This window comes from Oncorhynchus tshawytscha, linkage group LG19 (assembly GCF_018296145.1).
Source record: "Oncorhynchus tshawytscha isolate Ot180627B linkage group LG19, Otsh_v2.0, whole genome shotgun sequence".
Taxonomy (NCBI): Eukaryota; Metazoa; Chordata; class Actinopteri; order Salmoniformes; family Salmonidae; genus Oncorhynchus; species Oncorhynchus tshawytscha.
The window spans coordinates 24,546,242-24,778,584 of record NC_056447.1 but is presented as its reverse complement, the minus strand read 5'-3'; the positions used below and the strand labels follow the sequence as shown (position 1 = coordinate 24,778,584).

The following is a 232,343-nucleotide window of genomic DNA, read 5'->3' as shown; positions in this document are numbered from 1 at the left end:
CAACCAATTTGACAGAGCTTGAAGAATAAAAAATAAAAAAGTGGAAATCCAGGTGTGCAAACTCTTTGAGATTTACTCAGAAAGACGTACAGCTGTAATCGCCGCCAATGGTGATTCTAACATGTATTGACTCAGGGAATACTTATGTAAATGAGATATTTCTCTATTTTATTTCCAATAAATTCACATTGTTCTTATGCGGTATTGTGTGTAGATGGGTGAGACAAAAAAATATATATTTAAAACTATTTTGAATTAAGGTTGTAACACAACAAATTATGAAATAAATCAAGGGGTATGAATAATTTCTAAAGGCACTGTTAGCCTACTGTCTGGATTAAGATATTGTCTATATCGGCTCTCAAAAGCTTTTTTTTCGTGCCTGTCAGAAACTCAAGTGTCCAAACCCTAGCCTATATAATGCAAGTGGGGCCTAGCCTACATCAATTTGCTTTTAGTTGCAAAATACAAATATTCACAATAACATTGCCTAAAATGTTTCCCTGTTTTATCACCGCTTAATCATCATAGGCTACAGTTATTTATTTTGTTCTTTCTTTTAGAACACCATTCATTGATCAATTCAATAATTGAGTTTAATTGAAAAAATAACGAATAGTTAGTTACTGGCTACCGATTAAATTACCTTGCCAAAAATTATTGTCAGAAGTGGGATTCGAACCCACGCCTCCAGGGGAGACTGCGACCTGAACGCAGCGCCTTAGACCGCTCGGCCATCCTGACGTTACTCTACTTGACTATGATAGCACTTATGAACATATGCACCCGAGTTAAAGTTATAGAGAATATAGCCAGCGAACTACTTTTGTAACAATAGTATGGCGAATAATGAAACAAGGATAACAGCGAGAGATGAAGCAAATTAACGTTAGCAGCTAGCTAGCATATAATTATTAGCTAGCTAGCTGACGTTAGCACGTGGTTTCAAACTCTTGAATAACATTAAGTGACTAGCAAGCTTGATCTTCTTAATTTGTCCTCCGTCAGGCGAGACACCTTGGAAGCTTATGTGCAATTCTCATAGCATTTATTTGTTTGTTGAACTGGGAAATAACAATGTAGCACGGCTACTTGTTAAGCGATATTTCGTCTTAAATATATTTTTCCCCGCAGCATTGGTCAGTAGTCTGTCGCACTTCTTAATTTGAGCCGGTTCTGCCGGAACAGGATCAGGCACCTCTCAGTTTCGGACTGTTTCGTTCCTTAACCCATTTTCCAGGATTTGGTACCTCTCGTGGCATGAAACATTATTTTCACTGTTTGCCACGTAAAAATGGAGTTAATTCAAATTGCCTCTGTAATTATCCTACCCCCTAAAAAGGTTATTTGAAAACGTGCCTAATATTCTAAGAATTGATTCGTGTTGGGCCCGTCCAGGTTTATGATGAACTTTCTATGATATTTCTCCCTCTCTCTGCTAGACATGAATGAATCAATCCAATTTCTAAAGCCTTTTTCACATAAGCACATGTCACAAAGTACTTGTACAGAAACCCAGCCTAAAACCCCAAACAGCAAGCAATGCAGCTCTCATCTCTAAATGACTTATATGCTCGCTTAGAGGCAAGTAGCACTGAAACATGCATGAGAGCACCAGCTGTTCCGGACGACTGTATGATCACGCTGTCCACAGTGGATGTGAGTAAGACCTTTAAACAGGTCAACATTCACACTGCCGCAGGGCCAGAGGGATTACTAGGATGTGTACCCCGAGTATGCGCTGTTCAAATGGCAAGTGTCTTCACATTTTCAAACTCTCCCTGTCTGAGTCTGTAATACCAAAATGTTTCAAGCAGACCACCATAGTCCCTGTGCCCAAGTACACCAAGGTAACCTGCCTAAATGACTACCGACCCATAGCACTCACATCTGTAGCCATGAAGTGCTTTGAAAGGCTGGTCATGGCTCACATCAACACCATTATCCCAGAAACCCTAGACTCCCTCCAATTTGCATACCGCCTCAACAGATCCAAAAATGATGCAATCTCTATTGCACTCCACACTGCCCTTTCACACCTGGACAAAATAAACACCTATTTGAGAATGTTATTCATTGACTACAGCTCTGCATTCAACACCATAGTGCCCTCAAATCTCATCACTAAACTAAGGACCCTGAGACTAAACACCTCCCTCTGCAACTGGATCCTGGACTTCCTGACGTGCCACCCCCAGGTGGTAAAGGTAGGTAACAACACATCCACCATGCTGATCCTTAACACGGGGGCCCCTCAGGGGTGTGTGCTCAGTCCCCTCCTGTACTCCCTGTTCACTCATGACTGCATGGCCAGGCATGACTCCAAAACCATTGTTAATTTTGCCAATGATCACCAACAACGACGAGACAGCATATAAGGAGGAGGTCATTGACCTAGCTGTGTGGGCCAGGACAACAACCTCTCCCTCAACGTGATCAAGACTAAGGAGATCATTGTGAACTGCAGGAAAAGGAGGACCGAGCATGCCACCATTCTAATTGACGGGGCTTTAGTGGAGCAGGCTGAGAGCTTCAAGTTCCTTGGCGTCCACATCGCCAACAAACTAACATGGTCCAAGCATACCAAGGCAGTTGTGAAGAGGGCACACCAAACCTATTCCCCCTCAGGAGACTGAAAATATTTGGCATGGGTCCTCAGATCCTCAAAAGGATTTATACAGCTGCACCATCGAGAGCATCACTGCTTGCTATTGCAACTGCTTGGCCTCCGACCGCAAGGCACTACAGAGGGTAGTGCGTACTGCCCAGTACATCGCTGGGGCCAAACTTCCTGCCATTCAGAATCTCTATACCAGGCGGTGTCAGAGGAAGGCCCTAACAATTGTCGAAGACTCCAGCCACCCTAGTCATAGACTGTTCTCTCTGCTACTGCACAGCAAGCGGTACCGGAGGGCCAAGTCTAGGTCCAAGAGCCTTCTAAACAGCTTCTACCCTCAAGCCATAAGACTACTGAACATCTATACAAATGGCTACCCATTCTACTTGCTTTGCCCCCCTTTTTTATGCTCCTGTTACTCTCTGTTATTATCTATGCATAGTCACTTTAATAACTCTACCCACATGTATATATTACCTCGACTAACCGGTGCCCCCGAACATTGACTCTGTACCGGTACCCCCTGTATATAGTCTCGCTATTGTTATTTTACTGCTGCTGTCACGCCCTGACCTTAGAGATCCTTATTATTCTCTATGTTTGGTTAGGTCAGGGTGTGACTCGGGTGGGAAAGTCTGTTTTCTATTTCTTTGTTTTGGCCGAGTGTGGTTCCCAATCAGAGGCAGCTGTCTATCGTTGTCTCTGATTGGGGATCATATATAAGTTGTCATTTTCCGTTTGGGTTTTGTGGGATCTTGTTTTCTGTTTAGTGTCTTAGCCAGACAGAACTGTGCGCTTTCGTTTTTTGTCTTTGTTATTTTGTTTGGTGTCATCAATAAAATTACGATGTACGCCTACCCCGCTGCGCCTTGGTCTCCTTCTCCCAACGAGAGCTGTAACAGCTGCTTTTTAATTATTTGTTACTTTATTTGTTATTTTTTAATGTATTTTTCTTAACTGCATTGTTGGCTTGTAAGTAAGCATTTTACTGTAAGGTCTACTGCTGTTGTATTCGGCACATGTGACAAATACAATTTGATCTACAGCATTTCTTAATATTGTGCATTTCCTTGGGCTTTGATGCCTCATGATTGACTATTGTTCTGTTCAGGTAGACTGTGATTTTGCTGTGATCTGATAGGAGTGTTAGTGGACTGACCGTGAACCATCTGAGAGACTCTGGGTTGAGGTCAGTGATAAAGTAATCTACAGTACTACTGCCAACGGATGAGCTGTAGTTGAAACCTACCATAGGAGTTTCCTCTAAGACTACCATTGACTATGTACAGACCCAGCTTGTGACTGAGCTGCAGGAGTTGTGAACAATTTTTGTTGGTTGTTTTGTCATAGTTGTGTCTAGGGGGGGCATATTTGGGAGGGAATATTGTCACCTCCATGTAAGTGTTTGTCTCCCGTGTGCTGAGTGTGTCAGGTTCTTGTCCAGTTCTGGCATTTAGGTCATCATAGACTGGGACATTCCCTGGGCCTGGAAATGGTTGATCTCCCCCTCTAGGATGGAGAAGCTGTCATTGTTAAAGTATGGAGATTCTATTGGGGGGATATAGGTAGCACACATGAGGACATTTCCCTCTGTTGGGATAATTTCCTTATTCATTTCTAGCCAGATGTAAAATGTTCCTGGTTTGCCTAATTTAATAGAGTGGGTTAGGTCTTCTACCAAATTAACATACCCCTGTTTGATGGATGGTCATCAGTGGTTCCGTCTCCTCTATACCATGCTTTTTATAGAATGACAATGTCTGTATTTCCAATTTCTTTGATGAAGTCTGGGTTCCTGCTCTTTAGGCCAAAGGCAGATGACCTCAGTCCTTGTATATTCCAGGATGACATAGTAAAAGCTTTGTGTTCCATTGTGTCTAGTGTTGTTTTCGTGTGGTTTAGGCCCGGCCCATTACAGAAGGTGTGAGCAGAGCTTGTTGAGCATCTGATACATAAGTCGCAAGATGGGGCTTTGTGGGGTGCATTAGTGGGGTTTGGGCCTCTTGCTCTTCTCACGGCCTGGCATATGTGCGGCTGTCATGTTGAGGTCCTTGCTGCAGAGGCCATGGGGGTGGAAGAAGGGGCATAGGTCTGATCAAGGGGGGGGCTATATAGGGTGTGGCCGGGGTTTGTATGGGGTGGTCTCAGCTGGTTGGGGTATGGGTGTAGGTCCTTTTGGCATGGGTTCTCTCGGTGCAGGTCCGTCGGGAGGGTGTCTCGCTCCACACACACACTGCTGTTCTGAATGCTGGAAGGAAGCCCAGGACAGTGTTTTTACTGTGGAGGGGTTGAGCACTGGGCAGAAGTTTCTGTCTCAATTCTGTGACTTCCTCCTGGCATCACTGCAGCACACACTCAGCCTGTGTTGATGGAGATGTCTGCACACCAAGTGTTACAGCTGCCTCCGCAGGAGAAGGAAGGATCAAGAACAAGACCTCCTGAAGACCACAGACAGCTCTAAATCTCTTGTTCAGAGTCTGTGTACATGTTGACTGAGGTGTCTGATTCACTGTCCTTCTACGTTGTCTTGTGTAGTGAAAGAGGGGATTCATGACTTACATGGGGTGTAATTTCAGGGAGTCACTCAATCTGGGCCAGGCCTCTACAACCCTTTTCCTGGAGAGCTACTATCATGTAGGTTTTCACTCCAACCCTGATCTAGCACGCCTGATTCTAATATTTAGCTGGTTGATAAACTGTACCAGGTTAATTACAACTGGGTTTGGAGCGAAAACCTACAGGACTGTAACTCTCCAGGAGCAGGATTGGAGACCCCTGATCTGGGCTGTCCCTGCCCTGCTGTGTCTATACACCCGCAATAACCTCTGCTAAATATGTATATGTGACCAATAAAATTGTACTTGATTTACAGTACATAGCCAGCCCACATGCAGCAATGCTGCCTCAGTCCCCAGGTAGGACTGGCTATGTTCCAAAAATGCACCCGCTCTGTCAGGAGGAGAGTATTTATGTCTCAGCATTGAAGCGTGAAGAAGAGGATGAAAGATGCTTATTATTTCAGTGGCAGTCTGTGGAGAGTAACTCTCCCTGTGTGGACATTCGGATCAGTGGTTATTTTATTCAAACTTGGCTGATACCTCAGCCTTCTGGCTGACTGTATATCATCAGGACACACACTTTCACCCCCCTTTCGATACGCTGTGATTTTCGTAGCAGGTGAGGATAGCAATTTCGCTAACTCTAACCCTTTTCCTAACCTTAACCTCAGTCTCCGAACCTGCTACGTTAATTCTGCTAACCTGCTGCGTAAGTTCGCCTAACCTGTTACGAAAAAGTGTATCAAAAATATTTTCTTGTAAATCATCACTCTACCCCAGACTTGACCTTTACAGCCTGTCATCTTGTTCTCATATCCTCCCTGAGCTCCCAAGAAGAGAGAGACATAGTGTGACTTGTCATACTGGTCAACTGTCAAGAAGCTTGTCACATAGGTGCTATGAGGAAGAAGTCCTGTGGGCCATTTTCCCGAAACCTGACTGTCACAGCATTCCTCAGTTTAGTGTTTGACACACTTGTTTGCCCCCTGTGTAAGCTGGACAGAGGGGCTTCTGTGTGTCAGAAAAAGCAAGCACCACCCAAGCAATGTAACAGCATGGTGATAATCTGCTGCCATCAAAATTATTTGAGAGGTTATTGTTTCTTCCTCTTTCCACTCAGGAAATACCAGAGGCCTCTTATTTACAGTCACTGAGAGTTAACTAAATATGTCACACACTGTAGCAAGAGGGTATGATGCTGTCATGGTGATGAAGAAAGATCCCTCATATTGTATCCCTTTTGGTGTGTCTCCTTACTCCCCTATGGGATTATGACTTTGTTATACACGGTCCGGCTGGCAAACACACATACCTCTTACACATTCATCATTCCAATTCTCACAAATTGTAACTTCACATAGCCTAATATCTGCTGATAGTTGAGCATGTACACACTCAGAAAGTACTTGTATTTATGATCTATTACTGTATTGTAGCTATATTAGTAATAGAATTGTGGACTTGAATCCCATGACTTGGATTTGAATCAAGTCTCACAAATATTATAACATGATACTCGACTTGAACTTTGGGAGTTGACCCTCATGACGTGTCATTGAAGTAGTCAGTCTCGACAGATGATATGATACACTACATTACCAAAAGTATGTGAACACCTGCTCGTCAAACATCTCTTTCCAAAATCATGGGCCTTAATACGGAGTTGGTCCCCTCTGCTGCTATAACAGCCTCCACTCTTCTGGAAAGGCTTTTCACTATCCCCCCCCCGCTTCTCCTTCACCCAAATCCAGATAGCGGATGTCCTGAAAGAGAATCTGGATCCCTACAAATCAGCTGGGCTTCACAATCTGGACCCTCTCTTCCTAAAATTATCCACCGCCATTGTCGCAACCAGACTCAACAGCCTTGGTTTCTCTAATGACTGCCTCGCCTGGTTCACTAACTACTTCTCAGACAGAGTTCAGTGTCTCAAATCAGAGGGCCTGTTGTCCGGACCTCTGGCAGTCTCTATAGGGGTGCCACAGGGTTCAATTCTCAGGTCGACTCTTTTCTTTGTATATATCAACGATGTCGCGCTTGCTGCGGGTGATTCCCCGATCCACCTCTACGCAGACGACACCATTCTGTATACATCTGGCCCTTCTTTGGACACGGTGTTAACAAACCTCCAAACGAGCTTCAATGCCATACAACACTCCTTCCATGGCCTCCAACTGCTCTTAAACGCTAGTAAAACTAAATGCATGCGCTTCAACCGATCGCTGCCCGCACCCACTAGCATCACTACTCTGGACACTTCTGACTTAGAATATGTGGACAACTAAAAATACCTAGGTGTCTGGCTACTGTAAACTATCCTTCCAGACTCATATTAAACATCTCCAATCCAAAATTAAATCTAGAACAGACTTCCTATTTCTCAACAAAGCCTCCTTCACTCATGCTGCTAAACATACCCTCGTAAAACTGACTATCCTGCCGATCCTCGACTTTGGCGATGTCATTTACAAAATAGCCTCCAACACTCTACTAAGCAAATTGGATGCAGTCTATCACAGTGCCATCTGTTTTGTCACCAAAGCCCCATATACCACCCACCACTGCGAACTGTATGCTCTTGTTGGCTGGTCCTCGCTACATATTCGCTGCCAAACCCACTGGCTCCAGGTCATCTATAAGTTTTTGCTAGGTAAAGCTCCGCCTTATCTCAGCTCACTGGTCACCATAGCAACACCCACCCGTAGCACACGCTCCGCAGGTAGATTTTACTGGTCATCCCCAAAGCCAACACCTACTTTGGCCGCCTTCCTTCCAGTTATCTACTGCCAATGACTGGAACAAATTGCAAAAATCGCTGAAGTTGGAGACTTATATCTCCCTCACTAACTTCAAGCATCGGCTGTCAGAGCAGCTTACCGATCGCTGCAGCTGTACACAGCCCATCTGTAAATAGCCCATCCAATCTACTACCTATCTTTTCCCCATATTTGTTTTTTCTGCTCTTTTGCACATCAGTATTTCTACTTGCACATCCTCATCTGCACATCTATCACTCCACTCCACACATCTATCACTCCACTCAATTGTAATTACTTTTCCACTATGGCCAATATATTGCCTTACCTCCTTACTTAATTTGCACACACTGTATACAGATTTTCTATTGTGTTATTGACTGTACGTTTGTTTATCCCATGTTGTAACTCTGTGTTGTTTTTTTCGCTTTGCTTTATCTTGGCCAGGTTGCAGTTGTTAATGAGAACTTGTTCTCAACTGGCCTACCAGGTTAAATAAAGTGTATTTCAATACCATACATTTCAGTAGAAATACCCCTTCTGCTTTCACTAGTATTCTTCAACATTGGGACACGTCTCCAGTCTAGATGACTCAACAAATGATGAAGCATATATTATGTTGATTAAATTGCTATACCATGTGCAAGGAAAAATGGACCGAGCTCCAGTAAATGTCCTGGACACCAATACATATGAAGTAAAACCCTGGAACAAAATCATATTTTCCCTCTTAAGTAGTATATCATGCTGTAAACATATTCAACTTGTTTGTTCTCTAAGTTGTGACTGGCCCATCCAGAAAGAAAAAAGTGCCCATGTACGTGCCATAGAGACTGTGAAACAGGAAATTGTATATGATGCAGAACATTTACTGCAATACTGCTGGATTAGTCAAAGTGTGCCCTATTCCCTGAACCCATCTGCTGAACAAAAAACCCAGTGTCTGAACTTGTATCAGAGGGGCAGACGGCTGACACAAACTATAGTAAATACCTGGGCTCTCTTTCAGTATTGAAGTAAAATATTGAAGTAGGCAGAGACACACATGGGCGCGCATGACGAACACACACACAGAGAGACTGACTGTGAGCACACCTTTGTTCTGGATCTCCACAGAGTGTGATGTCAGAGGTCAGAAAGGATAGTGAATGGGAGGTGTGTGTGAGCGTGTGTTGGAGCACAGGAATGGGGCCATTCCTCTCCAGTATAAATATGGGGTCCTGGTGGGGACAGTGGTAGAAAAGTGAGGCATACACCTTCAGAGCTGTTTGAAAAGGCACAAGAGGAGTCAAACTTATCATAAAAGGAGGTAACACGGCAGAGAAGAAAAGGAGGAGATATTCACAACAAAGACTGGAAAATGGCTGACCAAAACGGTGAGTGATTTATCATTATCACACTGCTTTTTCAACCCATTGATAGTGCTCTCTGAAGTAGAGGAGACAAATATTACTTGCAGTTTCCATATCTGTGAAAAATGTGCTACCATATAAATAAAATGTGCTACCATATAAATAAAATGTGCTGCCGTATGAATTCACAGCAGTGTGTCGAGATGCCTCATTCTAATTTAAGCAATGCATACCAGGAGAGTACGAGACCAATACAGGCGTGTATGCACTATTCATAAAAATATGAGGATGGGCAGATGTGCTATCTGAAAGTTTATCCTGAAATGTATATATTTCTAAATTTATACCGAATATACAGTAGATCAGTGTTTCTCCTAGTGGAAAAAGTTGGTCTGTCTCTGTGTGTGTTATAAGTCCATGGCACACAAGATTTCCTGCCAAAATAGATTAGCAAAAAGTAATCACCTTAAGGGCATTTCATTTTTTTTCACACAACTTTTAACCTAAATCCAATAACATGATGAAATGTTTTGTGGATTTCACGTTGAATTCATGTTAGTTGACAACTCAACCAAATGTAAATCAAAACTACATGTTGAACTGACGCCTATGCCCAGTGGGTATCATCAGTGCAATGACTGGAAGTCTACAGATACCTTAGGGTATGCTACATAAAAATGGTATCCACGAGTACATCTGACACTAAAAAAAACACACAAAAAAACATATTGATTGCCAAAATCTCAATCTCTAATGTTTTCACACAGTACATCATGCTTAAATGGAGTTGCCTACATACAGTTGCTTCTATAAATATGAAGTGGGGTCCTTGACTTGCTGACTCATAACGATAGTCAGGCTCCAATTGATGACTTGGCTGACCTTTCTGTTGTTTGACCTGTACAACATGGGACCATTGTGATTGATATGAATAAAATAGAGATCTGTCTAGAAATATGAATATCTACCAATTACTGTATGGCCTGGTTACCACCAAGATTCCCTCATGAACTCATTATTCCTAACTACACAGTAGAAGTGACTGTGCCCTATGTTCTTTCTTTTATTGTGTTCCAGGTGTATTCATGAGAATGGACCTGCGTTGCCAGGTGAACAACCATGCCCATCGTACAGGGGAAATGGACCTGGAAAGGCTGCTGGTTCGTAGGGGGCAGCCCTTCTCCCTCGCTCTGCAGTGCTTCACACCCCTGCCCCCTAACCACAAACTAGCCATGATCCTGCATCTGGGTGAGCAACTCAATGCCAAGGACCATAAGCTTGAGTCAGCTATAGATTGGACACTATTGCACAGTGGGAGGAGGAGTCAGTTATGATTGACAGATATAAAACGAAAATGGTCTGGTAAAATAGCTTTGACTGACTGTATATGAGTTTTTGTTTGTTTGCGTGTTTAGGTAAGGAGAGTGAGGTGGTGGTGAAGGTTTTGGATGCCCGTGCTGGCCGTGACAAGTGGTGGTTCCGCCAGCAGAGGGCTCAGAATGAGGTGCTGCTGACGGTCCACAGCCCAGCTGACACCCCTGTGGGAATCTACAGCGTGACATTGCTGCTCCTCTCCCCTGATGGACACATCCTGGAGCAGACCACACCAGAGACCTTCTACCTGCTCTTCAATCCCTGGTGCAAAGGTGAGCTCTGACACATAAACACACAAATTAGTAGAATCAGTTGAAACGGCCCTGTTTTATTTGCTCTTTTGGTGAGGGGAACCAATAAGGGCTCAGGAAGGTGTCATCGGTATTCATTACTTTTGCACTCTTTGGAGGTCAGAGTCAGGGGACTCAACTTCTACTTCTGTGTGTTTGTCTCAGTCTGTCTCCCCCTGTGTTTACTTTTAAATACGTTTGAGCTCAACATTTTGTCAGTTATGTGATACAATATCAAATCAATATGATTGCTGTTGCCCCATATGTTTTCTCACTCAGTCTTTCCTCTGCTGGGTCCCCCCAGCTGACTCTGTGTACCTCCCTGATGAGGAGCTGCTAGAGGAATACATCCTGAATGAAAATGGCCTCCTTTACCAGGGCTCCTGGGACCAGATCTCCTCACTGCCCTGGAACTTTGGACAGGTAGCAAACAGCACACCTCTGAAGGATGGACAGCTAACCCACCTGAGACAAAATTGATATATAGAGTGCAAATCTTTTGATCACAACCCATCGATCCACTGAGAACAAGAACTCAGTGTTGTGTTGCCTAAATCACTGTTCTAGCTGAGGCATTTTTTCAAACAGAAAGATAAACAACAGGGCATGTGGGAGGGTGTTGGCAGCCAGTAGTTTCTGGTGAGTCTGATGGCTTGATGATGGCCTGTGTGAATTGTCACAGTGCCTCAGCTGGCTGAAGAAATGTCTTTGGTGGATGTAAGGCATTTCTACCCTGGCTATGTGAAAATCCAGGGTTGGTCTCATTTCAGAGAGAGAGACATAGTCACATAGACATTGAGAGACGGACAGACAGCCTGCATGGCTGATTGTCTCCATCTAGTGAGGAGGAAAGTACATATTCACAGTCACTGGTTTGAGATGTGCATACCTCATAATGAGCTCAATGTGTTCTCATAATATTTTAACATATCATTTTTCATAGTTTGAACAAGATGTGGTGGATATCTGTTTTGAAATCCTGAACAATTCACCTGCTGCACTGAAAAACCCAGAGATTGACACAGCAAACCGAGCAGATCCAGTGTATGTGAGCAGGACAATTACTGCAATGGTAAGGTTCACCATATAAAGTAATTATTTCTACATCTAGGGGAATAGATGGCGCCGGAGAAGAAGGCTGACATTTTACGTGTTCCTATCCAATTGTGTTTTTTGTTTGTTTTTTTGCGTTAGTTTTTTTTGCATTTTTGAAACTTATTTTGTACATTATATTTCTGCTACCATCTCTTATCAGAACTGTGATTTCTCACCATGAACTGGCAGAATAATTTTTTCCTTTAACGAGTCCGACGTGAATGGTATACTGCTTTCCCGGGAACAGGCACAGATCCCCATCATTTGCGTTAAGGCGGAGAAAAAGGGGCGGGAGGGCGGGCTGCCTTCTGAGAATTCGTAGGAGGTCGAATAAACCCCCTCTGGCTTCCATTCGGCTAGCAAACGTGCAATCTTTGGAAAATAAAATTGATGACCTACGCAGAAGATTAAACTACCAACGGGACATTCAAAACTGCAATATCCTATGCTTCACGGAGTCGTGGCTGAACGACGACATTATCAACATACAGCTGGCTGGTTATACGTTGTATCGGCAGGTTAGAACAGCGGCGTCTGGTAAGACAAGGGGTTTGGCGGACTATGTATTTTGTAAATAACAGCTGTTGCACAATATCTAAGGAAGTCTTGAGGTTTTGCTCACCTGAGATACATAAGCTGTAGACCACAATATTTACCAAGAGAGTTTTCTGTATTTTTCGTAGCTATCTACATACCACCACAGACTGAGGCTGGCAGTAAGAGCGCACTCAATGAGCTGTATTCCGCCATAAGCAAACAGGAAAACACTCACCCAGTGGCGGCGCTCCTAGTGGCCGGGGACTTTAATGCATGGAAACTTAAATAGGACTCACCAAATTTCTATCAGCATGTTAAATGTGCAACCAGAAGGAAAATAATTCTGGACCACCTTTAGTCCACACACAGAAATGCACACAAAGCTCTCCCCCGCCCTCCATTTGGCAAATCTTACCATAATTCTATCCTCCTGATTCCTGCTTACAAGCAAAAATTAAAGCAGGAAGCACCAGTGACTCGATCAGTAAAAAAATGGTCAGATGAAGCAGACGCTAAGCTACAGGACTGTTTTGCTTGCACAGACTGGAATATGTTCCGGGATTCTTCCAATGGCATTGAGGAGCACACCACATCAGTCATTGGCTTCATCAATAAGTGCATCGATGACGTCATCCCCACAGTGACCATACGTAACTACCCCAACCAGAAGCCATGGATTACAGTCAACATCCGCACTGAGCTAAAGGCTAGAGCTGCCATAGCCATGAAGTGCTTTGAAAGGCTGGTCGTGGCTCACATCAACACCATTATCCCAGAAACCCTAAACCCTCTCCAATTTGCATACAGCCCTAACAAATCCACAGATGATGCAATCTCTAATGCACTCCACACTGCCCTTTCCCACCTGGAAAAAGAGTACACCTATGTGAGAATGCTGTTCATTGACTACAGCTCAGCATTCAACACCATAGTGCCCTCAAAGTTCATCACTAAGCTATGGACCCTGGGACTAAACACCTTCCTTTGCAACTGGACCCTGGACTTCCTGACGGGCTTCCCCCAGGTGGTCCTCAACACAGGGGCTCATCGGGGGTGTGTGCTCAGTCCCCTCCTGTACTCCCTGTTCACTCTAGACTGCACGGCCAGGCATGACTACAACACCATCATTGAGTTTGCCGATAACACAACAGTGGTAGGCCTGATCACCGACAACGACGAGACCGCATATAGGGAGGTGGTCAGAGACCTGGCCGTGTGGTGCCAGGACAACAAACTCTCCCTCAACGTGATCAAGACTAAGGAGATGATTGTGGACTGTAGGAGAAAGAGGATCAAGCACACCCCCATTCTCATCGACGGGCCTGTAGTGGAGCAGCTTCAAGTTCCTTGGTGTCCACATCACCAACAAACTAACATGGTCCAAGCACACCAGGTTCTACAGCTGCACCATCAAGAGCATCCTGAATGGTTGCATCACTGCCTGGTATGGCAACTGTTTACAGAGGGTAGTGCGTACTGCCCAGTACATCACGGGGGCAAAGCTTTCTGCCATCCAAGACCTCTATACCAGGCGGTGTCAGAGGAAGGCTCTAAAAAATGCCAAAGACTCCAGCCACCCTAGTCATAGACTGTTCTCTCTGCTACCGCACGGCAAGCGGTTCCGGAGGGCCAAGTCTAGGTCCAAGAGGCTTCTAAACAGCTTTTACCTCCAACCCATAAGACTACTGAATATCTAATCAAATGGCTACCCAGTCTACTTGCATTGCCCCCCCCTCTTTTACACCGCTGCTGCTCTCTGTTGTTATCATCTATGCATAGTCACTGTAATAACTCTACCTACATGTACATATTACATCAATCAATCTAACCGGTGACCCGCATATTGACTCTGTATCGGTAATCCCCTGTATATAGTCTCGCTTTTGTTATTTTACTGCTGCTCTTTAATTACTTGTTACTTTTATTTCTTATTCTTATTTGTACTGCATTGTTGGTTAGGGGCTCGTAAGTAAGCATTTCACTGTGAGGTCTACACCTGTTGTATTCAGTGCATGTGACTAATAACATTTGATTTAGTTAATAATCTCACAGTAATGAACTTACTTCCTCTACATCTGTGGAGGTGAATGCTAATGATGACCGTGGCGTGGTGTTGGGTCGCTGGGACGGGAAGTATGACGATGGGGTGTCGCCCACACGCTGGACTGGCAGTGTGGCCATCCTCAGGCGATGGCGCGAGGCCGGGGCACAGAGGGTGCGATACGGACAGTGCTGGGTGTTCTCAGGTGTAGCCTGCACAGGTGAGGCACACATACAGCGCCCTGAGACAGGATGGCTCTCTTCTTTTCAACTACAAATTTCCAACACTCCCTGGCTCTATATTTTCTTTGACGTTTCATTAGGGCTCCAGTAATATTCAGCTCTGTAATTCTTGACAGACTATTTGCTATTTGCTCCTTCCGTTCACCCATCATCCCACAGTTCTTCGCTGTCTGGGCATACCTACTCGCCCTGTTACAAACTACTCCTCTGCCCATGACACTGACGGCAACCTGAATGTGGACTATCTGTACGATGAGCAGCTGGAGAGTGTGTCTGAAGGCAGGAAGGACATGATCTGGTAAAGCTCAAAAGCTACATTTCTGTCTCGACAAAGTCAGCACATTCATCCGTTTTTTTTTTTATAGTGGCCTCCCTCACATCAATACTGTAAATGCTTTGTGTGTGTAGGAACTACCATTGCTGGGTGGAGTCCTGGATGGACAGGGAGGATCTTCCTAAAGGCTATGATGGGTGGCAGGCTCTGGATCCCACCCCACAGGAGAGGAGTGATGGTACGGCCCCACTTGATATTCATGATCAGTCTGTCTTACTAAGGAAAAGCTCCTTTAAAACTCTGTTATTGGGTTCTTCATAGCCTCACTCTCTTCAAATCCCCCCACTATCATTCCCTTGTCTCTTAGGGGTGTACTGTTGTGGGCCCTGTCCAGTCAAGGCGGTGAGGGACGGTGATGTGGGGATGAAGTATGATGCAGCCTTCGTGTTTTCTGAGGTGAACGCAGACCTGGTCACCTGGATCGTCTACCCAGATGGCCAACGCTCACAGGTTTCCCTCAACCAGAAAACTGTGGGCCGAAACATCAGCACCAAGAGTGTGTATGGAGACTACAGAGAGGACATCACTAAACATTACAAATACCCTGAAGGTATTCACTTCCTTTCGTTAAGCACAAATATTCACACCTGCTTAAATATTAGCACAGATGGGAACTGAACAGAAAGTTCAGAGTACAGTACCGTTATACACAACAAATACCTCAAGGGAACGGTGTTACTATATACACACGCATAACATAAAAACACATTTTATATAACAGTATGACATCCTCCTTTCTTTCTACCAGGTTCAGGGAAGGAGCGTGAGGTGTATGAGAAGGCAGGACGTCGGATAACGCAGCTGAATGGGGCACCTTGGCAGCTGGAGCTGAAGATCAAACATGCCCAGGCCATCCTGGGGACAGACTTTGATGTGATAGTGGAGGTGCACAACGTGGGTGGTGAGGACACCCCGGCCCAGCTCACTGTGACCTCCAACGCAGTCACCTACAACAGCCTTCACAGGGGGGAGTGCCAGAGGAGGACTGCCAGCATGACCGTGCCAGCCCAGAAAGGTGGGTCTCCGCTTGTCACATACACCATATAGGTGCCGTAGGCGAGAGGAATCAAGACTCAGAACTGGTATCAGTCCCTGTGTTAGATTTGTTTTTTTACTTGCACTGGTTGAGTCTGACCTACAACATCCCTGGGTTTCTTGTATTTTTAGGAACCGAGTAAACAGAGCAAAAAATACCACACCGAAGTGAAAAGAATACAATAACATACTTTTTCCTCTCATCCCTATTATGCTCATAGCTCATAAGGAAGTGATGCGTCTACGGTACGATCACTATGGGGCCTGTGTGTCTGAGCATAACCTGATCAGGGTCACAGCACTGCTCCAGGCCAGCAGCCAGCCCGATGTCATTCTGCAAGAGGTCAACATCCCACTAAGCATGCCACAGCTCCATGTCAAGGTACTAGGCTATACTGTATATAACTGTAAATAGCTGGTGAATAATTGCTTGATGAATTGCGTGCTACTGTTTGCACTTTGCACAATTGTCAAGTTTGGCCATTTCTGCAGGGAAAGCAGTTGAAATATGCTGTAGGGGCTTGTTTTAGATATACTGAAATAATCCTCTGATGATGCCTGCACTGTCCATTTTCTTGCTTCAGGTAGTGGGAGATGCAGTTGTATCTCGGAAATTAATTGCACACATCAGCTTCACCAATCCCCTGCCTATCACCCTGAGAGGGGGAGTGTTCACAGTGGAGGGGGCAGGTCTGACTGCACCACGGGAGCTCCAAGCACCGTAAGTATCTCTGTGTGTTGTATGTGAGGGGACACATTCTTCATTGACTGTCAGCATGTTTGCCAATAAGTGTGTTCAGAGAGAATGTTACATCAGTATTACAGCCATGTTATTACTGTAAGTATAGAGGTGTAAAGTGCTATCTCCCGGACCACAAGCCAAATGTTACCACACATAACCTCCAACAGGAGACACCAATGTAAACATAAACCCTCAGACTAAACACAGGATTATTTCTCTGCCCGTCATTGACGTGAGGCTGGGGTACACTGAACATTCTTTGAATGTTCAGACTGTAATTTATTATTAAATCATGATCCAGACTGTTTTGCTAAGAAAGAACCTAACAAAAAACATTATTCTTGCTGGATGAACCTAGCCTACCTCATCTTTTGGTCAGTCATCTCATATTGTTCAAGTGTGATTTAAAAGAAACATGCTATGGCACACTGTCATAGCAGCACGTAGTAGCACATAGTGTAGTAGCACATATCAGCACATAGTGTAGTAACACAGTGTAGTAGCACATAGTGTAGTAGCACATAGTGTAACAGCACATAGTAGCACATAATACAGTAGCACATACTGTAGCAGCACAGTGTAGCAGCACATAGTGGAGCAGCACATAGTAACACAGTGTAGCAGCACATAGTGTAGTAACACATAGTGTAGTAACACAGTGTAGTAACACATAGTGTAGCAGCACAGTGTAGCAGCACATAGTGTAGCAACGCATAGTAACACATAGTGTAGTAACACAGTGTAGCAGCACATAGTAACACATAGTGTAGCAGCACATAGTGTAGGAGCACATAGTGTAGTAACACATAGTATAGCAGCACATAGTGTAGCAGCGCATAGTGTAGCAGCGCATAGTGTAGAAGCACATAGTGTAGCAGCACATAGTGTAGCAACGCATACCAGCACATAGTGTAGCAGCACATAGTGTAGCAGCGCATAGCAGCACATAGTGTAGCAGCGCATATCAGCACATAGTGTAGCAGCACATAGTGTAGCAGCGCATAGCAGCACATAGTGTAGCAGCACATAGTGTAGCAGCGCATAGTGTAGCAGCACATAGTGTAGCAGCACATAGTGTAGCAGTGCATAGCAGCACATAGTGTAGCAGCACATAGTGTAGCAGCACATAGTGTAGCAGCAGCAGCGCATAGTGTAGCAGCGCATAGTGTGTAGCAGCATAGTGTAGCAAGAACACAGTGCACCTGGTAGTGTAGCAGCAGCATAGTGTAGCAGCATAGCGCATAGTGTAGCAGCGCATAGCAGCACGCATAGTGTAGCAGCGCATAGTGTAGCAGCATAGCACATAGCAGCACATAGTGTAGCAGCACATAGCAGCACATAGTGTAGCAGCGCATAGTGTAGCAGCGCATAGTGTAGCAGCACATAGTGTAGCAGCACATAGCAGTAGCAGCACATAGTGTAGCAGCACATAGTGTAGCAGCACAGTGTAGCAGCGCATAGCAGCACATAGTAGTAGCAGCACAGTGTAGTAACACAGCACATAGTGTAGCAGCACATGTAGCAGCGCATAGCAGCACATAGTGTGTAGCACAGCAGCACATAGTAGCAGCACATAGTGTAGCAGCACAGCACATAGTGTAGCAGCACATAGTGTAGCAGCACATAGTGTGTAGCAGCAGCATTACTGCTGGATGCAGCCACATCTTTTGGTAGCAGCACAGTCATCTCATAGTTGTTCAAGTGTGATTTAAAAGCATGCTATGGCAGCACTGTCATAGCAGCACGTAGTAGCACATAGTGTAGTAGCACATATCAGCACATAGTGTAGTAACACAGTGTAGTAGCACATAGTGTAGTAGCACATAGTGTAACAGCACATAGTGTAGCAGCATAATAGCAGCACAGTAGCAGCAGCATAGTGTAGCAGCACAGCACATAGTGTAGCAGCACATAGTGTAGCAGCAGCACATAGTGTAACACATGTAGCAGCACATAGTGTAGTAGCACATAGTGTAGTAACACAGTGCACATAGCATAGTGCGCATAGCACATAGTGTAGCACACACATAGTGTAGCAGCATAGCATAGCAGCACATAGTGTAGCAGCACACATAGTGTAGCAGCACATGTGTAGCAACTAACAATTAGCAGCACATAGTGTAGCAGCACATAGTGTGGCACAGCATAGTACAGTATATACATATGAGTAAGTATGTAAGCACATAGTGTAGCAGATACGCATAGCAGCAGATATAGAGCATGCAGTGTAGCAGCACATAGTGTAGCAGCACATAGCACATGTAGCAGCACGCATAGCAGCACATAGTGTAGCAGCACATAGTGTAGCAGCACATAGTGCGCATAGCAGCACATAGTGTAGCAGCACATAGTAGCAGCATAGCAGCACATAGTAGCAGCAGGAGCAGCATAGCAGCAGCACACATAGTGTAGCAGATTAAAGTGTAGTGTGTTAGCAGCAGTGTGTGGCTGTTTAACAGTCTGAGCAGAAGCTGTTTTCAGCACGGTCCCAGCATGAGCAGCACATAGTGTGACCTCGCCTTCTGGATGGCAGCGGGGTGAACAGGCAGTGGCTCATAGGTGGTTGATGTCCTTGATGATCTTTATGGCCTTCCTGTAGCATCAGGTGTCCTGGAGGGCAGGTAGTTTGCCCCGGTGATGCGTTGTGCAGCACTACACGGTTGAGGGGCGGTGCAGTTGCCATACCAGGCGGTGATACAGCCCGCCAGGTGCTCTCGATTGTGCATCTGTAGAAGTTTGTGAGTGCTTTTGGTGACAAGCCGAATTTCTTCAGCAGGCGCTGCTGCGCCTTCCTCACATGCTGTCTGTGTGAGTACCAATTCAGTTTGTAAAACTTGCTACCCTCTCCACTACTGTTCCATCGATGTGGATGGGGGGTGTTCCCTCTGCTGTTTCCTGAAGTCCACAATCATCTCCTTAGTTTTGTTGACGTTGAGTGTGAGGTTATTTTCCTGACACCACATAGGGCCCTCACCTCCTAGCGTTGTTGGTAAGCACCACTGTTGTGTGTCCGCAAACTTGATGATTGAGCGTGCATGGCCACGCAGTCGTGGGTGAACAGGGAGTACACATGGGAACCCAGTGTTGAGGATCAGCGGGGAGGAGATGTTGTTGCCTACCCTCACCACCTGGGGGCGGCCCGTCAGGAAGCAGTACCCAGTTGCACAGGGCGGGGTCGAGACCCAGGGTCTCGAGCTTGATGACGAGCTTGGAGGGTACTATGGTGTTGAATGCTGAGCTGTAGTCGATGAACAGCATTCTGTATTCCTCTTGTCCAGATGGGTTAGGGCAGTGTGCAGTGTGGTTGAGATTGCATCGTCTGTGGACCTATTTGGGCGGTAAGCAAATTGGAGTGGGTCAAGGGTGTCAGGGTGGAGGTGATATGGTCCTTGACTAGCTCAAAGCACTTCATGATGACGGATGTGAGTGCACAAATTGGAGTGGGTCAAGGGGCGGTAGTCGTTTCAGCTCAGTTACCTTAGCTTTCTTGGGAACAGGAACAATGGTGGCCCTCTTGAAGCATGTGGGAACAGCAGACTGGTATAGGGATTGATTGAATATGTCCGTAAACACACCGGCCAGCTGGTCTGCGCATGCTCTGAGGGCGCGGCTGGGGATGCCGTCTGGGCCTGCAGCCTTGCGAGGGTTAACACGTTTAAATGTCTTACTCACTTCGGCTGCAGTGAAGGAGAGACCGCATGTTTCCGTTGCAGGCCGTGTCAGTGGCACTGTATTGTCCTCAAAGCGGGCAAAAAAGTTATTTAGTCTGCCTGGGAGCAAGACATCCTGGTCCGTGACTGGGCTGGGTTTCTTCCTGTAGTCCGTGATTGACTGTAGACCCTGCCACATACCTCTTGTGTCTGAGCCGTTGAATTGAGATTCTACTTTGTCTCTGTACTGGCGCTTAGCTTGTTTGATAGCGGAGGGAATAGCTGCACTGTTTGTATTCAGCCATGTTACCAGACACCTTGCCCTGATTAGTGTAGCAGCACATAGTGTAGCAGCACATAGTGCAGCAGCACATAGTGTAGCAGCACATAGTGTAGCAGCACATAGTGTAGCAGCGCATAGTGTAGCAGCGCATAGTGTAGCAGTGCATAGCAGCACATAGTGTAGCAGCACATAGTGTAGAAGCGCGTAGCAGCACATAGTGTAGCAGCACATAGTGTAGCAGCGCATAGCAGCACATAGTGTAGCAGCACATAGTGTAGCAGCGCATAGCAGCACTTGGCAGCACATAGTGTAGCAGCACATAGTGTAGCAGCGCATAGTGTAGCAGCGCATAGTGTAGCAGTGCATAGCAGCACATAGTGTAGCAGCACATAGTGTAGAAGCGCATAGCAGCACATAGTGTAGCAGCACATAGTGTAGCAGCACATAGTGTAGCAGCACATAGCAGCACTTGGCAGCACATAGTGTAGCAGCACATAGTGTAGCAGCACATAGCAGCACATAGTGTAGCAGCACATAGTGTAGCAACGCATAGCAGCACATAGTGTAGCAGCACATAGTGTAGCAGCGCATAGCAGCACATAGTGTAGCAGCGCATAGCAGCACATAGTGTAGCAGCGCATAGCAGCACATAGTGTAGCAACACATAGTGTAGCAGCGCATAGCAGCACATAGTGTAGCAGCGCATAGCAGCACATAGTGTAGCAGCGCATAGCAGCACATAGTGTAGCAACACATAGTGTAGCAGCGCATAGCAGCACATAGTGAAGCAGCACATAGTGTAGCAGCACATAGTGTAGCAGCGCATAGTGTAGCAGTGCATAGCAGCACATAGTGTAGCAGCACATAGTGTAGCAGCACATAGTGTAGCAGTGCATAGCAGCACATAGTGTAGCAGCGCATAGTGTAGCAGCACATAGCAGCACATAGTGTAGCAGCACATAGTGTAGCAGCGCATAGCAGCACATAGTGTAGCAGCACATAGTGTAGCAGCACATAGTGTAGCAGCACATAGTGTAGCAGCACATAGTGTAGCAGCGCATAGCAGCACATAGTGTAGCAGCACATAGTGTAGCAGCACATAGTGTAGCAGCACATAGTGTAGCAGCGCGTAGCAGCACATAGTGTAGCAGCACATAGTGTAGCAGCACATAGTGTAGCAGCGCATAGCAGCACATAGTGTAGCAGCACATAGTGTAGCAGCACATAGTGTAGCAGCGCACAGCAGCACTTGGCAGCACATAGTGTAGCAGCACATAGTGTAGCAGCACATAGTGTAGCAGCGCATAGCAGCACATAGTGTAGCAGCACATAGTGTAGCAGCGCATAACAGCACATAGTGTAGCAGCACATAGTGTTGCAGCACATAGTGTTGCAGCACATAGTGTTGTAGCACATAGTGTTACAGCACATAGTGTAGCAGCACATAGTGTAGCAGCGCATAGCAGCACATAGTGTAGCAGCACATAGTGTTACAGCACATAGTGTAGCAGCACATAGTGTAGCAGCACATAGTGTAGCAGCGCATAGCAGCACATAGTGTAGCAGCACATAGTGTAGCAGCACATAGTGTTGCAGCACATAGTGTTACAGCACATAGTGTAGCAGCACATAGTGTAGCAGCGCATAGTGTAGCAGCACATAGTGTAGCAGCGCATAGTGTAGCAGCGCATAGTGTAGCAGCGCAGTGTAGCAGCGCATAGTGTAGCAGCACATAGTGTAGCAGCGTGTAGCAGCGTATAGCAGCACATAGTGTAGCAGCACATGGTGTTACAGCACATAGTGTAACAGCACATAGTGTAGCAGCACATAGGAGCACAGTGTAGCAGCACATAGAAACACATACTGTAGTAGCAAATAGCAGCACAGTGTAGTAGCACATAGTAACACATAGTGTAGGAGCACATAGCAGTACATACTGTAGTAGCACATAGTAACACATACTGTAGTAGCACATAGTAACACATAGTGTAGTAGCAGACTCCAGTTATAGTTTGTTTTCTCTGATACCGCATGGCAAGTGGTATTCATAAAAATCGCCACCGGATGATTTACATGCAGTCAGTCAGGAAAGCAAAGGCTAGCTTTTTCAAACAGAAATGTGCATCCTGTAGCTCTAACTCCAAAAAGTTTTGGAACACTGTAAAGTCCATGGAGAACAATAGCACCTCCTCCCAGATGCCCACAGCACTGAGGCTAGGAAACACTGTCACCACCGAGAAATCCACAATAATCGAGAATTTCAATAAGCATTTCTCTACGGCTGGCCATGCTTTCCTGCTGGCTACCCCAACCCCGGCCAACAGCTCCGCACCCCCGCAGCTACTTGACCAAGCCTCTCCAGCTTCTCCTTCACCCAAATCCAGATAGCAGATGTCCTAAAAGAGCTGCAAAATCTGGACAAATCAGCTGGGCTTCACAATCTGGACCCTCTCTTTCTAAAATTATCTGCCGCCATTGTTGCAACCCCCCATTAACAGTCTGTTCAACCTCTCTTTCATATCGCCCGAGATCCCTAAAGATTGGAAAGCTGCCGCGGTCATACCTCTTCAAATTGGGTGACACTCTAGACCCAAACTGTTACAGACCTATATCCATCCTGCCCTGCCTTTCTAAAGTCTTTGAAAGCCAAGTTAATAAACAGATCATTGACCCTTTCGATTCCTTTGGCCACCGTTCCTTCCAGTTCTCTGCTGCCAATGACTGGAACTATTTGCAAAAATCACTGCAGTTGTAGACTTATATCTCCTTCACTAACATTAAACATCAGCTATCTGAGCAGCTAACCGATCGCTGCAGCTGTACACAGCCCATCTGTAAATAGCCCATCCAATCTACCTACCTCATCCCTCATTGTTTTTATTTACTTTTTTGCTCATTTGCACACCAGTATTTCTACTTGCACATCTATCACTCCAGTGTTCATTTGCAAAATTGTAATTACTTTGCCACTATGGCCTATTTATTGCCTTACCTCCTCTCGCCATTTGCACACACTGTATATAGACTTTTTTCTATTGTTATTGACTGTATGTTTGTTTATTCCATGTGTAACTGTGTTGTTTGTGTCGCACTGCTTTGCTTTATCTTGGCCAGGTCGCAGTTGTAAATGGCCTACCTGGTTAAATAAAATAAAAAATACTCGCTGTTTGTTTGTTACCTATGCATAGTCACTTCGCCCCCACCTACATGTACAGATTACCTCAACTAGCCTGTACCCTGACTCAGTACTGGTGCCCCCTGTATATAGTCTCGTTATTGTTACTTATTATTACTTTTTATTTTAGTCTACTTGGTAAATACTTTCTTATTCTTGAACTGCACTTTTGGTTAAGGGCTTGTAAGTAAGCATTTCACTGTAAAATCTGTACTTGTTGTATTCGGTGCATGTGGAAAATAGTTTGATTTGAACCACAATTTACATTCGAGGATCATACCAAGGCTGAGTTAAGAGAACCATGCTTTATTTTCTCCTACAGAGGCAACATTGGCCCAGGTGAAGATGTGAAGGTCAAGTTGTCCTTCAAGCCCACCCGTGCTGGCCTGAGAAAACTGATGGTTGACTTTGATGCAGACAGACTGAGGGATGTTAAGGGGATTGCCACTTTGATTGTGCGAGACAGATTAGCTGTGAATTAAGAACGTATATATTTCATAGGTATATTTTTTATGTAAACATATCCCTGTGAATGCAATATAAAAGTGAGGTGCAAAATAACAGGATGGTTTTTCATATTATTCTATTTTTTTTTTTACCTTGTCCAAAGTAGTTAAGATTAGCAAAGAAAGGTGGGCCTCTAATTCCAAAACTATTGTTAGAGTCCGAAGACTATTTGTGAGAAAAAAGTAACTGTACTCTTACAGTATTTACAGGATATAGCACACTATTTAGAAGCACATATTGCCTAGGACCAAGAAGCATGGAGGCATCCTTTAGTTATTATGCCCCCAGCCTCTGGAATAGCCTGCCAGAGAACCTGAGGGGGCCAAAACTGTGGACATATATTTTAAAGCGATCATAAAACATATTTTTTGCTTTGCCTTAGGGTGCGTTTTAGTTTGTGTCATTCCTTTTAAAAAAAATTTTTAAACTTGTTTGATGTGTAGTAAATATTTCAGTGTTTATTTTCATAGTTACATTTTTTATTTTTTTATCCTGTAAAGCACATTGCGTTGCATTCAATGTCTGGAATGTGCCATATAGATAAGGCTTGATTTGATGATATTGTACACCGCTGTGGCTTAGATATGCATTCTGTTCTTAATAATTTCATACTTGTGAAACATGTCTTACCTTAATAAATGATTTATTTTTTAAATCTATGCATGGAGTCTGACATGTCAAAACATTAAAAATGGACAAATGTTATGACTGACTTTTTTCTTATTTCTACAAAACATATTTTTTCATCTAACCTAGGCAGTCGATAGTGCAGTTCTAGCACACTATCATGGCTTGATGTGCATTCCCAGTAATACACTCGTGTCCCCCATGGACCTGCTCATTCATAAAAGCATCCTCCAGGCTGCAAAGGCTTCATTTTCCTCCTTAACTAGCTTTAATGGTGAGAAGTGGATCAAAAAAAGGGGGAATTATATGCGTTCTTTCTTTATGAAACATCATAATTTGTCCAATAATCTGAAAATGGTTGTGGTAAAAGGCCTTGTCGCCATTAAAGCTAGTTGAGAAAAATTATGCCTTCACAGCCTGAATGGAGGATGCTTTATGTACGAGCCAGTCCACAGGGGACACAGGTGTATTACCAGGAATGCACATCAAGCCTAGATGATCAGCTGCCTGAACTAGAGATCATCATGCAACACATTTCAGTCTCTCAGCTCTCTGATGGTGGTGCTTTTCTTCGTACTGCCTTGGACAGTGCTTGCTGAATGACAGGGTAGAGTTTGAAACACCCCTCAATGCATGTGCGCACATCCCCAGTCAGGGTGTCCTCGCCCATCTCGCCATCCGATTGTAGTCCAGAAATCTGGTTCAGGCTGGGCAGAAATGCAACTGTCAGGCTTCCCAAATTCTCCCTGGATCCTGAGGCCAAGTTGTATCCATTTTCCTCCAGAAGGGTAGGGTCGATAAGGTATGTGGCACCTTCCTGACGGATTGAGCATCCAAGAACCAGATCGTACATCTCTATACCTGCGTCCGCCAGCGCCATTGACGCACAGGTGACTGCATGTGCCAGGACGGCGCCGTCGTTTTCAAGGACCATTACATTTACTTCAATCTGAGAGCGAGGATACTTCTGCAAGCACACTCCTGGCCTCAGGCTCTCCAACAGCATCAGTGACAGATCCTTTTCATCGCTACCTTGAATCCACGAGCCTCTCTCTCGACAAGAGAATGGGGCAAATCTCATGTCAGTAATCAGTCTTCCGGATTTCATATCGGTCTCATCCTTGCGCTCAGTCTCTCTGGGTCCATACACACAGCAGATGAGCTTCGTGTTCCCAGCTTCAATGTAAGCTGAACCTTTGGCTTGACTTATCAGCCCACATCGGACAAAAACTGAACGGACATCCACTTGACCACGCTGCCTGCCATCTACCCTGGCGTCGTTGGCAGCGGTGGACTTCTTTACCGCGTTTTTACACAGAAAGAGAGATGGACTTTGAGACACTTCTGGGCCACGTACCCTTTTTGTATCAGTCGGCATGGTCGGGGAATAGTTCTTCCAAAAATGTTACTTACTTGGGCCGCGTGCTGTATTTGTCCAAATACTAGTTATTGCTAACTGCTTTTTCTGTTCCGGTTACTCGATGACTGTATGCTCGATTAGATCACATGGTACCGTGTGTGCGTCACCAAATATCTTCCCCGGCCATCACATTGTGCTTGTAGTTCCTCCTCACACATCTACTCACCTGTCACTTGCTGGACTGGAGTACAGAAATTAAACAAAAATAAATTCCACAGTGTATAGAATACAGTACATGCATTCTAATAATACATCAGGAAATATACAAAATTTATTTGCAATCTACATATTGCTCTATAAGAGAAAATAAATAGACATTTCTATTGCATCAGCCATCGATAGCAGTTCGCGCAAGTGCGGTCGCGGGTTTGGCAATGATTGACAGTAAATTATAGCCAATAGAAACTGAGTACCAATGCAGTGACTATTCTGTCAAACCAATAGTGGCAGTGTAAATGCGGGAACACTACATTTCACTTTGATTGTGCCAGCGTGGGGTGTCCGTGCGAGCGGTGACAGAAATAAAATAAAGATAAACGTTGTGAGTATGGGAAATGTTTAATTGATAGGAGTACAGTTAATGGTGCCTGTCATTGTTAAAATGGTTAAAACAGCGGATTTATGTCTAATATAGCTACTTAATTCGTTCGAATGTCGCGTATAGCTGACGTTTTCATTAATGACTTGAGAAATGAGAATGGCAATTATTCATACACCGTTGGATTATGCCTTACTATGGTATTAACTAGCTGGGTTTAAAGTTATCCCCATTAGCTAACTCTATTTAGCTAGTTACCTATATGGGCTGGCTAGCTAGCTAACCATTAAGAACGAATGTATTGCTAGTCAACGAATTTGCAAAGGGAGACGTGGAATGACTCAATGTAACCGCTTCATTTTAGCATCGGTCAGGTTTAGTTACAATTGCAGGATGAGCTTGCTGTAAAAAAAAATAAACAAGACCGTGCGGGCGGTCGTTAACTCGGTTGTCAGGACCGGGACTAGCTCAAACTCTAGGCGGCGTTTTGCCTTCTCCCTACAGTTTTCAGCATTCGCTTTGCCCACGACTAGCTGGTATGAACTACAACCCGACGCTACGTTAAGGTTTAGTATTGTCGAAACTAAACTTCCGCTATACACTTCCCGACTTAAAGCCGGTGTACACTACACGATTTTGGCCAAGATTTAGCTGTCCCAGACACTTGAGATCTAAGACAAAATACCGATGTTGTTGGCGGCCGTCATTGACAGTCTTTTAATTTAATCGAGTCAAATACGCAATCTGAGGGCTATGGTTCTCGTCTTTGAGCAGTCAGACGTCCCTATATTTTAAACAGGTTTAATGTTATTTATTTATGTTTAAATACATTTGTTTAAGGTTGCTTTGAGCGACAGTTTGTAGCTGCGTTCAATCGAATCACGTCATTATTTCGCGGGAGGGCGTGGCTTCGACCTTGTGAAAAATCTTGTAGTATGTGACCACCTGCGGTGCCACAGCGTTTAGTGTGCGCACCGCTATGTTGGCCACACACACACAAAAACTACTGGAAAGACGGTCGTTTAATGTAAGAGGCTTAGCGATGTTAGGATTTTGAAAGTCGTGTAGTGTCCACCAGTCTTTACACACAGGTGTTAGGAGCATGTAAGATAGCTAATTAGCACAGGTGGTCACCTCTTGGCTTCCATCTGTTTTCTCTAAACAAGCACTGTAACATGGAGATATGGCATTGTGGGAATCAATTTTTTTTAAATGTTATTATTTTATTTCGGTCCTTATGCTTTGGGGCTCTGAACAGAACTCCCCCATACAGAAGACTATTTAATCCAATTACTCTTATATGTAATGGAACTGAGAGTCATGATCAAGGGCTAGACCAGTACATGCCATTGGCAGTTAATAACCCCCAGAGGAGACACATGGAAGGTAATTTACACCAGCAGTGGAGTTTCCTGGATTATCAAGGATTCCACCTCAGGAATTAGGACCTCTGTTACCTTTTAATTAAGCTGTGACATATTTTTATTTTTAAAATTTTACCTTTATTTTGCTAGGCAAGTCAGTTAAGAACAAATTCTTATTTTCAATGACGGCCTAGGAACAGTGGATTAACTGCCTGTTCAGGGGCAGAATGACAGATTTGTACCTTGTCAGCTCTGGGATTCGAACTTGCAACCTTTCGGTTACTAGTCCAAAGCTCAAACCACTAGGCTACCCTGTCACCCCCTATATGCTATATGTCCACACATGACTTGGTTTTACTTTAAAGTAAGGGCTAGCTAAGTAATCAAGTAATCTTTGAAAGTTTAAGATTGACTGGCAAATGTAAATTAGGATTACTGTATAAAGCAAAATTAAAATCCTACCTCAGTGTTCATGTGGGGTCTTCTCCTGCCTTCCAGCCAGGCCTGCTATGAAGTTTCAACATTGGTGAAGATAATGGGTCTAAGGCCTAGACAGACCCTGGGGCCAAACTTGTCATAAACATGCTGCATATGCCTATCCAAGGATGTGGAAGGCAGCTGCAATTAGTGTTTTATAGGTCCAGTCAGGGATGTGTTCTAAAGTAAACATGGTTTTCACATGAATTTGGTTGAAGCTGATATTCAGGTTTGCCCCCCAAAAAAGAAGCAAAACCCATGTTTCCATTTGCTTGCTATTCCAGTGGAAGCAAGGACACAGAATAATTTAATTGCAACTTTAGTTTGTTACCTACAGTATTCGGGCCTGCCTACCCATACCTTCTCCCTCACTGGCATTTCATGTGTTTGTTCCTAACTGTTTTTCCACTGTCTGTGTGATCGTCAGTCCTTTCAGAATGGACTCTTTGCTGCCTGCTGCTCAGATCCGTGAGAAGTTCATCGACTTCTTCCGTTGCCATGAACACCAGTATGTCCATTCATCCGCCACCATACCTTTGGATGACCCCACACTGCTCTTCGCTAATGCTGGCATGAACCAGGTACGCAGCAATACTGTCCCCTCCCCCATACTTCTCCCCTGGCATGAACCAGGTACGCAGCAATACTATCCCTTCCCCCATACTTCTCCCCTGCAGTTCTGTAGAGAGTGTGGCTCTATTGGCTAATTAAAGCCTCAACTCAGTGGATGTGTCTTAGCACAGTGGAATAATACCCTCTGGAAGTGTATTGTTCTTAAAAAGATGCCTCCTAAACTCATACATTCTGTCCATATTTGAAGCTTTTAGAATAGAATAGACTTTGAAGTATACTCATCCCAATTTAACGCTATCTTTCTTACCCACCCTCTCTCTTTGTCCACCTATCCAACCTCCCCTTCCAGTTCAAACCTATCTTCCTGAACACCATTGATCCGTCCCACCCCATGGCCAGACTCAAGCGTGCAGCTAACACACAGAAGTGCATCCGCGCTGGGGGCAAGCACAATGACCTGGATGATGTGGGAAAGGACGTGTACCACCACACCTTCTTTGAGATGCTGGGCTCCTGGTCCTTCGGAGACTACTTTAAAGTAAGTCATGGAGACCGGATGTTAGATACGGTAGTATTCATCTCATCTGTAATGACGTTGCAACATTTTAACAAGTCTCTCAAGATAGTGTTTGCGTGTTGGGAAGATTAATTGGTTATATATCTCTTATTTCCTTTCCTGCTGACTCCTCTCCCTGCAGCACCTTGCTTGTACGATGGCCCTGGAGCTGCTGACTAAGGAATTTGGGATTCCCATCGAGCGTCTGTACGTAACCTACTTCGGGGGTCATGAAGAAGCCGGGCTGGATCCAGATCTGGAGTGTAAACAGATATGGCTGGACCTCGGGTAAGTGAGTTTCAGGAGTAGGAAATTCTTGTCAGGTCGAATAAGGCTATTATATATCCAAATCTACCTGAATGATAGAAATAGGCTGCACTCTTTCTATTCTTGTTATTGTTGTCAGTGACACTGTGTTGGGTGATAATTCTCTCAGGGTACTGTTCCCTTTTCGAACCTCTAGACACCACTTTGCTGGTTACAAAAACAGTCTTGTGAGAACAGTCATGTTCTCGCTCTGTGCTCGTGTTCCCTCCCAACCTGCTCCTACTGTAACCTCTCTCTTCTGAGTCTCACTTGGGAAGGATTTATTAGTTGGATTCCATTGCAAAACGTTTCGTAATGTGCAATGGAAACCATTTAGCGTTTACTTTAGGAACCAAATTGAAGCAAACGGTACCAAACAGGGAGGGACCTTACATGAATTTATCCAATAGAACCTTTAGTTTTTGTTGAAAAATATTTTCTACGGGAATATGACTAATGAATACACCCCTGTTTTACCTGTGTCTCCTCCCTGGGTGACAGAATGGACGAGGCTCGTATTATACCCGGCAGCATGAAGGATAACTTCTGGGAGATGGGGGACACAGGTCCTTGTGGGCCCTGCAGTGAGATCCACTTTGACCGCATCGGGGGGAGAGATGCAGCCCACCTGGTCAATATGGACGACCCCAATGTGCTGGAGATTTGGAACCTGGTGTTCATCCAGTACAACAGGTAATTAATTTATAAATAGCTGTAAAATATGTGACCGACTGACTTGATTGGGTCTCATGTAGCATGTGTTTTTTACATTGGATAAAAGTAGACTCAGAGCTAGAAAATGGTATATCATACACTATAGTTGAGGAACAATGGGAAAGTAATTCTGCTTTGAAAGTTGATAAACTTGTTACTTTACTTTTGAGAAAATTGCCCTTGAATGTTTTGGTTCATCTACTGGAGAGCTCTTTGTCTACACCTATTTAGCAATGTTCCAGCTTCTTAAGCCTCACCCATCTCTTTAAGGATTCACTTGTGAGTCCATGTGCTAAACAGTGAGTACTGTAGTGTACAACCAAAGATTTCAAGACTAAACGCTGGTTTATACTACATCTATCGTGTCTGCATACAGTTGTCGCAGTGACATCATGAACATTCTATTGTCATCCAACATCAAACTTGTCGTTATGAAAAAGTATAAACACAAAAAAGTATAAACACAAAAACGACAGTCCGCATGACATCAGCAGCCTGGTGGTCCAAAATAGCTTAACTGTTGTATTTTAAAGCCAATAAAACCCATCTGTTTAAAAACGAATTTAGTATACAGTGAATTTGGGAAAGTATTCAGACCACTTGACTTTTTCCACATTTTGTTATATTACAGCTTTATTCTAAAATGGATTAAATAAATCAAAACATCTCAAATCTACACACACCATAATAAAAAAGTGAACCGGTTTTTAGATTTCTTTTGCAAATTTGTTAAAATAACATACCTTCTTTACTAACATGTTCAGGCCCTCTGCTATGGGACTCAAAATTGAGCTCTGGTGCATCTTGTTTCCATTGATCATCCTTGATGTTTCTGCAACTTGATTGGAGTCAACCTGTGGTAAATTCAATTGATTGGACTTCATTTGGAAAGGCACACACCTGTCTATATAAAGGTCGCTTTGTTGACAGTGCATGTCAGAGCAAAAACCAAGCCATGAGGTCGGATGGATTGTCCGTAGAGCTTCGAGACAGGATTGTGTAGAGGCACAGATCTGGGGAAGGGTACTAAAAAATATCTGCAGCATTGAAGGTCCCCAAGAACATGGTGGCCTCCATTATTTTTAAATGGAAGAAGTTTGGAACCACCAAGACCCTTCCTAGAGCTGGCTGCCTGTCCAAACTGAGCAATCAGGGGAGAAGGGCCTTGGTCTGGGAGGTGACCTAGAGCCTGATGGTCACTCTGACAGAGCTCCAGAGTTTCTCTATGGAGATGGGAGAACCTTCCAGAAGGATATCCATCTCCATAGCACTCCACCAATCAGACCTTTATGGTAGAGTGGACAGACGGAAGCCACTCCTCAGTAAAAGGCACATGACAGCCCGCTTGGAGTTTGAAAAAAGGCACCTAAAGGACTCTGACCATGAGAAACAAGATTCTCTGGTCTGATGAAACCAAGATTGAATTTTTTTTTTTGCCTGAATGCCAAGCGTCACATCTGGAGGAAACCTGGCACCATCCCTACGGTGAAGCATGGTTGCGGCAGCATCATGCTGTGGGATTGTTTTTCAGCGGCAGGGAGTGGTAGACTAGTCAGGATCGAGGGAAAGATGAACGGAGCAAAGAACAGAGAGATCCTGGATGAAAACCAGCTCCAGAGCACTCAGGACCTCAGACTGGGATGAAGGTTCACCTTCCAACAGGACAACGACCCTAAGCACACAGCCAAGGCAACGCAGGAGTGGCTTCGGGACAAGTCTCTGATTGTCCTTGAGTGGCCCAGCCAGATCCCGGACTTGAACCCGATCAAACATCTCTGGAGAGACCTGAAAATAGCTGTGCAGCGACACTCCCCATCCAACCTGACAGAGGTTGAGAAGAATGGGAGTAACTCCCTAAATACAGGTGTGCCAAGATTGTGCCAAAGAACACTCAAGGTTATAATCGCAGCCAAAGGTGCTTCAACAAAGTACTGAGTGAAGGGTCTGAATACTTATGTAAATGTTTTATTTTTTTATACACTTGAAAAATTATAACAACCTGTTTTCGATTCGTCATTATGGGGAATTGTGTGGAGATTGAGGGAATTATTTTTAATTAAAAAAATATCAATTTTAGAATAAGGCTGTAACGTAACAAAATGTGGAAGTCACTGGGTCTGAATACTTTCCGAATGCACTGTATGTCAATCTAGCAAACCAGGCAACTTTTGAACAATATTTTTGTTAGTTTCTAGCTTGTAAGCTAGCTAGTAATGTTAAGTTAGTTGACTAGCCAGTTCTAATAATGACCATATCCTATTGCTGACAACGTCTTAACTTTACAGGAAAATGAACTCCCAACTAGAGGTCGACCGACTATGATTTTTCAAAGCCGATAACGATTAGTGGAGGACAAAAAACAGCCGATACCGATTAATTGGCCTATATATACACACACACACACACACACACATTTTGTAATAATGACAATTGCAACAATACTGAATGAACACTTATTTTAACTTAATATCATGCATATTATGGGTGTTTTTAAGGTGATTCCACAGGTTGGTGGTATTTTTTGATTTAGCTGTTGCCGACCCCATGCTTACATCTTTATCACAAATAAGTCACCTTGCTTTCCCTGGTGCCAATTCCATGTAATAGTCCCACACTGGTGCTCTGCTTTTCTCTGCCATCTGTAAAACACACACATACTCTGAAGTGACAATGATACTGAAGAGGAGGAGACATACTCTCAACTGTTTGAATAAAAATAGAGTAAGTTACCTGTAATTTCTATATGCAGGAAATCCTATTTTAACAATGGGCATGGTAAGAATTGACTACCTTCTAGCAAAATCTGAAAAGCGGTTCCTTCACTCATTTATTCCATAGGATATTTTTAGATTCACTTAAAATAAGGTCTGTTACGTGTAGGCTTACACCACCTTGCCAATTTTATAACTGTGTAGATATCCATAGGACAAGGTAACTCTGATCAATATTGACTAAATATAAGCGAAGATCATTTTTTTTGTAGAGTGGATTTATGAAAATATGTTGACACGTTACCTTATCCTAGTGAGATTTACACGGGTATCAAAACACAGAGTCGGTTTAAGCCTGCACTAAACACAGACCTTATTTGATTGAAGTAGATCAAGACATTCTCTATGGAAGCCGCAAATTATTACAGTAATTATAACGCGTTGACTATTTATCTCTAAACCATATACCTTTGACTGTTACGAGCCTGCTGCTGCCTACCACCCCTCAGCCAGACAGCTCTATCAAATCATAGACTTAACTATAATAAACACACAGAAATACTAGCCTTAGGTCAAATCTGGAAACTATCACCTCGAAAACAACACGTTTATTCCGTTCCGTATTTTATCCAACGGGTGGCATCCATGAGTTTAAATATTCCTGTTACATTGCACAACCTTCAATGTTGTGTCATAATTACGTAAAATTCTGCCAAATTAGTTCGCAATGAGCCAGGCTGCCCAAACTGTTGCATATACCCTGACTCTGCGTGCAATGACCACAAGAGGCGACACAATTTCCCCTGGTTAATATTGCCTGCTAACCTGGATTTATTTTAGCTAAATATGCAGATTTAAAATATATACTTGTGTATTGATTTTAAGAAAGGCATTGATGTTTATGGTTAAGTACACATTGGAATAACGACAGTCGTTAATTGTTTGTTTTTTATAAGGTAAGTTTAATACTAGCTAGCAACTTACCTTGGCTTACTGCATTCGCGTAAAATCTGTCGTTCTGCCCCTGAACAAGGCAGTTAACCCACCGTTCCTAGGCCGTCATTGAAAATAGGAATGTGTTCTTAACTGACTTGCCTAGTTAAATAAAGGTGTAAAAAAAATTTTTTTTTTAAATCAGCGTCCCCAAAAAATGCTTTCCGATTGTTATGCAAACTCGGTCGACCTCTACTCCCCCAACAATCATTATTTACAAGTTAATTGGTGAGCTAATTACAGAAAATAGCTTACGGTTGAGAGTGTGACAAAATAAAAGCAGGTCATTCTCCCTGAGAAGTAAAAAAAAATTGGACACTCGTTGGCCTAACGTTATATCCTAATTTGACTTTGGTGCAGGTCGTTCTTTTTTTTCCCATGCACAGGATACAGAAGCTGTAAACCGTACAGTGAAATGGTTACTTGCATAGTGGAGTCTTTTTGGTTTAGACATGTAGCTAGCTAAACAATGAACCATAATCCAAACTTTATGAATCTACAGGTAGCTAAAATTAGGCTATAACTAGCAATACGAATAATATTACTACATAGATCATAGACGTAAGGTTAGCTAGCGAGCAGCCAGCTAACATTAGCTATCTAGCTAACAGTACGCTTTAACTTGAAATGAAAACCACTTTTGACAAAATGAGAAACATAATATATCAAAATGTAGCTACCTAGACTCTGTCACGGATTCCATGGTGTCCTTAGTTTGAAGATGTAATCCGGAGACAGGTGGGGGGTTTTTCCAAGGCAAAACCAACTAGGCATCTAATTTTACAATTGTATTCGTATTTAAGATGGCATACAAGTTTGTTAAGGCACATGAAAGTTCCCATGTTCCAGAAGGCATTTCTGCCATACATTTTGATAAATCTTTTTACGTTCAAATGTATATCCTGTAAAGTAGTGACACGCGACACGCCTAGTTTTCTGAAACTAATAAGAATATTGTCCTGTGTAAGTCCTGTGTAATGCACATGCAGATGTGCGTAGATGCAGGATCTGGCTGAACCTGTTCCTCCCCCACCAGGGAGTCTGAGACAGAGCTGAAGCCCCTGCCTAAGAAGAGCATTGATACAGGCATGGGTCTGGAGCGTCTGGTCTCTGTCCTGCAGAATAAGATGTCCAACTACGACACAGACCTTTTCATTCCCTACTTCCAGGCCATCCAGAAGGCAAGCACCACTACCAAACACTATTTACCATTACTCTCTGGGTGCTCTGAATGACCTGTCTGACAGTACCATTGTGGTTGTTCTGAACAGGGTACAGGAGCCAGGGACTACACAGGAAAGGTTGGTGTTGAGGACGTAGATGGCATTGACATGGCCTACCGTGTCCTGGCTGACCACGCCCGCACCATCACCATCGCCCTCTCTGACGGTGGCAGGCCAGACAACACAGGAAGAGGGTGAGCCCTTTTAACTGTCTGGCTGACTGTCCTTGGCCAATGTTTGTGTGAACATCAATCTCTTAATGTGCACATTTTAACCTTCTCCCTCTGTGTGTTCAGATATGTGTTGAGGAGGATCCTGCGTCGTGCTGTGAGGTACTCTCACGAGAAGCTGGGTGCTCAAAAAGGCTTCTTTGCTACCCTAGTTGACGTGGTGGTAGAGTCCCTGGTAAGAAAGTCATCCCACTTTTCATGTTATTCACCATCTCTCCTTCTGTCTTCGTCCTTTCCTGTTTTCCTCTGCTGTCTCCTCGAAGGTGGAAAAATCTGTCATTCTGGCCTTGAGCAAGGCAGTTAACTCCCAACAACAACTGCTCCCAGGGTGGTTGACTGTGATTTTAGAGCAGCAACCCGCACCAACCTAATTGGGTTGGGTTAAATGTGGAAGATACATTTCAGTTGTGCATCTGACTAGGTATCCCCTTTCCCTCTCCAGGGCGATGCCTTCCCTGAGTTGAAGAAAGACCCAGACATGGTAAAGGACATCATCAACGAGGAAGAGGAGCAGTTCCTCAAGACACTCAGCAGGGGGCGAAAGATCCTGGACAGAAAGATCCAGAGTCTGGGAGACAGCAAGACCATCCCTGGTACTGAAGGGCTACATTAGCATATTGGATTAATTAGAAACATTTACCTTGTCAAAACAAAATGCTTTTTTAAAACACTTTCTCTTCTCTCCCTGTGAAGGTGACACCGCCTGGTTGCTGTATGACACATACGGTTTCCCCCTGGATCTCACTGCCCTAATTGCTGAGGAGAGGGGGATGATGGTGGATGTTGCTGCTTTTGAGGAGGAGAAGAAGGCGGCCCAGGTGAGAGTAGAGAAATGGTGACCAGTAGAAAAGATGGAGCCTTGGATTGGCATGGAGTTGATGTGGATTTTTAAATTTGCCTGTGGAGGTGGGAAATGTACTGCTTTGTGAATGTCTATAGACATGAATGCTTTCCTCTGTCAGCATTTCTCAGTCAGTATTGCACTGTAAGTGACAAGTGCCTTGTTCTGCTTATTAGATAAATCGGTATTTTCAATACATTACAGCTCCATTACTTGCAGTGTTAATTCGTACTGAAAAGCTCCATTCCTTGTTGAGTGAAGGGCCAAATCACTTCAATAAGGTCATATGATATCAGGGCTAAACATGCCATTTGGCTTTCTATCTAAATAATGAGTATGATGTTTCCACATAATGAATGACTGATTCATGATTGGTGTAAAGTTAGTTGAAAGTTTATTCAATGTAAATAGAATGGGGATTGGGCTGTCTCATCCATGTCCCTCCCACTCAGGTTAAGTCCCAGGGGAAGGGCTCTGGGGATGAGGACCACATCATGCTGGACATCTATGCCATCGAGGACCTTCGCAACAAAGGCATCGCTGCTACTGACGACGTACTTAAGTACAGCTACAGTGCTGACGACAGCGGCAAATATGGTGAGAGACGCAAATAAAATCAGCTCAGTTTTATTAACCAACTCAAAGATGGTTCGCTTGGTATTTATTCAAATCGCTTTCTTGCTTGTGTCTGTTTTAATCCCTGTATATTTCTCTGTGGTTGTCCCAGTGTTTGAGCAGGCTGTGAGCACGGTGCTGGCTCTGAGGAGGGAGCGTGCCTTTGTGGATGAGGTGACGACAGGGCAGGAGTGTGGGGTTCTGCTGGACAAGACTTCGTTCTATGCGGAGCAGGGAGGACAGAGCTTCGACGAGGGCTACATGCTGAGAGAGGACGACTCTGTAGATGATGTAAGGACCTACAGAGAGGACAGACCGGCCAGTTGTAAAGCCATATTAGACATGAATGTTGGCAGCAGGTAGCCTAGCGGTTAAGAGCGTTAGGCCAGTAGGTGGAAGGTCGCTGGTTCGAATCCCCACTCGGTGGAATGTCTGACGATGTGCACTTGAGTAAGGCACTTAATCCTAATTGCTCTTCTAAGTCCCTCTGCTAAATGACTGTAATGTAATTATCTGTCTCCCTCTCACACCACATTTACTCCCTTCCTCAGAGGATGGAGTTCACAGTGAAGAACACTCAGGTTCGGGGTGGATACGTGCTGCATGTAGGGACGGTTTACGGCACTCTGAAGGTTGGAGATAACGTCATTCTGCATGTGGATGAGGTAATGCATCACTCAAAAGTAAATTTTAATGACTCAATTTCGTGATCTTTTCTTAACTGCCTTGATATTGAAAAGTTATTACATCTCTACTGTCCAAACCCCCCCCCCAGGCTCGTCGTAGGCCCATCATGAGTAACCACACTGCCACCCACATCCTGAACTTTGCCCTGAGGGAGGTCCTGGGAGAGGCTGACCAGCGTGGCTCCCTGGTGGCTCCTGACCGCCTGCGCTTTGACTTCACCGCCAAAGGTGCTCTGAGCACAGAAGAGGTGCAACGCACAGAGGAGATTGCCTGCACAATGATCCGCGATGCAAAGGTGAGAGGTCATAGGTCACTGAAAGTATGAGTAGGGGGTATGTTAATTTCTATTTGATCAAGTGTTGTTTTTACAGAGCTCTTTGGTTGCTGGTGTTATTGATCTAGGGCCTGTTGTCCATTGTTCTATTTGAGTATTCCTTGACTGTTTCCTTGCCTTATTGCACCTTAACATTCTGTATCGTCTCCTGTTTTCTTTTATACACTGTCACCCCAAGGCTCCTGTCATCCTTTTCTCCTCCTCACAGAATGCACTGTTTTCAAGTGTGTATTACCAAGTCATAACATCAGCTCTTTCTGTCTCTCTACAGCCTGTCTATGCCATGGATACCCCCCTGGCAGCAGCAAAAGCCATCCAGGGTCTGCGTGCTGTGTTTGATGAGACCTACCCTGACCCGGTGCGCGTGGTGTCCATTGGCATCCCCGTGGCTGACCTCCTGGCTGACCCCAGCAGCGCTGCCGGCTCCCTCACCTCCATCGAGTTCTGCGGAGGAACGTGAGTACACAGCTCCCCTTGCCGTTGCTTTACATAATTATATCTCATGATTCAGAAATACAGAGAAGTTGTTTGAGAATTTACTGTGAGAATGTTGCTCGGTTGTATTCTGTACATTCTATCTGTAACTTCAGGCATTTGCGGAACTCTGGCCATGCTGCACCTTTTGTCATCGTGTCAGAGGAGGCCATCGCCAAGGGAATCCGCCGTATCGTCGCAGTGACAGGAGCAGAAGCACAGAAGGTGAGAGGACAGAAAGGTTCCCAACCATTACTGGATGCTTGACATTCGTGTTCTACATTATACTACAGGTTCTTAGTCAAATCACTGGGTGGTGATGGGTTTAGGTATCACTCTTTCATAACTGCTATTTACTCAACGGTAACTGACTAACTTGAATCCCGTCCCCACCCTGCTCTGTTAAGGCCCACAGGAAAGCAGATGCTCTGAGACAGTCTCTGTCTGCTCTGGGGGCCAATGTGAAGGTTCAGACCGCCCCCAATAAAGACGTGCAGAAGGAAATCGCTGACATGACAGAGGTGAGAGCTGTCGCAGAACATCCAGCCCTTAATGAGCCGTGTCCGTCTGTGTGTTTACTTACTATGTCTCTGTTCTGTGTTGCAGTTTCTGGGCATGGCAGTGATCTCCCAGTGGCAGAAGGATAAGATGAGGGAAGCCCTAAAGGGCTTGAAGAAGACCATGGATGACCTGGACCGCGCCAGCAAGGCTGATGTCCAGAAAAGGGTACGAGAGAGGGTCCGGGGTTTAGGGGGGGATTTCTTCTTTTTTTTTAAATTTTTTTTTTTAGGTATACTACATTTCATAGAAACTGATATACTATGTAGGCTGTGTAGTTGGAGTATGCAGGTCATTCTATATGAATGGTGTTTTCCTCATGTTCTCTGGTTCAGCTGGTCTTTAATTGCTATATTCTCTCTGCCTCCCCCCCCAGGTTCTTGAAAAGACCAAGGAGATGATTGACAGCAGCCCTAACCAGACGCTGGTAGTTATGGAGATGGAAAGCGGAGCCTCTGCCAAGGTAACAGCATCATTTTCTCTCATCTACAGCCAACCCTACCACTGTGGGGAATTACAACACACCACGGCACAGATTATCCCTAAATTCGAATCAGACATTTGTCTAATTCCACTTCTATTTTCTAACCCTTTCACTGTGTATTTTTGTGTTCCAGGCTCTGAATGAGTCTCTGAAGCTGCTGAAGACCCAGTCCCCCCAGACTGCTGCTATGCTCTTCACCGTAGACAACGATGCTGGAAAGATCATCTGTTTATGCCAGGTGCCCCAGGTAAGCCAACCTGTGTGTTTACATCCATTCACAGATTAGCTCCTTATGTGTGCTTAATGCAATAACCTTACATTTTATTTGGGACAGTATCTTATCTGTTGACTTTCTCCTCTACCAGGATGTGGCCAACCGGGGTCTGAAGGCCAGTGAGTGGGTGCAGGAGCTCTGCCCTCTGATGGATGGCAAAGGTGGTGGCAAGGATATGTCTGCCCAGGCAACTGGCAGGAACACACACTGCATAGAGGAGGCTTTGCAGATGGCCAACCAGTTTGCCCAACTTAAACTGAGTGAAAACAAATAGAGAGGAGGCTGGGGTGTGGTGAATGATTATGGGGAAAGATCCCACGATCCAACCCCACTATAATGTTCCAGCTCTGTTCTCTGTGACTCTGAACTGGACGTTCCAGAAAATTGTATAGAAACATTCACCCATCCAAAGGTTAGAAAGGGAAGCAGATACAAGAGCCCCCTTTCTCTGAAAGATGCATCTGAAATTTTAAAGAGGATAACATGGTTTTGATCCATGCACAATTTGATGGCTCCCTGTAAGATCTGTGGTCGAAGGATTAGGTGATCAAATGATTGATAGGTGTACGAAGATGCTACCCCCAACATCCTACCTGATCTGTCCTGAGGTAGATAGTATTAGTCCTCCTTCCATCCTCTCCTCCCACTTTAACTAACGATGAAAATACTCAACGGTAAACTGCTTCAGTTCATTGCTTGTTTCTCTCTATTTCATTGGCCTCTTCCATGTCATTGTGTTTCACTTCCCCTCCCGGACTGTGGGGAGATGTTCTCTTCAGACTGTCTTTCCTGCCAGTTGTAATGTACATTCACAACAGCAACCGTGGCACCTGTCAGCGCCACCAGCTGTGTAACAGTTTTATTGTCTGTCATCTCTCAATATTAATGTAGTCAATTAATAATGAATTTAAATAAATGGGTGACATGACATTGTCAATTCTGTGAAATGCATTTTATTGCCACTTATGAACGTCACAATGCATTCATACCTTGATAAATTCCATGTTGTGGAAGAAAAATACTGATAACACTAGATTTCTTAATTTCTCCTCCTAGTATTTAAATCTGTCTTCTCCTGTAGTTCATAGGTGATGATCAGATGACCTATTTATCTGGTCAGTCTGATGCTAGGTAACGATGTCCAGCGTTAGTACAGGGGCTGACGTGTTGTAAGTGCTCTTACTGCCCCACTGTAGAAAAGACCCAGAAAACCATTTTTTTCATGTTGCTTTTATTTTCACAACAGCATGTGATTAAAAACAGTCCATCACACACACTGAGGTTTTAAGTAGTAAGGAGAGAGTGCTTACAACCAATGACAGTCATAATACTAATGAGGATACTATTGGTAATAATGATAGTAACACTGATGCTACCATCAGTCTATTGTCGGTATATATTGTTGTTGTGCACAAGAGACCTCTAATGAAGAGCTGGAGATGAAACCATCAAAACACTGCAACAGCATAGATGCTTCATAAGAGACTGTTCAGTTATCACTAGAAGCCACTCAAGCCAGACCCGATGAACTCAAATACATTCAAAACTATCCATTACGGAATAATACTATCAGGGACAGCAGAGTTGAAAAGGATTTCTCACCTTTTACACAGTCAGTTCCCCACAGTGTACACAGCAATCAAACAACATATTGGGGAACATACTGTATCCTTCAGCACGTTGGGCTAAAATGTGGCGTTCAGCTTCAATGTGCTAGCTTTATTGTTACAGTAGATATGGGTATTGTCCTGTTGTATAAACAGTTATTACAAAAGTAATTGGGAGTAACGGAATTAAAGTTATGTCCAATTATTAGAACAATGTCCATTGTGTTTGATTCTCTTTGAGTATGTATTGCACATTTTATTTCTGGCGTAGTCAGTAGGATCACCCAGGAAAGTGTTGGGTATACTTACTAAGAAACATTCCATGTAAAACACAGACATAAGGTGGAGACCTGTTTTAACCACTAGACACAATGCCATCGGCTGTCATCTTGAACACGATACCTCAGCAGATACGAATCACAGACACAATGGCCAAACACTGATTGAGAAGAGCAAATGAATACAACCATAGTCATCAACTTTACACATTTCTAGTCACAGATAAGAGTTGATTTTCTTTCATCTCTAGATAATGAGTTTAAAAAGCAACAGCATAAAGGAAGCCTCTACGTGGCTCCAAGAGAAAGGCAGAGTGAATCATATGGGTCCAGAAGGCACAGCTCTCAGCCAGGCGAGACCAGAGGGGGTGGGTATAATATAAGGTGTATGGTCTAAGTCAGAGAAGACATTTGAAGCCCTCAGAATATGTGTATGTGTGTAAGAGACATGGCTGACACGCTGTTATGATCACAATAGCAGTACCCATAGTAGGGTAGGGTTTGTGTGAATGTCCTGTGCAGACTAAATCAAGCTTAAGGTAGCACACGTGTACTGAGGTTTATGGTGCACTGCAGGAAAGGTATGTCCAACACTGGGACAAGGCACGCAAGCATGGATGTGTGTGTGTGTTGTCACATTGCTGTAAATTTCTGATATGTGTCTATTTTTTTATGAGAGGGGTCTAACTGAAAATCTCACTTTGACAACACTAAGTAAATCACACAATTTTGTTTACAGCACTCTCTCTCTCACACATACTTAGTAAGGAGTGAGGGCTTATAAAAACTCACTGGCACTCCATAGATGTCCTTAAAGTATGTGTGTCAGGTAGAGACACATACCTGAAACAAAACAAAAATTCCACACAGAACTGAGTATGTATAGGAATCAGTTACAGTGATCTGCCCAACTCAATGTCAGAGTGTCAGATAAGAACTCAATGATGTGCAAAGAATAGATATAATACAAGTATATCATATAGCACATAATGGTATATACCATATTTATGATATCATCATAGGATTACACAACAGCGAAATCCTTAACTGAATGTCACATTGCCAAACTGGCTAATAACTACTGCAGCCAGGACTAAAGACAGTTTTTACATTTAACTAAACTAGCACACGCCCTTATCCAGAGCTAGTTACAAAAGCAATAGGGTTAAGTGTGTTGCTCAAGAGCACAGACAGATTTCTAACCGAGTCAGCTCAGGGATTTGAACCAGCAACCTTTCAGTTACTGGCCGACACTCTTAATTGCTAGACTACCTGCCTAGACTACCCGCTAAGCTACCTACCTTTTTAGAGTTTCTAAACTCTGATCTGAAAATATAGTGGCATTTTTTACTAGCAGTCGGGTTAGTTATGTTGTGCCATATTACTTTCCATTATCAAGTGGCCATCATTAGACACAGAGGAGGCAGCCTTCAGTTTGTCCTCTGTACATATAATGTATGGGCCTCAGAGTGATGCAGTATCCCTTAACAGGCAGCAGGAGGCAGCAGGTCATTTTAGTGTGAGCTCTTTGTACTCAGTCCTATACTTAGTGGTATTAGCTCTAAATGACCAAGAACATTGTGTGAACGGTGTATGTGTGGAAGAGTGTGTGTGTGTATGTTAATGAGTGAGTACTGTTAGTCTTATCGCGATATGTCTGCTTGTGTTGTTGTTGACCATGTGTAAGCCTCTCCCCAATCCACCTAATTAGCAGGATGATTAGTCACTTAAAATGGTTAAAACAAATCAAACGGTTAATACTGTATATGTGGTCAAATCCCTGTGGGCCGTACATACCTTCAACATGATAGTCATATAATTACAACAGTAAGCCTCTGGACTTCCAACCACGGAAACTTCAACTACCTAGTACTCCCAGCTCCGAGGGGCAAGGGGGCTTTAACAGCAGCTATACAGGTGGGTGTGAACACGGCAGGGGTAGATCAGTGTCCGTCACTTGTTGCCATGACATTTAGGGTGGTGGCTACAGAGTGGGTGGGGGGCTGAGTCTCTGGGTGTGAGACCCCTAAGGCGTGTGATGACTCAACCCCCTGCGGATGAGCAGGAGGTGGGATTGTGGATGGGACTGGTTCACAGGTCCATTCAGTGGCTAGGCCAGACTTCTCCGCCCCCACTACATTATTCCCCCACTACATTATACTCCTATAGTTCTGTCCGTTCATTTCTCCTCAGGGCTGAGGGCTATGGAGGTAGGCCTGTTGGGGGCAGAGTGTGTAGTCACATGTAGTTCCACTCACAACCATCAGCAACTTACCCTCCTGCACAATGGGAACAGGGTCATCAGGCAACGTATGATCTAGTGTTATGGAACCCTCTCTATGCAAATCACAAAGAAACAGATAACTAAGCACATAAAGATGGTGGTGATGGTTACTCTAGTGTTCCTGTAAGCCAGCCCACCACACCTCCAGCCCTCACTTTCCTGGAAAAACTTGGATCTTTCCGGCCTTCGCTAGCGAGTCGATGATCTGGGCCTCGTAGTCTGCGTCATGTACCCCTGTTTTCCGAAACTCTCCAGAGTAGCGGTTCTGCTCCCAATAGTGGTGCCAGTTGCCTCGACTGTCAGCGCCAAAGCCAAAAACATTCACCTGGAAAACAAGACCAAGGTTTTCAAACATTACAGATAGACCAACAAATCCTGTTCATGTCAATCCTAACAGACCGAGAGACACGTGTGTGTGTGTGTGTGTGTGTGTGTGTGTGTGTGTGTGTGTGTGTGTGTGTGTGTGTGTGTGTGTGTGTGTGTGTGTGTGTGTGTGTGTGTGTGTGTGTGTGTGTGTGTGTGTGAGTGCCTCACTTCGTCACACACGTGCAGAGCGAAGAACAGAACCAGCATGCCTGTGGAGGGGTAGCGTCCGTGGTGCCTGGTCCAGCGGTCATGGATGTACTTGAAGAAGGCTGGGTTAAAAATCTGAACCTGTGGAGATAAACAGTTTGTAAAGAGTTGACTTACCATTTATTAATAATTCTTCCAACATTTGTAAATGTCAATAAGAAATCACTAAATAGCCATTTACACATTTAAACATTTGTAATTATTTATTCATGATTTATATGATAATGAATAAGGTGTTTGATCATAGTATGTCCACAATTTTTTAATTATTAATAATGTTCTAATAATGTACCAGTTATAAAGGAGTTATTGTCAATTCATAAGATTATTTCTAAGGTATTTATATATATCATGAATGGGATATTTATAAATTGTGAAATGAATGCATTTGTAAATGTCATTACATACACTTACTTCTTCAGTTGTTGATTAATGTAGAGCCTTAAGAAACATTTAGTAACTATATATACTTTATAAACATTTATATATTTCTTGTTACTCCCCAAAAGCTGGCTACATTAGTAGACAATACCTAAAGCTCCACCAACAGCTAGAAATAACCTAAAACATGATATGGTCAAATAAAAAGTATGCAATACAAGGTAGAACATCTATTTAAATTAAAAACAGAGCATCTACAGAATCGCATTCATTTCTTCCTTGAACAATTTCAGTTATATATTTCCGAAGGTTCACAATTGCAGCAATTAACAAAGACCTGATAAATCACAGGTGATCATCAACCATCGGCAACTTGCACTTGACCCAAAAGCATATGTGCAGTGCCATATGGCCGTTTAACACTGAAATAGCCGGGCCTCGATTAATAAAAATAGCTGGCAATGACGCAGCCTTGGGGCAGCTACATTTTAACAGTGACATTTTTTTTCCTTCGTTTAGGCAGGTCTAAAGAAACATTAGGATATTAAGACTTTTGCACATTTTTGGTTGACTGAGTGAGGGAAATGCTGCAAATTATGAGGACTCGATGTATTGTGAAAGATGAGGATTGTAAATACTGCTTTGATGTCATACAAGCAAGCCAAACACCCGTCCAAACTTGATGATCATTATGTTTGTACACTTATAAGATGACATAGCGTCATCCCTTAGGTTATTCTGAACAGAATGAGCCTGCTTGTCTACTGTGAAGAAAATTGGCGCGACACACGCACCTGTATGCAAATTATGATCCGTTTCCATGAATTGCATTGTGAAAGCCTATCTATCGTATTGTATAACTTAGCTAGTCGTTCTGGCTAATAGAATAAGCTTTTAAATTATGCCCACCGGACCCTTATTTCGATTTATAATGGACCGCTTTTGGATTGCATGTGTGATATCAGGGATGCAGGGCTGTGTTCCAAACGAAACAACTACAAGTGTGCTTGCTCTAGTTCCTCAACAGCACAGCTACACTCTTAGAATAAAAGGTGCTATCTAGCACCTAAAAGGGTTCTTCAGCTACAATTATATTCCGTTGAAAAGTACCATTGACTGATACATATAAGAGATCAGAGAGATTCTGATGATGGACATAGTACCTTGTCTTTGTCCACCCGTAGAAACTGCTTCACAGGGGCGTAGGTACTGAGAGAGAGAGGGAGAGATGAAACACTCTTTTATCCTTTACTTTCTAAATTGCTTTTAAGTGATTGAATGATTCACAGATGGCACGTTCCCATGTTTCCACAGAGAGAGTGCTCTGTTGATGATGTGCTCTGACCTGGACTGGGAGGAGAGAGCGAAGAGAGAGCGAGAGAGAGAGTGGCACTGTGCTTGTGAAGGTGTGAAGCAGCAGGTCACTTTGAGCATGTGAACAAAATCTGCTAGTGTGAAAACACGTGTGTGTTAAAGCAATATAAATGGAGCTGGATTGAGTTTGAATGTGTAGGACTGTGTGTGTGTGTGTGTGTGTGTGTGTGTGTGTGTGTGTGTGTGTGTGTGTGTGTGTGTGTGTGTGTGTGTGTGTGTGTGTGTGTGTGTGTGTGTGTGTGTGTGTGTGTGTGTGTGTGTGTGTGTGTGTGTGTGTGTGTGTGTGTGTGTGTGTGTCCATGCGTAAATGCACGTGTGTGTGTGAGCATTGCTCTTACAAGCGGATCTGTCCAGTGGAGAGTGCGCTGGTGATCCACAGCAGGTCCAGGGTCTTGAAGGGCACCAGGACGAAGCTGACATTGGCTGCCAGGTTCTTGGCACTCTCTGGGTACATGAAGTGGTGAGTGGTGTGGCTGCCTGCATCCTCCTCATAGCCCACCGTGGGAGCCAGGTTGATCCTGAAGGACACAGACAGGACAGACACAGGGAATTAGACCATGCTGGAAGTAACTCCAAAGACAGACAGACAGACAGACAGACAGACAGACAGACAGACAGACAGACAGACAGACAGACAGACAGACAGACAGACAGACAGACAGACAGACAGACAGACAGACAGACAGACAGACAGACAGACAGACAGACAGACAGACAGACAGACAGACAGACAGACAGACAGACAGACAGACAGACAGACAGACAGACAGACAGACAGACAGACAGACAGACAGACAGAGACAGACAGACAGACAGACACAGACAGACAGACAGACAGACAGACAGACAGACAGACAGACAGACAGACAGACAGACAGACAGACAGACAGACAGACAGACAGACAGACAGACAGACAGACAGACAGACAGACAGACAGACAGACAGACAGACAGACAGACAGACAGACAGACAGACAGACAGACAGACAGACAGACAGACAGACAGACAGACAGACAGACAGACTAGTAGCTGGTTGGGCCCACGCAGGCAGGCTTCAGAAGGCAGCAAATGGCTGCTGATCCCTGGATGCTGTGCTGAGTTTCATTACTGTTATTTATCCACCCACACACATTCTACTGTCATTAAAAACACTCTCTCTTTCCCCTCTTTCATATGCAAACCCACTGCCATGCTTAGATATTGTCACTGATTGTCTCCATCCCTGTCCATGGATTGAATATGTGTTATGTGTGTGTGCAATTGTATAGTGGACTGTATGCATGCTGTGCATGTGTAATGTTTGTGTGAGTATATGCTATGTATGTGTCTGTCGGTCTGTGTGTGTTTGCAGACAGACAGGGAGAGGGATTAGCTCAGTAGGATTTAGTGCATTACCGTTATAATCTATATGTTTTGCTGCCTTTATCTTCTTAAGACACAAAGCTGCAGCCGAGGGAGAGCTGCTTGTCACATGACCAATTATCCAGCCAATGAGGAGGGAAGATTTCATCAAACATAATCAGACTCAAGACATCAGCAGAACCAATTGTTGAGGACACCCTACGCCCCCTCCCCACCCACCATAAGGGTACACAATGTTCTGCAGAGATACGCTTACAATCGTAGTATTATACACGGTATAATACAACTTAATTAACAGCTAATAAACAGATTTAGAAAACAAGCATCCTCTTTCTCTCCCACCCCCTCTCCTTCCCTTCCTCACCTCATGATGTAGTTGTGGCCGTCTATGGTGGGCCCATACCCAGCCCCACGCATGTTGCCTGAGTTCCCCACCACTGCACAGCGCAGGCAGCGGGCGGGGTCCCAAGAGCCGTAGGGGGAGCGGCCTGGGATCACCTGGAACAGCCGCAGCAGCACCTGCTGGATAGTGTGGGGCTTGAACTGAGGCTGCAGCATCTACATGCAGGGGGCGACAGAGAAGGCAGCACGGTCAGGAGAGCAGGCAGGGGCAGTACCATAGACTCATATGGGAGGACAGACCACTGAGACTGGCTGAGGAGAGGGGGATGGGATGGGAGAAGAAGAGGTGGTTCTGAGGGCAGAAAAGGACACTCTTTCCTCCACCAGGATGTCGAAATAGAGCAGAGGGGGAGGGTGTAGTAGTGATTAATGAAAATAAGAATAGGAAACTGAATATTTAAATGAATGTGAAAAGAGGTGAGATGTTTTGGGGGGAAATGGATGAGAGAGGACATCTATGTATAAACACTGAAGGTGAAAATGAGAGGCTGTTGTTCAACACCTGGCTATCTGAGCGCCTCCCAACAAAGAAACAGAATAGTTCCATCAGACTATTGGCACCTCCTTCAAATACCTCTCCCACCAGCAACCCTGTTTCTCTCTCTCGCACAGCTGCTCCCCCCTGCCACCTCCTCCCCAATTCTCAGTTTCCCCTACATGACCCTCTCACTCTCTCTCTTTTCCTCTCTCCCCATTGCTCCCCCTCTATCCTTTCCTCTATCTCTCTTGCTCCCTCTCTCATCTCTCTCCCTCTCCTCGATGCCAATGCCTGGCACTGCACAGCGGATTTCTGCAGGGTCACTAATTCTTGGCAGATGTTTAGTGGGCACTGCTGCTGCCAGACAGTGTCTTTCCTGCTCTGCTCCTGCTCTGCTCCTCTCAGGCTTCATTGTAGAGAAACTATGACTATACTCTTCATTGCACCTCTCCCTTATACCAGGTATATACACTGAGTGGCGCAGCGGTCTAAGGCCAGTCCCTGGTTTGAATCCAGGCTGTATCACAGGCTGTATCACTGCCTAGAAGGCCAGCATCCGGGAATCGCCTCTTCACGGTTGACATTGAGACTGGTGTTTTGCGGGTACTATTTAATGAATCTGCCAGTTGAGGACTTGTGAGGTGTCTGTTTCTCAAACTAGACAATCTAATGTACTTGTCCTCTTGCTCAGTTGTGCACCGGGGCCTCCCACTCCTCTTTCTATTCTGGTTAGTGCCAGTTTGCGCTGTTCTGTGAAGGGAGTAGTAAACAGCGTTGTACGAGATATTCAGTTTCTTGGCAATTTCTCGCACGAAATAGCCTTAATTTCTCAGAACAAGAATAGACTGACGAGTTTCAGAAGAAAGTTATTGGTTTCTGGTCATTTTGAGCCTGTAATCGAACCCACAAATGCTGATGCTCCAGATACTAAAATAGTCTAAAGAAGGCCAGTTTTATTGCTTCTTTATCAACAGTTTTCAGCTGTGCTAACATAATTGCAAAAGGGATTTCTAATGATCAATTAGCCTTTTAAATTATAAACTTGGATTAGCTAAGCGATGGTTGTTGATAGTGGCCCTCGGTACGCCTATGTAGATATTCCATTAAAAAAATCTGCCGTTTCCAGCTACAATAGTCATTTACAACATTGACAACGTCTACACTGTATTTCTGATCAATTTGATGTTATATTAATGGACAAAAAATGTGCTTTTCTTTCAAAAAGAAGGACATTTCTAAGTGACCCCAAACTTTTGAACTGTAGTGTATGTTATTTACCTTTGTGTAGCATAAGATCAATCAATCAATGTGCATGCAAAGAACACATTGAAACAAACAATTTTTTTTAAATACCCACAATAAAGCATGTTGGGAAATATGACAAATGGTCAAGGTTTTTGTGAGTTTGTGCTGATTGTACTGTACCTTTATATCCAAAATATTGGGTAGAAAAGTGGGCCATTATACTAGATTATCAACACATGTACCCTAAAAGGCACCGAATAGAGATTATATGTGTATGTCTGAAGGTACATTGTGTATTTTGATATTTTTGTACCCCCGAGAACAATACTGTACTCTAATTGTACCCTTTTTTTGAGAGTGTAAGGGGCCAGCACTCTGCTCAAAGACTAGCCAATTCCATAAGAGATATGTTCCTAAAACAATATCTTCTAACCAACTCAAAATTGCAGACTTTTGACTTTACAGGAGATGCATTAATCCTAATCTATGCACTCCTTCACCTTTCCCTACCTCATTAGTTCCTCCTCTCTCTAATCTCGTTTACTTTACACTGTTTCGGCACTGGCCGGTCTACTTCTGTTTACAATCTCACCTAATTATCTAGTGGGATATATATATAAAGCCAGCAGCTCAAGGACGTGATGCTAAATAGGCTAAACCTCTGAACTCCCACCTCCTCTACGTTAGTGTTAGAAATAACAACCTCTTTTATCCAAGTGATCACATAGGCTTGATTTCCTGACAGTAATTCAAACAGAACTTCCAAGGACATTTACAGCTCTGTCTTCTTTTAATATGATTGGCAGAGCTGCTCTCATTCTTTCCACGGAGACCAGGAAAGAATGAGAGAGGATGGGTAAAATGGAGTAAAAATAGGTGGTGTTCAACTGGATCACTTACCACCCACCAATAGTAGACATCTGAAGGCAGCTGGATGTTGTCCCGTGTCCACACGGGGGAAATGTCCGGGTCGTAGTTCTCATCAAACCAGTCCGACACCCCAGGGTCTCCCACACAGCGGGGGCAGGCACATGTCTTCTCCTGCTGGGTGCCCTCTAGAGGGCTTAGCTGGTGGGCACCAGCGTAGTTGGGCACTAGTTTAACTCGGCGAGACTCCTCCCATCCGGGTGGGTCCAGGTAGGGCAGGCCGACGCCCCCCCTCAGGGAGATGGAGAAGAAGAGGGAGGTGAGAAAGACCAGGCCCAGGGAGCCCAGCAGCACCCACACCCTCAGTGAGCACCGCATGCCCCCTCCTCCACCGTCGCTAGACCCCGGCCGACACCCCCGCTCCACGCTGGCCCCGCCTGTCAACCAGGGCCTCAGCTTCCCTGACCTCTGGCCCCTCGCCCCCTAGGGCCGCCCCACACCCAGCCCCAACCCCAGCGCCCCTCTCGGTGCTGGGTGACGGACGGCACCCGGCCCCCCCACTGCCATGCACCGCTCCCTGCCACTGTCCCCACCCTACTGGCCTCAGCTCCACTCAGCGTGCAGGCTGGCTCACGCTGGCTCAGAGAGAACACTCTTCCAGTCCGTCAAACAGAGAGAGGGAGAGCCGCTGCCCCACAGTGTGTCTCTCAGTGTCTCACACTAAACAGTTTCTCCCAGAGTTGTGTGTTGCTCCCTTCACTCTCTGTCTCTCCACACGTGGCTGCCGCTCTTCACACCTTCCACCCAGCCCCGACTTTCCACACACAGCACTGCTCAAGTCCTGGATGGGAGCTCCAGCAGAGTGTCTGCACATAAAAAACTGACGAACTCAACACAAATTGTACACTGTTAGTCTGAGAACCTGTCAGAGCCTATCACGCTCCGTTAACCTTGGTTAGCAGTCGTATCCACCTACAGTGATATCCATGGTAAAAGTCAGATACTGAGTCATTAGTGTCATCTCAGAGTAGCAGAGCTACTCAGGACCTTGGGTTCAGCTCTGAAACATAGGGTCTGGAGCCCTGTAGTCTAGTTCTCATTGAGGCTGTGAGTGGTGTGTGTCCCTGTGTTGGCAGACTGAGCATCTACCAGCCCTTCTAATGCCCTGGGTCCAGGTTCTCTGTCTAAATTCCAGTGGTTTTCAGCCAGAGTAAAAACAGAATACAGTAAAACCCCCAAAGTAATCAAAGCATTCTGACCATAATGACAAAGGGGACTGACCCAGAATCTTAAGAAAAGTAGATATGGTGACCTTAAAACAGCTTACCAATGAATGATCTCCAAGGAACCGTGAGGCAATGAGTGACTGGATTGAAAAAAAAGATAAACCAATCAAAATCAAAAAATCCCATCACTCCATCTGGCGCTGATCATCAAACAGGACAGCAGGGAAGCGATGGGGGCTCAGTAGCTGTCCAGCAGTGGAGATTATTTGTGTATATGTGTATGTGTGTGAGACTGGGCCACTGCCTGCCAGTAGCAGGAGCAGTAGGGTTTAATTGAATTCTGCGGTGTGGTGTTGGTGGAAGTACAGATTGTGTCAGGATAATGTGCCCTGACCTGCTGTTCTGCCTAATCTGTAATCTCGATGCTGCGGTCGCCTGCCCACCACAGTGCCCGCTCTCTGCCAGCCAGATGCCAACCTTCTGCCCAGTGGCCCTCCAGTGCCCTTCAGAGTGGTTTAGTCCTGCTGTTAGCCAGTCCTTGGCTGTATGTGTGTCCACCTCTCGATCCCTGACACAAAGACAGCCTCACAGGGAAACAGAGGACCAGATAGACACCGTGGCCCCTGTAGCTCCGATATCTCCTGCTCCCTATCTACTTGTTTCCAGATCCCTCTCCCCCTGAGACACCAACACACTGTTGTTCAGGAAGCAGTAGACCCCTGGAGAGAGGAGATAAAATAAGTGAGGGTGTGAATCAATAGTGCATTTATAACACACAGGCATTGTGGTGATTCCCAGGAATATAGATACTGACATTTACCTTGGTATTTGACTTTATGACAGTATTTGATTTTAAAGCTTTTGTGTCGTTCAAGGTATTGTGTCTGCTGTGAAGAAAGCCACGTCTGAGCCCCTCTCGGCCTTTACTCTTTCCCTTGGTCTTTATACACAAACACACAAAACAGAAGTAGAATTTGTCCTCACAGTATAGCAGATTCTCCATCTCCCATATTCCCCTGCTTCAGCCTAAAACCACTTTCCATCTCTACTGCTTATGCTCTTTGACTTCCTCATTCCTCCCAAACACCTCATTTCCCTCTCATTCTCAGGCTTGTCTCTGAGGACAGAACAGAGGATGTGCTTCTATCTTTGGGCCTCTCCTAGGAGCTTATAGATGAAAAGAGAATGTCTCTACAGTATAGCTGAGGCACTCTGCTGCCAAAGACCAGAGATGACATGTAGAAAGAAAGAGACAATCACCAAATAATGTTCCACAGTGACTCGACCATAATATGCTGGCAATTATGCAACCACAATACAATACAGAGCTCACAGAGAGCAACAGTGTAGGTAAGATCTTGGGCAAATCCATTTGAATTCAATCCCTTTTTGATTTGAACTAAATGTTCCATAGTAGGGTCAATTGAGCCATTTTTTACATTCAGCATCACTCCGTCAAGGGAAATATAGTATTCTTTCTATCAAAGATATCTACATATATTTCAAGATTTTGTGTATCCTTGGAAATAATCAGAATTCATGTAAACATGACAGTTTATTTCCCAAACACAATTCAACACAATCACAATCACTTTTTTGTCTTTAAATAATTGAAGCGTCCTTTAACACAAGCTTAACACCAAACAAACACTTAGTACTTTATTATTATTATTATTTATTGTTGACCTTGTTGTTAGCTCATATCCCAGTGATAATGCCATGCATTACATCTGGGAGGAAAACACATCTATTTGCTCAACTTGCCTTTGGCTCAACTTACCCCAAGGCAAACATTTGACTATATCAGCCCACACAGCTACAAGGATGCACTTTCATGCTAGGTTTAGGAACTCATATTCAAGCTTATAGAGACCCCAACTGAAGGGTATAATTTTTAAATGATCTCCTTTGGTTTAGATACAAGCAACACAAAAAATGTATATGAATTGGTGAAAATCATATTTTCCCCCACAACCTGCTTACATTTGAGTCATTTAGCAGACACTTTTTTCCAGAGTGACTTACAGTAGTGAGTGCATACATTTTCACACTGGTCCCCTGTGGGAATCAAACCCACAACCCTGGAGTTGCAAGCACCATGCTCTACAAACTGAGCTACACAGGACCATAGGAGACCTATTGAAATAATAGAAATATAGATAATAGAATAGACATGACCGTTTAAGTTGACATTCAAAGGTGGGTGGACCGGCAGCCATCTTTTTGGTAGTAATTATGAGTAAAATGTCAATTTAATTTGAATGGTGTACCAACTAAATTGCAGTGGTCTGAAGGGATAGGTCCATTCTATTAATTATATTTCTATGATTGAATTGACACCTCCCCTGTACTCCAGAGTACGTTGTGTCTGAACTGATGGCGGCACAACACAACACCCCAGTAAAGTAGAGTCTACACGTTTTTAGATCATTTACGTTTAAAGTTTTTTTAAAATAATTATACAACAGCTTGACAACCCTGTTTGTAAGTGTTTAAATGACATCAAACTCAACCTTTTATAATTTCCAGTGATGAAGACATGCATGTCTCATGGTATGGCGGGGTATGACAAATGGGTCAACTTTCGGACGACTTCTTCCATTCTTCCATGGGCAAACATGTATGGCAGGTTTTGTTTAAATCAAACGGGATGCTGTCAAATAGTGATTGATTTCAAATGGATTTACCCCCTTACATAAACATATGGTTGTGCAGTAACACCTGTTGTAATTACAATGTTTGAGCTATTGGTAAAAGGTGTATCAGTGTCTGTACTCTGTTCTCTGTTAACATGGCACTATGGCTTTCACCAAAGAGGAGACTCCAGGTTTCCATGACTACCAGAATAATAGACTGGGCTGCTTCTTTGTGCGGTCAGCAGAGATGTGTGTAACGCTCACTGAATCAAATTTACAGAAATACAAGGAAAGACTAACAGACGAAAAAGACTTATGAGCAACAAACACTTCATAGTTTACAAGTGGCCAGCCTGGGCTTACCAAAATGCTTCCCAAAACAATAGCATACAGCACACACTAATACTCAGGAAGAAGAGATCAGTAAAGTACACACTGGCAGTGGAACAGCCTAGCTCCACTGAACTAAACAGGTGGCTATGGCAGGCTGCTGGGTACTGCTGCCTCAGCTTCAGATTCAATTATAGGCACTGTGATTCCATGTGGGCGTAGTGCTAAAAGCTCCAATAATGCCTTGCATTATTCCCAATTAGAAAAAATATATATCTTAGATTACATATTCACCAGCAAGCATTGCATTTGTTCCTTAAAGCTGTGGAGCCTACTTAAGTATCCTTGAGAACAGGGACATCAAAAAAGAGCAAGAAAGAGAGAAGGAGAGGGAGAGAGATTGAAAGGAGCGTGGAAGATGGAGGGAGATTCAGGAGAGAGGTTTGAGACTTGAGTGATTGCTGTAGAGAGATACGCTATATCTATCTTCATGTGACAGGAAGATACAGCAGAAGCAACAGCCACAGGCTTGGCTCTGGTCTCACTCACTGCTCCTGTATGATGCAGTGGTCATGGTGCATGTCAAGTCCGCGAGTGACCGCACCCTCAGTCGTCTCTTCCGTTAACCCACACAGTGCATGCGCACGCACACACAAAGTAAGACTCTTTGTTCCATCTCTGTCCTGATTTTGTACATGGGGTTGTGGGGGTCTGGGGGCGTGAGGTGCCTCTGTTGCCCTGGAAACATTGACTCACAGCTGGCTGCCATGGCATTGTAGCAAAAAGAAGTGATGAAAAAAATACTTCAACAGTAGACGTTGTATCATGACACAAGGCGAGGCCCAGATGCAGACAAAGGAGGCAAATGGTTGGAGTCTTACAAAGTTTATTAATCCAAAAGAAATAGGCAAGAGAATGACAGACATAGTCACGGTGACAGACCTAGCCACGGTGACAGACCTAGCCACGGTGACAGACCTAGCCACGGTGACAGACCTAGCCACGGTGACAGACCTAGCCACGGTGACAGACCTAGCCACGGTGACAGACATAGCCACGGTGTGACAGACCATAGCCACGGTGACAGACATAGCCACGGTGACAGACCTAGCCACGGTGACAGACCTAGCCACGGTGACAGACCTAGCCACGGTGACAGACCTAGCCACGGTGACAGACCTAGCCACGGTGACAGACCTAGCCACGGTGACAGACATAGCCACGGTGACAGACCTAGCCACAGTGACAGACCTAGCCTCGGTGACAGACCTAGCCACAGCGAGAGCTCCAGAGGAGTATTGTGCTGTCTCTTAGGTTTTTGTATGACCCTCGCTATGGCATTGTTACGGAGCCTCCGTGCTGATTCAGAGACCCTCTGCTGTCAGAATACTGCTGTCCTCTATCACAAACCACTGTATGAACTGTATGAAGCAGTAACAGTGCTCAGATAATACAAAGTAGATGAGACAGTATGTGAGTTAGTGAGAAGAAATATAATTTGTCTGTGTATACATGAATTCTTATTTGTGGAATATGGCACAGTAGGCATATTTCATAATTAGCTGTTTTATCATGGATATGCTATATTTCATACCACTTAAAACTGACTTTAGACTTCAGATTTTTAAACTCTATAAATGTTCTCTGTAGCCCTGATGTCCTCTCCTCTTCCCTCCACAGTGCTTACTGTTCAATAGGTCCTAGCTTGGAGGTCTGTTCTCTGAGGACTGACCAGCTACTGCTGAGTGTGTGAGTCAGCTCAGCTCCCTGCTCTGTTCAAGGCCATAACACTGTAATGCAGCCTGGCTACTGTCAGAGGAGAGGCCACTTAGCAGGACAATGGATACCACCAGATAGCCAGTGTACTGACTCACTTTATTAAATACCAACAATGTAAAATTACCTACTTAATTTCCAGATTCTCCACGTATTATCATAATTTTATCAAATTCAACCAATGGTGACTGCGGGTGCTCGATGAGCAATAATGCAAGGCAGATGTTCCATTGTTAAGGATCATTGGTATTTAATTGTTGTTGAATTAGGGTTGTGATATTTTTAGCTGTCCTTGACAAAATTGCAGAAACAAATGCGTGGCAATAAAGCACAGCTGAATAGAGGATGAATAGAGAATAAATTGAGGCTTCACACAGAGGGCTCTTAAAGGTCAAGTACGCCTCCCTCCCTTGCTGTCCTGTTCCTCCTCCCACATCGTCCCTCCTAACTCTCTCTCTCTCTCAACCGAGTGGCCGCTTTAACCTTCTCATTGTCGATCCTCACCTCATATCACATTTCTCAATCATTTCACTGTGTCATATTCTGTCCCTTTGCCATATTCAATTCCTTTCTATCTTCATTACTCAATACAGCAATCTAATATTGCTCCTTAATCGCTCTCTCCCTCTGCCTCTCTTCCTGCCAGTTTGTGACCATTGAAGGTTCTCACAGACTCACAGGTCTGGGGCCCGTTGCCAGGGCCCGCCGCAGAGCCCATCCATCCAGTGGAAAGCAGGGGTGACAGAGTCCTGGAACGCAGCCTCAGCTAGTCTGGGCTGGTTTGACACAGTTAACCCCTAGCTGGCTCACTCACTACCACTTAGGATACAGTGGGCATGTTATGAGCATGGCCTACCTGAAAAAAAGCTCAGTTATACTGGATTAGCCTAAAACGGGAGGTATATGCAAATGAAATGAATATTGTAAAACCCAAGAGACTAAACATGTACAATTACCCAATGAAAAGGAAAACAGTGGTAGGCTACAAGATGGGGTGGATAGGATATCAAAGTCTGAAGTTCCCCTGTAAATAAAAGGTGTGTGTGTGTGGGAGAAATGGGATATTAGATTCATGAAGCGTCTCTACTCCTGCCAGGCTTGAGCACACATCAAATTTCCCAGGTGAGGACAAACTTGTTACTGACAGGATCAAAAGCCTGACTGCACAAAGCCATCACATTTTCTGTAAGCTGATGTGATGGCTGTCTCTGCAAGGAGACTATCCCATCTGTTAGGAATCCAGAGCCAGTTACGGCAGTAGCTGAGTGTGAAAACACACACACACACACACACACACAAACACACACACACACACACACACACACACACACTGGAAGCACACACTGGAAGCATTTTGTTTTTTAAAGACGGGCATGGGTATAAAATAAATACAGTTTGCCACTTTCTGCTTCAAAAAGGGGTTTCCTAAAGTGGAATAAGGAGGGATGTCCTAGTCCAACTACGTGTTGTTACAGATAGCTATGCAACCCGGATTGCCTTGCACTGCATGTTGTCTCAATGAGCCTGACGTCAACATATCTACCTCTCTATCGGACATCAGTCTGCATGACAACCTGCCTATTTACAGCACACTTACAGAGGTCCTTGTGCACAAAGATGTTACAGTAGGTTACTTCGCAATTGAATCATTGTGTGAATAACCTATTTTAGGTTGTGATGGAGGATGCTCCGTACAGTAACCTACTTAGAACTCTCACCGGACACATTTTAACAGCACTCTGTATGGCCTCAGAAGTGAGTAACCTAGTTACAGCTGTGTCTATAGGACTTCTGCTGGCACTTTCAATTCCCTGGGTAGCATATTATTAACCTAGTAAAAGATCAAATTGATGAATGTTGTTGAGCTCAATTGGAAAATACTTCAGAGTGGACTATATAAGTCTACATGTCTAGCCCTGTACAAAATGTTTTTAAAAATCCTCAACGGTGCAACAGAAAATCCTGTCCCAGTGGGCACAGGCGTCAGTTCAACGTCTAGTTTTGATTTACATTTGGTCGAGTTGTCAACTAACGTGAAATCCTCCCCAAAATTCACCATGTCATTTGATTTAGGTTCAAATTTGGGTGAAAAAAATATGAAATCCCCTTACTTTGATGACTTTTTAAAAATGCAATTCAGTTTTCCATGTTCATTCAACGTCATCACATGAATCAACGTTTCCACATGACGTGGAAATGTTGATTCAACCAGTTTTTGCCCAGTGGGGTAACACTTTAATTAAGGTACAATTTAAGGGGATTGTAAAGGGGTTTATTATAGTGAGCTAAATATTAGTTAATATATATACTGCACAAAAATATAAAAACATAACATGCAACAATTTCAAAGATTTTACTGAGTTACAGTTATTTTAAGGAAATCATTCAATTGAAATAAATTCATTAGACCCTAATCTATGGATTTCACATGACAGGGAATACAGATGGGCCTTAAAATAAAGGTAGGGGTGGGGATCAGAAAGCCAGTCAGTATCTGGTGTGACCACCATTTGCCTCATGCAGTGTGACACATCTCTTTCTCATAAAGTTGATCATGGCTGTTGACTGCGGCCTGTGAAATGGTGTCCCACTCCTCTTCAATGGCTGGTCGAAAGTTGCCGGATATTGGCCAGAACTGGAACACGCTGTCGTACATTTTGATCCAGAGCATCCCAAACATGCTCAATGGGTGACATGTCTAGTGAGTATGCAGGCCTTGGAAGAACTGGGACAATTTCAGCTTCTAGGAATTATGTACAGATCCTTGCGACACGGGGCTGTGCATTATCATGCTGAAACATGAGGTGATGGAGGCGGATGAATGGCACGACAATGGGCCTCAGGATCTCGTCACAGTATCTCTGTGCATTCAAATTACCATCGATAAAATGCAATTGTATTTGTTGTCCATAGCTTATGCCTGCCCATACCATAACCCCACCGCCACCATGGGGCACTCTGTTCACAATGGTGATATCAGCAAACCGCTTGCCCACACGACGCCATACACGTGGTCTGCGGTTCTGAGGCCGGTTGGACATACTGCCAAATTCTCTAAAGCAATGTTGGATGCGGCTTATGGTAGATAATTAACATTAAATTATCTGGCAACAGCTCTGGTGGACATTCCTGCAGTCTGCATGCCAATTGCACACTCCCTCAAAACCTGAGGCATCTGTGGCATTGTGTTGTGTTACAAGAGTGCACATTTTAGAGTGGCCTTTTATTGTCCCCAGCACAAGGTGCACCTGTGTAATGAGCATGCTGTTTAATCAGCTTCTTGATATGCCACACCTGTCAGGTGGATGGATTATCTCGGCAAAGGAGAAATGTTCACTAACAGGGAGGTAAACAAATTTGTGCATAACATTTGAGAGAAATAATATTTTTGTGCATATGGAACATTTATGGGATCTTTTATTTCAGCTTATGAAACATGGGACCAACAGTTTACATGGTATGTTTATATGTGTGTTCAGTGTAATTTATAAATCCCAAGGGGTGGCAGGGTAGCGTAGTGGTTAGAGCGTTGGACTAGTAACCGGAAGGTTGCAAGTTCAAACCCCCGAGTTGACAAGGTACAAATCTGTCCTTCTGCCCCTGAACAGGCAGTTAACCCACTGTTCCTAGGCTGTCATTAAAAATAAGAATTTGTTCTTAACTGACTTGCCTAGTTAAATAAAGGTAAACAACAAATAGTTACACTATGATTAATTGGTTGTGCTTGTCAAATAAGTTTTATACATGGCTGCACAGTTAGTAGTCCTTTATGGTAAGTTAGCTGAATGCTCTATAGGTCCTGGGCAGTATCACTGACAGTGTAGTCCCAGAACTGGATATTGAATTTGAGCCGAAACCTCAGCACCATATGGGTCAATGAGCACAGGCTCAAACTGACTCATTTAGTCTCTTATCTATTCCAACAAACCATGGGCTGAATGACTCCTAAATTCTGTCGGTCCCATCATTAATTAGGCTGAAGAAAATGCATGTTCGATAAAATCAACAATTATTCACATCTCAATAACACATTCCTACACACAGCTTACTGCTACTATGTTTTTTAATTATGTGTGTGTGTGCCAATTACAACGTAACTGTTATTTGATGTAAACATGATTTGAGTGAGTAAAAAAAACTACTGAAATTAAACAGTGACAATACCAAATATAGTAAACAGGGTATGGCAAATAGCCAATGATTGACACAATCTGGACCATTGAGCCGGATGCCCGTGAGCCTACGCTCTGACATTCGAAGAATTCTGCGACAGGGATTTGTATTTCAAAGCTCCTCACGGAATGTTTAGGCTATACATACATTCCTAGAGTGTTAAGTGGAAATCCAATTCACTAAGCTATACTTCATCTGCCACAACACCTATGGCTATTAAGGCTATGTGCAATTAGGGCTACGGGTAGGGTAAGTGCACCTATTTAGACATTTCTAACATATACAGACCTAATTTTCATAAAACATATTAATCTCTCATGTGAAGTTTTATGACTTTGCTTACACCATTTTTTTCCTGTGAGATAAAAATATTTGATCAAACGTGAAAAGTCCAGTCTGGCCTAAATGGGTAGTGAATGTTCCCTTTAAGCCCATGGGGGTTCCTAATAAGCCCACCTCTTCAATAATCCATTTAAATGAATTTCCAAATGATAAAAAAGTACAAACAGACATGTCGTATGTAAGCTTAAATTATAATCATCTCCCCTAAACATATTAAAATCAATTGATCAATTGAAGCATTCATAACAGGGGGTGTGTTAATCGTATCCACCAAGATCAATTTGGGCTCAGGGTTTTGTTCTTGCCAACCAGTACACACCTGATTCAACTAATCATAGACTTCCATTAGCTGAATCAGGTGTGCTATTGCTTGGTTAGAACACAAACCTGAACCCACAATGGCCCTCTGTGGATAAGAAGCCATGCAACAAAAACCATAACACACCCAACTTTCAATAAATTATCTGAAAGCTGATTCACATTTGCTGTACTGCTATTCTTATGAATTAGTTCAACTGGTCTTCCTAAAGCCTGTCTGAAGACAGTTTCTAGTCTCCCTCTCTACTGTTGTATGACAAAGGTACATGTGGTGAACCAAAAAATAGAAACACCTGGATGAATTAGGGACAACAATATGACAATGCCACGGCCTTAACTGCATCCAATAGTCATCTTCTTGTCCCTTGTTTCCATTTTGCTCCACTACTTGTAGGTCTTTTATCCCCGATATCCTTCATGCTGACCTTATTCTTCTCTCCCTGCATCAAACGTCTTAGAGAGAGTACAGAGGCTTTTAATTGTTCATTTTTATATTTTTATTTAACCTTTATTTAACTAGGCAGGTCAGTTAAGAACAAATTCTTAATTACAATGACAGCCTACCAAAAGGCAAAAGGCCCCCTGAAGGACGAGGGATGGGATTAAAAATACAAATTAAATACAAAATATAGGACAAAACACACATCACGACAAGAGAGACAACACAACAATACATAAAGACAACAATGAATTCATCTTGGCAAAGGCACCACGAATAGATGCATGGTATTTTAATCTATTTCAATCTGAAGAAAAAACATTTATGCTCAGGTTTATTGAATATTAGGGATATCAACACCCTATCCCCATGTGTTTCAATACAAACTAGGCTTAATAGGAGCATACTGGGCCTAATAGGAGCATACTGGAACTAAAAGGAGCATACTGGGCCTAATAGGAGCATACTGGGCCTTATAGGAGCATACTGGGCTTAATAGGAGCATACTGGGCCTAAAATGAGCATACTGGGCCTAATTGTAACAACAGTGATTTATGGTGAAAAATACAGAATAGCAAAGTCTACTCATAAAATAAACTCAGCAAAAAAAAGAAACGTCCCTTTTTCAAGACCCTGTCTTTCAAAGATAATTAGTAAAAATCCAAATAACTTCATAGATCTTCATTGTAAAGGGTTTAAACACTGTTTCCCATGCTTGTTCAATGAACCATAAACAATTAATGAACATGCACCTGTGGAACGGTCGTTAAGACACTAACAGCTTTCAGACGGTAGACAATTAAGGTCACAGTTATGAAAACTTAGGACACTAAAGAGGCCTTTCTACGGACTCTGAAAAACACAAAAAGAAAGATTCCCAGGGTCCCTGCTCATTTGCATGAACGTGCCTTAGGCATGCTGCAAGGAGGCATGAGGACTGTAGATGTGGCCAGGACAATAAATTGCAATGTCCATACTGTGAGACGCCTAAGACAGCACTACAGGGAGACAGGACGGACAGCTGATCGTCCTCGCAGTGGCAGACCATGTGTAACAACACCTGCACAGGATCAGTACATCCGAGCATCACACCTGCGGGACAGGTACAGGATGGCAACAACAACTGACCGAGTTACATCAGGAACGCACAATCCCTCCATCAGTGCTCAGACTGTCCGCAATAGGCTGAGAGAGGCTGGACTGAGGGCTTGTAGGCCTGTTGTAAGGCAGGTCCTCACTAGACATCACCGGCAACAATTTTGCTTATGGGCACAAACCCAATGTCGCTGGACCAGACAGGACTGGCAAAAAGTGCTCTTCACTGACGAGTCAAGGTTTTGTCTCACCAGGGATGATGGTCGAATTCACGTTTATTGTCGAAGGAATGATGCATTACACCGAGGCCTGTACTCTGAAGCGGGATCGATGTGCAGGTGGAGGGTCTGTCATGGTCTGTGGCGGTGTGTCACAGCATCATCGGACTGAGCTTGTTGTCATTGCAGGCAATCTCAACGCTGTGCGTTACAGGGAAGACATCCTCCTCCCTCATGTGGTACCCTTCCTGCAGGCTCATCCTGACATGACCCTCCAGCATGACAATGCCACCAGCCATACTGCTCATTCTGTGAGTGATTTCCTGCAAGACAGGAATGCCAGTGTTCTGCCATGACCAGCGAAGAGCCCGGATCTCAATCCCATTGAGCAAGTCTGGGACCTGTTGGATCGGCGGGTGAGGGCTGGGGCCATTCCCCCCAGAAATGTCTGGGACCTGTTGGATCGGCGGGTGAGGGCTGGGGCCATTCCCCCAGAAATGTCTGGGACCTGTTGGATCAGCGGGTGAGGGCTGGGGCCATTCCCCCAGAAATGTCTGGGACCTGTTGGATCGGCGGGTGAGGGCTGGGGCCATTCCCCCAGAAATGTCTGGGACCTGTTGGATCGGCGGGTGAGGGCTGGGGCCATTCCCCCAGAAATGTCTGGGACCTGTTGGATCGGCGGGTGAGGGCTGGGGCCATTCCCCCAGAAATGTCTGGGACCTGTTGGATCAGAGGTTGAGGGCTGGGGCCATCCCCCAGAAATGTCTGGGACCTGTTGGATCGGCGGGTGAGGGCTGGGGCCATTCCCCCAGAAATGTCTGGGACCTGTTGGATCGGCGGGTGAGGGCTGGGGCCATTCCCCCAGAAATGTCTGGGACCTGTTGGATCGGCGGGTGAGGGCTGGGGCCATTCCCCCAGAAATGTCTGGGACCTGTTGGATCGGCGGGTGAGGGCTGGGGCCATTCCCCCAGAAATGTCTGGGACCTGTTGGATCGGCGGGTGAGGGCTGGGGCCATTCCCCCAGAAATGTCTGGGACCTGTTGGATCGGCGGGTGAGGGCTGGGGCCATTCCCCCAGAAATGTCTGGGACCTGTTGGATCGGCGGGTGAGGGCTGGGGCCATTCCCCCAGAAATGTCTGGGACCTGTTGGATCGGCGGGTGAGGGCTGGGGCCATTCCCCCCAGAAATGTCTGGGAACTTGCAGGTGCCTTGGTGGAAGATATTTAAATATTTACACATGTTAAGTTTGCTGAAGATGAACGCAGTTAACAGTGAGAGGACGTTTCTTTTTTTGCTAAGTTTATTTGGAAACGAATGGTTTGGGGTATAAATATACACTATAGACTACAATATTATGCAACGTTAGTATTGACAATATTGAACAATATTTATTTATTTACATTTACATTCTGTATAGAGAGGGTGCTTTTTGTGCTACTGTACCCTTTAAGCCCACCTGAGATAAATGTCACACCCCTCGACTTTTTCGACATTTTGTTATGTTACAGTCTGAATTTTTAAATTGAGAGTATTTGTTACTGGTCTACACACAATACTCCATAATGTCAAAGTGGAATAACGTTTTTCAAGATGTTATTTTTACTAATGAATTAAAAATGAAAAGGTAAAATGTCTTCAGTCAATAAGTATTCAACCCCCTTTGTTATGGCAAGCCTAAATCAGTTCAGGAGTAAATATGTGCTTAACAAGTAACATAATTAGCTGCATGGACTGCCTCTGTGTGCAATAACAGTGTTAAACATTATTTTTTAAATTACTACCACATCTGTAACCCACACATAGAATTATCTGTAAGTTCCCTCAGTCAAGCAGTGAATTTCAAACACAGATTCAACCACAAATACCAGGGAGGTTTTCCAATGCCTCACAAAGGGCACATATTGGTAAAGCAGACATTGAATATCCCTTTGAGAATGGTGAAGTTATAAATTTAACTTTGGATGGTGTATCAATCCACCCAGTCACTACAACGATATAGATGTCCTTCCTAACTCAGTTGTCGGAGAGGAAGAAAGCCTGTATGAAAATATGGTAAGCAAATATACTAGAGTTGCATACCAAGAAGAGACAGTGAATGATCCTGAGTGGCCGAGTTACAGTTTTGACTGAAATCTATGGCAAAACCTGAAAATGGTTGTCTAGCAATGAGCAACAAACAATTTGACTGAGCTTGAAGAATTTTGAAAATAATAATTGGGCAAATGGTGCACAATCCAGGTGTGGGAGCTCTTAGAGACTTACCCAGAAAGACTCAAAGCTGTAATTGCTGCCAAAGCTGCTTCTACAAAGAATTGACTCAGGGGTGTGTAAAGGAGATACTTCTGTATTTCATTTTCAATAAATTTGCTAACATTTCTAAAAACAAGTTATGCTGCCACTGTATTGACTGTGACATGTGGTACGACTGCTAGCATGAAAAACCCATATATTCAATTGGCAAGAAATAGTGATAAATACCCATATAGTATGCTATCATGTGCATATATCAACACATTAATCTATTAGTTCTACATTATGATCACTTATCTAAGAAGGTACAATTTGAGAGTCGTCTCCACACCAACGTTCTTTTGAAACTTTGAAATTGGCCACAAATAGGAACTTACACATAACTGTCAATAACTTAATAACAAAACATCTTATTGACCTATAATAATAACTGGTATGGATACCACAACCACATTGAAACAGTAAATAGCAGAACATTAAATAGAGACCGCCCCCATCCACATCGACGGGGCTACCGTGGAGTGGGTCGAGAGCTTCAAGTTCCTCTGGGTCAAAATCACTAAGGACTTAAAATGGTCCATACATGCGCACAGTCGTGAAAAAGGCGTGACAGTGCCTCTTACCCCTCAAGAGGTTGAAAAAGTTTGGCAATGGACCTCAAATCCTCAAAAGGTTCTACAGCTTCACCACTAAGAGCTTCTTGACTGGTTGCATCATTGCTTGGTATGGCAACAGCACCGCCCTCGATTGCATGGCGCGACAGATCATGGTTTGGACAGCCCAGGACATCACTGGGGCCTAGCTCCCTGCCATCCAGGACATCACTGGGGCTGAGCTCTCTGCCATCCAGGACATCACTGGGGCCGAGCTCCCTGCCATCCAGGACATCACTGAGGCCGAGCTCCCTGCCATCCAGGACATCACTGGGGCGGAGCTCCCTGCCATCCAGGACATCACTGAGGCCGAGCTCCCTATCAACCAGGACATCACTGGGGCCGAGCTCCGTGCCATCCAGGACATCTATATCCCCAAGCAGCAAGACTGCTAAATAACTAACAAAATGACTAGACTAACTGTATTTGATTTTTAAAATCATGCACACTGACAGGCCTCACCACACTCCAACACACACATAACATGCACACACGTATACTGACTCAACACACATGCACACACACACTCACACACAATCTTCATTTATGCTTCTGCTACTCTGTTAATCATACATCCTGATGCCTAGTCTTCTTACCCCTATACATATGTAAATCACTTCAGTATTCCTGCACATTGCAAATATGCTATTATTTGTATTTCTTGTGTGTTTTTGTTCTGCCTTATGTTATTTTTTAGTGCAAACTTGATATTGATTACTGCATTGTTGGGTTTAGAGCTTGCAAAAATGCATTTCACTGTACTTGTGCACATGACATAAACAAATTGAAACTTGAAGCTCACATGCATGATTCTAAATGAAGAAGTGAATTTGAAATGGACAATACAAACGTGTAGGCCTAATATGTCGCGTGCCCATAAACTTTTCCAATTCCTGGTGCAACAAAGTAACCAAGCCTGAGCCTCCACGCTTGACCTAAAACATTGTTGCCTACCAGTCAGGACCTAGTTGAAATGCACGCATCATATGTTATTACTGTTAATTGCAGTGTCCCTACAACCCCTCACCCGAGCACTTGCCCTCCATCCTTCATGGCACTGCTGTATCTTAGCAACACTGGCAGATCGATGGGGCAGTTCAGAAATTGAACAACACCCTGTTTAAAACTGAGACCTGAGAACAAGATACAAAGAAACGAGATATCCTACACTGGCGACCACGAAACCGATGCATTAAACGGAAATAGACTATATCCCCAACATCTCGTAATTCTTTCACAAATCTAGGCTTTTCATTCAACCCCAAACACATCCTAATGAATAGTCTAATGAAAATGTAATTCAAGCAGTATTCTTGAAAACCTTACCTTGTAAATCTGATTTCGCCAGCTTCTAAACCTCGAAAGCCATCACCAATCTGTGCTGTCCCCCCCCCCAAAAAAAATATATATTCTAATTTAATTTGTCGTATGCATCTAACGATAGGCTATGTGTTTGCCTCTATGTACTCACGTTGTCGGAATGTAAATTAGTTTCCACTCTAAGCTACAATGAATGTATCAAAGTGAGAGAGGAAACCGTCTGACGAGCATTAGGCAAATTTCATCATGATATGTCGTATTCAGCCTGTGCAGTGACGAATCCAGATGTGAGCCTATATTGTGAAATGTAGTCTAGGTAAAATACAAAATATTTTGAGGCAGTTTCTTTTCATGGTAAAAACACATCCCTGCCTTAAATTCGACAGGTAGGGCAGTGTTTCAGCGAGGAAGGATCCAGTTTCTCAGCTCAAACCCCGATGGCTGTGGCAGCTCCCGAAAAATAGAGATCCGCATTCCACTAGTATTCTGCCAGCAGCACAAACGAAAACGTCACTTTGCATGATAATGACGAATCGTTAAAAATAAAAGCCCACATTTTAAAACATTGCAATGTGAATAACTCACAAAAAAACATATTACATTCGATGTCCATTTGTGTTGTGCTTATAAGCAAATGCAACAAGGAATTTATGGAAGTAATTACAAATATGCTTTAAAAAAATATATGTTAGGACCACTATCGAAAAATACAATGTTCAGACTGGTATGTTCCCAATATTGGGCTGTAGAGAAAAAAAATATTCTATGTGCCGAGGTTAAAGTGGAGTTGGGAATACTAGAAATAGCACCATATATAGATTCTACAGACCCTACTGAGTAATCCCAGCCCCACTTTTACCTCAGCTAATATTTAAAAATATTCTCTATAAGCCAACATGTAGTTCATACAGCGCAGTGGGCTCCCGAGTGGCTTCAGCTGTCTAAGAGGCGTCACCACAGACCATGGTTCGATTCCAGGCTGTATCACAACTGGCCGTGATTGGGAGTCCCATAGGGTGGTGCACAATTGGCCCAGTGTGGTTAGGGTTTGGCCGGGGTAGGCCGTCATTGTAAATAAGGATTTCTTCTTATCTGCCTTGCCTAGTTAAATAAATCAAATGAAATAGTGCACTGCAATAAATGGAGTGGGTGGATCCAGGAGTCAACCGCACTCTGTATTAAACCCATTGGTCAGCACATGATACCATTTTATGTTTTGCAGACTCTACTGAGTAATTCCAATTACATATATTTGCTTTTTTTTTAAACCCACTGGGCACAGACGTCAGTTCAACGTCTAGTTTTGATTTAAATTTGGCTGAGTTGTCAACTAACATGCATTCAATTTGAAATAAACAACACATTTCACCATGTCATTGGATTTAGGCTAAACATTGGGTGGGAAAATTACAAAATTCCCTTATGTTGATGACGTTGAATTGTTTTGTTTAAACGATGTGGAAACAATGTAGATTCTACCTGTTTTTGCCCATGTAATAGCTAGCTAGTTAGCGGTGGTGCGCGCTAAATAGCGATTCAATCGGTGACGTCACTTGCTCTGAGACCTTGAAGTAGTGGTCACCCCCTTGCTCTGCAAGGGCCACGGCTTTTGTGGAGCGATGGGTTACGATTTATTTAATTCTAAACCTTTATTTAGCTTTTGTCAGTAAGGATGTAAAGAACAGAATTTGATTCAATCACATGAAGGACAAAATAATCACTGTACAGAAAATTATTAGATTATACATGTACATTAGTTCTCATAAATTACTGGGTAAACACTGAAAAGTATTAGATTATGCATGTACATCAGTTCACATAAATTACTGGGTAAACACTATGAAAAGCATTAGTGTCACGACTTCCGCCGAAGTCGGCTCCTCTCCTTGTTCCGGCGGCATTCAGCGGTCGATGTCACAGGCTTTCTAGCCATCGCCGCTCCATTTTTCATGTATCCATTTGTTTTGTCTTGTTCCCTGCACACCTGGTTTTCATTCCCCAATCAATCTACATGTATTTATTCCTCTGTTCCCCATCATGTCTTTGTGTAAGATTGTTTGTGTTACGTGTGTATTGTTGACTGGTAAACAGATTGGCTTGTTTTTTCCCGTGTTATTTTTCACAAAGATGTTTATTGTTTAACATAATTCTTGTGACTGTTTTGCACGTTTTACACTTTTGCCTAAATAAAGTGTGCGCCTATTCCCAAATCTCTGCTTTCCTGCACCTGACTTCGCTACCAGTACGCACACATCTGACAATTAGATTATATATACACATCAGTTCACATAAATTACTGGGTAAACACTATGAAAAGGATTAGATTATACATGCACATCAGTTCACATAAGTTACTGGGTAAACACTATGACAAGCAATATGCCAAGCAGTCAAATGCACTTGGTATTGACCCCACAACTGGTGTCTGAGGTACATTAAGGGCCAAATTCCCAGACACAGATTAAGCCTCTAAAATTGCCAGTGTAGAAATCCCCTACAATAACCCATGTGTAGCCTACAATGTGTACAGTCGTGGCCAAAAGTTGTGAGAATGACACAAATATTAATTTTCACAAAGTCTGCTGCCTCAGTTTGTATGATTGCAATTTGCATATACTCCAGAATGTTAGGAAGAGTGACCAGATGAATTGCAATTAATTGCAAAGTCCCTCTTTTCCATGCAAATGAACTGAATCCCCCCAAAATATTTCCACTGCATTTCAGCCCTGCTACAAAAGGACCAACTGACATCATGTCAGTGATTCTCTCGTTAACACAGGTGTGAGAGTTGACGAGGCCAGGGCTGGAGATCACTCTGTCATGCTGATTGAGTTCGAATAACAGACTGGAAGCTTCAAAGGGAGGGTGGTGCTTGGAATCGTTGTTCTTTCTCTGTCAACCATGGTTGCCTGCAAGGAAACACGTGCTGTCATCATTGCTTTAAACAAAAAGGGCTTCACAGGCAAGGATATTGCTGCCAGTAAGATTGCACCGAAATCAACCATTTATCGGATCATCAAGAACTTCAAGGAGAGCGGTTCGATTGTTGTGAAGAAGGCTTCAGGGCACCCAAGAAAGTCAAGCAAGCGCCAGGACCGTCTCCTAAAGTTGATTCAGCTGCGGGATCGGGGCACCACTAGTACAGAGCTTGCTCAGGAATGGCAGCAGGCAGGTGTGAGTGCATCTGCACGCACAGTGAGGCGAAGACTTTTGGAGGATGTCCTGGTGTCAAGAAGGGCAGCAAAGAAGCCACTTCTATCCAGGAAAAACATCAGGGACAGACTGATATTCTGCAAAAGGTACAGGGATTGGACTGCTGAGGACTGGGGTAAAGTCATTTTCTCTGATGAATCCCCTTTCCGATTGTTTGGGGCATCCGGAAAAAAGCTTGTCTGGAGAAGACAAGGTGAGCGCTACCATCAGTCTTGTGTCATGCCAACAGTAAAGCATCCTGAGACCATTCATGTGTGGGGTTGCTTCTCAGCCAAGGGAGTGGGCTCACTCACAATTCTTGCTAAGAACACAGCCATGAATAAAGAATGATTCCAACACATCCTCCGAGAGCAACTTCTCCCAACCATCCAGGAACAGTTTGGTGATGAACAATGCCTTTTCCAGCATGATGGAGCACCTTGCCATATGGCAAAAGTGATAACTAAGTGGCTCAGGGAACAAAACATCAATATTTTGGGTCCATGGCCAGGAAACTCCCCAGACCTTAATCCCATTGAGAACTTGTGGTCAATACTCCAGACGGGTGGACAAACAAAAAAAACACAAATTCTGACAAACTCCAAGCATTGATTATGCAAGAATGGGCTGCCATCAGTCAGGATGTGGCCCAGACGTTAATGACAGCATGACAGGGCAGATTGCAGAGGTCTTGAAAAAGAAGGGTCAACACTGCAAATATTTACTCTTTGCATCAACTTCATGTAATTGTCAATGAAAGCCTTTGACATGCTTGTAATTATACTTCAGTATTCTATAGTAACATCTGACAAAAATATCTAAAGACACTGAAGCAGCAAACTTTGTGAAAATTAATATTTGTGTCATTCTCAAAACTTTTGGCCACGACTGTATTCCATTTTATTCACACTTAATAGACAATCAACAAATGTGAATTTGTTGGGTGACAACAATATTACAGACAAGATAAATTGTATGCTATAACATTTGGACACATTATAGTAACATCAAGATAAATACATTAGCTTCTGTATTTGTCGCAAGTAGGATATTTGATTTACTTACTGTACGTTAGAAATTTGGATCACATGTAGGCCTATGTACCTTCAGAAAGTATTCATACCCATTGACTTATTTAACATTTTGTTGTGTTACAGCCTGAATTCAAAACTGATGTACATGTATATTTATTTCTCACCCATCTTCACACAATACCCCATAATGACAAAATTAAGATATGTTTTTAGAAATGTTAGCAAATTCATTGAAAATGAAATCTCATTTACATACTTTAAGTATTCACACCCCTTAGTCAATACTTTGTAGAACTACCTTAGGCAGTGATTACAGCTGTGAGTCTTTTTGGGTAAGTCTCTAAGACACCTGGATTGCTCGACAACCATTTTCAGGTCTTGTCATAGATTTTCAATATTTAAGTCAAAACTGTAACTCGGCCACTCACTATGAAGCTAAGCAGGGTTGTTCCTGGTCGGTCCCTGGATGGGAGACCAGATGCTGCTGGAAATGGGATTGAAGGGTCAGTCTTTTGGATAGGATGTTAAATGGGTGTCCTGAGTCCTTGTGGTCACTAAAGATCCCATGGCACCTATCGTAAGAACAGGGGTGTTAACCCCGGCTTTCTGGCTAAATTCCCAATCTGGCCCTCATGCCATCATGGGACACCTAATCATCCCCAGCTTCCAATTGGCCCCATCCTCTCCCCTGTAACTAATCCCCAGGTTGTTGCTGTTAATGATGTGTTCTCAGTCAACCTACCTGGTGAAATAAGGGTTAATAAAATAAAAAGCAACATTCACTGTCTTCTTGGCTAGTTGCTTTGCCACATTTTTTGCAGTATTACTTAAGTGCTTTGTTACAAACAGGATGCATGTTTTGGAATGTTTTTTAAATTCTGTACAGGCTTCCTTCTTTTCACTCTGTCAATTAGTAACTCCAATGTTGTCGATCCATCCTCAGTTTTCATCCATCACAGCCATTAAACTCTGTAACTGTTTTATAGTCACCATTGGCCTCATTGTAAGGGATATCCTCCTCTTCTTCCGAAGAGGAGAGGCGAAAAGGATCAGAGGACCAATATGCGGCATTGTAAGTGTCCGTGGTTCTTTTAATATGAAAATGTACACCTGAACAACTGAATACAAAAACAATAAACATGGAATGAACGAAACCCAAAACAGTACCGTGTGGTGAAAAACACAGACACGGAAACAAACACCCACAAACACACAGTGAAACCCAGGCTACCTAAGTATGATTCTCAATCAGAGACAACTAATGACACCTACCTCTGATTGAGAACCATACTAGGCCGAAACATAGAAATACCCAAATCATAGAAAAACAAACATAGACTGCCCACCCCAACTCAAGCCCTGACCATACTAAATAATGACAAAACAAAGGAAATAAAGGTCAGAACATGACACTCATGGTGAAATTCCTCTCCGGCAACTGAGGTAGTAAGGAAGCCTGTCTCTTTGTAGTGACTGGGTGTATTGATACACCATCCAAAGTGTAATTAATACCATGCCAACACCATGCTCAAAGGGATATTTTTACCCATCTACCAGAAGGTGTCCTTCTTTGCGAGCCATTGGAAAACCTCCCTGGTCTTTTTGGTTGAATCTGTTTGAAATTAACTGCTTGGTTGAGGGACCTTACAGATAATTGTATGTGTGGGGTACAGAGATGAGGTATAGTCATTCAAAAATAATTTGAAATACAATTATTGAACACAGTGCGTCCATACAATTTATTATGTGACTTGTTAAGCAAATTTTTACTCCTGAACTTATTTAGGCTTTCCATAACAAAGGGGTTGAGTACTTCTTGACTCAAGACATTTCAGCTTCTCATTTTCAATTTGTTTGTTAAAAAATAATAACAAATAATAATTCCACTTGGACATGGTTGGGTATTTTGTGTAGGCCAGTGACAAAACAATATACATTTAATCCATTTAAACATAACATAACAAAATGTGGAACAAGTAGATGATTAACTATAATTAGATAAAGACGTTGTCATGTCCTGAACATAGATATCTCTGTTTTTCTATATATTTTGGTTAGGTCAGGGTGTGACTAGGGTGGGTTCTCTAGTTTTTGTATGTCTAGGGTTTTGTATGTCTAGGGGGTTTTGTATGTCTATGTTGGCCTGATATGGTTCCCAATCAGAGACAGCTTTTTATCGTTGTCTCTGATTGGGGATCATATTTAGGTAGCCATTTTCCTCATTTGTGTTGTGGGATCTTGTCTATGTATAGTTGACTTAGCGCAGTAGCTTCATGGTTCGTTTGGTTGTTTGTTGTTTTGTTCAGTGAGTTTCGATTCATTAAAATTATGTGGAACTCTGCTCACGCTGTGCCTTGGTCTGATCCTTACGACGAACGTGACAGAAGATCCCACCACCAACGGACCAAGCAGCGTGTTCAAGAGGAGCAGGGATCCTGGGCCCGGGAGAAAAGTGAGTGGAGGACATCCTGGACCTGGGAGGCGGTAATGGCAGGGGACAAAACCCTGCCATGGAAGCAGGCAGAGGCAGCAAAAGAGGAACGGCGACGATACGAGGGGTCACGGCTAGCACGGAAGCCCGAGAGGCAGCTCCAAAAAATATTTTGGGGGGGCACACGGCGAGATTGGTGGAGTCAGGGTTTAGACCTGAGCCAACTCCCCATGCTTACTGTGGGGAGCGTGTGACTGGTCAGGCAGCGTGTTACGCAGTAATGCGCATGGTGTCTCCAGTGCGCATTCATAGCCTGGTGCACTCTATTCCAGCTCCCCGCATTTGCCGCCCTAGAGTGGGCATCCAGCCAGGATGGGTTGTGCCGGCTCAGCGCTCCTGGTCTCCAGTACACCTCTTCGGACCAGGATATCCTGCGCCGGCTTTACGCGCTGTATCCCCAGTGTGTCTTCACAGCCCAGTGCATCCTGTGCCAGTGCCCCGCACTTATTAAGCTAAAGTGAGCATCCAGCCAGGACGCATTGTGCCAGCTCTACGCTCCAGACCTCCAGTGCGCCTCCACAGTCCAGTACGTCCTGTGCCTCTTCATCGCACTCGCCCTGAGGTGCGTGTCACCAGCCCACTACCACCAGTACCGGTCCCACGCATCAGGCCTCCAGTGCGCCTCCACAGTCCTGTACGTCCTGTGCCTCCTCCCCGCACTCGCCCTGAGGTGCGTGTCTTCAGCCCGGTGCCACCTGTACTGGCCCCACGCATCAGGCCTCTAGTGCGCCTCCACAGTCCAGAGCTTCCAGCGACAGTTCCCGGTCCAGAGCTTCCGGCGACAGTTTCCAGTCCGGAACCTCCAATGACGGTCCACAGTCCGGAACCTCCAACGACGGTCCACAGTCCGGAACCTCCAACGACGGTCCACAGTGTGGAACCTCCAGCGACGGTCCCCAGTCCGGGGTCTCAAGCGACGGTCCCCAGTCCGGGGTCTCCAGCTACGGTCCCCAGTCCGGGGTCTCCAGCGACGGTCCCCAGTCCGGGGTCTCCTGCGACAGTCCCCAGTCTAGACTCTTCAGCGACGAGCTGCAGTCCAAAGCCTCCGGCAATGATTCACGGTCCGGTTCCACAAAAGCGGAGCGATCAGCGTAAGGAGGGGGGGCTGCGTCCAGAACCGGAGCCGCCACCGAGGGTAGATGCCCACCCGGACCCTCCCCTATAGGTTCAGGTTTGCGGCCGGGAGTCCGCACCTTTGGGGGAGGGGGGGTACTGTCACGCCCTGACCTTAGATATCTCTGTTTTTCTATATATTTTGGTTAGGTCAGGGTGTGACTAGGGTGGATACTCTAGTTTTTGTATGTCTAGGGTTTTTGTATGTCTGGGAGTTTTTGTATGTCTATGTTGGCCTGATATGGTTCCCAATCAGAGACAGCTGTTTATCTCTGTCTCTGATTGGGGATCATATTTAGGTAGCCATTTTCCTCATTTGTGTTGTGGGATCTTGTCTATGTATAGTTGCCTTAGTGCACCTCAGTAGCTTCACGTTTTGTTTGGTTGTTTGTTGTTTTGTTAAGTGAGTTTTGATTTATTAAAATGATGTTGAACTCTACTCACGCTGTGCCTTGGTCCGATCCTTACGACGAACGTGACAGATGTATTTAAGCTCTAAATATCCACCCAAAACAGTAAACGTATTGTGTTAAAATGACCGGCTTCAGTCAGCTGAATTTATCCTTTATGGTTACTTCTAGTCGGCAGTTTAGGTCTCCAATTCAGAGGACCTCCACCCACATTTGTTTGTCTTATTGGTCAAGGTCACGCAAAATTATTATCGCCACATGTCCTTGCACCTATCAGTTGCCTTGATTCCCGGAACTTCAGTTTCAGTTAGTCTATAACAATTTTGACTGGTACTGTATATCACTCATGCTCGTTGTAATTATATTATGTATATTTCAACATTACTGTAATGTTTCCTTGAGCACATTTGCATGAGTTTCATATGTAGAAGTCCAATAAGATGCGCAACCATCTCACGTCAGAAGCTGCTCGAGACGCAGCGCCGTTCTACATCCGCTTCATTATTAGCCCCAGTCTCGGATCTGATGCCTATTGTGGGGTCCCTCACAGCGGTGATACAGCTTTCTCCAGGGCCAGAGGAGCTACCAGAGCTCGCCCTGGCAGAGCACCCTACCACTGTGCTCCAGTCGACCACAGCAGTGCAGATCCAGCCTGTTCTGACAATGTAGTTCAAGTTAGTAGTGAGGCCTACTGCACTGGCTCCTGCCATGGCGCTTCAGCTCGCCACTCCCACAGCTATACTTCAACCAGCTCCTGTCGCAGAGTCTCGGCTGCCTGTTCGCGAGCAGGAAGACCTACAGACTTCTCCAGGGACGGAGGAGATACCAGAGTTCACCCTGAGGGAGAACCCTACTCCAGCTGAGACCTCCGAATGTCAGTTGGTCCATAATGCGGGAGCCCTGTCTGTAGCTGCTGAAGGTACCAAATCTGGCCCTGCCACTCAGACCTCTCTGGTCCCTGTCTGGTGGGATCTGCCCAGTCCTACCTTGGATGTCCAGCCTACTGCTGTCCAAAGACGTCTCCCTGCTTCTCCCTGGGAGCCTCCTCCAGGCTCTGCTGCATGGCTCGGTCCATGTTTGCTGTCTTGGCTCTGTCAGTCCCTGCCTGTTGGAACTTGCCGGTCTCAGCCCTGGGGTTCTTGATAGCCCCTCTGAACTGTTTCCTGCTAGCTCCAGCCTTGGGAGACCCTCCTGACGTTCCCATGCGGAACCCTCCTGACATCCCTGTGGGCGACCCTCCTGACCGAGATATTCAGTGTCCTGTTATAGGAGACACCTAATCTTCTGCCCTACTAGGTGCTCAGTCTATAGCAGGTCCAGAGTATCTTATCCCTTAGTTTCCAGATCACCTAGTGGCTTCAGTTTCCTGCTGAGCGGGGTCCCTAGTTTCCTATCTCAGGTCTATAACTTTCTGTCCTGATAGATCTAACATGCCTTAGCTCACATTCTGTAGCCCAGTCAGGCCCCAATTCACTAGCTCTGTCAGGCCCCAAGTCAACAGCTCTGGGCACTCTTTTTCTTCCTTTTTTCTCCCTTTCAGGTGTGCAGCTATCTCCTGTCCTGAGATCTTCGCCTGTTGCTTCTTTGGGAATCCAGCTGATCTCAGCTCCGGTCCCAGAGCCCGCTCCTTTCACTAACGTGGTGGTCCGCCCGTCTACTGTCCTGAGATCTCCACCCGTCGCTGCTGTGGAGATCCAGCAGATCCCAACTCCTGTCCCTGGGATCTCTCCTATCACTGAAGGGGCGGCCTCGCAATCTCTAGTCCTGAGAGCTTCATCGAGACCTGCGGCCAAACCTCCGCCATCTGCTGTACTGAGACCATCATTTAAAAAATATATATATTTCACCTTTATTTAACCAGTTAGGCCAGTTGAGAACAAGTTCTCATTTACAACTGCGACCTGGCCAAGATAAAGCAAAGTAGTGTGACACAGACAACAACACAGAATTACACATGGAATAACATGGAATAAACAATAAACAAGCCAATAACACAATAAACAATTCAATGACACAGTAGAAAAAAATAAAGTCTATATACAGTGTGTGTAAAAGGCATGAGGAGGTTGGCAATAAATAAGCCATAGTAGCGAAGAATTACAATTTAGCAGATAAACACTGGAGTGATAAATGAGCAGATGATGATGTGCAAGTAGAGATACTGATGTGCAAAAGAGCAGAAAAGTAAATAAAAACAGTATGGGGATGAGGTAGATAGATTGGGTGGGCTATTTACAGATGGACTATGTACAGCTGCAGCAATCGGTTAGCTGCTCAGATAGCTGGTGTTTAAAGTTGGTGAGGGAAATATAAGTCTCCAGCTTCAGAGATTTTTGCAATTCGTTCCAGTCACTGGCAGCAGAGAACTGGAAGGAAAGGTGGCCAAATGAGGTGTTGGCTTTGGGGATAATCCGTGAGATATACCTGCTGGAACGTGTGCTACGGGTGGGTGTTGTTATCGTGACCAGTGAACTGAGATAAGGCGGAGATTTACCTAGTATAGACTTATAGATGACCTGGAGCCAGTGGGTCTGGCGACGAATATGTAGCGAGGGCCAGCCGACTAGAGCATACAGGTCGCAGTGGTGGGTGGTATAAGGTGATTTGGTAACAAAACGGATGGCACTGTCATAGACTGCATCCAGTTTGCTGAGTAGAGTATTGGAAGTTATTTTGTAGATGACATCGCCGAAGTCGAGGATCGGTAGGATAGTAGGTTTTACTAGGGTAAGTTTGGCGGCGTGAGTGAAGGATGCTTTGTTGCGAAATAGAAAGCCGATTCTAGATTTGATTTTTGAATTGGAGATGTTTAATATGAGTCTGGAAGGAGAGTTTACAGTCTAGCCAGACACCTAGGTATTTATAGTTGTCCACATATTCTAGTTCAGAACCGTCCAGGGTGGTGATGCTAGTCGGGTGGGTGGGTGGTATCCCCATAGAGACTGCCAGAGGTCCGGACAACAGGCCCTCCGATTTGACACACTGAACTCTGTCTGCAAAGTAGTTGGTGAACCAGGTGAGGCAGTCATTAGAGAAACCAAGGCTATTGAGTCTGCCGATAAGGATACGGTGACTGACAGAGTTGAAAGCCTTGGCCAGGTCGATGAAGACGGCTGCACAGTACTGTCTTTTATCGATGGTGGTTATGATATCGTTTAGTACCTTGCGCGTGGCTGAGGTGCACCTGTGACTGGCTCGGAAGCCGGATTGCACAGCGGAGAAGGTACGGTGGGATTCGAAATGGTCAGTGATCTGTTTATTAACTTGGCTTTTGAAGACTTTAGAGAGGCAGGGCAGGATAGATATAGGTCTATAGCAGTTTGGGTTTAGAGTGTAACCTCCTTTGAAGAGGGGGATGACCGCGGCAGCTTTCCAATCTTTAGGGATCTCGGACGATACGAAAGAAGGGTTCAACAGGCTGGTAATAGGGGTTGCAACAATGGCGGCGGATAGTTTTAGAAAGAGAGGGTCCAGATTGGGGGCAGAGCTGTTGGCCGGGGTTGGGGTAGCCAGGAGGAAAGCATGGCCAGTCGTAGAGAAATGCTTATTGAAATGTTCAATTATCATGGATTTATCGGTGGTGGGTGTGTTACCTAGCCTCAGTGCTGTGGGCAGCTGGGAGGAGGTGCTCTTGTTCTCCATGGACTTTACAGTGTCCCAAAACTTTTTGGAGTTAGAGCTACAGGATGCACATTTCTGCTTTCCTTTGCGTTCCTGACTGACTGTGTGTATTTGTTCCTGACTTTCCTGAGCAGTTGCATATTGCGGGGACTATTCGATGCTATTGCAGTACTCCACAGGATGTTTTTGTGCTGATCAATGGCAGTCAGGTCTGGAGTGAACCAAGGGCTATATCTGTTCTTAGTCCTGCATTTGTTGAAAGGGGCATGGTTATCTAAGATGGTGAGGAAATTACTTTTAAAGAACGACCAGGCTTCCTCGACTGACAGGATGAGGTCAATATCCTTCCAGGATACCCGGGCCAGGTCGATTAGAAAAGCCTGCTCGCAGAAGTGTTTTAGGGAGCGTTTGACAGTGATGAGGGGTGGTCGTTTGACCGCGGACCCATAGCGGATACAGGCAATGATCGCTGAGATCCTGATTGAAAACAGTAGAGGTGTATTTGGAGGGCAAGTTGGTCAGGATAATGTCTATGAGGGTGCCCATGTTTACAGATTTAGGGTTGTACTTGGTGGCTTCCTTGATGATTTGTGTGAGATTGAGGGCATCTCTTTTAAGCATATCCCAGTTTAGGTCACCTAACAGAACGAACTCTGAAGCTAGATGGGGGGCGATAAATTCACATATGGTGTCCAAGGCACAGCTGGGAGCGGAGGGGGATCGATAGCAGGCTGTAAGAGTGAGAGACTTATTTCTGGAGAGATTTATTTTTAAAATTAGAAGTTCGAACTGTTTGAGTATAGACCTGGAAAGTATGACATCAAGCTCTACTGCTGCCACCACTGCCCATTGCTGCTTCGTGGCTCCAGCAGCCTAAGTATCTAGTCCTGAGATCCTTGTCGAGCTCTGCCCCTTTGTTGTTTCAAATTTCAAATCTGTACAACACATTTGGGGGCCGCTGTTAAAACGGCCAACTTCAGTCAGCTGATTCTAGCCATCTTTTATGGTTAGTTCTAGTAGGGCAGCTTAGTCTCCAATTCAGAGGACCCACACTTTTCTTAGTGTCTTATTGGTCTAGGTCACTCCAAATAGTTATCACCACATCACGTTCAGCCTATCAGTGGCCTTGATTCCCGGGACTTCAGTTTCAGTTAGTCTATGACCCCAGCACGCTGTGTGGTCAGAAACGTGCTTTCCCCATCCTGATGAGCACATCCACAGTTTGCCCTCCTGCTGAACTTTTCCTCCTGTGAACTGAATTGATGTATGTCTGATGTTTTAATTGTGCGTACATCTAAATGTAAGTGCCGTGAGATCTGTTTCATTATGTGGAGCTTAGTTTTGTGGCTTATTGTGTACAATTACCGTGTTTTGAGCTTGCTTGCTAGCTAACGTTAGTACTACACATAGCATTTTGCATTGGGATGCATGAGCATTTTAGCATGACTGTTAGCGATTAGCCGTTTTAGAATTGCTCATTTATGGTGCGAGGCAAATTTTCTATGCCCGCAAAAGTCCGCATCGATAGAATGCAATTTAATATTTTGCCATATTCGAATAATTTTCATGTGCCACGTATTGCCACAGCCCGTGACATTGTGAAACTTGCACTCCCGTAGATTTGACATAATTGAGATGGTGGAACTTGCATCCAGCCAACTAGAAAAGCAAGTCGAAACAATTCAGCCATTTTTGAAAGTCATAAGAATCCTGCCAAGAAACATTTTTATTGTTGAAAAAATAGATTTATCAGGCAGTAGGCATTTAGAATGAAATGAGTGGTGCTTCATAGCTAGGGGTAAGTGTTGACATCATGTGCCCGTATACCTTCAAAATTATTCGTCAATCTTCATTCATTTGGAAAACCCAGATCCAATATTGTCGCAATAAAGAAAGTTAGACAAAAAAAAAATCAACGCCTGTCAAATGGATAACAATATCGAGCTTTAGAAAATGTCTCATATCTGCCGTTTCCATTTTTGTTGTTGCTGACATTGATTTTGTTGAATAAACCTGGGTCAATGAAAACCTGCCTATTGATAGATGGCGACATCAACCATTTATCAGCATGCAGTGCTTTTTTCTTCCAATAAAACAGGAGGTTGTCTTCCACAATGCTTTGGTTCCAACTTCAAGTTGCAGTTAGTGAGGAGGACCTGCAGACATTTCCAGTTGCCTGCAATCAAATGTTATCACATGATTGTAGTAAAGTCATGCAGTCGACATGTAGTTATGAGGGCACAGGGTGAGACCCAGATGCAGACATGGGAGGAAGATGGTTTGAGTCTCCAGGCAAAAGATCAAAAAAGATCTTAACAAGGTCTGAGTCCAGGAGGTACAGAGTGGCAGGCAGGCTTGAGGTAAAGACAGGTGAGGGTCAGAACCAGGAGGACTAGGAAAAACAGACAAAAGGAAAAAACAGGAGCACGGAGTAACACGCTAGTTGACTGGACAAAACAAGACGAACTGCCACAGACAGACAGAAAACACAGGTATAAATACCCAGGGGAAAATGGGTGACATCTGGAGGGGGTGGAGACAAGCACAAGGACAGGTAAAACTCAGGGTGTGACAGTAGTCTCAAGTCAACATGCCAGTGTTGGTGTAAACTAAAACTTTCTAAAGAAATGCTGGTATAAATAATACAATAATAAATGTATGGGGCCTCCCGAGTGGTCTCCACAGTACTAGCTATGCCACTAGAAATCCTGGTTCGAGTCCAGTCTGTTGCAGCTGGCCGTGACCGGGAGAACCATGGGGTGGAGCACAATTGGCCGGGCGTCGTCCAGGTTAGGGGAGGGTTTGGCCGGCAGGGATGTCCTTGTCCCATCACGCTCTAGCGACTCTTATGGCGGGCCGGGCGCATGCATGCTGACATGGTTGCCAGGTGTATGGTGTTTCCTCTGACACATTGGTATGGCTGGCTTCTGGGTTAAGCAGGCATTGTGTCAAGAAGCAGTGCAGCTTGGTTGGTTTGGGTTGTGTTTCGGAGGATGTACGGCTCTCTACCTTCACCACTCCCGAGTCCGTACTAGAGTTGCAGCGATGAGACAAGACTAAATATCAATTGGATACCACGAAATTGGAGAAAAAGGGGTAGGTGAAATTATCATATTTTTTTTACAAAGGTGGAAAAACAATTGTAACATTTTTTTTACAATTATATTCCCAGTTTAGCAGGTCTTTGCGGGGTCTTTTATTTTGAAATATAAAATATAATACCCTGCTGCTAGGAGAATGGTAATCCACATTTCTCAAAACCTCTAAAATGGCTTTGGGATTTGTAGTCCTTCTGGTCATAAATCCATTTCAACACAATAGCCTCAGCTGGGTGAATTCAGCAAAACCATAGTGGTGTGCTTCAAGGGAACTGCCCTATCGTCATAATAAGACACGACCACCATGTCGAAAATACAGGCACGCGCACATATGCCAGATGACTGAATATGATTAAAAGCTTGTGCAAGATCTATACTACCCTGCACATGCTTATCTGTAGCATATCAGTGCATAATTAGAGCCGGATCCTGTGGCAGCTCTCCTTTTTGAACTGTTTTGTTTCGGAACCTGTTTGGCCGAATCCTGTACCTCTTGTGGCATGAAAAATAATTGTCACTTTTTGCAATGTAAAAATTCGAATAGAAGCGATCAATGTTCATTCGAGTTGCCTATTAGTTAATTTGAGTTGCCCCACAAAAAGACGTATGTGAAAAAGTAGATTTTAAGCCAGAGCCTAATATTATAAGAGTTGATTTGGGTCTGGTTTATGGGTGGCAAAATATTGTAACCTATGTATGAGACCATCGCTTGGCGCTGGCTGTGTGAGAAGCGCATCATTATGTCTCTCATAGAGTGGCGACCCGTGATTCAAGGCAAGTGGGGCTAAGCCTCAGACTTAAGTTAACAATATATACATATATATATATATATACTTTTTTAGGGGGGGTGGCTTGCTTGTTTTGCTTGTTATTTTGGCATTAATGTGTCACAACAGTTTGCAAACAATGTTAAGAAAATGTAATTGAGTTATTAATAAAGCCGCATACAAACATGGTCTCTTGTTTTCTTGATTAAGGCAGCTCTAAAATGCAGGTGTTTCAGCCTAGCTCAGTGCTTTTTGTGGTGGTGGGGCTAGCCAGCAGAAAATAAAGAGCGTTGCGTCTGATTGGCTCAGTTTTCTGTTACTCATGGGACAGAATTGGGGATGACGTACTAAGGTTAGAGCTTGAAAATGTTTGCCCCTTGTCGTTCTGCCATAGAGTTATATTAGAAGTGCCCATCCAGGAAGGCTCAAGGTCATTGGCCACAGATAGAATTACATTAAATCACATATCTACAGTAGCTTTGATTGGACTGATCATGTCAACATCATACTTTCAAAATCTTAGCTAGCAAGCGATGAGCAACAATCAACTTCTTTTCAATCCTTGTCATATGAAAATAAATTAGAGATGAAACGTCTTAGTGCTCATCGGCCAAATTCAACAATGAGTGGTTTGGGAAGGTATCAGTGGCTAACTGAGTTCAAGACAACTGGGAACTCGAGTTTTCATTGTCTGTTTATATGTAAGAACGGCCCATGTTCTGAATTCTATCGCTATACATTTCAAAAGTGCTGAACAAATAGTTATATTGACTACCTCTGTCATCTCTCGCTCATTAATGTTTTAATCGAAGTTACGGATTGCCTCTTATCTGCTTGTCGCCACTGCTGACAGCCGTATACCACAGGTATGACAAAACATGTATTTTTATTGCTCTAATTACATTAGCAACCAGTTTATAATAGCAATAAGGCTCGAGGGGATGTGGTATGTGGCCAATATACCACGGCTAAGGGCTGTTCTTATGCACAACGCAAAGCGGAGTGCCTGGATACAGCCCTTAGCCGTGGTATATTGGCCATATACTACAAACCCGAGGTGTTTTGTCATACTGGTGGTATACGGCTGTCAGCCAATCAGCATTCAGGGCTCGAACCCCTCAGTTTATAACAAGGAATAGCCTACAGTTAGGAACGCGATGCAAATATGTCAGTGAAAAAACAGCACCCAGACAAAACAGGCCTTTCGCAATATTTCAAATACAATCGAGGGAAAACACTGGTTGGAAAGAAAATGGCTCCTGCTGGAAAAGAGAAGACTATGCTGTTTGTAACTGATGTGAAATGGCTAGCTAGTTAGCGGGGTGCGCACTTATAGCGGTTCAATTGGTGACGTCACTCGCTCTGAGACCTTGAAGTAGTTGTTCCTCCTGCTCTGCAAGGGCTGTGGCTTTTGTGGCGAGATGGGTAATGATGCTTTGAGGGTGACTGGTTCGAGCCCAGGTAGGGGCGAGGAGAGGGACGGAAGCTAAACTGTTACATTGGTGCCGTGACCCGGATCACTGGTTGCTGCGGAAAAGGAGGAGGTCAAAAGGGGGGTGAGTTTAACCGATGTGAAATTGTTACTAATAGCATTTCAATTGTTGACGTCACTTGCTGAGACCTTGAAGTAGTTGTTCCCCTTGCTCTGCAAGTCAGGTGGTTTTTGTGGAGCGATGGGTAACGATGCTTCGTGGGTGGCTGTTGTTGATGTGTAGAGGGTCCCTGGTTCAAGCCCAGGTAGGGGCGAGGAGAGGGACGGAAGCTAAACTGTTACATGTAGGCTGCCAAAATATTTGATAAACTTCCAAATATTGTTTTACAAAAAGAGAGAGATAGGCTTTTGGCACGAGCACATCAGCCTTCACCAGCTGAGCATCATTGGGTGAGTCAGTGGAACTGAAAAGCATTTTTATGACTATAATACTCTCCTCATATAGTGTACGATATGTCTCCACACACCTAGGCCTAGGCTATTGATGGATTCAAGACAAGGTCGTTTTTATTGATCTCAGATTATCAATTTGTCTGTGTCAAAGTAGCCTGCCATTTCGATAATTTGTGTGGTATTAAAAGGGATTCTGCCAAAGTCTCCGGTCATGTAAAATTACGAAGAATTGTATGAAATGTGTTTATAAAGGCCAACATTTTCCCGGACCCCAGGCTACTAAAAATGTTCCCTATGTGTGCAACTTCAATAAGTGCCTCTACTCTACTGCTCCTTGCCACTACGCAAATATAATGATATGCATGTAATGCTTTATTATAAAAGTGCTTTTTCTTTTCTTCTCATGTGTCCCGCTACCTCAGAACTCCCTATATAGATATATATGATTTTTTATTTTTCTCTAAACATTTTCAAACAGTTCATTTATATTTTCCAACGGGGCTATATATTTGGGTGAGTTTTTTCTCTCGCCTGAGTAGCCTCGTTTCACTGCCAAAAACAAAATTAAACCATCTAGTGTTCAGTGAAATAACAACACAATGTCAAATACAGGTAGCTTAGTCAAATAATAACATCCAATCACATTAACCGTTACTCTAGCGGGAATGTACGCTACATACGGACAGGTAGTTGGAATTCCCGCTAGACAGTTGTGTAGCCAAACGTAGCTGCTGCTCATTCCGTTTGCTCGATAATGGATAAATGGTTTAAAAAATAAGGCCAGTGTCCATAGAGACACATACCAGTTCTACTGGTAGTACTGCTACTATCAGCAGTACTACCAGTTCTACTGGTAGTACTGCTACTATCAGTACTACTATGTTATAGTACTTTTGCACATATCTTACAACTTAATGAAACTTTCACTCTTGCGCAGACATTTAGAAACAAAACATGGCAATTTGAAAAATACGCCACGGGAGTATTTTGAGCGAGAATTAAAACGATTTCCGAGTAGCAAGACATGTATCAAAGCAGATACCATTAATAAGAAGGGGCTAGAAGCGTCTTATATGGTGAGCTACTGAGTGGCTAGGACAGGCAAGCCCCATACTATTGTGGAGGACTTCATTCCTCCTGCTGCTGCAGATATGGCTGGGACAATGCTGGGGGAAAAGGCCAACAAAAACTATACAGACAATGACTTCATCAAACAACACTGTTCCATGACGCATCAGTGACATGGCAGGAGATGTTTTGAAACAATTACTGCTTTGGATACAAGCCAGTGAATTATATGTTACAGCTGAATGAGTCAACAGACGTGGCTGGCTTGGCACAGCTCCTGGTATATGTCTGTTACGTGTATGGGGGGTCAATTATGGAAGACATCCACTTCTGCAAACCATTGGAAACCAGGACAACAGGAGAGGATATTGTTAAAGTACTGGACAGCTTTGTGACATCAAATGAACTTTGGTGGTCAAGATGTGTTAGTATCTGTACTGATGGCACAAAAGCCATTACAGGGAGAGATAGTGGAGTGGTAACGCGCATGCAAGCAGTTGCTCCCGACACCACTTGGGTATGCTGCAGCATCCACCGAGAGGCTCTTGCTGCCAAGGGAATGCCTGACAGCTTAAAAGACGTTTTGGACACTTCTGCGAAAATGGTTTTTGTTAAAGCAAGGCCCCTGAACACACGTGTATTTTCTACATTATGCAATGATATGGGCAGCAACTATGTAACACTTTTACAACATACAGAGTGCGCTTGTTATCAAGAGGCAAAGTATTGATGGTTTTTTTTTTTAAATTGAGAGACAAGCTTTTCAGTGAAGTTTTATTTTCTGACCATAATTTTCACTTGTCTGACCGCTTGCATGATGATGAGTTTCTCACACGACTGGCCTATATGGGTGGTGTTTTTTCTCGCCTGAATGATCTAAATCTAGGATTACAGGGACTCTCTGCAACGATATTCAATGTGAAGGACAAAATTGAGGCTATGATTAAGAAGTTGGAGCTCTTCTCTGTCTGCATTATCAAGGACAACACACAGGTCTTTCCATTATTGTAGTTTTTTTTGTGTGTAAATGAACTCAAGCTTACGGACAATGTCAACTGTGATATAGCGAAGAACCTGAGTGAGTTGCATGCGCAATTACGCAGGTACTTTCCTGAGACGGATGACACCAACAACTGGATTTGTTATCCCTTTCATGCCCTGCCTCCAGTCCACTTACCGATATCTGAACAAGAGAGCCTCATCGAAATTGCAACAAGCGGTTCTGTGAAAATGGAATGAAATCAAAAGCCACTGCCAGATTTCTTGATTGGGCTGTGCTCAGAGTATCCTGCCTTGGCAAATCTAGCTTTTAAGACACTTGCCCTTTCCAACCACATACCTATGTGAGAGTGGATTCTCGGCCCTCACTAGCATGCAAACTAAATACAGGCACAGACTGTATGTGGAAGATTATTTAAGACTGAGACTCTCCAATAAAACCCAACATTGCAGAGTTATGTGCATCCTTTCAAGCACACCCTTCTCATTAACATATGGCGAGTTATTCACAATTTTCATTGAACAAATAAGGTTTTATATGTAAGATGTTTAAATAAAGAGCAAAATGATTGATTATTATTATATTATTACTTATGCCCTGGTCCTATTAGAGCTCTTTGTCAGTTCCCACGAGCCGGGTTGTGACAAAAACTCTCACTCATTCATATGTTTAATAAATGTATCGTATAGTGTGTGGCAGGCTTACAATAAGGGCAATAAACAACATTGGAGAGTGCGCTGACCCTGGTGATAGAGGGGGTACACAGCTGGAGGTTGAATGTTTGAAGGGGTATGGGACTATGAAAAGTTTGGGAACCACTGCTGTAGGGGACTCTTTATTATGCACATGAACTTATCCCAAAAATGTATATGCTGCTAGACATATTTCAGTTCAGAATCTTTACATCATGTCGTTTCTGTGAGCTATAGTGACTTTATTCTAACAGTTGTGGATGCTTTTAGGAGGAAATGTCTCAATTAAATGAAATCCATAAGGCTTTATTGGCATGGGAAACATGTTTACATTGCCAAAGCAAGTGAAATACACAATAAATAAAAGGGAAATAAACAATAAAAAATTAACAATCAGAAATTCTCTCTCTGAATCTGCAGTCCAAACTGACTTCCCTGCACGGCTGCACCTGCACCTTTTGTCCGACCTAAGCAAAGCATGGGCATTGTCGCCACCTATTGGTGTGTGTGTGTAATTAATTGCGCCTTTTCATTATATTTTTCTGATAATTTCAAGACAAGTAAAATGTAAATTTTCTATTTTAGATAAATCAAACAACTTCTACGGCGTAACCGCTTTGAGTTTCGTGTTATTCCCATATAATTGTGTAGCTTGGTCTCAGGCACATTGTGGACCGATTTTTGATGACGTCGCAGATCGTGAAGAGGACCCACGATCGACAGGAAAGCGTTTGTCCGCAGAAGTATCAACAAGTTGACGGTGTGACTGAAATTCATAATCTAGTTGATATCAGTTTAATCCTAACTGATACATCGGTAAATCATTTTCATACAATATCCGCACAATACAACATAGAAAACAAAATATATATCTATGTTTTTTTTTAACGTCTTCCTCAATTTTGAAGATGGGCGCTTGTGGGTATACGGAGTGATTGAATGAAACAACTACGAGTGCTAGGGTAGCTAACTCGAGCAAGCAAGCCTTGTTTTGCAAAGTTACATGGTCTATTTCGTTAAAATATTTTGTAATAGTGGGCCAACGTTACTGTTGCGGTTATGTTGGACCTGGCTGGTTGCAACAACGACCGATGGGTTTGTGTAGAATCAACTTTACACAGTTGGCTAGGCTGGGCTCTACGTAGTAGCTAACTAGATAGCTAGCTAACTAGCAGCGACACCCGTGTCTTTGAAAGCGCCTTTGTTTGTAGTTTATGTTGTGTAGCTAGCTATCATCAACTGAGTTGACAATGTTTTTGCTTGCGGGTGTATAATGTGTCTGCAGTGTCCACAATAACATCACTGTGCAATAGTTAGCTAGCTACCGCACTAAGTTAGCTATGTTATAACACAGATGTTTGCGGCAATGCAAAAAATGTACTCCTTTCTTCCTCAGAACCTGGTGTTGCTGTGGCCTCTTTGACCTGCACCTGAAGGTAGAGAAACAAACACTATGTTTCTGTATAACCTGACCCTGCAGCGTGCCACTGGTATCACCCACGCCATCCATGGAAACTTCTCAGGTACATAACATTATTCTCTTGGGGTCTCATCCCTGAGTCTATATAACATGGATAATGTAACCTGTGATCTGGTATGGTTATCATTGTTGTCTTGCCTTGCAGGAACCAAGATGCAGGAGATAGTTGTTTCCAGGGGGAAGATAATTGAGCTGCTGCGTCCAGATGCCAACACAGGGAAGGTTCACACCCTGCTTACCATGGAGGTGTTTGGCATCATTCGCTCCCTCATGGCCTTCAGGCTGACAGGAGGAACTAAAGGTGTGTGTGTGTTATGAGATGTATGTGTGTGTCAGCATGTACACTGGGGATTGCTTTGTGCTGTATATACAGTGCATTTAGAAAGTATTCAGACCCCTTGACTTTTCCCACATTTTGTTACATTACAGCATTATTCTAAAATTGATTAAATTGTTTCTCATCAATCTACACACAATACCCCTTAATGACAAAGCGAAAACAGGTTTTTAGAAATGTTTGCTAATGTATTACAAATAAAAAACAAATGCCTTACTTGCATACTTATTCAGACCCTATGCCATGAGACTTGAAATTGAGCTCCGGTGCATCTTGTTTTCATTGATCTCCCTTGATGTTTCTAAAACTTGACTGGTCCACCTGTGGTAAATTCAATTGATTGGACATTATTTGGAAAGGCACACACCTGTCTATATAAGGTCCCACAGTTGACCGTGCATGTCAGAGGTCGAAGGAATTGTCGTAGAGCTCGGAGACGGGTTTGTGTTGGTACAGATCTGGGAAAGAGTACCAAAAAATGTCTGCAGCATTGAAGATCACCAAGAACACCGTGGCCTCCATCATTCTTAAACGTAAGAAATTTGGAACCACCAAGACTCCTCCTAGAGCTGGTTGCCTGGCCAAACTGAGCAATCGGGGGAGAAGGGCCTTGGTCAGGGAGGTGACCAAGAACCTGATGGTCATTCTGGCGGAGTTCCTCTGTGGAGATGGGAGACCCTTCCAGAAGAACAACCATCTCTGCAGCACTCTACCAATCAGGCATTTGTGCTAGAGTGGCCATACGGAAGCCACTCCTCAGTAAAAGGCACATGACAGCCCGCTTTGAGTTTGTCTAAAGGCACCTAAAGACTCAGACCATGTGAAACCAGATTCTCTGGTCTGATGAAACCAAGATTGAACTCTGGCCTGAATGCCAAGCGTCACGTCTGGAGGAAACCTTGCACCATCCCCACGGTGAAGCATGGTGGTGGCAGCATCAATACTTATTTAAATGTGACATTTCAGTTTTTATTTTTAATACATTTGCAAAAATGTCTAAACCTGTTTTTGCTTCATCATTATGGGTTATTGTGTGTTTGAGGGGAAAAAACAATCCATTTTAGAATGAGGCTCTGAATACTTTCCGAATACACTGTATATAATGATTGTGACTTGAGTTCCATCTCAATAAGTAGTTTGAATAGCCTAAAATCACAAGGTATCCAGAGTGCTAATAATGAGAGAGTGCAAACAACAATAGCCTACAGAAAAATCTAAGGAAAATCCCTCCATGCAAGGTTGAATACCAAATTGCCAATAACCTAACAAAAGCTTTAAGACAAGTTTATGGTCTAATGCCGCAGTTATCGCAATATCAAGTAATTTCTGGTTAATAAGGAAGTACCTTACTGTGATAGTTTTCAGTGAAAATGGTTTTTTTTTAAAAAGTGTGTGTATATATATATATATATATATCTTCTTAGCAAAGAGCGATTGGTAATCAGTGTCGTCAACATGTTAATTACACGGTTCATAAGCAGTTCATAATATGGTCATAACACTGTCATGACCAATGTATTTTCACCTGCCAAGAAGTTTCCTTTATAACACTGTCATGAAGCATTATGATCATTCTGTGTCACTTTACTTGGACTAAGAAAATATACTTTGACACTAAAGACGCGCTATGACCACCATAATCATATACGGAAGATAGGCCTATTATGTCAAAAAGAGGGTGTCTTGTCCTGCAATCTGCTCCTGCATTCATCCCTGTCATCAGCAACGGGGCATGTCTGACATCAATGTGTGCGCAATTACAATGGGCATTTAACATGCTCAATAAATAAAACAATGTGTGGTAGGTTTTGACACTCTTATGTGGGTGTCATAACCAGCCATAAAATCAAGCAATATATGTCACAACGGGTGTAAATATACTGTGAGTCATGACAGTGTTATGGTCATATTATAGCAGGTTATTATAACATGACGCTGGTGTTAACCTCTCTAGGGGGTGTGGGACAGTAGCGTCCTGCCTGGCCAACATCCGCTGAAATTGCAGAGCGCCAAACACAAATTAAATTATTGTACATATTTAACTTTCATGAAATCACAAGTGTAATATATCAAAATAAAGCTGAACTTGTTGTTAATCCAGCCTCCGTGTCAGATTTCAAAAAGGCTGTACGGTGAAAGCAAACCTTGCGATTATCTGAGGACAGCGCTCAGCACACAACATTACATAACAGTTACCAGCCAAGTAGATTAGTCACGAAAGTCAGAAATAGCAATAAAATGAATCACTTACCTTTGATCTTCAATTGGTTGCACTCACAAGACAACCAGTTACACAATAATGTTTGATTTGTTCGATAAAGTCCCTCTTTATATCCAAAAACCTACATTTTGTTGGTGCGTTTTGTTCAGTAATCCAATGACTCAAATGCGGTCACAACGGGCAGACACAAATTCCAAATAGTAACCTTAAATTTTGTAGAAACATGTCAAACGATGTTTATAATCAATCCTCAGGTTGTTTTTAGCCTAGATAATCGATATTTCAACCGGACAATGGCGTCGTCAATATAAAAGAAAAACAAGAAAGGCGCGATCTCAGTCGCGCAAAGGAAACGGCTCTGGGGACATCCCACTATCCACTCATTCAAATTTGTCATTCTCCCTCGTTTTTCAGAATAAACGCCTGAAACAATGTCTAACGACTGTTCACAACTAGTGGAAACCATAGGGAACGGAAACTGGATCCTATCCCTTTAAATGGTGGATAGGCTTTCATTGGAAAAACAGCCATTTCAAAATAATGGCACTTCCTGGATGGATTTTCCTCGGGTTTTCGCCTGCCATTTCAGTTCTGTTATACTCAGACATTATTTTAACAGTTTTAGAAACTTTGGAGTCTTTTCTATCCAAATCTACTAGTTATATGCATATCCTAGCTTCTGGGCCTGAGTAGCAGGCAGTTTACTTTGGGCACACGTTTCATCCGGAGGTGAAAATAGTGCCACCTACCTTAGTGAGGTTAAGTAAAGTGTTATTGAGCAATTCCTCAAGCAAGACTTTTGCCAGGACTGTCTGTGGGAGTGGTCTGAGTGGGAGGGGAAAACTGTTATTGGCAGAGAGGTATGGACCTCTTTCTTATTGGTCTATTAACTATGCTGAACAAAAATATAAACGCAACTTGTAAATGGGCTGAAATAAAATAAATGTTCCATATGCACAAAGTTTATTTCTCAATGTTGTGCACAAATTTGTTTACATCCCTGTTAGTGAGCATTTCTCCTTTGCCAAGATAATCCATTCACCTGTTTAAAAGATCATTACCCTGGCGCTGGGGACAAACGTGTGAACTCATGTTTCGGCATGATAATGCACAGTCCCATGTCGCAAGGATCTGTACACAGTTCCTGGAAGCTGAAATTGTCCCAGTTCACACAGATACAAACCTGCTCCATGCTGAAGCTCTTCCACCAGAAAGGATATTTGAAAAGTTGAGTCTGTACTTAGCCTCTGCCCAGGCTTTCAACAACATTGTCTTTCATCATGATTCATCCAGTTGTAGCAATACATTTTCCCGCTGTAGCTCAATGGTCGTTTTATCAGGTTTAAAATTCTTATTCTATATTTTTTGGGGGGCTAATAGTAGGCGATAACATCGTATATCGCAGTGTTTTATGGATACGTAATCACGATATCGCCCAATCCTAGTATGAAGTAATCCTAGTATGCAAGTTTTATGTGTGTGGTTGAAAAGCTCTTATTTTAAATTTGAGACATTTGTGCTTTTGATCCACAGACTATATTGTGGTGGGCAGTGACTCAGGCCGCATCGTGATCCTTGAGTACCACCCCTCCAAGAACATGTTCGAGAAGATCCACCAGGAGACCTTTGGCAAGAGTGGATGTCGTCGCATCGTCCCTGGACAGTTCCTCGCCGTCGACCCCAAGGGCAGAGCAGTCATGATAGGTAAAGAGCTCAGAGAACTGAGATATATTATGTTGTGGAGAGAGTTGGTAATGGTTTGAAAATTCAACAAAATTTCAAGTTGACAAATCTTTGGCTCGATGACAGAATGCCCTGTTGCAATGGACATGTTTTTTGTCTGTTGTAGTTTGCTAATTACCTCTGTGTTTCCAGGTGTTGTAGTTTACTAATTACCCCTGTGTTTCCAGGTGCCATTGAGAAGCAGAAGCTGGTGTACATCCTGAACAGAGATGCAGCAGCGCGTCTCACCATCTCCTCTCCCCTGGAGGCTCACAAGGCCAACACGCTGGTCTACCATGTGGTAGGAGTTGATGTGGGCTTTGAAAACCCCATGTTTGCCTGTCTGGAGATGGACTATGAGGTGAGAACCTAGCACTGACTGCTATGATTTATGAATTTGCTCATGCGCTCTTGTTACGTACTAAAGAAATGGACCTAATCTATGTTTACCCACAGGCTCAGATGTGCTTCTGTTTTATTCTCTATACACCCAAGTGCAATTGAATTGATGAGTCTTCATGTCTCTTCTCAGACAAACCACTGTAGGGAGGTTAAACACCTCTGATTCCAACACAATCCCGCTGCTTTGCTACTAAAGATGTCCTGTAAATCCTCGTCCTGTCCTCTTCATTTCCACTGACTCACTATGTGTGGCCTATGACCTCTCCCTCCTTCCAGGAAGCTGACAATGACCCCACTGGCGAGGCTGCAGCCAACACCCAGCAAACCCTGACCTTCTATGAGCTGGACCTGGGTCTGAACCACGTTGTGCGCAAGTACAGCGAGGCCCTGGAGGAGCACGGCAACTTCCTCATTACAGGTAGCTACACTGAACAATAATGTAAACGCAACATGCAGCAATTTTTTTTAACCGATGTTACAGTTCATATGTGACCGACCAGCTCGATTTGGTCCAATATAGTGGGGGGGATATAAGAGACTCAGCGCTAAAAAATAGTATATTGCACATTGCAGTTGAGGAACAAGGGAAAGTAATTCTGGTTTGAAAGTTGATTAACTTGTAACCTCACTTTTGATAAAATGACCCTTGAATATTTTGGTACACCTACTGGAGGGCTCTTTGTCTACACCCATTCAGTATTGTTCACACCCTCTAAAGCTTTAGCCTCACCCATCTCTGTAAGGATTCACATATGAGGCTATGTACTAAACAACCAAAAATTTCAAAACTAAAGGCTGGTTTATACTACAGGTGTGTTTGTAAATTTAATCTGGAGTGCCAGAGTGTGCTCTGGGTGTTCGTAAACTCAGAGCATTGTCAGTTTATCCGTACATAAATTCAGAGTGTTTCGCTCTCTGAGTGTTCAGAGCGCACACTGGACCCTTTGGCCGAGGAGTAGGGTTGATCCAAGCATTCTGACCAGTCAAGAACTCAAGCTAACTGGCTAATATTGGCAAGTTTGCTAGCTACTTCCAGACAAAACTCTCTAGAAAGGCAGGAACCTAGGAAGAAACCTAGAGAGGAACCAGGCTCTGAGGGGTGGCCAGTCTTCTTCTGGCTGTGCAGGGAGGAGATTATAACAGTACATGGCCAAGATGTTCAAATGTTCATAGATGACCAGCAGGGTCAAATAATAGTCCTGAGGCATGGTCCTAGGGCTGAGAGAGAGCTTAAATTCACACAGGACACCGGATAAGACAGGAGAAATACTCCAGATATAACAGATTGACCCTAGCCCCCCCCTCGACACAAACTATTGCAGCATAATTACAGGAGGCGTCGGGAGACACCGTGGCCCCGGACAGGGCCAACCAGGGTATAACAGGATATAACCCTACCTACTTTGCCAAAGCACAGCCCCCACACCACTAGAGGGATATCTTCAACCACCAACTTATTACCCTGAGACAAGGCCGAGTATACCCCACGAAGATCTCCCCCACTGCATGAACCAGAGTGGGGTGCCAACCCGGACAGGAAGATCACGTCAGTGACTCAACCCACTCAAGTGACGCACCCCTCCTAGGGCCGGCATGGAAGAGCACTAGTAAGCCAGTGACTCAGCCCCCATAATAGGGTTAGAGGCAGAGAATCAGTGGAGAGAGGGGAACCGGCCAAGCAGATACAGAAAGGGCGGTTCGTCTTGTGTCTGACCTCAGATAATTCTCTGGTTTTCGTTATTTTGTCCATGCTCATTGTGGTACACACAGTGACACAAAACAGGAGAATGAGTCCTTTTCTTTATTCAATCTGGTTGAATATGTGATTTTTATACTGCATGCACCTTCAACTCACAACAGGGGAGTTCAATTCCAAAGTAAATGATAATCACCTGCTTGAAATCGAAAATACTTCTAGGCAGTGCCAATAATATTGTCTGGGCCATTTTAGGATTTCTTTCTGGAATTAGCTAAGATTTAGTAAATAATTCAGATTAGTTTGTTTTGTACAACTGCATACCGAAGATATACATATCTGGATACCAAAATATGTTTTAATTTCAACAGTCTTCTGGAAGAAATTGTGCATTATTTGAAAAAAGTGCAAGGGTTCATTATTTTTGGCCGACTGTATATAACAATTAAAGAGCAACAGTAAAATAACAATAGCGAGACTATATACAGGGGGTACCGGTGCAGAGTCAATGTGCGGAGGCACGGGTTAGTTGAGGTAATTGAGGTAATAAGTACATGTAGGGCTCCCAAGTGGTCTAAGGCACTGCATCTCAGTACTAGAGGTAACACTGCAGACACCCTGGTTCGATTGCAGGCTGTATCACAACTGACCGAGATTGGGAGTCCCTTAGGGCGGCGCACAATTGGGCCGTCATTGTAAATAAGAATTTGTTCTTAACTGACTTGCCTAGTTAAATAAAATGTTAGTGACTATGCATAGATAATGAACAGAGAAGCAGCAGTGTGAAAGAGGGGGCGGGAACAATGCAAATAGTCTGGGTAGCCATTTGATTAGCTGTTCAGGAGTATTATGTCTTGGGGGTAGAGGCTGTTAAGAAGCCTTTGGACCTAGACTTGGCGCTCCGGTACAGCTTGCCTTGTGGTAGCAGAGAGCACAGTCTATGACTAGGGAGGCTGGTGTCTTTGACAATTTTTGGGGCCTTCCTCTGACACCGCCTGGTATAGAGGTCCTGGATGGCAGGAAGCTTGGCCCCATTGATGTACTGGGCCCTACGTACTACCTTCTGTAGTGCCTACTAGCAGTTGCTATACCAGGCAGTGATGCAACCAGTCAGGATGCTCTCGATGGTGCAGCTGTAGAACTTATTGAGGATCTGAGGACCCATGCCAAATCTTTTCAGTCTCCTGAGGGGAAATAGGCTTTGTCGTGCCCTCAGCAATAGGTCAGTTATTCTGCGCTTTGGCACACTCCGAGGTGAGTGCTCTGAAATCGTATTAGATAGCCAGAGCGAATTTACCAGCTACGTCTATCGACAGTTGTCGCAGTGACATGAACATTCTATTGAAATGCATACTTGCATAGTGTTTTGACATGTAGCTAGCTAAACAATGAACCATGGTCCCAACTCATAACGTTACTACCCTGCAAGAATCTGCAGGGAGCTAACCAACAAGGTTCAATGTTAGATAGCTAACATTAGGCTAGAACTAGCAATGCAAAAGGCTCTGAGATACAAGTGATATTACTACTCCGATTATACATGTAAAGTTAGCGAGCCGGCCAGCTAACACTAGCTAGCTAACAGTACACTAACTTGACATGAAAACAACTTTCTGACTAAATTAGAAATGTATAATATCTGAAAATGTAGCTAGTTAGACTATCTTACTTGGATGGACACTTCTCCCTCTGTGTCACGGATGCCATGGTTGCCCTTAGTTTGAAAATGTAATCAGGAGAAAGGTGTTTTATACATCTGAATTCTGGGTGTTCTCGTTTAGACTTTGCAGTCAAATACCAGATTTTTCTCCATCTCCTTAGCTATCAGACTCTGATTCCACTGATTTCAATACTCGGTCCAATAGAAAGTGGAGAGCAACACTTACGCACTTCTACTACGTGATATCTTTCAAAAAATCCTTGTTAGAAAGGATTACCTACACATACTGACCAGCTCATGTTATAGACGGAAGTGTGCTACATGGCAGACCAATCCGAAATCATCTCTCGGCATGTCCAGTCCATTCATTATCTCAGCCAATCATGGTTAGTGGGAAGGTTGCTGCTCTTCCATGGCTAAACCAACTAGGCTCATAATTGAACATTTTTATTCGTATTTACCGGTGGCATACAAGTTTGTTATTAATGCACATGAAAATTCACATGTTCCAGTAGGCATTTCTGCCAAAAAACGCATTTTGATAAATAAAAAGTTAGTTTTCCTGTGAAGTAGTGTTGCGCGACATACACCTAGTTTCCTGAAACAAGTCACATGTATAAGGAAATCAGTCAATTGAAATGTTTTAATTGGCTGTGCGAAGTTGTTGGATATTGGTGGAAACTAACACACTGTCGTACACGTAAATCCAGAGCATCCAAACATGCTCAATGGGTGACATGTCTGAGTATGCAGGCCATGGAAACACTGGGACATTTTCAGCAACCAGGAATTGTGTACAGAACCTTGGAACATGGGGCCGTGCATTATCATGCTGTGATGGCAGCGGCTGAATAGCACAACATTAAGCCTGAGGGTCTTGTCACGGTATATCTGTGCATTCAAATTGCCATCTATAAAATTCAATTGTGTTTGTTTTGTCCGTAGCTTATGCCTGCCCATACCATAACCCCACCGCCCCCATGGGGCACTCTGTTCACAACTTTGACATCAGCAAACCACTCACCCGCATGATGCCATACATACTGTCCTGCCTTGTGCCTGGTACAGTTGAAACCAGGATTCATCCGTGAAGAGCACACTTCTTCAGCGTGCCAGTGGCCATTAAAGGTGAGCATTAGCCCACTGCAGTGGATTACGACTCCAAAAGACCCTGGTGATGACAACGAGCACACAGATGAGCTTCCCTGAGAAGGTTTCTAACAGTTTCTATCAGCTGTCATGGTGGCTGGTCTCAGACGATCCCGCAGATGAAGAAGCTGGATGTGGTGGTCCTGGGCTGGCATAGTTACACGTGGTCTGCGGTTATGAGGCCTGTTGGACATATTCTGTAAAACAACTTTAGAGGTGACTTATGGTAGAGAAATTAATTTATGGTTGAGAAATGATCTGGCAACCGCTCTGGTGGACATTCATGCAGTCAGCATGCCAATTGCACGCTCCCGCAACTTGAAACATCTGTGGCGTTGTGACAAAACTGCACATTATAGAGTGGCCTTCAATTGTTCCCAGCATAAGGTGCACCTGTGTAATGATCATGCTGTTTAATCAGCTTCTTGATATGCCACAACCTGTCAGGTGTTGGCAAAGGAGAAATGCTCACTAACAGGGATGGAAAACTAATTTGTGCACAATTTCTGGGATGTTTTATTTCTGCTCATGAAACCTGGGACCAACACTTTAGATGTTGCATTTATATTTTTGTTCAGTGTACATTATTTCCAGTAGAGGGCAGTCAAAGCCAGGTTATGAGTTGTTTGCAGGCTGGATTATAATTTTTTTGAGGTGTAAACCGATTGTTTGATCATTACCCTTTCCCCCTCTCTTCTCCAGTTCCTGGAGGCTCTGATGGGCCCAGTGGGGTACTCATCTGTTCAGAGAATTACATCACCTACAAAAACTTTGGGGACCAGCCTGACATTCGCTGTCCCATCCCACGCAGGAGGGTGAGTTTCTGTTATGTTTTATAAACGCGAAAACGGATTTCAAATAACTTGGCTAACAAGACATGGTCATATATGTTAACAGTTTGAATGTTTGTGTGGATCACAATTGATTTGATATCATCTGCACTGTGCCCTCAATTCTTTTTTTCTTTTGCCTGAACACAGAATGACCTGGATGACCCTGAGCGAGGCATGATCTTCGTCTGCTCAGCCACCCACAAGACCAAGTCCATGTTCTTCTTCCTTGCCCAGACAGAGCAGGGTGACATTTTCAAGGTCACCCTGGAGACCGATGAGGAGATGGTGAGGCCAGCGGGGTGCAGTCTGAAACAGGAACTGGGGGGGGTGTTCATCTGATGTGTGGGAAATAGAACCGTGCTGTCGAGGTGATGAGTCTTCATGTCTCTTCTCTGACAAAAACATGGAGAGAGCATAAACACCTCTGATCTCAGCATGCACACACACTAACTCGGGTCAGTGTTCACATGATGGGATATTCTGTGATTCCTTCTATTTCAAATAAACGTTTGTATCCCCCAGGTTACAGAGATCAGGATGAAGTACTTCGACACCATACCTGTAGCCACATCCATGTGCGTGCTGAAGACCGGCTTCTTATTTGTGTCCTCAGAGTTTGGTAACCAGTAAGTCATTCATTACACTGTAATACCTCACACATCCCATCTATGTCCATGCCTCTTGCTCTCTTGTGTTCATTGCCTTCTCTTCTCTCTCTCTCTGCTAGTTACCTGTACCAGATAGCCCATCTGGGAGATGATGATGAAGAGCCAGAGTTCTCCTCTGCCATGCCCCTGGAGGAGGGAGATACCTTCTTCTTCCAGCCACGCCCCCTCAAGAACCTGGTGCTGGTGGACGAGCAGGAGAACCTCTCCCCCATCATGTCCTGCCAGGTGTGTGTGTGAATCTCTTTGTGTTGTATGTTTGGTGTGCATGCAACGGTTTTATCTTTTGATTCCCATGGATTGTGTAGTGGATGAATTTAGTGAGAACACCTTTCCCTCTGTTCCACTGAACTGAATTGTAACAGCTTTAGCTGGGGTAGATGTGTTTTCCCACTATTTATAGCACAATGAACCTGATTTTGACTTTACTTGAATGCGAGTTATTTGGAGTACAAAGATTCTTGTCTTTGATTTTTTTTCCCATTTTTATAAGTAGGATTCACATTAACCCGCTGTCCCCACACACACACAGATTCTTCTGAAGTCTTTCGGCAAGGTTTGAGGAGAAGGATGTTGTCCTGTTGAAGTGATGAGTTTCTCATGTCTCTTCTGGCTAAATATTGTTAGGTTCTAATTATCAGAGTAAGAACTCAACACACTATGAAAGCTTAGACCAAGTTTATTCTTCCCAAAGGATTGACCAGTTGAACCAACAAAGACATGATTACAATAGTGGTGGTATATGTATCCCACTGTGGGTGGAGTCTTCTCCTTGCTAAACATTGCATCTTTTTTTGCTAGGCAGGCAACTAAGTGATAGGGGTAATAAACGGTTCCTTTTCCCTTAGACACCTGTCCTCGTCCCCCTTATCCACGCCTCTCCCCTTATCAGTACTGCCACGTGACTGTTTTCCCTGCTCTCAGCCCCTCCCAAGCTTAATTGCACCCACCATAACCCTTCCTCCTACAGACAAATCCTGGTGTAAATCCTGGGCTACGGCACCCCTCATGTCTCTATTAGAACTTATGAATCATAATAGTTGATGCTCACAAATCCAAACCTATCAATGGAGAGTGTTTAAACACCTCTGATCTCAGCGTTAGAACGTGACACAGACACCACATGTGAGACTGCCTTGTTTACTTCTGGAGCTGTACTACTTGTTAAATTCTGTCCTCTGAGAATACATACGGATCTCTTACTCACCACTGGCTCCTTGTTCCACTCACCTCATCTGTTTCTCTCTCCCTGTGTAGATTGCTGACTTGGCTAATGAGGACACTCCTCAGCTATATGTGGCCTGTGGCAGGGGACCCAAATCCACCCTCCGTGTCCTCAGACATGGACTGGAGGTATGTGTACTGCTATTCCACCTCCCATTGCACATTCACATCCCAGAAAGTGCTCACACAAACATTCTCTCAGTGTGGCACATGCCACACAGTATTATTTGAACAATGATGACATTTTAACAAAGTCATGCGGATACTCACTCACATGCACACCGGAAACCAGAGTTGGGACAGAGTTTGGGTATTAAGTTTCTGGTGCTGTTGCTTTTCTCACACACCAGCTCATGTTTGATGTGTTTAAGAAGCTGGATGAGATGAAATCATGTCTCTGACAAAGCACCGGAGAGAGTGTGTATACCTCTGATCTCAGCAAATCTCAACATGTTAATGCAGAGGTAACAGACTGGTAAATGCTTAGGTTAGATTACAATGAAAGTCTGATCATTGATTGTTCCCTCCAGGTATCAGAGATGGCTGTGTCTGAGCTGCCCGGTAACCCCAATGCTGTGTGGACTGTGCGCCGACACATTGAAGGTGCTTGTTCTTTTTATTTTATTTTTATAAATACATCAATGTTTTTAAATAGTTGCAAGTTATTTTCCCTTCTACCTTTATTACAGTCCACTTCTGCAGTATTTGGTTGCAATTATTGTGTATGACATGGTTGTAAAGTAGCATTGTTTTAATCTTAATACTGTCAAGTCTCATGTTGTAGTCTGGCATCAGAGTGCATTCTGAAGAAAAGTCACTCAGCCAGACTATTCCCAGAAGTCATGTGATTTCAGAGATTTTTCCTGTCATGGTATAGTGCAGTGGCCTAGTTCCACTGCAGCTGCCTGGTAGATAGAGACCTGTTCGGGCATGGCTTCACTTTCACTCTGGCATTCATCCATTACACACAACACTTGGCTCATCCAACTGGTTAGCCTGCACAAGTCAGACATTGTAACTTCTACACACTGGGTTACAGATGTAGATTTCAAGATTGTGATGCCATGCTCTAGGTTAGTTTGGTTTTTCAAAATAAGGGTATAAGATTGATCTTCATGTACCAGATTAGGGCACATTCCTCTGAAGTCTCATGGCAGGGTTTGTTGTGCTGTTGAAGTGATGAGTTTGTCATGTCTCTTCTCTGACAGAAATATCAATGGAGAGAGTTTAAAACACCTCTGATCTCAGCATTATACATACTTTGTGAATAAATAAACTCAGAAAAAACAAATGTCCCTTTTTCAGGTCCCTGTCTTTCAAAGATAATTTGTAAAAATCAAAATAACTTCACAGATCTTCATTGTAAAGGGTTTAAACACTGTTTCCCATGCTTGTTCAATGAACCATAAACAATTAATGAACATGCACCTGTGGAATGGTCGTTAACTTCTTGTGGTATAGGGGACGCTTGCGTCCCAAGAGGGTAGCATATTTCAACCCTGCAGGCGCTACACAAAACGCAGAAATAAAATATAGACATGCCTTACCTTTGACGAGCTTCTTTTGTTGGCACTCCAATATGTCCCATAAACATCACAATTGGTCCATTTGTTCGATTAATTCTGTCCATATATATCAAAAATGTCCATTTTTTTGGCGCGTTTGATCCAGAAAAAAACAGCTTCCAAATTGCGCAACGTCACTACAAAATATTTCAAAACTTTGCCAAAACATTTCAAACTACTTTTGTAATACAACTTTAGGTATTTTTAAACGTTAATAATCGATCAAATTGAAGACTGTGTTCAATACAGGAAGACAACAAACCAAGCTACTTTTCAAGTCTCGCGCAACTCTCAACAGTGTTACGCAGTTCCTAGATGGCCGTACTTCTTCATTGCACAAATGAATAACCTCAACCAAATTCCAAAGACTGGTGACATCCAGTGGAAGCGGTAGGAACTGAAAACAAGTTCCTAAGAAATAGCGTTTTCCAATGAGAACTCACTGAACAGACAGACTTGTCTGGGTTTTGCCTGCTACATAAGTTCTGTTATACTCACAGACATGATTCAAACAGTTTTAGAAACTTCAGTGTTCTATCCAATCTACTAATAATATGCATATCTTATATTCTTGGCATGAGTAGCATGCAGTTGAAATTGGGCACGCTATTTATCCAAAAGTGAAAATGCTGCCCCCTATACCTTAAGAGGTTTTAAGACACTAACAGCTTACAGACGGTAGGCAATTAAGGTCACAGTTATGAAAACTTAGGACACTAAAGAGGTCTTTCTATTGACTCTGGAAAACACCAAAATAAAGATTCCCAGGGTCCCTGCTCATCTGCGTGAATGTGCCTTAGGCATGCTGCAAGGAGGTATGAGGACTGCAGATGTGGCCAGGGCAATATGTCCGTACTGAAAAGACGCCTAAGACAGAGCTACAGGTAGACAGGACGGACCACGTGTAAACAACACCTGCACAGGATCGGTACACCCGAGCATCACACCTGTGGGACAGGTACAGAATGGCAACAACAACGTCCTGAGTTACACCAGGAACGCACAATCCCTCCATCAGTGCTCAGACTGTCCGCAAACGGCTGAGAGAGGCTGGACTAAGGGCTTGTAGGCCTGTTGTAAGGCAGGTCCTCACTAGACATCACCGGCAACAATGTCGCTTATGGGCACAAACCCACCGTCGCTGGACCAGATGGGACTGGCAAAAAGTGCTCTTCACTGACGAGTCGCGGTTTTGTCTCACCAGGGGTGATGGTCGGTTTCGCGTTTATCATTGAAGGAATAAGTGTTACACCGAGGCCTGTACTCTGGAGCGGGATCGAGGGGGAGGGTCCGTCATGGTCTGGGGCAGTGTGTCACAGCATCATCGGACTGAGCTTGTCATTGCAGGCAATCTCAACGCTGTGCGTTACAGGGAAGGCATCCTCCTCCCTCATGCGGTACCCTTCCTGCAGGCTCATCCTGACATAACCCTCCAGCATGACAATGCCACCAGCCATACTGCTCGTTCTGTGCGTGATTTCCTGCAAGACAGGAATGTCAGTGTTCTGCCATGGCCAGCGAAGAGCCCGGATCTCAATCCCATTGAGCACGTCTGGGACCTGTTGGATCAGAGGGTGAGGGCTGGGGCAATTCCCCCCCCAGAAATGTCCGGGAACTTGCAGGTGCCTTGGTGCAAGAACTGGCAAATCTGGTGCAGTCCATGAGGAGGACATGCACTGCAGTACTTAATGCAGCTGGTGGCCACACCAGATACTGACTGTTACTTTTGATCCCCCCACCCCTTTGTTCGGGGACACATTTCATTTACGTTGGTCACATATCTGTGGAACGTGTTCAGTTTGTCTGTTGTTGAATCTTGTTATGTTCATAAAAATATTTACACATGCTGGGTTTGCCAAAAATTAACAGTTGACAGTGAGGATGTTTCTTTTTTTGTTGAGTTTAAATGTAGTTGATGATATTGATGAATTGCTTCATGTATCAGATTAACACTAACCATAGGTTTATTGAATATAAGGAAGGGTCCAGAAATCCCCTCCGTGTGAAATTCCTACTCATTGAAACACCTCTCCTCCTCTAGATGAGTTTGACGCGTACATCATTGTTTCCTTCGTCAACGCCACCCTGGTTCTGTCTATCGGTGAGACCGTAGAGGAAGTGACAGACTCTGGCTTCCTGGGGACCACCCCCACCCTCTCCTGCTCTCTGCTCGGGGAGGATGCTCTGGTGCAGGTCAGTCACCCACACTACACACGCCTCTCACAGAGGCCTGAACATGCACCTTCTGTTCTGGAGGGAATACAATGCTGATTTGGAAAGTGAAATGAAGATGAAGTGTATGACAGATTTAATATTGCTGTTGAAGTGATGAGTCTTCATGTCTGTTCTCTGACATTACAATGGAGAGAGCTTGAACACCTCTGATCTCAGCACTATTCACAAACATTAGACACCCTGGCCAGGCCCCCTCCCCAGCCCTGTGTAAACTGAATAACTCTGTTGTACAGGTGTATCCTGATGGGATCCGTCACATCCGTGCTGATAAGCGTGTGAATGAGTGGAAGACTCCAGGGAAGAAGACCATTGTGCGCTGTGCAGTCAACCAGAGGCAGGTGGTTATCGCTCTGACCGGAGGAGAGCTGGTCTACTTTGAGATGGACCCTGTGAGTATACTTTCAACCCCTGGGTGTCTATTTTCTCAGTCAAGTTCGGTCTTTGAGTTTGACCCACTTTCATCTGCTTTTTGCAAATATCCAGAAGTCTCTCCTGCTTAGTGTAAAGGTTATTTTTCTTCTGACAGTAAATGTTTATGATAACCTTCCCCTCTGTCTCTCCCCCCAGTCTGGCCAGCTGAATGAGTACACAGAGAGGAAGGAGATGTCAGCTGACGTGGTGTGTATGAGCTTGGCCAATGTCCCCCCTGGCGAGCAGCGCTCCCGTTTCCTGGCGGTGGGGCTGGTGGACAACACCGTCCGCATCATCTCACTGGACCCCTCGGTACGACTCTCACAGTACTTTGTGCAGCCCGTGCGATCTGTTTGTCCATCTGTTTAGAATGAATCTGATTCATACTGACTGCTCTGCGAGTTGGTAACAAGCACCAGATGTTCTTGGACAATTGCAAGGAAACTCTTCTAGAGCTCGTTTACTCTGCTCAAGTTTTTTTTTTTTTTTTGCAATTACAGCCAGGGTGAAAACAACTAAGTTCAAATCCAAATAACACTGTGCCATTGTGGATATTTGCCTTTTTAACATGCGTTTATCTCTCAAAGCTGTGTTTGTAGCCACTAACCCCTCTGTGTTTGTGGTGTAGGACTGTCTCCAGCCCCTCAGTATGCAGGCCCTGCCTGCCCAGCCTGAGTCTCTGTGTATAGTGGAGATGGGAGGAGTGGAGAAGGAAGATGAGCTAGGAGTGAAGGGCACTGTCGGCTTTCTCTACCTCAACATCGGACTGCAGGTAGAATACACTATGACCAAAAGCTTGACGAACATCTCATTCCAAAATAATGGTCGTCATTAATATGGACTTGGTCCCCCTTTGCTGCTGTGGCAGCCTCCCCTATTCTGAAAAGGCCTTCCGGACTTGCTTCCAATTCATCCCAAAGGTGTCCGATGGGGTTGAGGTCAGGGGTCTGTGCAGGCCAGTCCCCTTCTTCCACACCAATCCTGACAAACCATTTCTGTATGGACAATGCATGGGTGCATAGTCATGCTGAAACAGTAAAGGGCTTGTCAGAACATAAATTACAAGAGTATGTTATAATGCTGTTATTGCATCAAATGGGTGTTTTATGGAACAGAATAAGGGGTTGTTAGAATGCTCATCTGTGTGTGTTCTACTGAGGATGGCCCTCTGGGAGATTGACAATGCCTTTGGGTGATACTGCATTCCAGAGCATGAGTTAATGTTTCTGTACTGGGGTACCAGGGGGAGATGACTCCGGTGCCAGACCCTGGTCTCTACACAATGAGATACTTATAATTCACAGCAGACAGTATCTTTCATACTAATCTTAACCTTATGACCATTCCATAAATCTGTTTGTCACGTAGCCTGAAAGGGGTGAATCTTGGCAATAAAAGACCTTTGTGTTTTTGACTCGGGGCTCTGAATTGATTCGTTGACCAGCTATTATTAATGTGGAGCACTCAATCGATTCACTTTATATGTGTGTGTTGTATTGACATGCTCCCTTATTAACAAGTGAGTAAAGATTTAGTTGAAGTATAACTTTGACCTCTTGTGATAAGTTTGTCTCTCCTCATTTCATAGTAAAGAAATTAACCACCACAGGCCTTCCCCAAACTTGCAACGGTCCTGTTCTGTGAGCCTGTGTGGCCTACAAGTCAGCGGCTGAGCGGTTGTTTGTCCTAGACGTTTCCACTTCACAATAACAGTACAGTTGTTCCAGGGCAGCTCTAGCAGGGCAGAAATATCACAAACTGACTGGAAAGGTGGCATCCTATAACGTTGCCACGTTGAAAGTCACTGAGCTTTTCACTAACGCCATTCTACTGCCAATGTTTGTCTATGAATATTGCATGGCTGTGTGCTCGACTTTATACACCTGTCAGCAACAGGCCAAGCCGAATCAACTCATTTGAAGGGGTGTCCACATACTTTTGTCTGTATATTGTGTATATGTCCTCTGTGTTGAGGAAGCGTTTGAGTAGAGGGATATTGTGGTGCTGTTGAAGTGATGAGTTTTCTCATGTCTCTTTTCTGACAAATAATGGAGAGAGTTTAAAACACCTCTGATCTCAGCATACAGTATATATATACACACCTACACTGTTACTTCCTGTTTACTTCTGCCACTGTATTACTTGATATTTTGTGCTCTGTTGGAATACATACTAGAGCTTTTATTTGTGACGTTAACATGTCTGTCTTTCCTCAGAATGGTGTGTTGCTCAGGACCGTGCTGGACCCAGTGACTGGAGACCTGTCTGATACTCGTACTCGGTACTTGGGGTCGCGACCTGTGAAGCTCTTCCGCGTCAGGATGCAGGGACAGGAAGCTGTAAGTGAAATCCTATTAGTTAGTGTGTTTTTGCAGCTTTTTGGAGCTGAAACATAACATTGAGGCTGTGTGTATTTGTATCGTCTCTGACCTCTCCATCTCCTTCAGGTGTTGGCCATGTCGAGTCGCTCCTGGCTGAGTTATTCCTACCAGTCCCGATTCCATCTGACGCCCCTGTCCTATGAGACGCTGGAATATGCCTCTGGCTTCGCCTCTGAACAGTGTCCAGAGGGCATTGTGGCAATCTCTACCAACACCCTGAGGTGTACACACACACACAAACACAGAGAGAACTAAAGTAAACACATCTGCACTGAGTGTACAAAACATTAGGAAAACCTGCTCTTTCCATTACATAAACTGACCAGGTGAATCCAGGTGAAAGCTATGATCCCTTATTGATGTCACTTGTTAAATCCACTTCAATCAGTGTAGATGAGAGGAGGAGACAGGTCAAAGAAGGATATTTAAGCCTTGAGACAATTGAGACATGGATTGTGTGTGTCATTCAGAGGGTGAATGGGCAAGACAAAATATTTACGTGCCTTTGAATGGGTTATGGTAGTGGGTGCCAGGTGCACTGGTTTGTGTCAAATGCTTTACCTCCCAAAGGACATCCAGCCAACTTGACACAACTGTGGAAAGCATTGGAATCAACCAGCATCCCTGTGGAACGCTTTTGCCACCTTGTAACAATTTACAATTGTTTTTTGATAGCACTTTTCTAAAACCCGAAGAGGATTAATTTTAGCCAGGGTTTGAGGCGAGGGGTGTTATGCTGTTGACGTGATGAGTTTCATGTCTCTTTGACAGAATAATGGAGAGAGTATTAAACATCTCTGACGAATTGAGGCTGTTCTGAGGGCCAGTTTAGGGCAACTTAATATTAGGAAGGTATCCTTAATATTTTGTGTACACTCAGTGTCGATTGAGGAAATGTCTTTGACAAGGCTTGAAGGTAGAGCAGTTATGCTGTTGAAGTGATGAGTCTTCATGTCTCTTCTCTGACAAACCAATGGAGAGAGTGTAAACATCTCTGATCTCAGCAGATACACAGATCACTTTCTCTCATTCACCCTCAACCATCCTCATTTTCAATTATAACACTGATATTTAACTTATGAGGGTTATGTTCCATTTACTTTTTGAAATGTTATTTCTGTTCCCATTATGGCTGAGTTGTGGCATGGCACACCTGTTACGTGGTACACATCTTCTGACACTGCCTTTGTCTCCCTCTTAGGATTCTGGCCTTGGAGAAGCTGGGTGCTGTGTTCAACCAGGTGGCCTTCCCCCTGCAGTACACACCTCGCAAGTTTGTCATTCACCCAGAGACAAACAACCTGATACTCATAGAGACTGATCACAATGCATACACAGAGGCCACCAAGGCCCAGCGCAAGCAGCAGATGGCAGAGGTATGGTTCTGTTCTGACTGAGAGGGCTGAGGCTATGTGTTGTACACCCAGGCTGTGTAGATTGTGTGGGCTGATATTATGAAAGTGTAGATATAAGATAGGCAAAACTTCAATATAAATAATTTACAATTGTTTTTTTAAAGCACTTTTCTAAAAACCCAAAGAGGATTAATTGAAGGTAGGGTTTGAGGCGAGGGGTGTTATGCTGTTGATGTGATGAGTTTCTCATGTCTCTTCTCTGACAAAATAATGGAGAGAGCATTAAACATCTCTGATCTCAGCATATATACAGAGATTACACACACAGTGTAGATTGACACGGGGAATTAGACCAATACTTTACTTACACTTCTGTAGATATCTCTCACCCTCTCCTCCCTACTTTTCTTTCTCTCTGTTTGTAACTGACGCTGACACTACTTCTGTGTTGTTCCCTTCTATAGGAGATGGTTGAGGCAGCTGGTGAGGATGAGAGGGAGCTGGCAGCAGAGATGGCTGCTGCCTTCCTCAATGAGAACCTGCCAGAAGCCATCTTTGGGGCGCCCAAGGCCGGGTCTGGCCAGTGGGCCTCTCTGGTGCGTCTGGTCAACCCCATCCAGGGAACCACTCTGGACCTTGTCCAACTGGAGCAGAATGAGGCTGCCTTCAGGTGAGGACAGGATGGATGAATGGAAAAGAGCTCCCCGGCTTGTAGTCCTAAAAAATGAAATGAATGAATTCTGGTTCGTTCAGCCATTCCTATGGGGGAAATGAATGGGGAAAAAATTGGGTTTTTGGGATAAACGCCAAAATAAGGTCAGATCTTATATGTTTTGTTCTATGAGATAATGTTATGGCCCTATAAAATCCGCGCTGCAAAAAATCAAAGAATCACAGAATCCTGACATTTAAACAGAATTCAACAACATACATTTTTTTAATTGAAGTTAATAGGAAATCAACTTATGAGAAAATGAATTAATTAGCCCAAGTTAAACATAAGACATGAGGAAAAACTCGGGAAACCATGCAGTTTATTAGGCTACAAATGAATTAAGTTATGATGAACTTCACAGGGTGGTGAAAGTGCACAGTGTCGAGCTTGATGCTTCTTTCCAAAAAATATTGAGGGTCTTATTCTGGTGACATGATGATCAATGCTTGGCTGCGGTTTGACACAAAAAAAATATTCTTGCTCCTATCCCCGGTAATCTACTTTTGGTATTTGGTATTTTATTAGGATCCCCATTAGCTGTTGCAAAAGCAGCAGCTACTCTTCCTGGGGTTCACACAAAACATGAAACATGACACAATACAGAACATTAATAGACAACAGCTCAAGGACAGAACTACATCAAAAACAAATAAAAGGCACACGTAGCCTACATATCAATACATACACAAACTATCTAGGTCAAATAGGGGAGAGGCGTTGTGCCGTGAGGTGTTGCTTTATCTGTTTTTTGAAACCAGGTTTGCTGTTCAATTGAGCAATATGAGATGGAACGGAGTTCCGTACAATAATGGCTCTATAATACTGTACGCTTTCTTGAATTTGTTCTTGATTTGGTGATGGTGAAAAGACCCCTGGTGGCATGTCTGGTGGGGTAAGTGTATGTGTCAGAGCTGTGTGTAAGTTGTCTATGTAAACAATTTGGGATTTAACACATCGTTTCTTATAAAATAAAGATGCAGTCAGTCTTTCCTCATCTCTTAGCCAAGAGAGACTGGCATGCCTAGAATTTATTTCCGCCTTCAGATTATGAAGAGCAAGATGTGCCGCAATGAAGAGCAAGACGTGCCGCTCTGTTCTGGGCCAGCTGTAGCTTAAACTTCTTCGAGTTCGGTCTCCCTTCCACGGGACTGTTGAGCTATAGGCTAATGCGATTAGCATGTGGTTGTAAGTAACACGAAAACTTCCCAGGACATATCTTATATTGGCAGAAAGCTTAAGTTCTTGTTAATCTAACTGCACTGTCCAATTTACAGTAGCTATTACAGTGGAAGAATACCATGCTATTGTTTGGAGAGTGCACAATTTTGAACATAAAGTTATTAATAAACAAATTAGGCACATTTGGGCAGTCTTGATACAGAAATGCAATGGTTCATTGGGTCAGTCTAAAACTTTGCACATACACTGCTGCCATCTAGTGGCCAACATTTAAGCTGCACCTGGGCTGGAATAATACATTGTGTCCTTTCTCTTGCATTTCAAAGATGATGGTACAAAAAAAATACAAAAACGGTTTTCTTCCTTTGTATTATCTTTTACCAGATCTACTGTGTGTTATTCTCCTACATTCCTTTAAAATTTCCACAAACTTTAAAGTGTTTCCTTTCAAATGGTACCAATAATATGCATATCCTTGCTTCTGGGCCTGAGCTACAGGCAGTTAGATTTGGGTGTGTCATTTTAGGGAAATTTTAAATAAAAAATTAAATAAAAGGGTTTTAACTAGATCTTTCCTTGTAGCACTCGACCACACGACTGGACAATAATCAAGATATGAATAAACCCGTCATGTAGACTAGACAACCTGCACAACCTATCTGCACTGTGTCTGCCAGCTGTTGGCTTGAGCGTAGGTGCCAAGACCAGAGTGGCACATTTTCTATTTAACTGACAAAAATGCGATGAATAAGCATTGAACATTAGATTTTTATTCGGTACATGAAAACTTAAGAGAAATGATGTTTTATGGGCACTACGTCATCACACACTGATTTGTATCCACAAGAAGTCCATTTGGCAGAAATGCGGATTCTATAATATTTGCATGAAAATCACCAATTGGATGGAAACCTAGCTACTGATTCATATTTTCCTGGAACTTCCTGAAGCAGCACAGGAATGCCTGTCTCTGTGTGCTGCTGGTAGATGGAAATAATTTCCCCAAAACCTTATCAATTTAATGTTAACTACAAAATAACAGTCCATGTATTTATGTATGCCTACCTGACAGAATGTGTATTTGCATCAATCAAGTGGCAATTTATTTAGAAAACTCTGCAATCACATGAGCGCTACAGAAACGCTGCTAAGCAAACAAGGTTTCTGGCTAGTGTACACTTGCATTGAAGGATAACTGCACCCACATTTATAAATGTCTTAGATTTTCCCAGACCACCAAAGTGGACTCCTGATGTGGTTAAAGCATTGTTGTGGACTTAACATCCAATTGAGTTGTTTTTCTATTAAACAGGTGTGATTTTGAGAGCAAAAACCGGGGAGAAACAGAAACCCGGAAAAGCCAAATCGGGGGGAAAACAACAAACAGGATCAGGCAAAAAATATAACTGATTTTATAATGCCCTATAATATCAGTCAGATTACATGACCTTTATGAATTATGAAGCTATTGTGCTTTATGTGCTTGTTTTGATTTACATAAATGTTTCAAAATGTACAAGTGACGTTTGTTGATGAAGATCTTATAGAACAAAATGTATAACATCTCCTAAGCCTGTGTTTAACACAAACCTTATTTTCGGTGTTTGTCCCCCCAAAAAAAGTTCTCCATAGGCTTTGGCCATCAAGCCATAGCGGAGTTAGCCTGCGTTAGTGCCAACGTAAAGACGTTGTAGGGTCACTAGGGAGATTTTCCTGTTCAAATTACCAGCTCTTATGAAATTACACAGAGAAAATCTTAACTGTCATTTAAGGCAGGGTTTGAGGAGAGTCAAGTTGTGCTATTGAAGTGATGAATCTTCATGTCTCTTCTTGATTTAGTAATAATGGAGAGTGCTTTAAACACCTAATCTTAGCATTTAACACAGTTCACACGCAAAAGGTAGAGATTGAAACAGGGAATAATACTTATCCCTTCCCACTCTCCTACTTTGCCTTTGTGTTCTGTCCCTGCAGTGTGACTGTTTGTCGGTTTGCCAGCGGAGGTGATGACTGGTATGTGCTGGTGGGGGTGGCCCGGGACATGATCCTTAACCCCCGCTCTGTGGGAGGCGGTTTTATCTACACCTATCGGCTGGGAGGGGGAGGGGACAAACTGGAGTTTATGCACAAGGTGAGTGAGTGACAGAGGATATGACTAATCCAGTGGTTTCCTGGTCTTGTTGACCACAGCTATGTGCACAGGAATTCCCCGGCTGTTATTTCTGAATGGTCATAATTGCCATTTGAGAGTCGGAGTACTCTTTCTTGTTTCCACCCCTCCCCTTTACCCAACTCCCTGAGGGACAATGGTGACTTTGTTGACGCATTCTGACTTTCTGTCCCTTTTCCAATCTCAGCGGGTCTTATCAGTATTTTATACTTTACATTTTTTGTTTAACCATTTAACCAGGCAAGTCAACAAGGAACAAATTCTTGTTCAAAAAGGTGTGATTTTGAGAGCAAACCCCTGAAAAAAATGGAGGGAAGGGGAAACCTGGAAAAACAAAACCGAGAGAACTGAATTTGGGGTGGGGGACGGAATCGGGCAAAAAATAAAACATATTTTAAAAGGCCCTATAATATGTAACTTAACATTACCTTTTTGAATTATGAAGCCTTTGTCACGTGCCAAGCACAAGGCCTGTGATACATTTCTATCCTGCCTTCGTAATGATTTGGGTTGTCAATTAATTTTGGCCCGCTTCCATGGCCCGCCAGAACAGCTTCAATGCGCCTTGGCATAGATTCTACAAGTGGACCTAAATCATGGCAGGAAAATGCACCGGGTATGTCTATTCGGGTAGGCCGCAGTTTGGGCAGCATGCGTGTCAAATATACAGGTTGTCGCATTGTGGCCATAGACACAGAATCCAAAAGGGTTTTGTAACCTCTTACACTGGAAATGTGATTGTTAAATTGATGGAAACAATAGCAATGGATTCCTGTCCTGACTTGAATAGAAACTGACATCTAGGGTTGCAAATGGTCTGAAATTTTCAATGGGATGTTAAGCCCTGGAATTTGGAGGATTTTGCTTAAATTCATCAAAAAGTTAGCTTATAACAGTGAACCTTTTTTGTGGGATACACATAAGGCAATTCTAGGTCTTGTGGCATATTTTGGTTAAACTATCCCCAATGGAATTGCAACCCTCTGCATGCACAGTGCATTCTCCCATCACATGTACAGCTGAATCTCAAGATCTTGCACACTAATGAGATACTATTGAGCCCACACTACTACACTGTCTGAGCCAAGGACTACATGATTTCTGGTAAGTTTTGATTGCAATACTGGGTGGGGTGAATATATTTTATAACTTACGTGCTTTTTTGTTAACTACTAAATGGTAGCATACAGCAAAGTGTTTAAATCATTTCTAACTTGTTAACCATTTTTGCTGGTTAGTTTTTGCAACCATATGGGTTTTAGCTTGCTTGAGTCTGCTAACTGAGGAGTGTTAATTCACCTGGTTCCATGTTTCATTTTAAAAATGTATCTTACAAAGGAGTTGTTCAATCTAACTGCTTAACTATTTGTCTGTACATGGAATTGTTTTTGGGGTTTTACAATTTGTTTTCTAATCTTTACAGGAAAATGCCACGGGCACTATCTGATGTGTGGAGACATTTCACTGCAGCTAATGTAGAAGGAAAAGCTGTGTATATTTGCAAATACTGTGCCAAATCATATGTGAAGAATGCAGCAAAGATGCAGAATCAAATGGCCAAGTACATACATTTCCCTCAGCGCTCACAACAAGCAACCTCTGACAAAAGTCCCTCTACTTCTATTCGAGGTGAAAATGATAAATCAGACACCTTGTCGATAACAACAGCTCATAGTACTCCTGGAATTTTTTTGACTCGGAGGAATGTAGTCAGGGAAATGATTAATGTCTTGCTCGAGCTGTGTATGCATCTGGTTCAACTCTGATTCTCACAGGCAATGTCTATTGGAGAAGATTTCTGAATGTTCTTCGCCCAGCATACACCCCTCCAACCAGACATGCTTTATCTACTCATTTGCAGGCTGCGGAGTACAACAGAGTTAAAGCAAATCCTAAAGAAAGCAGACTGTATTGCTGTCATCTCTGATGGGTGGTAGGATGTTCGTGGGCAAGGAATAATGAACTACATCATCTCCACGCCTCAACCAGTATTCTACAAGAGTACAGCCACGGGACAACCGACACATCGGTCTCTACATTACAGAAGAGCTGAAGGCAGTCATCAATGATCTTGGTCCACAGAAGAATTTGCACTGGTGACAGACAATGCTATGAACATGAAGGCTGCTTGGTCTAAAGTGGAGGAGTCCTATCCTCATGTCACACCCATTGGCTGTGCTGCTCATGCATTGAATCTGCTACTCAAGGACATCATGGCACTACAAGCGAGCCAAGGAAATTGTTAGGTATGTGAAGTTATAGCAGCAATCTACCTCACCAAGCAAAGTGAGAAGAATAAGAGCACCACATTGAAGCTGCCCAGCAACACCCTTTGGGGTGGTGTTATCATGTTTGACAGTCTCATGGAGGGAAAGGAGTCTCTCAAAGAAATGGCCATATCACAGTCTGCCGATATGCACAGCCATCAAGAGAATCTCCTGGATTATGTATTTTGGGAGAGAGTGGTAAGCAGCATGAAACCAATAGCAGTAGCCATTGCACGGATTGAGGGAGACAATGCCATCCTGTCTGATGTTCAGGCTCTGCTTGTAGATGTAAGACAAGTAATCCGTACTGCCCTGCCCACTTCACTGTTGTTCCAAGCAGAGGAAAATGCAGTTCTGAAATGCTTCAAAAGCGTGAAGACTTCTGCCTGAAGCCCATACACGCCGCAGCGTACATGTCGGACCCCAAGTATACTGCCAAGAGCATCCTGTTTGGTGCAGAGATCAATAAGGCCTATTGTGTCATCATTACCATGTCTCTCCACCTTGGCCTGGATAAGGGAAAGGTTCTTGGCAGTCTGGCAAAGTACACTTCCAAGCAAGGGCTTTGGGATGGAGATGCAATATTGCAGTCATGCCAACATATCTCATCAGCCACTTTGTGGATCTGATACTCTTTCCCCTGTTGCCTCCATCATCCTCCAATTCCCACCAACATCAGCCTCCTCAGAGCGCAACTGGTCCTTGTTTGGGAACACATACACCAAAGCACGTAACAGGCTGACCAATACAAGGGTTGACAAATTGGTGACCATCTGTGCAAATGTGAGGCTTTTTGAGGCTCAACAACAAGCCATTCTCAACTAGGTTGGAAAGTGACAGTGAAGATGAGGCCTCAGAGTCTGATGTTCAAGCGGAGGACATTGAGGAGGTCCAGGGAGAAGACATGGAAGCCTGAGAGAAAGACAACCAAAGCTTTAATTTCTGGACTATAATTTTACAGATAAATGTTTTTAGGAGATGCGATGGATCATTCAATATTCCCTTTTGTTGTTCGCTGAAATCATCCCATGTGATGAGTCAACTCATTTAATTCAAGTTCAATTCTATTGGAAGGATTTAATCATTTGTAATTATGTCTACTTATGATAAGGTAAAATGTTTGTTTCTGTCCCCATATGATATGGTAAATATATCCAATGCAAAAACCATTTAAATTGTATTAATATTAATTTGCATATATTTCCGTGAATTACCATATATTCCCATTAATTCAGATGGAAAGTTTCCACCTCTTGAGTATTCCCCAAAATGTGCAACCCTACTGCTATCTATCTATGGATTATATTTCTAATGTTGGTTGCGGCTGTCGGTTTATCCTTGTGCAAATTTAAAAAATACAATCTTGGGAAAAACGTACAGTTGAAAGCAAATTCCTACTGCTGAAAATAGAAGACTTATCCGTCTGTAGAACCAATGAAAACAATTTTTAGCTAACCGCAGCACTGTTTTTCAAAGTACGTCATCTTGGGATAGTCTGTTGCCACGACTAGCGCTTCGGCCATCACCGTGAGTAGCCTATGGCGTCATCATTAGGTCAGTGTGTGCCACTTGAAATTGTATTTAGTAGCCTACTGTAGCTTATTATTTATATATATATATATATATGACACGACACGCACACACAGTGGGGCAAAAAAGTATTTAGTCAGCCACCAATTGTGCAAGTTCTCCCACTTAAAAAGATGAGGCCTGTAATTTTCATCATAGGTACACTTCAACTATGACAGACAAAATAAGAAAAAGAAATCCAGAAAATCACTTTGTAGGATTTTTAATGAATTTATTTGCAAATTATGGTGGAATATATTAAATGTAAATTAAATGTAATCTAGTTACTAGATAAAGGATTTACAAGCAGGTATAAATTGACAGCTGAGTCATCTATTTTATGAAACTACAGCCGGATGCGCTGCTATTGTGTGTCCCGTTTACCGCACGCAGCGGAGGGAAATTGTACTGACCCATACCACAGTCCTCGCTAGGCTATTAAAGTTTGCTGCCTGGCTTCTATTTTTAAAGCTTGACAACGAATTTCAAAAAAACAAAACCTGCAACAAAACACCATGCGGAGGAGAAACAAGCATGCCTATTACAGCAACATTTGAGCAGTAGCCTAGGCTGGCTACTCAACTATAAGACATTTGAAGTGCACCATACAGCAATGCTGATTTCAACCGCACCGGTGATTCATGCAGAGCAAAACAAATATTAATGTTACAACAACCTATCTACGTCTACTTTTTTTTGCAGCATATTATGCACATTTTCAAGCATAGCAGCAAAGGCTGGACCAATATTATTGATCTATTTTGTTTTTATGTTTAATGCTATGTACATCAAGGGCCATATTATTTCTATTAAAACTACGAATTTGTGGTCTTTTCAGTATGGCCCTTGCACTGGTTGAGTTTGACACCCCTGAGTTATGTGCTTGTTTTGATTAAATAAATGCTTCAAAATTCACAAATTAGCTGATAAAGATTCTCATGGAACAAAATATGTATTAGATCTCTTAAGCCTGTGTTTACCACAGACATTATTTTCGGGATGGTCATAATTGCCCTTTGAGAGTCAGAGTACCATCATTCTTACCCTCCTTTACCCAACTCCCTGAGGGACAATGGTGACTCTGTTGGAGCCGGCTGCCCTTTTCCAGTCTGTGGGTCTTATCGGTATTCTAGAGTCTAAGGAATTCTTATTTACAGTGTTGGCCTGGCAAGAGGCAAAATGTTGTGCTAAAGAGAGGATACTTAAAATGGCCTTATACATAAGAATGTTTGCGCCTGCGTTTTGCTAGTGATGTCCACCCGACAACACTGTTGATCACAATGGTGAGTTGGACATTTCTGATTGTTGACAAAACGAAAGGCTGCATGATACAGAGTTAAGAGCCTTCAGTGTAGAGCAACACAGAGAGAAAAGTACAACAAATCACCTATTTTCTGTCAGGAAGGAAAAAACAGCTTTGTGCCGGTAATAAAACCCAATGCGCAGCTTGAGTTCCCTGACAAGGTTCTCTAGATGTGTGGTGAAGCTCAACTTCTCATCCACCCAAACTCAAAGAAATGTATATGCTTTGACATGCTCTACAGAATGTCCTTTCAGGGTAGTATGTTACTGACCTTTATGATCAATTGTTGACATGGTAAAGGAATGTTGTTTTGACAGACTCCAGTGGAGGACGTTCCTCTGGCAATCGCTCCGTTCCAGGGCCGTGTGCTGGTGGGCGTTGGCAAACTGCTGCGCATCTATGACCTGGGCAAGAAGAAGCTGCTCCGGAAGTGTGAGAACAAGGTGAGACGGGAGCTTGACGTTACAAACAAACACAAGGATGTATAAAAAACTATTGACTCTACTGTGTAAACACAAGACCAGACGGCAGTGTGGTAAGTGGCTGGTTAGGAAGGCTAACAAGCTCTCAGACCAGGAAGTGTCAAAGGGTCAGATTGATGCTCCTTGCGACTGTCTTTTGTAATTGCACCACTTTACTTTCTCTGTTGTTACAAAGTGGGATTCAATAATTGATCGATATAATTGTAATTTTTTTTGTCAACGATCTAGACAAAATACTCTGTCAAAGTGCTCTCAATTCACTGGTATTTATCAATGTTTTTATCAATTGTAGGGCTGTAGCCACAGAATTCTCGTAGTTTTCAACCATCAATCACAACCTTTTCAGCTGGCAAAATACAGCCAATGGCGCACATGCCGCCTCTTGTCACAGCTGCTTCAACAAACTGCGTCAATCACTCCCACACAGCTAGCAAGCTAGCACTCGTCATGGAAATGGGGATGGCTGGATGTACATTTGGACCAATCCCTGTCAACCCATACATTAAAACATGGCTATGAAGCTCTACTTTGTAACCTGCTATGTTTATTTATTTATTTTTCTCTGATTTAAATATTCTTTGATGTAGCCAAAATAAAAAACGGCTGTCGCAAAGAGTTGGAAGTGCTTAGCACGGCACTTGCTTTACATTTGCAATCATGTCATGTACAGTTTATAACTTAAAATATTTGTGTTTTTAGACATTGGTAACAACTGCCATATTAATGTTTTTAAAATGATTTATGACATTGACATTTAGTGAATTTATTTATGTCCATTTATGATGGTATTTGATGTTTCTGAATATTAATAGTTCTAAACATGCTTTGAGTAGTGCAAATTAATGGTAAGTTGTTTTAATGGGCTTTCTTCATTTTGATTGCTTTATACTTTTCAACTAAACTTCACTTTCAGTTTTTATCCTATTATTTTAGGTTGACGTAGTCTTGTAGAACATTGAATATAAATCCTCCTTTGTAACCACAAACACTGGTACTCGACCAGTGGTTACCATTTGCATAGTTAATTAATTCCAACATGAACTTCAAGAAATGTAATCAATTAATTTCCTGCAGTAGTTTATCATGTATACTGTCACATTTCTTTTGACTTAGTACGCCTCTTATTTCTTTCTTTATGAGACTAATCATTCTATTTGACCTCTATTAAATTTCAGTTTTTACTTTCGCAACGTGACGGCAGTATGCCGTTTTCCAGGGGTCTCTACTCCCGAAGTTGTTGACTTGTTCTTGCAAGTTTGCTAGTCATTCTCAGCTGAAGAGCAGTTTCTTACTGCTGATTTAAAATGGATGATTGCTATATATTCTTTGAATCATTAGTGAATTATTTAATGGAACAAATCATCTATCCGCAGCATTGTTTGGATAGATACCGGTGTGTATATAGTAAAAATACAATTTGCCACCCAGCCTAGTTTAAGACTGAACTAAAATACTTCAGGTTCAGGTCTCAAAGGAATCAAGTTAACCACTGTAGAATTGTTAGCGATCTAAGTGCAGTAATCATGTTCGGGAGAAGATTTATTTGTAAGAATCACCTTCCAAAATCAAAGATAAAAGGCCACAGCATCATCCATCCGTTGTACCAAAGGACAATTTACCACTGTCCACCTCTTGTTTAGGTTCCAGACCTTCCAAATTAAATCCATATGGCAGTCCATTGAGGACAGAGGTGTTCAGTTGATGTCATCTGTCTCGTTTGCAGCATGTGCCCAACCTGGTGACTGGTATCCACACCATCGGTCAGCGGGTCATAGTGACTGATGTACAGGAGAGTCTGTTCTGGGTGCGCTACAAGCGTAACGAGAATCAGCTGATCATCTTCGCTGACGACACCCACCCTCGCTGGGTCACCACTGCCTGCCTGCTGGACTACGACACCATGGCTTCAGCCGACAAGTTTGGCAACATCAGCATTGTATGTGGTCGCTCTTATTGTTCCTTTCTGTCAAAGGTGTTGTATTATATTGGATACTACCTTTTCTCTAAAAGGGAGTGTTTGCCAGACGTGTCATACTAACAGTTTTATCCAATTTATGATATTTCAATGATGCCACAAACATCTCTAAGGCTTTTACACTTACATTTTGTACCCCCTCAGGTGCGCCTTCCCCCTAACACCAGTGACGATGTGGATGAGGACCCAACTGGGAACAAAGCATTGTGGGATAGAGGTCTGCTGAACGGAGCTTCTCAGAAGGTACAGGCTTTCTGGCCTTCTGTCACAGCATCACAGCTCTATAGAGACTTGTTGTCGGTCTCTCGCGCTGGATCACTGTTTGTCTTGGTGATGTTGTGGTTTGCCTCATCCGAGGCCAGACCTGCTCTCCAAATCTTGGCAGATCTCCAGGCCAATTTGCTGTTAAATATACTGTTTTCCTTTTAGCTGTTTATTGGAAGCTTTTAAGAGCTAGAAGATGTTTTAGGTAGTCAGTGGGAAATTCCCTCCGCTTGGATTTATTGTGGGCAATTGGTCAAAAGGGTGCATATAAGCAATGTTTTCTGGGTGTGTGTCATGGGTGAGAATTGTTCTGTAATGCCCTGTCTGTGCCTGACCCTGTACCATGTCTGTTCCCCGTGTCAGGCTGAAGTGATCATGAACTACCACATTGGGGAGACGGTGCTGTCACTGCAGAAGACCACACTGATCCCCGGAGGCTCGGAATCTCTGGTCTACACAACTCTGTCTGGAGGCATCGGCATCCTGGTGCCCTTCACTTCCCACGAGGTACCTCACTCACACACACACATAGTGTTTTCAGAAAGTATTCATACCGCTTGACTTATTCCACATTTTGTTGTTACAGCCTGAATTAAAAATTGATACAATACAATACCAATCTACAATACCAATCTGCACACAACACCCCATAATGTTTAAGTGAAAATATGTTTTGAGAAAGTTTTGCAAATTTATTGATAATGAAATACCGAAATGGAGTTTACATAAGTTGTTTGCACCCCTCCAAATTCAGCGTGTGTGCATCCAATTTCCATCATTACAACTTGTTTGGATTCCACCTGTGGCCAATTCAATTGTTTGGACATGATTTAGAAAGAAACAGACCTGTCTATAGAAGGTTCCATAGTTGACCGTTTGGAACCAGCAAGACTCTTCCTATAGCTGGTCGTCCAGCCAAACTGAGCAATCGGGGGAGAAAGGTCTTGGTCAGGGAGGTGACCAAGAACCTGATGGTCGCTCTGACAGAGTTCCTCTGTTGAGATGTGAGAATCTTCCAGAAGGTCAACCATCATCTCTGCAGCACTCCACCAATCATGCCTTTATGATAATGGTCAGGCGGAAGCTACTCCTCAGTAAAAAGCACATGACAGCCCGCTTAGAGTTTGCCAAAAGGCACCTAAAGACACTCAGACCATGTGTAACAAGATTCTCTGGTCTGATGAAACCAAGATTGAACTCTGTCCCGAATGTCAAACGTCATATCTGGAGGAAACCTGGCACCATCCCCACGGTGAAGCATGGTGATGGCAGCATCATGCTGTGGGGATGTTTGTCAGCCGCAGGGATTGGGAGACTAGTCAGGATCAAGGGGAAGATGAATGGCGCAAAGTACACAGAGATCCTTGATGAAAACCTCCAGAGTGCTCAGGACCTCGGACTGGGGCGAAGGTACACCTTCCAACAGGACAATAACCCTAAGTGCACAGCCAAGACAATGCAGGAGTGGCTTCGGGACAAGTCTCTGAATGTTCTTGAGTGGCAAAAGATTCTGTGGTCTAATGAGACCAAAATGTAGCTATTTGGCCTGAATGCAAAGCGCTTTGTCTGGCAGATCATCACTTGTTTAACACCATCCCTACTGTAGGGCATGGTGGTGGCAGCATCATGCTATGGGGATGCTTTTCAGCGTCAGGGACTGGGAGACTGGTAAGAAACAATAAATGGAGCCAAATACAAATGCTTGATGTGAACCTGCATCATAGTGCAAACTACTGTAGACTGGCGTGAAGATTTACATTCCAGCAGGAGAATGGCCCCAAGCATACAGCCAAAGCAATGCTGGAATGGCTTCAGAACAAGAATGTGAAAGTCATTGTGTGGCCCCAGCCAAAGCCCAGACTTGAATCCCATTGAAAATCTGTGGATCAACTTTAAGATTGCTGTTCAAATTGGAAATCCACATGAGAAAGGTTGCAGACTCCGCGTGTAGCATATTATCTGCAAATTCAGGAGGGTAAAGTCAGTAGGAGCGGGACGAGGATGGTCAGATTACTTTTTTCCCTTCTGGTTATCTGGAAGTTGTGTATCTAGTAATTTGTGTCTTTCATTAAACAGTGCACTTAAAGCATTAGACAAGCTCAATGCATATATAGTTGATATGATTAAAACACACTAGGTGTGTCTACCGTGCATTCAGAAAGTATTCAGATGCCTCAACTTTTCCCACCTTTTTTTTTTACACTACACCCTTATTCTAAAATAGATGACATTAATTGTTTTCCTCATCAATCTACACACAATACCCCATAATGACAAAGCAAAAACTGTTTTTTAGAAATGTTTGCAAATGTATGAAAAAAATAAATTTACATAAGTATTCAGAGCCTTTGCTATGAGACTCAATTGAGCTCAGGTGCATCCTGATTCCATTGATCATCCTTGAGATGTTTCTACAACTTGATTGGAGTCCACCTGTGGTAAATTCAATTGATTGGACATGATTGGAAAGGCATACAACTGTCTATGTGACCGACTGCCTCGATTCGGGCTTATGTAGCAAAATTTGAAATTCAGTTTTTTACATTGGATAAAAGTAGAGATTCAGAGCTAGAAAATTGTATATTATACACTGCAGTTGAAGAACAATGGTTAAGTAATTCTGCGTTGAACGTTGATTAACTTGTAACCCCACTTTTGAGAAAATGGTCGTTGAACGTTTTGGTACACCTACTGGAGAGCTCTTCTTTGTCTACACCCATTCAGCCTTTTTCACACCCTTTTTAGCCATAGCACCACCAATTTCTTTAATGATTCATGTGAGGCCATTTGCTAAACCGAAATATTAGTTTAGTTAACAACCGAAGATTTCAAGACTAAAATTGGTCAAAGTAGTAGCCTACAACAAAGAAAAACTCCAGGTAAAATTACACTATCTAGTCATTGGCCTATTTGCTAATCTGACTTTGATGCATGTCATATTGTTCTTCACATTACTGTCTCTAGTAAACCCACACTATATAAATAAAAAGTTGATATGTCACATGCACAGAATACATGTGTAAACAGTATAGTGAAATGGTTTCTTGTAAATAAGAATTTGTTATAACTGACTTGCCTAGTTAAATAAAACTTTTTTATAGCATAGTAGCAATTCAAAAATAATGTGTCCAGATAAAAATATTTTATAAATATTTTGTTTAGACATGTAGCTAGCTAGCTAGCTAAACAAAGAACCGGCATTATCCCCAATCTTCCTACTATCAACCAATACAAACATTAGTCATAGCTGTAATATGAATCTGCAGGTAGCTAAAGCTAACCAACCAGGTTCAATGTTAGATAGCTAACTTTAGGCTATAACAAAGAATGCATGGATTTCTGATTCGAATAAATATTACAACAAAGATTATACAATTAACATTACATAGCGAGCGAGCAAGCTAGCGTTCGCTAGCTAGTCAACAGTACGCTTTTAACTTGCAATGAAAACAACTTTCTGCCAAAATTAGAAACGTGTAATACCTGAAAATGTAGCTAGACTCTTACCAGTATACACGGATGAATGCTTCACGGCAGACTGGGACCATTTAACTCTGTTTTGTTTGTAGCAACATCTTATTTGGCCAGCGTTGTCAAGTCATTCCGGTTCACACTGACCGTGGCGTGTGCAGAAAGTAGCAAATAACTATATCCAACTGATCCGTCAATAGCGCCTGCTAAATTCAGGGCATCAATGTTGTTGAGAAAAGTAGCAAAATGTTTGTATTTCTCGATGGCTATCAACACATACTGGGCAGCTCATGTTATAAACAGAAGCATGCTACATGGCAGACCAATCCAAACTCATCTCCCGGCATGTCCAGCCCACCCATTATCTTAGCCACTCATGACTAGTGGGAAGGTTCCTGTCTTCTTCCGTGGCTAAAATAGGCTCGTAATTTAACAATTTTATTTGTATTTAAGGATGGGATACAAGTTAAATATTAAGGCACATGGAAGTTCACATGTTCCAGAAGGAATTTCTGCCAAATAATTAACTTTGATTTAAAAAAAAAAATGGCCTGGCACCATCCACCATGACCTGGCTGCGTCATGCTGTGGGGATGTTTTTTAGCGACAGGGATTGGGAGACTAGTCAGGATCGAGGAAAGATGAACAGAGCCAAGTACAGAGAGATCCTTGATGAAAACCTGCTCCAATAGCGCTCAGGACCTCAGACTGGGGCTACGGTTCACCTTCCAACAGGACAACGACCCTAAGCACACAGCCAAGACAATTTATTTATTTTTATTTCACCTTTATTTAACCAGGTAGGCTAGTTGAGAACAAGTTCTCATTTACAACTGCGACCTGGCCAAGATAAAGCATAGCAGTGTGAGCAGACAACACAGAGTTACACATGGAATAAACAATTAACAAGTCAATAACACAGTAGAAAACAAAGGGGGAGTCTATATACAATGTGTGCAAAAGGCATGAGGAGGTAGACGAATAGTTACAATTTTGCAGATTAACACTGGAGTGATAAATGATCATGTACAGGTAGAGATATTGGTGTGCAAAAGAGCAGAAAAGTAAATAAATAAAAACAGTATGGGGATGAGGTAGGTGAAAATGGGTGGGCTATTTACCAATAGACTATGTACAGCTGCAGCGATCGGTTAGCTGCTCAGATAGCTGATGTTTGAAGTTGGTGAGGGAGATAAGTCTCCAACTTCAGCGATTTTGCAATTCGTTCCAGTCACAGGCAGCAGAGTACTGGAACGAAAGGCGGCCAAATGAGGTGTTGGCTTTAGGGATGATCAGTGAGATACACCTGCTGGAGCGCGTGCTACGGATGGGTGTTGCCATCGTGACCAGTGAACTGAGATAAGGCGGAGCTTTACCTAGCATGGACTTGTAGATGACCTGGAGCCAGTGGGTCTGGCGACGAATATGTAGCGAGGGCCAGCCGACTAGAGCATACAAGTCGCAGTGGTGGGTGGTATAAGGTGCTTTAGTGACAAAACGGATGGCACTGTGGTATACTGCATCCAGTTTGCTGAGTAGAGTGTTGGAAGCCATTTTGTAGATGACATTGCCGAAGTCGAGGACTGGTAGGATAGTCAGTTTTACTAGGGTAAGCTTGGCGGCGTGAGTGAAGGAGGCTTTGTTGCGGAATAGAAAGCCGACTCTTGATTTGATTTTTGATTGGAGATGTTTGATATGAGTCTGGAAGGAGAGTTTGCAGTCTAGCCAGACACCTAGGTACTTATAGATGTCCACATATTCAAGGTCGGAACCATCCAGGGTGGTGATGCTAGTCGGGCATGCGGGTGCAGGCAGCGATCGGTTGAAAAGCATGCATTTGGTTTTACTAGCGTTTAAGAGCAGTTGGAGGCCACGGAAGGAGTGTTGTATGGCATTGAAGCTTGTTTGGAGGTTAGATAGCACAGTGTCCAATGACGGGCCGAAAGTATATAGAATGGTGTCGTCTGCGTAGAAGTGGATCAGGGAATCGCCCGCAGCAAGAGCAACATCATTGATATACACAGAGAAAAGAGTCGGCCCGAGAATTGAACCCTGTGGCACCCCCATAGAGACTGCCAGAGGACCGGACAGCATGCCCTCCGATTTGACACACTGAACTCTGTCTGCAAAGTAATTGGTGAACCAGGCAAGGCAGTCATCCGAAAAACCGAGGCTACTGAGTCTGCCGATGAGAATATGGTGATTGACAGAGTCGAAAGCCTTGGCAAGGTCGATGAAGACGGCTGCACAGTACTGTCTTTTATCGATGGCGGTTATGATATCGTTTAGTACCTTGAGTGTGGCTGAGGTGCACCCGTGACCGGCTCGGAAGCCAGATTGCACAGCGGAGAAGGTACAGTGGGATTCGAGATGGTCAGTGACCTGTTTGTTGACTTGGCTTTCGAAGACCTTAGATAGGCAGGGCAGGATGGATATAGGTCTGTAACAGTTTGGGTCCAGGGTGTCTCCCCCTTTGAAGAGGGGGATGACTGCGGCAGCTTTCCAATCCTTGGGGATCTCAGACGATATGAAAGAGAGGTTGAACAGGCTGGTAATTGCGACAATGGCGGCGGATAGTTTCAGAAATAGGGGGTCCAGATTGTCAAGCCCAGCTGATTTGTACGGGTCCAGGTACACAATACAGGCGTGGCTTCGGGACAAGGCTCTGAATGTCCTTGAGTGGCCCAGCCAGAGCCCGGACTAACATCTCTAGAGAGACATGCAAATAGCTGTGCAACGACACTCCCCATCCAACCTGACAGAGCTTGAGTGGATCTGCAGAGAAGAATGGGAAAAACTCCAAATACAGGTGTGCCAAGCTTGTAGCGTCATACCCAAGAAGACACGACTGTAATCGCTGCTAAAAGTGCTTCAACAAAGTACTGAGTAAAGGGTCTGAATACTTATGTAAATGTGATATTTCAGTTTTTAATTTTTATTAAATGTGCTAACATTTCTAAAAACCTGTTAATGCTTTGTCATTATGGTGTATTATGTGTAGATTGATGAAAAAAACAATTTACTCAATTTTAGAATGCGGCTGTAACATAACAAAATGTGGAAAAGGTCAAGGTGTCTGAAAACTTTCTGAATGCATGGAAAAATACATGTTTTTACAATTTCAACCAATCGATTGGTCAAAATATTTTTGGGGGTCTGGACAGCATTAATTGATGTCGATAATTAATCTATGGTGTGCCTCTCTGTCTTCAGGATCATGACTTCTTCCAGCACTTAGAGATGCATATGCGCTCAGAGTTCCCCCCTCTGTGTGGCAGGGACCACCTCAGCTTCCGCTCCTATTACTTCCCTGTAAAGGTGGGTACTACCTGATTAGGTTGCATTACTATTCCCCTAGGATGGTGGGGCAAAGAAAGCCACAATTTATACTCCCAGTGATGTAGAGGGAATATGTCCAGAGGACACCACTGTTAACAAATGGAATCTGATGCCAAATATTTTGGGTGAAAAGTTATGCCAGGAACCAACTGCATGTGGTTCCTGACATACATTTGGCTGGATCAGTATCATTGGTGTATGTATTATGGATCCCCATTAGTTCCTGCCAAGGAAGCAGCTATTCTTCCTGGGGTTTATTATAGATCCCCATTAGTTCATGCCAAGGCGGCAGCTTCTTTTCCTGGGGTCCAGCAAAATTAAGGCAGTTATACATTTTAAAAACATGACAATACATTCACAACAGATTAAGTGTGTGCCCTCAGGCCCCTACTCTACTACCACATATCTGTAACGTGTGTGTATAGTGCGTGTGTTATTGTGTTTGTATGCATGTGTCTTTGTTTGTGTTGCTTCGCAGTCCCCGCTGTTCCATGTGGTGTATTTAAAAATAAATCAAATTGTACTGCTTGCATGAGTTACTTGATGCCATGTAGTCATGGCTCTATGTACTACTGTGCGCCTCCCATAGTCTGTTCTGGACTTGGGGACTGTAGACATGCTGTGAATTATTAACAGATTGCATGCGGTCTCTGAACATGATTGCGGAAATCGGAAGCCTTGTTCTTTGGCCATCCAGACAGTCTCTTACCTACTGTGTCTGACCCTCTCTCCTGTCTGTTTGTGCAGAATGTGATAGATGGAGATCTGTGTGAGCAGTTCAACTCCATGGACCCCCACAAGCAGAAGAGTGTTGCTGAGGAGCTGGACCGTACTCCCCCTGAGGTCTCAAAGAAACTGGAGGACATCCGCACACGCTATGCCTTCTAGAACCCTCCTGTACTGTACATACACAAATACACTCACTATGTTAACATGAGGAGTTGAGAGCTTTCTTGGTTTCCTGCCGAGATGTCGACAAAACATTGTTTCCTTGCCTCTTCACAATCTATGAACACTCTGAATCGATCTTTAGGCCCTGTTTTCTTTATTAGGCCTATAAAATGTCACAAATTGTGGTGAATGGTGGTAACAGTCTACGGTGAATATTTACCCCAAGGTTTTCACTCACAGGATGTCATTTAAACCGAGACGGATTCTGTGGAATGTATCATGTGTGTAGCATCAGTGCTTTATTCTCATACAGGAGCAGTCGCTGGGTTTTCAACCGTGAGAAGCATGGCCTAGTAAACCCTTTGATAGAATTAGCTCAACTGTTTTTGCATTGTGTGATTTGTTTAAACGATCCATTTTAAGTATTTTTCTGTAACTGTGCTATAAATGGATTTTGTTTTCTGTATCGATTTGAATCCTAAAAGTCAGTGTCCAGCAGCTGTTTATTTAGTGCTTAAAAAGTATATTCCTTTGATGGACAAATTGTCCATATCTATTACACAGGATGACAGGATTGTGTAAAAATAGCGAAGGAATACTCGCACTGTAGGAGAGCGATACCATTCCGTATTAGTCATGAGAAAACAGGCAGGCAAATTTGTAAATAAAGTTTTTTTTAATCTCTTGTAATGCCTTGTCACATTGTCTGTTATAATTATGTGGGAGAGGCAAAGGAGCAGTGAGTTTTAACAATATCAGCATAGTTTACTGTTTAATTGGATTACAAAGCCAGCTCTGATTTTGGCTTTCATTTTACAATAGGTCTTCTGTGTCTTGTTTTTCAGTCTGCTCTCATGGATGGAATTTTGGATTTTTCACTGTAATGGTGAAACTGCTATAATATCCTCAAGGATCATAGCCTTTTTTTGCCTAAAATGACAAACCCAAATCTAACAGCCTGTTGCTCAGGACCTGAAGCAATGTTATGCATGTTCTTAATACCATTTGAAAGGAAACACTTTGAAGTTTGTGGAAATGTGAAATTAATGTAGGAGAATATAACACATTAGATCTGGTAAAAGATGATACAAACAAAACCTTTATTTTTTTCTTCATCTTTGAAATAAAATAGAAAGGACATACTTTCAGATAGGAGTCTAGGTGTAATTTAGATTATGGCCACCAGATGGCAGCTGTTTGTGTACAAAGTTTCAGACTGATCCAGTGAAGAATTACATTACACAATATTTTGTATCAAGTCTGCCAGGAGTTTGCCAAAATATGCGGAATTTGTCAATTTATACATTTGCAAGTGCATAACTATAGAGAACATACAAAAATGCTTTGGTAATAAAACATTAAAGTTTACACACTCCCAGGAATGTCACTCATAATGGATAATTTGCTTATACACTAACTTTCACACATCTAGATGTCTGGGCCGGTTGGGTGTGGAGTCAGAGACAGCAGTGGGGTCAAATTGTAGACCCCAGTTCCTATATTTGAACATGATTTTATCAACCAAAACTATGCTACATTTTATCTCTGGGACCTTCAGGATGACAATTCAGAGGAAGATTACTGAATGTAAGTACATTATTTACCTTCAGAGGTGAATGTATCAAACCAGTTGCTGTGATAAAAGTTTTTATTGTTGTGCACTCTCGTCAAACAATAGCATGGAATTTTTTAACGGTAATAGCTACTGTTAATTGGACACTGCAGTTAGATTAACAAGAATTTAAGCATTCTGCCTATAAAATACATGTTTGTCCCGGAAAGTTGGCTGTTTGTATGCAACAACATTCTAGTCACATTGGCATACGTCAGCAACAACCGTCCCGTTTAGGGACAACCATACTGTAGAGGATGAGGCTTAGCCAATCATATATGCAGATGTTGATTGTAAGATAAATCTATTATGTATGAATGAACCATATCTATGTCCCTTCCTTTGAGATTATTTGCACTCTGGGAGATTGAATGCCAAAGAAAACAAGGAAACTGGTTCTGCGAGTCAATCTGTTCTATTGGCTCTTAACCAACTGTGCTAGTTAGTTTTTTTTACATTGTTTGGAACTTATTTTGTACGTAATGTTTCTGCTACTGTCTCTTATAACCGAAAAGAGCTTCTGGACATCAGAACAGCAATTACTCACCTCGAATGGGACAAATAATTTTTCTTTAATGAGTCGGATGGGAAGGATATACTCCAAACATCCAAACAGGCCCTCATCCCCGTCATTTGCTGGAGAAAGAAACAGATTTCGCGGAAAGAGATCGGGGTGGCTTGTGAGGATCAAGCGACGAGTGGCTAATCTGCCTTTGCCATCCGTACAGTTAGCTAGCGTTAAATTGCTGGAAAATAAATGGAACAAACTGAAAGCATGTATATCCTACCAACGGGACATTAATAACTGTAATACCTTATGTTTCACCGAGTCGTGGCTGAACGACGACATTAATAACATACAGCTGGCGGGTTATACACTATCGGTGGGTTGTACACTATCGGTGGGTTGTACACTATCGGCAGGATAGAACAGTAGTCTCTGGTAAGACACGGGCGGGGGCCTATGTATTTTTGTAAACAGCTGGTGCACGATATCTAAGGAAGTCTAGAGGTTTTGCTTGCCTGAGGTAGAGTATCTAATGATAAGCTGTAGACCACACTATCTACCTAGTGCGTTCATCTGTCTTTTTTTGTAGCTGTCTACATACCACCATAGAACGATGCTGGCACTAAAACCGCACTCAAAAACACTACCGTTCAAAAGTTTGGGGTCACTTAGAAATGTCCTTGTTTTCCATGAAAACATACATGAAATGAGTTGCAAAATGAATATAAAATATAGTCAAGATGTTGACAAGGTTATAAATAATGGGTTTTAATTGAAATAATTATGTCCTTCAAACATGGCTTTTGTCAAACAATCCTCCATTTGCAACAATTACAACCTTGCAAACCTTTGGCATTCTAGTTGTCAATTTGTTGAGGTAATCTGAAGAGATTTCACCCCATGCTTCCTGAAGCACCTCCCACAAATTGGATTGGCTTGATGGGCACTTCTTACGTACCATACGGTCAAGCGGCTCCCACAACAGCTCAATAGGGTTGAGATCCGGTGACTGTGTTGGCCACTCCATTATAGACAGAATACCAGCTGACTGCTTCTCTAAACAGTTCTTGCATAGTTTGGAGTTGTGCTTTGGGTCATTGTCCTGTTGTTGGAGGAAATTGGCTCCAATTAAGCGCCATCCACAGGGTTTGGCAATGAGTTGCAAAATGAAGTGATAGCCTTCGTTCTTCATGATCCCTTTTACCCTGTACAAATCTCCCACTTTACCAACACCAAAGCACCCCCAGACCATCACATTGCCTCCACCATGCTTGACAGATGGCGTAAAGCACTCCTCCAGCATCTTTTCATTTTTTCTGCTTGGACGTATGTTCTTCTTTGTGATCCGAACACCTCAAACTTCGATTCGTCTGTCCATAACACTTTTTTTCAATCTTCCTCTTTCCATTGTCTGTGTTCTTTTGCCCATCTTAGTCTTTTATTTTTATTGGCCAGTCTGAGATATGGCTTTTTCTTTGCAACTCTGCCTAGAAGGCCAGCATCCCGGAGTCGCCTCTTCACTGTTGACGTTAAGACTGATGTTTTGCGGGTACTATTTAATTTAATGAAGCTGCCAGTTGAGGACTTGTGAGGCATCTGTTTCTCAAACTATACACTCTAATGTACTTGTCCTCTTGCTCAGTTGTGTACCGGGGCCTCCCACTCCTCTTTCTATTCTGGTTAGAGCCAGTTCGCGCTTTTCTGTGAAGGGAGTTGTACACAACATTGTCTTGGTAATTTCTCGCATGGAATAGCCTTAATTTCTCAGAACAAGAATAGACTGAGTTTCAGAAGAAAGATCTTTGTTTATAGTGATTTTGAGCCTGTAAACAAACCCACAAATGCTGATGCTAATCTAAAGAAGGCCAGTTTTATTGCTTTTTTAATCAGTACAACAGTTTTCAGCTGTGCTAACATAATTGCAAAAGGGATTTTTAACCATCAATTAGACTTTTAAAATGATAAACTTGGATTAGCTAACACAACGTGCCATTGGAACACAGGAGTGATGGTTGCTGATAATGGGCCTGTACGCCTATGTAGATATTAGATTAAAAATCAGCCATTTCCAGCTACAATAGTCTTTTACAACATTAACAATGTCTACACTGTGTTTCAATTTTAGTTTTCATTGATAAGCAATTTTGGTGCATTACTAATCGGTAGTAAGGCAAATTAGTCATTGTTGTGACGGTATTTGGACATTTAACCTGTATCTTGATCATTCAAGTTAAGACAACTGATATTGAAATGGATTTAGCAGAGGGTTATTTTGAGTCACTGCCTCTTCCTCTACTTTTGATTTTCAACGTGTCATTCAACAGCAGAACATAATACCGTTGTGCCATTCTCGAGGTTGGTGTTGTGCCATTCTTGAGGTTGGTGTTGTGCCATTCTTGAGGTTGGTGAGATTGCTGGGAATATAGGTAGTTAGACATAGTTCACAAACATCTCTCTGCACTAAGTGTGGTATCTTTCAGTGAGGTTGTTTGTGCATATTTGTGTGATCAGTGTTGCACCCCAGTGTATGTTTGTTATTATGGCTTGAAGAGGTGCTTATTCTTTGGAATGTGTTTGTCATTCACCACAGTTTGACTCTAGACTTAACCAGTTGCCATGTTAATGTAGCTTCTCAAAATGATGGTGAAACATCCTTTCTGCTGGCCAGAGATAGATGTCTCAATTAAAGACCTATTTTCAAATTGCATGCATATTTACATATAAATCTCTACTTAGTAATCTGTCTGACATTTATTTACTTCAATGAAATAGTTTTCTAAAGTAACTTCAGTAAATTCCATTGACCTCTTTACTGCATCTGTTTTATGCAAACGTCTTGGTGTTGTAACTGCAAGCAGGAATTAACATGTTAGCAGACTAAAATATTGAGCACCGGGGTCGTTCACCCCGCCCCTTGTTTGAGTAAGAATGCTGAGGATGTATATTCCTTTCATTGGAGAGTCATTGGTCTCCATCTTCTGGGATTTCCCCCCTGATGTCACTCTGTCTGAACTAGCAGATGGTGTTGGTATGATTGAGGTTTGGTTTGAGATTTTGGGGTCTGCACTGCAGATGGAATGCCCCTTCTCAAAATGTCTCCAGTGTCTATCTGGCTCTAGGCCAGCCTGAAATCTGAAATGTCAGTTCATCTCGATGGCCCACAGCTGGGGTTCTTAAAGTGGGGTCTGTAGATGAGGTACAGCAGCTAGTCCGGAGCCAGATCTAAAACATATTTTTTTTTAATGAATATTACTAACTGATTAAACAGATTTTGGCCGAGGGATCAATGGAATAAGTTTAGTAGGTATAATACAATATTATTAAACAGAAGCAAATGGAACAAAATGGGGATAAACATACCTGGATTTGTCCAATAGAAGCTCTCGTTTACTAGTGTTGGACTTATGATTACACCCTAGATCAGTTAGATGCACGCAAGGCAGTATTTAAAGCGACAACAACAAAACTTCTCTGCCCCATGACAAAATGTGTAGAATTGCAGGAAAATTGCTTGAAAACTGCTAAATGTTCTCTCAGATGCCAAGAGACGGGCCTTCCCAGGACCTGAGATTTGTTTAGTTCGGCCATGCACTGTCAAAGTCATAGTAGAACTTCTTGTATGCTATTTTTTAAATAAATCTCACTGGAGTTAACAAATCCTGTAGCCATTTCAGTATTATTTTCCAGTCTCATTCATGCTGCACCTCAGTACCGCAGGATAAAGCACAAATAAATCCATGATGATCCACGTGGGCGTTTGTGGTGGGACAGTTTGGTACCCTAGCTGTCCTGAGTAGGCATATGTTGGTCACTCGAGCAGTCAGTCTATTTGTTCACAATGAACTCTGTGCCCTAGAAGATAGGTGATGTTAATGTCATAAAATTGTGTGATTGTGAATAAATGGCCTTACATGGCCGCGTGGCTGTTGAGCACATGGAGTAAGTTTTAAGCCTAAGGAGCTGAATGTGGAGTATGGTGCGATATCTGTGCCAACAAATTGTATTTGAATTCTATAATTTTGAATTTGTATTAGGATACTGAATTAGAATGTAATATTTAGGGCAGTCTAGTCGGGGATGAGATTATTATTTGGGAGTTATGGCGCAGTGAATGGAAAGTGAAAGTAAAACCTGACAATTTGCGCCTGCAAGGTGGAGCTGGAGACGACCATATGGACATTGCGCAATTGATCAATATTCTCTCGTTTTGGAGTTCTGGGCCAAAGAAAGTGAGGCTTCAGGGATTTTCCCAAATTCGCGTTCGCCTAAAACGGGGGTTTTACTCTGGGTGTTGCTGCGCGCAGGTCATCTATTAAAGATGACATTGTTTCAATATCACTGACCAGTCACGCACGCGTGGTTTCCCAGCCTTGTAAGTAAGTCGTTTGTGTGAACCATGTGTGCTTTTGGTCGCTGCTGCTGATGGTCATTCTGAAGATAACGGAGTGTTGAAGTTGCGAGTTTCTGTGGAGTTACTGCTGGGATTGTGCAGGTGAATATGGAAGTGATATTTGTAACGTCTTGAGCAAATATTGGATGTTATTGCTGCGCTTAGCCAACTTTAGTTATATGGCCTTATAAGACATGCTATTATTTAATTTGGACGCTGGTGCCGAAGGTGCTGTTTTGATATTGTAGGCTATATGGTTAAATAATGAAGACCCTTGGGATCCATAGGATATATAGACATGCTATTTGCCAGTGTTGGCTATGCCTACTCTATTTGCTATGTATTTTAATGTCATATAATTGTCATATAACATATGTCCATACATGTGATATATGTAAGTTATGTTTGGGGCACTGTCCTTTACTTTTCTCCAAGTTACAGCTGTGATGTGTGATTTAATGTTCTTGTCAATTTTGTCATAATTTTCTGTATTTTTTTTTGGAACTGATCATGGAAATTCACGTGAATGAATGATCACATCATTCACATCCCATTCACATTTGTCATGCCTCCAAATGTGAGAATTCCTGAATTCAAAGGTATTTTGGATTCACATGTGAAGTGGAGTAATTAAAACTCGTTTTTCAATCACTTTCAACCACTCAAATTTACTGTTAACAAACTGTAGGTTTGGCAAGTTGGTTAGGACATCTGCTTTGTGCTTGACAAAAGTAATTTTTCCAACAATTTTTTACAAACAGATTATTTCACTTATAATTCACTGTATCACAATTCCAGTGGGTCAGAAGTTTACATACTCTAAGTTGACTGTGCCTTTAAACAGCTTGGAAAATTCCAGAATATGATGTCATGGCTTTAGACAGCTTCCTATAGGCTAATTTTTATTTATTTAACCAGGCAAGTCAGTTAAGAACAAATTCTTATTTTCAATGACGGCCTAGGAACAGTGGGCCTGTTCAGGGGCAGAAGACAGATTTGTACCTTGTCAGCTCGGGGGTTTGAACTTGCAACCTTCCGGTTACGAGTCCAACGCTCTAACCACTAGGTCAATTGGAGGTGTACCTGTGGATGTATTTCAAGGCCTACCTTCAAACTCAGTGCCTCTTTGCTTGACATGATGGGAAAATCAAAAGAAATCAGCCAAGAAGTCTGGTTCATCCTTGGACCACGTTCATCTGTACAAACAATTGTACGCAAGTATAAATACCATGGGACCACGCAGCGATCATACCACTCAGGAAGAAGTTGCATTCAGTCTCCTAGAGATGAATGTACTTTGGTGCAAAAAGTGAAAATCAATCCCAGAACAACAGCAAAGGACCTTGTGAGGATGCTGGAGGGCACAGGTACAAAAGTATCTATATCCACAGTAAAACGAGTCCTATATTGACATAACCTGAAAGGCCCCTCAGCAAGGAAGAAGCCGCTGCTCTGAAACCGCCATAAAAAGCCAGACTACGGTTTGCAACTGCACATGGGGATCGTACTTTTTTGGAGAAATGTCCTCTGGTCTGATGAAACAAAAATAGAACTGTTTGGCCATAATGACCATCATTATGTTTGGAGGAAAAAGGGGGTCGCTTGCAAGCCGAAGAATACCATCCCAACCGTGAAGCACAGGGGTGGCAGCATCATGTTGTAGGGGTGCTTTGCTGCAGGAGGGACTGGTGCACTTCACAAAATAGATGGCATCATGATCACAAAATAGATGGCATCATGAGGAAGGAAAAATATGTGGCTATATTGAAGCAACATCTCAAGACATCAGTCAGGAAGTTAAATCTTGGTCGCAAATGGGTCTTCCAAATGAACATTCACCCCAAGCATACTACCAAAGTTGTGGCAAAATGGCTTAAGGACAACAAAGTCAAGATATTGGAGTGGCCATCACTAAGCCCTGACCTCAATCCTATAGAAAATGTGTGAGCAGAACTGAATAAGCGTGTTCGAGCAAGGAGGCCTACACACCTGACTCAGTTACACCAGCTCTGTCAGGAGGAATGGGCCGAAATTCACCCAACCTATTGTGGGAAGCTTGTGGAAGGCTACCTGAAACGTTTGACCCAAGTTAAACAATTTATAGGCAATGCTACCAAATACTAATTGAGTGTATGTAAACGTCTGATCCACTGGGAATGTGATGAAAGAAATACAAGCTGAAATAAATCATTCTCTCTACTATTATTCTGACATTTCACATTCTTAAAATAAATTTGTGATCCTAACTGACCTAAGCTGTCATCAAGGCAAAGGGTGGCTGTGAAGAATCTAAAATGTTAAATATATTTTGATTTGTTTGACAGTTTTTTGGTTACTACATAATTCCATATGTCATTTCATAGTTTTGATGTCTTTACTATTATTCTACAATGTAGAAAATAGTAAACATAAAGAAAAACCCTTGAATGAGTAGGTGTGTCCAAACTTTTGACTGGTACTAAAAAAACATTTAATAAAGATGTCAATGATTTTACTGAGTTAGTTAATATAAGGAAATCAGTCAATTGAAATACATTAATTAGGCCCTAATCTATGGATTATACATGACTGGGCAGGGGCGAAGCCATGGGGGGGCCTGGTAGGGCAAAGGCCCACCCACTGGGGAGCCAGGCCCAGCCAATCAGAATGAGTTTTTTCCCACATAAGGGATTTGTTACAGACAGAAATACTCCTCAGTTTCATCAGCTGTCTGGGTGGCTGGTCTCAGATGATCCCGCAGATGACAAAGCCGGATGTGGAGGTCCTGGGCTGGCATGGTTACATGGTTGGACTTACTGCCAAATTCTGTAAAACAACTTTTGGGGCAGCTTATGGTAGAGAAATTAACATACATTTCTCTGCCAACAGCTCTGGTGGACATTCCCACAGTCAGTATGCCAATTGCACACTCCCTTAAAACTTGAGACATCTGTGGCATTGTGTTGTGTGACAAAACTGCACATTTTAGAGTGGCCTTGTGTGGCACCTGTGTAATGATCATGTTGTTTAATCAACTTCTTGAAATGCCACACCTGTCAGGTGGATGGATTATGTTGGCAAATGAGAAATGCTTATTTAACAGGGATGTAAACAAGTTTGTGCCAAAATTTGAGAGAAATAGTATTTTTGTGCGCATGGCATCTTTTATTTCAGCTCATGAAACATGGGACCAACACATTACATGTTGCATTTATATTTTTGTTCAGTGTGTATGTGTGTATATATATATATATATATATATAAATTCATATTTATACATACAGTCGTGGCCAAAAGTTTTGAGAATGACACAAATATACATTTTCACAGTCTGCTGCCTCAGTTTGTATGGCGGCAATTTGCATATACTCCAGAATGTTATGAAGAGTGATCAGATGAATTGCAATTAATTGCAAAGTCCCTCTTTACCATGGAAATGAACTGAATCCCCAAAAACATTTCCACTGCATTTCAGTCCTGCCACAAAAGGACCAGCTGACATCATGTCAGTGATTCTCTCATTAACACAGGTGTGAGTGTTGACGAGGACAAGGCTGGAGATCACTATGTCATGCTGATTGGAAGCTTCAAAAGGAGGGTGGTGCTTGAAATCATTGTTCTTCCTCTGTCAACCATGGTTGCCTGCAAGGAAACACGTGCCGTCATCATTTCTTTGCACAAAAAGGGCTTCACAGGAAAGGATATTACTGCCAGTAAGATTGCACCTAAATCAACCATTTATCGGATCCTCAGGAACTTCAAGGAGAGCGGTTCAATTCTTGTGAAGAAGGCTTCTAGAAAGTCCAGCAAGTGCCAGGACCGTCTCCTAAAGTTGATTCAGCTGCGGGATCGGGGCACCACTAGTACAGAGCTTGCTCAGGAATGGCAGCAGGCAGGTGTGAGTGCATCTGCATGCACAGTGAGGCGAATACTTTTGGAAGATGGCCTGGTGTCAAGAAGGGAAGCAAAGAAGCCACTTATCTCCAGGAAAAACATCAGGGACAGACTGATATTCTGCAAAAGGTACAGGGATTGGACTGCTGAGGACTGGGGTCAAGTCATTTTCTCTGATGAATTGCCTTTTCGATTGTTTGGGGCATCCGGAAAAAAGCTTGTCTGGAGAAGACAAGGTGAGCGCTACCATCAGTCCTGTGTCATGCCAACATTAAAGCATCCTGAGCCCATTCATGTGTGGGGTTGCTTCTCAGCCAAGGGAGTGGGTTCACTCACAATTTTTTCTAAGAACACAGCCATGAATAAAGAATGGTTCCAACACATCCTCCGAGAGCAACTTCTCCCAACCATCCAGGAACAGTTTGGTGATGAACAATGCCTTTTCCAGCATGATGGAGCACCTTGCCATAAGGCAAAAGTGATAACTAAGTGGCTCGGGGAACAAAACATAGATATTTTGGGTCCATGGCCAGGAAACTCCCCAGAGTTTTGAGAACTTGTGGTCAATCCTCAAGAGGTGTGTGGACAAACAAAAACCCACATATTCTGACAAACTCCAAGCATTGATTATGCAAGAATGGGCTGCCATCAGTCAGGATGTGGCCCAGAAGTTAATTGACAGCATGCCAGGGTGGATTGCAGAGGTCTTGAAAAAGAAGGGTCAACACTGCAAATATTGACTCTTTGCATCAACTTCATGTAATTGTCAATAAAAGCCTTTGACACTTATGAAATGCTTGTAATTATACTTCAATATTCTTGTAATTGTCAATAAAAGCCTTTGACACTTATGAAATGCTTGTAATTATACTTCAATATTCCATAGTAACATCTGACAAAAATATCTAAAGACACGGAAACAGCAAACTTTGTGAAAATTGATATTCGTGTCATTTTCAAAACTTTTGGCCACGACTGTATATACACTACATGACCAAATGTATATACACTACATGACCAAATGTATGTGGACACCTGCTCGTCGAACATTTAATTCCAAAATCATGGGCATTAAAATGGAGTTGTTCCCCCCCCTTTGCTGCTATAATAGCATCCACTCTTCTGGGAAGGCTTTCCACTAGTTGTTGGAACATTGCTGTGGGGACTTGCTTCCATTCAGCCACAAGAACATTGGTGAGGTCAGTCACTGATGTTGGGAGATTAGGCCTGGCTCACAGTCGGTGTTCCAATTCATCCCAAAGGTGTTCGATGGGGTTGAGGTCAGGGCTCTGTGCAGCCCAGTCCCATTCTTCCACACCGATCTCGACAAACCATTTCTGTATGGACCTCACTTTGTGCACGGGGGCATTGTCACACTGAAACAGGAAAGGGCCTTCCACAAACTGTTGCCACAAAGTTGGAAACACAGAATCGTCAAGGATGTCATTGTCTGCTGTAGCATGAAGATTTCCCTTCACTGGAACTAAAGGGGCCTAAACCGAACCATGAAATACAGCCCCAGAACATTATTCCTCCTCCACCAAACTTCACAGTTGGCACTATGCAGTCGAGCAGGTAGCGTTCTGCTGACATCCGCCAAACCCAGATTCGCCGTCGGACTGCCAGATGGTGAAGCGTGATTCATCACTCCAGAGAACATGTTTCCATTGCTCTAGAGTCCAGTGGAGGCAAGTTTCACACCACTCCCGACGACGCTTGGTGATCTTAGGCTTGTGTGCGGCTGATCAGCCATGGAAAGCCATTTCATGAAGCTCCCGACGAACAGTTCTTGTGCTGACGTTGCTTCCAGAAGCAGTTTGGAAGTCAGTAGTGAGTGTTGCAACTGAGGACAGACGATATTTACGCTCTTCAGCACTCGGCGGTCTCGTTCTGTGAGCTTGTGCGGCAACAACTGAGCCGTTGTTGCTCCTAGACATTTCTACTTCACAATAACAGCACTTACAGTTGACCGGGACAGCTCTAGCAGGGCAGAAATTTGATGAACTGACTTGATGGAAAGGTGGCAGCATGGTGCCACGTTGAAAGTCACTGAGATCTTCATTAAGGCCATTCTACTGCCAATGTTTGTCTATGGAGATTGTGTGGCTGTGCGCTCAATTTTATACATCTTTCAGCAATGTGTGTGGCTGAAATAGCCTAATCCACTAATTTGAAGGGGTGTCCACGATATAGCCGTCTGTAGCGCTGGCAAAAAAAAATTGTTTTGCCCCCACCCCCAAACATCTTCCCGCAGCTTTGTCTATGCACCGGTTTTGGCAATACAGCGTTTCAAAATTCAAACTTCTCCGTTTGACATTAAGTGGTTGGTGGCCGGAGATGTACACATACGTCTGTCATCAAATGTCAACGTATACTGTACATGGATTATTTCCTGTTCTTTCAACCTGACAAGGGTTTTGTGGTGTTTATAGCTATTCAGAACAAATCTGATTGAAACCAGTGAAGACAGTCAATGATGAACTGTTAAAAATGCCTGTCTGTGTTGCAGTTACAGGCTAACAAGGAGCGAGAAGGACCTTGTGGTGCTCTGGAAAAGTGTGTGATCTGAGTCGGAGGCCTCCAGCGTGTTTAAACGGGCATAAATTGGAGTATGGTCCGGTCAACAGCCTGGCTCCTGGGAGCTCTATTGGGTAAGAGAAGTCCTGTGGTGCTTGTGTGAAGAATTGGAGGGCTTGCAGATGTCACTCTAACCTACAGCAAGTGCCCTGGGAACTACGTGTCAGGCCAAACGCTAGAGATTTGACATATTGTGGGGATGTAGTGGTGTGGGATCAGAACTGAGATTATGTGTACCGGTAGATTATGGATGTTATTCCTGGTTTCTTGAATAATTGTTGTTTGTGTTGCAATGGGCTGGGTGAGGCCCCATCACTTCAGCCACTTATTTACCTACTGAGCGCTAAGAGGCCCTTAATAGTGTGAGGAAATACATCTGTCAGTAGAGACCGTTGGGAGTTTATAGTACCAGCAACTGAGCCCCAGTTGTCTTTGGAGAGTGGTAATAAATCGAATGATGCATACCTTTTCCCATTGGGCACCCTGGTTTGCATACCATATGTTAGTAAAAGAAAATTAATCACACTGACATTCTTGTATATTCTACAAAGGGTTTAATGGACCACGAATGTTTCAGACAATAGACCTTCATCACAGTTTACACAAAGTTTGTTCTGCTATGGAGAAACCCCTAAAGTTTTTTTCGTAAAAGAGATCAATGCCCCCCTTAAACTAAAGAACTGTAACCATGACTCATCATAGACAAACAATGTATATTTCAGAGAGCTCAAGCTAGAAAGTGTATAGGGGATTGACAGTAGAAGACATCATAGGTCTGATCAATTCCTATCTCAGATTGAAAGAGAGATAACAAAAAAAAGTATTGCGTAGGTCTGGTTTCTGTTCCAAAAAAGCTGTTAAACCGATGTATCTAACCACGTCCTGTAACAGAGAGAAAGAAATACACACACTTGACTAAACAATGAGAGGAAGAACGTGTATTGAAGGCAAGAGAGGGGGGTAGGGTAAGTGAGGTATCTGATGTTTGAGCCCCTGACTGTAGATTGAGTGCAGTGAGGTACATTCCTAGGTCTTTGTGAAGAGTGCTGTGAGGTCTTGGGGATTTTGCTGACTCGGAGTCACTATACAATCATCTACATCTAAGCCCTCGGCCACAGGATCTAACCACACAGTTGTCCACAACAGACTGGCTTTGGACTGCATGCCACCACTCACTCTGCCCCCATTGCTATGAAACTGTGCTTGTCAAAATAGGTACTACTGTCTCAGTCTGCGTTTGGACCACAGGACCAAAATACTGTTTTCAAACATAATAGCAAAAATGTACCACTGACCATGAATGTATTGGATGTCTCCTGCACTTGACCACATGCAGATTAAGGTGAAAGCGTTTTAGAGGAGATTATTGTTGTGTTTAATCAGTATTGTAATCTGGCTCAGCTGGGGCTTTCTCTTAGATTGGTGGATTCTCAGTGAGATGATGAGTCTGATGGAAAGAAGAGGTCATGGTTCAGCATAATTCATTTTAGCAAAGCAACCACAAAGGTCTGGCTAGGAGCTATGGTCTGGCTTTGCACTGTGACAGTCTCAACATCTTTTGCTCAGTTCTCACCACAATTATACCACTTCAATACTGCTACGACACTGTTTTAGAATATTTAACTGCGTCAGTGAGTGACATGTTATATGATATCATATGTATGTTGTGCCCCCTGTAGGTTTGATATGTGTACTACCTCTTGTTTTGATGACGCCCAGAACTGCCCAGTGCACATCTTTGAAGACATTGGAAAACAAACTCATAGGCAGAAGACGTAACATGGTAAGAAGGGGACAGTATATCTCGAGACAGTTACAACATGTTTGGAATATTAATGAAATTAGTGGATCACACACAGTAGTCTTGACAGTTGATATATGTGGAGATTACATTAAAGGTGGTATTTTTCTACAAACACAATCTGACACCAACATTTTTCCTGTCTTTTTAACAGAAACACAATTTACCCATTAATTACACCATCAGAGTTCACTATGAGGAGGTCTTCAAACTCAGCAATATCAGCAGGCTGGTGAGTCCCTCCCTTTGTTTTCTTATCATTACCACTGATCTAACTTAATTCATGGAAAAAATCTACTTGTCACACCACCCACTCACTCACCCTTCGTCTACATTCCTTCCTTATTCTCCCTCCTTTATCTTTACTCTTATCACTACATCAGTCACCTAGCAACCAATTCCATAGTCCAAGTCGATATTCACGTAATAATAGGGAATTGTCCTCGACCACGCACACAAATTGGGGAAAAAAAATTCTACAGTATTTGAATCAAGGACAAAATTACATGTATTTAACAATGTTTTTGTTGTAGTGGGGACAGTGACATTAGTCATCTAAAAACATTTAACTTGAAGGAAAATATTTTATGTTTAATATAATTTAAAAGTGTGCAAAAACTAATGTATACATTAATAAATGCATTTCTATAGCTTCTAAAATATTTTGTACAACGGTGAGGGAGTGTCAAGATGGAGGCACAGTGTCTTCAACACAGCACCCCCTATCAGTCATCTAGTGTATATATAAATCATTGGTTCTATCTAATACAGTACCAACTGGGACTATGAGCAGTAGCACTTAAGAGCTCCTCCTTAAATATATATTTTTTGTTACATTATTTTGTTATACAGTACCAGTCAAAAGTTTGGACACACCTACTCATTCAAGGGTTTGTCTTTATTTTTACTATTTTCCACATTGTATAGTAATAGTGAAGACATCAAAATTATCAAATAACACATGGAATCATGCAGTAACCAAAAAGTGTTAAACAAATCAAAATATATATTAGATTTTAGATTCTTCAAAGTAGCCACCCGTTTCCTTGATGACAACTTTACACACAATTAGTGAAACTGGTATGGGTACATGGGTGGTATGGGTATGGGTTTGACTGGTATGGGTACATGGGTACACTCACAATGGCTTCCTTGTATTATGATGTAATAATTTCCATGGTAATGTAGAATGTTCATTCAAATGATGCTAACTGATGGGGCTCATGCAATGGAATGTATTTTTTGTAGTGTAATTTAAGTTGATTCAACAAATTGATGGGTACATTTCCTGCTTTTACTTTCTGCCTGTACTTCCTGCTTTGGGTACACTCGCAATGGCCGCCAGTCCACCCATTATACCATCATTGACTTGAATGGGGACGCCCATTCTATTTATTCTTATTTCTATGGCCATCATGTATAGACCCAGATGGTATTAGATAGAATGTCGCAATCCTGCCTGTGGGGAAAACAACATGTGGTTACCACATTGGCTCACAGCAAAAACTTGAACTTTTTCAAATGCAATTTTCTTGCTTGTTTTTGTCATTTACAATTCTACATTTAAGAAAAGTACAACATCCAACATTGGCTGCTCCCTAGCGTTCGCACTACTTAGAAAAATGTAATATTGTAGGGATTCCCTCATGCTTCTTTTCATGACTATGCTAGCAGCCACTTGAGTGAGTGAGTGCAAGCTGGCTACCGACCAACAACACAAACAAACGGACTATACAGCTATAAGTAGTGAGTGGAGTTACAAACGAACTGTACTAAACAAGTTAAATGTCTTACCTGGGATTAAATGTTTTCCACAAACCTAGCTACATGTAGCCTATTTCCCACTCTCCCAAGACATAGCCTGAAGCCACAGGGCTCTTCTCGCAGGCTCTATTTCCCTACGTGGGAGCATTGCGATACGTAGGTGGATATTCTTGACCTGGTTACATGTACATTGAACAACACAGCAGCTTTTCGGCATGTTTTGTTATTTCTGAATAACAAAAAACCAACGACAACGTTGTTGGGGGTCAATAGAATTTGTTGTCGAGAGGGGAATTTCTTATTACGTGAAAACCGACTGGGGCTATCCTAAAAATGTTACAAGTGAGTCAGGAAAAATAAATTGTTATGAGACTCTGAGGGCAGACTTCATCCTAAAAGCGAGCAAGGAAATAAAAGGAGACCTCCTGTTCTACATGGATGATCCTAATGCTTGGCACACAGCTCTCCACAAGACCAACAATTATCTTAAAATGTCAGAAAGTACCACTATCTTATAGAGGAGGAGATCAGCCTGGTGCGTCGGCATACGGATGAGATCCGTGAGCTGCAGTGTGCATTGAACACAATGTTGAGGAGGACAACCAGGCTCTCAGGATGGAAGTGTGCAGACTTAGAGAGGAACTGTCCAGCACAGTCAGCACTGGCCACATGCAGAACCTGCAGAAGGTGCACAGACTTAGAGAGGAACTGTCCAGCACAGTCAGCACTAGCCACATGCAGAACCTGTAGAAGGTGCGCAGACTTAGAGAGGAACTGTCCAGCACAGTCAGCACTAGCCACATACAGAACCTGTAGAAGGTGCGCAGACTTAGAGAGGAACTGTCCAGCACAGTCAGCACTAGCCACATGCAGAACCTGTAGAAGGTGCGCAGACTTGGAGAGGAACTGTCCACCACAGTCAGCACTAGCCACATGCAGAACCTGCAGAAGGAGCTACATGAGCTAAGGCAGGAATTTCTCAGCCACAACAATCCACTCTACAAAGAGTTACACAAAAACTCAGGACCAAGGCAACAGCTGAATTATAACCCACCAACCAAGCAACCCAAGCAACCAACATAACCAACCAATGCACCAGCCCAGCTGACCCCCTCCACCCGTCTCATCTCTGTAGTTACTCACATCACTCCTGCCATCCTCCACAGACATTATATTAATGATGGACTCCAATGGAAAGTTTATATTAGAGAATACACTTTTCCCAAATAAAAAGGTAGCAAAGTTATGGCGCCCCACAACAGAGAGAGCTATGGTGCTCTTGACTGTGGCCCAGCTTGGCTTCCCCAGCCATATCATCATGACCTGCGTACCCAACAGGAGAGGGTGGCCACATCACTAAGGGGAGTGATAGAGAGGGCCTCCACCATCTTCCCCCTTGCGAAGATCGTAATATCTTCCCTGCTCCAGAAGAATTTTCATTCACATCATCAGCCCTCATATGTAGAGAGTTTGAAGCTTCGCACCCCCACAACCTCCCTCTCAGGCTAGTTTTGGTTACCCTTCCTACTCCCATCTCCAGGACTGGCCTTGGACACTACTGCCCCCCATGGCAGCTCCAACCTTGCAACAGGAGCCACACCAAGGCCTCCTGTGCACACCCAGAATGGAGCATTGGCAGCCACTCTGGTTCCCTGCAGCAGCTGAACTCCTTTGGCGGAGTTGACAAATAGCTGTAGATGACCCTATGTCTGTTAGCTCTTATGGGAATGAGCTGAATACCCTCTTTGACTTTAAGTCTCGCAGGGGGTTTGGGCAAATGCCCAAACCCCCTGCCCAAACCCCCGAAATGCACAAACCCCCCTCGCGAGTGTGGCACTCCCGATCATGACCAGTTGGGATACAGCCTGGGATCGAACCCAAGTCTGTGAGCTGAATACCCTCTTTGACTTTAAGTCTCGCAGGGGTTTTGGGCAAATGCACAATAAGAAAATGGACACAGGGCTGAGTGACGCTTTTAGCACTGCGATCCAGTGCATTACACCGCTGCGTCACTCAGCCCTGTGTCCATTTTCTTATCGTGCATTTGCCCAAACCCCCTGCGAGACTTAAAGTCAAAGAGGGTATTCAGCTCACAGACTTGGGTTCGATCCCAGGCTGTATCCCAACTGGTCGTGATCGGGAGTGCCACACGTCGACACACAATTGGCCCAACGTCATCTGGCTTAGGGGAGGATTTGGCCGGGGGGGCTTTACTTGGCTCATCATGCTCTAGCGACTCCTTGTGGCGGGTCGGGTGCCTGCAGGCTGACCTCGGTCATCAGTTGAACGGTGTTTCCTCCGACACATTGGTCCGGCTGGCTTCCTGGTTAAGCGGGCAGGTGTTAAGAAGCGTGGTTTGGCGGGTCATGTTTCGGAGGACGCATGAAGCTGATCTTCACCTCCCGAGCCTGTTGGGGAGCTGCAGCGATGAGACAAGATAGAATTTGTGGAGAAAAAGGGGGTAAAATAAAAATAATAATGATAAAATGGATACAATTTAAATTTGGGTACAGTACTTGTGTTCTGGTTCTCTCGGAAACATGGTTAAAGGGTTCTGTCTCTGATAAAGACATTGAAGTAAATGATTATAATGTATTTAGATGTGACAGGTTACAAAAAAGGGGTGGGGGGGTTGCCATATATGTAAAATTACATTTAATGGTGTCCCAATCTTTAAATATTTCTGTTTCCAAGACATTTTTGCTCCTGGTTGTAGATGTGTCCTTCCCCCCCACCGCTGGCATGGCGGATGCTATTGGTGCTATATCTGAGTGTTTAACACCTTTTATGTCCTCGGAGTTGGTCATTTTAGGGGATTTGAGTCTGAATTGGCTATCCCCAGCCACAGATCAATTTAAGAGTATGTGCATTGATTTTAATCTGACACAATTGATCTCAAAACCACACGGCTAAATGTGAAAAACCCTGTTAACTCCTCATTGATTGATTTAATTCTTATGTGATGCTTTTAATCATCATTTTATCTCGGCAGGCTTTTTATTTGAGACAAATGGTGGTTTAATTGACCCTGGTCAGACAATCGACTGCTCTTCCCTCTGCCAGACTCTAGCTGACTCAACAGTTATCCCGTCAACTTCTAGTGAATCTTTGTTTTAATTACAACAATTTATTATCAGCGATGTTCTAGATGCCTTGCTTAAGATTGCTGTAACAAAAGAAAATCCACTGGGGCTGATATGCTTGATCCATTTTCTCTGCAGCTCTCTGCCCCCCTGATTGCTGAATCATTAACCCATATGATTTATCTAACAATTATATCTGGTACTGGTTTGGAAGGCGGCCCATGTACTAACCCTTCACAAAGGTAGTGACCCTTGTGACCTAAATAATTATCGCCCTATTTCTAAACTTTCTTGATCTAGCTACAATATTCAGAATCCTTGATTAATTCTCAGCTAAGATCTTATTTTTGAAAACGTATTCTAAATGAACATCAGTCAGGTTTTAGACCAGGTCATAGCACTATGTCTGCTGCATCCATAGTTATAAATTATTTGCTTAACTGTATGGATAAAAGGCACCATTGTGCTGCCCTCTTCATTGACCTGTCAAAGGCTTTTGATACTGTTGATCACTCACTGCTAATTCAGAGGCTTTCCTCAATTGGCCTAGAACTGGTTCAAAAATGACTTGACAGATAGAACTCAATGTGTATCTACTGATGGTGTTAAATCATGTCTCCTGGATATTACAAAAGGTGTCCTACAGCGATTGATTTTGGATCCTGTACTTTTTACTGTTACATACAATATTGACTTGCTGTAAAAAAACAACAACATTTTTTTACCTGCACTTGTATGCCAATAATACTGTTGCGTATGCTATTTCCCCCACGGTTGATCAGGCTCTGTCTGAACTACAAGTCTGCCTTCATTGTATTACAGAAAAACTTTATTGACCTGAAATTAGTAATGAATGCAGATAAAACTAAGTATATGTTGTCCTCTAGAGCGCATACAAATACGTCTTGTTTAAGCATATGTACTTTGGATGGTGTCCATATTTATCATGTCCCTGCTTACAAATATCTGGGCATCTGGATAGATGACAATCTGTCTTTTAAAAAGCATATTGATGAGTTAAGAATCTGAGAATAAAAATGGGCTTCTTCTATAGAATAGATCCTGCCTCTCGCTAAATAGTAGAAAGCCGACTGTTCAGACAACGATCTTATTGGTCCTGGACTATGGCGACATCATCTAAATGAACGGACCTGCCACTTCATTAAAGTCGTTAGATGCAGTTTCTCATAGCGCACTGAGCTTTATTACAGGTGGCAATGTCAGTACTCATCACAGCATTCTCTACCAGGAAGTTGGTTGGCCTTCTTTGATGTCACGTAGGTTGATACATTGCTATGTTTTCATTTATGAAGCCGTTTTACAAAAAGTCCCACTGTACCTAACATCATTACTAAACTTTAGACATACGAGTTACCACACCTGGTCTCAGGTATAGTTAACTCTGGAAGTTCCTTTGGTTTTTACTGAGTTAGGTAAATCAGCTTATAGTTTTCTTAAACCTTATTTGTGGAACAATCTTTACAAATTCTTAAATTGGATGTTTTGGTGCCTCTAGGGAAATTCAGAAAGCTGATTGAGGACCTTATGAATGTGTTTGTTTGTTTGATCCTGTTTTTCTTTCTGCTTGCAGTTTGTATTTATATTTTGAAGTGTGTATTTTCTGGAATTGATTTATTTCAGGGCTCATCTCTAAAATAGACCTTGGGATCAGTATGGCTCCCTGATAAAGGTTAAATAAAACATCACTATCTCTTCCTATCTACCACACTTCTTTCTCTTCTCTTTGTCCCTCCAGAGGGCGAGGGTGGAGGATCTGGAAGACGGGGACCTGCAGGATGTGTGGCTGTTGGTCAACCAGGAGGTGTTGAAGAGGATTCTGAGGGTCTTGCCAGTGAGACACCCCTCCTACAAGTACACCACCGACCTGGAGGATCTCTTCAGGAAGGTCCAGCAGGTGTTCCCACCACAGACTGATGAGGTGTGTAAGACCGGCCATAGTGTCACCATCACTGTTCTCCCCATCTCTGTTTGAACAAACGTATCTCATAATGGCCATGTATATTTATCTCTCAGAGAGAGCCACCAGAGCGAATAGAGGAGATCTACAAAAGGGTTAAGGAGATTGACTCAAAAGGCTGGAGGTTCGTGACCCCCAAATCTCTGTTGGATAACTGCTATCGGACAATGCACTGTCTCTTCAAAGACTGCTTTTCCAGTGAAGACAGAGAGCAAGACTGTGAGTGCACTTCATTCCCTTACTGTACTTCCTCTCTTCCATTACCTCTGAACTCTGCCCTCTCTAATTAAATTACCCACTGTCCATCAAGATAGTACTTTTCCAGACATGCAGTTTTCATTCATTCCTCCTCTTGTAACATGAGTCTTAACTACTTGTTAAAGTGTGACAGAAGTCAGATGATACACTATATATACAAAAGTATGTGGACACCCCTTCAAATTTGTGGATTTGTCTTTTTCAGCATAGCTGTTGCTGACAGGTGTATAAAATTGAGCACACAGCCATGAAATCTCCGTAGACAAACATTGGCAGTAGAATGGCCTTACTGAAGCGCAACGTGGCACTGTCATAGGATGCCACCTTTCCAGTTAGTTAGTCAAATGTCTGTCCTGCTAGAGCTGTCCGGTCAACTGTAAGTGCTGTTATTGTGAAGTGGAAACGTCTAGCAGCAACAACGGCTCAGCTATGAATTGGTAAGCCACACAAGCACACAGAAAGGGACTGCCGAGTGCTGAAGCGCGTTGTTCGTAAAAATCGTCTGTTCTCGGTTGCAACACTCACTACTGAGTTTCAAACTGCCTCTTGATGCAACGTCAGCACAATAACTATTTGTCGGGAGCTTCATGAAATGGGTTTCCATGGCCGTGCATCCACACAAGCCTGGGATCACAATGCGCAATGCCAAGCATCAGTTGGGGTGGTGTAAAGCTCGCCGCCATTCGACTCTGGCGCTGTGGAAACGCGTTCTCTGGAGTGATGCTTCACCATCTGGCAGTCTGACAGACAAATCTGGGTTTGGTGGATGTCAGGAGAAAGCTTCCTTCCCAAATGCATAGTGCCAACTATAAAGTTTGGTGGAGGAATAAGGGTGTATAAGGCCCCCCTTAGTTCCAGTGAAGGGAAATCTTCATGCTACAGCAGACGATATTCTAGACGATTCTGTGCTTCCAACTTTGTGACAACAGTTTGGGCAAGGCTCTTTCCTGTTTCAGCATGACAATACCCCCGTGAACAAACGGAGGTCCATACAAAAATGGTTTGTTGAGATCAGTGTGGATAAACTTGACTGGCCTGCACAGAGCCCTGACCTCAACCTCATCTAACACCATATTAATGCTCATTATTTTGGAATAAGATGTTCGATGAGCAGGTGACCACATACTTTTGGACAGAATAAAACAATTAATGAAAGTCCCATGATGGTAGTGATTGACCATTAGCATATAACTTACTTTAATAAAATATTTAAGTTGTTGTGTAAATTTGTTTTATTTGATTACTTTATTATTTCATTCCAAGTCATCATCTCGTCTCTATAGAGCCTCTGCCTATGCAGTCTGACAAAATCCCTATTTTAGTAGTTCTTCAAAGTAAATAAGGCGTAGTTGTCTGACTGCTAAATACCAAAAGTTGGCGTTTTCCCCATCAACACAAACCTACTCAACTGGTTTGGCATACTGTATAAGGGCTTGTTGTGTTCATTGCGTCTCTTCAGTGTCTGTAGACACTATGTTCTTATTCAACACTGTTTGAAAAGAGATGGTTGTGCATGCCCAGGTCATACCCATTTAGGTCTGTGCTATAAAAGGACTTGGACATGCCTGTCAATATCTCCTGTTAGCCTATTTATTATTTATTTACACATCCTATATAGGTAAAACATAGCTATGTGTTGCCTGGTTAGATTGGTCAAACAAAGTTTAACCCAGATGGTACTTTGAGTTAATGTAAAGAAGTCATGTCAGACCGTGGGAAAGAGAACATACTGACTGATTTCAACACAATCTTAAAGGGGAAGAGATGCAGTGTTGGCTGCTTTCCACACATCTTGCCAGTCCTCTTACTGTTTTCTTTGTCTTTATGTGCATCATACTGACACAACATAGAGCTGTAGACATGTTATGTATGTTAGGGCCTGTTATCATGTCTGTATCATGCACTATTAATTTCACAGGTTAATAGCATCAGCACATCTTAAGGTTGATATTTTCCCTATTTTACAGAGAGATCAGTGGATGTTTTGCGGCTATAGCATATCTGTGAACAATTCAATTGAAGAGTTTCCATATGAAAATATAAGGCAGGAAGGAGTATAAAGCACTCGTGTGAGGAACATAAATAATGAATATAAAAACCACGAAGAAAAAACATATAACATAGCAACACAAAAATATAGTGAATAGGTTAAGGGCTTACTTCATGGCTAGGAGGTTCAAAGCAGACCAAAAAAAGTTTAATATAGTGTCATTGATTATTAGAAACAGTTGGTATGATTTTATAATGATTCATCTGTCACTTACACTATTTTCTTCCCTCAGATTGTGGCTTACCTCACTGGCGGAAGGGCAGAAAGAGACTACAGTAAACCTGAGAAGGGCGCTATTGTTTCATATGTATATTTATAATATATTGTCTACTGATGTTTATGTTGTGTTTTGATTGTGGGTTCTAGATGTGTTTAGACAGTTGTATGGTATAGGGCAGGTGACTATGCTCAAGCAGAGCGCGATATAGCATTTCTATTTTTATTATTTTATATATTTTTTTGCAATCAGGGAACACTTATGGCTGACATGGGTATTAGCAACTGTTGCCCATAAATGTAAGAACACAAACATAGCCAGCTACTCTCATCTCTGACTGTTTTGTCTTTATAAATATTATAGTACACGTGTTTGTTTAAAAATGTTTTTTCTCTGTTCTGTTTTTTAAATAAATTGCTTTAAGGTGTTTTGCTGACTTGCAGGCATAGTCAGTGAATTCCAGCCACTCATTTGTTTGGCATTATGCACATCAATGCTGAAATAAAGATATTATTTGTGAAAATCTATTCCAGGTTCAACGAGTTCATTTCTGCAGTATGATTGCTTGTGGTCAGATTACATGAGATGTTTATGTAAACAAGAGATTGTTTACTTGCACATTAATAATTGGATATTAAACTGATTATGGCAGTAGATAGATTACGCAATAATCATGTCACATCTTACTCTGTTTATCTTAATCGGTTTGAGGTCAAAATGGAAAAACTTAAAACGGCTGGTTTTCTGAGCAATCTTTCAAATTATTAGGACATGTAAACACCTTATTCGGTGTTCCAGTAGTGTATTTGATCCGCGCATGTGCTAGCACCAGCCGAGCGAGCCTCCTTTAGCGGTGGCTAAAGTTAGCTGTAGTTTTCTAATGGCTGTTTAAATAAAACTGAAGCATGGATTCGTTTTTCCTGACCCATAGACTACTATCCGGGTGAGGAAATATCTAACATCAAGTTGTAAAATAGCTAGCTACTCCTTTAAGGTGTCTACCGTTTAGAATCCTTAGTTCACTGCAGCTAGCGACAAGCTGCAAAAAAACACTAACTGGACCGTTTCATCTCCATCTCTTCATTCAAAGATTCAAATCATGGACAGTTTACTGACAGTTGTGGCTGCTTCGCGTGGTATATTTTCTCTACCTTGCCCATTGTGCTGTTGTCTTTGTACCATGATTTGTGCTGCTACCATGCTGTGTTTTCATGTGTTGCTGTTATGTTGTCTTAGGTCTCTATGTAGTGTTGTGGTGTCTCTCTTGTCGTGATGTGTGTTTTGATATTTTTATTAAATGTTTTATTTGTAATCCCAGCCCCCGTCCCAGCAGGAGGCCTTTTGGTAAGCCGTCATTGTAAATAAAAATTTGTTCTTAACTGACTTGCCTAGTTAAATAAAGGTAAACTATATATTTTATTTTAATGGTCCAAGGATCTTGATATTTTCAGAGGTCGACTGGCTCTGGCAGCCAAAACAGCCAAATACTGAATTGATTCTTAATTTCGATATGGTTCAAGAATCATTAAAGCCCTTTTATTATCACGTCAAAATAATTTCACAAATGCAAAATACACACTTACTGTACACTGTTTAACCAGCTTTATCACAGTAGCAGCCGACAGTATTTTTCAGTGACAACAAGTTTCTGGCGGCTTCATTCCGTTATACACAGGTGATTGGAGCATGCTAGATAGCTAATTAGCACAAGTGGTCCGTCTGTCTTCCGTAAACAAGTGCTGGAACGTGGATATATGGCCATGTAGGGACAGATCCTGAAGACAAAAACCGTGTTCGTAAATTCACACTTGAGTGCGCTCTGGGTGTTCGTAAATTCAGAACGTTTCGCTCTTGGAGCGTTCAAAGCGCACACTCGACGTAGTAGTAATTTGTTGTGAAATCTGTGAATGTTATGTATTGTATTGTCTTAATTTTGCTGGACCCCAGGAAGAGTAGCTGCTGCCATAATAAATACAAAAACAAACAAAAAATTACTGTAAATTACTTGAATCATTAACTCTGATAAATCTATTATAGTAGTAGATCAGGATTGGAATATCCATTGCAGTGTGTAATGCAGCCTAGTTTTATTTACACCATCCAGCAGATATCTTAGAAATATAACTTTACTTTGTAGCCTATAGGCTATGGATCATTTGATTGAGAACACACTAAATAGCCTATCGGTGCATTTGATATTGCGGACCCAGCGGAGAATCAGAGATGAGGAACTAATTCTAAAATATAGATATTTCATCAGTTACAAATTACATGACTGTCCCCTGGACTAGATTTAAAAAATACTAACCCATGCTCTTGACTGAAATTGAAAAGGCATGACCCTCACGCAGTTTCCTCCAGGGAACTATTCTGTAAATATCGATCCATCCCTAATAATCCTGTTTACATGGACACATCTGAAATCAGGCTACCTGATGGCTAGCCCTTGATCACGACTTTCAGTTCTATTACAATGCACATGAGTCATTGGACAAAGGCGTCTTCTGAAGGGGGAGTTTTGTTAAGATCCTCGACGCTTGGTCTGAACATTAACATGCATCGCCTGTGGTTTGGTTTTGGAAGCAAAGTTAAATTGATCCACACCTTTATAGGGTTAATCTAACTGCACAGTCCAATTTACAGGAGCTATTACAGTGAAATAATACCATGCTATTGTTTGAGGAGAGTGCATAATTTTTTAACATGAAAAGTTATTAATAAACAAATTAGGCACATTTGGACAGTCTTGATAGAACATTTTGAACAGAAATGCAATGGTTCATTTGATCAGTCAACAACTCATACACTGCTGCCATCTAGTGGCTAAAATCTAAACCGCACCTAGTCTGGAATAATACACTTTGGCCTTTCTCTTGCATTTCAGAGATGATGGTACAAAAACAATACAAAAGAACAGTTGTTTTTTTCTTTGTATTATCTTTTACCAGATCTGTTGTTATATTCTTCTACATTCCTTTCACATTTCCACAAACTTCAAAGTGTTTCCTTTCAAATGGTATCCTTGCTTCAGGTCCTGAGCTACAGGCAGTTAGATTTGGGTATGTCATTTTAGGCGAAAATTGAAAAAAAAGGGGCGGATCCTTAAGAGCTTTTAAGAAACAACATTGTACTGTATCAATTTAGAAACATTCTCGTCGGAAAACTCCACTGGCAATTAATTGAGCGTTGCGCTTACATGTCAATGCATTTGACCAGCAGAGGTCGTTTGTCCCCTACTGCACGCCGTAGTTTGCAATGTTGTGACATTCGCCCTAGTCTGTCACCCGATGTAGAAAGAAGTACTATACATTTTGTCCATATTGACCTGAAGATCGGTAGCTGGGAAAACATCAAATAATGTCATCCAACAGCGGTATCCAAATCCCAAGTCGACTGCCTCTGCTGTTGACCCATGAAGGGGTGCTTTTGCCAGGCTCGACGATGCGGATCAGTGTTGAAACGGCGAGGAACATGCATCTGGTGAAGAACAGACTGCTGAAGGGGACCTCGCTGAAGAGCACCATCATCGGCGTGATCCCCAACACCCGAGATCCTGAATACGATACTGAAGATCTCCCCACCTTGCATAGGTAGGTAACAGTAGTTAGCTAATTCTGCTATTTTACATGACATCTCAACATGTCTTTGTGCCTGCCAAGTGCAGGCCTAACAGCTACCTGTTGTAGTCAAGCGGTAGTAGAGCTATGATGTAACTAAGTTAGCAAGCTGTACAACAACCACTGTCAGTTAAATGTCCCATTGAATTGAGAAAAGCTAGCTAGTGTACTTGAACTTCACTCAATGGAAACTATGCCATGTCCTGTCTATTATATCACTGGATGTTGTTTGAATGTTCCGAAATCTTTACGATGGTGGTGCTATCAGTAAGCGATGTTATGATTTCTTAATAAGAATTCCTTTAATTGATTCTTGAAAATAGGACTAACTTGATAGCTAAATCATGCTTTACATTTTTGAAAGTGGAATTTAAACTTTTTCCCTATGCTTTCTCCTGTAAGTTGTTCTAGAATGGTCGTTTGAACTTCAGATGGACTTTAACCTTGCATTTAGCAGGATACAACCATGTTAGTTCACTGGTTACTAAGTAGCAATATGTGTCCCTCCTATGCTTTAATAACTGCAACAACTGAAGTAGGATGCCAATGTTAAATCATATTGATAATTCACAATTTTCTCTGGCACAACATTAATCACATACAGTGGGGCAAAAAAAGCATTTAGTCAGCCACCAATTGTGCAAGTAATCCCACTTAAAAAGATGAGAGGCCTGTAATTTTCATCATAGGTACACTTCAACTATGATACACAAAATGAGAAAACAAAATCCAGAAAATCACATTGTAGGATTTTAAATGAATTTATTTGCAAATTATGGTGGAAAATAAGTATTTGGTCACCTACAAACACGCCAGATTTCTGGCTTCTTTAAGAGGCTCCTCTGTCCTCCACTCGTTACCTGTATTAATGGCACCTGTTTGAACTTGTTATCAGTATAAAAGACAGCTGTCCACAACCTCAAACAGTCACACTCCAAACTCCACTATGGCCAAGACCAAAGAGCTGTCAAAGGACACCAGAAACAAAATTGTAGACCTGCACCAGGCTGGGAAGACTGAATCTGCAATAGGTAAGCAGCTTGGTTTGAAGAAATCAACTGTGAGAGCAATTGTTAGGAAATGGAAGACATACAAGACCGCTGATAATCTCCCTCGATCTGGGGCTCCACGCAAGATCTCACCCTGTGGGGTCAAAATGATCACAAGAACGGTGAGCAAAAATCCCAGAACCACACGGGGTGACCTAGTAAATGACCTGCAGAGAGCTGGGACCAAGGTAACAAAGCCTACCATCAGTAACACACTACGCCGCCAGGGACTCAAATCCTGCAGTGCCAGACGTGTCCCCCTGCTTAAGCCAGTACATGTCCAGGCCCGTCTGAAGTTTGCTAGATAGCACTTGGATGATCCAGAAGAAGATTGAGAGAATGTCATATGGTCAGATGAAACCAAAATATAACTTTTTGGTAAAAACTCAACTCGTCGTGTTTGGAGGACAAAGAATGCTGAGTTGCATCCAAAGAACACATACCTACTGTGAAGCATGGGGGTGGACACATCATGCTTTGGGGCTGTTTTTCTGCAAAGGGACCAGGACGACTGATCCGTGTAAAGGAAATAATGAATGGGGCCATGTATCGTGACATTTTGAGTGAAAACCTCCTTCCATCATCAAGGGCATTGAAGATGAAACGTAGCTGGCTCTTTCAGCATGACAATGATCCCAAACACACCGCCCGGGCAACGAAGGAGTGGCTTCGTAAGAAGCATTTCAAGGTCCTGGAGTGGCCTAGCCAGTCTCCAGATCTCAACCCCATAGAAAATCTTTGGAGGGAGTTGAAAGTCCGTGTTGCCCAGCAACAGCCCCAAAACATCACTGCTCTAGAGGAGATCTGCATGGAGGAATGGGCCAAAATACCAGCAACAGTGTGTGAAAACCTTGTGAAGACTTACAGAAAACGTTTGACCTCTGTCATTGCCAACAAAGGGTATATAACAAAGTATTGAGAAACTTTTGTTATTGACCAAATACTTATTTTCCACCATAATTTGCAAATAAATTCATTAAAAATCCTACAATGTGATTTTTCTGGATTTTTTTTCTCATTTTGTCTGTCATAGTTGAAGTTAAGTGGGAGAACTTGCACAATTGGTGGCTGACTAAATACTTGTTTTGCCCCACTGTATCTTACTCTTTTGGATTTGACTGTCTGTACACTAGCTGTGTTGTAGATGTTATGGTCAGAGACTGCAACTCAAGTGGCACCCTTTTCCGTAATGCACTGTATAGGGAGTAGGGTGTCATTTGGGAAGGACAATTATGTTTTTCCTCGCCTCATACTATTCTGTAATTACCACTCCCTTATTAGTATTGGCACAGCGGGGCTGGCGGTACAGGTAGTGGGCAGTAACTGGCCCAAGCCCCACTACACACTGCTCATCACAGGGCTGTGTCGCTTCCGCGTGGCCCAACTGCTGAAGGAGGGGCCCTTCCCCGTGGCTGAGGTGGAGCAACTGGATAAGCTGGAGCAGTACACCAGCCCAGACGAGATGTCTGAGGCAGCCGGGCCAGATGGAGAGCTGGGGGAGCTGTCCCAGAGGTTCTACCAGGCCGCTGTGCAGGTGGGTGTGACAGACAGTGCAGGAGCAGCATCCCTGACGTTCAGTAATATAATCTACTGTATGTGTGTCCTATAAAAATAATATACCATTTAGCAGATGTTTTTATCCAAAGCCACTAATATTACAGTAACCGTGAATGTATGTATTTTTAGTATTTGACCCCATCGGGACTCGAACCCACAGCTCTCGTGTTAGCACCACACTCACTGAGCCACACAGGACCAGAAGCTATGACTTTATGTTCTTTTAGCATAGCCAATGATGATTCCTCCAATGTGGGTAATAGGCTAGGCTACGCTTCTGTAAATGTACAGAATATTATCCACCTATGTAATGTATGTCATGGTATGTGTTTACGTAGACAGATGTACTGCCTGTTGTCCACACAGACCTTGATTTCTGATCCCCACCCCTGTCCGTGTTTCATATCTGTCCACTGTGTTTCTTCACTATGTTGTCTTCCCTCTCTGTGTGTCTGGGTTAGTTGGTAGGCATGTTGGACATGTCTGTTCCTGTGGTGGCCAAGTTGAGAAGGCTCTTGGACAGCCTCCCCAGGGAGACCCTGCCTGATGTCCTGGCTTCTATGATTCATACCTCCAACAAAGAGAAGCTCCAGGTAGAGCAATGTGTGTCTGTGGGTGCTTGTTCATTCACGTACCGTGTCGTTTTTAGGAATGTCAAATATTTTATGATTCACATCCCTGTGTAAGGGCATGAATGTATCAGCTATATGCGTCTCTTCCTGCTTTCAGTTATACACTTACAGTGATATGTATGTGGACATGCAGGTTCTGGATGCAGTGAGTCTGGAGGAACGTTTTAAGAAGACTCTTCCCCTGCTGACCAGACAGATTGAGGGTCTCAAACTGCTGCAGAAGACCAGAAAACCAAGACTAGACGATGACAAAAGGGTAAAGGCGTTCGCATGCTTCCCAGCCATAACAGTTCGGGAACGTTTTTGTTCGTTCTGGACTCCAGTAAGTTTTTTTTTTTGGGCTGTTCTGGCACACACAACTTCGCGGCCAGCCGAAGTTCAGTTGCCAAAGTCTTCGTCCGTGATTGGTCAACTGTAGGGATTCTTCAACAGTCTTTGTTGTCATTCAACGAGAGATGACTTGTTTTCATGCACATTTTTTTAATTGAGAAATACTGCACCTAACATCTTAGTTAGATGTAAAATTGCGTGACCAAGATCTCAGCAAAAACTCAAATCTCTTTAATTTTTATCTTGTCTTAGATTAATTATGACTAGTTTGAGGAAGTGTATACTGGCTATGGCTTCTCAAAGGGGACAAACAGTACTATTGTCACTTTTTTTCTTGTTTTTCAAGCGAAGGTCTTTTAAGGGAGTATGCAAGCACACTCGCTCAGTTTGGCTATTCGGCTAGCCGCCAGCCGAACTGAAGCATGCTGACGCTTGAATGACACGACTACTCAACTGTTAGCATTTCTTCTAGGAAAAAGTGTCACACTTGTGGGCATGCTAAAAGATCAGAGGCAGTGCCTGCTTAGAATTGAAATGCAGCGATTATACAGTATGCCTCATGCTTGGCACTCTTCTATCCCCTGTCTCTCAGGTGCTGGCTGTACGTAAAGGCGGTGTGCTTCCTGGTCGTCAGTTCTCCTTGGATGAAGAGGGTGATGATGAGGATGGTGATGACACAGCTGTCCTGGAGAGGAAGGTTAAAGGAGCGAATATGCCAGAGCCTGCCCTGCGTGTCTGCCTCAAAGAGCTCAAAAGGTACCCACAGTTTATTTACCTTACATTCCAATGGATTCAGACTTCCTGGTTATTTGGGGACACTTGCAGTGTGTGTGTGTACATTATGTGTGTATATTTCCATAGTAGTGGCATTGACACAAACAATGCCTTCAGAAAGAATTCACAACCCATGGGATAAAAATGTACTTCTCATTTTTTTGTCAACGGTCTACACAAATACTCTGTCAAAGTGGAAGAAAAATTCTAACATTTGTAAAATAATTAATGAAAAATACAACACTAATACATCGTGATTACATACAGTGCCTTCAGAAAGTATTCATACTCCTTGACTTATTCTACATTTTGTTGTGTTAAGGCCTGAATCTTTGCACTATACACCATAATGACAAAGTGAAAACATGTTTTTAGAATTGTTTGCACATTTTTTGAAAATGAAATGCAGAAATATCTCATTTGCATAAGTATTCAACCCCAAGTCAATACATGTTAGAATCACCTTTGTCAGCAATTACAGCTGTGAGTCTTTCTGGGTAAGTCTCTCTAAGAGCTTTTCACACCTGGAATGTAAACAAGTTGCACATTAGTCTTTAAAGAATTTGTCAAGCTCTGTCAACTTGGTTGTTGGTCATTGCCAGACAGCCATTTTCAATTATTGCCATAGATTTTCAAGCATATTTAAGTCAGCTGTAACATGGCAACATCAACTGTAACATGGCAACATCAACTGTAACAAGGAACATTCAATGTCATCTTGGTCGTGCCTGTACACAACTGGATGGCCATGCACTACAACACCTTCATTAAGTTTGCAGATGACACAACAGTGGTAGGCCTGATCACTGACAATGACGAGACAGCCTACAGGGAGGAGGTCAGAGACCTGGCTTGGGTGGTACAAGAATAACAACCTCTCCCTCAACGTGATCAGGACAAAGGAGATAATTGTGGACTACAGGAAAAGGAGGACCGAGCACGCCCCCATTCTCATCGACGGGGCAGTAGTGGAGCAGGTTGAGAGCTTCAAGTTCCTTGGTGTCCACATCACCAACAAACTAAAATGGTCCAAACACACCAAGACAGTCGTGAAGTGGGCATGACAGAACCTATTCCCCCTCAGGAGACTGAAAAGATTTGGCATGGGTGCTCAGATCCTCAAAAGGTTCTACAGCTGCAACATCGAGAGCATCCTGACTGGTTGCATCACTACCTGGTACGGCAACTACTCAGCCTCCGACCGCAAGGCACTACAGAGAGTAGTGCGTACGGCCCAGTACATCACTGGGGCCAAGCTTCCTACCATCAAGGACCTCTACACCAGGTGGTGTCAGAGGAAGGCCCTAAAAATTGTCAAAGACCCCAGCCACCCCAGTCATAGACTGTTCTCTCTACTACCGCATGGCAAGCGGTCCCGGAGTGCCAAGTCTAGGACAAAAAGGCTTCTCAACAGCTTTTATCCCCAAGCCATAACACTCCTGAACAGCTAATCAAATGGCTACCCGGACTATGCATTGTGTGTGTGTGTGTTTGTGTCCCCAACCCCAGTGTATATTTGGCATTTGTTTTAGTTTATTGTCCTGCTGAAAGGTCAATTTGTCTCAGTGTCTGTTGGAAAGTAGACTGAACCAGATTTTCCTCTAGGATTTTCACAGTGCTTAGCTGAATTTGGTTTATTTTTATCCTTGCCGATGACAATCATACCCATAACATGATGTAGCCACCACCATGCTTGAAAATATGAAGAGTGGTACTCATTAATGTGTTGTGTTGAATTTGCCCCAAACATAACACTTTGTATTCAGGACAGTTAATTTTTTTGCCACATTTTTTGCAGTTTTACTTTAGTGCCTTATTGTGAACAGGATGCATGTTTTGGAATATTTTTATTCTGCACAGGCTTCCTTTTTTTCACTCTGTCATTTAGGTTAATATTGTGGAGTAACTACAATGTTGTTGGTCCATCCTCAGTTTTCTCCTATCACAGCTATTCAACTCTGTAACTGTTTTAAAATCACCATTGGCCTTGTGGTGAAATTCTTCTCTGGCAACTGAGTTAGGAAGGACGCCTGTGTCTTTGTAATGACTGGGTGTATTGATACACCTTCCAAAGCGTAACGAATAACTTCACCATGCTCAAAGGGATATTCGATGTCTACCAATAGGTGCCCTTCTGGTATTTGTGGTTGAATCTATTTTCGGAATGTACTGCTCGACTGAGGGACCTTGCCATTATCTGTATGTGTGGGGTACAGAGATGAGGTATAGTCATTCAAAAATCATGTTAAACACTATCAATGCACACATTGAGTCCATGCAATCAACTTATTATTTGACTTGTTAAGCACATTTTTACTCCTGAATGTATTTAGACTCGTCATAACAAAAGGGTTTGAATACTTATTGACTCAAAACATATCATATTTTCATTTTTTATTCATTTGTAAACATTTCTTAAAACATAATTCCACTTTGACATTATGGGGTATGGTGTGTAGTCCAGTGACACAAAATCTCAATGTAATACATTTTATATTCCGGCTGTAACACAACAAAATTTGGAAACGGTAATGGTGTGTGAATACTTTCTGAAGGCACTGTATGATAATCTACACAGATTGAAGAAGATGCCCCAGTCCATGCCAGAGTACGCTCTCACCCGAAACTACCTGGATCTTATGGTGGAATTGCCCTGGAGCAAAAGTACCACAGGTATGCACAGTACACCACTATGACACCACTACAATCTCAGGTTCATTTCTTTATTCATTTACACTTTATTCTTTGAACTTAGAAATATACATATCCATATTTTTGGGGGACGGGTAGAAACCAAAGTGTACCCCGAGGAAGTCCACCACAGCTCTCTTTTTTAAACTCTATGTTCAAAATGGAATTAAAGGCTTCTACCACTAGAGGGAGCTCAATATCATTTTGTCACTGGTTGCTTTGTCCTCTATAGCCAGTCATTAGACACTGAGAGTATTGGGGACATTTGCTGAGATGATTCAGCATTACTACACCATGTCTGCTTAGTCATGTAGCGACATAAAACAATACTTGTTATTACGATCTAGATTAATGGTTATCTTAATCACTTGGTTGACATTAGATAAGGTCTTTGACAATATTCACAGTGTTGGAATTAAACCCTGATCCGCATCGTCTCTGCAGACTGTCTTGATATCCATGCTGCGCGGGTGCTGTTGGACAGTGACCACTATGCCATGGAGAAGCTGAAGAGGAGAGTGCTGGAGTACCTGGCTGTGAGGCAGCTGAAGAGCACCCTCAAGGGGCCCATCCTGTGCTTCGTGGGGCCGCCTGGGGTGGGAAAGACCAGTGTGGGGCGCTCCATCGCCCGTACCCTGGGCAGGGAGTTCCACCGCATTGCCCTGGGAGGGGTGTGTGACCAGTCTGACATCCGCGGGCACAGGTACACTGGAGAGGGCAGAGAACGGAGGTGGGGATTAATAGGTGGGCAGGCAAGCAGCTGTGTCTGTAAATTGTATTCTGCACAGGAAATGAAACCCCTATAGATATTATATTCTGACTTAAGCGAGTGGGGAGGGTAAGTCCAGTGCCGTTTGGAAGCAGTGCCGTTTGGTTGGGTTGTGTTTTGGAGGATGCGCGTCTCTCAACCTTCGCCTCTCCCGAGTCCGTACGGGAATTGCAGCGATGTAACAAGACTGTAACTCCCAATTGAATATCACGGAATTGTGGAGAAAACGGGGTAAAAATATAGATTTTTAACAAGGTTTCACCTGGTCAGTCTGTCCTGGAACGACCAGGTGTTCCTAATGTTTTGTATACAGCCCTCTACAATGTGAGTAATCCTGAGAGGGAAAACTAGGAGTGGAAGCATGATGTAATCTTTCATGTTCAAATGGTTCGCCTGTCACTATGGAGACTTGGCGGGATGATGACATCTCAGCCAGCAGGTCCTTCCTGTGTCTCTCAGCCAGTCTACGAGTTTATCCATAGACTCTAGTCTCATGCATCAATTGTGACACCAAACCACCCACCACTGCAGTTTAGGAAGCTGCCTGTTGTGTGTTTTGATGTGGTTTCAGGTTGCATAGCGCACTTGTGTATACATATAAGTGTGGGGCCGGGATGTGAGTTAGGTTCATGCTGGTTCCACCTTACATGGTGTTTGTGTGCTGTGCTGTAGTGTAGTGTTTGTGTAAATTCAAATCAAATACGGAGAATACAAGAGGTGTAGACTGTGAAATCCTTACTTACGAGCCCTTTCCTAACAATGCAGAGTTAAAGTAAGAATGTGCAAATAAAAATAGTAACACAATTAATAACAATCTCAAGGAGTACCGGTGCAGAGTCGATCTGTAAAAATCGTCTGTCCTTGGTTGCAACACTCACTACAGAGTTCCAAACTGCCTCTGGAAGCACAATAACTTCAGCACAATAACTGTTAGTCGGGAGCTTCATGAAATGGGTATCCATGGCCAATCAGCCACATACAAGCCTAAGATCACCATGCGCAATGCCAAGCGTCGTTGGAGTGGTGTAAAGCTCGCCGCCATTGGACACTGGAGCGGTGGAAATGCCTTCCTCTGTGACGCTTCATCATCTGACAGTCCCACGGACGAATCTGGGTTTGGCGGATGCCAGGAGATCACTACCTGTCCCAATGCATAGTGCCAACTGTGAAGTTTGGTGGCGGAGGAGTAGTGTTCTGGGGCTGTTTTTCATGGTTCCGACTTGGCCCCTTAGTTCCAGTGAAGGGAAATCCAAACGCTACAGCATGCAATGACATTCTAGACGATTCTGTGCTTCAAACTTTGTGGCAACAGTTTGGGGAAGGCCCTTTCCTGTTTCAGCGTGACATTTCCCCTGTGCACAAAGCGAGGTTCGTACAGAAATGGTTTGATGAGATCGGTGTAGAAGAACTTGACTGGCCTGCACAGAGGCCTGACCTCAACCCCATCGAACACCTTTGGGATGAATTGGAACGCTGACTGTGAGCCAGGCCTAATCACCCTATGTCAGTGTCTAACCTCACCAATGTTCTTGTGGCTGAATGGAAGCAAGTCCCCACAGCAAAGTTCCAACACCTAGTGGAAAGCCTTCCTATAAGAGTGGAGGCTGTTATAGCAACAAATGGGGGAGCAACTCCATATTAATGCCTGTGATTTTGGAATGAAATATTCAACGAGCGGTCATGTACTTTTGGCCATGTAGTGTATATTCCACAATGTTGATGGATGAGTCCTGGGTGGATTAATCTTTTCAAAACAGTCCTGCAGTGTTGAGGCAGCCCCCTCGGTCCAGTGCCTCACTATCTGTGCTGGTGGCTCCCTCTAGAGTTGCTGCTTGTAGGCTGGGAGTAGGAACAGAGAGACGTGATCAAGAATGTTTGTATATACATGTTCCAGCACGTTGTTTAAGCATCCTGTTTTGGCTTCCTTGGTTTTAGTCTTTCTCCTTCCATTGATTCTCTCTCCGTCCTATCATTATCTCACTGCACACCTGTCTTGTTTTGCTTTCATTTAATTTCTGCACCCCATTTTCTGTCCTCTATGTACTGGTCTCTCTGTCTGACATGATGCCCTTTCGCTCCCTGTCTCCAGGAGGACCTACGTGGGCAGCATGCCTGGCCGCATCATCAACGGGCTGAAGACGGTGGGAGTCAACAACCCTGTCTTCCTGCTGGACGAGGTGGACAAGCTAGGCAAGAGTCTGCAGGGAGACCCTGCCTCTGCCCTGTTGGAGGTGAGAAACCTGGGACCTCCAGACCAGGGGGCAGCTTCATGGTCTCTGATACAAACAATATGGAGTACAAAGGGGAAGAGGTAGGAAAGGAGTGAGGGATTGAGTGATACAGGGAGATGGACAGAGACTCATCCAGACAGCCAGGCAGAGAGAGGGATAAGATTCTACGTAGATTATATATAGAGGAGGATGGAGGAAACAAGTCGTATCAAATAAGTCTGCATGTATGAAGTCAACACCTGTCTGATCTCTAGAAAGACCCAGTAGTCCCCTGGAGGTAGGTCTGTGACCTCGGCTGCTTCACCTGGCCCTGCTCCACTTCCTGCTGGAGTTATCAGCTCCTATGGTGCATCACCGTCCCACTTCACCTCCTGGAAACACAATGGGAGAGGAGGGATTAAGAATCCCCATCACAGTGATGGACGAAGACAAATGAGCACTGTAGTTTCCACACTCACTCCCTCACTCCATTACCACACAGGACTACATTACCACACAGGACTACATTACCACACAGGACTACATTACCACACCAGTAGATAAAAGGATTAAAGCAAACAAAGGGACAGAGGGAGCATGTGGAAGCATGCAAGACGGCTTTTGAACTAGGAGTGTGTGAAAGTGTGTGTAACAGAGAGACAGTGAGTGTGGCACCATTCCTACTCACTCACCACTGAATGTATGTGAGGAGTCTCAAATTCAATTAGTGTAATGGCCTGAAGACGTGAGTCGCTATGTTTAGGTGAGCGGGATACCTACCTATCTGCAGCAGTGTGATAGCCTTGCTGATACCAGGAGAAGATTAATCTCTGGGAATGCATTACAGCTAGTTCCGATAAGAGCCCCACTAGCCTCAAGTCCAAGCTTGACCCACAAGTAGGAATGGTGCGCACTACTCAGACATGCCACACACACTGTCTCTCTGTTACACACACTTTCACACACTCCTAGTTCAAAAGCCGACTTGCATGCTTCCACATGCTCCCTCTGTCCCTTTGTTTGCTTTAATCCTTTTATCTACTGGCGTGGTAATGTAGTCCTGTGTGGTAACGTAGACCTGCGCGGTAAGGTAGACATGCGCGGTAAGGTAGACATGCGCGGTAAGGTAGACATGCGCGGTAATGTAGTCCTGCACGGTAATGTAGTCCTGCGCGGTAATGTAGTCCTGCGCGGTAATGTAGTCCTGCGCGTTAAGGTAGACCTGCGCGGTAAGGTAGTCCTGCGCTGCGCGGTAATGTAGACATTCGCGGTAATGTAGTCTTGCGCGGTAAGGTAGTCCTGCGCCTGCACGGTAATGTAGACATTCGCGGTAATGTAGTCCCGCACGGTAATGTAGTCCCGCGCTGTAAGGTAGACATGCGCGGTAATGTAGTCCTGCGCGGCAATGTAGTCCTGCTTTGTGTGAGCCACAAGCCAAACCAAAACTTCAGGCTCAGTCACAGAATTACCCATCAGGTCCACTGTTCTGCTGCATTCAACATTCCACCTTCTTACTCCCACTTTCCCTCTCACTCTCTCTCTATTTTTCTTCCTCTCTCTCTGCTTGGGTGCCCAGAGGGATAGAGAGAGGCAGAGCAGGGAGGAGGAGAAGGGATGTGGGGGAGGAAGCAAAGCAGAATGATTTGTTTATTGCCTCTGGCAGTGTGAAGTCTGAACCAACAATTCACAGACACACACAGTGTAAATGTTTCTACATCTGCAGCTGGTAGACATGCAGCTCATTAGTAATGGTCGCTAACCAGTTGAGTATAATGAAATATGCATTCCTGTTGCTGAGTGTTAGCTGTGCTCCTAATACTGAGTGTCTTCTGTGTCTGCCTGACTCCCACCAGGTCCTGGACCCAGAGCAGAATCACAGCTTCACAGACCACTACCTCAACGTGGCCTTCGACCTCTCCCAGGTCCTGTTCATCGCTACAGCCAACTCCACGGCCACCATCCCTCCGGCCCTGTTGGACAGGATGGAGGTCCTCCAGGTGCAAGGTCAGAGGCCAGAGGTCAAGGGTCATCTTGTTGGGCAGAGGGGTCAGCTGAAGGGGCATTGAGTACCTGTCTTGGCCATTGATTTATGTAGAATCAATGTAACTGGTCATTAACACATTAATAGCACAAATCATGGTGTAGCCCCAAGACACAGTGGGCAATTCCCCTCCGAGATTGATGTGGTGTTAGCCTGGATAAATATGGTAATGGCCTGTCAGGAAGAGGTGTTTATTACATTCTCTGGATCTGTATCTGATGTCCTCTCAGGGTACACTCAGGAGGAGAAGGTGGAGATAGCTCATCGTCACCTGATTCCCCATCAGCTAGAACAGCATGGACTCACCCCCCAACAGCTCCAGATACCTCAGGACACCACCCAGGACATCATTAGCAAGTACGAACACAAACACTCACACATACACCGGGGGTGCTTTACACATGCTAGGAGTGTGGCAGGTCAGAGAGAGGAGGGGAGTGACTATCGTTCTAGCAGGACAGAAGGGGGAGATTACCAGAGCCAGACAGGTTAAGACAGGTCACAGAGGGCACCCACTGGTACATTTTATTGTCACATGCTTTGTAAACAACAGGTGTAGATAAACAGTGAAATGCTTACTTACAGGCCCTTGCCAACAATGCAATAGAATTTTTTTTTTTGTATAGAAAATTACAAATGAGCAATGGTAGCTTTGCTGTATACATGGGGTACCAGTACCGGGTCGATGTGCAGGTGTACGAGGAAATTGAGGTAGATACACGACATGACCAAAAGTATATGGACACCTGCTCGTCGAATGTCTCATTCCAAAATCATGGTCATTAAGTTGGTCCCTCCTTTGCTTCGATAAAAGCCTCCACTCTTCTGGCAAGGCTTTCCACTAGATGTTGGAACATTGCTGCGGGGACTTGCTTCCATTCAGCCACAAGCATTAGTGAGGGCGGACACTGATGTTGAGCGTTCCAATGGGGTTGAGTTCAGGGTTCTGTCATGGTGAAACAGGAAAGGGCCTTCCCCAAACTTGCCACAAAGTTGGAAGCACAGAATCGTGTAGAATGTCATTGTAAGATTTCCCTTCGCTGGAACTAAGGGGCCTAGCCCGAACCATGAAAAACATCCCAGACCATTATTTTTCCTCCGCCAAACTTTACAGTTGCCACTGCATTGGGGCAGGTAGCGTTCTCCTGGCATCCGCCAAACCCAGATTCGTCCATCGGACTGCCAGATGATGAAGCATGATCCACCACTCAAGAGAACACGTTTCCACTGATCCAGAGCCAATGGCGGCGAGCTTTACACCACTCCAGCCGACGCTTGGTATTGCGCATGGTGATCTTAGGCTTGTGTGCGGCTGCTCGGCCATGGAAACCCGTTTCATGAAGCTCCCGACGAACAGTTATTGTGCTGACGTTGCTTCCAGAAGCAGTTTGGAACTCTGTAGTGAGTGTTGCAACAGAGGACATCCTATGACGGTGCCACGTTCAAAGTCACTGAGCTCTTCAGTAAGGCCATTCTACTACTAATGTTTGTCTATGGAGATTGCATGGCTGTGTGCTCAATTGTATACACCTGTCAGCAATGGGTGTGGTTGAAATAGCTGAATCCACTCATTTGAAGACTTGTCCATACTTTTGTGTATATATAGTGTATGTTCATATAGGTAGGGGTAAAGTGACAAGCCAACAAGGCAGATAATAGACAGTAGCAGCATCGTGTGCGTGTGGTCAAAAGGAGAGTCCGAGTAACTATTTGGTTAACTGCACTGAACAAAAATATAAACGCAACATGCACCAATTACAGTTTATATAAGGAAATCGGTCAATGGAAATTAATGTATTAGGCCCTTATCTATGGATTTCACATGACTGGGAATACAGATATGCATCTGTTGGTCACAGATACCTTAAAAAAAGAAAGGTAGGGGCGTGGATCAGAAAACCAGTCAGTATCTGGTGTAACCACCATTTGCCTCATGCAGCACAACACATCTCCTTCGCATAGAGTTGATCAGGCTGTTGATTGTGGAATGTTGTCCCACTCTTCAATGGCTGTGTGAAGTTGTTGGATATTGGCGGGAACTGAAATGCAGTATATCGTACACGTCGATCCAGAGCATCCCTAACATGCTCAATGGGTGACATGCAGGCCGTGGAAGAACTGCAACCTTTTCAGCTTCTAGGAATTGTGTACAGATCCTTGCGACATGGGGCCGTACCTCATCATACTGAAACATGAGATGAAGGCGGCGGATGAATGGTACAACAATGGGCCTCAGGATTTCATCACAGTATCTGTGCATTCAAATTGCCATCGATAAAATGCAATTGTGTTCATTGTCTATAGCTTGTAGCCATACCATAACTCCACTGCCACCATGGGGCACTCTGATCACCAGGTTGACATCAGCAAACTGCTCGCCCACACGACGCCATACACACGGTCCTGCCTTCTGCCCGGTAAAGTTGAAACCGGGATTCAAACCAGGGAAGAGCACACTTCTCCAGCGTGCCAGTGGCCATCAAAGGTTAGCCTTTGCCCACAGTATGTCGCCTAACTGCAGTCAGGTCATGACCCTGGTGAGGATGATGAACACACAGATGAGCTTCCCTGAGATGGTTTCTGACAGTTTGTGCAGAAATTCTTTGGTTTCATCAGCTGCCCGGGTGGCTGGTCTCAGACGATCCTGCAGGTGAAGAAGCTGGATGTGGAGGTCCTGTGCTGGCGTGGTTACACGTGGTCTGCGGTTGTGAGGCCAGTTGGACGTACTGCCAAATTCTTTAAAAAGATGTTGAAGGTGGCTTATGGTAGAGAAATTAACAAATTATCTGGCAACAGCTCTGATGGGCATTCCTGCAGTCAGCATGTCAATCCCATGCTCCCTCAACCTGAGACATCTGTGGCATTGTGTTGTGTGACAAACCTGCACATTGTAGTGGCATTTTATTGTCCCCAGAACAAGGTGCACCTGTGTAATGATCATGCTGTTTAATCAGCTTCTTGATATGCCTTGAGAAATTCTCCCTAACAGGGATGTAAACACATTTGTGCACAAAATCTGAGAGAAGTAAGCTTTTTGTATGTATGAAACATTTCTGGGTTCTTTTATTTCAGCTCATGAAACATGGGACCAACACTTTACATGTTGCATTTTATATTTTTATTCAGTGTATTTAGCAGTCTTATGGTTTGGGGGTAGAAGCTGTTCAGGAGCCTTTTGGTCCTAGACTTAGCGCTACAGTACCGTTTTGCTGTGCGGTGGCAGAGAACAGTCTATGACTTGGGTGGCTGGAGTGTGACAATTTTTAGGGCGTTTCTCTGACACCGCCTGGTATTGAGGTCCTGGATGGCAGGGAATTCGACCCCAGTGATGTACTGGGCCGTACGCATTACCCTCTGTAGCGTATCTTGATGCAGCCAGTCAAGATGCTCTCAATGGTGCAGCTGTGGAACTTTTTGAGGATCTGAGGGCCCATGCCAAATATTTTCAGTCTCCTGAGGGGGAAGAGGCGTTGTCGTGCCCTCTTTACGACTGTGTTGGTGTGTTTGGACCATGATAGATCCTTAGTGTTGTGGACATCAGAGCATGCTGCAGATGGGGCCAGCACCTATCAGCATGGCCAGGGGGGAGGTTGTGATGTCTCAAACAGTCACACTGTCATTTTAACCATCATGGTTGATGATAGCGGAACTGTGTGTGTGTGTGTGTGTGTGTGTGTGTGTGTGTGTGTGTGTGTGTGTGTGTGTGTGTGCACGCAGGTACACTCGTGAGGCCGGTGTCCGGTCCCTGGAGAGGAAGATCGGTGCGATATGTCGAGCAGTGGCAGTGAAGGTCGCTGAGGGTCACAATGTTACCAAATCAGAGGCCGCGCCTGCTGAGAGGAGCGCCCCTCAGGGAGCTGAGCACGGAGGTAGAAAAACCAGCAGGGGAAAGCCACTCTCTGTGGGGCAAGAGGGAGGACTGACTGACTGGCACAGCTACAGTATCAGGCCCTGCCCTCAAACATACTGCAGTGGTGAGCTGGTCTCAGCAGTGCCTCAGTGGCCTGCTGTATTCTGCATAAATACAGACTAGCACTCCCCACAGACAAGCTGTGAAATCACAATATCTGCCCCTGGAGGCTGGAGCTAATTGAGTTGTTAGGAACAGACATGGCTATGTACACTACCAGGTGCTCCCTCCTTCCCTCCAGTGAGCACCGTCACCTCTCACACATTCACACCGCCGGTTGGTTGTGCAGTCCCTGACTACAAATCTGCTGACCAATACACAATGCCCTCTCAAACCTAAAGGCACGCATGCTCACACACAGTACACACACGTCATCCCCCCTCTGAAGGGTATGGGGGGGGGGGGTAATCCTGCTAACAGACGGCCTCACGACCACATGCCCCCTGCCTTCCCTCCCCCAGTGTCTCTGTGCAGCAGCTCTTGTGTAACAGGAGAAATCACACTGGCAGTTAACACGGCCTGAGCCGAGAGAGGGGGGGAGGGGGGGCAGAACAGAGGGGTTTTATGGCTCTGTTGCCCTATTGAAACAGATTTGGACTGCCCCCCCCCCAGCCCCCTCGCTTCTGTGTAACCACTCCCACTGCAAAACAGCAGCAGATGAAAAGAGAGAATGACACTCTTCCTCTGCTCTTTGTGTAAATGGCTGTCTGTTGCCAGGTAACGGTGACATTATTGGCAGCCCGAACAAAGAGTTGTGAGGAGGAGTGTGTGCGTGCTGTGGGGTGTGTCTGTGTCTTTCTTTTCTCTACCAGCTGCTCCATGACTGGCGGCTCATGACAGCTGTCACATGACCAGTTAGGAGCACGGCTGTTGTTCCTTTGCCCATCTCTCTCCCCTGGTTGTATCCTTCGTTTCATCCCTCGCTTTGTTTTGTCTTTCATGGCACTAGACAGCTCAAAGAGGGACTGTCAGAGCTGATTTATATTAGACATTCACTCACTACATAGATATGTCAGTCCATAAAGACTGCCCTCAGTTATCCCCCCTCTTTAACTATCCATTAAGTGTTTGTAAAATAGTGTTGTGCTGCAGTGTAGTGTTGCCACTGAATGGACTAGCTCTGTTGAGGGGAACACCATGCTCCTCATCCACTTTGCATTGGTAGTCAGGTCACATGACCAGCGATCAGCATGTGCATAATAAGAGGTCTGGGGAGGCTGTGTTGTGTACAAGAACAACCACTCAGACATGCACTATGTGCACACACACACACACACCGTGTTGTTTTACATCCTCCTCCAACCTCTCAAATTAACTTTTGCTGTTGCTAATATTTCTATTAATCTCTATAATTTGCTCACCTGCTTTCTATGTTCTCATTCTCTCTGACCTCTCTCTGTGTGTGTGTGTGTGTGTGTGTGTGTGTGTGTGTGTGTGTGTGTGTGTGTGTGTGTGTGTGTCAGAGGGGAAGCGAGGGAGGAGGGCAGAGGAGCCTGACGGGGTGTCGGCAGACATGGCAGCGCCCCCAGATATGCCCATCGTCATCGACCACATCGCGTTGAAAGACATCCTGGGGCCGCACGTCTTTGAGATGGAGGTGAGAGAGGGTAGGGGTTGGCACTGTCTGGCCCAACACACTGCACTGAGAAGACTGATGCACTGGAGAGAGAATGATGACATTGCAGATTGCAGCAAATACAGCAGGATGATTCTCTACTGTGGGAAGCACATGTATAGAAAAGCCTTGTCATGCAGAATTAAAGCCAAAGTGTTCTTATGTACCCACATGCACTTCTAACCGTACTAGTTGGCAGACTTGAAGGGTGCAACTTTAAAACAGTACTCTAGTGTACTATAGATGCACCTAAATGTGCCAACTTGTGATTAGGTTGCTGTTGCTGCAGGCTTAAAGCAGTGTAGCTGTGCTGGAGAAAGTACACACTTATGTTACTAATGTAGCTTAGCATTCCATTCATACCCATGGGATTTGGGGGTGGAGGGGGTTGGGGTGAGGGGCTCTCGAGCTCTCACAGGGGGACTGGAATGTGCCTGTGTTGTGTGTACAGCAGGGAGAGCAGAAGGAGGGTTATTTGGAGGGAAGGCAGACCACAGCATTCTTCTAGTCCTCACTGAGCATAGGATACTGAGGACTACAACTAGTTTTAAAACATAGTAAACCCCATACTCTTACTCTCACCTCAGTGTTATTGGCTAATATAGCAGTGATGTGTAGATGACTACAGATCCAGTACCTAGGTGTCTGTATATACTGAGTGTACAAAACATTAACAACACCTTCCTAATATTGAGTTGCACCCCCCTTTGTCCTTAGAACAACCTCAATTCGTTGTGGCATGGATTCTACAAGGTGTCGAAAGCGTTCCACAGGGATGCTGGCCCATGTTGACTCCAATGCTTCCTGCAGTTGTATCAAGTTGGCTGGATGTCCTTTGGGTGGTGGACCATTCTTGATACACATGGGAAACTGTTATGTGAAAAATTCAGCAGCATTGCAGTTCTTGACGCACTCAAAAAAAAAACCTTCTTTAATCTGTCTCCTTCCTTTCATCATTTCACTGATTTAACAGGTGAACTCAATAAGGGATCATAGTTTTTACCTGGATTCACAAGGTCAGGCTAGGTCATGAAAAGAGCAGGTGTTCCTGTTTTGTACACTCAGTGTAGATGACTGTGTTCCTCTCCCTGGTCGTGTCCAGGTGTCGGAGCGTCTGACACTGCCGGGCGTGGCCGTCGGCCTGGCCTGGACCCCCCTGGGAGGGGAGATCATGTTTGTGGAGGCCAGCCGCATGGAGGGTGAGGGCCAGCTGACCCTGACTGGACAACTGGGTGACGTTATGAAGGAATCTGCCCACCTGGCCATGAGCTGGCTGCGCAGCAATGCCAAGACCTACCAGCTGACCAACCGTGAGAGAAGACAGACAACAAAATGCATTTTGCCTTAGCTTTGCTACTCATTTACGTCCATATCAAAGCAATACACAATGACGGCTGAAGGACTGTGTGTCTGTCTGTCTGTCTGATGTAGTGGTCGGTGGTTCAGATCCTCTTGAGGGGACAGACATCCATCTGCACTTCCCAGCAGGAGCAGTCACAAAGGACGGCCCATCGGCTGGAGTCACCATGGTAACGGTCCTGGCCTCGCTGTTCAGTGGGCGCCTGGTACGGTCCGATGTGGCCATGACTGGAGAGATCACTCTGAGAGGCCTGGTGCTGCCGGTGAGACACAACTACACATCCTTTCCTCCGCTCCGGACTGCATGTGCTGCAGTAGAAATAGAATAAAAAGAATGGGCGTCCCCATTCAAGTCAATGACGGCATAATGGGTGGACTGGAGGCCATTGCGAGTGTACCCATATGAACAAAGCAGGAAGTGTACCCATCAATATGTGCTGTGATTTGTTGATTCAACTCAACTGACATTACAAAATACATTCCATTGCATGAGCAGTTAACTAGTGGTGGGTTGTCTACTACAAAATAATAGATTGCTTGCCCGTCAACTCCAATTTCTGGGTGTCATGCATAGTGGAATCGACCCCTAAGATTCAGTATTTTTGTAATGGAGGAGACTGACTAGGCTAGTTGCCGTAGGCTACTTCAGAGAACACAAACTTGCATCTTTCACAGCAAAGAAAGGGCGAGCAAGGGAAGGGAACAGCCAGACATAGGTAGGCAGGTCGGCCACCAGGCAGTCAGAGCTATGCATCGGTAATCTAAAGCTGTATCTCGCAGTACTGTGTAGGTGTATCTCACAATTTCTTGCATATTTACTAAAGTAGGGGCTATCAATGAGTAGGCTAAGCTACAAACATGCAACAGACCGAAGACTGAACACACACACTGGCATCTTTCATAGTGAAGGGAAAGAGCAGGCGAGCCAGCAAGAGGGGCAGGCAAACAGTCGGAACCGTGCGTATAGGCTGTGTCTTGATAATCTGTATCTCGCAATGTTTTGTCTTGAAATACCTCATAAATTCACCAAAAGTATATTCAAGTATAGTTTACAGTCGTGGCCAAAAGTTTTGAGATAAATATACATTTTCAAAGTCTGCTGCCCAAGTTTGTATGATGGCAATTAGCATATACTCCAGAATGTTATGAAGAGTGGTCAGATGAATTGCAATTAATTGCATAGTCCCTCTTTGCCATGCAAATTAACTGAATCCCCAAAAAACATTTCCACTGCATTTCAGCCAAGCCACTAAAGGACCAGTTAACATCATGTCAGTGATTCTCTCGTTAACACGGGTGTGCGTGTTGACGAGGACAAGGCTGGAGATCACACTGTCATGCTGATTGAGTTAGAATAAAAGATTGGAAGCTTCAAAAGGAGGGTGGTGCAAGGAATCATTGTTCTTTCTCTGTAAACCATGGTTGCCTGCAAGGAAACACATGCCGTCATCATTGCTTTGCACAAAAAGGGCTTCACAGGCAAGGCTATAGCTGCCAGTAAGATTGCACCTAAATCAACCATTTATCGGATCATCAAGAACTTCAAGGAGAGCGGTTCAATTGTTGTGAAGGAGGCTTCAGGGCCCCCAAGAAAGTCCAGCAAGCTCCAGGACCGTCTCCTAAAGTTGATTCAGCTGCGGGATCGGGGCACCACTAGTACAGAGCTTGCTCAGGAATGGCAGCAGGCAGGTGTGAGTGCATCTGCACGCACAGTGAGGCAAAGACTTTTGGAGGATGTCCTGGTGTCAAGAAGGGCAGCAAAGAAGCCACTTCTCTCCAGGAAAAACATCAGGGACAGACTGATATTCTGCAAAAGGTACAGGGATTGGACTGCTGAGGACTGGGGTAAAGTCATTTTCTCGGAATCCCCTTTCCGATTGTTTGGGGCATGCGGAAAAAGCTTGTCCGGAGAAGACAAGGTGAGCACTACCATCAGTCCTGTGTCATGCCAACAGTAAAGCATCCTGAGACCATTCATGTGTGGGGTTGCTTCTCAGCCAAGGGAGTTGGCTCACTCACAATTTTTCCTAAGAACACAGCCATGAATAAAGAATGGTACAAACACATCCTCCGAGAGCAACTTCTCCCAACCATCCAGGAACAGTTTGGTGACGAACAATGCCTTTTCCAGCATGATGGAGCACCTTGCCATAAGGCAAAAGTGATAACTAAGTGGCTCGGGGAACAAAACATCAATATTTTCGGTCCATGGCCAGGAAACTTCCCAGACCTTAATCCCATTGAGAAGTTGTGGTCAATCCTCAAGAGGCGGGTGGACAAACAAAAACCCACAAATTCTGACAAACTTCAAGCATTGATTATGCAAGAATGGGCTGCCATCAGTCAGGATGTGGCCCAGAAGTTAATTGACAGCATGCCAGGGCGGAAAAAGAAGGGTCAACACTGCAAATATTGACTCTTTGCATCAACTTCATGTAATTGTCAATAAAATAATTTTAAAAATTATACTTCAGTGTTCCATAGTAACATCTGACAAAAATATCTAAAGACACTGAGGCAGCAGTGAAAATGAATATTTGTGTCATTCTCAAAACTTTTGGCCACGACTGTACATCAATGAGTTGGCCTAGGGCGAAGCTATTCTAAATTGTTCCAGTGAATTGAAGTTGAACATCGCCAAAACATCAGTTTAATTAGACCTAAATGGGCAATGAAAGGTATTGTGCCTATAGCTTATTTAATGAAACCCTGGCTGTTGATGTCCTAGTTAGTCAATAGATCGCAAAGCAGAGCATCCCCGATTCCCCACTGAGCTAAACTTTTTGGAAGTTCACTTTCTCATGCAAATACTGTCCAGTAGCTCAAATCAGCAGAATCTGGGGCATTTATATTAGGAGGGAAGTCTACCATGGATTGCTAAAATAAGGTTTATGATCACACTTCAATGTAAATATGATGGGGAGACCTATACATTTGGCAGCCATGCATGACTTATCAGTGTAGCCTATTATCATTTAGACATGACGTTGATATTTCTTCACTGCTAGAATACAAACCTCCGCTTCAGTCATACGTCAATTGAATATACAGTGCCTTGCGAAAGTATTCGGCCCCCTTGAACTTTGCGACCTTTTGCCACATTTCAGGCTTCAAACATAAAGATATAAAACTGTATTTTTTTGTGAAGAATCAACAACAAGTGGGACACAATCATGAAGTGGAACGACATTTATTGGATATTTCAAACTTTTTTAACAAATCAAAAACTGAAAAATTGGGCGTGCAAAATTATTCAGCCCCTTTACTTTCAGTGCAGCAAACTCTCTCCAGAAGTTCAGTGAGGATCTCTGAATGATCCAATGTTGACCTAAATGACTAATGATGATAAATACAATCCACCTGTGTGTAATCAAGTCTCCGTATAAATGCACCTGCACTGTGATAGTCTCAGAGGTCCGTTAAAAGCGCAGAGAGCATCATGAAGAACAAGGAACACACCAGGCAGGTCCGAGATACTGTTGTGAAGAAGTTTAAAGCCGGATTTGGATACAAAAAGATTTCCCAAGCTTTAAACATCCCAAGGAGCACTGTGCAAGCGATAATATTGAAATGGAAGGAGTATCAGACCACTGCAAATCTACCAAGACCTGGCCGTCCCTCTAAACTTTCAGCTCATACAAGGAGAAGACTGATCAGAGATGCAGCCAAGAGGCCCATGATCACTCTAGATGAACTGCAGAGATCTACAGCTGAGGTGGGAGACTCTGTCCATAGGACAACAATCAGTCGTATATTGCACAAATCTGGCATTTATGGAAGAGTGGCAAGAAAGCCATTTCTTAAAGATATCCATAAAAAGTGTCGTTTAAAGTTTGCCACAAGCCACCTGGGAGACACACCAAACATGTGGAAGAAGGTGCTCTGGTCAGATGAAACCACAATTGAACTTTTTGGCAACAATGCAAAACGTTATGTTTGGCGTAAAAGCAACACAGCTCATCACCCTGAACACACCATCCCCACTGTCAAACATGGTGGTGGCAGCATCATGGTTTGGGTCTGCTTTTCTTCAGCAGGGACAGGGAAGATGGTTAAAATTGATGGGAAGATGGATGGAGCCAAATACAGGACCATTCTGGAAGAAAACCTGATGGAGTCTGCAAAAGACCTGAGACTGGGACGGAGATTTGTCTTCCAACAAGACAATGATCCAAAACATAAAGCAAAATCTACAATGGAATGGTTCAAAAATAAACATATCCAGGTGTTAGAATGGCCAAGTCAAAGTCCAGACCTGAATCCAATCGAGAATCTGTGGAAAGAACTGAAAACTGCTGTTCACAAATGCTCTCCATCCAACCTCACTGAGCTCGAGCTGTTTTGCAAGGAGGAATGGGAAAAAAATTCAGTCTCTCGATGTGCAAAACTGATAGACACCCCAAGCGACTTACAGCTGTAATCGCAGCATTAGGTGGCGCTACAAAGTATTAACTTAAGGGGGCTGAATAATTTTGCACGCCCAATTTTTCAGTTTTTGATTTGTTAAAAAAGTTTGAAATATCCAATAAATGTCGTTCCACTTCATGATTGGTTCCCACTTGTTGTTGATTCTTCACAAAAAAATACAGTTTTATATCTTTATGTTTGAAGCCTGAAATGTGGCAAAAGGTCGCAAAGTTCAAGGGGGCCGAATACTTTCGCAAGGCACTGTATATATATATTTTTTTACACATTTAAAAAAAATGAATCCTGTGTGAATTGTCCTCTGGAATAACACACATGCTTTCGTAATAATTAATTACATGACCAACGTCTCTATCAATACTAGTCCCGTCCGAATAGGGGTATACAACACATGAAAGAATAGGCTTATCAGCGTGGAGAGTGCGCCATATCATCCCATGGGAATCTGTCAAGGCTGCACACAGCTGAATTATCTCTGAAATAATCTACTTCCTACACATCTTCTATAGTCAAACAAAATAGGCCTTTTATAAGTTGATAAGCAAATGGGCAGAAGCATGCTCATGCCAGTCCTCTTTAGAATACAACATTTGTGTTCCTAGTAGGACTCTGCAATAATGTGGTGCACAGCCAAAGACGACGACTCAAAATCCTGGAGTCGTTCACCCCTATAGTTATCATTTGAATGAGCATTCTACTTTACCATGGAAATGATTGCATCACAATACCAGGAAGACATTGTGAGTTTACCAGTCAAATTGCCAGGGTTAGAGGTTCCAAGCCCATTCTATTAATTGTTTGCTACAACACCTTACTTATTTCAGCAAGGGGCAACAAAGTTTCATCGCGTTAAGAGTCCAAGTTATCTCAGAAACTGACTCAACCGCACGAATGCCCGGGCAGCAGTTTGTCCCCAAAAACCCCCAAGGTTATTTTATTTTCATAACTGTCTTCATCCATAACCGTCAATTATACAGTAATTGTGCCAGCCCTAATTCTGTCTGCAGGTGGGAGGGATCAAGGACAAGGTCCTGGCAGCTCACAGGGCCGGGGTGAAGTGTGTCATCATCCCAAAGCGCAATGAGAAGGACCTGGAGGAGATCCCAGCTAACGTCCGGAAGGAGCTGGACTTTGTAACAGCCAGCAACCTGGACGAGGTCCTGAACGCAGCCTTCGATGGGGGGTTCCCCGGAATGTCCAACCCTCTCACTCTACCACACATTGTCAGCAAACTGTGAGATGGGTCCCTGTAATATTACCACTCAGAGATGGTCTATGTCACACTCTGACTAACATACAGGAACTCCCATTCATCTTCCTGGTGGATATGGAAAGCTCATAGCACATTGTCGCTTCCATATATTAATTTGTATGAGGCAGAAACACACTGACCACATTATCTTTGTGGTGGATGCATAAACAGGCAGTTATCAAAGAGGGTGTGGGTGTTACTGATCTGTTAGTAAGGAGGCTTCTGTGATGCAAACATGTTCTGTATCTACTTCAACACTTTCCTTAAGTTCACACAGAGGACAGGTTGAAATTTAGTGCCCTCCCTTGTGACACCTGTTGCGTTTCCTTCATGGTGTTGCGGATTTGGATCTGACATTCAACATTTATCCTGGTGGAGTTCAGACAGAGTTAGGACCATCAATCACTTAGTTCTACTGTCTCTGCTGCATACTGGGTTGTTCTGGGAACTGGCTGAAGAATCCACAGTGTGGGGCTTATGTGGATTGTAACAGTACTAGTCTGTGATAGTTCCAGTTGCTCTGCTGTAAAAGCTCTGGCTACGAACATTTAAAAAATAACAAGACCGGTGACCTTGACCATGCTGTTCATGTCCCTCAGATTTAACATGACTTAATGAATGAGGTTTAGAGGCTTCATAATTGGCATCAGAGGTCTGCTCAATATCCAGATAATTCTGCTGGTATGGCTTTACACATGATTTTTATGTGTAGATACAGGATGAGCGTGATTGCACAGTAGCTATACTGTTAAGATGCAGTACTATGTCATACCCCTAAGGGATACAGTCTCACTAAATAGCTCTGTAACAGTTGCATAATGAAAATAAAGAATTTCAATACAAATATTAAATTGCATAATTTGCGTGTGTGACGTACTGAAAGTACTCTGTTGAATGTGGTTGAGAATCAGCAGAGCGCGATGCAGCCGTCTTAGCAACAGCAGGGTGTGGATCATCATTCTGATCACCACCCACTTAGCTCTACAACGATGATGAGCCAAGACAAGCTCCACCACAGCCTGCCTGCTGCTTCCAGCATCTAGGCTATATGCCTTCCTTTGGGCCCAACGGGAGAAAGCTACTAAAATATGACTAGAAACCAACTACAGACAATAGTAGCCTACTGTAAATATTAACACTATTGTACGTTTCAGGGAAGGGAAAATAAGGCCTCATCTATGACGCCATCACGAGAGGAAACTACCCTGTGCTGTCAATCATGACTGGAACCACTTCACTTTGCACCACACACAGCAACACACCAGTCATTGAAATCCCACGACGGTTCAACCGCTTATGGACACCATGTTCACTCTACTATACAGTCACTGTACACTAAATCGAATTGCTGCTTTGATTGAATGAGGACTGGGAAGGAAACAAGCACGTTCACCTAAACAGAATGAGCAGCATATAAACTCAGCAAAAAAAGAAATGTCCCTTTTTCAGGACCCTGTCTTTCAAAGATAATTAGTACAAATCCAAATAACTTCACAGCTCTTCATTGTAAAGGGTTTAAACACTGTTTCCCATGCTTGTTCAATGAACCATAAACAATTAATGAAAATGCACCTGTGGAACGGTTGTTAAGACACTAACAGTTTACAGACGGTAGGCAATTAAGGTCACAGTTATGAAAACTTAGGACACTAAGAGGCCTTTCTACTGACTCTGAAATACACAAAAAGAAAGATGCCCAGGGTCCCTGCTCATTTGTGTGAATGTGCCTTAGGCATTCTGCAAGCAGGCATGAGGGCTGCAGATGTGGCCAGGGCAATAAATTGCAATGCCCGTACTGTGAGACGCATAAGATGGGACGGACAGCTGAACGTCCTCGCAGTGGCAGACCACGTGTAACAACACCTGCACAGGATTGGTACATCCGAACATCACACCTGCGGGACAGGTACAGGATGGCAACAACAACTGACCAAGTTACACCAGGAACGCACAATCCCACTACCAGTGCTCAGACTCGGCAATAAGCTAAGAGAGGCTGGACTGAGGGCTTGTAGGCCTATTGTAAGGCAGGTCCTCACCAGACATCAACGGCAACAACCTCGCCTATGGGCACAAACCCACCGTCGCTGGACTAGACAGGACTGGCAAAAAGTGCTTTTCACTGACGAGTCACGGTTTAGTCTCACCAGGGGTTATGGTCGGATTCTCGTTTATCGTCGAAGGAATGAGCGTTACACCGAGGCCTGTACTCTGGAGCGGGATTTGGAGGTGGAGGGTCCGTCATGGTCTGGGACGGTGAGTCACAGCATCATCGGACTGAGCATTACAGAGAAGACATCCCCCTCCGTCATGTGGTACCCTTCCTGCAGGCTCATCCTGACATGACCCTCCAGCATGACAATGCCACTACCCATACTGCTCATTCTGTGAGTGATTTCCTGCAAGACAGGAATGTCAGTGTTCTGCCATGGCCAGCGAAGAGCCCGGATCTCAATCCCATTGAGCACATCTGGGACCTATTGGATCGGAGGGTGAGGGCTAGTGCCATTCCCCCCAGAAATGTCCAGGAACTTGCAGGTGCCTTGGTGGAAGAGTGGGGTAACATCTCACAGCAAGAACTGGCTAATCTGGTGCAGTCCATGAGGAGGAGATGCACTGCAGTACTTAATGCAGCTGGTGGCCACACCAGATACTGACTGTTACTTTTGATTTTGACCCCCCCCTTTGTTCAGGGACACATTCCATTTCTGTTAGTCACATGTCTGTGGAACTTGTTCAGTTTGTCTCAGTTGTTGAATCTTATGGTCATATAAATATACACGTTAAGTTTGCTGAAAATAAACGCAGTTGACAGTGAGGACGTTTATTTTTTGCTGAGTTTATGACTGAATATAGCTGTTCCTGTTAGGGCCATTGCTGGAGGGAGATAATGCTTGAGGGAAGTGGTGTGAAGACAAAGCAGTAGCAGGGTCAGAGAAGGAGTGGTCTGTGTTCCCCAGTGGAGTGGGCTGGCAGGGTGCCAAAGTTCCTGGGGGCCTCTGGTAATTATGATCCTACAGAGCTAACCCTTCATTCACCAGCCAGAACACTGACGCCCCAGAGCCTCCAAACAGTACATGGCTTCAGCTGGGGCGGCATGGGACTGGGAAGCGCACACACACGACGTACCATACTTAAAAATGCACCTCACAGCACACACACACAACCCTAAAGACAATGACAGACCAGTAGGATTGCAGGCCGAGAGTACTTAGCACTTCTGAACAGTTCCGGCTGTAATTTGCAAACCAGTGGTGGTCGGTGCCGTTTAAGATGAGGGAGGACGATTATTTTTTTTATGAGCATGGCCGTATTTATATTACAACATATTGGATGACTGTCATTCATATTCCATTCACCCAGTTCATTGTAACATTGATAGGTTTAGGCTACTACATGATACTCAAATTTTCCCTATACACATGACGTTGCTACAACTTAGCTAATAAATGAAAGTTTACAACATAAGTGCACACAGGTTCGAAAGAAATATTTAAGGTGACACATTCAACACCACCTTCCACACTCTTGCCTGCATCAAGCTGATTTAGGGTGTAATCATTAGTCCAACAGTTGCAAACAAGTTTCTATTGGACAAATTCAGGTATGTTTATCCCCATTTAAGAAACATTTTAACAGAATCGGTGGAATGAATACACCCCTGATCACACACAAACAGTTCCCTTTCAGAGCCACATACAAACAGCTTGTATTCCTTCTCACATCTACGAGCTCTCTCACCTTTGCCCTTCGCTTGTGGACTTCAATGCACAACACAGCTGTCTGACTAGGCGAAACAACCATTCCAAGCCAAACCTTCATATCATAACCGCTGTACACAGCCTTTATCATTGTCACCATATTAGCTAAAGTAACATCCTAGTCAACATAGCTAAAAGAACTAACACATTAGTGAACCCACTACAATCATGCAGTACAGTCAGTAAGCAGTTACACCGGCGGCATTAAATTAGTAAAACCAAAGACTTACTTTGCCTTCTAAGAATTCCAGTGTTGGATAGTCGTAGCTAGCTAACATAGCATCCCCCTGTTTTGACCCGGGTATTTGAGTTGGCTAAACTAGCTAGCTGCATTTGCTAGCTAAGTGAGAGAAAAAAAAAATATATATATAGCTAGCTCTCACTCCCTCTTGCTACTCCATTTGGAAGAAATTTGTTCAAAATGTTTAACTGTTTCTCTCACTTTGAGTCAACTACTCACCACATTTTATGCACTGCTAGCTAGCTGTAGCTTTGATTGGGTGGACATGTCAGTTCGTGCTGCAAGATAACTTTGGGAGGACGTCCTCCAACCTTTCATAATTACTGTGGAAGTCTATGGAAGGGGGTGAGAACCATGAGCCTCCTAGGTTTTGTATTAAAGTCAATATACCCAGAGGACGGAAGCTAGCTGTCCTCTGGCTACACCATGGTGCTACCCTACAGAGTGCTGTTGAGGCTATAGTAGACCATTTCAAAAGTGTTTTTGTCAATTGTTTGGTGATGTGAATATATTTGGTATAGTTTTATCTAGAAAGGATAACTTAATGTTACTGTTTTTATGAAATTCCCTGAGGATGGTCCCCCCTTCCTCCTCTGAGGAGCCTCCACTGTTGCAAACAGATTCTACATGTAGAAACGACGGGTGGTCCCTATAACACACAGCGCCGACAAAAAGCGAACGAACAAAGAAACGGTCAGTCTAGTAGTGAGAGTTGTCCTTAAGCCTTTGATCAGCCATGTATTCAGTTTTTTTCTGGATCAAAATGGGCCTTAGGTGGTGGGCGTGGCCATTTGTGCAGATACCAACCTACGATTTGGGAAGCCCTCCTGGCTACAGAATTTTAAAAAGGTAATTTCTTGCAATTACACACATTTGGTCATGGGTGGAGAGAAAATGTGCAGTAATAAAGCCAAATTTATGCTATGGGTTATGCCGTGTTCTTATGCTGAGTGAGTAACAAAAACCATCAATGGGGCGCTATGACAAAAATGCAGCATTTTTAGGTTCTACATGACTGTCTAGCTTTTATGTTGTTTTTAGTTCTCAAAGATTCTTATTTGAAAAAATATCCATTATGTTTTATACATACTTTATATGGTGTTCGTCAAAGTTCACACTTGAACTAACCATTCCCCCTCCCCATTTTGAATTTTTTTTTTTTACACATGGGTAAAGCCATTGGACAACGATAACATGGTAAGATGGGAGGATAAGTGTGTGGTTGGAGTAAGCCCCTGCTAAGAAATGATGTTGCTGCCTATAGCAGGTGTTAAACGTTTTCAGCTCGAGAGCTAAAATGAGAAATTTATTGTCCTCCCATTACCCAAATTAAGAGGAAAGTGTGCGACTAAAGATGTCTTCTCCTAACTCACGGCCCACCTCCCACATGCTCAGGGACCACTTTGGGTCCCAACCCATAGTTAAACCCTGGCCAAGAGAAAAATCACAGGGAAAGGGGAAATTGCACAAGGTATGAAAAAGATAGATTTATTTAATGACAAAATAAAACAATAATGATGGGACCAGCAATAGTTCTACGTATCCAGAGATGTTTGGCTTTGCGTCACCCACTCCTCAAACAGAATGTAGACAAAGACTGACAAAACGAAGAAAAAAATCTAACTTACAAAATAAAATACATTGAAGTCTTCGAAAGAACGACACAATTTATCTACAAACACTGAAGATTAGCCAAGGTTACAGCCTTTTTCATTCATTAAAAGTCCTTACAAAAAAATGATAATGATAAATCTCCATTGAATAATAATAATAATAATAATATAACTGTAGAAATTGTCCCCATTCCTGGTCAGATATTCAGTGGTTTAGGCTAAAACTGTTAGGCTCCAGAGAGAGACCAAACTAGCTTCGTCTCAGCCAATGTCTGTGCACACAATATACCTTCTCTTCTCATCCAATGAGGGGGGACAGAACTAAAAACCAAAACAATAACGAACCGAAAGAAGTTAGTTTCACTTTGACTAAGCTGAAAAATGCAACATCTTCAAAAAATAAGTTGTTTTTATTCCCCATCCTCCCTCAAATTGACTCCTCCCACCGTGTCTATCCCCTGAGCCCCTTCTGCCAGCTTCCCACTGCAAACTGAGCCCACCTGTTGAAGTGTGTGCTCTGAGTTAAGGGGCAATGCTGGATTATTCTCATAACATTAAGGTAAAAAAAAAGGATACCTTTACTTTAGTTATAGAACTAATATTGTAATGAAGCTTAAAATTGAATCCCAGGGATAGAGTTCCATTGTTTTCATCAATCTAACCGATCTGAACATTCTAAATCACATTGTTCGAAGACAACAGGTTCCCTGGGAAAGATCTTGCCCCCCTCCAAACCCCCCAGGTACATCTTCAGGTGTCCTGTAGTGTCTGAAATGTGTCCGAGTATGTGTGTGTGAGAGAGTGAGAGAGAAAGTGTGTGTGTGTGTGTTAGTGGCTGTCCACTTTACAGTCCTCAGCACATGGATATGGTGACGTTGATGCCCAGGTTTCCGTTCTCAGCGAACAGCTGCGCGATGGAGGTGTCAAACACTAGGCAGTCGCTGTTCATAATGGCAGTGGCGATGCCCTCATGGATGGAGCGGGGCGTGGCCTCCCAGGTGAGCCGTCGCCGGTGCCCGTTGAGCTCCAGGCGGTAGGCAAAGTTTTCTGCCTGCTTCCGTGTGCCGATCAGCTGCACAATGGCAAAGAACTGCTGGTGACCGTCGTACTTCTCCTGCTTCTCCAGGACCAGCATGAAGTGGAATCCGAAGCAGGATTGCATCATGACCCAGTCCACTGCCCCAGGCAGGTTAATGTCCGTGGCAAGGAACACGATGTCCTCGCCCTGCAGTGTGGTGATGGATTTGTGCTGGTGCATGAGGTGGGGCATGACCGCGTCCAACGAGCCCTGCCACTTACAGGAGGCCCCTGGGCAGGGGCAGGAGTATGGCCGGAACTCACACAGCTCCTCGTGCTCTGCCTTGTCTGTGTGGGGCAGCGTCACCTCACAGCCCGACGACGCATACTTGCAGGGGAACAGCACAGAGTTGGCCACCTTCTCCATGGCCAGGTTCCTGATGGAGCCCAGCGGGCCCCGGCAGGTGGGGCAGCAGGTGAGCTTGGGCCGGCAGTTGCTGCAGACCAGGTGGCCACTCTGGCACTGCAGGATGGGGGGCAGCACATAGTCGAAGCAGACAGGGCACTCAAACAGGCTGGCCAGGTCACTGTTAGAGGCCGTAGTGCCGGACAAGGTGGGGACGCGCTGGGAGGGGGCGCACTTGGAGGTTCCTGTGGGCAGCGCTGTGGCGGTCTGGCGACTCATTTCTGTAGAGAAACAGGGAGAACACGGGTTAGACACAACGGGATAATAAATTAACTATACATTTGGTGTGGAGACAGGAGAATGGGTGAATGTAGTGAGGACAAACGTAATGGTTTCCATGAGGCTTGACCAATCACAGATTCTTAAAACAATAGTCATGGTTCATTCACATGCATAAAGGTCATGTGGGCTATATGTTAAACTAAACTACAAATGTTCTGAAGAATATCATGTAACAATTTTAAACGGAATTGAAGTGTGTGTAAAACAACGATCTAGTACAGGAACTCTGACCCTACGAGGTCCAGACTACTGCTGCTTTTCTGTTCTACCTGATAATTAAATTGCACCCACCTGGTGTGACAGGTCTAAAAATTAGTCCCTGGTTTTAAGCAGTGGAACTGGCTTCAAGGTCCAGATTTGAATTTGAGGGGTCTAGTATCTTGGAAAGACTAACAGAATGCTTTATTTTGTTTTTTTACTGTTCATGTGTGCCAGTAGTTTACTGGCAACTACCTTCTATTCATACAGGAAGAGCGGGTAGGGTGAAAATAGTTACATGCACTGTCAACTGTAGGGACCATATAGACTACATTATATAGACTAGAGGTCGACCGATTAATCGGAATGGCCGATTAATTAGCGCCGATTTCAAGTTTTCATAACAATCGGAAATCGGTATTTTTGGGCGCCAATTTTTTTAGATTTTTTTTTAGATTTACATTTATTTTTATACCTTTCATTTAACTAGGCAAAGTCAGTTAAGAACACATTCTTATTTTCAATGACTGCCTAGGAACTGTGGGTTAACTGCCTTGTTCAGGTGCAGAAAGACAGATTTTCACCTTGTCAGCTCAGGGGATCCAATCTTGCAACCGCACAGTTAACTAGTCCAACGCTCTAATCATTGCACTCCACGAGTAGCCTGCCTGTTACTCAAATTCAGTAGAAGCCAAGGTAAATTGCTAGCTAGCATTAAACTTCTTTAAAAAAAAACTAGCAATCACAAATCACTAGTTATAACTACTGATCCAGTTTAGCAGGCAATATTAACCAGGTGAAATTGTGTCATTTCTCTTGCGTTCATTGCATGCAGAGTCAGGGTATATGCAACAGTTTGGGCTGCCTGGCTCATTGAACTAATTTGCCCGAATTTTAGGTAATTATGACATACATTGAAGGTTGTGCAATGTAACAAGAATATTTAGACTTAGGGATGCCACCCGTTAGATAAAATACCGAACGGTTCCGTATTTCACTGAAATAAACGTTTTGTTTTCGAAATGATAGTTTCCGGATTCGATCATATTAATGACCAAAGGCTCGTATTTCTGTGTTATGTTATAATTAAGTCTGATTTGGTAGAGCAGTCTGACTGAGCAGCAGCAGGCCCGTAATCATTCAAACAGCACTTTCGTAGGTTTTGCCAGCAGCTCTTCGCAAGCACAGCGCTGTTTATGACATCAAGCCTATCAGCCTAATGGCTGGTGTAACCAATGTGAAATGGCTAGCTAGTTAGGTGGGTGTGCGCTAATACCGTTTCAAACGTCACTCGCTTTTAGATTTGGAGTAGTTATTCTCCTTGCGCTGCAAGCGCCGTGGCTTTTGTGGAGCGATGGGTAACGATGCTTCGAGTGTGGCTGTTGTCGATGTGTTCCTGGTTCGAGCCCAGGTAGGGGTGAGACGGAAGCTATACTGTTACACTGGCAATACTATAGTGCCTATAAGAACATCCAATAGTCAAAGGTATATGAAATACAAATGGTAGAGAGAGAAATAGTCCTATAAATACAATATTAACAACAACCTAAAACCTCTTAGCTTGGAATATTGAAGTCTCATGTTAAAAGGAACCACCAGCTTTCATATGTTCTCATGTTCTGAGCAAGGAACTCAAAACGTTAGCTTTTTTACATGGCACATATTTCACTTTTACTTCTCCAACACTTTGTTTTTGCATTATTTATTTGAGGCTAAATTGATTGTATTGATGTTTTATATTAAGTTAAAATAAGTGTTAATTTAATTGTTGTAATTGTCATTATCACAAATAAATAAATCGGCCGATTAATCGGGATCGGGTTTTTCGGGCCTCCAATAATCGGTATCGGCGTTGAAAAATCATAATCGGTCGACCTCTAATATAGACATGTGTGTGCCTTTCCAAATCATGTCCAATCAATTTAATTTACCACGGGTGGACTCCAATTAAGTTGTAGAAACATCAAGGATGCTCAATGGAAACAGGATTCACCTGGGCTCAATTTCAAGTCTCATAGCAAAGGGTCTGAATACTTACGTAAATAAGGTATTTCTATTTTTATACATTTGCAAACATCTCTAAAAACCTGTTGTTTTCTATTAAAAAAAAAAATCAATTTTAGAATAAGGCTGTAACGGAACTCAAAATGTGGAGAAAGGCAAGGGGTCTTTTGGCCTCTAGGAAGATGTTCTCTGTTGACAACCAGAGAGAGAAATGGCATGTTCCTCTCTTAGCACAGCCCCAGTACAGTGGGCTGACTGGGATGTCCAGGCAGGCAGCCCTATACACTGATTGGCCCTTCCCTTCCTCCCGCTGAGGGTCAGCCTAGAGGTTCTGTGATATGCCCATCTGTCTATAAAGCCTGACCAGCGAAGGGCAAGCACAGAGCTTGGAGGCTATTTTTGGCCCAGGAGAGCAACACAGATTCATGGTTGCATAAAAAAATATATTTTAAAAAGACTCCATACAGCAATGTGGACTAGGATGGATGCGAGAGCAGAGCACTAGTTTGCTTCCTGTCAGCTGTTCCCATGGTAACAGGCTGTGGTTGAGGCCTTTGTGGATGAGATGGCCCGCCGAGTGGAGGGAGGGCTGGATTTTCCCTGGGCCTGGCAGGAGCTGGGTGTGACCCACCCCTGGCCCTGCTGCTTTATATAACCCACAGCACAGAGACAGGCAGGAAGACAGCCATGAGGCACTGTGCTCCAGACAAAAAAATAAATGTGAAATGGAGGGAAATGACTGCTGGGAAGCAGAGAGAGGGGGTAGACTGGGCAGCAGAGCTGTTCATGTACAGTTGAAGTCGGAAGTTTACATACACTTACGTTTGAGTCATTAAAACGCGTTTTTCAACCACTCCAAAAATTTCTTGTTAAAACTAGTTTTGGGAAGTTGGTTAGGACATATACTTTGTGCATGACAATTCATTTTTCCCAACAATTGTTTACAGACAGATTATTTCACTGTATCACAATTCCAGTGGGTCAGAAGTTTACATACACTAAGTTGACTGCCTTTAAACAGCTTGGAAAATTCCAGAAAATGATGTTATGGCTTTAGAAGCTTCTGTTAGGCTAATTGACATCATTTGAGTCAATGTAGGTGTACCTGTGGATGTTTTTCAAGGACTACCTTCAAACTCAGTGCCTCTTTGCTTGACCTCATGGGAAAATCAAAAGAAATCAGCAAAGACCCCAGAAACAAAATTGTAGACCTCCATAAGTCTGATTCATCCTTGGAAGCAATTTCCAAACCCCTGAAGGTACCATGTTCATCTGTACAAACAATAGCACTCAAGTATAAACACCGAGGGACGACGCAGCCGCCATACCGCTCAGGAATGAGACGCGTTCTGTCTCCTAGAGATGAACATACTTTGGTGTGAAATGTGCAAATCAATCCCAGAACAACAGCAAAGGACCTTGTGAAGATGCTGGAGGAAACGGGTACAAAAGTATCTATATCCACAGTGAAACAAGTCCTATATCGACATAACCTGAAAGGCTGTTCAGCAAGGAAGAAGCCACTGCTCCAAAACAGCCATAAAAAAGCCAGACTATGGTTTGCAACTGCACTTGGGAACAAAGATCGTACTTTTTGGAGAAATGTCCTCTGGTCTGATGAAACAAAAATAGAACTGTCTGGCCATAATGACCATCGTTACGTTTGGAGGAAAAAAGGGTTTGCAACCCGGAGAACACCACCCAAACCGTGAAGCACGGGGGTGGCAGCATGTTGTGGGGGCACTTTGCTGCAGGAGGGTCTGGCGCACTTCACAAAATAGATGGCATCATGAGCAAAGAAAATTATGTGGATATATTGAAGCAACATCAAGACTGATCAGTCAAGAAGTTAAAGTTTGGTCGCAAATGGGTCTTCCAAATGGCCATTGACCCCAAGCATACTTCCAAAGTTCTGGCAAAATGGCTTAAGGACAACAAAGTCAAGATATTGGAGTGGCCATCACAAAGCCCTGACCTCAATCCTATAGAAAATGTGTGTGCAGAACTGAAAAAGCGTATGCAAGCAAGGAGGCCTACAAACCTGAGTCAGTTACACCAGCTCTGTCAGGAGGAATGGGCCAAAATTCACCCAACTTATTGTGGGAAGCTTGTGGAAGGCTACCCAAAATGTTTGACCCAAGTTAAACAATTTAACTTTTGGGCTGGGGGCAGTATTGTGTAGCTTGGATGAATAAGGTGCCGAGAGTAAACCGTCTGCTACTCAGGCCCAGTTGCTAATATTATTAGTAGTATTGGATAGAAAACACACTGACGTTTCTAAAACTGTTTGAATGATGTCTGTGAGTGTAACAGAACTCATATGGCAGGCAAAAACCTGAGAAAGAATCCAACCTGGAAGTGGGAAATCTGAGTTTGTAGTTTTTCAACTCTTGGCCTATCAAATAGTGTCTATGGGGTCTAATTGCACTTCCTAAGGCTTCCACTAGATGTCAGTCTTTAGAACCTTGTTTGATGCTTCTATTGTGAAGTGGGGGCAAATGAGAAGGGAATGAGTCAGAGGTCTGCCAGAGAGCCACGAGCTGGTGACGCACGTTCACGTGAGAGTTAGCTTGAGTTCCATTGTATTTCTGAAGACAAAAAGGAATTCTCCGGTTGGACCATTGAAGATTTGTTAAAAACATCCTAAAGATTGATTCTATACATCGTTTGACATGTTTCTACGGACTGTAACGGAACCTTTCGACTTGATCACGCGTCATGAATTTGGAATACTGGGCTAAACGCGCGAACAAAAAGGAGGTATTTGGACATAAATGGACATTATCGAACAAAACAAACATTGTGGAACTGGGATTCCTGGGAGTGCATTCTGATGAAGATCAAAGGTAAGTGAATATATATAATGCTATTTCTGACTTCTGTTGACTACACATGGCGGATATCGGTTTGGGTTGTTTTGGTCTCCGAGCGCTGTATTCAGATTATAGCATGGTGTGCTCTTTCCGTAAAGTTTTTTTGAAATCTGACACAGCGGTTGCATTAAGGAGAAATATATCTATTTATTATTCCGTGCATAATAGTTGTATCTTTTATCAATCTTATCAATGAGTATTACTGTAAATTGAGGTGGCTCTCTGCAAAATCACCAGATGTTTTGGAACTACTGAACATAACACGCCAATGTAAACAGATATTTTGATATCAATATGAACTTTATCGAACAAAACATACATGTATAACATGAAGCCCTATGAGTATCATCTGATGAAGATCAAAGGTTAGGGATTAATTTCTCTCTTTCTGCTTTTTGTGACTACTCTTTGGCTGGAAAAATGGCTGTTTTTCTGTGACTTGGCTCTGACCTAACATAATCGTTTGGTTTGCTTTTGCTGTAAAGCCTTTTTGAAATCAGACACTGTGGTGGGATTAAAAGGCAATGCTACCAAATACTCATTGAGTGTATGTAAACTTCTGACCCACTGGGAGCGTGATGAAATAAATAATTCTCTACTATTATTCTGACATTTCACATTCTTAAAATAAAGTGGTGATCCTAACTGACCTAAGACAGGGATGTTTTTTTACTAGGATTGAATGTCAGGAATTGTGAAAAACTGAGTTTAAATGCATTTGGCTAAGGTGTATGTAAACTTCAGACTTCAACTGTAGGTGTCATTAAGGCTGCCTGTGACCACATCTGCTTGGATAAAGCTCCACCTATTGATGGGCCTCTTAGCAAGCTGCTCTGGACACACAAGCAACATCTGTGGACCAAATTAGCACAGAACACAACAGGGCAAAGCCAAGACTAGCAGGACTAAAACAAGAGCTGTGTGGGTGCTGAGAAAGCAGCTTGTTGAGATGGAACAGTTGCACTTGGTGGCTGCTGTCTGGGCTATAAGTGTGTGAGGTTTAGTATGTGTGTGGGCGTGAGTGAGTGAGCACTTTAGTAGGAATAGTCTGCAGTGACGGTAACAGTATCTGCCTGTGTGTGGGTTGCTGCAGCCTGCATGAAGGCAGTGATGTGCTGCAGAGCAACAGGGAAAAGAGAGATGCAGACAGCTCTTTAGTCTGTCTCCAGGAGGCTGGAGGCTTTGGCATCAGCAGCCTCTATTTTACTCCCTCGTCCCAGAGTCTGTACTGCCTGCCACAGTGTCTGGCTGGATGCAGACTAGTTTTGTCACAATACCAGAATTTTGACTTCGATACTGGTCCCAGGTTTAGTATCACAAAAAAAAGCCATATTTGCCATTCACGGAATGGTACTTGATCCAGCCCATAAAAATAGTCTGTTCAATCATTGGGCATCTTGAGTTCAGTATCATTACATTTTTTTATAAATTACTTTTTCTTTTTACGCCAGTCAAATACAATGAAGGATAATTAACATTGACATCTAAAAAGGTCAGATTCTGTCAACATAGCCTACTCGAGGCACAGTACGTTCAGATTAAATAGTCACAAGACGGAGAGTTAAAACCTCTTACGGATTATGCGCATTTTCGCAGCTTTTTGTTAAAAATCGCGCAACATTTCAGCGTCCTGCTACTCATGCCAGGAATATAGTATATGCATATGATAAGTGTGTGTGTGTATATAGAAAACACCCTGAAGTCTCTAAAACTGGTTAAATCGTGTCTGTGGCTAGAACATAATGTGTTTAGAAGTCAAAATCCTTCGAAAAACTGTTCACCAAAAACACAAAAATAATATCCATCCGCCAGTCAATGTATTGTCTAAGGCTGAAGAAAATACATTGCAATCCCCTGTAAACGCCTACAGCTTCCACACGATGTCGCCAGTACTGGCATTTAGGGGCGGCTTTATCCTTGGTTTGGTGACGTATAGGCACTTCCTTTCTTGGGGCGCACCACAGGATGTTATGAATGTGAAAACATGGACGATGATTTCAAGACTTGCTGCTATCGAATACAGATCGCCCCGTGATCAATTTAATAGATTATTAACGTTTATTAATACCTAAAGTTGGTTTAGAAAAGTAATTTGAAGTGATTTGTAAAAGTATATAGGCAACTTTTGTAATTTTAAAAAGTGACGTTGCGTCTTGTAAAGGGGCATTTTTCTGGATCAGACCGGTCTTCAGCAAATCACATTTTGGGTATACAATGACGGATTTAATCGGGGAAAAAGACCCAATTGTGATGTTTATGTGACATATAGGAGTGCCAAGAAAGAAGCTCGTCAAAGGTAATGAACGTTTTATATTTTATTTCTGCGTTTTGGGTAGCGCCGGCTACCGCAAAATCTGTTGTTTTGTTGACGGTCTGGTATTCTTGGGGGTGCATGCTATCAGATAATAGCTTCTCATGCTTTCGCCGAAAAGCATTTTACAAATCTGACTTGGTGGCTAGATTCACAACGAGTGTAGCTTTAATTCAGTACCTTGTATGTGTGTTTTAATGAAAGATTGAGTTATCAAAAACTTTCGGTGGCGCTCTAAAATATCCGCTGATTTGATCCCGCCACAGGAACATCCTCCCTAACAAGTTAAAGACAGCGCCTGTTGCGCACCACACATCAATCACCTTGAATCTGAGCAGAGGCGGTCAGCATTTGGGAGCCATTTATTTATCTATACTTAATTGTTTAAAACTTGGACGTTTGTAATTTTATGACACGTTTCTTCCCTTGTTTCAAAGTAGCCTAGCCAAAATACAACCATAGAACTGTTGAGGTAATTATTTTGCAAGCAATTATCCCATTGTAACCAGCAATTTTTTCATTATCTATTTATTTTCAAAATCAAAGTTTATATTGCCCAGCTGCCAAAGACTAGTATTATGTCAGTCATTAGTAACCCATGCTAGGTGATGCATCTTTTGATCTCCCCGCTCTCTTAATATTTAAGGGATATTTTTTATCTCGGTCAAATGAAAACGCTCACGCATGCAGTGGACTTTTGAGACTGATGTTCTCAATAATTGCATTTTGGAACATGTGCAGCACAGTTTTATTTCTTCATATTATAAAGCTCAACAATCAACATTAAGCTAAAGGGTCTGCTCAGTTGCATCAGCCTCATTGCTTTTTTTTAATGTGCAGTGGTTGTATGAATTTTGGCTCTGCTATCTGTTTTGAACGTATATGTTTTTATTGTTCTAGGGACGACCTTAACTTAGATCCCTAGAGGGAATCATTGTGTATAAAGTATTTGGCTGTAATTGTAATGTTGCAATATTTTACAGGCTATCAAGGGTGGCCAACCATAAACTAGGTAAATCAAAATATAATCTAGGCCTATCTACAATACAGGTGAATGAATATTTACTAAGGAGTGAGTGTGCATTGAGTTATTGAGCTTGTTTGGCTGATTTTGTGTGACTACAAATGACAAGGCAACAGTAAACATGTCGTCCCCCACGAATGATGCAGCAGCCTTCGGGAGAGACGTGAGAGAGACCGAATAAGTGAATTAAATGTTTTTGGTGGCAAACAGCATATTTCACATTATGGTTTGCACATTGTCACAAAGTACTAGGGCAGTGAACAGAGGTTAGCTTTAGCTGTCAGCCAGCAAAGGAAGTTTGCCTACAAAGCTGGAAGCTACCGGTATCTTCTTGCGTTGTAAAGTATTTTAGCGTGTATGGACATTGTTTTGTGAACAGTATAAGAAAGCAGTTTCAAAATGTCTACATGCCATGTTGCATTCATTATTCAAGTGTTAACCCAGACTCCCAGTGCAGGTTAGCAATAAGTTGGCTGCGCTGATACACAGGCTTGACCCGTGAGACACATTTGACAGAAGTACCAAAATAAACTAATTCTAGTAGCGAACCATATTTTATGTTCTAGTATCGGAAAAATAACCTAATTTTGGTATACCGTGCAACACTAATGCAGACACCCATGGGACTGGTGCCATAATGAGCATAAACACCACTGCTCTGAGAGTGCACACATTGGTGTGCCTGCAGTGATTCCCATTGGAGGAACCAGCTACATGAGTATTTCTCCTACTGAGGAAGAGGATAGACATTCATGATTTAGAACTAGGGCGTACAGGCCAGAGTAAGAGCAGCTGAGCGGAGGCCACTGCAGAGATCAGAACAAAGCACGTTCACCATAAACAGTGGAAATTATCCCAAGACTTTAGGGCTCAATGAACACTTGAAACAACCAGGTCTTGTGCCTCATTAAACATAACGTCTAAAGAACCATTTGACATCATAATCATGCTTTTCTCATGCTAATGGTTAAGAGGGCAGAATGACTTTTGCTGAAACGAGCAGTACACATGGTATCTAAGAGGAGAGCAGGCTAGCTACTAGACCTCTGGTAGGACTAGATGCGCAGTCAGAACTGTCTGTGTCCACCGTGTTCTTTGTTGTAGGATGGGCTGACTTGTGGTGCTAGTGGAAACTCTAGAGGTCATGTCTTTACACAGGAAACACAAGTGGTTATACCTGAATCACTTCAAGAGATGGGTCTAGCATTCCACCATATTTGAATTTCTTATTTATGTTCATACGTAGTAGGAACTACGTTTAGGGGGGGCAAGTTCTGGTCAGGCACATGTGAGAAATTGTGTGGCAGTCAAACAAGAGGGAGGTAAAGACAGTAGGTTGGGATTAGGTTGTGTTAGGACTCTCTCCTCCCGACCCGTGTGTTGGGAAGCTGGGGTGAATGGCACACGAGGACGAGATGCTCAATATGTCCCTCCAGATGGAGAGGAGTTGATTACTAAACCAGCTCAGGGTGATGACCTCTCCTCCATCTACCAATCACACTCACTGAACCTTCATTAGATGACCTCTACAATCCTCCAAACACCTCCCCTGCTTTATCAAACAAGCTGCTTCCCCTGGGTTAACCCAAACATGGACACAGACAAACACACGAGAAAGAAAATGTTGCTTGCCTTCGTCCATAAGATTCCCAAATAAGGCTTTCTTCTTCTCTTGAAAAATGGGTAACTCTGAAAAGGGGAGAGAGAAGAGAGGTTAAATAGTGGAGTAAAAACAATTCTTAAAAAGTCAAATGGAGCTGAGGTAGCAATAGAAACACATCAATTAACACCACTGCAGTCTCAGAGTTCTGTAAAGGCCCATATGCCCACCTTCTGTTCTCTGCAGGGTGACCATTCAGGGCTGGTCATAGTCAACAGTTCTAGCTATAGTATGACGGTGGATATGTTGGGGACTGACTCCGACCTCCCCAAAAAGCACAGATACAAATTAAGTGTTAATCAGTGAGTTGTGGAAACAAAAATGTAATGGCTAGAGCCATATTAGCTAGAGTGCTCTTGGCCTCACACATTCCACTGGAAACCCACTGCTTCCATCATGCAATGGGTTAACACTACTAATGCAAAGTACATTACATGGAGCATCGATTTCCCTCTTCAGTCTGTTCTCAGCACAACCTTTAGGCCTACTATCACATTACAACAACTGGCTACATCCTGACTGACACTAACATGGAAATATTTGACGGAATCAGTCCACTGATTGAGGTTTTGATTGTGGTTCTCTGTCGCTCAGTTGGTAGAGTGTGGCGCTTGCAATGCCAGGACAGTGGGTTCTAGAGATCGACCGATTAACTTCTTATGGCTGGGGGGGGGGGCAGTATTGAGTAGCTTGGATGAATAAGGTGCCTAAAGTAAACGGCCTGCTCCTCAGTCTCAGTTGCTAATATATGCATATTATTATTAGTATTGGATAGAAAACTCTGAAGTTCCTAAAACTGTTTGAATGATGTCTGAGTATAACAGAACTCATATGGCAGGCAAAATCCTGAGTTGAAATCAAATCTGAGCTTTGTATGTATTCACCAGAGTCCCCAATGAAATCCCCTTGAGATATGAGGTTGCCCTGCCTAGGGGTTCCACTAGATGTCAACCATCAATAGCAATTATGAGACTTTATGGTGTTGTGGGAGTGAATGATAGCAGAATCAGTCAGGTGTCTGGCAGTCAGCCATTTTCTGATCATGCTTATTCCTCATGGCAGTCACTTGTGTTCCATTGCTCACAAAGACAAGAAGGAGTACTCCGGTTGGAACTTTATTGAAGCTATATGTTAAAAACATCCTAATGATCGATTCTGTACTTAGTTTGAAATGTTTCTTCGACCGGTAATATAACTTTTTGAAGTTTTTGTCCGATATAACGCTGACCAGAATGAGCGTTTGGATTTGTATACCAAACGCAACAAAACTGACATTTTTGAACAAAAAACATTTATTGTGGACCCGGGATTCCTGGAGTGCTTTCTGATGTAGATCAAAGGTAAGGGAATATTTATCATGTCATTTGTTTACGTTCTGAGCGCCGTCTCAGATTATTGCATGGCTGGCTTATTCCGTAAAGTAAAAAAAAATTTTTTTTAAAAGACAGCGGTTGCATTAAGGAGAGGTATATCTATAATTCCATGTGTATAACTTGTATTATCATCTACACTTATGAGGAGTATTTCTGTTGAATGATGTGGCTATGCAAAATCACTGGATGTTTTTGGAACTAGTGACTAACGCACCAATGTAAACTCATATTTTGATAAATATGAACTTTATCAAACAAAACATACATGTATTGTGTAACATGAAGTCCTATTAGTGTCATCTGATGAAGATCAAAGGTTACTGATTAATTTGATCTCTTTTCTGCTTTTTGAAACTCCTCTCTTTAGCTGGAAAAAAATGGCTGTGTTTTTCTGTGGCTATGTGGTGACCTAACAATCGTTTGTGGTGCTTTTGCTGTAAAGCATATTTGAAATCGGACACTGTGGTGGGATTAACGAGAATAGCTTTAAAATGGTATGAGATACATGGATGTTTTACCTTGTCAGCCCAGGGATTCAATCTTGCAACCTTACGGTTAACTAGTCCAACGCTCTAACCACCTGCCTCACAAGGACTGCCTGTTACGTGAATGCAGTAAGAAGCCAAGGTAAGTTGCTAGCTAGCATTAAACTCATCTTATAAAAAAACAAATCAATCATAATCACTAGTGATAACTACACATGGTTTATGGTATTACTAGTTTATCTAGCGTGTCCTGCGTTGCATATAATCGATGCGATGCGCATTCGCGAAAAAGGACTGTCGTTGCTCCAACGTGTACCTAGCCATAAACATCAATGCCTTTCTTAAAATCAATACACAGAAGTATATATTTTTAAACCTGCATATTTAGCTAAAAGAAATCCAGTTTAGCAGGCAATATTATTCGTTCATTGCACGCAGAGTCAGGGTATATGCAACAGTTTGGGCAGCCTGGCTCATTGCGAACTAATTTGCCAGAATTTTATGTAATTATGACATAACATTGAAGGTTGTGCAATGTAACTGGAATATTTAGACTGATGGATGCCACCCGTTGGATAAAATACCGAACTGTTCCATATTTCACTGAAAGAATAAATGTTTCGTTTTCGAAATGATCGTTTCTGGATTCGACCATATTAATGACCAAAGGCTCGTATTTCTGTGTGTTATTATGTTATAATTAAGTCTATGATTTGATAGAGCAGTCCGACTGAGCGATGATAGGCACCAGCAGGCTAGTAAGCATTCATTCAAACAACACTTTCGTGCATTTTGCCAGCAACTCTTCATTGTGCTTCAAGCATTGCGCTGTTTATGACTTCAAGCCTATCAACTCCCGAGATCAGGCTGGTGTAACCGATGTGAAATGGCTAGCTAGTTAACGGGGTGCGCGCTAATAGCTTTTCAAACCTCACTCGCTCTGAGACTTGGAGTAGTTGTTCCCCTTGCTCTGCATGGGTAACGCTACTTCGATGGTGTCTGTTGTCGATGTGTTCCTGGTTCGAGCCCAGGTAGCGGCAAGGAGAGGGATGGGAGCTATACTGTTACACTGGCAATACTAAAGTGCCTATAAGAACATCCAATAGTCAAAGGTATATGAAATACAAATCGTATAGAGAGAAATAGTCCTATAATTCCTATAATAACTACAACCTAAAACTTCTTACCTGGGAATATTGAAGACTCATGTTAAAAGGAACCACCAGCTTTCATATGTTCTCATGTTCTGAGCAAGGAACTTAAACGTTAGCTTTTTTTACATTGCACATATTGCACTTTTAATTTCTTCTCCAACACTTTGTTTTTGCATTATTTAAACCAAATTGAACAGGTTTCATTATTTATTTGAGGCTAAATTGATTTTATTGATGTATTATATCAAGTTAAAATAAGTGTTCAGTATTGTTGTAATGGTCATTATTACAAAAATGTTTTTTTTTTATTTTTTAAATCGTCCGATTAAATCGGTATCGGCTTTTTTTTGGTCCTCCAATAATCGGTATTGGCGTTAAAATCATAATCAGTCGACCTCTAGTGGGTTCAATGCACAGGAGCATCTGCACGAATAATGTATGCACAAGTCTGTAAGCCACATTGGATAAAAGCTTCTGCTAAATGGCATATAGTCTTAATATGGATCCAAATCTCTGCACAGAACTCATGTCAGATTGGTTGTTTTATCATTTAAACTTCTTCCGGTCTAGCACATTTGTTCAATCATGTAGTCTTTGTGTAGGGTAAATCTATGAATTCACGTCACTACCTCGTTAAAATAGGACTTCTCTACGATGACGGCCGGTAAAGGAGCACCAGAATCTAGCAGACGTAGGATAAACCCAAAACAAACACTCATGTGTATCAGCAGCTGCCTGGCTTTGAGTAAGCGTGGCCTAGTAGAGGCGGCGAGTCTCTGCCTGCCCCCTTTCTGTAAACTCCGGCTGCTGTTTACTATCAAACATGCCATCTGCATGTGCCCTCCACACTGCTGCAGAGGAGAGGAACACACACACACACCACTTCAAAGCAGCATAACATCCAAAACACAACAGAGGGAGACAACGACAGAGTTGGCAACCATGACAATTGTTCGGTATGTTTGTACAGAGGGTCAGAAAAACAAAAGCATTTCTACTTAACAAAACATGCCATTCTTTGTTCTCCACTCATGTCCAGTCTCTCTCACACCCCTGCATATACAAAGTATACAAAAAATGCCCTGCCATTCTTAGGATCTGCAGTGCCTTGCAGAAAACAAAGCCATTACTGGACAGAAGTGAACACCAGTAGGTATTTATGACACCACAGTTGCACCTCGGGTATAGGAGGCGCAAAGGGGAAAGGGGGCAAACATTCCAACAGACATTCTCACAGAAAATGAGCAGAGCAATATTTATGAGCCACCGAGTGTGTAAATAGGACATTTTACCTTTGGGTTTGTTGGCAGTTGTTCTAGAAGCTATGCATGTGAAGAGCTTGAGCACCCCCTTCCATGAGTTCATGGGCTGAACATCAGCTCTGCCCGACATAGGGAGAGTGTGAGGAAACTCTTCATCGCAGTTTTTCCATAGGAACAAAAACAGCCCATAACAGAGGGCAGATCCTTTCCCGTCGCTCTCCCTAGGTCTCTACTTTAACTCCCATCAGAAAACAGATGTACTACTGCAGTCAGAGCCTGGGGGTCCAGGGCCAGACACCTTGGTGGGCTGGACGCCTCAAACAGAGCCAGAGACTCCGATTCAGGCACTTCTTTCACCAGCACGGCAGAGGGCAGGAGGCTGTAGTCTTAATCCTCTTTAAAGTGCAGCCCAGGAAAAGGCCACAAGGAAGGGTGGAGGAGCCACGGGTAGGAGGGGCCCAAAGAGAGAATATATATATATATATATATATATATTTTTTTTAAATAACACGTAGCTGTAATCCAGGAATGTTACACAAGTATATCCAGCTCCGCGGCAAGCAGGCAGCCCAGCCAGGGAGACAGGGAAAGAAATGGAGCACGTTGAAGAGGAAGCTAAGGAAACACTAGCAGTGTTCTTCTCCTGAAAGCCCTAGTCTAGGTAACCACTCCCTGCTCGGTCACTATCTTCTGAGTGATCCAGTTAGTCAGTGGAGAAGGCAGCGAGAGGCAGGTATTAGGGTGAAACACAGTCCTGGCTGAGCACCATAGAGCAGTCCCCCTTGCCTGACGCCTGCACTGCTCCCTGTAGGCTAAGGAGTCCAATGTCAGACTGGAGAGCGCATGCTCACGCTCTCCCCCACCCTCTTTCTGGGGAGTGGGGCCCTACTCAGATTACAGCACTGGCAGCTCCACCTCCAGCTGGGCTAACACCGTCCTGCCTGCTTTCCTCCCTTCCTCTGACCATGCAGACTAGACAAAGAAACTGGAGAGAGTTGAGAGCTGGAGAACACACAAGTACCCTTACTTACACTCAGTGACACACAGTCCCAAAAACAGCCTCACAGTGGAGTAGACACCCTAATCACAAACACAGGTCAGAGTATACATTACAAATGCACAGCACAATATTCTGAGTTGATACCAAAAATACTTCTTAACCTCACACACACTCTCTCTCTGAGCATGGACAGGGCAGTGACAGTCATGGAATTTTGGATGACTTATTGGTCATTTCCACAGTCACTGTTCCAACCATTTTCTCCTCTGTTTCTGAATGCATGTGCTTCTGCTGCAGGGAGGGGGATGTTGCCCAGGCAACTATAGAGTCATTTGCTACAACACCTAGCTTGTTTCAGGCAAGGAGCAACAAAGTTTGATCACGTTATAGAGTCTGTTACAGCAGAAACAGACTCAAACCGCACAAATGCCCGGGCATCCAGTCTTCAGTTCGTTCCAAACACACACACAAATGGTTCTGCCGGTAATTTTATTCTCATGATGGTCTGCACCCATAACTGTCGGGTACAGTTCTACAGGAATTGTGCCAGCCCTAGTCATGGATTGTGGCAATGTAACCGTTGTAGCTACTGTATTTTTTCTAATCCAAATAGACTTCCAATTAAATTATTCTGAGAAATGCCCAGTCTTTGAGAGCAATCCTTAGAAGTTAAAGTACAGGTATTATAGAGGCCATTATTCTCAATCATTCAGACAAACTTAGACCAAATGTGTCAAAATAGGTTTCAGCAACAGGTATGATGGTATATCGTAAAATCTCATTAAGTGCTAGAACAGCAACAATACTTTACCATGTATTCTATACTGACCTCATTACCAACCTAACAATACTAATAAACTGTCAATAGACTAGACAGAAAGCATATTCACTGCCCTTCCCTCCCTGAGTAACATTTGAAAGTAATGTACTTGCTAGATTGTGATAAGATTACTAGGTGAGACAATGTAAGATGAATGCACCAATGTAAGTCGCTCTGGATAAGAGTGCTTGCTAAAATGTACAGACAGACATCCTTTTTTATTTCCCCCCTTTTCTCCCCTATTTTGTGGTATCTAATTGTAACTACCAGTCTTGTCCCATCACTGCGACTCCCGTACGGACTCAGGAGAGGCGAAGGTCGAGAGCCGGGCATCCCCCGAAACAGGACCCAGCCAAGCCGCACTGCTTCTTGACACAACACCCGCTTAACCTGGAAGCCAGCCGCACCAATGTGTCAGAGGAAACACTGTACACCTGGCGACCGTGTCAGCATGCATTGTGCCCGGCCCGCCACAGGAGTCGCTAGTGTGTGATGGGACAAGAACATCCCTGCCAGCCAAACCCTCCCCTAACCCAGACTATGCTGGGCCAATTGCGCACCGCCCCGTGGGTCTCCCGGTCGAGCCTGGACTCAAACCAGGATCTCTAGTGTCACAGCGATACAGTGCCTTAGACCACTGCGCCACTCAGGAGGACAGACAGGGGTATTCTAACTACTAAAAGCAGGAGCATATTATTTGGCATCCTTTAACAGGCTGGTGAACAAAAGGTTACTCAAAGAGTCAGGTGCCAGGCAGAGCACATAAAACAGCAGGCAAAAGGGTAGCTCTTACAGTTGTTCTTGCAGTATAATGACTATTAAAGCCACATTTACAGTCATTTGGATCTAGCCTACCTCTTAGTTTAAAATATTAATTTTAAAAACCTTGTCAAGCTTATTACTAAAAGGGAGGGAAGTGGCACATGCATTTCCATCTTAAAATGTGTCATAATATTTAGGCTACATCCAAGCTGTAGACACCGGAAAAAGGACAGGATGCATAGAACTCACAGCCAGCAGGATGCAAAACAAGTAGCCCAGTGGAAATGTACCATGGGTCTACCACAAAGAACACACCTTGACAATAAGTGAAAGACACTGACAAAGGCATTGCAGTAGTCTGATCAGACAGAGTGGACTAGCCTATTTTCACTCTTGAATGCATCCATAGAAACACACCTTCCATGTAAACAGCTGCAGTGACAACCCACTCCACCTACTCAAAGAAAGCACAGGCAAACCTCTTTCCATGGCAGAGTAAACCAACACAACTCTCCTCGCCTCACAAGAGGGAAAAATAACTCATCTAGAAGCAAGAACACAAATTAAGTAATTGTTTTACTGACAGGGCAGGAAACTATGCCGCCCACAAACACAGTTTTAGATTTTTTTTGACTGCAAAAAAAGTAGCCTGCTTTGTGACACCCCCTTCGCAAAAATATAATAATAGTTTGCTATATACAGAAGTTTGCTCAACCCCACAACCCCAGAGTATTTATTCACTCAACTTCCTGGTATACAAGAGCAGCCTGGGCAAAGCAGCCAACTCACCCTGGGCAGAAGAGCATTATAAGCAGAAGCATGTGTTGCCATGGAAAAGTTACATTGAGGGTTGGAATCTGAAGGCAGAAACACCCACCTTCAAACATCCAGCCCGCGCTTCTGCAAAACACACATCCAGTAGCATGTTCATTAAGCCAACCTATGATGCAGGAGAGTGATTCTGATTTAGAGAGAATTAAAAGAGGCGGCAGACAGAGCACTTTCAAAGTATATAGAATTCCCTCACTGTTTGAGAGCCAGTGAGTGAGTTACCAAACTGGACCTCCTGCTGCTAGAGACAGCTGTCCGCCTGTCACTATGTTCAATTCACTATACATGTGCAGCTGCCAGCAAGTCAGGGAGCAACAGGACAGGCTACTACAGTCATGAACCAGGCAGTCAGCCATTTCATTTATTAAACCCAGGCCAGTCATAAGACACTATCAATACTGGCAGTCTTTGGTGCATTGTTTCCAACCAACAGATGCCTGAAACAGTAGTCCTAAAAATAAGGTTATGCTTTGGCTAACTAAATCACACAAACATTACACAAGGAAACGGTTCTCGGTCGTAGTTGATACATTGGACATGAGATGGATGCAGTGCACAATTATATCCAATCAAGGACCTAAGGAAATCAGAAACAATTCTGCAAGTAGTTTATCAACAAATCACAACATACCTACCTACACTAGCTCGATTTGCAAACAGCTCCTTTGAACAACCAGTTTCCTTGAAATACATAGACATGTAGCTACAGAATGTACACCTGATAATGTGATATAACCAAAGATTTTGGTATCCCTTACTGGGCGTTACAGGTTGGCCTATACAAAACCTCGGTATTGGAGATACCATGTTCGTTCGATTCAGCTAAACATGTATCTTAAAATGTCAGTGTCCCGTTGCATGTAGTTTGTTTTCACTTAGAAAATGCGCCATTACTAAAATAAAATAGGTTTCTCCATGGCGTGGCCATCTTGTCGATTTAAAATCTTCTATCACCGATCGACATAGGTCAGTGTCAAGACATGCAACACTTTGGGGTGGACTCACCTGTCTCAATCAATGAGAGAAGACATGAAAATACAAGATGGCGACATGCATACTTTGGGATTACATCAAAGCAAAAAATAGAATTCAATAAAGTAGCTTTTCTTTATATACAAACGATCCACCTTCAACTGGACATGAAGATTTTAGAAGATACTTTTGGCCATGTAGTGTATGTGGAAACCCATTCAAATTTGTGGATTTGGCTACTTCGGCCACCCCCGTTGCTGACAGGTGTATAAAATTGAGCACACCGCCATGCAATCTCCATAGACAAACATTGACAGCAGAATAGCCTGTACTGAAGAGTTCAGTGACTTTCAACATGGTACCATCATAGAATGCCACCTTTCCAACAAGTCAGTTCATCACATTTCTGCCCTGCCCCAGTCAGTACTGTTATTGTGGAAACGTCAAGGAGCAACAACTGCTCAGCCACGACGTGGTAGGCCACACAAGCTCACAGAACCGGACTGCGAAGTGCTGAATTGCATTTTTTTAAATAAAAAAAATCAAATATGCCTTCCCTTGGATGCAACACTCACTACAGAGTTCCAAACGGACTCTTGAAGCAATGTCAGCACAAGAACTGTTCGTCTGGAGCATGATGAAATGGGTTTCCATGGCAGAACAGCCACACACAAGCCTAAGATCACTGTGTGCAATGCCAAGCGTTGGCTGGAGTGGTGTAAAGCTCGCCGCCATTGGTCTCTGGAGAAGCGGAAACGGGTTCTCTGGAGTGATGAATCACTCTTCATCTGGCAGTGCACAAAGCGAGGTCCATACAGAAATGGTGTCAAGAATGGTGTGGAAGAACATGACTGGTCTGCACAGAGCCCTGATCGCAACCCCATCGAACACCTTTGGGATGAATTGGGACGACTGGGAACCAGGCCTAATCGCCCAACAGTAGTGCCTGACCTCATTAATGCTTGTCCTTGCAGAAATGTTCCAACATGTAGTGCAAAGTCTTCCCAGAAGGGTGGAGCCTGTTATAACAAAGGGGGGACAAACTCCATTTTAATGCCCATGATTTTGGAATGGGATGTTCGACAAGCAGGTGGCCAAACATGTAGTGTACATGTTTGGCCGAATCGAGAACGAAGACAGTATCACCAAGTTAAGGTTGGTAGTACATTTTCTGTGCTAAACCAAACAGTACCTATCCTTTATTGCCCAGTATTGGATACCAAAAAGCTTTGGTTATATCACATTATCGGGTGTAACAATCTGTAGCTAGTTGACATGTATGACTCGATAAAGTAGCCTGAGTTACATTCTTAATTTTAAAATAAAATCAGCAGCCAGGTAAGACGCAGACCGTCAGAAGGACACCGCATTGGCACATTCAGCAAATCTGATCTAACAAAGTGGATATTCGTCAAATCTGTCATGATTGATGTATTGTAACAGGCCCAAAATGTGGTTACCAATGTTTGATTTGGATATTTGGCTGCTTTTGCTGCATAACATTTAGAAGTTGTCCCTTTTCTGATTTAGAAGAAATGCTTGATAAATGCTAACTCCCATTAGTATAAGTTGGTAGCATAACTAGCATACTGAAATCAGGTGGTGGTAGTCAGTCTTTTTTAACTGTAAATGAACTTGATTGGTGACAACATGAACATGTATTGGGGTTGACTGTCATACAAGCATTATACTATATTTTAACCTCAACTACAGCCTACATGTTGGTTAATTGTGCTGGGGGAGCATGAGGAGATTCAGGATCTTTCCCCCACGCATTTCCATTGTTTTGGTCGACCTCTATCGCATCCATTTTACTCTGCCATTAGATTGGTTAGATTTGGTTTGTAGTTGTCAATGGTTTTTTGCAGAGCTGGGGTTCTCCTTGCCCCCCGAACACCGCTAAAAACCCATTGACAACTATGTGCCATTCAAGGGATTGTTAAATGAAGGTTATAACTATTTGGTTTTAACGTCACCTCTCAAAGAGCATAGTAAGAAGAACTACACATGAACCATTATTCCACATTTAACCATCTCAGAGTTATACAGCAAGCAACTGCATGCTTTTCACAATCAGTAAACATCAACTGATCATGTCACTTCAGAAACCTATCTAGCTAAACAAACAAGGTGTCATTTAGCTTGCTTCATCAGAGATTAGGCTTTTGGAAAGGGCTTGACCTCAGCAAGTCTTCCTTCTGGGCAAAGTTGTCAGTTGGACTACTGCCATCACCACTATAAATAGCAAGCAAATCAAACAATATTTGGATATAGCCATCTAATTTATCCCCTGAAAGTGAGCTTGTTAACTAGCCATATTGACGTGATCTGTTATCAGCTAGCTATCCAATCTGAGGTGGTCCATCAATCAATGTGGCCTATCATGTCTGTCAGCACCGATTCAACACTTAAAAACAATGTTGACAGGAAGGGAAATTAACCTAAAACACTCGTACTTTCCAGGTATAGTTGATTTTTATATCACTCAAATATCAAATTAATGGTGGCATTTGAGAGATATCGTGAGGCTCCACTCACCTACTGTATCTGAAATTACATAATATTTACTTATTGAAATCATGCTAAATCTGCGCTACTCTTTTGCATGGGATTATCAGAAATGTGTAGTATGATTGGCACAACTAGTCTACAATCAAATCAGGCCCATTCATGTCAGCGTAGCACTGACATCGCTAACTTCAGACATGTTTGACATTCAAAGACAGCGCTTTAGCAAACAAGTGCAGAGTTGCAAGGTATGTATATTCAACTAGCTAGCTACGGAGGCCCAGACTCTGCGAACAAATCTGCGGAGACGATGTCGTCACCATAGCAAACGTATGCGCTAACGGTTAGCGTAGCTAACGTTACAACATAAACAAATCAATGTCCGCTAGCAGCTAGTTATCCAACATTGCTTCACAAAACTGCAAAATGTTCACTTGCTGTGTACACTAGGTAAAGTTAACGTTAGCTGACAAATTCGGCAAATTGCATGAATTGAGCCAATTTTGGCACGACATGGGAGCCAGCAATCTTACTAGCCAGTTACTGTAACGTTAGCTAGTTGTTTAGTAGTAGAGAGCGCGGCCTACTCGAATCATGTAGCTAGCCAACATCAGTTAGGTATTCTGACCTAGCTACAGTACAGTAGCTAACTAGGTACAACAAAGCCTCCGATGTGGTGACCGGAATTATCACTTAACCATCCACATATCTAGTTAGATAGTTTACCAGGTAATTTAACGTTAGCCAGCATATCTAGTTTACGACGTGAAGTAGCTAACGGTAGCTATCTAACGTTAACAGTTAGCTGAACATGCTATTATGAAGATGGCTATGTAACAACGTTAGCATCGGTGTTGTTTTTCGAGTACATCCCGGTAAAACATCCGCACTACTTACCTTGGATGAAATGTCCTTTTTATATTGTAGCTAGCTACTGCGACGTAATCCACAAGGGATTCCACTCCAATTCTACAGTCCTTCACTCTTTACCTACAGTGTTTCCACATTCGCGTTGTACTGGAGACGAGACGACTGTCGTCCAAGTACTCACCGGTCTCGTGACCGCGCACGGTTGTTGAAATAGTTTCTCACCAGAGCGGCGCAAAGGAGCACGCGCTTTAACTACATGAACGCACTAATGGTTGTAAGTAGGCGTCATGAAAAAATCTTTACAGTATCCAAACAGTAGCAGCTAACATGGTATTCTGCTTTATTTGTGAGCTTAATCTACCACACTCTGAATTTACTTGGGCTACTAAACCACTCATTCTCCTGTAATGGAACCACAGTAATTTAAATTGAAAAGTGGAAATGGAAGAAGAAAAAAATAGGCCTATGGCTATGCTGTGGGCTACTTTCTAAATGTAATCCGTTACAGTTACTAGTTACCTGTCCAAAATTGTAATCAGCAACGTAACTTTTGGATTACCCAAACTCAGTAATGTAATCCGATTACTTTCCCCTTAAAAACTGTTACAGGCCTATATCTATCCTACCCTGCCTTTCTAAGGTCTTCGAAAGCCAAGTTAACAAACAGATCACCGACCATTTTGAATCGCACCGTACCTTCTCCGCTATGCAATCTGGTTTCCCAGCCACGCTCAAGGTCCTAAACGATATCATAACCTCCATCGATAAAAGACAATACTGTGCAGCCGTGTTCATCGACCTGGCCAAGGCTTTCGACTCTGTCAATCACCGCATTCTTATAGGCAGACTCAACAGCCTTGGTTTCTCAAATGACTGCCTCGCCTAGTTCACCAACTACTTCTCAGACAGAGTTCTGTGGGTCAAATCGGAGGGCCTGTTGTCCGGACCTCTGGCAGTCTCTATGGGGTGCCACAGTGTTCAATTCTCGGGCTGACTCTTTTCTCTGTATACATCAATGATGTCGCTCTTGCTGCTGGTGATTCTCTGATTCACCTCTACGCAGATGACACCATTCTGTATACTTCTGGCCCTTCTGTGTTAACTAACCTCTAGACTAGCTTCAATGCCATACAACTCTCCTTCCGTGGCTCTTAAATGCAAGAAAAACTAAATGCATGTTCTTCAACCGATCGTTGCCCGCACCTGCCCACCCATCTAGCATCACTACTCTGGACGGTTCTGACCTAGAATATGTGGACAACTACAAATACCTAGGTCTCTGGATACACTGTAAACTCTCCTTCCAGACTCATGTTAAGCATCTCCAATCCAAAATCAAATCTAGAATTGGCTTCCTATTTCAGAACAAAGCATCCTTCACTCATGCTGCCAAACATACCCTCGTAAAACTGACTATCCTACCGATCCTTGACTTCGGCGATGTCATTTACACAATAGCCTCCAACACTCTACTCAGCAAACTGGATGCAGTCTATCACAGTGCCATCCGTTTTGTCACCAAAGCCCTATGTACTACCCACCACTGCGACCTGTATGCTCTCGTTGGCTGGCCCTCGCTTCATACTCGTCGTCAAACCCACTGGCTCCAGGTCATCTATAAGTCTTTGCTAGGTAAAGCCCCACCTTATCTCAGCTCATTGGTCACCATTGCAGCACCCACCCATAGCATGCGCTCCAGCGGGTATATTTCACTGGTCACCCCCAAAGCCAATTCCTCCTTTGGCCGCCTTTCCTTACAGTTCTCTGCTGCCAATGACTGGAACGTATTGCAAAAATCACTGAAGCTGGAGACTCATATCTCCCTCACTAACTTTAAGCATCAGCTGTCAGAGCAGCTCACAGATCATTGCACCTGTGCATAGCCCATCAAACCACCTCATCCCCATATTGTTATTATTATTTTTTTGCTCCTTTGCACTGCCCTATCTCTACTTGCACATTCATCTTCTGCACATCTATCACTCCAGTGTTTAATTGCTATATTGTAATTATTTTGCCACAAAGGCCTATTTATTGCCTTACCTCCCTAATCTTACCTCATTTGCACACACTGTATATAGACTTTTCTATTGTGTTATTGACTGTACGTTTACGACTGTGTTTATTCCATGTGTATCTCTGTGTTGTTGTTTGTGTCGCACTGCTTTGCTTTATCTTGGCCAGGTAGCAGTTGTAAATGAGAACTTGTTCTCAACTAGCCTACCTGGTTAAATAAAGGTGAAATAAAATAAAAAAGAGGCATTAGAAGAGGACAAAAAGGATCCATCAAACACATTTGATGTGTCATCATAGTGGTCTCTGACTTGTGGTCAGTCTCGCTCAGGTGCAACATACTTAAACTTGGGGCTTTTTTCAATGCTGAATTGAATGTCATTGAGAAAACAGAAAGATGTCATAATCCATTTTTTTGACAAACATTATTTCTGAATTTGAAAGTAATCCAACAAGTAATCAATCAATCAAATATATTTATAAAGCCCTTTTTACATCAGTCAATGTCACAAAGTGCTATACAGAAACCCAGCCTTAAACCCCAAACAGCAAGCAATGCAGATGTAAAAGCACAGTGGCTTGGAAAAACTCCCTAGAAAGGCAAGAACGTAGGAAGAAACCTAGAGAGGAACCAGGCTCTGAGGGGTGGCCAGTCCTCTTCTGGCTGTGCCGGGTTGAGATAGTTACCTGTCCAAAATAATCATCTAGTTTTCCAAAAGTATCTGTAATACATTACAGCTAAAATATTGTAATCCGATTACAGATACTTTTGAAAAACTAGATGATTACTTATTGTATTTCTTTTAAATTCAGAAAAAATTATACCTTCCTGTTTTCTCAATGACATTCAATTAAGCATTGAAAAAAGGCACAAGTTAAGGTTGTGTTCCACCTGATCGTCTGACCACAAGTCAGAGACCACTATGCTGACACACCAAATAAGTTTGATGGATCATTTTGGTTTTCTTCTAATGCCTCTTCAGAGCAACGTAGTCCAAAAGTAACTGAAAGTAATCTGATTATATTATTGAGTTTGGGTAATTCAAAAGTTACATTACTGATTACAATTTTGGACAGGTAACTAGTAATTAATGGATTACATTTAGAAAGTAACCCACCCAACCCTGTCAGTTAGCCTATTATGACTCATTTCAACCGGACTTCACCTACATGTTCAGAACACAAAGGATATTAGAGTCCAAGGTCAACAAAGACAGGTGGACTGACCCCCCCTCTATTGCCCTCTCTCTGTCTTGTTTACTTGGTTTCAATGACATGCAAATGATGTACAAGTTTACTTCAAACAAAACATTAGCCTCTGCAAGTGCAATACAAGTCCTGTTAGTTAATGGAAGTTGGAACTCTTGGATCTGGAATTCATTGCACACTCTCATTTTATACATTATTTCTGTGCACTTTCCAGCTGAAGAATTTGCCTGCTCAGCCACTGACAGGATATTACATCAGTGTTGGCAGCTTTGCAGCAGATGGAGGGACTATAGTCTGAGGCTTTGTAACCCCTCCCTTGGCTTTAAAACCAGGTCGTGAAGTGAGGATAATACATGTATTGTTCATAGCCCTTTTAATCTGAATGAAGTGACACACAACAACAAAGATAATGAATAGCTTACTGTAGATACAAACCTGGTGACCTGGGGACAACGGTGGCCCGTAACAAGTCTAGAGAATCTAAATATTCTTATTCGATCCAAGTTTACTCTGTGCACACTGTGCTGCTGCAAATACTTTTGGTTGTCTGCAACAACAAAAGAATCGGAACTGTGATGTTCCCCTCTGCATCCAATTTCTACTACTAAACCTCTGGCCAAACAATGAACGCTGCAGTTTACCATAAAAGGCGCGACATGGTCAATCCGAGGTCTGCATAGGCCATATAGCATTTACTGTGATACAGCTTCTGCAGAAGTCAGGCCATTTTTATACTTCTTGCGCTTCGCTGGGCAGATCAGAGCGATTGTAAAGGAAGTTATGGAAGAGAGGAAGAGAGTTTGTGTTTATACTGGACATCCCGCCCCCACCTACCCTCAACCAATTATATCAATGCGGTGCAATACAGAGCCTTCCATATTGTTACACCATTTGAGAAGCGCACAGCGATGCGGTACAGAGTTCAGTTTGGACTCTGCGTGCCATCTGGATGCTCAGCAATTGCGTCACACTATTTATCCATATCGTGCCTCCAACAACAATTTCGGATCAAGCATAAATGGTGTCTTAGTAGACTGTTATCAGTTCAAATACCAGGTTTGCATCTTATATCATGCTTCCCTTTTTTGCCTTCAAGTTGACTATTTTTCAAAAACGGAATCTATGGCATTATTTCGGATGCGTAATACAGAAGCTTATACTATACGAAATAAAGCAAATTATTTAAACAACGGTGCAGAAAGAACGTTTAGTGGGCCTTCAACAGGAAGGGTAACGGGGGAGATAGCAGAACCGCACCACATGGTCAATCTAATGTCTGCATTGGTCGTGCAGCATTTACGGGGATACGATCTATGAAGAAATCAGGGCATTCATACTTCTTGCGCGTTACCGAGCAGCGCGGAGAAGTTGTCAAGGAATTGAGTTTGTGTTTACACAGTACCTCCCGCCCTCACCTACCGTCAACCAATTATATAAATTCGGAGCGAAACAGAGCCCTCCGTATTGTTACAAAATTTGAGAAGCGCACAGCGATGCGGTACAGAGCTCAGTTTGGATTCTGCGTGCCTCCAGAGGTTCCGCTATTGCTTCACACCCTCCATACGGAGCCTCCGACCAAATGTTTTAATCAAGCATAAATAGGCTTTTAGAATATTTTACTGTTCTTAGATTCATTTGGATTTAAAATGCATTTGGGAAACCAGGCCCTGGAATGTTGATGGTATTTGAACATTCCTCTCTGGACAGAACAATGCTTTTTTTCTTGCCATGGTCAGGGCAGAACGGGAAGGAAGGAGTGGGGAGGGGTTTTATTGAGTAAAATAATGGTCTTATTTCTTTCCATACTCCAGCCTGGTGCTAATTTCATACCCTGGTCAAGTAAAATAGGTGGGAATTGGGGAGTAGAGGGTAAAGTGCAGCATCAATTGAGTGGTTCCATTCAAGACCTTAAATAACTTTGTATAGACTTTTGATAGTGTTAATGTTGACATGTTACTCCTCCTCAGGTCTGTAAGTAGGGCCTAGTTACACTAACTCGGCTTGTAAACAGAAACCACAAAAGTTTGCATTAATTAAGTTGCTGTTTGCATAATGAAGATGGTTGAGTAAAATACATTTCTTACATAACTATGACCTTTGAGGGCAAGTGCATCCCTGAAGAACTAGCCTATGAGGAAACCACTACAACTCCTGGCATTTAAAACAGGGATTTTGAATTTAGTACTTGACAACCCAAATTTTAGCAAAACTGTTGCATGTGGGAACAATGAGGCAATTATCCACACTAATGAGCCACACAGTGCATTCATGGTTCTCATCCAATTATAATGACAACTAAATTCCTACCTGATGGTGTTTAGACAAACTCTGATGCTCAAATTCACCAGGCTTGATGAACCACCAAGACTGAATTAGCATTCTCGTGACGATACGTTTGGTAGAAATGAATTGTTTCTTACTCCATTGACTGTTCCCTGATCAGCAGTCAGTAAAGGATTCTGGACATGCCAGAATTAACCTGGACTCAGGGATAGCAATATAAATCTGTCTCCCTCCATTTAGTATAATATGTTACGTTTCGTATGGTATGTATTCATTTGAGGATGTCGATCATTAATTTCATATGATATCACAAATTACAATTCGCTTATGTTACAAATTGCAGTTTTTACAATATGTTACGAATTTGCAATACGTATGATATGTTGTGAATTCCAATTTGTTGTGGCTAATGTTAGCTAGGTGGCTAACGCTAGCTAGGTTAAGGTTAGGGTTAAGTTAAAGGGTTAAAGTTAGGAGAAAGGTTAGTTAACATTCTAAAGGTGTTGCAAAGTAGGGAAAAAAAGTAGTAAGTAGTTGCAAAGTTGCCAGTTAGCTAAAATGCCAAAGGTTTTCTTGATGAGATTTGAACACACAACCTTTGGGTTGCTAGATGTTCGTGTTATATGCCAACCCACCAACCCTTATTTTGTTTTTGCCTCAAGTAACTTTCTGTCTTATGTAACCACACCAAATGTAACATATTCATTTGAGTGTGCTGGATTTATGTTTACTATGTTACGTCTAGTAGGGTTTAATATTTTATAATAATAATATAATCATTTCTACATTGTATAATAGTGAAGACATCACAACTTTGAAATAACACATATGGAATCATGTAGTAAACAAAAAAGTGTTAACCAAATCAAAATATATTTTAGATTCTTCAAAGTAGCCTTGATGACAGCTTTGCACACTCTTGGCATTCTCTCAACCATCTTCACCTGGAATGTTTTTCCAACAGTCTTGAAGGAGTTCCCACATATGCTGAGCACTTGTTGGCTGCTTTTCCTTCATCACTCTCCTTCGGTCAAATAGCCCTTACACAGCCTGGAGGTGTGTTTTGGGTCATTGTCCTGTTGAAAAACAAATTATAGTCCCATATCCCAAACCAGATGATGGCGTATCACTGCAGAATGCTGTGGTAGCCATGCTGGTTAAGTGTTCCTTGAATTCTAAATAAATCTCCAACAGTTTCACCACATATGGGGATACCTAGTCAGTTTTACAACTGAATGCCCTCAACTGAAATGTGTCTTCCGCATTTAACCCAACCCCTCTGAATCAGAGAGGTGTGGGGGGCTTCCTTAATCGACATCCACAGTGCCCGAGGAACAGTGGGTTAACTGCCTTGCACAGGGGCAGGGCAGAACAACAGATTTTTACCTTGTCAGCTCTGGGATTTGATTCAGCAACCTTTTGTTTACTGGCCCAACACTCTAACCACTAGGCTACCTGCCACCCCAATATGTGCGGAGATCATCCGTTCACCTACTCTGCGTCTCACAAAGACAGCGATTGGAACCAAAAATCTCACATTTGGACTTATCAGACCAAAGGACAGATTTCCACCTGTCTAATGTCCATTGCTTGTGTTTCTTGGTGTCCTTTAGTAGTGGTTTCTTTGCAGTATTTCGACCATGAAGGCCTGATTCACGCAGTTTCCTCTGAACAGTTGATGCTGAGATGTGTCTGTTACTTGAACTTTGTGAAGCATTTATTTGTGCTGCAATCTGAGGTGCAGTTTAGTCTAATGAACTTATCCTCTCCAGAAGAGGTAACTCTGGGTCTTCCTTTCCTGTGGCGGTCCTCATGAGAACCAATTTCATCATAGCGCTTGGTGGTTTTTGCGACTGCACTTGAAGAAACGTTCAAAGTTCTTGCCATTTTCTGTATTGACTGACCTTCATGTCTTAAAGTAATGATGGACTGTCGTTTCTCTTTGCTTATTTGAGCTGTTCTTGCCATAATATGGACTCTTTTACCAAATATATACCACCCCTAACTTGTCACAACACAACTGATTGGCTTAAACGCATTAAGGAAAGACATTCCACAACTATACTTTTAACAAGGCACACCTGTTAATTGAAATGCATTCCAGTTGACTACCTCATGAAGCTGGTTGAGAGAATGCCAAGAGTGTGCAAAGCTGTCATCAAGGTAAAGGGTGGTGTCACAAAGCCTGGAGTGGTGGGTGCGGAGTCAAGCGCAGAGAGCAGAGGAGAATGGGGAAACCGGACATTATTACGGCCTCCAAAATTAACGCCCAAAACAACAGGCGAATAATCCAAAATTGTCCAACCCAACACAGGGCACAAACAGACAGGAACACTACACACAACAACCTCGACTGACAGAAAACAAGCCCGCACAAAAACAGGAGGGCATAACAGGCTTAAATATTCTTGAATCAAAACAAAATAAGAGACAGGTGCAACCAATAAGACATAACAAACAGAAAAGGGGATCGGTGGCAGCTAGTAGACCGGCGACGACGACTGCTGAGCGCTGCCCGAACAGGCAGGGGAGCCACCTTCGGTGGGAGTCGTGACAGTACCCCTGACGCCCGGGTCCCGCAGCGAGCCGCCACCGGCCTCAAGGGCGACCCGGGGGGCGAAGCGCAGGGTGATCTAGGTGGAGGCAGTGGAACTCCCTCAGTAGTGATGGGTCCAATATGTTCCCCACCGGTACCCAGCACCTCTCCTCTGGACCATACCCCTCCCAGTCCATGAGGTACTGTAAGCCCCTCACCGGCGTCTAGAGTCCAGAATGAAATGTACAGTGAACGCTTGGGACCCCTCCATGTCCAGAGGGGGCAGAGGGAACTCCGGCACCTCACCTTCCTGCAGGGGACCAGCCACCACCGGCCCTGAGGAGAGACACATGAAACGAGGGGTTAATACAATAGTAAGAAGGAAGCTGTAACCTATAACACACCTTGTTTATCCTCCTCAGGACTTTAAATGGCCCACACACTGCGGCCCCAGCTTCCGGCAGGGCAGGTGGCGGGGTAGGTTTTGGGTCGAGAGCCAGACCCGGTCCCCCGGTGCGAACACGGGGGCCTCACTGCGGTGCCGGTCAGCGCTCCTCTTCTGCCGTCCACCAGCTTGTTTTAGTGAATCCTGGACAGCTCTCCAGGTCTCCTTCGAGCGCTGCACCCACTCCTCCACCGCAGGAGCTTCGGTCTGGCTCTGATGCCATGGGGCCAGGACCGGCTGGTAGCCCAACAAATCAAATCAAATCAAATTTATTTATATAGCCCTTCGTACATCAGCTGATATCTCAAAGTGCTGTACAGAAACCCAGCCTAAAACCCCAAACAGCAAGCAATGCAGGTGTAGAAGCACGGTGGCTAGGAAAAACTCCCTAGAAAGGCCAAAACCTAGGAAGAAACCTAGAGAGGAACCAGGCTATGTGGGGTGGCCAGTCCTCTTCTGGCTGTGCCGGGTGGAGATTATAACAGAACATGGCCAAGTGTTCAAATGTTCATAAATGACCAGCATGGTCGAATAATAATAATGCAGAACAGTTGAAACTGGAGCAGCAGCACAGTCAGGTGGAAGTTGAAACTGGAGCAGCAGCATGGCCAGGTGGACTGGGGACAGCAAGGAGTCATCATGTCAGGTAGTCCTGGGGCATGGTCCTAGGGCTCAGGTCAGTTGAAACTGGAACAGCAGCATGCCAGGTGGACTGGGGACAGCAAGGAGTCATCATGTCAGGTAGTCCTGGGGCATGGTCCTAGGGCTCAGGTCCTCCGAGAGAGAGAAAGAAAGAGAGAAGGAGAGAATTAGAGAACGCACACTTAGATTCACACAGGACACCGAATAGGACAGGAGAAGTACTCCAGATATAACAAACTGACCCCAGCCCCCCGACACATAAACTACTGCAGCATAAATACTGGAGGCTGAGACAGGAGGGGTCAGGAGACACTGTGGCCCCATCCGAGGACACCCCGGACAGGGCCAAACAGGAAGGATATAACCCCACCCACTTTGCCAAAGCACAGCCCCCACACCACTAGAGGGATATCTTCAACCACCAACTTACCATCCTGAGACAAGGCTGAGTATAGCCCACAAAGATCTCCGCCACGGCACAAGCCAAGGGGGGGGCGCCAGCCCAGACAGGATGACCACAACAGTGAATCAACCCACTCAGGTGACGCACCCCCTCCAGGGACGGCATGAGAGAGCCCCAGCAAGCCAGTGACTCAGCCCCTGTAATAGGGTTAGAGGCAGAGAATCCCAGTGGAAAGAGGGGAACTGGCCAGGCAGAGACAGCAAGGGCGGTTCGTTGCTCCAGAGCCTTTCCGTTCACCTTCCCACTCCTGGGCCAGACTACACTCAATCATATGACCCACTGAAGAGATGAGTCTTCAGTAAAGACTTAAAGGTTGAGACCGAGATTGCGTCTCTGACATGGGTAGGCAGACCGTTCCATAAAAATGGAGCTCTATAGGAGAAAGCCCTGCCTCCAGCTGTTTGCTTAGAAATTCTAGGGACAATTAGGAGGCCTGCGTCTTGTGACCGTAGCGTACGTGTAGGTATGTACGGCAGGACCAAATCAGAGAGATAGGTAGGAGCAAGCCCATGTAATGCTTTGTAGGTTAGCAGTAAAACCTTGAAATCAGCCCTTGCCTTGACAGGAAGCCAGTGTAGAGAGGCTAGCACTGGAGTAATATGATCAAATTTTTTGGTTCTAGTCAGGATTCTAGCAGCCGTATTTAGCACTAACTGAAGTTTATTTAGTGCTTTATCCGGGTAGCCGGAAAATAGAGCATTGCAGTAGTCTAACCTAGAAGTGACAAAAGCATGGATTAATTTTTCTGCATCATTTTTGGACAGAAAGTTTCTGATTTTTGCAATGTTTACGTAGATGGAAAAAGCTGTCCTCGAAATGGTCTTGATATGTTCTTCAAAAGAGAGATCAGGGTCCAGAGTAACGCCGAGGTCCTTCACAGTTTTATTTGAGACGACTGTACAACCATTAAGATTAATTGTCAGATTCAACAGAAGATCTCTTTGTTTCTTGGGACCTAGAACAAGCATCTCTGTTTTGTCCGAGTTTAATAGTAGAAAGTTTGCAGCCATCCACTTCCTTATGTCTGAAACACATGCTTCTAGCGAGGGCAATTTTGGGGCTTCACCATGTTTCATTGAAATGTACAGCTGTGTGTCATCCGCATAGCAGTGAAAGTTTACATTATGTTTTCGAATAACATCCCCAAGAGGTAAAATATATAGTGAAAACAATAGTGGTCCTAAAACGGAACCTTGAGGAACACCGAAATTTACAGTTGATTTGTCAGAGGACAAACCATTCACAGAGACAAACTGATATCTTTCCGACAGATAAGATCTAAACCAGGCCAGAACATGTCCGTGTAGACCAATTTGGGTTTCCAATCTCTCCAAAAGAATGTGGTGATCGATGGTATCAAAAGCAGCACTAAGGTCTAGGAGCACGAGGACAGATGCAGAGCCTCGGTCCGATGCAATTAAAATGTCATTTACCACCTTCACAAGTGCCGTCTCAGTGCTATGATGGGGTCTAAAACCAGACTGAAGCATTTCGTATACATTGTTTGTCTTCAGGAAGGCAGTGAGTTGCTGAGCAACAGCCTTCTCTAAGATTTTTGAGAGGAATGGAAGATTCGATATAGGCCGATAGTTTTTTATATTTTCTGGGTCAAGGTTTGGCTTTTTCAAGAGAGGCTTTATTACTGCCACTTTTAGTGAGTTTGGGACACATCCAGTGGATAGAGAGCCGTTTATTATGTTCAACATAGGAGGGCCAAGCACAGGAAGCAGCTCTTTCAGTAGTTTAGTTGGAATAGGGTCCAGTATGCAGCTTGAAGGTTTAGAGGCCATGATTATTTTCATCATTGTGTCAAGAGATATAGTACTAAAACACTTGAGCGTCTCTCTTGATCCTAGGTCCTGGCAGAGTTGTGCAGACTCAGGACAACTGAGGTTTGGAGGAATACGCAGGTTTAAAGAGGAGTCCGTAATTTGCTTTCTAATAATCATAATCTTTTCCTCAAAGAAGTTCATGAATTTATCACTGCTAAAGTGAAAGTCATCCTCTCTTGGGGAATGCTGCTTTTTAGTTAGCTTTGCGACAGTATCAAAAAGGAATTTCGGATTGTTCTTATTTTCCTCAATTAAGTTAGAAAAATAGGATGATCGAGCAGCAGTAAGGGCTCTTCGGTACTGCACGGTACCGTCCTTCCAAGCTAGTCGGAAGACTTCCAGTTTGGTGTGGCGCCATTTCCGTTCCAATTTTCTGGAAGCTTGCTTCAGAGCTCGGGTATTTTCTGTGTACCAGGGAGCTAGTTTCTTATGAGAATTTTTTTTAGTTTTTAGGGGTGCAACTGCATCAAGGGTATTGCGCAAGGTTAAATTGAGATCCTCCGTTAGGTGGTTAACTGATTTTTGTCCTCTGGCGTCCTTGGGTAGACAGAGGGAGTCTGGAAGGGCATCAAGGAATCTTTGTGTTGTCTGTGAATTTATAGCACGACTTTTGATGTTCCTTGGTTGGGGTCTGAGCAGGTTATTTGTTGCAATTGCAAAACGTAATAAAATGGTGGTCCGATAGTCCAGGATTATGAGGAAAAACATTAAGATCCACCACATTTATTCCATGGGACAAAACTAGGTCCAGCGTATGACTGTGACAGTGAGTGGGTCCAGAGACATGTTGGACAAAACCCACTGAGTCGATGATGGCTCCGAAAGCCTTTTGGAGTGGGTCTGTGGACTTTTCCATGTGAATATTAAAGTCACCAAAGATTAGAATATTATCTGCTATGACTACAAGGTCCGATAGGAATTCAGGGAACTCAGTGAGAAACGCTGTATATGGCCCAGGAGGCCTGTAAACAGTAGCTATAAAAAGTGATTGAGTAGGCTGCATAGATTTCATGACTAGAAGCTCAAAAGACGAAAACGTCATTTTGTTTTTTTTTTGTAAATTGAAATTTGCTATCGTAAATGTTAGCAACCCCTCCGCCTTTGCGGGATGCACGGGGATATGGTCACTAGTGTAGCCAGGAGGTGAGGCCTCATTTAAAACAGTAAATTCATCAGGCTTAAGCCATGTTTCAGTCAGGCCAATCACATCAAGATTATGATCAGTGATTAGTTCATTGACTATAATTGCCTTTGAAGTAAGGGATCTAACATTAAGTAGCCCTATTTTGAGATGTGAGGTATCATGATCTCTTTCAGTAATGACAGGAATGGAGGTGGTCTTTATCCTAGTGAGATTGCTAAGGCGAACACCGCCATGTTTAGTTTTGCCCAACCTAGGTCGAGGCACAGACACGGTCTCAATGGTGATAGCTGAGCTGACTACACTGACTGTGCTAGTGGCAGACTCCACTATGCTGGCAGGCTGGCTAACAGCCTGCTGCCTGGCCTGCACCCTATTTCATTGTGGAGCTAGAGGAGTTAGAGCCCTGTCTATGTTGGTAGATAAGATGAGAGCACCCCTCCAGCTAGGATGGAGTCCGTCACTCCTCAGCAGGTCAGGCTTGGTCCTGTTTGTGGGTGAGTCCCAGAAAGAGGGCCAATTATCTACAAATTCTATCTTTTGGGAGGGGCAGAAAACAGTTTTCAACCAGCGATTGAGTTGTGAGACTCTGCTGTAGAGCTCATCACTCCCCCTAACTGGGAGGGGGCCAGAGACAATTACTCGATGCCGACACATCTTTCTAGCTGATATGCACGCAGAAGCTATGTTGCGCTTGGTGATCTCTGACTGTTTCATCCTAACATCGTTGGTGCCGACGTGGATAACAATATCTCTATACTCTCTACACTCGCCAGTTTTAGCTTTAGCCAGCACCATCTTCAGATTAGCCTTAACGTCGGTAGCCCTGCCCCCGGGTAAACAGTGTATGATCGCTGGATGATTCGCTTTAAGTCTAATACTGCGGGTAATGGAGTCGCCAATGACTAGAGTTTTCAATTTGTCAGAGCTAATGGTGGGAAGCTTCGGCGTCTCAGACCCCGTAACGGGAGGAGTAGAGACCAGAGAAGACTCGGCCTCTGACTCCGACTCGCTGCTTAATGGGGAAAACCGGTTGAAAGTTTCTGTCGGCTGAATGAGCGACACCGGTTGAGCGTTCCTACAGCATTTCCTTCCAGAAACCGTGAGAAAGTTGTCCGGCTGCGGGGACTGTGCCAGGGGATTTATACTACTATCTGTACTTACTGGTGGCACAGACGCTGTTTCATCCTTTCCTACACTGAAATTACCCTTGCCTAACGATTGCGTCTGAAGCTGGGCTTGCAGCACAGCTATCCTCGCCGTAAGGCGAGTACAGTGGCTGCAATTAGAAGGCATCATGTTAATGTTACTACTTAGCTTCGGCTGTTGGAGGTCCTGACGAATCGTGTCCAGATAAAGCGTCCGGAGTGAAAAAGTTGAGGAAAAAATAAATAAATATATGAACGGTAATTAAAAAGTGAAAACCGTAAAGTTGTCAGGTAGCAAAACAGGTTGGCAACAAAACGCACAGCAACTCGAAAACAAGCCTGCAAGTTGTGACCGGAAATGACACACACTGGAACGGTGACATGTTAGTGGAGGAGTGGCGGAGGGAATTCTGAGCCACCTCCGCCCATGGGACGTACCTCGCCCATTCACCAGGCCGGCCCTGGCAATACGACCGCAGAAACCTACCCACATCCTGGTTCACTCTCTCCACCTGCCCATTACTCTCGGGGTGAAAACCCGAGGTCAGGCTGATCGAGATCCCCAGAAGTTCCATGAACGCCCTCCAAACTCTGGACATGAACTGGGGACCCCAATCAGAAACAATGTCCTCAGGTACCCCGTTGTGCCCAGAAGACGTGGGTAAACAGGGCCTCCGCAGTCTGTAGGGCCGTAGGGAGACCGGGCAACGGGATGTGACGGCAGGACTTAGAAAACCGATCCACAACGACCAGGATCGTGGTGTTTCCCTGAGGCAGGGGAAGGTCGGTGAGAAAATCCACCGACAAATGCGACCACGGCCGTTGTGGAATGGGGAGGGGCTGTAACTTCCCTCTAGGCAGGTGTCGAGGAGCCTTGCTCTGAGCGCACACCGCACTGTTCTCTCAATGCCAGGATGACCCGAAGAGGGTAGTGTATGGGCCCATCGATTCAAACGATCACGAACACCAAGCGGCACGTACTGAACACCCACTGGACACTGAGGAGGTGCATCGTCCACCTCCCATACCACCGGGGCTACCAGACATGAAGCTGGAAGGATGGGAGTAGGATCGATGGACCGCTCCTCAGTGTCATAGAGACGGGACAGCGCGTCAGCCTTAGTATTAAGGGAGCCTGGCCTATAGGAGATTGTGAACCGAAATCTGGTAAAAAACATGGCCCACCTGGCCTGACGCAGATTCAATCTCCTTGCTGCCCGGATATACTCGAGATTACGATGGTCAGTCCAGATGAGGAAAGGGTGCTTGGCCCCCTCAAGCCAATGTCTCCACACCTTCAGAGCTTTGACCACAGCTAACAAATCCCGGTCTCCCACGTCATAGTTCCGCTCCGCCGGACCAAGCTTCCTTGAGAAGAAAGCGCAGGGGCGGAGCTTGGGTGGCGTGCCCGAGCGCTGTGACAGCACAGCTCCAACCCCAGCCTCGGACGCGTCCACCTCCACTGTGAACGCCAAAGAGGGGTCCGGATGAGCCAGCACGGGAGCGTCGGTGAACAGCTCCTTCAGACAACTGAAGGCTCTGCCCGCCTACGCTGACCACCGCAAGCGCGCCAGCCCCCCCTTCAGCAGTGAGGTAATGGGAGCAGCCACCTGACCAAAACCCCGGATAAACCTCCGGTAGTAATGGGCAAACCCTAAAAAACGCTGCTCCTCCTTTACCGTGGTCAGAGTCGGCCAATTACTTACGGCTGTAACGCGGTCACACTCCATCACCACCCCAGAGGTGGAAACGCGATAACCCAGGAAGGAAACGGCTTGTTTGGAGAACACACATTTCTCAGCCTTGACGTACAGGTCATGCTCCGGCAGTCTCCCAAGTACCTTACGCACCAGAGACACATGCGCTGCGCGTGTGGCAGAATAGATCAGTATATCATCGATATACACCACCACACCCTGCCTGTGCAGGTCTCTGAGAATCTCATCTACGAAAGATTGAAAAACGGCTGGAGCATTCTTCAACCCAAATACGGCATGACGAGGTACTCATAATGGCAAGATGTGGTAATAAACGCAGTCTTCCACTCATCTCCCTGCCGGATACTCACCAAATTATACGCACTCCTAAGGTCCAGTTTTGTGAAAAAACACGCCCCGTGAAATGATTCCACCGCCGTGGCGATGAGAGGTAGCGGGTGACTATACCCCACTGTGATGGAATTTAGACCTCTAATCAATGCACGGACGCAAACCTCCCTCCTTTTTCTTCACAAAAAAGAAGCTTGAGGAGACGAATGACGTGGAGGGCCGAATGTACCCCTGTCTCAGAGATTCAGTGACATATGTCTCCATAGCCACTGTCTCCTCCTGGGACAACGGGTACACGTGACTCCTGGGAAGTGCAGCGTTTACCAGGAGGTTTATCGCGCAATCCCCTCGTCGATGAGGTGGTAATTGGGTCGCCTTCTTCTTACAGAAGCTGATAGCCAAATCGGCATATTCAGAGGGAATGCGCACAGTGGAAACCTGGTCTGGACTCTCCACCATCGTCGCACAGATGGAAACTCTTCTGCACCTACCTGAACACTCCTCTGACCACACTCGGAGAGCCCCCTGTTTCCATGAAATCTCAGGATTGTGATTAGCCAGCCAGGGAATCCCCAGCACCACTGGAAACGCAGGTGAATCAATAAGGAAGAGACTAATCCGCTCCTTATGATCCCCCTGCGTTACCATGTCCAGTGGAACTGTGGCCTCCCTGACCCGCCCTGACCCTAATGGTCGGCTATCAAAGGAGTGCACGGGGAAGGGTTTGTCTAGCGGTACCAGGGGAATCCCTAGCCTAAATGCGAGTCCACGATCCATAAAGTTCCCAGCTGCACCTGAATCGACTAGCGCCTTATGCTGTAGAGAGGGAGAAAACTCAGAGAAAGAAATTAGTAAGAACATATGACCAACAGGGAGCTCTGGGTGAGGCTGGTGCTGACTCACCTGGGGTGAACGAGGAGTGCTAAGCCTGCCATCACGACTCCGAGACGAGCTCCTCCAGCATCGATCTGCAGTGTGTCCTCTCCGACCACACCTGGTGCAGGAGGAGCCTCCTCCTCCGGTCCCCATCGTTGCGGCCCCCCCTAACTCCATTGGGATTGGAGCAGGAGGGCCGGGAGGTGGAACTAACAGGGCCCGTTCTGGACACCCGCGGGCAGCCAGCAGGTTGTCTAGTCGGATCGACATATCAATGAGTTCGTCGAGGGAGAGGGTGGTGTTCCGACAAGCTAGCTCCCTGCGGACGTCCTCCCGGAGGCTACAATGATAGTGGTCCATCAGGGCCCTGTCGTTCCACCCCGCTCCAGCAGCCAAGGTCCGAAATTCCAGCGCAAAGTCCTGCACACTCCTCGTCTTCTGTCGCGGGTGAAACAGCCGTTCACCCGCCGCTCGGCCTTCTGATGGGTGGTTGAACCCGACCCGGAACCGGCGGGTGAACTCGGGGTAGTGGTCCCTCGCCGAGTCTGGGCCATTCCACACTGCATTGGCCCACACCAGGGCTCGACCCTTCAGACGGGAGACTAGGACGCTCACGCTCTCCTCCCCCGAGGGAGTCGGACAAACGGTAGCCAGGTACAGCTCAAGCTGTAGTAAGAACCCAGCCGCCGTTCCATCATACTCCCTGGGGAGCGCCAGACGCAGAGCACCGGATCTGGACGCCGTAGGAGGGGTAGGTGGTGCTGGGGGTGAGGTAGGGAGGCCACTCCTCTCCCATCGGTCCATCCTCTCCATCATTTGGTCCATTGCCGACCCGATACTGTGGAGAATGGCCGTATGATGGAGGACTCGCTCCTCCATGAATGGGAGAGGAGGTGCAACTGCTCCTGCTGACTCCTTAGCTATGGTGCGGGCTTCTGTCACAAAGCCTGGAGTCAAGCGCAGAGAGCAGAGGAGAATGGGGAAACAGGATTTTATTTCGGCCTCCAAAATTAACGCCCAAGACAACAGGCAAATAATCAAAAATGGTCCAACCCAACACAGGGCACAAACAGACAGGAACACTACACACAACAACCTTGACTGACAGAAAACAAGCCCGCACAAAAACAGGCGGGCCTAACAGGCTTAAATAGTCCTGAATCAAAACAAAATAAGAGACAGGTGCAACCAATAAGACATAACAAACAGATAAGGAAAAGGGGATCGGTGGCAGCTAGTAGACCGGCGACGACGAGCGCCGAGCGCCGCCCGAACAGGCAGAGGAGCCACCTTCGGTGGAAGTTGTGACAGGTGGCTGCTTTGAAGAATCTTAAATATAAAATACATTTTGATTTCTTTAACACTTATTTGGTTACTAGATGATTCCATATGTGTTATTTCATAGTTTTGATGTCTTCACTATTATTCTACAATGCAGAAAATAGTACAAATAGAGAAACTCTGGAATGAGTAGGTTTGTCCAAACTTTTGACTGGTACTGTATGTAAATGTGATATTTCAGTTAATTATATTTTATTAGCACACATTTCTTATAACCCGTTTTTGCTTCATCATTATGGGGTATTGTGTGTAGATTTGATGAGGGGAAAAAACGATAATACATTTTAGAATAAGGCTGTAACCTAACAAAATGTGGAAAAAGTCAAGGGGTCTAAATACTTTCCGAATACACTATGTGCTACTGCACATTATGCACAACAGAAAAACATCAAATGCAATAGATGTAAACTAGCTATATTCTCTCTTGGGTAAATAAATGAAATTAGGCTCCAGGCAACGTTGTGCCGGTAACCAAAAAGTCGCTGGTTCAAATCTCTCAGCCAACTAGGTGAAAAATCTGTCGATTTACCTTTGAGCAAAGGATTTAACCATAATCTGTCTGCTAAAATGTCAATCCTATTGTATGGACTGGAATTATGCACATTGTTCAAACCATGATAAAGCATGCGGCCAACAAAGTTACAAGTATATGGTAGCGAATTTTAGGCCTATTTTTATAAATAGTAGGCTGACACATATGTATCTTTCATAATATTTCCTCTCATGTTATTAGCTTACCTCTTTCTCTGTTGTTGCTTCATCCCTTCCACGCTTTCAACAGTGAAATGAAATAAGTTTAGTTGTCCTTATCTTCATCATTCTAATGACATATATTTAACATTCAGCAAACAAGAGCTTGCATCCCTCTTCAAATAGTCTGTTGGTTTAAGAAATACAAAAAAAATGTCCAGCAAGCTATTCTAGTTGAGCTTTTTCTGCATGGGACTCCAAGAGCTATGGAGCATTTTTAAGGAGAGGCGCCAGCGGAGCAGAGGTGCTTGCATATTGTGCAAGAGACAGAAGCTAAAAGTTACAACCTTATTATGCATAAACCATCATTAATTAGCTAAATATAAGGCTAATATTGCATTGAATTTATTACCTGAAAGAGGTAGGCTAGGTTAGGACATCTATCTATATATTTTTTAATTGAACCTTTATTTAAACAGGGAGGGCGATACAGTTGAAGTCGGAAGTTTACATACACCTTTGCCAAATACATTTAAACTCAGTTTTTCACAAGTCCTGACATTAAATCCTAGTAAAAATTATCTGCCTTAGGTCAGTTAGGATCACCACTTTATTTTAAGAATTTGAAATAACAGAATAATAGTAGAGAGAATTATTTATTTATTTAAGCTTTTATTTCTTTCATCACATTCCCAGTGGGTCAGAAGTTTACGTACACTCAATTAGTATTTGGTAGCACTGCCTTTAGATTTGTTTAACTTGGGTCAAACATTTTGGGTAGCCTTCCACAAGCTTCTGACAATAAGTTGGGTGAATTTTGGCCCATTCCTCCTGACAGAGCTGGTGTAACTGAGTCAGGTTTGTAAGCCTCCTTGCTCGCACACACTTTTTCAGTTCTGCCCACACATTTTCTATAGGATTGAGGTCAGGGCTTTAACTTCCTTTGTCTTGAGATGGCCAATATATCCCATACCTTGATCTATTTTTGTTGTCTTTAAGCCATTTTGCCACAACTTTTTTGGAAGGACTCAGTTCTAGTTTCATCAGACTCATTTTTTACTGTGGATATAGATACTTTTGTACCTGTTTCTTCCAGCATCTTCACAAGGTCCTTTGCTGTAATTATGGGATTGATTTGCACTTTTCACAACAAAGTACATTGATCACTAGGAGACAGAACGCGTCTCCTTCCTGAACGGTATGACGGCTGCGTGGTTCCATGCTGTTTATACTTGTGTACTATTGTTTGTACAGATGAACGTGGTACCTTCAGACGTTTGGAAATTGCTGCCAAGGATGAACCAGACTTGTGGAGGTCTACAATTTTGTTTCTGGGGTCTTGGCTGATTTCTTTTGATTTTCCCATGATGCCAAGCAAATAGGCACTGAGTTTGAAGGTAGGCCTTGAAATACATCCACAGGCACACCTCCAATTGACTCAAATTATGTCAACTTGCCTATCAGAAGCTTCTAAAGCCATGACAACATTTTCTGGAATTTTCCAAGCTGTTTAAAGGCAGTCAACTTAGTGTATGTAAACTTCTGACCCACTGGAATTGTGATACAGTGAATTATAAGGTAAATAATCTGTCTGTAAACAACTGTTGGAAAAATGACTTGTGTCATGCACAAAGGTAGATGTTCTAACTGACTTGCCAAAACTATAGTTTGTTAACAAGCAATTTGTGAAACGAGTTTTAATGAGTCCAACCTAAGTGTATGTAAACTTCCGACTTCAACTGTATATCAATCTAGAACAGGATGATCTATTTTGGATGCAATTTGAATAGAGTTGATGGAGAGAGAAAAAGATTGCGAGAGTGCTCGCGCATGCACTGATTTAAAGCAATGATATTTGAGTGATAGACTGTTTTAAAACTGCACCTGCAATTGAAAAATATATATCTTTACAATGAAAAAACAAGGTGACCCCCGCAAAATCCGATGGATATGGGTAAATTTGACGCGCATTTGGTATTTATATTACTGTAGCATAAACTATGCTGCAGCAAATGCAGAACTACCTGTCGCAATAAAACATTTTTACCATGAGATGATAGGTCTGTCTACATGCATTGTGAACTGCGCTCCATACTGAGATGGGCTGTCTGATTCATCATGCAGAAGCAGTAGAGAAGCCAGATTTAGATATCGCGTATCATTTAACAGTTCCATTTCACGCCATGCTGTTTATATAAATAACTTATTATAATTGACCGGTTTCTTACAGTTATTTATCTCGGGAAAAGGGAGTGGTTTTTGGCTGTAGATCTCGGTAACAGGGTTCCCGCCCTTCAACC

General features: G+C 43.6%; 8 protein-coding genes, 1 long non-coding RNA gene and 1 other non-coding gene across 19 annotated transcripts; 5 read left to right on the top strand and 5 right to left on the bottom strand.

Annotated features, from left to right (window-relative positions):
* Positions 1 to 661: 661 nt before the first annotated feature.
* On the bottom strand, positions 662 to 744 carry trnal-cag. Its single transcript has one exon. It is a non-coding gene; the product is annotated as a tRNA-Leu (tRNA).
* Positions 745 to 9,291: 8,547 nt separating this feature from the next.
* LOC112218511 (protein-glutamine gamma-glutamyltransferase 2-like) lies at positions 9,292 to 24,563 on the top strand. The gene is made up of 13 exons (XM_024379354.1): positions 9,292 to 9,307; positions 10,361 to 10,531; positions 10,699 to 10,929; positions 11,252 to 11,370; positions 11,891 to 12,019; positions 14,663 to 14,840; positions 15,022 to 15,160; positions 15,271 to 15,374; positions 15,504 to 15,746; positions 15,945 to 16,211; positions 16,453 to 16,613; positions 16,816 to 16,952; positions 24,404 to 24,563. Exons 1-13 carry the CDS (start codon positions 9,292 to 9,294, stop codon positions 24,561 to 24,563), a joined length of 2,055 nt encoding a protein of 684 aa, XP_024235122.1.
* Positions 24,564 to 25,214: 651 nt separating this feature from the next.
* On the bottom strand, positions 25,215 to 26,808 carry exosc6 (exosome component 6). Its single transcript, XM_024379356.2, has one exon. It carries the CDS (start codon positions 26,591 to 26,593, stop codon positions 25,760 to 25,762), a length of 834 nt encoding a protein of 277 aa, XP_024235124.1. The 5' UTR covers positions 26,594 to 26,808; the 3' UTR covers positions 25,215 to 25,759.
* Positions 26,809 to 27,066: 258 nt separating this feature from the next.
* Positions 27,067 to 41,524, top strand: aars1 (alanyl-tRNA synthetase 1). The gene is made up of 21 exons (XM_024379353.2): positions 27,067 to 27,176; positions 29,442 to 29,595; positions 29,937 to 30,125; positions 30,286 to 30,431; positions 30,951 to 31,142; positions 35,904 to 36,048; positions 36,139 to 36,284; positions 36,387 to 36,495; positions 36,763 to 36,913; positions 37,014 to 37,138; positions 37,614 to 37,758; positions 37,889 to 38,067; positions 38,328 to 38,441; positions 38,552 to 38,758; positions 39,069 to 39,253; positions 39,388 to 39,496; positions 39,679 to 39,792; positions 39,878 to 39,997; positions 40,206 to 40,292; positions 40,447 to 40,560; positions 40,679 to 41,524. The coding sequence occupies exons 2-21, from the start codon at positions 29,452 to 29,454 to the stop codon at positions 40,859 to 40,861; spliced, it is 2,904 nt and encodes a 967-aa protein (XP_024235121.1). The 5' UTR covers positions 27,067 to 27,176; positions 29,442 to 29,451; the 3' UTR covers positions 40,862 to 41,524.
* A 468-nt stretch (positions 41,525 to 41,992) lies between these two features.
* Positions 41,993 to 68,694, bottom strand: st3gal2 (ST3 beta-galactoside alpha-2,3-sialyltransferase 2). Of its 6 annotated transcripts, none has more exons than XM_042301496.1 (9): positions 68,222 to 68,694; positions 53,060 to 53,384; positions 52,767 to 52,805; positions 51,473 to 52,327; positions 48,812 to 49,005; positions 47,423 to 47,602; positions 46,874 to 46,919; positions 45,291 to 45,410; positions 41,993 to 45,081 (listed from the first exon to the last, which is right to left on the bottom strand). In XM_042301496.1, exons 4-9 carry the CDS (start codon positions 51,815 to 51,817, stop codon positions 44,908 to 44,910), a joined length of 1,059 nt encoding a protein of 352 aa, XP_042157430.1. In that variant the 5' UTR covers positions 51,818 to 52,327; positions 52,767 to 52,805; positions 53,060 to 53,384; positions 68,222 to 68,694; the 3' UTR covers positions 41,993 to 44,907. The 6 variants fall into 6 exon arrangements, with proteins under 6 accessions (XP_042157430.1, XP_042157431.1, XP_042157432.1 ...); XM_042301497.1 differs by having other exon boundaries at positions 51,473 to 52,319; XM_042301498.1 differs by having other exon boundaries at positions 51,473 to 52,305.
* A 12,588-nt stretch (positions 68,695 to 81,282) lies between these two features.
* On the top strand, positions 81,283 to 130,237 carry sf3b3 (splicing factor 3b, subunit 3). Of its 2 annotated transcripts, none has more exons than XM_024379352.2 (27): positions 81,283 to 81,376; positions 89,983 to 90,109; positions 90,212 to 90,367; positions 94,158 to 94,328; positions 94,535 to 94,707; positions 95,025 to 95,166; positions 99,956 to 100,068; positions 100,234 to 100,371; positions 100,609 to 100,712; positions 100,814 to 100,979; positions 102,009 to 102,104; positions 102,506 to 102,578; positions 105,582 to 105,733; positions 106,009 to 106,164; positions 106,343 to 106,498; positions 106,815 to 106,958; positions 108,403 to 108,525; positions 108,634 to 108,788; positions 109,769 to 109,943; positions 110,387 to 110,592; positions 113,791 to 113,947; positions 119,443 to 119,568; positions 121,331 to 121,543; positions 121,727 to 121,825; positions 122,210 to 122,353; positions 128,531 to 128,635; positions 129,404 to 130,237. In XM_024379352.2, the coding sequence occupies exons 2-27, from the start codon at positions 90,040 to 90,042 to the stop codon at positions 129,542 to 129,544; spliced, it is 3,654 nt and encodes a 1,217-aa protein (XP_024235120.1). In that variant the 5' UTR covers positions 81,283 to 81,376; positions 89,983 to 90,039; the 3' UTR covers positions 129,545 to 130,237. The 2 variants fall into 2 exon arrangements, with proteins under 2 accessions (XP_024235120.1, XP_024235118.1); XM_024379350.2 differs by lacking the exon at positions 81,283 to 81,376 and adding an exon at positions 89,274 to 89,402.
* Positions 130,238 to 135,807: 5,570 nt separating this feature from the next.
* il34 (interleukin 34) lies at positions 135,808 to 154,185 on the top strand. 2 transcript variants are annotated; one of them, XM_024379349.2, is made up of 7 exons: positions 135,808 to 136,159; positions 142,446 to 142,581; positions 144,187 to 144,290; positions 144,463 to 144,540; positions 150,912 to 151,094; positions 151,190 to 151,352; positions 153,674 to 154,185. In XM_024379349.2, exons 2-7 carry the CDS (start codon positions 142,542 to 142,544, stop codon positions 153,718 to 153,720), a joined length of 615 nt encoding a protein of 204 aa, XP_024235117.1. In that variant the 5' UTR covers positions 135,808 to 136,159; positions 142,446 to 142,541; the 3' UTR covers positions 153,721 to 154,185. The 2 variants fall into 2 exon arrangements, with proteins under 2 accessions (XP_024235117.1, XP_024235116.1); XM_024379348.2 differs by having other exon boundaries at positions 142,440 to 142,581.
* A 2,681-nt stretch (positions 154,186 to 156,866) lies between these two features.
* On the top strand, positions 156,867 to 182,735 carry lonp2 (lon peptidase 2, peroxisomal). 2 transcript variants are annotated; one of them, XM_042301493.1, is made up of 15 exons: positions 156,867 to 157,248; positions 159,606 to 159,858; positions 160,343 to 160,474; positions 160,647 to 160,769; positions 161,436 to 161,599; positions 164,196 to 164,290; positions 164,753 to 165,011; positions 167,167 to 167,308; positions 169,141 to 169,291; positions 169,559 to 169,685; positions 173,046 to 173,302; positions 174,702 to 174,835; positions 175,956 to 176,163; positions 176,285 to 176,475; positions 181,645 to 182,735. In XM_042301493.1, the coding sequence occupies exons 1-15, from the start codon at positions 157,016 to 157,018 to the stop codon at positions 181,873 to 181,875; spliced, it is 2,700 nt and encodes an 899-aa protein (XP_042157427.1). In that variant the 5' UTR covers positions 156,867 to 157,015; the 3' UTR covers positions 181,876 to 182,735. The 2 variants fall into 2 exon arrangements, with proteins under 2 accessions (XP_042157427.1, XP_024235115.2); XM_024379347.2 differs by having other exon boundaries at positions 156,870 to 157,248; positions 173,046 to 173,197.
* LOC112218507 lies at positions 164,883 to 169,129 on the bottom strand. Its single transcript, XR_002948629.2, has 3 exons — positions 168,068 to 169,129; positions 167,548 to 167,679; positions 164,883 to 165,016 (listed from the first exon to the last, which is right to left on the bottom strand). It is a non-coding gene; the product is annotated as an uncharacterized LOC112218507 (long non-coding RNA).
* Positions 182,736 to 187,358: 4,623 nt separating the features above from the next.
* siah1 (siah E3 ubiquitin protein ligase 1) lies at positions 187,359 to 211,588 on the bottom strand. Of its 2 annotated transcripts, none has more exons than XM_024379346.2 (3): positions 211,404 to 211,588; positions 199,312 to 199,368; positions 187,359 to 189,208 (listed from the first exon to the last, which is right to left on the bottom strand). In XM_024379346.2, exons 2-3 carry the CDS (start codon positions 199,319 to 199,321, stop codon positions 188,358 to 188,360), a joined length of 861 nt encoding a protein of 286 aa, XP_024235114.1. In that variant the 5' UTR covers positions 199,322 to 199,368; positions 211,404 to 211,588; the 3' UTR covers positions 187,359 to 188,357. The 2 variants fall into 2 exon arrangements, with proteins under 2 accessions (XP_024235114.1, XP_024235113.1); XM_024379345.2 differs by lacking the exon at positions 211,404 to 211,588 and adding an exon at positions 203,644 to 204,426.
* Positions 211,589 to 232,343: the final 20,755 nt, after the last annotated feature.

Excerpts from the sequence above, each read along its gene's own strand:
- LOC112218511 (XM_024379354.1), top strand. Across the intron at positions 15,375-15,503 it reads CCCACAGGAGAGGAGTGATG|GGGTGTACTGTTGTGGGCCC; the intron begins GTACGGCCCCAC and ends CTTGTCTCTTAG. Across the intron at positions 16,212-16,452 it reads GACCGTGCCAGCCCAGAAAG|CTCATAAGGAAGTGATGCGT; the intron begins GTGGGTCTCCGC and ends TTATGCTCATAG.
- sf3b3 (XM_024379352.2), top strand. The coding sequence starts at position 90,040 with ATGTTTCTGTATAACCTGACCCTGCAGCGTGCCACTGGTATCACCCAC. Across the intron at positions 100,713-100,813 it reads TCCTCAGAGTTTGGTAACCA|TTACCTGTACCAGATAGCCC; the intron begins GTAAGTCATTCA and ends TCTCTCTGCTAG. Across the intron at positions 119,569-121,330 it reads TCCGGAAGTGTGAGAACAAG|CATGTGCCCAACCTGGTGAC; the intron begins GTGAGACGGGAG and ends TCTCGTTTGCAG.
- siah1 (XM_024379345.2), bottom strand. The coding sequence starts at position 203,743 with ATGTCGGGCAGAGCTGATGTTCAGCCCATGAACTCATGGAAGGGGGTG. Across the intron at positions 199,369-203,643 it reads AACTGCCAACAAACCCAAAG|AGTTACCCATTTTTCAAGAG; the intron begins GTAAAATGTCCT and ends TCCCCTTTTCAG. Across the intron at positions 189,209-199,311 it reads TGGGAATCTTATGGACGAAG|AAATGAGTCGCCAGACCGCC; the intron begins GCAAGCAACATT and ends GTTTCTCTACAG.
- exosc6 (XM_024379356.2), bottom strand. The coding sequence starts at position 26,593 with ATGCCGACTGATACAAAAAGGGTACGTGGCCCAGAAGTGTCTCAAAGT.
- il34 (XM_024379349.2), top strand. The coding sequence starts at position 142,542 with ATGGTCCGGTCAACAGCCTGGCTCCTGGGAGCTCTATTGG. Across the intron at positions 144,291-144,462 it reads TAGGCAGAAGACGTAACATG|AAACACAATTTACCCATTAA; the intron begins GTAAGAAGGGGA and ends TCTTTTTAACAG. Across the intron at positions 144,541-150,911 it reads TCAGCAATATCAGCAGGCTG|AGGGCGAGGGTGGAGGATCT; the intron begins GTGAGTCCCTCC and ends TTGTCCCTCCAG.
- aars1 (XM_024379353.2), top strand. The coding sequence starts at position 29,452 with ATGGACTCTTTGCTGCCTGCTGCTCAGATCCGTGAGAAGTTCATCGAC. Across the intron at positions 36,285-36,386 it reads CCAGACAACACAGGAAGAGG|ATATGTGTTGAGGAGGATCC; the intron begins GTGAGCCCTTTT and ends CTGTGTGTTCAG. Across the intron at positions 38,442-38,551 it reads TCATTCTGCATGTGGATGAG|GCTCGTCGTAGGCCCATCAT; the intron begins GTAATGCATCAC and ends CCCCCCCCCCAG.
- lonp2 (XM_042301493.1), top strand. The coding sequence starts at position 157,016 with ATGTCATCCAACAGCGGTATCCAAATCCCAAGTCGACTGCCTCTGCTG. Across the intron at positions 161,600-164,195 it reads TGCCTCAAAGAGCTCAAAAG|ATTGAAGAAGATGCCCCAGT; the intron begins GTACCCACAGTT and ends TAATCTACACAG. Across the intron at positions 167,309-169,140 it reads CTGCCTCTGCCCTGTTGGAG|GTCCTGGACCCAGAGCAGAA; the intron begins GTGAGAAACCTG and ends GACTCCCACCAG.
- st3gal2 (XM_024379357.2), bottom strand. The coding sequence starts at position 51,817 with ATGCGGTGCTCACTGAGGGTGTGGGTGCTGCTGGGCTCCCTGGGCCTG. Across the intron at positions 49,006-51,472 it reads ATGTCTACTATTGGTGGGTG|ATGCTGCAGCCTCAGTTCAA; the intron begins GTAAGTGATCCA and ends CCCTGCATGTAG. Across the intron at positions 46,920-47,422 it reads TCCACTGGACAGATCCGCTT|TACCTACGCCCCTGTGAAGC; the intron begins GTAAGAGCAATG and ends TCTCTCTCTCAG.